Source organism: Adiantum capillus-veneris, chromosome 7, assembly GCF_014529385.1.
Source record: "Adiantum capillus-veneris isolate H3 chromosome 7, ASM1452938v2, whole genome shotgun sequence".
Taxonomy (NCBI): domain Eukaryota; kingdom Viridiplantae; phylum Streptophyta; class Polypodiopsida; order Polypodiales; family Pteridaceae; genus Adiantum; species Adiantum capillus-veneris.
This window is the reverse complement of record NC_140937.1, coordinates 80,614,561-80,902,918: the sequence shown is the minus strand read 5'-3', so window position 1 is coordinate 80,902,918 and position 288,358 is coordinate 80,614,561. Positions and strand designations below refer to the sequence as shown.

Below are 288,358 nucleotides of genomic sequence, written 5' to 3'. Positions count from 1 at the left end.
GGGAGAGGCTCTCAGTAGGAAAGATCAGCTTGGCTTATGTGCCAACACAGGAGAACCTTGCAGATCGTTACACAAAGGCATTGTCTCGTGATAAGTTTGAAGCTTTTCGCAAAGATTTGGACTTACTCCCCTTTGTGGACTGATCATGTTCTCAGGGCATGGTTCTTCCCTTTACTCATGTGCCAGCTCTCATTCACCGCATCACTCTAGGGGTGATTTGTTACCCCCGTGCATTGTATATACGCCCATTCATTCTAGGGCTATCTATCTTTCTATTGCACACTAAGTAATACACTCTCAGTTGTGTGCCTTGAGGTTCCTTCATCTTCTCCAAGATGTGTGCGTTTCTCTGCAACCCTAATTCTAACATTTTACCTAGAAGGTCACAAGACAAGTTTAAAGTTAGGGTTTTTTCCAATATTTGAATGGAGCTCGCGTAAGGCAGTACCTGAGACTTTGTCAAGTTAATTGAGGATATTGTTTTTGTATTGTTCTTGTTACCATATACATGTGGTAGTGATGTGTGTGAACACAATAAGACCGCCCGGGTATTTTTTCTCTTTAGGAGGTTTTTTCCCCCGAGCATTGTATATACGCCCATCACTCTAGAGCTATCTATCTTTCCATTGCACACTAAGTAACACACTCTCTATTGTGTGCCTTGAGCTTCATTCGTCTTTTCCAATCTGTGTGCATTTCTTTGCAACCCTAATTCGAATAGTTGGTATCAGAGCAGGTTACGTCCTCCAGGGCTTAGTCGCCAGTGTTAGGAAATAAGACGTAGCTAAATAGATATTTGAGTAGATTACTTAATGGAAAGAGATAGATTTCACACACAAGAGATTATAGAGTAGAGAGAGAGAGAGTACACACGATATACGTGGTTCACCCAATGTGGGCTACGTCCACGGGAAAGCAGCCACTCAATGGCTTTAGCACTTCAAAAGAAGAAGTAGTTTACAAAGGGATTAAACCCTTAATAGAGCTCCCGCCTGCTTCACTCTCACCACCTCACACTCCTTGTTGCATCAACTTCACACTATGAAATGTGTGTAGAAATGGCCTCCTTTTATAGGCCAAAAGGGCTGCCCTCTCTTATGAGAGACAGCCATGTGTAGCCGCCCTTGTGCGAATAAGTCCAAATCGGACCCTCCAATCCGCCCATGTGTGGTCGCCCTTGAGAAGACAAGTCCGCTTTTGAATTCGGCCACCGGCCACCGGCCATTGACTTCCGACCAGTGGCCATCGGCCATCGACTACCGGCCATCGGCCAACCGACCGGTTGTTTTCCGACCACTTTCCAGCCGCCGTCCGGCCATAATATTCCGGTGAAAAAGAATATTCTGGCGAAAAAAAGTCTCGGGGGCCTCCGCCCTCGAGGCCTTTAAAGTTGCCCCTGATTCTTGTCCGTGAAAATTTTGGTTTCCGGTGAGTGATTTTCCTTCACGCACGATGGCTTCTCCTCATAATGGGGGTCTTACAAATGTGCGCTTTTACCACAGAAAATTACAAGGGTAAATCAGGCTCCATACTTAACAGCCAGCTGCTCCAGCACATGCCTGCTCACTTTCTCCAATTACAGTGAGGTTTGGCGAGCGTTCGCAGGTCGACAATAATTTTGGGCATGCTCGTAGAGCTCACTCTGCTCAGATTTTTGATTCGGACTCATTTCGGACTCCATTTCCACTACAGGCAAGTCTGCATAAGCAATTTTGTCATTTTGTGGAGAATTTTTGTCAGTGCCGTTCTCTGCATAACAGATGCCTTACAGTCTTCTATAGTTTGTGTTATATATCACGTGTTGTTCCCGCTCTGTTTCTCCTATTTTCGGGCAGTTTTCACATTAGGTGCAACATTTACCATGGCTGAACAACAACATAGATATCTTCAAGATGTTTACTGCTGAGGACAGGTCGGATGAGGACAATTACCCTATGTGGGCTTATATGATGCAACACGTTCTTGTGTCAAAGGGTGTCTGGAATATTGTGCAGGGCATTGATATACGTCTTGGTTCTGAGGATGTAGGCGATGTTGAGGATGTTGCAGGTCTTGCTGCAAGGATTGCTGCTGTTAGAGTTGTTTTGCCTACGGTAGAACAAGCTCATTGGGATGTAAAGGATGCGCAAGCTGATGCATTGAATGCGTTTTCTGTGAAGCGCACCATTGTTCCTCACATCCGTTCAACAAAATCTGCAAAACAAGCTTGGGATATTCTAGCACGTCTTTATGCAAGCTGCAACGAGGCTAAAATTGCATTGCTGCGTAAAGAGCTAGAGTCGAAGATTATGCATGAGGAAGATGATATGGACACTTTTCTTGCTGGTGTCAAGGATATCAATGAGCAACTTATTTCTGCAGGTGAAGTCATTTCAGACAATTCCCTTGTGCAGACTGTTCTTAATGCCTTAACAGATTCTTACCAGACTTTTGCTAGTACTTGGAGACTTATGACCCAAGGAAATCCAAAAGTTCTCAAGTTTGATGCATTATGCACATTGCTATTGAAGGAGTCACTTTCCAAAAGAAATAGGACTACACAACGTGCAGTTGAACAGGCTTTTATTGCTTCTCAAAGAAAGGGTGGTAACAGCAACGCAACCACTTCTTATGGTTCTGCTGTGACTGGCAAAACTTCTGTTGCCAATGCTTCTTCTGGCAGCACTTCGTTTGGCAATACTCGTGATAAGGGCAAAAAGAAGATGCGTTGCCATTATTGTAAAGCTAATGATCACTTGATCAAGTCAGTTGAAGGCAAAACAGGCTAAGAAGAAAGAGGGTGGTTCCACTGCAAATGCTGGTTCCACTACAAATGCAGCCATTGTTGAGTCTTCTGTGAAAGGAGACTGTAATGCTGATGTTGATGCAGAATGGGCTTTTAGTGCAGAGTGCACTTACAATCCTGCTGTCCATGATGCATGCATGTCAGTTGCTGCAGATTCACATGTGTGGTATTTCGATGGTGGTGCTACAAAGCACATTACCTCACATCGTGAATTGTTCACCTCTCTCAAGTTTGTCCCTCATGGGAATTTAGTCACTTGTGCCAACAATGCCTCTTATCCGGTTTAGGGAGTTGGAAAGATTGTGCTTACTGTTGCTAATGGCAGTTCTTTCACACTTGTTGATGCACTTTATGTACCTAGGATCAAGAAGAATCTTTTGTCTGTATCCGCACTTGCTAGACTTGGACTTGTAGTCAAATTTGTGGATGACAGATGTACAGTTCATGATCTTAGTTTTGGTGATGAAATCATTGCATCTGGGATTTTGTGCCGTGGGCTGTATAATCTCACTTTGTATGACAAGTGTGGACAAAATTTTGCAAATGCTATTGCAGATTCAAGGGCTTTTTCAGATGCAAAACTTTGGCATGCACATTTTGGTCATCTGAATTTTTCCAGTTTCCTGCGTTTGCAAAAATCTTATATGGTTGCTTCTTTGCCACCTCTTGAAGCACCATTCAAACATGTTTGTGAAGGCTGTATTTTGGGTAAGATGCAGTGTTCTAAGTTTCCAAAGGATGGTTCAGTTTGGGCCACATGCAGGTTGGAGCTTGTGCATAGTGATGTTTGTGGGCCCATGCAAACTCCATCCTTGGGAAATTACCTTTACTTCGTGACTTTTCATTGATGATTACTCCAGGCATGCATGGGTATTTTCGCTTAAAGCGAAGTGCGAACTTTTTATGTGCTTCAAACAATTTCTGGCTATGGCTGAAAATGTCTTGAAATGTACTGTGGGCACCCAAGGTTCCGATCCAGGGGGGGGAGTATATGTCTCATGAATTCAATGCATTTCTATCTAGTCGTGGGATTAAACACCGATGTACAGTGCCTTTGACAGGTGCTTCAAGAGGCGGCAAAGAAGCAACCATATCATATTTCTGCAGACACAGCAAACTGACAAAATTCAGATGACCAAAACGTGCATGCCAAAGTTTTGCATGTGAAATAGCCCTTGAATCTGCAACTGCATTTGCAAAATTTTGTCCACACTTGGCATCCAAAGTGAGCTTATACAGCCCACGACACAAAAGTTCAGATGCAACAATTTCATCATTAAAACTGAGATCATTAACTGTACATCTGTCATCCACAAATTTGACTACAAGTCCAAGTCTAGCAAGTGCAGATACAGACAAAAGATTCTTCTTGATCCCAGGTACATAAAGTGCATCGACAAGTGTGAGAGACCTGCTATTTGTACCACTAAGCACAATCTTTTGAACTCCCTGAACTGGATAAGAGGCATTGTTGGCACAAGTGACTGAATTCCCATGAGGGACAGACTCAAGAGAGGTGAACAATTCACGATGTGAGGTAATGTGCTTTGTAGCACCACTGTCAAAATACCACACATGTGAATCAGCAGCAACTGACATGCATGCATCATGGACAGCAGGATCGTAAGTGCAATCTGCACTAAAAGCCGATTCTGCATCAACATCAGCATCACAGTCTCCTTTCACAAAAGACTCACCAATGGCTACATTGGTAGTGGAACCAACATTTGCAGTGGAACCACCCTCTTTCTTCTTAGCCTCTTTGGTCTTTAACTTAGGACACTGCTTGATCAAGTGATCATTAGCTTTACAATAATGGCAACACATCTTCTTTTTGCCCTTATCACCAGAATTGCCAGATGAAGTGCTACCAGCAGAAGCATTGGGAACAAAAGTTTTGCAACTCGCAACAGAACCATAAGAAGTGGCTGCATTGCTATTACCACCCTTTCTTTGAGAAGCAATAAAATCCTGTTCAACTGCACGCTGTCTAGTCCTGTGTTTTCTGGAAAGTGACTCTTGCAATAGCAATGTGCATAATGTATCAGACTTGACAACTTCAAGATTTGCTTGGGTCATATTCCAAGTACTAGCAAAAGTGTGATAAGAATCTGGTAAGGCATCAAGAACAGTCTACACAAGGGAATTGTTTCAAATGACTTCACCTGCAGAAATAAGTTGCTCATCATGATATCCTTGACACCAGCAAGGAAAGTGTCCATATCATCTTTCTCATGCATAATCTTTGATTCCAGCCCTTTACGCAACAAAGCAATTTTAGCCTCATTGCGGCTTGCATAAAGATCTGCTAGAATATCCCAAGCCTGTTTTGCAAATTTTGTTTTACGAATGTGAGGAACAATGGTGCGCTTCACAGACAACACAATCAATGCATAAGCCTGCACATCCTTTACATCCCAACGAGCTTGTTCTGCCGTAGGCAAAACAACTCTAATAGTAGCAATCCTTGCAACAATACCTGCAACATCCTCAATATCGCCTGCATCCTCAGAACCAAGACGTACATCAATGCCCTGCACAATATTCCAGACGCCCTTTGACACAAGAACATGTTGTATCATGTAAGCCCACATAGGGTAATTGTCCCCATCCAACCTGTCCATAACAGCAAACATCTTGAGCACATATGTGTTGTTGTCAGTCATGGTAAATGCTGCACCTGATGTGAAAACTGTCCAAAAAGGGGAGAAACGAAGCGTGAACAGCACGTGTTATATAGCACAAACCATAGAACTGTAAGGCACCTGTTATGAAAAAAATGGCACTAACAAAAATTCTGTATAAAATGATGAAATTGCTTGTGCAGGCCTGCCTGTAGTGGAAATGGAGGCCGAAATGAGCCCAAATCAGAAATCTGAGCAAACTGAGCTCTACGAGTATGCCCAAAATTATTTTCGACCTACAAAGGCTCGCCAAAGCTCACAAAAATCATAGAAAGTGAGCAAGCGTGTAATTAGAAGCACCAATAAAAGCGTTGCAAGTTTAAAATCACCATAAAGATGCTAGTGACTAAGCCCGGGAGGACGCAACCTGCTCTGATACCAATTGTTGGAATTAGGGTTGCAGAGAAATGCACACAGCTTAGAGAAGATGAAGGAAGCTCAAGGCACACAATTGAGCGTGTATTACTTAGTGTGCAATGGAAATATAGATAGCCCGAGAATGAATGGGCGTATATACAATGCACGGGGGGGAAAACCTCCTAAAGAGGGAAAAAATGCCCTGGCGGTCCTACTGTGTTCACACACATCACTACCACATATATATGGTAACAAAAAAATCAAAGGCATATGAAATGGTGGGACACACAAAGTATATCTTTGTTTATCAAGCTACTCTTGGGAAACAAATGAACTTATGAATGCATAGGATTAGGCGTATGGAGTGAGATTTGGAGGGAGATCTTTTGGTAAATGGACCGGATGATTAAAAAAATGAAAAAGAGCTCTCCAACAAGTTTCTCCTAGAATCATCAATCGTCTTGAAAAAGTCCGCTCTATAAAAGCAGGTGCTGCCACGCATCATCTACTCTATCTCACACCTCGTTTTCAATATCTCCCCTCTCTCATGTGTCTATCTCTCCCTCTCTCTCTCTCTCTCTCTCTCTCTCTCTCTCTCTCTCTCTCTCTCTCTCTCTCTCTCTCTCTCTCTCTCTCTCTCTCTCTCTCTCTCTCGCTCTCTCTTTGGCACACTTCAAATCTATATCTCTCTCGCAATTCACACAAAGAGTCACAAGAACACAACAAATCCATATAATTACAAGATCAAACCAGTTGACAAAAAACATCTCTATTGAACTGCATGTAAAAAGTGACCGTTATAACGGTTTACCAAAAATTTCATTGTTTGCACAATGTGAGGTGCAACCTAAAATCTCTACTCTAAGCCATGGGCTTCAAGGTCTAACTCCACAATGTTTGGTAGCGGCCCCACTAAAGATGATTCCCTCAGTGCATGATCCACTTCCATTTGCATGCCTCTTTCAATGTTCATGTATCTCTCTAAGCCGAAGGGCTTGCATATCCAAAATGTTACATAATTTGGTGGTGAATTGCTCGTTGTTGTCAAATATTGTCACATATAACCCATCCAACTCTCCAACAAAGCCAATGACGCACAATCTCCTCCATATTGGACGACAATCTCATGCTCATTTGTGTATTGTGCGAGCAACTGCCAAACAAAGCAATGCCCTCCTTCCATACCTCCTGCAAAACAAGAGAAGGTCAAACAAAGCAGTGAAATCTCGTTTTTGGATAGAAGATACTAAAGTGTACCTCGTAATGGTGTGCCATCATCCTCTTTTATCCAATCCTCCTCCTCTAGCATATTGAACCATGTGTCATTCCTAGGACTCTCAATGGCTTCCGTTGGTGAAGTGTGCTCTTTCCTCGTTAGAGACACTAACAATGTGTGCACAATCCTACTTTTTTTTCTTGTAGATTGGTGTGTTGTAGACAACTACGTTCGTATGGTCTTCACGACATCCAACAACATTAGTGATATCATGAACCATGCCGTAATTATCAGACTAGCAGACTACTACACACATACCTTTGTCATTAGTTGTTGCTAACGTTGGTTGAGCTAGCCCATACACCAGTGTATTGGATGGCAAAAACAAAATAGAAGCATTCACTACAGACTCAACGGTTGCCCCTTCACGGAACAGTACAAAGGCATTTGTCCACAATGTGTGGCTTCACAATGCTTAGCAAAGCATCCTTACTATAATCTTCAGTCTTGTTCGAATTGAAATGTGAAATCTTAATGCGACCGCCAGTACTATCTGCAATAATCCTCAAACAAACCCTATCCATGTCAGCAAATCATGCAAGATCTTCCTTCACACGATCTTGAATAATCACTATTCATGAATGCCACTTATCGAAAGATGAGTACGTAATCAATGGCAGGTCCGACACAACCAAATTTTTTGTGTCTAGACTTGTTACAAAATCAACTACTTCCTTCACAAACATTCCAATCCTTTTTCCTAAATACCATAAAGATAGCAATTAGAAAGTGAAGTCTAATCTATTATTCTCTAAATGGCAAACCAACATACATTTTTCCTTGGTACAAATAGGTCCTTGCAAGCATGTAGCATATTTGGAATGCTCCATCTGCGCAACAAAATTAAAACCGATATAAAAAAACTAACTTGTATAACAAAATTGGAAAACACTCTTTTTATGAAAAACTACTAATCACAAACCTGAGATGTAGTTGCAATGTCTTCTCTTTGAGACACCTAGACACTAGACTCCATGGATGTGGGCATTGGGAGGGTTTGCTTGTGTGCACCCTTGCGTGCTCTTTCCTCCCTATACTTTATAGCGTCATTGTTTGCCTTTGTTGTTAGAAGGGAAGTATCCCTCACCATATTCCAAGAACCATGGCAAATTCATATAAACAATGCTTTGGAAATTACATGCTATCTGCATTGGGGCAAATATGCAGTCTGCACTTTAAACATCAAGCACTTTGTGCACCCCCATGCTCTCTTTCCTCCCTATCCTTTACAGTATCATTGTGTTCCTTTTCCTTGTTTGGAGGGAAGTATCCCTCACCATACTCCAAGAACCATGGAAAATTCATATAAACAATGCTTTGTAAATTACATGCTATCTGCATTGGGGCAAAAATGTAGTCTGCTCTTTCAACATCAAGCAAGGTTTGCAAACTTTTGACACTTTTAATATTGAAGTTGCACTTCTGTAACCATTTGACCACAACAATCTATTACAAGATAACTTGTTCAATCTTAATGTAACTACGTAATGTACATACCTGCACATACATCTTTTCCCTACATTTAGCAATGATTTGCTCACCTCAAATTGCACTCCTTTCTTCATTAGACATAGCTCATAAGAAAAGGTATTACCCTTATGTTGATGTTTGACATTCTTGAGGAACAAGTCAAGGTCTACACGAGGTATCACATTCAAAAGTAGGCTCTTCACATAGCTATGAACATTTTTGGCCTCTTTTTTAATGGACAACCACAAAGCCTGGATTAGCAACCACTCTTGAAAGACAAATCCTCCTCTTTCAATTACACATTGCATATTTCAAAAATTCTCATACTCTAGTGAAATAAGAGGAAGGCAATGAGATAGTAAAGTCACCAGTCTGAGGAATCCCAAAGTCTTCACATCTGCTGGATAACTTGAAGTCATCGCCCAAAGAAGTAGGTTTTTTTCCTTGCAGTGGGGAGGTCTGCACAAGCCATACCGTACAATCCTTCTTCCTACATCCACTTTGAGCACTTGGTCCACTCAATTGTGTGCAATGTCCTACAAGGACGTCCATATGGATCAACAATGATTTATAATCCATGCATATTTTCATATTACATTACATAATTACAAGAACCTAACCTCCACCAATCATCTCCCAAAGCCGGATCAACAATAGCCAATGCACGTTTTGTCTTTCTTCTAAATGGCCTGTCCGTTTCAAAGAATTCCATTTTATATTGGGCTTGAAACTCTGAGGACAACATTCTATCCTTCTTTGCCATAATTTTTCTTAGGGCAAGTGCATAGTTGTCCTACACACATAGTGCTAATGCTCATTCAAATCTTTGACAAAAAGAAATTGATCTAGTTATATACTAAAACACTTTGATGCAACCTACAAGATGAAGAAGCGGCAACATCAAAGTGAGAGGAACATTGTATCATGATTTATTTCCAACTCTCTTGTCAATCTCTGTGTGCATTTAAATATGGATAACAGACAAGATCTTTGCTATAATAGCCCCTTTTGAAGCAAGTCCCATTGCTTGCACCATCCACAATATGCCCGTGTAAATGGTAGCCACATGACCTATCTCATTCAATCTACATTGGATTGAAAATGAAAGCATAAAGACAAATTCCCTTCAAAGCTTCTCATTCACCAAGGTTCTTACTTGTTTATATGCATGACAATGCTCAACATATCAGCCTCGTTCAAAGAGTCTAATGTCACTAGTTCAACTAGAACTCTTGGGTGCAGATTGGTGTCTCTCTCATAAGAAACACCTAAAACCAAAGAAAGGACACATAATAAGCGTAGTGAACACATATACAAGTCCACTCCATTAGCAATAAAACTTACTCTCTTTCAAAACTCCCATCCATGGGGCTAGCCTATGATTTCCATCCCAAGTGTACAACATTTTGTCGGACAAGTCAGCCTTGCAAGTGTCTTTGATTTTGGCCTTGGACTAATTATTGGCTACTTGCCACAATGGATCCATGTTTGCAAGATGTCACCGTCTACATTGATGGAAGGATGGCCCAATGCATAAAATGAGCATATAAACATTCCCTTAGGCTTATAATACCCCTCCAACAAGAATGTCTCGGCCAATGTTTATAGCCGTTTTGGGTCCAGCTAACCTATCTTGCTTTCTTCAACTGAGTCAATTGGCAAAGAGGAACCCAAGGAAATGGAGTATCGTGCTCCTCTTGCATGGTCAAAAACATGTTAAAAACCCACACTTTGCAATAGATCTTGCTCCATTACACCCAAATGCTCGCAGAATGCATGTAACTCAAGCCAATCCTCCTCAAATATGGTAGCACACTTAGCCTCTAAACCATACAATGGCTTCATTGCTTCTTCTTGACAAGAATATCCCAAATATGCTCTTTTCATGATGAGAAGCAACTCCTTGCATGTAGAGTCTATGCATCTTTCATTTGCAACTTTAGTTACCATAATTGGTGTCAGGACTACACTTCCTCTCAGGAGGAGGGGAAAGGGGGGGGGGGGGGGGGGGGGGGGGGGGGGGGGGGAGGAATATAGCCAAAGGAGCCAAGAGATTGGCAAAAAAGGGGCATTAAAGAAATGGAGAGAAGAGGATAGTTAAGGTGGCCAATCCTTCCTAGTGAAAGATCTAGACAGCTAGGAGGAAACCTCTTAAGGCTAGAATCTTGAGCTAAAAGAGTTTAATTCGCGATGATGATCAAGGATAGGGAAAAATTATGGACTTAGCCACGTTAAGACATAGGAGAGGTTACAAGATGAGAAGATCTTTGTCAAATTTGGGCCAAAAAATGCATCGAATTGGTCTCACAGGGTGCCCAAGGCCAAGTTGCATGGAATAAAGTCCAAAAAACAAGAAAACATACAAGCAAGGTGAAGATAAAAGAATCTTGTTAGGCTCCCAAACATCAAAACCAAATAAAATATTGTATCAAATTTAGCTGTGATGATGGTTTTTCTTGAGTGCTTGAGATTTTTTTCTTGCACGTGCAAGGCTTGCCCATGGAGATTTTGGCCTCCTAAAGTTTTCAACAGTGCACTACCTTGCCAAAGATCTGAAAACATTTTTGCCAAATTTTGACTATGACAAACAATGCTAACACAACACACTAACCTTTCTGCATCAATTGCTTGCATTTTTGCTTTTGGCTGCAAGCACTAGCCTTCTCGGGTTGTTTAGTCACCGGAAGATCCCTCCCTCTACTTGTATTTTTGTAGCCCATCTACGTTTTTTTAAAGGAGCATCAACATTTTTAGCATGGAGGGGCAGCGCTCAGCTTTCCAACCCCATATCTTATTGGATCTTACCTTATCTACCCGATTAGGCATGCGATGCATGGATCAGCTCAGATTCCTCTACATCTTCTTCAAATTTCATCCATAAACCACTACTGTTTTCTCTGTTTTCACTCCGACGGTTGTGCACACAGAGATAAACCCTCCCTACACCCTCTACACTACTCCAGACCGTGCCAGCAGCAAGGAAGCATACTGAAAATCGATGGATAGCCGCATTTTCATCACCTCGTAGTTGCATTTTTGGGTCGACAATAGCCACATGGTTTGTGTTCTTCTTGATAATTCTTCAAATCATCCGCATCCATCCATTTTAGTAGACAAACACCACTCTGTTGCTTCACACGTCTCTGAGCTAGCCACCCTTTGCATATGCATTTTCTCTGCATTGTCCGGCCGCCCACTTCTGGCCTAGCCATCCACTTTGTTCAGGTGCCCTCATACTTTATTTATTTCTTGTTGGGTCGTGAATTCTCCTTGGGCACCTATTTATGGGGCCAGTGGGGTACCCATTTCCACATTATCTGATCATTGTATTGGGTCTCTTGCTCTGGTAGTTAGTGGGGGCTGATTGCCCCCTCTTCCATTTTGTGTTGTCTACTCACTCACTCTCTCTCTCTCTCTCTCTCTCTCTCTCTCTCTCTCTCTCTCTCTCTCTCTCTCTCTCTCTCTCTCTCTCTCTCTCTCTCTCTCTCTCTCTCTCTCTCTCTCTCTCTCTCTCTCTCTCTCTCTCTCCCTCTCTCTCTCTCTCTCTCTCTCTCTCTCTCTCTCTCTCTCTCTCTCTCTCTCTCTCTCTCTCTCTCTCTCTCTCTCTCTCTCTCTCTCTCTCTCTCTCTCTCTCTCTCTCTCTCTCTCTCACACACACACACACACACACACACACACACACACACACGTGCACGCACTCTCACATGGTATCAGTCGCCAGTTGAGTCCAAGGTGCATCATCCGCATCAGGGACTTCTCCCAAGTAAATAAGAATCTACCAACATTTTTGCATGAGCCAGGCATGCGATGACAATTGGAGCATTTTCATCATGGAAGACCCCCCTCCACCAATGTTTTTTACATAATTTTCTTGCATTTTTGCTTTTGGTTGTAAGCGCTAGCCTTCTCAGGTTGTTTCATCATCAGAACACCTCTCCCTCTACTTGTATTTTTGCAGTCCATCTGTGTTTTTTTTCTGGGAGCATCAACATTTTCATCTTGGAGGGGAACACTCAGCTTTCCAACCCCAGATCTTGCCAGACCTTACCCTATCTACCTGGTTAGGGATTCAATGCTTGGATCGGCTCAGATTCCTCTACATCTGCTATGGATTTCAACCATATACCATTGCTCTTTTCTATGTTTTCAGCCCTCCGATGGCTATGCACACAGAGATAAACCCTCCCTACACTCTGTGCACTGCTCCGGACCCTGCCATGAGCATACAAGCACGCTGAAAATTGTTGAAGATACCTGTTACCAGGACACATCCGATGGGGGTCCATGCGGTCTCTCAGTGATTGCTGTAGTACACGATATCTTCAACATCAACTTGATCATCCACGGGCATACGATCCTTGGGAGATCCATTCATTCAAGCCATCATTCGGTGGTTGCACACTCCAGAGGGGGTGGTGACTTGTGGTTTGCTATATGCACTCATCAGAGGAGTTCACACAAGATATGGCGATACTCATGGCATGGGATTTTGACGTTCCTAGAGAGGACACCACCATCTTGGGTGGACACACACTTACACTTCTTACATTCCTAAAGAGGACACCATCATCTTGGGTGGACAAACACTTAGCACTTGACCTCGATACGTTAGATCACTTGCTTACACATGAGCATCTACATTGACTTAGGGAGAGGATCTTGGATCTCTTCTTGAGCAGGTTCATTGCTTGGATCTACGGACTGGAGTGGGACTTTAGTGCTTTAGACTCTCTTGGAGAGTTTACCCGCAAGATGCAAGAGATCAAGCATCCTGCGACTACATCCGGAGTCTCTCGGAGCATGCCTCGGATGGTAGTGCAGTTGCTCTTCTACACTCCTAATCATTTGGATTGCTACCTTTAGGGTTTCTTACACTCACCCTCGGTAACCTTACAACAGACTGATCCCCCGACTTGGGCTGTAGGCCACTCCCAGCTCATTCACATTGAGAGCCACACCAAGTTGTGGTTTGGTGGCGCTATTGGTGGCGTAGATTCTAATTTGGTTGACATCGAAGGATTGGAGGCAGGAGATACAGGCAAGATGACATAGACAGATTGGTTTGGCCTTTCCTCTTCTCAAAGGATCTCCACAATGCAAACCATAGTTTTTCCATACATCAACCACACATTGACGCACATGGGTACGGAAGACCGAAAAAAGTACAGATCAGACTCCTCAAAATTTCACACATCAGATAGCCTACTACATAGGATGCTTAAAAGCCTACATACTACACCACCATGTTTAAACCTTTATATACAAACACAAAACCATAGAAACTTTTGAAATTAGAATTTAGAGACTAGCTTGTTGCTCAATCTGCACACGATACAGTGGATACACCAATCAGTCAATGACCACTTGTCAATCAGGCATGTAGACAAAGAACAAAAAGTGGAGAGATGGAGCCTCAAAGTAATGAAGTAACCTTCAAACAAAAAGGAGTCATGACTGTAGAAGCAATCCAAAAAAACATTCAAGAGTGTAGTCTCGTGAATTCAAAACATAAGTAGAGACTAGAGTCTAGAATCTAAACTGCAGAGTCAACAATGAACACCATAAGTAAAGGTCCAACACCATAAGAAGGGGGCCAAGTTCAATGAGATCTAACTCTCATGGTGTGTGCAACATAATCCATCTTTCAATGCATAGATCCCTAATCTCTGTCATCTTTGCATCAGCAATGCCTTGCATGTTTTCAATTTAGTCTACCATACCATGTGATCTGTAAGATCATACATAAGCCCCATGGTGTCTCCTTCCCTATCACCCAAACGGAGAATTTTCAAAATGGGAGCCCAAATTTTCAAAATCAACCTGGTCTCTTGCCAAAAGGATGCATTAAACACAGTGTTCAAGACCTTGATAGCCTTTTTAGTCTTGGATCTCTTCATCTTCACAAATTTTTCATCAATCATAAGCTTGCGCATACCTTGCATGCATCTCTCATCCACAAAATTGGCCAACATAATCAAGTAGTACGCAAATTGAGTGGTTGATGGCTTCACCAAGTCCTTCTTGCTAAGTTGCCTAAAAAATGCCAACACAATAGACTTTCCTGTCACAAATATGACAATCTTTGTTGCATCCTCAAGCACTTTTGCAACCTAAGCAATCTTGCCAACGTCCTGAAACAAAAGGTCCAAGCAATGGCAGGCACATGTGGTACAAAAAATGGGTTTCCACTCCCTTTCAATTATCTCTCTAGCACCAACACAATTGGTCGCATTGTCCATGCATACCTGTACAACATTTGCAGGGCCAACCTCTTTGATAACCTGCTTGAGATGCTTCAAAATGAATTTCGATGTCTTTGTTTCCCCAGATGTGTTTAAAATTTTTAAAAAACACTACCCATGAATAGAGTATGCAAGAAAGTTACTGTTAGGTTTGCGCCTAGTGTCAGACTATCCATCACACACAATAGAGCATCCATGTCTTTTCCATTTCTCGTGCACACCCATGATATTAGTCTTTACGTATTTGATCTCCTCCTTCAATTATGTGGTGTGCAAAGCATGGTAAGAGGGGGCAACATACGCAGGACCTGCTTGTTCAATCGCTTTCACCATATGCAAAAAGTAAGGGCTCCTTACTTTCCATGTAGGAACATCCTCAGCATAACAAAACATGTGCAAGGCTTGATCTACTTGCTTCCCTGCTTGCAAGCTAAATGCACTTGCCAAACCCCCTTGCGCAACCTTCCTCTTCTAGCTTGAGAACCCCTCATTGGACTTGCAAGAGCCACTTACATTAGTCCATCCCTTAGCATGCATACTCTTGAAGCACCTCCTTGAGCTTGAGAGGCATCTCCTTCCAAATCATTCACCAATGCATCTACAAAAGCGATTTTGTCTTCTCCCTCTGGCCTTGCATCTACATGCAATCTTCTGACAATCTCTACAACGTCGGCTGGGGCCTCATCACATGGGCCTCCCACACCATGGCCAACAATGCCTTGTATATGCGAACGGATATACAAAGGACCAATGTCCCATGAATGCCCACAAAAATTACATTTTCGAGTCCATTTTCCTTTTGGGAGGCCCTTCACTTGCTGCACATATTGCCACTCGGGAAGCTTTGTTCGGCCCATCTTCTCAGTGTCTTGGCTCTCCCGACAAGGAGTCATGCCATGTGATGGTTTAGGGATCATGGGTGTGGGAGAAGTTGGAGTTACAAGGTGAGCAAGAGAGGGCGAAACCCGAGACTCGAGAGGATGGGCTTGCCGTCAACTCCCATGCTCCTTGAGTCTCCGCAGTGCCTGCTTACACCTTATAGAGAGTTGCGAACAGTAAATAGAGAGTCGATTATGCTCGAGTGGCCAAAAAACCCAACCCATTATAATTTTCCACAATTTTTGACTTTTGCAGGTTGGTCGTACGAAATGCCATCCTGTACTTTGTCCATACCCGTACATGTTGGGGATGGATCAAAAGTATGACAAACATTGTTGGGTTAAGCCTGTTCAATCTAGAATGAAGTACCTAACTATAATGAGGAGAAGTAAATGTGGCGGACATCTTATCTTCAAAAAAGGTTCATGTTTAATCAGAGCGATAAACGGACGGCAAAACAAGACTTCTTGGACAGGGAAGTTGATGACATCAATTTTGTTCGTAGGCATGTTGACCTCAGAAAATGGAACTCTATGGTGCTTTCACTGTGGTCAAAGTCTAGTTCTCCATGAGAGTGTTCTTGTATTATCTACTACTTGCTCACTAAGAACAACTGGACCCTCTTGTTCATCCACATTGGAAACCATGACCACCCTGTCGTCGCAAAGGGAGTTTTGCACTCGGAAATAAAATGGATGAGAGAACTTGTGTCTCGTGTGTTTTCCACATCACCGACAACTGGACCTAGGAATTTGCAATTGGATCTCGCAAAATAAATGGTAATGGGAGCGTTTGTTCAAGAAAATGAGGAACCATTGGATAGTAATGAGCTTCTCTCAATACTAGAGGAGATGCGGCCATTGATCCATACACAAAGGTGACATTTCAGATTGTCGACTCCGAACATGTTTTGTAGTGCTTTGTCTGGCATCCCTGTATCCGCTATTATTACCAGGTTTAAACACCTAATGAGAGAAGTAACTACTATGCGAATTGGAGTCGACACAGAGTCTCAATTGCTAAGGCTAAAGAACAGTTGCGGGTATAAGTTTTTCCATGGCATGCTCTTTCCAGGACAATCCATAGATCCTACTCCCACCCTATTAAAAGATGTCATGTATTCAAAATGTTTATCAACGGACTTGGGTTTGGAGTCAAGCTGGTAAATAGAATGCGACAAGACAGGAATGGGGAATTGTGAAGGAGCTACGTTTGCTTCCATCACGTGCAAAGAGTGGTGGGGTGGGGTGGACAATAATGGTGGCACATCTCTACGATCCTGCATAAGCCCTATGCAAACATCCTACAATCCCTTCTTCGTTCCTTAGTGGCATTGATTATTCATTTACTTATGCAAGATGCAAGAGATGCAAAAACAATAGCCGTTTGTGAGATGAAAGAAGAAGAAAGGCAGACAAAAATTATGTTTCGGGAAATGATGAATGTGGTGTTATTGGACAACGGACACTATCCAACTGATTTCAAAGGATTCATGGCAGATGAGGCTGGAGCAAATTGGAAAGCTATTTGAACTCTGTTCAACAGAGGTCCTAACAATGTTAAGGAAGGAAGAGAGCACCCATGCTTGTTTTATTGGGAGCAGAGCTTGCACATTCACACCACGCATTATGTGAATAAGAATTTCCAAAATGAGCACAAGCATATGTGCGAATTGTGGCGCTGCACAAGGAGCGAGGAAGAGGAAACTAGCTTGTACAAAAATATACTAGCTTGGTGGGCTTATGGAAAAGTGTATGACTGTAACTTGTTGCAAATGTACTATTGGCTAAGTTGATGGCAAGTATGGTACCCTTGCTAGAGAAAAATCTTCGTTGGGGTAAACATTACCTATCAATATTTGAGGTAAGGTTTTTTTGTTGGAATTAGGGTTGCAGAGAAACGCACACAGCTTGGAGAAGATGAAGGAAGCTCAAGGCACACAATAGAGAGTGTGTTACTTAGTGTGCAATGGAAAGATGGATAGCCCTAGAGTGATGGGTGTATATACAATGCACGGATGGAAAAACCTCCTAAAGAGGGAAAAAATGCCCCGACGGTCCTAGTGTGTTCACACACATCACAACCACATGTATATGGTAACAAATCCCCCCTGGAGTAATGCGGTGAACCAGAGCTAGCACATGAGTAAAGGGAAGTGCCATGCCCTGAGGACATGATCACTCCACAAAGGGGAGTAAGCCCAAAGCTTTGCGGAAAGCTTCAAGCTTCTCACGAGACAATGCCTTTGTGAAAAGATCAACAAGGTCGTCATGTGTTGGCACATAAGCCAAGCTGATCTCTCCTGCTGAGAGACTCTCCCTGACATAGTGGTAATGCACCTCAATGTGCTTTGTGTGAGCATGAAAAACTAGGTTCCTCGCAACTGCCAATGCGCTCTGACTATCGGTGTAGATAGTGTTGGCAGTGTCTTGTCCAACACCGAAATCAGCCATAAGGCGTCTGAGCCATATACACTCAACCGTAGCTGTGAAGACTACCCTGTACTCAGCCTCACAACTTGAAGTAGCCATAGTAGGTTGCTTCTTGCTCAATCATGATATACATGAGCTGCCAAGTATGAAACAAAAACCACTTGTGGACACTCGCGTGTCAAAACAACCAGCCCAGTCTGAGTTCGAAAAAGCATGTAAATCTGGCGGCAATGATCCCCCCTTGGGATAAAACAAGCCAAGATGTAAAGTGCCACTAAGGTACCAAAAAATCCTCTTGACAACCTGCCAATGCTTAGACCCTGGGCTATGCATAAATCTGCTGACCTATGAGAGTGCAAATTAAATATCTGGCCTCGTGTTGCATACATAAATGAGGCAGCCAACAGCATTTTGGTAAAGAGTGACATGAGCAGGATCACCAGCATCATGTAGACTCAACTTCAAACCTATTTCCATGGGAGTGGCAATAGGTTTGCAATCTTCAAGTCCAAACTTACATAGTGAGGCGGTTCGGGGCGGGCAACAAGAAGAGCGGCCTCTAAACACCCTTCGAGGCTCCCGTGCTGCTCAATTGGGGCTGGGGCAAGCACAATCAGGGATAACAACAACCCACAGCCAGAAACCAAACAAGAAAAGGGGCACCACCTAGTTGTAGATGCGAACTAGGACGCACGTGATATCTCCTTGTACTCAAACGCACAAAGAGAGGGGAATGCAAGATAGCCACAGTGTTTGGATGATTTTGGTAGGGTGGGTTAACTCACTATGGAAATTATGGAAAGCCGAAAAACGGCTATCATTAGCCCCCCCCTTAGATAATGGTACATTCATGTACCATTTATCCGATCATACAACATGTAGATTGTGTAACGTCTGTCTTTGTTTGCTCTCATCTTTGAAGAACCTTTGTTGTATGATTAAAAAACCTTGTGTGATATGAAAGGTTCTCAGAGCCAATAGTAGAATGTAATGAAGTGACTGAGTAAACCTGCTCCATTGAGAAAGTTTCCATAAGCACCCCCCAGGATCAAAGATCTTGAAATATCTTTCCCAAAGAGAGATGTATGGTATGGAATCACTTACTGATTTCGGTTGAAGTAACTTGTAGATTTTATTGTTGTCTATCATTGCATCTATCACTATGAATGTGATATAAAAGATTGGTTGCTCTTCCTCCTGTGTAAAGTTGATGTATCTGCTACGATCTTCAAGAGCTTGTATGAGCAAATTCCAGAACTGTAGCTCATAAAATTCAATCAACCTGGGTAGGCTCATCAAGTCAAAGATTCTATGACCTTCATGATTTAGGAAAGCTTGATCCATGCTTCCAACTGCTATTGGAAGATATTGCAAATAGTTTACCACATAAGTATATAATAGACGAAGGTTTCCATTGCTTACAAAACATTCGAAGAGAATAGATTTTGGTACTGATTGATGAAATATCCACATGTAGCAATCAACAAGTTTTTCATCTATGATGAAGACTAGAAGCATCACAATGTGCGACCTCCATACACCAAAGAACCAAATGAAGAAGGTTTGGAAACATCCGTTCATCACCAAGTATTCATGTCCTCTTCCACTTAAGAAGGTATGGTGCCCCCGATGAAAGTTATATGTGAAGAGAGGAGAATTTGACTTTGAAGAGGTGAAACCCAATGTGAAGATGATTGGGGCTTCAAAAGCTTGGATTTTTTGGCTAAGAGATTGTCCCATGAATGGAGAGCCACCCACTAAAACACCATTGGAGAGAATGATACCCTTCTGAAAGTTTCCTTTTATGATTTTATTTTTTACTACTCTCCCATGTTCTTCATCCCCTTCTAAGCCCCCCCTTTGGCAAGGTTGTAACTCCTCACATTGTACCACCTCAAAGGTTGATGGATTACTGTTTGATTTTGTGAAAACTTTGGCTTCTTGCATGATAGGTTCCTCCATGCTTAATATACATGGGTCATACCAATGCTTTTCAACATCCTCAAACACTTCTTGAAGATTATCCTCACATGGATTCAACTCACACTCTTCTACTTTGTTTTGGAGTTGGCATTCCATGTACGCAATCATCTCTTTATGATCAATGTGGTCCATGATCTCCCCACCTATGATTTCATCTTCTTCTTCACTCTCTTATTTTAGACAAGATACACTCTCAGAACATTCCATAAGATCAAGGTTACCTTCAAGGTCTTCATTCTCCATAGAGTCATGTTGCACAAAAGCTTCGTCTGCTCGGACTAGAAATTGATCCTCTGCCAAAAGGTTGGATGTATCCATTATCGAATCATCAATGCCATTTGAGATATCTTGTGTCGATTTTTGCATGCTTGTGATAAAGGTAGAAGAAAGAGATTCCACATTTGAATCTTGGACACACACTTTAGCACTTGAATAATCAGTTGGCATGTAAGTAACTTCTTCAACATTTGTCGGAGTAGAAGGAGACAAGTATGGCAAAGGAGATGACTCCTTGATAGAAACACTTTCATGATGGTTGGTTCTTCCAGCATGATGGAAACCATTTTTGATGTAGAAGTACTTGTGAAACTTCCTTCGGGCAATAGTGACCGCTTCTTCAAAGGTAGAGGGTCCACTACAAGTAACCTTAGTCTTTAGGAAAGGAGACAAACCCGAAATAAATTGCTCCATTTTTACATAATCTGGAAATGTAGAACTAAACCCATATCCTCCTCATTGACGAGAAAAACTATCCTCATAAGCGTAGTAGTCTTCACCATGTTGTTGAAGTCTCCCTAATGAAGCCCATGGTTTCTCCGTTGTTGGAAATTTAGAGAATCTGGTCTTCAAAGCTTTGGAAATTTGGGTATACCCATCTTCAATCTGAGAAGACATGCTCCAAAACCATTGCTCGGTGTTGCCTCTAAGGCATAGCAATAGAAAATCCCCTTTTTCAATGTCATCCCTTTTACCAAGGATACGACAAACCATTCTAAAATCAACAAGAAAATCATCAACATCTTCTTCTAGATTTCCGAAGAAGATTGGGATATCATCAAAGGTATAGCGTGTCATAGTCTCTCAATGCTAGAACCACACAAAGATTAGTTCCAAACAATCATTTTCTCTCATGACATCAACTAGCTACACAAAGTTTTGAAAGGTCTTTCAGGATGAATTCTAGATTCTTATGTGAAAATGTTTTTTTCCTTTCTTATGTTATGCTAATCCAAACCATATTCTAGATCAATTTTTGTTGCCTTGAAATTAAACTCGGTCATACAAGTTTTCATGATTCATATAATCTACTTGATTATCGTGAAATTCAAGCATTCATACAATACAACAACAATAAGCACAAAGTCAGTCCTCAGTGGGGGCACCAATTTGAGGCGGTCCGGGGCGGGCAACAAGAAGAGCGGCCTCTAAACACCCTTCGAGGCTCCCGTGCTGCTCAATTGGGGCTAGGGCAAGCACAATCAGAGACAACAACAACCCACAGCCAAAAACCAAACAAGAAAAGGGGCACCACCTAGTTGTAGATGCGAACTAGGACGCACGTGATATCTCCTTGTACTCAAATGCACAAAGAGAGGGGAATGCAAGATAGCCACAGTGTTTGGATGATTTTGGTAGGGTGGGTTAACTCACTATGGCAATTATGGAAAGCCGAAAAACGGCTATCAATAGCAATGTCTCTATGTAACTTTTCTGACACAAGGCAATACCACCATCACACTGCTTAAACTGTATGCCCAAATAATGATACAACAACCCCAAATCTTGCATCTTGAAAGTAGCATTCAAATCAGCCTTAAATTCAGCAATATGTTTCACATTTGGTCCAGTGATCAGCAAATCATTTACATAAAGAACCACAATAAGAAGTACATCACCCTCACACTTTACATACAATGTGCTTTCTGCTGCACTGTTATGAAAGCCTTGTTTGACCAAATGAGTGTCAGCTTTCTCATACCAAGCACAAAGAGATTTCTTCAACCCATACAAAGCCTTGTTACATTTGCACACTTTGTCCTCTTGTCCTTTCTTGACAAATTTGCGAGGCTCCATTACATAAACTTCCTCAAATATGTCACCATTCAACAAAGCAGTATCAATGTCTAATTAATGTACATCCCAACCAAAATGAGTTCCCAATGCACATAGAAAATGCACAGTAATCATACGACAAGTGGGAGCAAATGTCTCTTCATAATCTATGCCTTTTTGTTGTGCGTAACCCTTTGCAACAAGTCGAGCCTTATGCTTGCGTTTCAAAAGTTGTAAACCCACTTTGTACCAATGGCCTTTTTGCCAGGAGGCAAATCACATAAATTCCATGTGTCATTTTCTATCAGTGCATTATATTCTGATTGCATGGCAGCCATCCAATTTTCTGAATTCTGTGCTTCATCAAAATTTAGAGGCTCCTCAATATCATGTAAGCTAGACACAGCTAAAGCATAACAATCTCATGCATAAGATGCATGGCGAGAGCCTGAACGAGTACGACTAGACAAAGGTGCATCCAATCTACTATCACGCAAAGTGTGCACCAGCCATTTTGGCATACCTCTAGCCTGCTCATTTTCAGCCCTTTCATCATGAAGTACATCATGTACATCTGCATCAGTAATAGGCTGATCTGTAACATTTTCAGAAACCCCCATAGGTTGTACATATGCCTCATTAGAACTTACATTTGTATTTCCACCACCAAAAAGAGGCAACAAAGTGTCATAAATGTTATGTGAGCTTACATTACTGTCTCTAGTACATGACAGCAAGGGCTGAACAAAATCCTCCACCAACACTACATCCCATGAAACCAAAATACATTTTTTTTTTGCGGCTGATACAACCTGTAATCTTTGCTTTCAGCACTATAACCAACAACAATATGTTTGATAGTCTTATTATCCAATTTTCAGCGCTATGTTTGTGGCACCAAAGCATATGCAAAAAAGCCAAAAACACACATGTGCTCAATAGAAGGATTTCTTCTATCATGCCATGCTTCATATGGAGTAATAGACTGCAAAGCTTTTGTAGGACACCTATTTAGTATATAAGTGGCACACATGATGGCCTCAAGCCAAAAGGAATGCGGCAAAGCTTGACTTTTGACCATACATCGTGCCATTTTTGTAAGTGACCTGTTTTTCCTGTCAGCAACACCATTTTGTTGAGGTATATAAGGCACTCTACATTGGTGTTTTATCCCACAACTAGCCAGAAATGCATTGAATTCATGAGACATATACTCCCCCCCTGGATCGGAACCGAGGGTGCCCATAGTACATTTCGAGACATTTTCAGCCATAGCCATAAATTGTTTGAAGCACATAAAAACTTCGCACTTCGCTTTAAGCTACCCATGCATGCCTGGAGTAATCATCAATGAAAGTCACGAAGTAAAGGTAATTTCCCAAGGATGGAGTTTGCATGGGCCCACAAACATCACTATGCACAAGCTGCAACCTGCATGTGGCCCAAACTGAACCATCCTTTGGAAACTTAGAACACTACATCTTACCCAAAATACAGCCTTCACAAACATGTTTGACAGGTGCTTCAAGAGGTGGCAAAGAAGCAACCATATCAGATTTTTGCAAACGCAGGAAACTGGCAAAATTCAGATGACCAAAATGTGCATGCCAAAGTTTTGCATCTGAAAAAGCCCTTGAATCTGCAATAGCATTTGCAAAAAAATTTCCACACTTTTCATACAAAGTGAGCTTATATAGACCACGGCACAAAATCCCAGATGCAACGATTTCATCACCAAAACTAAGATCATGAACTGTACATTTGTCATCCACAAATTTGACTACAAGTCCAAGTCTAGCAAGTGCGGATAGAGACAAAAGATTCTTCTTGATCCCAGGTACATAAAGTGCATCAACAAGTGTGAAAGAACTGCCATTAGCAGCAGTAAGCACAATCTTTCCAACTCCCTAAACCGGATAAGAGGCATTGTTGGCACAAGTGACTAAATTCCCATGAGGGACAAACTTGAGAGAGGTGAACAATTCACAATGTGAGGTAATGTGCTTTGTAGCACCAGCGTCGAAATACCACACATGTGAATGTGCAGCAAACTGACATGCATGCATCATGGACAACAGGATTGTAAGTGCACTCTGCACTAAAAGCCCATTCTACATCAACATCAGCATTACAGTCTCCTTTCACAGAAGACTCAACAATGGCTGCATTTGTAGTGGAACCAGCATTTGCAGTGGAACCACCCTCTTTCTTCTTAGCATGTTTGGCCTTCAACTGAGGATACTGCTTGATCAAGTGATCATTAGCTTTACAATAATGACAACGCATCTTCTTTTTGCCCTTATCACCAGAATTTCCAGACAAATTGCTGCCAACACAAGCATTAGGAAGCAATAAAAGCTTGTTCAACTGCACGCTGCCTAGTCCTTTTTTTTTTGGAAAGTGACTCTTGCAATAGCAATGTGCATAATGCATGAAACTTGACAACTTCAGGATTTCCTTGGGTCATTAGTCTCCAAGTACTAGCAAAAGTCTGGTAGGAATCTGTAAGGTATCAAGAACAGTCTGCGCAAGGGAACTTTTTGAAATGACTTCACCTTCAAAAATAAGTTGTTCATGATATCCTTGACACGAGTAAGGAAAGTTTCCATATCATCTTCCTCATGCATGATCTTCAACTCTAGTTCTTTACGCAGCAAAGCAATTTTAGCCTAATTGCGACTTGCATAAAAACCAGCCAATATATCCCAAGCCTGTTTTGCAGATTTTGTTGAATGAATGTGAGGAACAATGGTGCGCTTCACAGACAACGCAATCAATGCATGGGCCTGCACATCCTTTACATCCCAACGAGATTGTTCTGCCGTAGGCAAAACAACTCTAATAGTAACAATCCTTGCAGCAAGACCTGCAACATCCTCAACATCACCTGCATCCTCAGAACCAGGACGTACATCAATGCCCTACACAATATTTTGGACGCCCTTTGACACAAGAACATGTTGTATCATGTAAGCCCACATGGGGTAATTGTCCCCATCCAACCTGTCCTCAGCAGCAACCTGTCCTCAGTTGTTGTCAGTCATTGTAAATGCTACACCTGATGTGAAAACTGCCCGAAAAGATGAGAAACGAAGCGGGAAACATCACGTGGTATATAGCACAAACTGTAGAAGATTGTAAGGCACTTGTTATGCAAAAAATGGCACTGATAGAAATTCTGTACAAAATGACGAAATAGCCTGTGCAAACTTGCCTGTAGTGGAAATGGAGGCCGAAATGAGCCCGAATCAAAAATTTGAGCAGACTAAGCTCTACGAGTTCCCCCAAAATTTTTGTCGACCTTCGAATGCTTGCCAAACCTCACTGTAATCGGAGAAAGTGAAGAGTCGTGTGCTCGAGCAGCTGGCGACTTGAAGGAGTACGAGCGGAAGTGCGACGCGAGAGAGAGTGCGAGAAGAAGAGCACGATGATATGGTGAACTCGCTCTACTGTAATGTGTAGAGCATAGTGAGTTCTTATTAGGTTTTTACAAAAGATTATGTGTACATACCTGGCGGCCCGCCCACTTACCTGGGCGACCACATTGGGCTTTATACCCCAACAACCTCCCACTTAAAGTCCAATGTGGTCAACATGTCATCCACATACAAAATAAGGATCAACCAACTACCATCCTTAGCCTTCTTTGTATATAGACAGTGATCGAACTCACTACGTTTGTAGCCTTGAGAAAGCATAAACTTGTGGAATTTATGGTACCATGCCCTCGGTGATTGTTTTAAGCCATAAAGACTCTTTAACAACTGGCATACCCAATCTTCCTTGCCTTTCTCAACAAACCCTTCTGGCTGCTGCATGTAAATTTCCACATCTAAATCACCATGCAAGAACGCTGTCTTGACATCCATTTGGTGCAACACCAAATCTAATATGGCAACCAATTCAAGAAAGCATCTCAATGTAGTCATCTTGACCACCGGAGAGAAGACTTCATCAAAGTCAATGCCTTGTTCTTGCTTAAAGCCCTTGGCAACAAGCCTTGCTTTGTACTTTGGCTGACTATCATGAGCGGTGATCTTATACCTGTAAACCCATTTACAAGGTAGAGCCTTTTTGTTCTGTGGTAATTTAACTAGCTTCCATGTCTTGTTTTTATGCAGAGCTGTCATCTCTGACTGCATGGCCAATTGCCAATTCCCGGAGTCCTTCATTTGCACTGCTTCCTTGTAACGTGAAGGCTCATTGCAATCAGTCAACATGACATAGTTCATAGATGGAACAAACCTATCAGGAGGTCGCGTGACACGTCCAAATCTACGCACAATAGGTGGCTCAGGCTCAGCCACAACCTGTGGTTCCACTCTATCCTGTCCTTGCTCCTCTTGAGCCCTGACATTTTGTCTTGCACGTGAAGGTCCATCTTCTTGGAAGACAACTCTTCTAATCTCCTCAACCCTCTCTGGTTTAGAATGATATTTGGATTCATTAAAGTGAACATCATTGCTGCGGACAACCTTTCTGGATTCGGGATCCCAAAGTCTGTACCCCATCTCACCAGAATTACCATAGCCTAGAAAGATGCACTTTCTACTCTTTGGCTCAAGTTTGTTCCTAAATTCCTTTGGATAGTGAGTATATGCCTCACAGCCAAAGACTCTGAGATGCTTGTATGAGGGCATTTTGCCTGACCATACCATCTCTGGCACTGAATCCTTCTACAAAACCTTGCTAGGAGATCTATTTACAAGATGAACAACTGTTGATACAGCTTCAGCCCAAAACCCATTTGGCAGTTGTGCATTAGACAACATACTTCTGACCTTCTCTTGTATGGTCCTATTCATCCTCTCAGCAACACCATTTTGAGGAGGAGTGTAAGGAGCAGTAAGTTCACGTTTTATACCTTTTGACTCACAAAAGTCCTGAAAGGCCTTTGAAACATACTCTCCACCATTGTCAGTGTGTAAGCATTTAAGCTTCTTGCCACTCTGATTCTCCACAAGTGTCACAAACCTTTTGAAAACACTAAACGCTTCATCCTTGTGCTTGAGAAAGTAAACCCATACTTTCCTCGAGTAATCATCTATAAATGTCATAAACTAAGAAGCTCCCCCTAGAGATAGGTTAGGCATAGGTCCACACAAATCACTATGAACAAGTGCCAACTGTGTATCTCTTCTACTCCTTCTATGCTTATGTGGCTGCTGTGTTTGCTTACCATACAGACAATGTTCACAGAATTCAAAATCATTAAATGAAAATCCAGGCAAATAACCAGAACGAGACAAGATTTCCATTCCCTTCTTGGACATATGTCCTAACCGGCTATGCCACAAAGAAACGTTCGGTTGCTCGGTTACATTGATTACATTTTTAGAGATATTTGATACATAAATCATGTAAAGTCCTCCAGAGTTTACTCCATGTGCTACTGTCATAGAACCCTTGGATATCCTCCACATGTTCTGTCCAAAAGCGGTGACGTAGCCAGCATCATCAAGTAAATCTGTGCTGATCAAGCTCTTTGTAATTGCGGGAACATGTCTCACATTCTTCAGCGTGAAAGAAGAACCATTCTGAAACTTCAATTGAACATCTCCAACACCTAAGATCTCACATGTCTGCCCATTGCCTAGCCGAGCATGATCTTTAGTGGTCACATAAGCGGTAAACCACTCCTTGTTTGGAGACACATGAAGTGATGCCCCTGAGTCTATAATCCAGTCACTCAGTGCATTTCCATCAGATGCTGTAAGAAGAGCTGAGTCCATTGTATTCTTCAAGAAGTAGATGTCTCCTGACACTAGACTGTCATCCTCTGCAACAGTGTTTGTCACATTTATTTCTTGAATCTTCACTGAGGACTTGTTCTTCTCACCATGCTCTTCAGCTTTCTCTTTGCCTTTTTCTGCTTTCCATTCTCTGCAGTCTCTTTTCATGTGACCCTTCTTGCCACAATGGTAGCATTCTATGTCACTCTTGCCTTTAGCACTGCGGGACTTGCTACGAGACTGAGTCCTCTTTCCACCTTTGTACTTTTCTTTGGTCCTTCCCCTGACAACTAAGGCTGTTCCTTTGCCTTTGTACATTGTCTTTCTATTGGTTTCTTCAGTAAGCAGACTTCCTTCTACACCTGCTATGTTCAAACCATCTGGAGGTGCAGAATTACTCAAAGCTGTGCGAAAAGTGTCCCAATTTTCCGGCAATGTGATCAACAGGAACATAGCTCTAACAAGTTCATCAAACTTGACACCTTGAGCTGACAACTGACTATAGATTGTGTTGAATTCATTCAGATGATTGGACATAGGTGTCCCTTCTTTCATCTTCAAGTCAACAAGCTTCTTAAGCCAGTATACCTGTGAAGCTGCACTCTGCTTCTCATAAAGATCACTCATCTTTAACCATGCTTGATAGGCCGACATCTCGTCTGCTACATTGAAGTAAACGCTTTCTGCCAAAGTCAGCATAATGGTAGAAAGTGCCAATTCATCCATTTCGCTCCATTCATCTTCGTCCATATCTTCTGGTTTTATCCCCTTGAGCTTTATAGGTTTTATTTGCTTCTTTTGTACCAACACGTGCCAAATCTGCTTCTTCCACAATGGGAAATTGGTTCCATCTAGCTTCTTGATATTGTAAAGAGCAGTGTCCTATGATCCAGCCATAGCTACGCTTCACAGTAGTTTACTTTCCTGAGAAAAATTCGGCAGAGTTTCCCCTGTAAACTGACCTCTGAACCAATATCAACCTGTCAAATGAACCAAGAAAGCTTCAGATTCTGCATAAATTTTGACAGAGTCTCCTTTGTAAAATGGCTCTGGTGTACTCAAAAACAGACCAAAAACAGCTCAAAAACACTGTCTCTCTGACACTGTAAGCTGTGGGTAAACCTGTCTTGCACCTGTACTGTCTCTGACTGTCCTGTCACTGTCCTGTAAGCATAGACTGTGACAATGCCTCAACGGCAGTAAAGCAAAGATGCAATCCCAACTGTCTAACTCACAGTCAATACATCCTAGCTGCCTATCTAAGGGTGCTTGAGGGATCGCTCCAAGACCTGTATCACCGAAAGGATCTCAACATTCGAGAATCCCCCAGCTCAATAAAACGTCACTCGACCCTCAACAAAGGCTGCATTAAATCTGACAATACATAGACTTCCCACAAAGTCATACATCCATAAATTTCCCACTGTATGCTGTAACCGCTGCGGCTGTTGTTTGCTGCGTGACTCACAATCAGCAAACCCTCAACAGACATACATCATCTCTGACAATACATCCCATGTGGAAGTACCTGCAATGTCAGGATGAAATCTGGAATATCAAGCAGCAAACACAAGCTACCTGATGAACTAGTGATGATGTCGCCTATAGACTGTGTGTAGATGCGCCCGTGTCGTATGTGACACGCCTCCAAGAACTATGAGCCGTCCTTCGATGTGTGGACAGCCACAAATCAACACTCTGGGAGTGTCATTATCCTCAACACCTGCAGTCGTAGGCCGAAAACCCCAAATTTGCAGAGTCGGATCTGCACCTGTCGAGACCACGTAGTCGAAAATGGCCTGCGCAGACCTTTGTCGAAGCCGAACGGTGGCCGAGATGACCTCAGAATGAAATTCTGACAACACCGAGGCCTTCCGGTTCACTCACGAGATTTGGGGCCGTGTCTTTGCCTGTCAAATTTCACTCCAATCTGAGTTGGTGGCTCTAGCCTCCTGCAGTGCTGCCCCGAGCCTCGATCTGAGCTCTGATACCAGTTGAAGGAGTACGAGCAGAAGTGCGACGTGAGAGAGAGTGCGAGAAGAAGAGCACGATGATATGGTGAACTCGCTCTACTGTAATGTGTAGAGCATAGTGAGTTCTTATTAGGTTTTTACAAAAGAATATGTGTACATACCTGGCGGCCCGTCCACTTACCTGGGCGACCACATTGGGCTTTATACCCCAACACGACTAAGCCCGGGAGGATGTAACCTGCTCTAATATCAATTGTTGAAATTAGGGTTGCAGAGAAATGCACACAGCTTGGAGAAGATGAATGAAGCTCAAGGCACACAATAGAGAGTGTGTTACTTAGTGTGCAATGGAAAGATGGATAGTCCTAGAGTGATGGGCATATATACAATGCAAGAGGGAAAAAACCTCCTAAAGAGGGAAAAAATGCCCTGGCAGTCCTAGTGTGTTCACACACATCCCTACCACATGTATATGGTAACATTTTTTTGGGGTTCATATACTATCTCTTAATATAAATGTGTTGCAGGAAGTGGATGATATGTCATACATTGCTACTCCAAACGTTGCTAGAACAAAGCACGCGAGTTGGCTTGCTAGCGAGGAAAACAAAGAAATGTTGAGCTTGTACAATGCATGCGTGTCTGATCTGTCACACTTTAATTCAAAGTGTGCAGATGATTGGTTTTGTGGAGGGTAGATATCATGGGGCGGACCTTCTGAAGAAAAAGCGATCATCGAGCACAGCAAGGTTGAGCACCTAGCCTACAATGCATACGTATGTGATCTTTCAAATACTTTGCTTCAAAGTGTGAAGATGCTTGGTTTTGTGGAGGGTAGATATCATGGGGTGGACCTTCTACTAAAAAACTCGATCGTCGAGCACAACAAGGCTGAGCACCTGGCCTAGCTACTATGGCAAGAGAGATTGAGGATAAGCTCAGAGGTACACCCCTCTATCAACAACCAACAGTGGAGGGGGATAATATTACAATAGCTAGAAAGCAGAAACACGTTGGGAATGTGAGCTATGAGGAGGAAAATGCTTCACATTGACCTGAGTATCTCACATAAAACATCCCACAAAATCTTGGAGGTCTCCAAGTAACTTCCAGAGGGGCCAATGACGTAGGCAATAAACATAAGGGTCGGCTGCTGGTTCAGGAGACGGACATTCATAAGACAATGTGGGCAATGCGCCGTATACCAAAGGGAAGTAGGGTTCAATCTCAAGGGTGGTTGGAATCTAGAATCGATAAATGTAAGAAGAATATAAATAACATGGGTGAAGGTCCTGTTGCACCATCCTTTTGGGGTATTGGAACTTGGAAAAGAGGGACTGACAATGCTCATGGTAGCGATTCTCAGGCGCAATTCATGTGGTTCTGCAATGATAGTATGGATCACACATGGCAAATCTATAACACAATCACTCAATGCCCTACTAGAGTCCCCAATATATATTAAGTGGAAAAGGGAACAAATTTGACTGCTTCAGAGTTGCAGGAATTGGAGTTAGGAGGCTACATAGTAAAGAAGGTTGCAGTTAAGCCCAATGTGTACATGTGGAGACTTTGCAGAATGAGTGGCACAAAGCAAAGCGTATATATGGCATGCAAGCTTATTTACTTCATCTTCCTTTGCTACTTTGGCTTAGATGTAGACCACAATATGTTTATCCATCAGAGCAAGCTAACAAATAAGGACCTACTTCATGTGTTCAACTGTCATCGTATGGCATAAACAAGGAGTGAAATTGAGTCGTATCCTTCCAATATCTTGGTCTAGTCATGTAATTGTATCGCATGAATTGTAATTGATCTTTTCATATAGTGTTTCTTTTTTGAGAAGTTCAATATATAATGGTGGCTTGTGTCCTTCTTGTTTTTCTGCAAAAGGTCCTATTTTGTAACTAATTGGTGTCCTATAAAAAAACTCTATTGTACCCAAAATAGAGGGCATTATGTTGAACCTTGTGTATAGAATCCAAAGGATTTTTTATTTATTTATACATATTGGGTTGAAGGTTCTATTTGAATAAAAAATGGCAAGAAAATTTGCCTTTGAAAAGCTCTCTCCAACCAAGACGTGGAAATCTTTTTCACTTCAAACAAGGACCAAGCCTTGACAATGAAGATAAAGTAAGCTCTCAAAGTGTTGCTTTCCATAGTCAACCTTTTCAGAAACTAGAAGTTTTTCTACCCCTCCATTATGGGAAGAACTAAGGTCAATAAGGGAAACAACAAGCTTCTAGTTGTCATTTCCACATTAGGATAGAGAGGGTGACCCAAGAGGGAGTTTGTCCATCCTCACAAGTCCACACAAAAGGGAAACTCAAGATTCTCAATGGCTAGATAAAGGCAAGGTCCCAAATCAATAGAGAGGGACGCTAAAAGGTGGACTAAAGAGATGAATCACCTCCAAAAGTTGCAAGATAATGTTGTTGAGACATAACAATGGAAGAATGCACAATAGGAGACCTAAATTTTTAGTGAGCATTTCCCAATAAGTGCTTTAATATAAACTCAACCATTAGTTTTAAAGAAGATTCTATTTTCTCTCACACAATTCACACACCTTGCTTTGCACGTTCTATCAAGATTGCTCTTCTCTCTCTTATCACTCATTCTATCTCCCTTGCTTCTCCTTTTATCTATGCTTCCTTATATCTCTCTCACTCACACAGCAAGTCCCTCACATTTTCTCTCTTAATTTCTCTCTCTCTCTCTCTCAAGCACATGCATGTGTAAATTTTGGAGAAACATAAAAGAAAAGCCTCAAGAGTTTTTTGGTAACTTAACACTTATGGACACTTATATGCATCGTAACGAACTTATGCTCAACCAAACATAGGTCAAATGCCGTAATTCGATTCTCTCACATGTACATCTTCTCTCTTTACCATTGAGTATAAATATGGGAGAATAAAAAAATTTGCCGTCACAAGGCAAGGGATTTGGAAGATAAAAATTCTTAATGAGAATCTATGGTTGGATTTGTCATATTTTTAACCTTACACTCTAGCATGTCATGCCTCATGATTAGGTCAAGCCGCTACATAAAGGAAGAGATGCAAAGAATGTAAACAAATATTAGACTATGACGCTCTTATGGCAAACCTATTTGGTACTGCAATGCAATAAAATTTGAGAGCATGGGCTGAAGAAGATGGTAAATGTGCTCATGCGCTTTTGTAAAAGTCATAGCACCATGGATCATTTTGTTACCGTTTGAGTGCTTATGGAGGAAAGTCAATTGAAAGGGAAAATCTTCTATTGGTTTCAATATGGTTCCTCCAGAGAATATTTGGAGGCATATGGAAGAGCTCCAAGTATCAAGTGGGTCGATATTAGGTGGGTTTGAAGGAGAAGTGCTCAATTTGGTGGTGCATGCCCCTCTTCTACCATTGGCCCATTTAAACCCAGGCTTTATCTTCAAAAGGCACGTCCAACTCAAGTGGGAAGAACTTAGAGGTGTGTAGTCTATGCATTGCCAAGAAGAGGGATTCGATCTAGCATCCTTACAATTTTCTCACACCATTTGTGTCAGGTGGGGTTGATGGTCCCAAAAAAGCATCAACTGTTCGATATGAAATCAAACTGCAAGTCAATGCCAAGTGATCCCAACTTAAACTGCGATCCCAAATTGGACTCCAAGTGAATTACATGCCCCATGTGTTTCCAGATGGTCTCTTAGCGGGGTTTTTTTTTGTATTTATTACTTGCGTGTGATAACATAATGGGAGGGTGTTCAATTTGGTGTGGTGGGTTTAAGCTTGGAGCTCAAATCGGCCACTTTATCTCAGGTCTTATTCCAGTCCTTGCTGTCATGTAATCATTTTGCTTATCTAATACAACTTCCTTGCGCTTATAATTTTATTTTTAAAAAAAACGGACTCTTTTTCTTTGATTCCTCTGGACCTAGGCAGACGACGACCAACATCTCCATCACGGTCGGGCATCGGAGGGCTGTAGATCTCAGCCCTCTGTTTATTGTCGATTCTACGGGAGAATACGGATTTGCAATCGCTAGATGGACGACATGTCAACATGCAAAAGCCATGCAAGCCTATCATTTTTCTCCAACTCAGCACACGGAATTTGTCTTGTAGCGGACAACATTGTGCCACATCAACATGCATAATGCAGACGACCTACAATTAGACTCAGGTTGCTGCCCTATTGAAGTGCTGCAGTGCGGACAGTAATTATTTTTGAACCAGGAGGATGTGGAACAGCAACAGGCTCCTGCAACCCTTCACAGACATAAGTTGTCTAGTTGAGCTGAGATAATAGCTAGTGCGTCACTACTGCACGAGTAGGAATAGGTGCCTTGTCCTCTAGGATGGATGTAACCAAGGCACGAGTAGTCGAGATGAGAGGGTATGAGCAACCTACTGCAGTGCTATAGTGCCCACTTCCCACTGTATCACTTCCATACTAATTGAATTCTCCAGTGCTCCTCGACCCCATTGTAACAATCCTGGGCCCCCTCCACCCGATTCTTGACGGGCCTGGGGGCGCTGTAGATCTCAGCCCTCCGTTTACTGATTATACGGGAGAATGCGGATCTGTAGTCGCTAGATGGACGACATGTCAACATGCAGAACGTAAAGCCATGCAAGCCTATCATTTTTCTCCAACTCAGCACACGGAATTTGTCTTGTAGCCGACAACATTGCACCACATCAGCATGCAAAATGTAGTAGAGGACCTGCAATCACACTCAGGTTGCTGCCCTATTGAAGTGCTATAGTGCAGACTGTAATTATTTTTGAACTAGGAGGATGTGGAACAGCAACAGGCTCCTGCAACCCTTCATAGACATAAGCTGTCTAGTTCAACTGAGATAATAGCCCCTGCGTCACTGCTACACGAGTAGGAACAGGTGCCTTGTCCTCTGGGATGGATGTAACCAAGGCACGAGTAGTCGGGCTGAGAGGCCACTGTCCAATGTAGCAATCCTGGCCCCCCTCCGCCTGACTCTTGACAATCGAGAATGGTAATTTAATGACCATTCCCATAATATCGACTCCCACCATGGCTCTCGACGATCCCTTTGGTCACCATGTGGTCCTCAATATTATGTGGAATGACCATTCCCTACCCCATAAAGGTCCTCAACTTCTCCTTGCACTTTTCAGTTCTGAACACCCGAGCTCTTTTCTGCTTCCATGGAATGAAATGCCACCTCTTTCGCTACTTATGCCAACGCCCTTCTCTGCAAGATTCTCAATTTCTAGGTTTCACCTTCTACGTGAGCACAGACTGGCGAGTGTCAGCATTTGCATCCGTGTGCATGTGCATGAGAGAGAGAGAGAGAGAGAGAGAGAGAGAGAGAGAGAGAGAGAGAGAGAGAGAGAGAGAGAGAGAGAGAGAGAGAGAGAGAGAGAGAGAGAGAGAGAGAGAGAGAGAGTCAGTTGTGGCAAACAGGCTCCTTGCTTTGCTGAGATAGACTTGGTGTGGGAGAGAAAGAAAGAATGTATGCAAACATCCGAGATAGTAATAAGCCCCCTTCTCTAAGCAAGAGATGCATGATGCAGTGCTGGGCCTCGATAGTGCCTCGTCCTAGAGAGGATGGGTTTAGTAGATAGTTCTTTTTACAGTTCTTGGATGCTCTTAGCCCCGCTATGCTTTCCAATTTACAACATATATTTTCCACAGGATAGATGCCTGCCTGTATGTGTTCGGGACTGATTTCTCTTATATCGAAAGGTGGAGACACGTCGTTTGTACGACAGTGGACATCAATCACTCTCATGTCCTCAGTGTATAAGATCCTTGCATGTATGATCAACATGCGTGTAAAACCCGTCCCATACGGTGGTTGCTATGGTTCTACTGTAGCCTAGGTGATCAACCTATCAAGTTTTGTATCCTTTGAAACTCACCTTTGATGCAAATGAACACTTTGCACAAAAGATAGATACCAATTTCTGGCTAGAGCTTGAGAGAGAGAGAGAGAGAGAGAGAGAGAGAGAGAGAGAGAGAGAGAGAGAGAGAGAGAGAGAGAGAGAGAGAGAGAGAGAGAGAGACGTGTGTAGAGATATAGCATAATGGTTGTGTATTGAGATGGAGAACTTGAGAGATTGAGAGAGACAAATTAGAGAGCTAGGGAAAGAAGATTAGAGAGTGACACGTCGCTGACGTGGAACGGCTAGGGCCCCTTCATAGGAATATGTTTATTTGTCTGGAATTAGAAGTGTATAGGCAAAAATTTTAGCATAGAGTCACCAACAAACAATAGCAAACAAATGGTTGTTTTCTCCTCGCTTGCACATATGGTCTCTTAACACATACATACAAGTGTTGGAGTAACTAACTGTCTGTTTGCTTCTCCAAAGGCCTACCAATGTGCACACAACCGGTTGTCTTCTCCAACACTTTGAATACGAGGGAGTGGATTTCTTTGATGCTGAAAATTCAACAATTAGTCTTCAAACACTCACCATCTCGTGATCAATTTGGCAGGTTTTCATCATTCTGTATATGTGTGGAGCTTCTTCATCCTTCAATCCTTCATGGGAGCAGGAGAGAGCGTGTAGGGCGCCTACCCACTCTCTCTCTTTGACAAAAGCCTAGAATGAGAGAGGAGAATTTCTTTATATAGCGGTGAGCTCTCCATGGTTGAAAATGGAAGGGTGTGTTGTGTCCCAGTGTAGAAAGGGAAAGAGATGGCCTCTATGTAGCTTTCCTCTTTGAAAATAGTACGAAGGTGATGTAATCTAAGCTTTATAAAAGCTGTGAAGTTTTCCTTTTAGTAAAACTTGTTGAGTTGATCAGGGTAAGCAGACTTGTTGAGTTGATTAGGGTGAGCAGATCCATCGCCATGTCATTACTCGACCTAAAGTATTTAATTTAATTAATCTATTTGTTATATATATATATATATATATACATATATAGATATATATATATATATATATATATATATATATATACACATACATTTTTTGATCATGGGGTTTGTGATTAATTTGATTCCAAATCCGGTGCTCGTTTTTGCAAATTCTAAATGGAAAGGTGAGAAATAAGTTGTGCTATAAAGGTCCTTAAAAATGACAAGTTAGTGCTCAAAATAGGATTTTAACATAATGAATACTTATCCTTTTGCAAATACAAATCACTTAATCAGTAAACAACATTCGTGCATACATTGGATGCTTTTATGCATGAATAGCTAATGCTCAAGCATTTCCAAAACAACACTCAATGCAAGTCATCCTGCATCATGCATTTCTAACTGTGCATATCTAAAGTAGATTCCATCCGTTCCATAAACTTGTATCCATCTATATCTCTCGTCCAATAAACTAAGAGGATATAGTCCTTCATGCTTTACAAGCATGTTAATGGCCTTTCATGCTTCCCCACTCAAGGAAATAAATATGTCTAATTAACCATGGTTTTGTAGACACAAGAACACATGTTCAAGCATTTTCAAAACAACACTCAATGCAAGTCATCATGCATTTCTTATTGTGCACACGTAAATAGATTCCATCCGTTCCATAAACTTGCATCCATCTATATTTCTCATCCAAAAAGTAAGAGGATATAGTCCTTCATGCTTTACAGGCATGTTAATAGCCATTCATACTTCCCTAGTTAGGGATATAAATATGTCAAATCAACCATGGTTTGTAGAGACAAGAACGCATGTCCAATTATGCAACCTTACAAATGGAAAGACAATATATATAATTTTCCATAAATTGCTTTGATACATGGATTTCATATATGAAGGCTAATGACATTCTTCCCCCCTAAATTTTAATTGTCCTCTACTAAAAATCTTCCAGATAGGGGTTTAGTTCTTCTTGATAATTTTTCAAATCATTTGCATCCATCAATTCTGTGAGACTTACACCACATTGCTGATTCATAGGTCTCCAAGTTGTCCACCCTTTGCATACGCATTTTCTCTGCATTGTCCGGCCGTCCACTGTGTCCGGGTGCCCTCAAACTTCATTTATTTCTTGTTAGGTTATGTGGGATTTTTCCAGACTTTGCCCTACCTCCCCTTGGGCACCTATTTATGGGTCCAGGAGGGTATCCACTTCCACATTATCTGATCATTGTATTGGGTCTCTTGCTCTAGTAGTCAGTGGGGGGATGATTTCCCCCTCTTCCACACATAGCATTTTGTGTTTACTCTCTCTCTCTCTCTCTCTCTCTCTCTCTCTCTCTCTCTCTCTCTCTCTCTCTCTCTCTCTCTCTCTCTCTCTCTCTCTCTCTCTCTCTCTCTCTCTCTCTCTCACCAGTTGAGTCTAAGGCGCATCATCTACATCAGGTACTTCTCCCAAGTAAATCAGAATCTTCCAGTGTTTTTGCATGAGCTAGGTATGCGATGGAAATTGGAACGTTTTCATCGTGGAGGACCCCCCTCCACCTGCTTTTTTTGCATCAATTGTTTGCATTTTTGCTTTTGGTTGCAAGCGCTAACCTTCTCATGTTGTTTCGTTGCCGGAACATCCCTCCCTCTACTTGCATTTTTGCAGCCCATCTACTTTTTTTTATTGGGAGCATCAGCATTTTCAGCATGGAGGGGTAGCGCGCAGCTTTCCAACCCCAGATCTTGCCGGATCTATCCCTATCTACCCGGCTAGGCATCCAATGCCTAGACCAGCTCAGATTCCTCTACATCTACTTCAAATTTCAGCCATATACCACTGTTATTTTCTCTGTGTTCAGCACATCTAGCGGTTCTGCATACAGAGACAAACCCTCCCTACACCCTCTGTACCGCTCCGCCCTGCCAGGAGCGTACGAGCACCCTAAAAATCACTAGACAACAGCGTTTTCATCACCTCGTAGTTGCGTTTCTGGGTCGACAGCAACCACATGGTTTGTGTTTTTTTCATAGCGGATGAAGTTACCTCCTGCCAGGACACCATCCGATGGTGGTCCATGCGGTCTCTCGGTGACTTCTGCAGTACACAGTATCTTCAACATCAGCTTGATCATCCACAAGCATATGATCCTTGGGAGATCCATTCATTCCAGTCATCATTTGGTGGTTGCACACTCCATAGGGGGTGGTGACTTGTAATTTGCTACAGACACGCCTATGCACTCATCAGAGGAGTTTACATGAGATATGGCCATGCTCATGGCATATGGGATTCTTACATTCCTAGAGAGGACACCGCCATCTTGGGTGGACAGACACTTACCGCTTCTGACATTCCTAGACAGGACACCACCATCTTGGGTGGATAGACACTTACCACTTGACCTCGATACGTTAGATCACTTGCTTACACATGAGCATCTACATGGACTTAGGGAGAGGATCTTGGATCTCTTCTTGAACAGGGTTATTGCTTGGATCTACAGATTGGAGTGGGACTTTAGTGCTTTGGACTCTCTTGGAGAATTTACCCACAAGATGCGGGAGATCAAGCATCCCACGACTACATCCGGAGTCTCCCGGAGCTTGGCTTAGATGGTAGTTCCGTTGCTCTTCTACACTCATGATCATTCGGATTGCTACATTCAAATTGCTTACACTCACCTCGGTAACCTTACAACAAACTCATCCCCCGACCTTGGCAGTAGCCCACTCCTAGCTCACCACTCCGAGCTCATTCACATTGAAAGCCACACCGAGTCGCGGTTTGGTGGCGCTGTTGACACGGATTCTATTTTGGTTGATACCGAAGGATTAGAGGTAGGAGATATAGGCAAGATGATGCAGACAGATTGGTCTGGCCTTTCCTCTTCTGAAAGGATCTCCAGCTCATTCACATTGAAAGCCACACCGAGTCGCGGTTTGGTGGCGCTGTTGACACGGATTCTATTTTGGTTGATACCGAAGGAGTAGAGGTAGGAGATATAGGCAAGATGATGCAGACAGATTGGTCTGGACTTTCCTCTTCTGAAAGGATCTCCACAGTGTAGACCATAGTTTTTCCATACGTCAACCACACGTCGGATGCACACGGGTACGGAAGAACCAAATAAGTACGAATCAGACTACCCAAAATTCCACACATCAGATAGCCTAGTACATAGGATGCTTAAAAGCCTACATATTACACCACCATGTTTAAAAATTTATACACACACACACAAAACCATAGAAACTTTAGAAATTAGAATTTAGAGACTAGCTTGTTGCTCAATCTGCACACCGTACAGTGGACACACCAGTCAATCAATGGCCACGTGTCAATCAAGCGTGTAGAAAAAGAACAAAAAGTGGAGAGATGGAACCTCAAAGTAATGAAGTAACCTTCAAATAAAAAGGAGTTAGGACTGTAGAAGCAATCCAAAAAACATTTAGGAGTGTAGTCTGCTGAATCCAAAACATAAAGTAGAGACTAGAGGCTAGAATCTAAACTATAGAATCAACAATGAACACCATAAGTAAAGGTCCAACACCCTAAGGAGGGGGGCAGGTGCAATGAGATCTAACTCTCACCATAGCTCACATCCTGATCGTCATCACCACCATCATCCTTGTCCTCGTCCTCGTCCTCGTCCTCATCCTCATCCTCATCCTCATCACCACCAATTGAGCATGATGTCCCAATATGACTAGTGCCAATGGAAATAGGCTCTATCGCATCTATTGTACTCTCTACATTGGCCTCCTGAATCTTTTGCAAGGCAAGTAAGCGGTCCTCATATTTTTTCTTATTGAGCATTTCCAATGTGACCTCCATTCTCTCATAGCCGTGCTCTTTGATTTTGGATATGAGCGTCAAGTTTGTGTGTATGTACACAAGCTTATCTGTATCAGATGGGTGTAGCCTATTTCTTCTCTTGGTATGAATGAGAGAGAAGGTGCTCCAATTTCTCTCACATGGAGAGGCACATGTCCCTTGAGAAGGCACCCTCAAAGCAAGAGCTTGCAAAGCGGGTGTGCAAGCCCCAAAAGTTTCCCACCATTTCACTCCCTCCTGCATCCTATTTTGATCTTTTGCAATTGGATGAGCAAATAACTTGCTTTCAGCTTTATAAATGTCAAACTCATCAATTTGGGTGCCTTGCAAGGTCAAATTGCCCTTGGTGTACCTGTCCAAGAATGTCATCCATCCTTCATGCACCTCGCCATCACTTTCTTGCCCTCTTTCTTGCCATATAGGATGCAACATGTATCCAACAACATGTAAGAGTGTGTGCAACATATTCCATCTTTCAATGCATAGATCCCTAATCTCTCTCATTTTTGCATCATCCATGCCTTGCATGTTTTCAATTTGCTCTACCATGCGATCTGTAAGCTCGTACATAAGCCCCATGGTGGCTCCTTCCCTATCACTCAAACGGAGAATTTTCAAAATGGGAGCAAAGATTTTCAAAATCAGCCATGCCTCTTGCCAAAAGGATGCATTAAGCAGAATGTTTGAGACCTCGTCGATAGCCTTTCCGTCTTGGATCTCTTCATCTCCACAATTTTTTTATCAATGATAAGCTTGCGCATACCTTGCATGCATCTCTCATCCACAAAATTGGCCAACATAATAAAGTAGTACGCAAATCGAGTGGTTGATGGCTTCACCAAGTCCTTCTTGCTAAGTTGCTGAAACAATTCCAACACAATAGACTTTCCTGTCACAAATGTGACAATCTTTGTTGCATCTTCAAGCACTTTTGCAACCCAAGCAATCTTGCCAATGTCCTCAAACAAAGGTCCAAGCAATGGCAGGCTCATGTGGTAAAAAAAAAGTGTTTCTACTCCCTTTCAATCATCTCTCTAGCACCAACACAATTGGTTGCACTGTCCATGCATACCTGTACAACATTTTTAGGGACAACCTCTCTAATAATCTGCTTGGGATGCTCAACAATGAATTCCAATGTCTTTGTTTCCCCAGATGTGTCTCCATCTTTCAAAAACACTGACCCATGAATAAAGCATGCAAGAAAGTTAATGATAGGCCTGCGCCTAGTGTCAGACCATCCATCACACACAATAGAGCGTCCATGTCTTTTCCATTTCTCGCACACACCCATTATCTCAATCTTTACGCATTCGATCTCCTCATTCAATTTTGTGGTGTGCAAAGCATGTTAAGAGGGTGGAACATACGAAGGACCTGCTTCTTCAATCCCTTTCACCATATGCAAAAAGTAAGGGCTCCTTACTTTCCATGGAGGAACATCCTCAGCATAACAAAACATGTGCAAGGCTTGGTCTGCTTGCTTCCTTGCTTGCAAGCCAAATGCACTTGCCAAACCCCCCCGGGGATTCACCATATATACAAAATGGGACGCCACCTGCGAGCGGATAACTTTGATAAAACCCCTATATACGACTCATATTAGGGAATATGACCCCTCTTTTTACGCTTATACGATAATTAATGCTAAAAACTATCATACCCCTATCTTACATATAAAATTTAGGTCTCACATTATTTAACTGAGTAAAACTATTCAAAGAGCGTGTAGCATAGTGACTGGCAATGTATCAAGAAACCACTTCTGTTGATCCAATTTTGACCCCTCTAAATTACTCAAAAAACATGGTTATAAATTTGTGTTAGGTTCTCCGTGTAAACTTGCATCTATAAAAAATCTTATAGCTTTTATCCCTCAACAAATGAACTATACTCACAGAACAAGCAATTGATACAAAGCAATGTTAGTTCTTACATGTATCTTTGTAGCTATTGACTCACAAAATTTGAGAGCATACTCTTTTGGGAAGCCATGATTTTGAAACACAAAAAATTCCTCTCATTTTCCCCTTTTCTCACCTCTCCCCTCCCCCCCCTCCCCATGACCCCATAAACATGATACCCCCTCCCTTATTTTTAAGCTTGGGAGATAAATTATTGGGGGCCTGCCCCTAACTTATACGCTTATGTAACTTGTAAAAAAAACCCCCTCCCCAGCACTTACGTGGTGCAGTAAGTTTTCCATGGTGAATCCCCCGGGCCAAACCCCCTTGCACAACCTTCCTCTTCTTTCTTGAGGACCCCATATTGGACTTGGAAGAGCCACTTACATTATTCCTTCCCCTAGCATGTGTACTCATTGAAGCACCTCCTTGAGCTTGAGAGGCATCTCCTTTCAAATCATTGACCAATGCATTTACAAAAGCAACTCTGTCTTCTCCCTCTTGCCTTGCATCTGCATGCAATCTTCTAAAAATCTCTACAACATTGGCTGGGGCCTCATCACATGGGCCTCCCACACCATGGCCAACAGTGCCTTGTATATGCGAACGGATACGCAAAGGACCAATGTCCCATGAATGCCGACAAAAATTACATTTGCAAGTCCATTTTCCTTTTGGGAGGCCCTTCACTTACTGTACATGTTGCCACTTGGGAAGCTTGGTTCAGCCCTTCTATTCAGTGTCTTGGCTCTTGCAAGAAAGAGTCATGCCACGCAATGGTTTAGGGCTCGTGGGTGCGGGAGAAGTTGGAGGACCAAGGTGAGCAAGAGAGGGCGAGACCCGAGACTCGACAGGATGCGCTTGTCATCAACTCTCACACTCCCTAAGTCCCTGTAGTGCTTGCATACACCTTACAGAGAGCTGCAAATAGTAAATAGAGAGTCAATTATGTTCGCGTGGCCAAAAAACCCAACCCGTTATAATTTGCCCCAAATTTTGACTTTTGCTAGCTGGCCGTACAAAATGCCATTCTATACTTTGTCCATACCCGTACCTATTGGGGATGGATGAAAAGTATGACAGCCATTTTTGGGTTAAGCCTGCTCAATCTAGAATGAAGTACCCGGCTATAACCAGGAGAGATAAACGTGGCCGACATCTTATCTTCAAACATGGTTCATGCTCAATCAGAGTGATAAACGGATGGCCAAAGAATACTTCTTGGATAGGGAAGTTGATGACATTAATTTTGGTGGTTGGTATGTTGAGCTCATAAAACAAAACTCTAAGGTGCTTTCACTGTGGTCAAAGTCCATTTCTCCATAGAGAGTGTTCTTGTACTATCTACTACTTGCTCGCTCAGAACAACTGGACCTGCTTTTTCATCCACATTGGAAACCATGACTACCCTATCGCAAAGGGAGTTTTGCGATCGGCAGTATAGTGGATGAGAGAACTTGTGTCTCGTGTGTTGTCCGAATCACGGACGACTAGACCTAGGCATTTGCAATTGAATCTCACAAAGTAAATAGTAATGGGAGCATTTTCTCGAGAAAATGAGGAACTATTGAATAGCAATGAGCTTCTCAATAGTAGAGGAGATGCGGCCATTGATCCATACATAGAGGTGACATTCATCATGTCAACTCCGAACATGTTTCGCAGTGTTTTGTTTGACATCCCCATATCTACTATTATTACCAGGTTTAAACACCTAATGAGAGAAGCCGCTACTATGTGAATTGGAGTCTCAATTGCTATGGCTAAAGAGCAATTGTGGGTATAAGTTTTTCCACGGCATACTCTTTCCAAATTTAGGACAATACACAGACCATACTCCCACCCTATCAAAAGATGTCACGTATTCAAAATGTTGATCAATGGACTTGGGGTTGGAATCAAGCTGGTAAATAGAATACGACAAGACACGAATGGGGACTTGTGAAGGAGCTAGGTTTTCTTCCATCACATGCGAAGAGTGGTGGGGTGGACAACAATGGTGGCACATCTCTACAATCCTACATAAGCCCTATGCAAACATACTACAAATCCCCGCTTCGTTCCTTAGTGGCATTGATTAATCATTTATCTATGCAGGATTCAAGAGATGTGAACAAAACCCGTCTGAGAGATGAAAGACTTAGACCTGCAGGCAAAAATTTTGTTCTAGGAAATGATGAATGAGTAATGAATGTGGTGTTGTTGGACAACGGCCACTATCCAGCTGATTTCAAAGGATTCATGGCAGATGAGGCTGGAGCAAATTGGAAAGCTATTTGAACTCTGTTCAATAGAGGCCCCTAACAATGTTAAGGAAGGAAGCGACCGTCCGTGCTTGTTTCATTGGGAGTAGAGCTTGCACATTCACACCACGCAATATGTGATAAGAATTTCCAAGATGAGCACAAGCATATGTGTGAATTGTGGCGCTGCACAAGGAGCAAGGAAGAGGCAACCTGCTTGTACAAAAATATACCAGCTTGGTGGGCTTATGGAAAAGCGTATGACTGTAACTTGTTGCAAATGTACTATTGGCTAAGTTGGTGGCATGTACGGTACCCTTGCTAGATAAAACACTTTGTTGGGGTAAACATCACCTATCAACATTTGTGGGAAGGTTTTTTTTGGGGTTGATATACTATCTCTTAATACAAATGTGTTGCAAGAAGTGGATGATTTGTCATACATTCCTACTACAAACGTTGTCAAAACAAAGCACGCTAGTTGGCTTGCTAGCAAGGGAAACAAAGAAATGTTGAGCTTGTACAATGCATACGTGTCTAATCTGTCAAACACTTTGCTTCAAAGTGTAAAGATGCTTGGTTTTGTGGAGGGTAGATATCATGGGGCGGACCTTTTGCTAAAAAACTCGATTTCGGGCACAACAAGGCTGAGCACATGGCCTAGCTACTATTGCAAGAGAGATTGAGTATAAGCTCGGAGGTACGCCCCTCTATCAACAACCAACAGTGGTGGGGGATAATATTACGGTAGCTAGAAAGCAGACACACGTCAGGAATGTGAGTTGTGAGGAGGAAAATGCTTCACATCAACCTGAGTATCACACACAAACATCCTGCAAAATCATAAAGGTCTTCAAGCAACTGCTAGAGGGGCTGGTCACGTAGGCAATGAACATAAGGGTGGGTTGGTGGTTCAGGAGATAGGCACTCATAAGACAATGTGGGCAATGCGCCGTATACCAAAAGGAAGTAGGGTTCAATGTCAAGGGTGGTTGGAATCTAGACTCGGTAAATGTAAGAAGAATATAAAGAACATGGGTGCAGGTGCTCTTGCACCATCCTTTTGGGGTATTCAAATTTGGGAAAAAGGGGCTGACAATTCTCATGGTAGCGATTCTAAGGCGCAATTCATGTGGTTCTGCAATGATAGTATGGATCACACATGGTAGATCTATAACACAATCACTCAATGCCCTGCTAGAGTCCCAATATATAGTGAGTGGTAAAGGGAACAAATATGACTGCTTTAGAGTTGCAAGAATTGGAGTTAGGAGGCTACACAGTAAAGAAGGTTGCAGTTAAGGAAAAAAACAATGTGCGTTATTGCCCAGGAGTATCAATTCAAGCCTCCAAGAGAATGGAATCGGCAGTCACCATGGAAGCTGAGATTGTGCTTCACACTGTGGTAAAGACAAATATGCATAAGAAATTCAGTGTGGAAACATATTCTTCACAAGTCTCGGGTGAGATGTATGAAGTTCATATGCAAGTAGCTTGATGTGTACATGTGGAGACTTTGCAGAAGGAGTGGCACAAAGCAAAGTGTATATATGGCACGCAAGCTTATTTACTTCATCTTCCTTCGCTACTTTGGCTTAGATATAGACCACGATATGTTTATCCATCAGAGCAAGCTAACAAATGAGGACTTGCTTCATGTGTTCAACTGTCATCGTACGGCATAAACAAGGAGTGAAATTGAGTTATATCCCTCAAATCTCTTGGTCTAGTCATGTAATTATATTGCCTGAATTGTAATTGATCCTATTTTGTAATTAATTGGTGTCGTATAAAGAAACTCTACTATGCTCAAAATAGAGGGCATCATGTTGAACCTTGTGGATAGAATCCAAAGCATATTTTTTTAATTTATACATATTGGTTTGAAGGTTCTATTTGAATAAAAAGTGGCAAGAAAATCTCCCTTTGAAAAGCTCTCTCCAACCGACGTGGAAATCTTTTTCACTTCAAACACCACTTTAGTGAAAGTCTTTGAAAAAGCTCGCCCGTGAGCTTAGTCGGAAAGCTCGCTCCATTCCCATCCCCCAATGCATAAAGGATTGCAGAAAGGAAGTACAACCAATCATGAATGAATCACAAAACCTCAGGGGATCACTAAATCAACAAGTTCAAGATTTGCCAATCCCCGACGACCTACTGGGCTAGCCAACTACATGTTGACTTTACTCTAGTAGCTAGATCAATGGTAGACCATAGACAAACAAGAGTTGGGGCTATACAACAAGTGCTATAGCAATGGCCAAATATTCTCCCCTACTCTATGCCATTTCCCTTGAACGTAATGCACTCCCTATATTTTATCATGCCTTATTCCCCACCATGATGGAGCCTCTGGATGTTGAACACTATGTGGCCTTGGTAGATAGACTAACAGGGAGCGACACAAGAGAGACACCAATGTGGGAGGATCCAATGGACTTGACCACCATACTAATTGATTAGATTCCTCCCTAGCATGCCCCTCAACTAATAAAATTATCCCATACCAGTTTATTCTTCCCACGATGGCGACCAAGAAAGTCATACCTAGTGGAACCTTCAGACCACTTGAGAGTTCAAGTAGCCTAAGAAGAGATGACAGACCAAGAACCAACCAAAGCAAGATGGGCATCCAAGTGTGGAACCAAGCCTCAAAAACCAAGAATCAATTGAAGATGCCCACATTTACATCAAAAGAAGAGTGTCTCCAAATGAAAGGCAAGATGAAGGGGCCAATATGGCAGAGCAACAACAATAGAAAGGGAGTACCCTTTCATTGTCGTGACATGGGAGACTTGATAGCTATACTTCCCTTGTATGGAAAACTTATGCAAAGAACTCATATGCTAAGCCATTGGGCTCTTGTACTTGATAATGCATTGTAATCCGCAAATTGCAAAAACAATTTTATGTTAAATTGAATACTTTGTAAAGAGATTCATGAAAAGATTTTTGTAAATTTCATTAATATTTTGAGCTATTTCCTTAAAAATTTCAGATCAGAAAGAAAATAAGCTTTTAATAGATAATGACAATTAGAAAGGGGAAAATTACCCTCAAAAGCTTAATTTTTTTGCCTACTATAAATAATAAGAAGAAATGAACATTTTAGAAAATGATAATGGGGAGGCAAATTTTGGTCTCTCAAAGCTCACGTCAAAGAGATGATGTTGTTTTAGTGAAAAACCATATTCTAAAGTGATGTAATACATATTTTCTTGGGATACAATATGGCATGCGTCTTATAAATCGAGCTGCATTTTGAACTTTTGTCATGCAAAAACATAAATGTGGTACCAAACTAGTATGTAAATGAGATTATAAATGCTTCAATAGTGGTTTTGTTTAAGATCTATGAATGACTCATTGATATCCAAAAAAGAATAAAAAAATGCTCGTTTTAATAGCTACTCTTGCTCACGCAAATAATGAATATTTTCAGTTTACATTGTTTTGCAATTTAACACGATATCCTAAGTGTAGGTTACCAAAACGTAAATAATATTCTCTTAAGTGTTATTTAGATAGCATATGTGCATATATATTGAGGCGGTCCGGGGCGGGCAACAAGAAGAGTGGCCTCTAAGCACCCTTCTAAGCTCCCGTGCTGCTCAATTGGGTTGGGGTTGGAAAAACAACAAACACACACACAAACCCACAACCTAAACCTTCACAAATTTGGGACACCACCTAGTTTTGGATGCGAATTAGGACGCGTAGAGATAGAGAGAGAGAGAGAGAGAGAGAGAGAGAGAGAGAGAGAGAGAGAGAGATAGTGCTCGGGCTACTTTGAAATGTATCGACCGTGATCAACCAAACACAATTATATATGTGAGAAAGAGAAAGAAGGGGGGAGAGGGTGCTTGTTGCATTAATACCTTCTTACAAATCTGTCATGACCAATCAAAGTGAGATTAGTATTTGTTCAACATAGCTTGAGTAAATTACACCACAACACATCACAAGAAAAGCCACCCCAATCACTGTCTTAAGGCCAGGGGAGTCCTCTCCACCCTGTTGCCCTCTTACAGTATGTGGGATTTATGGCTAAATTGATGACAACACCCAGAGACAAGCTATCAAGAACTTAAAGAAAACACCAAGACACTTACACATCATTGTTGTCCATTACTTCACGTTGGAAGAGAGAAAGTATCCAAGCTCAGTCACAATCCACCCTCCTTGATTCAGCAAATGTTGGGCTTACACTAGTAGGAAAAATGATAGATTTCCTACTCTCAATTGAATGATCACTCTCTCTTACAATGTCATAGAGTTCCCTTGCTAATCACCCCTAATACAACACATGCATATGCATAAGACAATGAGCTTCCACTCAAGAGCTCCTTCTAGTGAGGTTGAGCTTGGATTCTCAAGCTATAGCAATGTGCTCTTGCTTATGGCTCCCCCGCTTTTGTGCTAGCTACACCCTCCTTTTATAGCAATTTTGAGAGCTAGGGTTACTCCTCTAACCATGGTTGGGTTAGATTTTCAGCACTTATCTAATTTCTTTTACTTGGAATTATCAAGAAGTTGGTGGGGATAGATGAAGAAGAGAGAGAGGAGAGAAGTGGAGGTGATAGGACTTCTCATAGTAGGTTAGTGTTAGTAAATTAGTAGAGTTAGTATTTTTATTAATTTACAAATGGAATTGGATATTTACAATGGAAGTATCCATATAGGATACAAATAAGGAAGAAAAAACTCTTAATAGGTAAGAAAATATGGATTTCTTACAATGTTGATGCTCCAAGTGTCTTGAGTAGGGTCAATTTTGACGCTTGTTGACGGTCCACTAGCTTTGACGGTACGTTTTTTCTCCACTCTTGACCTTCCTTGGAAGCCAAGGTAAGTGAACATGAGTAATCAATCACCATGATGCTGTCTTTCAAGAGAGGAGGCTGAATTTTGTGGTTTTTTTTATAGATATGGGTAATATGGAAGAGGAAAAATGAGACTAGGTGGTCAATTTTGGAATGGAAGTGTGTGTAGGAGACATGAGTTCACCATGGTTTCTCTTATTCTTCAAGGTTGAGAAGAAGGTGAGTAGGGTGCAGAGAGGAGTGGTGAGAGAGGTAGGGATGATGAGTGGAGAAGTGTGTGTGAAAGAGGAAAATGATAAAGTGGAAGAGGGAGTGTGGCTGCATAGCATGGGCAAACTGGGTCCACCAATGAAATCATAGCTCACAACTCGTAGCTCAAAAAAATATGTAAAAATTTGAGGTAAAAGTTCAGCTCACGAGCTACAACTTTTGTTTGTATCACCTTTTCAAATTCGAGGAGCATGTGATCTTTAAAAATTCAGCAAAACCGACTGTTTTTTCCACTGCACAAAGTCCTTGTGAGGTCCTTCTTTGGATGATTCTTTTGAATACCTCCAAGAGTGAGCCCCCCATAGTGCATGCATGCATGCCACATACCCTTGACCTTATTTGGTAGGTCTATAATTGAAGATATTGTTGAGATCATGATATAAGTGAATAGTACAACTAAGAAAATCAAATATTGAGGGGTCTAAAAAAAATATGTACATGTCAAATATAAATAATATAGGTGGAAAAAATATAAAGGGGTCAAAATAAATCTCTCTCATTATAAGTCTACCATAAAAAGATGAATATTTTTTGTGGTCTAATTTATGAGAGTAATAGAGAATAGATGTAGGAAGGAAAAAATCACAATAGTGAAAAAATATACACATAAAATAGAACTAGTTTTTTTGGATTTTTGTTGGGATGGAGCTACACCAAAAATAAGAGAAGCTTGCATGAAATTATTTATATATGGAATAAAGAGTACGCAAAATGGTAAGAAAAAATATGGTAATGTTGAGTCAATGTACATAGCATAAATAACACACCATAGGTAGAAATATTTAAATAAATACCAAAATAATTATGAAAAATCCTTTTATTTAGGCCCTATATACAATGAAATATTTACACACAAATGGGCCATAATATACTTATATTTATTATTTTTATTATTTTTTTGGCTCAACTAGCCCATTGACTAGCTATTTAAGGGTTTTTAAGAAGATATGGAAAAAGTCCCCTAACTCACACACACCTATATATAGTGAAATGGTAGGGATAGCCACAGTGTTTGGATGATTTTGGTAGGGTGGCTTAACTCACTATGGCAATTACGGAGAGCCGAAAAACGGCTATCATTAGCCCTCCCCCAGGATGATGGTATATTCATGTACCATCATAGAGCATCTTTTCCAAAAAGAGTGCTTCAGAGTCCTTGACGAGATCTTCATTGTTTGGCCCCTCAGAATTTTGGCTCAAGTCACACTCATGCTTCATGTAACAATACTTACATGAGACAGCTGCCCTTTGACAGATCTTTGGTAGATCCTTTGGTAGAAGGCGACTCAAATAGGGCTTCAAGCGATAACCATTTACCTTCCTAGAGTGCTCTTTCCCATTCAAGTCCATAAGTTGATAGTAACTTGAATTGAAAGCCTTCTTAACTATGTATGGCCCCTGCCATCTAGTTTCCAATTTGGCATCAAAACGATTATCGAGTCGATTGTCATACCTTAGCCCAAGATCTCCTTCATTGATGCCTTTGTCCTTCAGTTTCTTGTCAAGCTTTTCCTTCGTCTGTGTGGCTTTCCTCTTGTAGCACTCGTATGCTGCTTCTCTTTTCCACTCAAGCTCAGCTAAGGTAAGAAGTCGATCCATCCATGCTTCTTGATTATCTTGTGTTGCTTTGCCATGAAGTCGCATTGGTGGAATGTTGAGCTCAATTGGTTGTAAAGCCTCTTGACCATAGACCAAGTGAAATGGTGTGAACTCCGTGGCTTCCCTATATGTGGTTCGATACGCCCACAAGGCACCATCCAAGAAGTCATCCCATAACTTTGTCTTGTTTTTCACCATCTTTCTAATGATGCCTGCAATGACACCATTAGCTTTTTCTACCAAACCATTTGTTGGGGATAGTAGGGTTTACTATGACAATGTAGAATGTGAAGTTCTTCACAGACTTCTGTGAGTAAGCCCTTTCTAAACCCTGGACCATTATCAGAAACAATCTCCAAAGGTGTGCCAAATCTACAACAAATGTGAGTGTAGACAAATTTGCTCACTGTCCTCTCATTTACCTTTGCCACACTTTGTGCTTCCACCAACCTAGTCATATAGTCTACAACCACTAGAATGTAGAGTTTACCATTTTTTGTCCTAGGGAGAGGACCCATAGCATCAATGCCCCACTTTTCAAAGGGTCCATTTGCAAGCACGATTTGCCTTGGACCATAAACCAATCTTCTATTCCCATTTACCTGACAATTATGACAACTTTTACACCAATGTTGGACATCCACATGCAGACTTAGCCAAACATACCAGCAAGCAAAATCCTCTTCACAGTTAACTCTTGGGCAAAATGACCACCACATGCCTCTTCATGCAAACCTTTTAGAATGGCTGGAATTTCCTTGATAGTTGGTACTCTTCTGCACACTTAATCCTTTGCTCTTTGATAGAGGGATCCTTCTAGAAAGAGTACACGCTTGCCTTTTTCATGAGTCTCCTCTTCTGAGCCTTTGTGAAGTCTTGTGGAAACTCACCCTCCAAAATGTAGCTAATAATGGGAGTCAATGACTCCAATCCTTGGTATCTCGGTTGCTTGACAGTTGCTGCCACCATGATGTCTTGCACTTCTTTCTCAACACATGTAACTGCTTGTTGTGCAAGTAAATCGGCATCTTCATTTTGTTTCCTAGGAATATGCTATAGTTGCACTTCTTCAAACTGATTAAACATCCTACGAATGGCATGAACTTTTGTCCTTAGCCTTTTATTCTTGCATGCCCAAATGCCTAAAATTTGCTTCACAATGAGAAGTGCATCCCCTTTTACCATGAGACGTTGTATACCTTGGCCAATGCATATCTTTAAACCATGAAGTAGTGTGTCGTATTCTGCTTCATTGTTGCTAGTTGAACCTGGTAGATTCACCTTCTCTTTCATGACCACCTCTCCACTTGGGTTGAGCAATACTAGCCCTCCCCCTGCTTTTCTTGTGACTCATCGAAAAGCTCCATCAAAGAACAAGGTAAAAGCATTAGGAATACTTTTAAGTGGTGGCAATGGTAGGGTCTTTACTTCAGGCACCTTAATCTCCTTCTCATGTACCCTATAAGTAAGGATCCCTGCCAATTGTGCACGCACACTATCTTCTACCTTGAAAGAGTATTGGAACTCTTGCAATTCCATAATCCACTTTGAAATCCTGGTGCTAAGATTCATTTGAGATGACACCCAAGGAAATAAATTTTCTGCAGTGAGAATTACAAAAGGTTTTGGTAGCAAGTAGGATCTAAACTTTCTCACCGCAAACATGAGAGAAAGCATCATGAGTTCTGCCTCCGTGTAGCCTCTCTCCAAATCATTCATGACCCTACTAGCAAAGTAGATGGGTCGCATCCTGGTACTGTGGGGATCTTGTTGTAATAAAACTGCACCAATTGTTTCCTTCCCAACACTAGAGCTAACAAAGAATGTGTACTCCCAACAAGGAGGCTATAAGAACCCTAGGAGCTAGAGACCTGGATCCTCCACCCAACCGCCCATACTTATAGGCTCTTAGCCCTAGGATCCCCTGTCCACACTGCTAGCTGGCCCGTGGCCGGGGTCCGTGACCCCCCTTTAGGGTAGGGCCTTGCCTGTAGGACCCGTTTCCTGACATTACTCCCCTCTTTGGAAGAGTTTTCGTCCTCGAAAACACAAGTGGTGGTATCTTCATAAGAACACTAATGTTTTCCACCGTGGCATCCCTCATGGATCCAACGGTTTGTTGAATCGGAACCCGGTTTATTGGGAGGTTCAATGAAATCAAGAATAACATCTTGATTTTCCACATTGTTGTCCTTGTACAACCGTCTTGGTTAGCCGAGACCCGTAGCCAACATAATGTGAAGACTCCATTTAAAACTCACTTGAGTATGTTAAACGAGTTATCATAACGAAGAGGTGTCTAAATGTATACCCAAGTTTCAGACTTTCTGGAGGTACTTGAATGTGCAATATAACCTCGGCTCATCTTTCCATGAAAGTACTATGCTGACATACTCATCAGCAGCAACCAAGTCCGTGACTTGCTATGGTTTCTTGCCATTAGCCAACCGCATCAAAACTGATGATTAAGGTTGATAACTTGAGAATAACAGGCAGAGACTAAAACTAGCGGTAACATGCCTTGCATCATATGAAGCAAACTCCAAACTAGAAAGGTAACCGATCCAGTTGTTCCACTTCTTGCTAACGTATGCACTTAGCATATCCTTTAGCGTGATTTAACGTATGCACTTTGCATATCCTTTAGTACTAAATAGAATGCTTGTAAACTGCCCATCCTACGCGGGATGAATAGCAGCAGTAAGAGTGAGGTGCTTTCCCCCAACCACTTACAGAAATTCGCCCACGACTGATGACAAACTATGACTCAATCATTGAGTATCCAGCCATATACTCGATATGGAATGGAGACAACCAACTAGGTTGAAAGCAGATTGGAGTTTCAAGCATCCAATCACAAACACCCATACTTAGCCATCACCTTGTATGGCAGGGTGTAAACCCATACTAAATCTACAAGAGAAATTGCACTGACAGTGCAAAAAATTGCAGAAACAATAATTTCCATGAAGTTGTATGCCGTTCCGAATAAATTTGTGTTAAACACTAGGGCCCATAACACCTAGTGTGCATGCATTTAACACAAACATATCCGAACCGCAATTCCATGACGAGACTGTGGACCATGACAGAATGTGACAACCTGCTCACACCTAGGTACCAACCATGAGACATTCTCATGTACATAGCATACTTAGCTATATGTAGAAACAACCCTCCGTTAAGGTGGTTTCACAGCACTTGTAATCGTAACAAGTTTGTACTTAGTACCCGACAATTTCTGGCCACTGAAATTGCTCCTGATACTGTGTGCTCAAAATGGTCAAATCCATGGATGCGACCAACACCTAGGGACTTCGTCGCGACACATTGTTATATAGTTGGCGCCAGTGTCAGTCCCAGAGACTCATATTCTCCACATGTGGAATATGTCTCAAACAAGGATATCAAGATCCATCAAGTACGAGCTGGTACTTGTGTGTGGAGGTAACTACAAGCACTCTGCGACAATAGTGAGAGGGACCCTCATTATCATTGCTCCACACTGGCTAAACCAAACTCCTTGAGTTCCTAGACCATGTTGTATCCCATGTGACAACATGTGCCAAATTGAATCTGACAAGTGGGTTCATAACAACATAATGTATAGTGAACACTACGGCCCAAAATACTTTGTTCTGACATGCCCTTAGCATGGATCTGAATCAGTCAAGCGTAATTATACGAATTGAAAAAAAAACCAACCAAAGAATACTAAAAAATGGAATAACACCAAATCAATAGATGCGTACCTAGAGATTTGAACTTAATGTTCACTTACCCGTATTCAAATGCATCGGAGCACGTCGTCCACTTGTGAAAAAACCAAGAAACATTGCACAGGAAACCCTGGGTGTTGCCTTCGCAATCCAAACTCGTTGGTTAGAATCTACGTAGTCAAACCCCTTGGTAAGACCCTTTGTAGAAACTGCTCAACTAACAGGTAATAGTAACCAACATAATCAACCGTGTACAGAATGATTGGAATCAACTTGAAAAGTTGAAGTCGTCCACTACCGCGTGGTAAATTGCGGAATTCTTTCCTTGAAAGTATAATGGGAATAGATCAAACTTTGATCCTCAATGCCTATGGGATGATTTAGCAATCACCCGCCGGGTCTTACCCCCAAAACACTATGTCCATAGACACTCCGTAGTGCTATAGAGGGAGCAGGAGATTCCCACAAGGGAAATTCCTAGCTCTTATGGACAACCATGCTATCTCATCTGATTGGTGCATCTATACTCTGTGGTAGGGATCAACTGATGTGAGTTTAAGATTATCAGAAACTCAACTCAGCCTCGCACTAAAAACATGTAGTGCTTACACAACACCCAAAAGTTCTGTAATGGCAAGACTCTTACTTGGCCATTAACATCAATGGGGACTCCACTGGGTAGATGAGTTCAAGCTGAAGAACAATCACCCAAGAATTTCAACAGTTGGGTCTTACCCTTGATCTGACAATGGCTCTTAGCCAGCTTGTGTGGCTCATAGCCCTTATGTCAATTAGTAATCAATCGACGAACTGATGAAGACTAAGTTGGATGGCTTCTTGGCCAATTTCTAGCTGAGAGTTAGAGCACCTTGGCTCAGGCTGACTCACAAGCAAAACATGTAGCAAAACCATCTTAGAAAATTTGCATTATTCTTTGAGAGAATTAAGAGAGAGAGAAAAAGAGAGCATGCTGGACTGAGGAAATTTCCTTAAATGACTATGACGTGTAAACCCAATCTGGGTGCTCTGACGCATCTTATGCCTGACTTGCAGCTTATCGTATAAGCATTCCACAATTTTTTGGTATGACTCTCTCATTGAGAGAGGTAACAGAAAAACACAAAACTCATCTTGACCCACCTACCTTGCAGGGGTCGTGATTGTATGAGGACGACTTAGTATGGCACTTTGCCTGTGAAATAAGTCCTAGATTTAGTTTCCTTTTAGTGTTGTTATGTGTTGATAGCAACCAACAATCATGTTAAACAATCCATCACTTAATCTGTCCTTGACAAAGTTGCGAGTGTGATAGCGAAAGCGTGATCCATGAAGCGGTGGAATCTATGCCACCTGGCTAGCATGCCTTGCATACAGAGTGTTAAGAATATGTCTCAAAAGTGATGGCCTCAAACGTGGGAGCCAAAACCAGAAGTGCCTTGCACAGTTTAGACTGGTAGGGATTCTGTGAGCTGATATTCCCTATTTTGCCAGTTTTGCAAACTTGTGTGCCAATGCCCTTGATTCCAAGTGAATGGGCAGTATCTCAGCATAAGAGAGAAGCCTTCCTTCGTGTAAAATTGCCAAAGCACTTTGCTTGCACAACGACAGTAATTCCCAAGTAAAGTTTAAACATGAAAAAACGAAGAAAAACTTAAACTTGGCTAACCTGGTCATCCAACTGCCACCGGTTGTCATGAAATATGGAAAGAGAAACTCGCTCTAAATCGGCTCATAGCCATATCTACTGTGAGAGAGAGTTGGCGCATATGCATATACGCCTTCTTATTTCATATACATCCGTCCTGTACGGAATGAAATAACTGGCAAACATTTTACCATATCCTTCCCAAGTTGTATGCTCATAGCATATGCCGAACATGGGAAGTCGTAATGCAAGATGCATAACTGGAAGCCTTGCATCACATAAGTTCATCAAATGTAACCTGAGTGCTCATATCTAGTAGATGCTCTTGTTGACAAACAGATGTCTGAGCAAAAAAGACTCGACCTTGTCAAAAGTTCATAGAGAATCGGCCTTGCCAAATTTTGCTACTGAGTGAGAATCATAAGATTGCCCGATAATGAGAGAGGTATTATCTGCAGCTGAGCTATCAAATGTCAATGACTGTCCAATATGGCTTGATCAAAGCAACCTTTGCTTGACAAGTTGGCATTGGGAAAATTCATATGGTGGTCAACATTGCATTCAGCTCATAGCTGTGAGTGCCAATGTTTTTTTCACGATGCTTTATGTACCTATGTTGCTTGCTCCCTAGCAAGCTGCAATGGCTTGGAAATGATTATGCATCCAATGCATGGAGCCGTGCTCCCAAAAATCTCGCTTTCCGCCGCCTCGAGATAGCAAAACGAGGAGAGATAAAAAAGTAACAACCGACATAAAACACAAGATGGTGTATTGAAGGATCGATATAGTGAGCCTTGCTCCTGGAATGTATCATATGGTAGACACCTGCTTGAAATCATAATTACCGGTCGGCCTTGGCGAATACCATAATCGGATAGTGTATAGGCCCTGCCTAGCTTGCCATGGTTGTCAACAAACCGTGCATGTAACCATTGACGAAAAAGCGTCGGATGCCGTGCAAAAGCGATCGGTGTCCTCTGAGTGATGCCTTGCATCAGATCTCAAATCCATGTCTCAGCAAGAAGCCTTGCTTCTGGAGAATCATGGCTTACACGTTGCATTTCTTTGGAAATTTTTGCACATAACAGGTGCAAAAATTTGGCAGCAGAGGCGACCCTGAGCCAACGGATGTGAGGCTCCTCCGGTAGCCTGCCGATGCTCTTGGCCCGTGGGGAAACACGCCTAGGTGGGGTGTGTGGCTCAATTTAGGGCACTAAATTGTTAAAAAAAAAACAAACAAACAACTGAAATACCTGCACAGTAACATGCCGCTTGTGCGATGGGGAAGAAGAAGCATGAGCTCGGTATGAGCCGCCGTTGAGGTCGCAACTGAAACGAAATCTACTCGGAAACCCTGCGCGATGCCAACGAACTAGGCCTTACCCGATTTGGTGGAGCTCGAAAATCTAAAACTTCCCGGCTTAGGGTTGCTGCACACGAGCAGAGCTCGGCCTTGATCTCCCCGCCTAGCAAGAGATCTTCTCCACGGCTCTCCATGAACGCGCGCGCGCGCGAGAGAGAGAGAGAGAGAGAGAGAGAGAGAGAGAGAGAGAGAGAGAGAGAGAGAGAGAGAGAGAGAGAGAGAGAGAGAGAGAGAGAGAGAGAGAGAGAGAGAGAGAGAGAGAGAGAAGCCATGCAAGGCCCCCTTCCTCCATAGCTCTCTCCCTGAGCTCTGATACCAATATAAGAACCATAGGAGCTAGAGACTTGGATCCTCCACCCAACCGCCCGTACTTATAGGCTCTTAGCCCTAGGATCCCCTGTCCACACTGCTAGCTGGCCCGTGGCCGGGGTCCGTGACCCCCCTTTAGGGTAGGGCCCTGCCCGTAGGACCCGTGTCCTGACAGAGGCATGAGTGTTGGTAGCTCTGACAAAATGACTTTAATGTTACAAAAGTACTCTTCAAGCTCATAAGACCATGCAAATTCTACTTGTTGTGTCAACTTTTGCAAAGGATGAAACAACTCCGAAGCTAAGTGAATAAAGCGTGACATATACTTCACCTTTTGAATGAATGAGATGACCTCTTTGAGATTCTTGGGTGATGGGAGCTCAATAAGAGCCTTTGCCTTTGAAGGATCCACCTCAATGCCTTTATAGGAAACCTTGTGACCAAGCAAGATCACTTCATCCTCACCTATGTGACACTTGTCGGGGTTGAGTTGACCTCCCATGTCGTAGAGCTTCTTTAAACCTTCTTCTACCCTTTGTAGATGCAATGATTTTGAGCTATAAATGCAAAAATTATCAATAAAAACCCTAATGGACTTTCCAAAGAATGCTTGAAACACCATGTTCATGAAGCGTTGGAAAGTTGCAGGAGCATTTGTCAGTCCAAATGTCATGACTCTAAAAGCATAACAACCCCAAGGAGTGATGAAGGTTGTTTTCAACTGATCTTCCAATGCGATACCTATTTGAAAGTAACCCGAGTAGCCATCACACACAGTGTACTTTTCATGACCAGCTACCTCATTTAGTATCTCATCTTGAAATGGAAGGGAAAAGTGATCTCTTTTGGTTGCCTCATTTAGTGGACGGTAATCCACACACACCCTCCACTTGCCATTTTTCTTAGGAGTGACAACAACGGGAGAGACCCACTTTGAATTCTCCACTGGATAAATGAAACCTGCTACTAGAAGCTTTCTTACCTCCTTGAGTAAAGCCTGCTCCTTGATGACTCCTAACCTTCGTAGCTTCTGAGCCTTAGGTGTGGCCTCTGGCTTCAACTCAATTTTGTGTTAAACAGCATCTACTCCACACACATCGTTGTAGTCTTTAGCAAAAAGCCTAGGAAATTTCCTTAACACACCTTTGAGCTCCTCTCTTTCATCCTTTGTAAGTGTTGTAGATAACATACCTTCTAGCATTCTTTCATCTTCAACTTTTTGGTTTTCTTGGGAACCTACCTCTTCCAAACCTGGGCAAGAGGTCTCTTGGTTGTTTGGCTTAAACCTTACCCCTATGACTTCGATGGAAGACTCCTCTTCAGTAATGCTGCCGCTACTTTCTCCTTCTGAAGTGCTATCGGTCCAGCCTTTCTCCGTCTCACTTTGAGATAATTCTTCATGGAGCTCCTCTTGGCGTTGCTCCTTCATGTCAAAGACAACCTTCTTATGATTGTCATTCCTACAAATTATCTTTCCACTCTCCCAATCCTGCAAAGCTCGCATTTTCATTAGCCATGGTCTCCCTAGGATAAATGGATAACCATTTCCTTTCGTAGACATAACATAAAAATCCACTGCCTTCTTAATGCCAAAGGCCTCTACAAAAACATTTTTACAAATGCCTACAAACCTAGCTTTGCTATTGTTTGCCATCTTGACTTTAATTTCAGGTGTCTCATGGATGTGCATGCCTAGTTTTTGCATGAGTCCCTCTGTCATGATGCAAATTTGTGCACCCCCATCCACTAGACCTTTCCTAACCAATCTTCCTTTGATGTAACAATCTAGCACAAGTGTACTATCCTCATTCATTTCAACATGTGCAATTTTTACAACAGGCACACTCTCTTTTACCTTTCTCCTAGTGCTAACTGCCTTTGTTAACTCCCTCCTAACTTGTGGGCATAATGCAAGAAACTGAGGCCATGAGATATCAGGACCCTTACCTCTCATGTCTTCCAATAGGTTGTATGGAGCCATACCATGTCCAAGAGGGAAGTCTTGGAGATTGATACGACGTCGAGTCCTCTTAGCTTCCCTTGTCTCCTTTGCCTTCTTGCCTCATCCATGGTCACTCTGTGATGTGACACCTTCTTTCTCTTTACCTTTTCCTCGGCCACGCTTAATGCCATTTGCTTCCATGTCAACCTCATTTGAGTTTGTCACCTCTACCACATGCACATTTGGATCTGGCAAAGGTGGAACTCTTTCTACCCCTTGTGGAGGTGGTCTTGGTCCATTTGGTCTTTGTAGAAGCCTTGGTTGTTGACCAGTTCCTTCACCTACATTCATCACTAGGTAACTAAAGTTAGGTCTCCCTGGCTCCCCACGGGGCCAAGGACAATTATACATCCCATGTCCAGACTCACCGCAATTCCAACATTGCAAGACTCTCCTAGGTCGTGGATCTCGCTCTTCAGACTTCTTTGCTTGTCCCTTTGGACCTACAACTTGTGCAAGGTGAATTGACAGGCTGCTTAAAGATTCATTTAACTTCTCAATCACTTCCGCCGTTACCTCAAGAAGCTCCTTAGATGTTGATGCTTATGACTTACCTTTGGGTCTAAGACCTTCTATTGGAACCTCTCCCCTTAGGCACTTGAGTTTTCTATATTTCTCAGCAGCCCTAGTGTCAGTTGCATCAAAGGTAGCAGGTGCACCCGCCTTAACTTTTATCTTAAGGTCAGGAAAGAGTCCCCGGCTATGAACCTCTCCTTCTTTAGGAACTCTGCACCATCACCAGGGTTAGCAACATTTCTCACCCATACAGCCCAAAGACGTAGAAACTCTTGCTTGTACAAGTAGTAGTCATCTAGGTCTTTTTGCTTATGAGAAACAATGTCTTGCCATAGTTTTTGAGTGTTTTGGGGATCAAAGAAGTATCTCTTCAAATGATTCACAACTTCCGTGTAATTCCCTTTAACTTCCTCAGCCAACGAATCAAACCAAGTACTAGCATCTTTCCTAAGGACCACTTCAAACATCTCTACGCGTTCTTGATCGGTTACTATCCTCTTGATACGACAAGATATCTTGAAATTTGCTAAAAATAATTCTGCATCCTCTCCAGGCTCTCCAAAGAAAAGAGGATATCCAGACATTTGGCGTTGGCTCTCCATTGAATTGATTTCAAAGTGACACGTTTTTATTTTTTCTTTCTTTAAAAGATTTACACAATAATATTTTCTAAATTGCAATCTATTCTACAACAAAATAAAAATATTCACATCAAATGACCTATGATAATCAATAAGAGATAGAATGACAGGGTTTGGTGACACGAGAATTTCTCCTACTCTTTGGGCACCAAACATGAACACCATACGTTGTTGAAATTGGATCTTCCTACTAATTGCAACGTTTATTCTGATGTGTGGAGTGAAATGGAAGGGGAAAACCTCTATTCCTGGGCCATTATCCATAGTCTATGCATGACCTAATGCTTAAAACAAAACAAAAATATAGACGTCCAAACTAAGGTCGTACCTAATGAGAGGCAAAATAAAGGCATTTACTGATGCGTTTATCTCTGCCAACCTAAGGGGACCTAAAATTCTACGAATTACACGTTGAAATTGCAACTTAGTACTAAGAATTATGTGTACCTTTTGCCTTGCAATCGGAATGAAAGAATCATATAGATTCTCGTGATTCATGCAACCTACTTGACTATACTAAAGGTTGAACCTACACAAAAACATACACAAGTTGGATCCTCAGTGGGGGCACCAATTTGAGGCGGTCCGGGGCGGGCAACAAGAAGAGTGGCCTCTAAGCACCCTTCTAAGCTCCCGTGCTGCTCAATTGGGTTGGGGTTGGAAAAACAACAAACACACACACAAACCCACAACCTAACCCTTCACAAATTTGGGACACCACCTAGTTTTGGATGCGAACTAGGACGCATAGAGAGAGAGAGAGAGAGAGAGATACTGCTCGGGCTACTTTGAAATGTATCGACCGTGATCAAGCAAACACAATTATATATGTGAGAAAGAGAAAGAAGGGGGGAGGGGGTGCTTGTTGCATTAATATCTTCTTACAAATCTGTCATGACCAATCAAAGTGAGATTAGTATTTGTTCAACATAGCTTGAGTAAATTACACCACAAATCATCACAAGAAAAACCACCCCAATCACTGTCTTAAGGCCAGGGGAGTCCTCTCCACCCTGTTGCCCTCTTACAGTATGTGGGATTTATGGCTAAATTGATGACAACACCCAGAGACAAGCTATCAAGAACTTAAAGAAAACACCAAGACACTTACACATCATTGTTGTCCCTTACTTCACGTTGGAAGAGAGACAAAGTATCCAAGCTCAGTCCAAATCCACCCTCCTTGATTCAGCAAATGTTGGGCTTACACTAGTAGGAAAAATGATAGATTTCCTACTCTCAATTGAATGATCACTCTCTCTTACAATGTCATAGAGTTCCCTTGCTAATCACCCCTAATACAACACATGCATATGCATAAGACAATGAGCTTCCACTCAAGAGCTCCTTCTAGTGAGGTTGAGCTTGGATTCTCAAGCTATAGCAATGTGCTCTTGCTTATGGCTCCCCCGCTTTTGTGCTAGCTACACCCTCCTTTTATAGCAATTTTGAGAGCTAGGGTTACTCCTCTAACCATGGTTGGGTTAGATTTTCAGCACTTATCTAATTTCTTTTACTTGGAATTATCAAGAAGTTGGTGGGGATAGATGAAGAAGAGAGAGAGGAGAGAAGTGGAGGTGATAGGACTTTTCATAGTAGGTTAGTGTTAGTAAATTAGTAGAGTTAGTATTTTTATTAATTTACAAATGGAATTGGATATTTACAATGGAAGTATCCATATAGGATACAAATAAGGAAGAAAAAACTCTTAATAGGTAAGAAAATATGGATTTCTTACAATGTTGATGCTCCAAGTGTCTTGAGTAGGGTCAATTTTGACGCTTGTTGACGGTCCACTAGCTTTGACGGTACGTTTTTTCTCCACTCTTGACCTTCCTTGGAAGCCAAGGTAAGTGAACATGAGTAATCAATCACCATGATGCTGTCTTTCAAGAGAGGAGGCTGAATTTTGTGGTTTTTTTTATAGATATGGGTAATATGGAAGAGGAAAAATGAGACTAGGTGGTCAATTTGGAATGGAAGTGTGTGTAGGAGACATGAGTTCACCATGGTTTCTCTTATTCTTCAAGGTTGAGAAGAAGGTGAGTAGGGTGCAGAGAGGAGTGGTGAGAGAGGTAGGGATGATGAGTGGAGAAGTGTGTGTGAAAGAGGAAAATGATAAAGTGGAAGAGGGAGTGTGGCTGCATAGCATGGGCAAAGTGGGGTCCACCAATAAAATCATAGCTCACAGCTCGTAGCTCAGAAAAATATGAAAAAATTTGAGGTAAAAGTTCAGCTCACGAGCTACAACTTTTGTTTGTATCACCTTTTCAAATTCGGGGAGCATGTGATCTTTAAAAAATTCAGCAAAACCGACTGTTTTTTCCACTGCACAAAGTCCTTGTGAGGTCCTTCTTTGGATGATTCTTTTGAATACCTCCAAGAGTGAGCCCCCCATAGTGCATGCATGCATGCCACATACCCTTGACCTTATTTGGTGGGTCTATAATTGAAGATATTGTTGAGATCATGATATAAGTGAATAGTACAACTAAGAAAATCAAATATTGAGGGGTCTAAAAAAAATATGTACATGTCAAATATAAATAATATGGGTGGAAAAAATATAAAGGGGTCAAAATAAATCTCTCTCATTATAAGTTTACCATAAAAAGATGAATATTTTTTGTGGTCTAATTTATGAGAGTAATAGAGAATAGATGTAGGAAGGAAAAAATCACAATAGTGAAAAAATATACACATAAAATAGAACTAGTTTTTTTGGATTTTTGTTGGGATGGAGCTACACCAAAAATGAGAGAAGCTTGCATGAAATTATTTTTATATGGAATAAAGAGTACGCAAAATGGTAAGAAAAAATATGGTAATGTTGAGTCAATGTACATAGCATAAATAACACACCATAGGTAGAAATATTTAAATAAATATCAAAATAATTATGAAAAATCCTTTTATTTAAGCCCTATATACAATGAAATATTTACACACAAATGGGCCATAATATACTTATATTTATTATTTTTATTATTTTTTGGCTCAACTAGCCCATTGACTAGCTAATTAAGGGTTTTTAAGAAGATATGGAAAAAGTCCCCTAACTCACACACACCTATATATAGTGAAATGGTAGGGATAGCCACAGTGTTTGGATGATTTTGGTAGGGTGGCTTAACTCACTATGGCAATTACGGAGAGCCGAAAAACGGCTATCATTAGCCCTCCCCCAGGATGATGGTATATTCATGTACCATCATAGAGCATCTTTTCCAAAAAGAGTGCTTCAGAGTCCTTTGGTGTGTGAGTCGTTTGTTAACTGATGATGGCATAGTGCACGAGGGAGATATGCAAGTATTGCGTACATACTTGCAGTACGTGTGCGGTACGTCTGGTGGTGTATGGACTTACACGGGAGCAGGACAGCCGGATGCACACGATCACAGCCAACCAGTGGGCATCGGTTGAGAGCGGTTTTCTCTCACCTTTTGTAGTCTTTAGACTAGGTTCCCTTGTTTAAAGGCACAGTCGCCTTTAAGTGGGAGGTTGTTGGGGTATAGGCGCCTGTGCCTTGCCCGGCCGCCTAGAGTCTGGACGCCCACTGACTTGTATACCTTATACATAACATAAGTGTATAGGGGCCTGCTCACTCTTTGAGTCTCCCCACCCACATCATGTGTGTCTCCTTCTCTCTCTCTCTCTCTCACTCTCCGTCTGTGGTGCTCCCCGATCCCCTTCACTTTTGTCATGATTTTGAGTGGCTTATCTCTTCCTCTACACTAGGTCGGAGATACAAGCATCAACGTTATGAAAACTCTAAGAAAACAAGTTTTGACCCAAGCCTTGCTTGTGGTGGCCGCATATAGAGTCCCACTGCATAGGAAAAATATGCTTTCTGTATCCAATGCGTGGAGCCTTGCTCCCTAGTTAAAATTGATGTACCATGGTGCATCTTATGACCTGTTGTCCGTTATTGCTGGCATGCACGATCAAAACTAGCAAGAAGCCTTGCTTGTGTAGCAAAATAACATTTGTTGATTTCCATTCATAGGTTCCTGTAAAAGAACCGCACATATTAAAAAAAAAACCAACTTGAATGAAAGAGAATACTTGATGACCATGTGGAGATTGCAATGCACGGAGTTTTGATTCCCTTATCAAAAACTCCACTCGATGGCCATATAATGGATGTGTTCGTGGCGGCCTGGAATCCGTTTGATGGCGCATAGCCCTTGGAGAACTCTGCATGCTTACAGTCGAACAATATCCAAGTTTCCGTCTGCTGCTTTCCATAATCTTTGGAGAACTTATTGCAATAGAACTTGAATGGGTTATCAAAACCATGGCAAAAATTGCAGAGCTTCTGCAACAAAATACTGAGGATGCTCGCACGGTGCATGCATGCGGCTGAGAATGAGCTCACTTGGGAACTAAAGCCATGGCGTTCTGCCCGACCGTGCTGCTGGAGGCGGTTGAGAGCTTGCAGCCTGTGGGAGTGGCCCCATAGGGTGCTTTAGGGCACCTTTAGGGCGCCCAATTTGAACAAAAAAAAAAAAAAAGTGAAAATAGCTTCCACAACTATGGCGGCTGCTGTGCAGAGGCAAGGGAAGAAGATCGCGCATGCTACAAGGTCTGGCTTGAAACGCCGCCGAAACGCGTTTTGTTCTCCTGCTCAACGCACACCCTTCAAGCCCGCAACTTCGCAATTCCATGCAGGTCCATGTCGGCCTTCTTCCTCCCTTAAGCGGGTGTGCCCACGGCTGCATGCCGACGGCCCTCGACTATTAAGGGCTCTTGCCCATGGCCTGTTTTGGCTTCTTGAGCCCGCCATGGAAGCTCTCATGTAAGAGGTTACTCCTACGGCTCCGTCCCCCTCCATGAACGCCCTCCAGTTGAAAAGAGAGAGAGAGAGAGAGAGAGAGAGAGAGAGAGAGAGAGAGAGAGAGAGAGAGAGATCATGCAAGCCCTGCAAGGCCTGCCTCTTCCCTTCCCCCCTCCTCCATGGCTGCCTTCAACCTTGAGCTCTGATACCAATGTAAGACCTATGGTAACTGAACCCGGGATCCTCCTCCCTACCGCCCCTTATATAGGCTAGCTCCTAGCACTTGCCCTAAGCGGATCCCCAGTCCGCACTGGTCCAGCCGGCCCTTGGCCTAGGTCCCTGACCTCCTAGGTTGGGCCGTGCCCCGTAGGACCCTTGTCCTGACACTTTTGGTGAGTTGGGATGTTTCCACTCATGGCTCACTTGCTTGGCTACTAGTGAGAGAGTAGTCAGGATTTGGAATTCTTGCAAATGAGTCTAAATTCAAGAAGCACAATAACCTCACATTGAACACGTATTCTTATCTAGCTAGCCTTGTAGATAGTTGCACTTGATGTTAAAGTGGAGGATGGTATACACTAGCTTCCTCTCTAGCTTTCTACCGACATCCAATCGTGTTCAAGAATGTGTCAACTAGGGGAGCTCGTGGTTGACTTGAGCAAAACCACAAAATTATTCATATCTTCAATAATTAATCCTATAATTTGGTAGTAAAATAGAACACTTTGTAGTCTCAAGACACTCAAATGTCCAATTACAACACTAGGGCTAATTAGTTTTACCCTTGTACTCTTTCTCCCCATCATTACGCTTGGCATTCTTATTTTCATCTTTCCACTTTTTGCATCTACTTCACCCTTTGAGCCTACAAATGCTTAAAATAATGTTAAACTCATTCAAATATGATGCAAGAAGTGCTACCTTCTTTTACTTTCAGCTCAAATAGATTCTTCATGAGATAAACATGTTACAAACCATCTCTCTCTTGCAATTGATGCATAGCCTTTTCCAAACCAAGTCCATCACTGAAATTCAAGTACAGTGATCTTGCCAAGTACCATTTAGATATAGATTTAGCCAATGCATGTAACTCAAAGCCAATCCTCCTCAAATATGGTAGCACACTTAGCCTCTAAACCATACAATGGCTTCAATTGCTTCTTCTTGACAAGAATATCCCAAATATGCTATTTTCATGGCTATTAAAAGAAGCCAAAAACTTTAAAAAAGAGGGGTCAAGGGCGTTTATGCATATAGAGGACTCTCTGAATCAAAGAAGTAGGCTCCCACATGGGCATGAAAGCCCTTTAAAAAAATAGCCATTTCTTGATCTCGGATTGTCAAAATAGTGCAACTCGAGACTCAAACAACTCTTTGAGCTCTACATACCTATGGAAACAACTTAATGTCCAATATTATTTGCAGCAACATTTTTGCTTGGCAATTATTGTTATCAGTCTTGAAGATGACGATGTAGAAGTTATTTGTCATGCATGAAACTCTGTGAGTAAAGCTCTTCTTAAGAGAAGCATGCACATGTTTTTAAGAGCTTTGTATGTTTTTGTGATGCTTCTGCAGGATGAAGGAGAGATGTTGAAGTTGAAAGAATATGATGCTTCTTCAAATGAAATGAATATGTGAGTATATGTTTCTGATCATAGAAGGCTTGAACAAAGAAGGCCAAAAGATTGGCACGATAGGACACCTCATTGGCAAGACGATGTATCATGAATGAAGGCTTAAACAGAGAAGGTCATTATGTTGGCACAATAAAAAGGCAAGATGATGTATCATGATTGTGTTTAGCTTCATTGTAAGCATTTGTAATACAAAAAGCCCTGGGGGGATGGCCATTCCGACCCTTACTACTGTGTTGTCTCTTTTTTTCCTTTGATCGTGTATTTCTTTCAAGTTTTGTTACACTATTAGCTTTGAGGTAAGAGATCGGAGCTTATAGGGACCACCCTTTTGCATCTTTCATGGTCTACCAACCACCATTTGTCATGAGAGAACAATCACACTCACGTTTGGCATGTGGATTGGTAAACGTTTTAGGCTTCCTCATAAATGTCAGGTGAAACCCTAGCAAAGGATAAAATATTGTATCAAACTTAGCTGTAATGATGGTTTTGCTTGAGTGCTTGAGATTTTTGTCTTGCACCTGCAAGGCTTGCCCATGGAGATTTTGACCTCCTAAAGTTTTCCAAATTGCACTACCTTGCCAAAGATCTAAAAACACTTTTGCCAAATTTTGACTATGAACAAACAATGCTAACACAACACACTAACCTCCCTACATATCGCAATGGGCAACTATTCTCACAAGTAGTTTCAAAACATTCCATGGGAATAATTATATCACACATGTGCCCATGATGGAACCTTGGGGTCTCAACCTATCTAGGAGGAGCCAAACCACCAATGGGAGCCATTTGAGATCCAATGGATCTTGACTAATCTTCATTGTCAAGGCTTGGTCCTTCTTCTTGAAGGCTCATCATCAATACTATTGTTTCTTTTTCGAGAGCTCTTTTCTTTCATGGTGAGAACCACGTTGATCTTTGATTTGTTGTCACTCCTAGAACTCAGTCTTTGGAAGCTTGGGAGCACCTAGATTGGGAAGTTCTTCACCTAGTAGGTCTTACTTCCCTTCTTGGAGCTCTCTCTAGCCTAGAGATCACTTTGGCATCTTTGTGGTGGCATGATGGGTGCTAAAATCCTTTCCCTTGTATGGAGGGTTGTGTCAAATATTCCTATGAGAGCTAGAATGCTACCATGTTAAGGCTTCTTTTATTTGGCCTTATTATTGCCACATAGTATGTCACTTTGGGCCAATCTTTTCATATCTAGGGATAGTGCATTTGCCATGTCAAAGGTAATTGCCCTTTGCGGCTGGTCTATCTTCTGGAGGTGGAGATGGTATAGGTGCGACTGGATTGGGGGGGCTATCTCCAAATGTTGCAAGTCTTCCCATGTTGGCTTGCATGTCATGGGCTACTTGAAGATGCTTTCGTGTGAGTCCTTGTCATGAGCAATGTGTGTCATAGCTTGAGAGCCTAGACTTCAGTGTATTGCTTCCCTTATCAATTTTGTGGTTTTTTAGTGAGCATTTCCCAATAAGTGTTTTTATAAAAACCCAACCATTAGTTTTAAAGAAGATTCTATTTTTTCTCACACAATTCACACACCTTGCTTTGCACGTTCTATCGAGATTTCTCTTCTCTCTCTTATCACTCATTCTATCTCCCCTGCTTCTCCTTTTATATATGCCCCCTTATATCTCTCTTTCTCACACACCAAGCCCCTCACATTTTCTCTCTTTATGTCTCTCTCCCTCTCCCTCTCTTTCTCTCTCTCTCTCTCTCTCTCTCTCTCTCTCTCTCTCTCTCTCTCTCTCTCTCTCTCTCTCTCTCTCTCTCTCAAGCTCATGAGAAGGCACATGCATGTGGTGAATTTTGGAGAAACGTAAAAGAAAAGCCTCAAGAGTTTTTTGGTAACTTAACACTCATGGACACTTATATGCATCGTAAGAAATCTATGCTGATCCAAACATAGGTGAGATGCCATAATTCGATTCTCTCACATGTACATCTTCTCTCTTTACCATGGAGTATAAATATAGGGGAATAAAAAAATTTGCCGTCACAAGGCAAGGGATTTGGAAGCCAAAAATTCTTAATGGGAATCTATGGTTGGATTTGTCATATTTTTAACCTTACACTCTAGCATGGCATGCCTCATGATTAGGTCAAGCCGCTACATAGAGGAAGAGATGCAAAGAATGTAAACAACTATTAGACTATGACGCTCTTATGGCAAACCTATTTGGTACTGCAATGCAATAAAATTCGAGAGCATGGGCTGAAGAAGATGGTAAATGTGCTCATGCGCTTTTGTAAAAGTCATAGCACCATGGATCATTTTGTTACCCTTTGAGTGCTTACGGAGGAAAGTCAATTCAAAGGGAAAAGCTTCTATTGCTTTCAATATGGTTCCTCCATAGAATATTTGGAGACATATGGAAGAGCTCCAAGTATCAAGTGGGTCGATATAAGGTGGGTTTGAAGGAGAAGTGCCCAATTTGGTGGTGCATGCCCCTCTTCTACCATTGGCCCACCTAAATCCATGCTTTATCTTCAAAAGGCACGTCCAGCTCGAGTGGGAAGAACCTAGAGGTGTGTAGTCATGCATTGCCAAGAAGAGGGATTTGATCTAGCATCCTCACAATTTTCTCACACCCTATCTGTCAGGTGGGATTGATGGTCCCGAAGAAGCACCAACTGTTCGATATGAAATCAAACTTCAAGTCAATGCCAAGTGATCCCAACTTCAATTGCGAGTGATCCCAAATTGGACTCCAAGTGAATTACATGCCCCATGTGTTTCCACATGAACGTAGGTGCTCCCTTAGCGTGTTTTTTTATTTTGTACTTATTACTTGCATGCGATAACATAATGGTAGGGCGTTCAATTTGGTGTGGTGGGTTTAAGTTGGGAGCTCAAATTGGCCACTTTACCTCAGGTCTTATCCCAGTCCGTGCTGTCATGTAATCATTTTGCTTATCTAATACAATTTCCTCGCGCTTATGGTCTTTTTTAGGGAAAATTTGAGGAAATACCAATACCCCTCTAATTTGAGGAAATTCCCAAAATACCCTTGTATCTATTTTGGTTGGATTGTTCAAGATTTTCTAATCTTCATTGGTTTTTGACAATTGCGATCCGATTTTGAGTGCTCAGCATGTAATTTGTCACCGGTTACCATCGCTAAAAAGGCAATTATGTCTAAAAATTATGAAGCAATTCATGTCCAAAGCCTACATAACCAACTCAAATTGTAGTTTTAGCATCTTGTACGATAGACAATCACTCTTCTTGTGAAGACCTACAAAAAAATTTATTTTTGGAGAAATTTACTCTCACAACCAAGGGTATTTTGGGTATTTTGGAAAATTTGAAGGGCATTTTGGGAATTTATGACAAAATATTGGGGGTATTTTGGGAATTTTTGAAATTTGAGGGGTATTTTGGGAATTTTCATAAATTAGAGGGGTATTTTGGTAATTTTCTCTTTTTTTGGAAAAATTACCAAAATACCCCTCTAATTTGTGGAAATTCCCAAAATACCCTTAAAAATTCAAAAATTCCCAATATACCCCTCATATTTTGTCAAAAATTCCCAAAATGCCCTTCAAATTTTCCAAAATACCCCTGGTTATGAGAGTAAATTTATCCAAAGATAAAAAAATTTGTAGCTTTTCATAAGAAGACTAATTGTCTATCAATACAAGATACTAAAATTAGAATTTGAGCTAGTTATGTAGGCTTTGGAGATCAATTGCTTCATTATTTTTAGACATAATTGTCTTTTTTTGGGAGGTAATTTGTGACAATTTACATGCTGAGCACTAAAAAACGGATCTCCATAGGAAATTGTGAACAATCCAACTAAAATAGAAAAGGGAAAATTACCAAAATACCCCTCCAATTTGTGGAAATTCCCAAAATACCCTTGTATCTATTTGTTCACTATTTCCTAATCTTTATTCTTTTTTGACAATGTATATCTGTTTTCTAGTGCTTAGCATGTAATTTGTCACAAATTACCTCCCAAAAAAAGACAATTATGTCTAAAAATAATGAAGCAATTCATCTGCAAAGCCTACATAACCAGCTCAAATTCTAGTTTTAGTATCTTGTATTCATAGACAATCAGTCTTCTTATGAAAAGCTACAATTTTTTTAATTTTTGGATAAATTTACTCTCACTACCAGAGGTATTTTGGGAATTTTGGAAAATTTGAAGGGCATTTTGGAAATTTTTGACAAAATATGAGGGGTATATTGGGAATTTTTGAAATTTGAAGGGTATTTTGGGAATTTCCACAAATTAGATATTTTGGTATTTTCCCCTAAAAAAAACTAGGCCTAGGCAGTCGACGACCCACCCACGTCTCCTTAAAGGCGATCGGCCGGACGGTGTGAATCAAGCTTGGGGAAATGTAACTTCTCCTTGCGCTTTTTACTTCTGAACACCTGAGCTCTTTTCTGCTGCCATGGAACGAAATGCTACCTCTTTCGCTACTCAGGCCAACGCCCTTCTCCGCAAGAATCTCAATTTCCAGGTTATGTGAGCACAGACTGGCGAATGTCAGCATTTGCGCCGTGTGCATGCGAGAGAGAGAGAGAGAGAGAGAGAGAGAGAGAGAGTTGGCAAGCAGTCTCCTTGCTTTGCTGAGATAGACTTGGTGTGGGAGAGAAAGAAAGAGCGTATTGACGCCTAAAAAGGCCAGCCAAATTAAGTAGCCCATGAGGGTCGATTGCTTCTGGAAGATAGAAAGACCCACAGCTAGCAGCTTACTGTGCAGGAGATGGTTGATTGCACCAATCACTACAGAATGCCCTACTGCAGCTATATGTGTACGAGAAGCATGCCTTTAAAGGGACTCTAGGGATGCAGCACGAAGTACATGGACAGTGGGCAAGATTGCTTCTCTGCATGCTCTTGACACGAATATGTGGCACCCTGTGGAAACTGTTCCTTTATGTTTGTTTAATGTCTTGATCCATCTCATTAGTCATGGGCAATGCTTCCCTCTAGATAGCCCTCAGTCATCGATTTGGGTTGGCTATTATGGCCATTTACCCCACTCTTTCAGCTGGAAACTTCTGCAGCACTTCGGGTGGCAGTTTGCAAAGTAATCCATTTTGCCATGTCGAGGCCTCTCCGATTGCACATGTCCGCGTGCATCACACACATACACACTTTTTTTTTTGTAAATCGATTTGATTAATTTACTAGTGGGAAACCTCGAAGCGAGGAAAACCCACGGAAAGGATCATATACAAGGGGAAGAACACATAACCACTCAGCTGTATAGTGTAGCTAGAAACATTCATAGGAAAGGTGATGCATCTTTGCGGTGTTATCACCAACTTCCAAAGCAAACCGTAAGGATTGCCTAAGAGAAAACTTGGAGCGGGAACAGGTCTGCATGAGTACGATGAAACATGTAAGCATCGCGCTGACACCACAGGGTCCAATAAGCCCAATATCTGACCCACATAAAGAAAACCGTGAACGCTGTAGTAACCTTTTGTGGAGGACAATCCCTGGAAACGGAGCCGCACACAGCCCGATACACGGGGAAGAAAATCTCTAGAAATGTAGCAATCCCACAACAACCGGCAGACATTCTCTCTGTAGTCGTTCAACGGACACAAGAAGAAGGGCGAATATGACGTACCCTAAGAAAAGTGCCGACTGGGAGCACTTCAAGCAAACAATGACAAAGAAACAGTCGCTCCTTCAAAGGCAAATGGGGTTTCCACAAGGTAGAGATAAGCATGTGCCAAAGGACATTACAATGATCAGCAAGCCAAGGTTGTGGTAGAAGAAGAGCATAAATTCGACCGACAGAAATATCTTGAAAAGGCGTTTCCCGAAGATCCCAATCAGACATGCGATCACCATCAAGCAAAGGTATAACGGGCAAGAAATCAACCAACATGTTTTGAAGTTCTCTCCAAAACTGACGATAATACATGCCCAATCCAAAACGACGAGTGGCGAAGGGAAACTTAAAAGTATATCCAGTCTCATCGACCACATCCTCAACCACACGAATGCCATGACCAGAGAGGAAGTAAGTCGACCATAGTAAGAGAGAATTCTCGGCTCCAATGGAGACTCTCCAAACGAATCGAATCACTTTCCCGCCGAGGATTCCATAATAGATGACTCGTAACCTCTTTCCAGGCCGATACCAAAATGGAAGCAAGAGGACATCTAGGAATGTGTCCTTCCATCTTGCCAAACACCACCTCCCAGATAGATGATCGCCAATGGCCAAATGAGGAAGTAACTGCTAGGAAATAAGACGTAGCTAAATAGATAATTGAGTAGATTACTTAATGGAGAGAGACAGATTTACATACACGAGATTATAGAGTAGAGAGAGAGAGAGAGTACACAGATATACGTGGTTCACCCAATGTGGGCTACGTCCATGGGAAAGCAGCCACTCAAAGGCTTTAGTACTTAAAAACAAGAAGTAGTTTACAAAGGGATTATACACTTTTAGAGCTCTCGCCTTGCTTCACTCTCACCACCTCAGATCCACCTTGTTGTATCAACTTCACACTGTGAAACGTGTGTAGAAATGGCCTCCTTTTATAGGCCAAAAGGGCTGGCCTCTCTTATGAGAGGCAGCCATGTGTAGCCGCCCTTCTGTGAATAAGTCCAAATCGGACTCTGCAATCCGTTCATGTGTGGCCGCCCTTGTGTAGACAAATCCGCTTTTGAATTCGGCCACCGGCCACCGGCCATTGACTTCCGACCACCGGCCAACCGACCGATCGTTTTCCGACCACTTTCTGGCCGCCGTCCGGTCATAATATTCCGGCGAAGGGGAAAAAAAAGGTGCCTTGATTTTTAGCGGCAAAAATTTTGGTTTCCGGCGAGTGATTTTTATTTCCGGTGAGCGATTTTTCTTCACGCATGATGGCTTCTCCTCATAATGGGGGCCTTACAAATGTACGCTTTTACCACAGAAAATTACAAGGGGTAAATCAGGCTCCATACTTAATAGTAACAACATGCTGACCGACGTATGCAAACATCAGAGTCCACGGCTGAATTTGTTGCCTAAGTGTAGGCAACAACATAGCTTTCCTAGCAAGAACATGCCTGCGCAAGTCCAAGATATTAAGACCACCGAGAGGTTAGGAGTACAAAGCTTCTCTATCAACATCATGCGCAAGCTTTTTTTCTAAGCATGGGTCCGCCACAAAATGGGACATAATGTCCGACATGAGAGAATGAAGACAACGACGAGGCCAGTGCATCAGTGGCAAAAAGAACTGAACATATGCCATCAAGATACTCTGAACAATTCGCAGACGAACATGTAATGGCCGGGTGGATAACTTCCAGTAGTGCGATTTGACACTCAAACGTTGCATAACCCAATCCACTTTCTGAGAGTGAGTGACATTCCATCCAATTGGATAACCCAAATGCCTAGTAATCACATTTGGAGACAATCTCACCTGGCCACAATAGACTATGTCAATCACAAGAACGAAGAGGCAGAAGCTTTGATTTTCAAAAGTTGACTCTTAAGTCCAACCGCAATGCCAAACAATTTCAAGGCTTCCATAATCACTCCGAGGCCAGCCTGCTGATTACGAGGCATAAACGAGTCGTCGGCATAAGCGTGGCCAATGAAGGTGCGACCCGAGGGTAACCGTAAAACATGATGAAAGACGCTTAACAGAGGTCAGGTGATCAAGATAAATCAACAAGGGGTGAGTGGCAATAGCGTACAACATAGCACTGAGGGGGCAACCCTGCCTGACCGAACAGCCAAGAGGCCAAGATTTTGTTAATTTGCCTTCGAGGATCCCCGAAGACGTACTACAAGCATACAAGAAATAAACCACATTGGCCAATTTAGGACCGAACCGTAGGCACCTCATTGTGGCAGCAATGAAGTCCCATTGTACCGTGTCAAAGGCCTTTTCAATATCAACTTGCATAACCAACACATCCTGCTGAGTGTACTTAGCATACTCCATGCCAATCATAACATTGGCCAGATTGTCCATAATTTGACGACGTGCAATGAAACCATACTGAGCCTTATGGAGTCCTGCAAAAAGATGTACTTAATGCGGTGCACCAGCATCTTAGCCAATATCTTGTAAATCATCGGCATCAAAGTAATAGGGCGCCAGTGAGAGAATTGCTCGCAAAGCGCTTGCTTAGGTAACAATTCAAGTAAACCTTCTTTCCAAGAAAGAGGCAAATCGTGTTTCTCCCGTGCTGCATTTATTATGAAAAGCAACGGCTGTTCAAGAGCCTCCCAGATGGAGAGGAAAAATTCCACAGTAAGCCCATCCCAAACGGGAGACGCCAACGGTCCATGCAAGCAACGCACTATGCAATTTTGATTAGTGAACGATTCCTCAAGGCAACGTGCATCTTGTGGGGATATGACCGGATGAACAAAAGAAAGCATCAATTGACGCGCATGGCAAATAGCCTGAGAAGGAGTAGCAAACACGTATCGATAATGCGAAACCATGACATCAGCAAGTTTCTGCTTGGAAGAAGTCCAAACACTTGAGGGAAGCATAACCCCTTGATTGCTTGTGAGACCCTTGTATGATGCAAATGCTTAAAGAATTGCTTTGAAGTGAAGCGTTTATCCATAAAAGCCTGTTGACAGGTACGCGTCTACCATTTAGCAATTTTTCGCTTATCATTCTGCTGAAGACACACACAAGCTTCACACAACTCCGATATCTCAAAGTTGGACAAAGGCCGCAAATAAGCCAATACTTGCAAGCATTGACAAGCTTGCTTCGCATCCTTGACATCCCCTCGTGTGCTCTGCATATAATGCTTGCCTTAGTCATAAATAACACTTTTGCACCCTCATACAAAGCGATACCAAGCAGCATCAAGATCAAGATGCATGTGCACAAGCAGAGGGGGAATAATATCAGAAATCATGTCACGAAAAACCTCATGAGTGAGATAAGCATTGTTAACATGCAGCAGACGTCTCCTAGGAAGAGGCCGATCACAAAGAGACTGCCCAAAGCTCAAGTTCAACAGTACAAGGTAATGATCCGATAATTGCAAGGCGTAATCCATGCTCACGTCACATACAAAATCCTCATATTGTTGCAAATTAAGCAAATACCATCGATTCAACCGCACTCGATAAGAAGAGTGAGCAACATGCTGAAAAGTACATCTAGAGACTTTTGGATGCAAATACTGCCATAAATCAATCATCTGAGTAGAAGCAAAGAGACTATCCAATTCTTGTCTTTCCGCAAGCAGCATATGTGAATTACGTGTGGTACTATCATCCATACCAGGGGTATTATTAAAATCACCTCAAAGGAATGCATTAGAAGTCCATGAGCGAGAAGAGATGTCTCCCCATAAGGCAGTCCTTTGCCTAGATGCTGTATGCGCATAAATGCCTCCAAATTCATATACTTGACCATTCAACAGGCATTGAACCACCATCCGGTGGCCCTGCGGATCATTGTACATCAGAGTAGGTTGAAGCTCATGTCGAACTAGCATCAATAAATCTGAAAAACACACACACACACACACACACATTTTTTTGGTAATGTCAGATTGAATTACAAATGGGAAACCTCAAGGCGAGGAAAATCCATAGAAAGTATTACAAACCGTAACTTAGAAACAGTCAATGTAGAGCTGGTAATGTCTAATAGGGAGCTCGTCCAAGTCATAGACAATTTGAAGAGACTGTTAGAAAGAAACATATTCCACTTGAATCTGCTGAAACATGAGGGAATTCTGTGCTCTCACACTGTCCATAGTACCCAGAATCTAACCCAGCCGGCTCGTAAGCAATGACATGGCCTTCTTGCATTAAGACCGCACCCAGACTATGACCACAAGCATCACAATATACTTCAAATGACTTCTGTAAATCCGACAAAGTCAAAACTGCTTCTGTAGTCAATTTCTCTTTCAATGTCTGAAAGACAGTCACCTTCGTGTCAAGATATGCAAAGGGGAGGCAACCTCTGCAAACTTTCTAATGAACCGCCTGTAGTACGAACACAATCCCAAGAAGCTTCTAACTTCATGGACATTCTGCAAATCAGGCCAATAACGGATAGTCTCTATCTTGGCCGGATCCATCTGCACTCTTGCTCTGCTGACACAATGTGTCCCAAAAAGTGTATCTCTGGTAGGAAAAATTCACTTTTCTTTGCATTAATCACTAACTTGTGATCTCGTAATGCCTGAAAGACTTGAAGCAGATGTACTCTATGTTCTTCCTCATCCTTGGAGAAAACAATAATGTCGTCAAAGAAAGTGCCAACAAATAGTCTATACTCTCGAAAAATCCTGTCCATCATCCGGTTAAATGTTGCAGGAGCATTGGTTAGGCCAAAAGGCATCACCAAAAACTCAAATAACCCAAAAGTTATCCGAAAGGCTGTCTTGTAGACGTCTCCCTGTGCGATTCGGATATGATGATATCCACTTTTCAAGTCGATCTTGCTAAAGCACGAGGGGATCCCTGAAGTCGGTCAAGTATATCATCGATTCTAGGAATCGGAAATCTATTCTTGTTGGTGATTTTGTTGAGAGCTCTATAATCGATGCACATTGTCCAAGATCCGTCTTTCTTCAAAACCAACAACAATAGGAGAGCAGTACGATGAAGTACTAGGTTGGACAAGACCCTTTTCCAAGAGGTCTTTCACTTGGTTCCTAATTTCTTTGTTCTGGGCTCGGCTCACACGGTAAGATGGCCGGTTTGGTGGTATGCTTCTAGGTATCAGACCAATGGTATTGTTGCAAATTATGTTAATTTTCTTCAAATGAAAAGCTAATGTTCCATGCATTGGCTGTAACAGACTTGGACACTTCAAGTCGAGAATCTACCACGACACCACAAATAATCACTTCAAAATAGTTCACAATTGATTCGACACTGGCCGGCGGAGTTCTGTGCCTAGAGATATTGGCCCCAAAGACTGGCGCCCCTTTCGGTATTTCTTTTTGTATTAATCTACAACTCAAAGTACAAGTGAGTAGCCGGGACTCACTCTCAGACTCTGCGTCCAGATGCTCTGAGAAGTGAGAGCCCAACTACTAATTTAAAGAGTTTACAAGGGATGCTAAAAGCAGAGCCCCAAAAGCTGAAAAGCTGTGAATTTTAAAAGCCTTTAAAAATTTAAAGCAAGGCACTCTCTCTCTCTCTTGCGTAAAATAAAGCAGGGCATTGCATAGCTTTTTTTCTCACGCATTGCGTAGCCAAAATCTGTCCCCCATGCATTTGCTTTTTTCGTACGTTGCCACGTGGGCATCTCCGTACATTGCGCCGCAAAATCCGGCTGGGTCCGTACGCTGCCTGCCTCATCAGCACTACAACGGTGTGTGTGTGTGTGTGTGTGTGTGTGTGTGTGTTGGACTGTTTCAGCCACGTCATCATTACAGCGGGTATGTGTGTACCGAGCAGCAGCCACGTCACTAGTTTGTGACATACCCCCCTCTTGAAAGCATTGTAATCGCCCTCGATTACGCCTGCAAAATAGACAGAATCCATAAACTGTCTTAGCAGACACTGACTGTTAGTACCGACGCACTAGGAACACACATCTAGCACATGTATCAATCGACAGCCACATCACACGACATCTTAGGACATCATTGACATCACATGATAAATCACATTCAACATTTATTCGGATCTTAGACCATGATTTATCGGCAATGCAATTAGCAATCGCATCTAGATCCACTCAAGACCTGATAGATGCTCGATTGACTAATCCCTATTGCAACCATGTGTCTCGAGATCGTTCAGACCAAAATGCTGCAGTCATTTCGTCTATTAGTTCCTGCACTTAAACAAGTCAAGAATAAATCAGTTTCATATTATTCGGAAGTCCATTTCATAAAGTTATACAACAGAATACTGTTAGCTCTTAGTATCCCTGAAGCTCAAAGAGACATCAGTGACTAGTATTCAAAAAAAAATCGAGGCATCTGTTGACAAAGGAGCGGAGTAACTCCCCTCTTGTGCAAACCCACTGCACCATATCTCCGGCCAAGCTGAAATTCGGGGTCCATTTGGAGTAGACTATGCTAAACCAAAAGCTTCAAGGTAAAGTTTCACAATCTGAGGAGTATCTGCTAGGTCCTCCTCCTCCATCCACTTCGCATCCAATGCAGGATAGTTCTTGAATTTAACCAAGAACTGCCTTCTCACTTTACCCTAAATTCTTTCCGTCCTTATGTGCCAATATCTGTTCAGGAACAAGGATCTCCTCGTTTTCTTCCACTTCGGGTTGCTCATCAGGCTCCCCATCTTTGGGCGCATCACCTTTAAAAGGTTTCAGGAGACTCACATAAAATGCATTGTGAATCCTCCAAGTGTCAGGCAGTTTCAGTCGGAAGGAAATATCATTGACCTTTTCGGAGATCTGGAAAGGTCTGTAGTATCTCATACTAAGCTTTGGAAAAAGCCTCTCCTTTCCCTTTTTCTTTCTTAGGCGTGCCTTCTCAAAACGTAAGAGCACCCAATCATTCTCCTTCAATTTCAAATCGCGACGATGGCGATGTGCTGCCTTTTTCTGTCTTTCCTGAGAGTTTTGCAAAGCCTCATGGACCTTGGCAAAAGCCGTGTCCAAGTCGCGCGTGTACTCATCAGCTTCAAAAATCTTATCTTTTGTGCTTAGGAAGGGTGGAACCTTCGCAGCACCTTCAATAATCTCAAATGGCGCCTTCCCCGTCGAAGAGTGTATCGTATTATTGTAGGCAAATTCCACCTAAGGTAGGAACTTTTCCCATTGAGTCTTCTGATCCGAGATATAAGACTTTAATAAATCTAAAATCACTGAATTGGCAATCTCAGATTGCCCGTCAGTCTGTAGGTGGAAAGATGATGAGAATTGCAACCGCGTGCCAATGTTCTCTCAAATTGCCTTCCAAAACAAACTCGTAAATCTGGGGTCCCTGTCGGAGACAATCGTCTCGGGCATGCCATGTAATCTGAAGATCTGGGCCAGAAACAGTCTCGCTAAGTAATCTGGCTTGACTGTTTTCTTCACTGGAATGAAATGAGCCTGCTTGCTAAATCTGTCAATAACAGTCCAGATACCATCGTGACCACTCTGTGTTCTCGGGAGATCAAAAATGAAATCCATTGCAATACTTTCCTAGGGGCGGATGGGTATGGGCAAAGTCTGTGACAATCCCTGTGCTTTATGCCTGTCAAACTTGACCTTCTGGCATACCAAGCAACTACGCACAAACTCGTTGACATCCTTCTTGAGTCTCGGCCAAAAGAAGTATCTCTATACCCCTTTCAATGTGGTAGCAATGCCGCTGTGACTCGTAAAAGGCGGACAGTGGCATTCGGTCATAACCTTTTTCCTCAACGGCTATGTAACGTACAACATGGTTTTCCTCATCAAGTAGCCATCCCGAATGGAATATCCCGCTACTGTCTCCCCATCCCGTATCCGTGTGAAAATGTTTGCAAAGTCTGTATCTGTGGCATACTGATCGACCATATCCTCGAAGCTCCTATGATGGATGGCGGAAATAGCCAGAACCAACGGCTTCCGAGACAAAGCATCTGCCACCAAATTCTTCTGTTCCTGCACATGGACAATCTGGAAGTGAAACTGTGACAAGATGCTTGCCCACCGCATCTGCTTTTCTGATAGCTACTTCTGTGACAAGAAGTAGCGTAAACTCTGATGGTCTGTAAAGACAATGAAATCCGCTTCGAGTAGGTAGTGCTGCCACTGAGTAAGAGCATGGATAACCGCCAAAAGCTCTTTCTCATAAATCTGTGTTGTCAATTCCGGCCTTGAAAACAGTCGCCTCTCGTAAGCAATGACATGGACTTCTTGCATTAAGACCGCACCCAAACTACGACCACAAGCATCACAATATACTTCAAATGACTTCTGCATATCCGGCAAAGTCAAAACTGCTTCCGTAGTCAATTTCTCTTTCAATGTCTGAAAGACAGTCACCTCTGTGGGTCCCCACGAGAAAGAGACTCCTTTCTGTGTCAAGATATGCAAAGGGGAAGCAACCTCTGCAAACGTTCTAATGAACCGCCTGTAGTACGAACACAATCCCAAGAAGCTTTTAACTTCATGGACATTCTTCAAATCAGGCCAATAACGGATAGTCTCTATCTTGGCTGGATCCATCTGCACTCCTGCTGCCGACACAATGTGTCCCAAAAAGTGTATCTCTGGTAGGAAAAATTCACTTTTCTTCGCATTAATCACTAACTTGTGATCTCGTAATGCCTGAAAGACTTGAAGCAGATGTACTCTATGTTTTGCCTCATCCTTTGAGAAAACAATGATGTCGTCAAAGAAAGTGCCAACAAATAGTGTATACTCTCGAAAAATCCTGTCCATCATTCGGTTAAATGTTGCAGGAGCATTGGTTAGGCCAAAAGGCATCACAAGAAACTCAAATAACCCAAAAGTTGTCCGAAAGGCTGTCTTGTAGACGTTTCCCTGCGCGATTCGGATCTGATGATATCCACTTTTCAAGTCGATCTTGCTTAAGCACGAGGTGATCCCTGAAGTCGGTCAAGTATATCATGGATTGTAGGAATCGGTAATTTATTCCTGATGGTGATTTTGTTGAGAGTTTTATAATCGATGCACATTCTCCAAGATCCGTCGTTCTTCAAAACCAACAACATAGGAGAGCAGTACGATGAAGTACTAGGCTGGACAAGACCCTTTTCCATCAGTTCTTTTACTTGGTTCATAATTTCTTTGTTCTGGGCTCGGCTCACACGGTAAGGGGGCCGGTTTGGTGGTGTGCTTTCAGGTATCAAATCAATGGTATTGTTGCAAACTAAGCAAATACCATCGATTCAACCGCACTCGATAAGAAGAGTGAGCAACATGCTGAAAAGTAAATCCAGAGACTTTTGGATGCAAATACCGCCATAAATCAATCATGTGAGTAGAAGCAAAGAGATTATCCAATTCTTGTCTTTCCGCAAGCAGCATATGTGAATTACCTGTGGTACTATCATCCATACCAGGGGTATTATTAAAATCACCTCAAAGAAATGCATTAGAAGTCCATGAGCGAGAAGAGATGTCTCGCCATAAGGCAGTCCTTTGCCTAGATGCTATATGCGCATAAATGCCTCCAAATTCATATACTTGACCATTCAACAAGCATTGAACCACCATCCGGCGGCCCTGCGGATCATTGTACAACAGAGTAGGCTGAAGCTCATGTCGAACTAGCATCAGAAAAACACACACACACACACACACACACACACACACACATTTTTTTGGTAATGTCAGATTGAATTACAAATGGGAAACCTCAAGGGGAGGAAATCCCATAGAAAGTATTACAAACCGTAACTTAGAAACAATCAAAGTAGAGCTGGTAATGTCTAGTAGGGAGCTCGTCCAAGTCATAGGCAATTTGAAGAGATTGTTATATCTTGAAGAAAGAAACATATTCCACTTGAATCTGGTGAAACATGAGGGAATTCCGTGGTCTCCACACTGTCCATAGTACCCAGAATCTAACCCAGCCGAAAAAGTATGCATAGGACTGAAGCGAAGGCGAAAGCACTCCAAAGATCCAGAAAAATTTACCAAATTGTAAGCAAGAGAAATGTGAGCGAAGAGATGAAGAGTTGCTATCCACAAACTGTCGCATACGAGAACAAGACCACAGTAGATGTGGAGTACTCTCAATGCTTGCACCACAGCGAACGCATCGCAAAGAGGCCAATCTCCTAGAGCACAATAATTTGCCAGTGGGGAGAACCCCAACAATACATCTCCACATAAACAATCGCTCCTTGAGAGGTAGCTTAGCATGCCACACTTTCATAACTTTACTCCGCCACCAAGTAACACTCTTATTCATATTCCATACCTTGTTACAGTATTGTAAGGTGCAGCGGAATGAATGTTGTATTTTCTCAAGATTAGTGATCTATATTTGCTCAAGGTTCCTTTTAGTTCTTAGTGAAGGAGAGAGCCTTCCGTCTTTATGGAGAGTGCTATGATCACGAACAAAGTGAGTGGATATTGTGCGTGCAAGTGTATGAGACTGAGAGAAGGAGAGAAAAGAGATACGACACCCGAGGGGTTGTAAAACCCTCCTCCGAAGGCCCCACTCTCGTCGGCGAGAGTGGTCTACTTTTGATTGCACAAAGGTGTACAATGATGATGCATGGACTGATGCAAATGGGGACTATGTCGATGACGACGATGATGACTTTAGGGCTGAATTTGGTTCTCTTCTATCTGCTGTCCACAAGGGCTTAATGGCTGGAAATCTGGGTGATCTTGGGGCTGTTTCGTATGGCTGAAAATCCCTGTTTTACTGCTGTTTTTATGGTTGGGCTGATGTCGAGGGCTGAAAACGCTGCCTTGCTACAGGGCTGAGGCTGCGTTTTTGTGGCTGAAAATGCTAAGAATTTGCAGGTCTTGCTAGCGTTGGTAAACGCTAGGGGAAGGCTGCCTGTAGTGGAGACAAATGCTAGGAAGAGGGAGCTTGATGGCGATAGGCTGTTGGGTGAGAAACGCCAAGGGAGGGAGAGAGGATGGCGATGCTAAAACGCTGAGGGTGATGGTGGAGGTCGCACCAAGGATGGCTTGGAGAGGATCTTGCTGAGAGAGGGAGGGAACACTTGTTGCTTGGAAAGCCTGCCGTGCTCCTTGCTCATCTGCCCTATTGTGCTAACTTGGGTTTGCTTATATATTAACTTACCCAATTTGCCCTACTTAGTTCCCAACAAAAGTCACTTAATAAATAAGTGAAAAATGTAAAAAATAGGGAAAATTAGGATAAAGTAACTTGAAAAATCCCCAAACTGACTCTGATGGAATCTGATGGAAATTCTTATGCTTATGCTGTGTGCAACCAGAGGATATGCATCTACACTAAGTGACTGGGCATGCACTGTCTATGAATAGACTCACAAAAGTGCTAGATCACTTCTAATCTAAACCAACTGGACTTGACGGAAACCCTGTTATGGTGTAGCTTGTCCACGGACACATAGGGTTGGATGTGTCATGTGACATCCCCTCCTTTTTAAAGTGAGGTACTGGTACCGAGTTGCATGGCTTCCTTGTAGTCTGCAAACAACTTTGGATAATCCTTGAAGAACTCTTTGTCACACCGCTTCATGGGTTCCTCTATCTTTGAACTTCAAAAAATATTGTCGTACTTGTTTCTTCGAACCATGGCGAAACCGATGCAACAAGACTTGCTCCGGCTCCATGACTTCAGCTTCATCTATGATCTCCGGTTCTTCTTCTTCCGAAACGTCCGTTGGAGGTGTTCCTTGAAACACTTTCAATCAAGAAACATGGAAAACGTTGTGCATTGACTATGAGTTAGGCAACTGCAATTTCATTGAAACCTCATTAATCTTTTTGATGATTAGAAATGGACCATACATACGAAAAGACAACTTAGGACATTTCTTTCCAACTTGCTTAAGACACTGTTTCATGATTCGTAGATACACCCAATCTCCTTCCTTGATCGAGACCTCTTGACGATGCTTGTTAGCCTGTCGAGAATAAGATTCCTGAGCCTTGCTGAGCCGAAGCTTCACACTCTCATCCAATGACTGACTCTCAGCATTGGCATCAGGCATTTGACTGACCGATCTAGTCAAAAGTGACTGGAACGGACGGCCAAAAGCTGCCTCATACAGAGTTCGACCAATAGCATAAGAAGGAATCATTTAGAATAGCCTGAACCAATGGGAGATAGAGCTCCCATTGAGAATGCTGATCATGAACCATAGTAACAGGGGACGCCCTTTTTCGGGCTTCCCGTCCCCACTTTTCCGTCCCCACTTGCCGTCCCGCTCTCTTTTTTACACTAAAAATCCATTTCAGCCCCGTCCCCCGTCCCCCGTTCCCCCGTCCCGGAATGCGTCCCTTGTGACTATGTCATGAACATAAGATTTTAACACATCAAAAGCCAACTGATTATAAATTTCTGTTTGACCATCTGACTGTGGATGAAAAATTGAACTTTGTGCCAAAATTCTCAAAGAGTGCACGCCAAAAGTTGGACGTGAACTTAACATCCCTATCTGAAACAATTGACTTTGGCAAACCATAGAGGGGGTACCAATGCTTAATGAACAATCGTGCAACATCCTATGCAGTAACTGTGTCTTTACAAGGAATTAACATGCAAAATTTGCTGAAACGATCAACAATTGTTAAACATTGAGTGTTCCTTGAATGCAGACTTGGTGGTAAGTTAGTCACAAAATCCATAGAGATATCCTGAAAAGGTCCCTTAGGAATAGGCAGCGGAAGCAAGAGGCCTTGCTGCTTACCTCGAGGAGATCTTACTTTTTGACATATAGTGCACTGTGTGACATAACGAAACACATCTTTCCGCATTTTAGAGCCAATAAAAAAAACATTCAATCTTTTCCAATGTGGTGTTCATTCCCCTGTGCCCACCCGTGAGAGAATCATGTGCATCATGCAATATGGTTGGCCTGAGAGAGGGCAACACACATAGACGCTGACGAAAAAATAACAATCCATCACGAATGAGATAGGTGCTGGGCCCTTGGGAAGCAAGAGCCTGCAATCAATACTTAACAAACTCCGAATCTGCATACTGATTCTTCATACTGTCAAAAGACTCACCCTGTATAGAAAATGTGGTTCTTGACTCAAGAGCCAAAATCTGTCCTTTGCGACTCAACGGATCTGCAACATGGTTAGCTTTTACAGGCACATACTCAATCAAACCGCCAAATTGCTCAAAAAATTGTGACCACCGCGCTTGGCGATCACTCCAATGTGCACTAGGCATAGACTGGAGCCACTTGAGGGCTTGATGATTTGTGCGCACTGTAAACTCTCTACCGTACAAAAAATGCTTCCGATGCTTAAGAGAGTGAATGACAGACAAAATTTCTTTATCATAAACTGAATAATTCTTTTCCGCACTATTGAGCTTCCGGCTAAGGAAAGCTACAGGACGACCATGTTGTTGGAGCACAGCGCCTATGGCGACATTGCTCGCATCCGTCCATACCTCAAAGGGATCATCCCAAGAAGCAAGGATAAGACACGGAGCTTCTGTCACCGCAACCTTGAGAGCTGCGAAAGCCTCAATGGCTGCCTCGGGCAAGTCTACGCGTTGACGGCGAGTCTTTACCCCTTTCAAAACAACAGTCATAGGTGCAGCAATGCATGCAAAATTCTCTATGTGCGAACTATATGCTTCACATAGACCAAGAAAAGAACGCACATCATATGCAGTTTTGGGCAAATCCCAATTACGAACCTGCTCCACTTTCGAGGGGTCTAGCTTGACGCCTTCTGCAGAAATGATATAACCCAGATAAGTGACTTCAGTAAGAAAAAATTCAGACTTCTTAGCTGCAATGTACAACTGACACTCAGCCAAACGAGTTAGTACCCTTTTAACATCTCTTTCATGTTACTCCCACGATGCAGAAAAAATGAGAATATCATCTAAAAAGATGAACACACACACACCTACCATATCGCGGAAACGACCTACCATGAGACGATTGAACGTACCCACGGCTCCTGTCAATCCAAAAGGCATAACAATATACTCCCATTGCCCTCGCTCGGTGCGAAAGGCGGTCTTGAAAATGTCGCCTTTGAATACCCGTACCTGATGGTATCCACTTTTGAGATCGACCTTGCTGAAAACCTTTGCCCCATTGAGTCTATCAAGGATATACTCAATGCGAGGCATCGGAAACTTGTTCTTGATGGTCATCTTGTTTAATATCCTGTAATCAACACACAAAACGAGACGAACCATCCTTCTTGCGAACAAACAAAATAGGAGCAGCGAAAGGACTTACACTAGGACGTATGAATCCTCTAGCCACCAACTCCGTAAGTTGTCGCTCTAACTCTTCCTCCTGTGACTTGTTCAAACGGTAGGGAGCCTTCTGACCGGCTGTGCTCCCTCCATAAGCTCGATACGATGGTCCTCCGGCCGCTTGGGTGGGAGACGAGGTGGAAGATCATAAGAGATGTTTAAACTTCGTAAACAACTCCGAATACTTACCCGGAGCTTGAATGCTCTGGGAAACTGGAGCAGCATAGATGAATGCCGCTTGTGCTTCTCGTTGTAATTCACGCTTTACTTGCACATGAGAGATGAGAGGCAAAGAATACAAGCCCTTCTCAACACGAATGATGAGGGGGGAATCAGATTTGGCATGTAAAATGAGTGTTAGCCTCAAAATCAATGAGAGCGTTGAGTTCACGAAACCATTTAATACCCAAAATCATATCACATCCTGAGAGAGGAGACACAAGAAATTTCCGACGAAAAGAAGCTTGTTGAACGGTAAACATCACATCAAGGCACTCCTTCGTGATGAGAGAGTCCATACCAAGAGCAAAGCCAAAAACCTCGAGAGGAGATTTCTGACTAACCTCTAGGCGGGCTCTCTCAACAAGAGGGGGACTTATCACATCATGCATTGGATCAAACAATATGATAAAACGCTGCCCCTTTACATGACCATAACACTTCAAAAGAGACTCATCAATGTGCGTGTCAGAGTCAGGAGAAGATGCAGGTTGTGTTGTGACAGAGTTTGTGGTAGCTGTGGGTGCATTTGGTTCTTTAGGTGGGCCTTCAGGCCTTCTTAATGTGACCCTTGACGTGACATTGAAAACATCTACCTTCTTTAGCATAAATCACTTGTTCTTCAGCCATGATGTATCCTCCTATAATTCCTTGTGAAGCTTTTTCATCAGGGGCTAGCTTAGGTTTTGCAGGTGCTTTAGCTTTACCCTTAGATTCATTGTTAGAGTTCTTTATCGAGGAATTAGAGGAAGAAGGGCTAGAAGAATTACCATTCTTACCGTTCTTACCATTCTGTGTGTTCTGAGAATTCTGAGAGGTCCCTCGAGAAGACTTGTTCTCCTTAGGCTTTCCCTTGTTGTGCTTCATCTCTTGGGAGAGAACCGCCTTGTTGAGATCCGCGGGCTCAAAGACTTCGACATCAAACTTGATGTATTCGTCTAGCCCAAAGATAAAAGCCTCTTTGCGCTCATTATCTGATTTGCGTAATTGAGTGCCTAGCTGCAAAACACTGTTAGAAAAAGACATGACTGGCATACCATGTTGCTTGAGATTGCGCCAATCCTCTTTCAATCGTGCGAGGTAGTGAGGTGGCATAAACTGCGCCTTGAGCTTGTCTTGGAAATCAGCCCAACTAAAAGAGAGGGGCGTGAAATCATCGGCTGCCTCTAGGTGTGTGGCTAGCTGTGCCTCTTGCCATGCGTGGTACCAATTGATGGCATCACCGGCAAGGTACATAGCTGCCGTCAAAACTTTGCTATTTCCTGTTTTCTTAGTTGTCGCAAAATAAGCATTAAATTGATGCAACCAAGAATGAATCACCGTAGCATCCATCTTACCATCATACTTACTGAAAGTCAACTTTTCGGTGACTGGGTTGTTGGAATCCGCATCGTGGCTTGCACCACTTGAGGAACTCCCACGATCTTTGGGTGGCTCGGTCTTTGAGGCTAGCACTTGGGAAATAAATTCTTGAGTGCGTAGCTCCCTTTGAGCTTCACGCTCGGCCTCCCTTTTTGCTTTTCGTTCATTTCGTTCATTGCGCTCGCGTTCGAAAGCAAGGCGATTGGTTTTTTGTTGTGCCAACGCAACGCGATTCGCTTCTAAAGTGATGCGAGTCGCTTCATGTTGTGCCAGCATCATGTCCATCATTGACTTGACCATCATCTCCATAGGAGTTAGAACAACTCGTGGCGTAGATGGCGAAGGGGGAGGGTTGGAAAAATCCCCTGGTGGGGAGACTCCTTCGTCGCCTCTCTCATGCTCATCACCTGTATGCGAAGTATCCATTCCGCTTTGGGTGACGACCATGCACTAGGATCTTTGGTTCTTAAGTTCACGAGGAACTTGGTTCTTGAGGGTCTTGAGGTTCTTGAGGTTTCCTTTTGCTTGCAAATCGCGTTGGAGAAGGATCTTCTCTTTACCCGAGTTCTACTCTTTTCTGTGGACGCACCCCTTGGCGGCCTTGTGCTCACACCAAGGTTTCTTTTTCCCACCTCACGTCGATTGGCCGGCCGCTACGGTCCGCTCTCAATGAGTGAAAAGAGACACAAGGGGAGGCTGGACAAGCCCTTCTTTCTTGGGATTCCCGTCACTCTTCAACAAAACACGATTAGGAATCGACACGCCCAAGTAAACTTGGGCTCGTGCGACCACAACAAGCAAAAAAAATTCTTGTGGTTCTTGTGCTTCTTTCCTTGAGTAATGCAAAACACCTCCAAAGCTCTGATACCAATGTAAGGAGCAACAGAATGAATGTTGTATTTTCTCAAGATTAGTGATCTATATTTGCTCAAGGTTCCTTTTAGTTCTTAGGGAAGGAGAGAGCCTTCCGTCTTTATGGAGAGTGCTATGATCACGAACAAAGTGAGTGGATATTGTGCGTGCAAGTGTATGAGACTGAGAGAAGGAGAGGAAAGAGATACGACACCCGAGAGGTTGTAAAACCCTCCTCCGAAGGCCCCACTCTCGTCGGCGAGAGTGGTCTACTTTTGATTGCACAAAGGTGTACAATGATGATGCATGGACTGATGCGAACGGGGACTATGTCGATGACGACGATAATGACTTTAGGGCTGAATTTGGTTCTCTTCTATCTGCTGTCCACAAGGGCTTAATGGCTGGAAATCTGGGTGATCTTGGGGCTGTTTCGTATGGCTGAAAATCCCTGTTTTACTGCTGTTTTTATGGCTGAAAATCTCTGATTTGTAGAGGCTCATACAGATGACAAAAACGCTGAGGTTCTTGCAATGATGAATCTGCGTTTTTGGGCTGATGTCGAGGGCTGAAAACGCTGGTTTGCTGCAGGGCTGAGGCTGCGTTTTTGTGGCTGGAAACGCTGAGAATTTGCAGGTCTTGCTAGCGTTAGTAAACGCTAGGGGAAGGCTGCCTGTAGTGGAGACAAACGCCAGGAAGAGGGAGCTTGATGGCGATAGGCTATTGGGTGAGAAACGCCAAGGGAGGGAGAGAGGATGGCTATGCTAAAACGTTGAGGCTGATGGTGGAGGTCTCACCAAGGATGGCTTGGGGAGGATCTTGCTGAGAGAGGGAGGGAACACCTGTTGCTTGGAAAGCCTGCTGTGCTCCTTGCTCATCTGCCCTATTGTGCTAACTTGGGTTTAATTATATATTAACTTACCCAATTTGCCCTACTTAGTTCCCAACAAAAGTCACTTAATAAATAAGTGAAAAATGTTAAAAATAGGGAAAATTAGGATAAAGTCACTTGAAAAATCCCCAAATTGACTTTGATGGAATCTAATGGAAATGCTTATGCTTATGCTGTGTGCAACCAGAGGATATGTATCTACACTAAGTGACTAGGCATGCACGGTCTACGAATAGACTCACAAAAGTGCCAGATCACTTCTAATCTAAACCAATTGGACTTGACGGAAACCCTGTTATGGTGTAGCTTGTCCATGGACACATAGGGTTGGATGTGTCACGTGACAAGTATTCTTGGATCCAGGAAGATGACTGCAAATGATAGTACACTTTCTTTGCAGATATCGAACGCCGCCATGCCTCATGTGAGTCCTTACTCAAGAAAAGCTGGTATAGATCCTGCTCTAGTCGAGCCAAAAAAGCCTCTTCTTCCTCCATACTAGGCGTTGGAAGTCAATCTGTGACTATCTGTGAGAGTGATGTCCCCTAAAAGCACCTGCCTTTGAAGTCTGGCTCTAGTATCGAACCAATCGAAGGACAAGCGTAGAGCCAATCACAAATTCGATTGTCTTCAGCCAGCGACGGGATGTAGAGTGGACCAACCATAGTCACAAGGGACGTATTCCGGGACGGGGAGTGGGGGACGGGGCTCAAATGGATTTTTAGTGTAAAAAAGAGGGCGGGACGGCAAGTGGGGATGGGAAGCCCGAAAAAGGGCGTTCCCTGTTACTATGGGACCAACTCCTTAATGGTGTCCCACATGCGCCTGTAATGTAACCCAAGTCCAAAGGTAGAAGCAGCCTATCTGAACGAGAGCACCCGTCCTTCAGTGTTGATCACATCTGTTATCCTGTCAATACCTTTGCGGGAGAGAAAGTAAGCCCGTCTAGGAGAGCGTTGAACAAGAGTTTGAGCAAAAACTCTACTCCAATGCAGACTCTCTAATCAAAGTGAATTTCCATATGCGTCATCTCTACCATTCCACAACAATTCCCTCATGACCAACTTCCAATTTGCCACTAAACTGGAAGCAAAGGGACATCCCGGAATTGTAGCTTCAACTTCAGCAAAAACCACATCCCAATACGACAACTGTCAATGGCTGGAGGCTGACGTGGAAACCGCATGAGAGCACAAAAATGCAAAGCATCTGTGTCTAGGGCTGTTTTTGCTCAACCAGCACCAACAACAAAGTAGCCTTCCTTTCTTCGCGCTCGCGTTCCAAGGCTGCCTTTCTTTCTTCGCGCTCGCGATCCAAGGCGGCTTGTTGCGTCTCTTGTTGTAGCATCATGTCCATCATGGACTTGACCAAAGCTTCCATAGGATTTGGGTCAACCTGTGGCGTAGATGGGGAAGGGGGAGGGTCGGAATTTTTTTTTTCTGGTGGGGAAAATTCTTCGTCACCACCTCCATGCTCAACACCTTCACGCAAAGTATCCATTCCGCCTCGGGTGATGACCATACACTGAGATCTTGGGTACTTAAGTTTGCGAGGAACTTGGGTTCTTGAGGTTCTTGAGGTTCTGTAGCTTGCAATCGGTGTTTGACAAGGCTTTTCTCTTACCCGAGCTCGACTCTTTTGTCACAAACTGTTGATGTAAGGTGCAGCGGAAGTGAATGTTGAACTTTGCTCAAGATGAGTGCTCCGAACTGTGCTCAAGGTTCCTTTTTACTTAGGGAGAGCCTTCCGTTCCTTTAGTGAGAGAGTGCAATGGACACAAACAAAGTGGTGAACACTGTGAATGAAGGTACATGAGACTGAGAGAGAGAGAGAGAGAGAAGAATACGACAGTAGAATGTTGTCAAACCCTTCTCCGGAGGCCCCACTCTCTATGGCGAGAGCGGTCTACTTATGATTGCACAAATCTTTACAATGCTTGGACTTGCCGACGATGTCGACGACGACGAGACGGGCTAAATCTGAATATGCTAAGGGGCTGAAATCTACAAATCTTTATTTGTTGAATTCTGACTCTACGGCAATGACAACGGCAATGCAACGACGACACGCTGAAAACGCAGATGCTGAAATCTGCGTTTTCCGGGCTGAATCTGCAAACTTCGCGGGATCTGACCATGCGGCGAGGATCTGCTGCGGGGAGGTGAGATCTGTGAGGTTCGGGGATTCTACTACGGGTACTGACTGCTGAAAACTGAAAACGCTGATGCTAATTGAGGTCTTGTCGCGAAGGTCTGCAAAACGCTGATGGTCTCAGGCTGATGCAAAAACGGTAGGGCTGAAAATCTTCTTGCGGTGGGAATCTGCTAACACTAGGGCTGATCTGCGGTGGTTCCTTTTACTGACGGAAGGGAGAGCCTTGCGTTCCTTTAGTGAGAGAGTGCAATGATCACAAACAAAGTGAATGCTACTGTGAATGAAGGTGCTGAGACTTAGACTTAGACTTAGACTGAGACTGAGACTGAGACTGAGACTGAGACTGAGAGAGAGAGAGAGAGAGAGAGAGAGAGAGAGAGAGAGAGAGAGAGAGAGAGAGAGAGAGAGAGAGAGAGAGAGAGAGAAGAATACGACACCAGACGGTTCTCTAACCCTCCTCCAAGGGTCCCCCCTCTATGGCGAGAGAGGTCTATGCTATTGATTGCACAAATGTGGTACAATGGTCTAGATGCAATGGACTTGCTGATGATGTCGACGACAATGATGACGACGACGAGGACAGGCTGAAATCTGAAAACGCCGAGGCTGAAATGTGAAATCTGCTAACTATTGACTCTTTGCTGAATACTGACATTGTCTCGGCGAGGACGGCGATGGCGATGACGCGACGACGCTGCGTTGAAAATGTAGATGCTGAAATCTGCGGACAGCGGGCTGAATCTGAAAATGTTGGCTGACTCGACGGGACGGCGAGGATCTGCTGTGGGTAGGTGAGATCTGCGAGGCTAGGGGCTGGATCTGCTATGTCTAAGTGCTGAAAATGAAAACGTTGATGCACTGGGGCTGATCTGACGTCGGAAACTGTAAAACGCTAGGCAAGGTCTGCAACTAAAAACGCATGGTGAAATCTGCCGTTGATGAAAAACGCTATGCTGTATCTGCTGTTGAAAACGCTAGGGGAAGAAGATCCAAAAAACGTTGTCAGTTCTTGTTGGTTGGAAAACTCTAGGCCTCCTGCCAGTCTTGCTGAGAAGGTGCACTGCAAGTTGTTGAAATTTCTTCTGCCTCTTCTGCGAGACAGTGCTAGCGCTAGGTTTCTTTTATAGATACTTAGCAAACTTGCCCTACTCAGTTTTCCAACAAAGTCACTTACTAAATAATAAGTGAAAAATGAGTAAATTGGGAAATTGATTCTATGCACTGTAAAATGCTCATGATGGGTACTGGTAACTGAATGTCATGCTGATGATCCTGCTGTGTGCAACGAGAGGATATGCAACTACTCTAAGTGCTTGAACATGCACGACTTGCTCATAGGCTCACAACGGTGCCAGAACACTTCCTAAGCTGACCTGAACCCTAGACTTGAGATAGCTTGTCCACATGCACATAGGGTTAGATGTGCATGTGACATTAAGAGAGAGGAGAGGGAGAGAGTAATGTGAAGAAGAAGATTAAGTTTTGACAAACTTGATGAAGGTTTTGGCCATGGCTTCTCTTGGAGAGGGTGTGTATGTGTAGGAGGTGTGTGAAAGAGGCTTGGCTATGGCTTTCTCAAGCTTACTCTCAAGTTTGCACCTTGAGAAAATGAAGGAGAGAAGTGTAAAATGAGAAGAGAAGCCCTCCTTTTATGCACATTTTAGATAAGTGCCTTCACTTATTTTGATAACTTATCTTCTTTATTGATAAGTTCATTCAACTTATCTTGATAACTTATTTTGCTTTTCAAAACTTCTTCAACAAGCTACTTACTCACCTCATCCTTATCCTTATCTTCTCTTTCTTTTTTCTTTTTCATTTCCTTTTTCCTTATCTTTTTCTTTATGTTAATTTTCTTAAAATGAAAAGCTAATTTTCCATGCATTGTCTGTAACAGACTTGGACACTTCAAGTCGAGAATCTACCATGACACCACAAATAATCACTTCAAAATAGTTCACAATTGATTCGACACTGGCCGGCGGAGTTCTGTGCCTAGAGATATTGGCCCCAAAGACTGGCGCCCCTTTCGGTATTTCTTTTTGTATTAATCTACAACTCAAAGTACAAGTGAGTAGCCGGGACTCACTCTCAGACTCTGCGTCCAGATGCTCTGAGAAGTGAGAGCCCAACTACTAATTTAAAGAGTTTACAAGGGATGCCAAAAGCAGAGCCCCAAAAGCTGAAAAGCTGTGAATTTTAAAAGCCTTTAAAAATTTAAAGCAAGGCACTCTCTCTCTCTCTTGCGTAAAATAAAGCAGGGCATTGCATAGCTTTTTTTCTCACGCATTGCGTAGCCAAAATCTGTCCCCCATGCATTTGCTTTTTTCGTACGTTGCCACGTGGGCATCTCCGTACATTGCGCCGCAAAATCCGGCTGGGTCCGTACGTTGCCTGCCTCATCAGCACTACAACGGTGTGTGTGTGTGTGTGTGTGTTGGACTGTTTCAGCCACGTCATCATTACAGCGGGTATGTGTGTACCGAGCAGCAGCCACGTCACTAGTTTGTGACATACCCCCCTCTTGAAAGCATTGTAATCGCCCTCGATTACGCCTGCAAAATAGACAGAATCCATAAACTGTCTTAGCAGACACTGACTGTTAGTACCGACGCACTAGGAACACACATCTAGCACATGTATCAATCGACAGCCACATCACACGACATCTTAGGACATCATTGACATCACATGATAAATCACATTCAACATTTATTCGGATCTTAGACCATGATTTATCGGCAATGCAATTAGCAATCGCATCTAGATCCACTCAAGACCTGATAGATGCTCGGTTGACTAATCCCTATTGCAACCATGTGTCTCGAGATCGTTCAGACCAAAATGCTGCAGTCATTTCGTCTATTAGTTCCTGCACTTAAACAAGTCAAGAATAAATCAGTTTCATATTATTCGGAAGTCCATTTCATAAAGTTATACAACAGAATACTGTTAGCTCTTAGTATCCCTGAAGCTCAAAGAGACATCAGTGACTAGTATTCAAAAAAAAATCGAGGCATCTGTTGACAAAGGAGCGGAGTAACTCCCCTCTTGTGCAAACCCACTGCACCATATCTCCGGCCAAGCTGAAATTCGGGGTCCATTTGGAGTAGACTATGCTAAACCAAAAGCTTCAAGGTAAAGTTTCACAATCTGAGGAGTATCTGCTAGGTCCTCCTCCTCCATCCACTTCGCATCCAATGCAGGATAGTTCTTGAATTTAACCAAGAACCGCCTTCTCACTTTACCCTAAATTCTTTCCGTCCTTATGTGCCAATATCTGTTCAGGAACAAGGATCTCCTCGTTTTCTTCCACTTCGGGTTGCTCATCAGGCTCCCCATCTTTGGGCGCATCACCTTTAAAAGGTTTCAGGAGACTCACATAAAATGCATTGTGAATCCTCCAAGTGTCAGGCAGTTTCAGTCGGAAGGAAATATCATTGACCTTTTCGGAGATCTGGAAAGGTCTGTAGTATCTCATACTAAGCTTTGGAAAAAGCCTCTCCTTTCCCTTTTTCTTTCTTAAGCGTGCCTTCTCAAAACGTAAGAGCACCCAATCATTCTCCTTCAATTTCAAATCGCGACGATGGCGATGTGCTGCCTTTTTCTGTCTTTCCTGAGATTTTTGCAAAGCCTCATGGACCTTGGCAAAAGCCGTGTCCAAGTCGCGCGTGTACTCATCAGCTTCAAAAATCTTATCTTTTGTGCTTAGGAAGGGTGGAACCTTCGTTGCACCTTCAATAATCTCAAATGGCGCCTTCCCCGTCGAAGAGTGTATCGTATTATTGTAGGCAAATTCCACCTAAGGTAGGAACTTTTCCCATTGAGTCTTCTGATCCGAGATATAAGACTTCAATAAATCTAAAATCACTGAATTGGCAATCTCAGATTGCTCGTCAGTCTGCACGTGGAAAGATGATGAGAATTGCAACCGCGTGTCAATGTTCTCTCAAATTGCCTTCCAAAACAAACTCGTAAATCTGGGGTCCCTGTCGGAGACAATCGTCTCGGGCATGCCATGTAATCTGAAGATCTGGGCCAGAAACAGTCTCGCTAAGTAATCCGGCTTGACTGTTTTCTTCACTGGAATGAAATGAGCCTGCTTGCTAAATCTGTCAATAACAGTCCAGATACCATCGTGACCACTCTGTGTTCTCGGGAGATCAAAAATGAAATCCATTGCAATACTTTCCTAGGGGCGGATGGGTATGGGCAAAGTCTGTGACAATCCCTGTGCTTTATGCCTGTCAAACTTGACCTTCTGGCATACCAAGCAACTACGCACAAACTCGTTGACATCCTTCTTGAGTCTCGGCCAAAAGAAGTATCTCTACACCCCTTTCAATGTGGTAGCAATGCCGCTGTGACTCGTAAAAGGCGGACAGTGGCATTCGGTCATAACCTTTTTCCTCAACGGCTATGTAACGTACAACATGGTTTTCCTCATCAAGTAGCCATCCCGAATGGAATATCCCGCTACTGTCTCCCCATCCCGTATCCGTGTGAAAATGTTTGCAAAGTCTGTATCTGTGGCATACTGATCGACCATATCCTCGAAGCTCCTATGATGGATGGCGGAAATAGCCAGAACCAACGGCTTCCGAGACAAAGCATCTGCCACCAAATTCTTCTGTTCCTGCACATGGACAATCTGGAAGTGAAACTGTGACAAGATGCTTGCCCACCGCATCTGCTTTTCTGATAGCTACTTCTGTGACAAGAAGTAGCGTTAACTCTGATGGTCTGTAAAGACAATGAAATCCGCTTCGAGTAGGTAGTGCTGCCACTGAGTAAGAGCATGGATAACCGCCAAAAGCTCTTTCTCATAAATCTGTGTTGTCAATTCCGGCCTTGAAAACAGTCGCCTCTCGTAAGCAATGACATGGACTTCTTGCATTAAGACCGCACCCAAACTACGACCACAAGCATCACAATATACTTCAAATGACTTCTGCAAATCCGGCAAAGTCAAAACTGCTTCTGTAGTCAATTTCTCTTTCAATGTCTGAAAGACAGTCACCTCTGTGGGTCCCCACGAGAAAGAGACTCCTTTCTGTGTCAAGATATGCAAAGGGGAAGCAACCTCTGCAAACGTTCTAATGAACCGCCTGTAGTACGAACACAATCCCAAGAAGCTTTTAACTTCATGGACATTCTTCAAATCAGGCCAATAACGGATAGTCTCTATCTTGGCTGGATCCATCTGCACTCCTGCTGCCGACACAATGTGTCCCAAAAAGTGTATCTCTGGTAGGAAAAATTCACTTTTCTTCGCATTAATCACTAACTTGTGATCTCGTAATGCCTGAAAGACTTGAAGCAGATGTACTCTATGTTTTGCCTCATCCTTTGAGAAAACAATGATGTCGTCAAAGAAAGTGCCAACAAATAGTGTATACTCTCGAAAAATCCTGTCCATCATTCGGTTAAATGTTGCAGGAGCATTGGTTAGGCCAAAAGGCATCACAAGAAACTCAAATAACCCAAAAGTTGTCCGAAAGGCTGTCTTGTAGACATTTCCCTGCGCGATTCGGATCTGATGATATCCACTTTTCAAGTCGATCTTGCTTAAGCACGAGGTGATCCCTGAAGTCGGTCAAGTATATCATGGATTCTAGGAATCGGATATCTATTCTTGATGGTGATTTTGTTGAGAGCTTTATAATCGATGCACATTCTCCAAGATCCGTCGTTCTTCAAAACCAACAACATAGGAGAGCAGTACGATGAAGTACTTGGCTGGGCAAGAACCTTTTCCAAGAGGTCTTTCACTTGGTTCATAATTTCTTTGTTCTGGGCTCGGCTCACACGGTAAGGTGGCCGGTTTTGTCGTGTGCTTCCAGGTATCAGATCAATGGTATGCTCCTCAAGACGAGCGGGTGGTAACTCGCCTGGGAGGCCCTTCGAGAAGCAATCGGCATGAGCGTGGTGAAAATCTTGGTGTTCTTTATCAAGTTCAGACATATTTGTCCTATCCGCATCACTCAACTCTTTGAAAAAGATCGAGTAAACAAACAGACTGGATTTCATTAATTTTGAAATGGCCGAAGCCAATACAATAGGGACGGACTCGTCCTTAAGTTTTACATCGAGTACAATGGTTCTACCCTTCTCTGTGGTCAAAGTCGTTTTCCTCGCCCGATAGTCGACCACGGCGTTGTTCTTGTGGTACCAGGGAATTCCCAAGAGAACATCACAACCTTCCAAAGGCATTATGTAGAAGTCCTCATGCCCCAAATACCCCTGAGAATGCAACCTAAGTTTGCCAATGACAGGTGTAATGGCTACGTCCTTGCCGGGTGCCGCTAGAATTGCCTCAGAAAGTGGTCCCATCCCATTGTGAGTGATCTCGAGCCGCGCCGCCAATTTCGGTGGAATGAAGTTGGCCTTGGCTCCTCTATCAAAGAAGATCAGGGCTTCTTGGTCTTTCACTTTGCCCAAGCTCGGCAAAGTTTTGTACTCTTGTCCATCGTGCTGGGATCGGTACCCATGCAATCTGGAACCAGTCCTGTTTTCATCTTGCCTTTTCATCCACGCTCCTCAGCTGCTCTTGAACTCTCAGGCCTCTCATCGTCCTTGTCGTTCTGTTCTTTCTTTGTCTTTTTAGGGCACTTCACGGAGATATGCCCAGTTTTCCCGCATCCAAAGCACTTCCCCTCCTTAATGTAGCGAGCCCTCTCTTGAGGAGCGAGTTTGGGTCATGCATCCTTTTCTTTCTTTTCTTGGTTGCTCTTCCTCTTTCTACTTTCATTTGTCGAAGTCTGTTCAGCCCTATGCATCATGATTTCATCTTTGGGGTAGGTTAAACTGCCGGAGTGAATGGCAAGACCCCGTTTCGCATGACTCAGTAACTCCTATGGAATGGAGGTTTTTTGTTCCAAGCAGTGATCTCGGATCTTTGTAGGAAGACCCAAGGTAAACCGCTCAATCTGTTCCTTGAACGAGATCTTCTTAAATGAAGAGGCGGGTAGAAAAGAGCTCTAGAATCTCTCGCAATAAGTGTTCACTTTATCCTTCTTGGTCATCCGAAGATGGTTCCAAGCGGTTCGTATGTTGCGTTCATACTCTTGAGTCAGCCAAGAAGAAATAAAAAGCTTTGAATTTCAGCCATTTAACTGGCGCTGTCTTGTTTAATAGAAGCGTGGACCACCAAGTAAGAGGCAGCCCTCCGAATCTTAGAGTGCTCTGAGTAACGCCCTCTTGAGAAAGCTATGTCAAATTGTTGTATAAAAGACAAAGCCTTTGAAGCATCTCTATAACCAGAAAACGTGTCAAATTTAATTGACTGTCCACCTTCCTTAGACTCTCGGACTTTCTTGCTTTTGTCTTCCAGAAAGTCATACTGGTTGGCTTTATAAAAATTCTTCTTCCTTGCGTAAAAGTTGTTGTCGTCAGAGTCCGAACTATCTGAAGACGAGTCCTCTGTAGAACTGTCAACCACGGGGGAGATTTAGGCTTCTTTTCCCTTTCCGAAGCTTCGCTTTTTGCTTCGCTTTTTGCTTCGCTTTTTACCTTTTCTGTCTTGTTCGCTCGAGTCAGAGGAGCTAGAAGAACTCTCAGAAGAAGAAGAAGAAGGACTGGGTACTCCTTCAAATCGAACACGCTTCTTCAAATCGAACACGCTTCTTTTGCCTTTTTGCCGATTGAAAAGTAGACTGACGACCCAAATAACCTGGGAAGTCAGCGCCTTTCTTCTGCTTTTTGTCGTGCTTTTTCGCTTTGTTCTGCGCGTCAAAAAGTTGAGCACTTCGTGCATCAACCACCTCTTCTAATTCTTGCTTTGTGTACATCCTGGGAGTAGGAGGTTTCTTGAGAGCCGGTTTGAGGGGTGGTTCTGTGGTCTGCCGCCGCCACTGTGTGTGCACCTCATCGAAAGAGGTCTTGCTCATATATTTTGCAAATTTCGGGTCCTTCGCAAAATTAAGCATCATCTTTGTTGCATCGCCGATCAATCTTCGAGGCTCCATCTCTTCGAGCTCAGCCTGAGTAGGCCGAGGTGGGCCATACTCCTTGCGTGAATCTTCCTTGTGATCTCTTCCTGCATCTCCGGATGCAGAGGAAGTCGACTGATCTCTGCTTGAAGCCATAAGTGCGGCATAAAAAAGATCAAATTTCCCGTAGATATAGAAATCGGCCGGGTTCTGATACCACTGTAATCGACTTGGACACTCCAAGTCTAGAATCTATCGTGACACCTCAATAATCACTTCAAAACAGTTTACAGTTCACAATTGATTCGACACTGGCCCGACGGAGTTCCGTGCCTAGAGATATTGGCCCCAAAGATTGGCGCCCCTTTCGATATTTCTTTTTGTATTAATCTGCAACTCTAAAGTACAAGTGAGTCGCCGGGACTCACTCTCAGACTCTGCGTCCAGATGCTCTGAGAAGTGAGAGCCCAACTACTAATTTAAAGAGTTTACAAGGGATGCCAAAAGCAAAGCCCCAAAAGTTGAAAAGCTGTGAATTTTAAAAAGCCTTTGAAAATTTAAAGCAAGGCCCTCTCTCTCTCTCTTGCGTAAAATAAAGCAGGGCATTGCTTTCTCACGCCTACGCCAAAATCTGCTCCCCGCGCATTTGCTTTTTCCGTATGTTGTCACGTGGGCATCTTCGAACAGTGCACCGCAAAATCCGACTGGGTCCATATGTTGCTTGCCTCGTCAACACTATAGCGGTGTATGTGTGTGTGTTGGACTGTTTCAGCCACGTCATCATTACAACGGGTATGTGTGTACTGGGCAACAGCCACGTCACTAGTTTGTGACATTGGTTATGTCCCTATTCCCATGGTGTAAGCCGGAAGTGGCTTGTGGGTATACTTTGGTGCTTGATTTGAACCCGAATTTACTCGAACATTTTTTTCCCCTATGATTTTCTCTCTCTTTTTCAAGTCGATGGCTTAGATGCGATAGTCGAAAGTAAGGGCTAGGAGGAGGCCCTTACATTGACTATCGGGCTAAGAAAGTGACTTTGACGAATGAGAAGGGCAAAGAGATTGTACTTGAAGGAGAAAAACTGAAAGGCGAGTTCGTCCCACTTGATGAAATCCAGTTTCTTTTTACTCGATGACGATTAAAGGGCGAATATGTTTGACCTCGAAAGGAACGACAAGATTTTTTGCAAACTTAGGCTGATTGTTTCTCTGAGGGCGTACCAGGCGAGTTGCCTTTTTCACGCCCTAAAGATCACATGAATGATTTTCGGGTCGTACAACATTGAACTAGCCACTTCACAGAGTTAGCGGAGACCAAAATAAAGAAACAATGAATCAGAACAGATCTTGCATTACGAGGATCGATGATATACTTGACAGACTTCAGGGTTCTACTTGCCGAATTGATCTGAAGAGTGATTATCATCAGATTCGAATTACTCCTAGAGACGTCTACAAGACAACTTTCAGAATGACTTTTTGGATTTTTAGAGAGTACCGATTATTTGTGGGTACTTTCTTTAAAGGACAACATTATCGTTTTCCCCAAGAATGAAGCAAAACAGAGTCACCACCTGTTGCAGGTTTTCCAGGCACTGTGGAAGCATAAATTGCTTATAAATGTGAAAAAGACCGAGGTTTTTTTTTTCTTTTTTGCCTGAGATACATTTTTTGGGACACCTCGTCTCAATAGAAGGGGTAAAGATGAACCTGGCCAAAATTGAGACTATTGGCTTGATTTGAAGAATGTTCATGAGGTTCGACACTTATATGGGCTTGTGCTCATAATTTTCGGTGGGTCATTCAAAAATTTACAGAGATAGTTTCTATTTTGCATATGCTGACTTAGAAAAGAGTTCCTTTTACTTGGAACAGACAGAGAATTTCAACCTTTGAGACTCTCAAAGAAAAGTTGAGTACTGGACTGGTGTTGGCTTTACCAGACTTGCAAAAGACATTCGTAGTTTACTGTGATGCTTATGGTTGCAGGTTGGGAGCAGTCTTGATGCAAGAAGGCCATGTAATTGCTTATGAGAGCAGAATGTTTTTATGTCCTGAAATGGTTGCACAAATTTATGAAAAAGAGCTATTGGCAGTGATCCATGTTCTTACTCAGTGGTGACACTATTTCCTCGGAGCTGATTTTACAGTCTTTACAGATCATCAAAGTTTATGCTACCTGTCACAGAAGCAGCTTTTGGAAAAGCAGATGCGATGGGCTAACATCTTGTCACAGTTTCATTTCCAGATTGTCCATGTTTAGGGACACAAAATTTGGTGGCGAATGCTTTGTCTCGGAAGCCCCTTGTATCGGCTCTTTTTGCAATTCATCATAGAAGCTTCGAGGATATGATTGAACGGTACGCCACAGATCTTGACTTAGCGGACATCTTTACCCGCATACAGAATGGGGAGACAGTTCCAGGGTATTCCGCAAAATGGCTACTTAATGAAGAAAACAATCCTTGAGGGAAAAGGTCTTGACCGAGTACCATTGTCCACCTTTTACAGGCCACGGTGGCCGGATATATATCCATGACTATTACTGCGTAAGTTAGTTACTTCCACTGGCCGAGGCTTAAAAAGGATGTGAATGACTTTATTCGCAGTTGTTTAGTATGCCAAAAGGTCAAGTTTGATAGGCATAAGGCACACGGACTCTTACACCCTTTACCCATCCCTACCCACCCCTGAGAAAGCTTTGCTATGGATTTCATCTTCATCTCCCCAAGACTCAAAGAAGGCATGATTGCATTTGGACAGTCATCAACAGATTCAATAAGCTGACTACCTTCTTTATGTTATAGAAGACAGTTAAGTCCAATCATTTGGCGAAACTGTTTGTTTCACTGATTTTCCGAATATATGGCATGCCTTAGTCCATTGCTTGGACATGGATCCCCGGTTGGCTAGTTTGTTTTGGAGGGCAATCTGGGAGAACATTGGCACGCTGTCACAGTTCTCGTCCTCGTTCCACCCGAAGATAGATGGGCAATTTGAGATAGCCAATTCAATGATTTTGAATTTGTTGAAGTCTTATTTTTCGGATCGGAAGGCTTAATGGGAAAAGTTTTTGTGCTTGGTGGAGTTTGCGTACAACAACACACGGGGAAGGTGCCATTTGAAGTATTCGAGGGTGCTAAGAAGGTTCTTCAATATCTAAGCACCTAAGACAAGATTCTTTTGAAGTAGATTTTTGAAACAAAGTCTAGAAGGCATGGAAGGCCATCTAACCGTACAAAGGAGGAGAGCTTGTCCCCTTTTGACAATGACCATATCAACAAGAAAACCAAGGAGTTCAAGGAAGGGAGTCAAGCCGTTAGGTTTCAAACGTTTGTCAGGCTACCAGGGCACCCATTGAGCCCTTGAGTTTGTACAACAGTTTGATGTTGCCTTCTCTGGAGAGCGGTACTCAAAACATTCCCGGGAGCGAAAGGCGGCATCTTACTTGAAAGGAACGGTGCAGGCATGGTAATCTACTCTGTTGTTACGCAGAGAAACACATGCGACGTGGTTAAAATTCTTTTTTTTTCACGACAACTTGGATATTAGATAAATATGGAAGAGATGTCATCACGACTTGGCATCACTTGAAAATGAGTGAGAAAGATACATTGGATGACTACTGCCAGAGGTTTTGGGATACTTGTTTGCCAGTGTCTTCGTTTTGGAAGATTACTTTGAAAGACTAGATTGAGCGGTTTTGCTATTGTTTATCAAAGATTTTCAAGACTATGCTTTAAACCAGAAGTTGGACTCCATTCAGAGACTTGGGGGACATGACTAAGCAACGATTTGGAATGCATGCCGGCTCATTGACTTATGCGACGGACACGATAGTATCCACCTCAAAAAGGCAAGAGTTTTTTAGTGAAGAGAATGAATCAAGGGGACCAGATGATAGCTCATCACGGATTTAGGAGAATCAGAGGGTTTTGACGAACTAAGGGAACCATATGCAAGTTCATCAAAGGATTCTAGAGAAAGAGCAATCGGATAATAGTGTGTCTTAGGATTTCGATGATTGCCACTGACGTGTCAATGGATAGGGGAAGCGAAAGTCGCTACCCGCAGGTCCTAGGGCACAAGGAAAGAAAGGAAAAATGAAATCAGTTGGTAGATCAGAACATTCCCCAGACCCAGGATAAGATTTTTGAAGTAGATCAATATGATCTAGATCTGAATACTATCTAGATCTGAATACTGCTTTTGCCAAGGTGCACGAGGCTCTTGAGAAGTCTCAAGCACGGCTTGAGAAGGCAGGCGACACGATTCGACGCGACTTGCAGCTGAAGGAAAATGATTTGGGTGCTTTTACGGTTTGAGAAGGCACGCCTTAGGAAATGAAAGAAAGAGCAAAAGAGATTGGCTTTCCACGACAGGAAAGAGAAAGGTAAAGTGAACGGTGATTCTTAGTTAAGAACCATCGAGCATTAACTGTGAAATGGATGGAGGAGGAGGACCTAGCAGATACTCCTCGGATACTCGACCTTTACCTTGATGTTTTTAGTCTAAGCTTTGTCTATTCCGAAAGATCCTGGAGATCAACAGGGTTGAATCTAGTGCAGTCGGGATTGCACAAGAGGGGAGTTACTCCACTCCTTTGTCACAGATTACCTAGATATGATTAAAGTCATTGATTTTCTTTTGAGTCTCAAGGATACATAACGGCTTGTTAGTATACTGTTGGATGACTTTATGAGAGAAGTACTTCAAAATGGGATCCCCAAAAATGATTTCTCGCACACGACAGTGCTTGACGCGAATGATTACTCGCACACGACAGTGCTTGAGTCGAAAATCTCTATAGACATGATCGCAATATAGGATTAGTTAATCCGACATCAGTGAGGTCCAGGATGGATCTAGATGCAATTACTAAATACGTTGCTGGCAGTCATGGTCTGAGATTTGGAATGAGTTTTTTTGTGATTGATTTGTCATGTGATGTTCTGTGATGTCATGTGCAGTGATGTGATTGTCGTCTTTGTACAAGTGCTAGATATGTCGTGTCTAGTGCGTCGGTACTTAGAGTCAGTGTCTACTGAAATAGTTTATGGCCTTTGTCTGTTTTGCAGGCGTAATCGAGGGCGATTACAATTCTTTCAAGAGGGGGGTATGTCACAAAGTGGTGACGTGGCACGCCCGACAGCCTGATGACATGGCAGACAGGCGAACGTTGACGTGGCAGGCAAGCAGTACCGACATACATTGTACGGATTGTTGACGTGGACTGTACAGACAGGCTATACAGACCTGCTGGCGTGGCACTGTACGGATGCCCGCTTTTTGCGTTACCATGTTGACGTGGCAGCTATACGGATTTCTGTAGAAAGCGGTTGTGCTTTTTGGCAGCTTTGAAAGCCAGTAGCTTTTGGGAACCCGTTGCTTTTAAGTTTACTGCTTTTGGGGCTCTGTTTTAGCACCCCTTGTATCGGGCTCTGCTTTTAGCACCCCTTGTATTAATAAATAAGTCCCAAGGGTCTCACTTCTCAGAGCATTTGGATGCAGAGTCTGAGAGTGAGCACCTGTGGGAGTTGTACTTTGCTCAAAGATTAATATAAAAAGGAATACCGAAAGGGGCGTCAGTCTTTGGAGCCAATACCTCTGTGTACGGAACTATGCTGGGCCGTGTCGACTTCTCTTTCTTTCTATTAAAGTTTAGTGATTATGAAGTTTCTGTTTGTGTGTTGCTATTAAATTCTCGCTTGCCGTGTCTAAGCCCGGCTACAACACATTGACACAACCATCCACCGGCCATGCGAATCGTTATGTAACAGAAGAGGCTTAAGTTCATGACGACCTAGCATCAATAAACCCGAGAAATCTTGCAAGCAAGCGTACGCAATCCAATAACCGGCGAAATAAGAACTAGTGTGTCACAAGTGAGATACAATATCTGACATAAGCAACGAGAGGCGAGAGCGAGGCCAGTGCAACAACGGCAAGCAAAACTGAACATATGGCATCATGATACTTTGGACAGTATGAAGTCGAACATGTAACGGCCATGTAAACAGTTTCCAATAGTGCAATTTGACATACAATTGTTGCATGACCCAACTGACTTGTTGGGTATTAGTTACTTGCCAGCCAATAGGATATCCCAAGTGTCTGACCACCACATGCGGATCAAGAATTTCGCCAGGTCACAAAAGATGATGCCAGTCACAAACACCAAGAGGCAAGAGTTGGATTTCCAAAAGTTAACTCTAAGCCTTGCTGCCAGACCAAAAATATCCAATGGCTGCATAATCTCTCGCACATCATTCTAATTATTGCGAGGCATGAACAACGAATCATTAGCATAGGCCTGCCTTATAAAGTCATTGTCATTGGGTAATTTCAGCTCGTAAAGACGACCAAGCGAAGTCAAGTGATCCAGATATAGTAACAAGGGGTGAGTGGCAATGGTGTACAACAAAGCGCTAAGTGGGCAACCCTATGTGACTGAGTATCCAAGAGGCCAAGGTTCAGTTAACTCACCATCAAGAAGGCCTAAAGACGTATTGTGAGCATATAAGAAGTGTACAACATTAGCCGACTTTGGACCAAATCCAAGGGCCCGCATTGTAGCGGCAATGAAATCCCACTGTACCGTATCAAACGCCTTTCCAAGGTCAGCGTGGTCATATAGGTCATTTTGGCCTTTTGAAGACGGTTAATATAACATTTCATTTCATCTCTCTCTCTCTCTCTCTCATAATTCAGATCATCTATCTCCTTATTCTTGACAAACTCTTTGCTCAAACTTTAGATTCTTGCATGATGATTTCGTTGGATCGTATATAATATTTTTATTTCATTTATGCAGAGACGAAAAATGGCTACAAACTGTTGCCTGGTTGGTTTTCCAATAGTACTGTGCACACTTCTTGTTCTTTTCCAAGTCATCATAAACAAAGTTTTGAGTGGTCCAAGCCATTCATGTGGGTGTACTTGTTTACCAACAAATGCCAGTGGGATCTGCAAGAAGGAATGTGGTTTAGAGTACTCAACTCCAGCACAAGCGGTATTTTGTGCAATTCCAAAGCCACCACAGTGGCCAGCAGTTTTGCAAGTTCCTTCTTCTCAACATAGAGCAATAGATGAGCATAACAACGAGTTTCCAGGCTTGCCGGATGTTTCATGCCGGTGGTGGGGCACATGTCCCATAAGCTTTCTGTATACTGGCAAGAGTCAGCTTGTTGCAAATAGTGAGGCTCTATTCTGACCAATTGGAAACGCTGGCAACATGAAACTCCTGATTTTCACATCTAAAATTATTTTTAATGTTACTGCAGACATCGTATCCCAGTTTTTCACAAGTTCCTTACCATCGAATATCTCAGATCTAATACGCACGTTGTCTGAGCTTGTCCCGGTATACTTCAATCCCTTCTTTTGGACAGAAGAAGAGATGCTTTTTGGCTGCTTTAAAAAAAAAAAGATTGTTGATTGGATTACTTCTATGTCAGAGTGTTTAATGGTTTCAAGAACTGAAAGATACTCTGAAATATCACTAGGGAACAATTTATGGAATACCTGCAACCAATTTCCTTGAACCTGCCTTTTACTCTGGCCGTCAAGTATATATTTTAGAGTCAAGCTGTTTGGGCCTTTCATATCCCTGTAAGTTGAAAGTGCCTTGTTGTCAATTTTACAGATGCAGTTGTATTAAGGATGTCTATCTCTCTCTTTTGTTTGTGTTAAGGAGCTCATAAATTATACACAGATATATAGAAGTCACAAAAGTTCATTTAGAGTCTTAAAATCTGAGAGAGAAAAATGAAATGTTATATTAAATGTTTTCAAAAGGCCAAAATGGCAAAATGATCTTAATAGAATTTGATACTTTGTCTGGAAAGCTATGAAAATAGAAAATGAACAGCTATGAAAATAGTATATAATATATATATATATATATATATATTTAGAGAGAGAGAGAGAGAGAGAGAGAGAGAGAGAGAGAGAGAGAGAGAGAGAGAGAGAGAGAGAGAGAGAAATGAAATGAAATGCTATATTAACGTCTTCAAAAGGCCAAAGTGACCTATGAGACCAGAAAGTTACAATGCGGTGTATTTGATACAAAGTCAGATTAACAAAATAAATTAAATGCGGATAACAAAATATAAATACTGCGGAATCCTAAACTAAGCTGATAGGTGTGAAAGGAATAAGGAGGGAATAAGGAGGGGTAAATTGAAAAGAGAAACCTAAGGGGTATCTGAGTTTGAGAGAGAGAGAGAGAGAGAGAGAGAGAGAGAGAGAGAGAGAGAGAGAATGAAATGAAATGAAATGTTATATTAACGTCTTCAAAAGGCCAAAATGACCTATGAGACCAATCAGTTACAAAATAGTGAATCTAATACCATGTCTGAGAGAGAGAGAGAGAGAGAGAGAGAGAGAGAGAGAGAGAGAGAGAGATAGATTTTATTATCGTCCTCGGAGGTCAAATATGACCTATGGGACCAAAGTTACATGTGATGTAGTATGTGTATGGCTGATGAGTGACTCTCGATGCTCCAAAATTGTAGTGATGAGAGTTGCAATGGAGAGCCCACACTTTGGCTGGGAGAGGAAAGTGTGTAGGTCTAAGTTATGGCTGAAAATGTGAGAGAAGCAAGTTCGGATGTGATCAAAAGCTGAGCACTCTAGTAGTGTGTGGTACTCAGACTCTCGAACTTGCAGTGAGCATAATGTGCACAATCGATTTGACTCTTCTCCATTGCCCCAACGCCCTATCTCGCATCGAAGGAAATGGGAGCTAAGCCGAATTGCTGCGATAGTGCGTATCGCGGACAAGGGAATAGGCTCAAGCATGTAAGTGTGAGTACGGTTTCCTCTCTCAGCGAAGAACATGGTTTTGTAGTTGGGGGCAATATAGGTGGTGTAATGTATGAAGCGTGACCCACCGGATTTCTCCCAAGCCGTAATACATTGGCGTTGTAGAAAAGCTTCATTCACTTGAGAGTCAATTGAAGCATCATGTAGCAAGTGTAATGCATCCCATCTCCCAAACCACTTCTTTATGTCTTGCATCCATCCCGTGCTCAAGATCTTGCTTTTATGCGTCTTTTGAACTTTTTTGCTTGCTTCCCATGCAATTGTAGGAAGTCGATGTGAGGGGTTTTGACGCATCTTTATCATGTACTCCACAACCCTTTCCATGCCCATAACCTCAATTGGAAGAGATCCCGACTCAAGAAGTAGGAGCATATATGGTGTTTGTGTCTTAACTTGGAGAAAGTTTGTAAGAAAACGCTTTTGGACATTCTCAAACTCTTTCCAAGTAGACTTTGAGATGCTCCCGCCCCACACTTCAACTCCATAAAGAAGAACCGGTGTCACCAATGCATCAAAAAGATACTTCTTGAGAACCCAACACTTGATGTTTCCCGCATTACACATGTTCTCAAATGCATAATATGCTCTCTTTCCCGCTTCCAAACGACGCATAGCACATTCATGCCACTTGTGATTGGATGGAACCTCAAGGCCAAGGTACTTAAAGCTCTCAACAACTTCAAGTGTCTCGTTGTTGTACACAATGCGTGGCTTCTCCTTATGGTTGGTTTTCACAAGCATAACCTTTGTTTTGGATTCATTTACAATCAGCCCACTATGCAAGCAAAAGTTCTCAAGGACAACCATAAGCTTTTGTGCATCTTCTAAAGTGTGTGCTAGAAGCACTACATCATCCGCATACAACAATAGCATGATTACCGCATTGCAAATAGTGACCTCTTCAATGCCTTCTTCTTGCATAAAGTCAAGTACCATTTGTTCCAATTGATCGATGCATAGACCAAAGAGAGTTGGTGACAATGGACATCCTTGTTTAACCCCAATAGTGCTTACAAAAATTTCTGAAATTTCTCTTTCCATGCGCAATTGACAAATCACCTTCTCATAGATTCGAGAAACCGCAAGCATAAACTCACTTGGCACTTGGAGTTCTTCCATCCTTCTCCACAAATTGTTACGTGGAATCATATCAAAGGCTTTCTTAAAGTCCACAAAACAACAATACAATCGCTTGCCTTTCAATCGACTTTCCTCCATGAGAACACGAAGAGTGACAAGATGATCAATGGTGCTATGGCATCGACGAAAACCCGCTTGTCCCTTTGCACGCTTGTCATTCTCTTCAGCCCAATCACTCAATTTCATCTCCATTATGCACCCAAACAACTTTGCCATAAGAGACCCAATCATTATAGTCCGGTAGTTGCTTACATTCTTTACATCCCCTCCTTTATGCAAAGGCTTAACCCAATTAGTACTCCAATCATAAGGCATACCATGTTGAAGTGCAAGGTTGAACAGCCCCTCTTGATAGAGGGACGCGCCATTCGTCTGCATCCATTGGTTCGTGGGGGGTCTAACGCAGATCTTGACGGGGATCAGATGGCCGTTCATGTCCCTTTATCTGTCGAAGCTCAAATCGAGGCTCGTCTTCTGATGTTTTCGCATCTCAATTTATTATCTCCCGCTACGGGCGATCCCGTATCTGTACCGAGTCAGGACATGCTTCTTGGTCTTTATGCGCTAACAATTGAAAGTAGGCAAGGAATCTATAGAAATAGACATCTTGGTTTTATAGACAGGGTTAACGTATATTCCACCAAACTACTTCATTTCAGCAGTTACTGTGACTTACTTCGGGCCAAGGAATCGAGACAAGTGGATAGTAGGAACAAAGCAGCAACAGCTAGCAGAAAAATGGCTCCGGTGTAGAGATCTTCGTTATTGCGTAAACCAATAGTGTACCACCACTGATATACGCCGGAATAGGCAATATTGACCGGGCTCGCGGACCCCCCCCCCCCCCCCCCCCCCGGGTATAGGCTTCGACCGCCGGTTGACCAAAATGAGGATCCCAAATGGCATGGGCAATCGGCCTGACATGTAATGGGTCCTGTACCCATGTTTCAAAGTTGCCCTGCCAAGCTACGTGGGAGTGGGAGAGAGAGAGAGAGAGAGAGAGAGAGAGAGAGAGAGAGAGAGAGAGAGAGAGAGAGAGAGAGAGAGAGAGAGAGAGAGAGAGAAGAAGAAGAAGAAGAAGAAGAAGAAGATAATTTTTAACGTCGTGGGAAACTGTCCCAAGAGACCTCAAATATCTATCCGATGAGAGAGAGAGAGAGAGAGAGAGAGAGAGAGAGAGAGAGAGAGAGAGAGAGAGAGAGAGAGAGAGAGAGAAGAAGAAGAAGAAGAAGATAATTTTTAACGTCGTGGGAAACTGTCCCAAGAGACCTCAAATATCTATCCGATGAGAGAGAGAGAGAGAGAGAGAGAGAGAGAGAGAGAGAGAGAGAGAGAGAGAGATTATCAACATCTTCGAAAGGCTGAACTTGGCCTATGAGGCAAATCAATGTACATGTGTAGAGTGTGATATATCCACTGTCATCCCAAAAAAGGAAAAGCTGAATTGAAAGTAAACCCTATAGTTAAAGCCGATTGATAAAGTGGTGTACAATGAGGGGTGACCATGATGGCGGATAGAGGGAGGATGGAGCTGCTAGGGGGAAATGCGTGATGTAGTGGTTGGCATTGATGGTGCATCTTGTCATGGAGAGGATGGGTTTACTCGGCAGTTTTTCTGCAGTTTTGGGATGTACTCAGCTTCGTTATGCTTTCGGGCCTAGAACACATATTTGACACAAGAGAGATGCCTGCCACTATGTGCTGGGGACTCATTTCTCTTATATTGAAAGGCAGAGATGCATTGTCCCTCCCACACTGGAGGCCGATCACTCTCATGTATTCCGCGTATAAGGTCTTTGCTCATATGATTAGTATGCAATTAAGACCATTTATGCCCGATCTCATCCATGCTTCTCAGACAGGCTTTGTATAGGATTGATGCTTTTTGGAGAACATCTTCACATTCTATGAGGCAGTTGAGCGGGTTTGCCAGTGAAGACAGCCAATAGCTGTTAGGCTTCTTGATTTTGAGAAGGCTTATGATAGAGTAGATTAGGGTTTTCTGTAGGGCTGTACTGACATACAACCACAAATTCATTGGGACAAAGTTATAATGCCTAGAGAGGAGGGAGGCTTGTGGATTATTGATCCAGAGATGGAGAGCAAGGCATTGCTTGCCAAGCTCATAGCGTGCAGATTGTCTTTTGGGCCTGAGCCTTGGAAACAGTTTTTCCACCATGCTTTGTCACGTGCCTCTCCTTGGTTTGGTTCTATGGATAGTGTCGGAGCATGGCGCCCAACCATTAGATTCATCTTTACAGATGCTCCTATGGATACCTCTCATTAGTCACCATTTATGTGTTTCTTGCTGCAAATTTGGAAGAATTTGCGCATTGTTTTGATTCGTCACCCGCGTTGTTGTGGAGAGGAGGTAGCAAGGCAGACACTTGTTTTTTTTGCAAGAAAAAGATCCTTCTATTAGTTGTAAAAACCTTCCCAATGGGCTACAAACTGGCCTTGCTAGAGAGGGCTACATGAAAGGGTGGGGAGACTCCCCCAATGAAAAACTAGATATGTACAATGATGGCTAAATGAAGATATGGGAGGAGGAAACAACGACATTGGGTGGTGGTAGTGCGATATAGGTGTCCCCTAAGCTATGGCGAAGAAAGACCTTGGTCGCCAAAGTCACAAGAAAGCGTCGCGACGCTCCTACTCCCGCATGCGGTTGGAGCTACCTTGAAGCCTCTCAAACTGGCCCTTGAGTGGTTGAATTAGCTCCAACCAAATGTCTCTTATAGTCTCCACAGGTGGGAGGGGTCGAGCCTCGAAGATGTGGAAGCATTGGGCTCTCCAGAGGAACGAAAGTGTTAGGCCGCAGGTGAGCTCTAAGCAACTCTCTCTATCTGTGCTCCACTCCTGAGGTACAAGCTCTGTGGCGGATGGAGTCTAGGCCGGCGCTCTTGAATCACAATCATCCTGCTGACCGAAGTCATCTCGAAATGAAGTGCTGGGCCCGTGAGGGTGGACTTAGCAGCAACACCACAAGCGTATTGACTAGCTGTTGAAAAGTGCAAGCGTCAGTTGAAGAATCCGAAGCTAAACTTGTTGTGCCATGGGGCAGTCCCACAAAGAGTGGCATTATGTCTCAAGTGTGCAGTGAGAGGCGGTACATGCAGCAGAGTGACCATTGTGCAACAACCAACTCCCTACTACAGGAGCCCTATGGGCAACTAACCACTGGAACATAATGAATCTCCTTGGCTATCTGCTGTCCCATAGGCGCCCCCACGCCGCCCAGAAAGCCTACCAAGAACTCTGTTGTCAGACCTTCCTCCTACCAATAGTCTGCCATAGCAAGACAAATGTCTCTCCACGTTGTCAGTATGTGACGTCCATGCCGTGTTGTGTACTGGAAGAAAGGAGTCCTGGGTGATTGGTAGGAGTAAAAGGGTTCTTGCCACACAGCGGATAGCGGGAAAGAGAAACCAACTGCTGTCCAAGGCATGTGCCCCTCTAGCAGCTAGAAAAAGTTTACGCATTGGAAGTCTATAGTCCTCGAGACAACTTCTTTGAGATTAGCATCTTGCTCTAGGAACGTTTGTTGGAAGTCTATAGTCCTCGAGTCAGCTTCTTTGAAATTAGCATCTTGCTCTAGGAACGTTTGTTCAGGAAGGAATAGCTTATCTTCATCTGATCGTTACGCTCTTAGAAAATTTCATCATGATTTTGTAATCTCTTACGTAGATAAGCGTTCTAATAACTTTGTTGTTACTTGCAAAAAGTTCTATTTAGCATGCTTGTTAGGTGAAGTAGACTCTCAAACTTACAATGGTTGCGATCCTTGATGCAAGAGGTTATCTTGAAACATCAAGGCTTCTGTAAGTCTTTTGGTTTCAAGTGCCAGCCTAAATTACCATTTTTGTATACCGTTTGGAAGTTCCACAAAAATCCTATAAAACCTAGATTTATAGCTTCTTCCTGTAACACCTCTTTAACAGAGGTTTCCAAATGGCTTGATTATTGTTTCAAAGCCATTTTACCTAGCGTAAATGAACTTTGGAAACATCTTCGAAAGGAAGTAGACGTATTTATTGATTCAAGCTGGACTTCAAATGATTCAGGAGGTGTAATTCCTGCTATAAAGTTTTGAACTTTCTAAGAAGCATTAAGGAGAAATCTTCTCCTTTATGTCTCCAAACTTTTGACCTTGCGACATTGTATACGAAGCTGAAATCGGAGGACCTTGAATTCAGAGTCAAGTTTCTACTTTCAAAAAGTTTTCTTATACAAGTTTGAGTACGATAGGTATAAGGCAATGCTAGTAGAAAAGTCAGCCTTGAACTTTGACTTTTTATGGTCAAAAATTAAGAATGTAGACGTAGACAAAGGAAGAAAGAGATTCACTAGAATTGTAGGTGACATTGACATCATATCTTCGCTAGATTTTCTTTTGAATAATTTATATAGAACCGTCGGTGACTCTCTTTTCAAGCAAACAATTTGTATCCCTATGGTCACTAGTTGTGCTGTTTTTCTTGCTAATTTCTATCTTTTACTTATGAGTTTGATTTTATGGAGCGTCTCGTCCTTGCTAACACTGGCCCGATATTTTTGCACAAGTTATGCAATGTAAGACGCTTTGCAGATGATCTTTTTATTCCTGACGTTCCTTCTTTTCAAGATTTGATGTACTTGGATTCGAATTCTGTAGGTGGAGGAATTTATCCTAAGGAGTTTTGTGAACTTAACTTTTACCACAAATAGTGATTGTTGTGCCTTTTAGAGCTTAAGATTTTTCGAACTCCTTTGGGAGATATCTATGATAAACGCCTTGATCCAGAATATGCCAATCTAAATATCATTAGTATGCCTCACATGTCTTGAAACATTTCTCTTTTAGCTAAATATGGTGTCATTTTCTCTCAACTATTTTAGATTTTCTCGTCTGTTGTAGTAATTTTGCTTTCGTTGTTCAGTCGTGCCATCTTGTTTCTTTACTCGTAGAGAAAGGATACTCATTCAAAAGTGTCATGAAAAACGCTCGTTCATTTTTGCATCGTAATAAGTTTATTTTCAATGTTTCTTCCTTTGGAATGTTCAAGATAATCAATAGTAAATTCTATGAAAGTGGGGAGCTTTGAAGCCCACTTATTGTTTGAGAGTTAGTAACATACTATTTTGATGTTTAGATCTTTAGTGCTTCAATTATTTTTGCTCTTGCTTGACAAATGCTAGCCTTTATCTTGGCTGAGTATGCCCATCACCTCCGGAGAGTGATAGAAACTCAGTACGTTGGTTTTATAGAGTACGTTCAAAGCATGAATGACCTCTATACAAACCTGCACCTACTCTTGGGCACTGACGACGTGAGTAGGGATGTCGCAGCTGTTGTCCAAGCTATGCATGATAAAGGTGATAGTCTTTTTTTTCTTGTTTGGACAAGCAACGAAGTTGAGGTCACATATTGTGAAGTTTGGAATTTTGTACTTCTTTGGTTATTCCCTTCTTCGTAGGTTCGTAGTAGTACTCATTTCTAGTATTTAGCTTACATTATGATTTAAGAATTTGTTCCTTTAGAAGTTGTTGTGTGAGGTCTGATATCTAGGATAAAGTCTTTGAGATGTCTTATGCTTGTTAGTTTAAAGTTGAGTACTTGTTTCAAGTTTTAGTCATGTAAGCTGCTTCAACTTTGCTTATGCCTTTTCTAAAAACACTTTTAAGCGAATAATGGTTTGTATTATCTAGTTTTGTTTAGTAGCAAATAAAGTGATTTTTTTTTTGGTTTTTTTCTTGTTTTCTTGTGTCCCTTGCTTTTGTAGTTTTGTGAGTGTTTTATCCCCTCTTATAATTTGGAGTTCAAACTATGCTGAACTTATGAAGGTATATAACATGTACTCTGAAGCAGGCTGCCCCAAGGTTACGAGATGGATCGCCAAGGAAACGTGTAAAGTCGTAGCCGAAAAAATCCCATTGCCAACGGGTGTCAAAGCTGGTTAGCCCTCGCGGGACTAACTCAAAGGGCTCTTTCGAGCTAGACGGCTCGTGGCAAACGCACTACCAAGAGATCTCCGAGCTACTGCAGAGTGTCCCGTCTCTTGACCATATGGTGAGGTGAGACAGGCCGAGAGACGAGGCCGTGGGATGAGTGGGAGAAATGGGAGGGACGGGAGGAGAGGGTGGTGGAGGGAGGGGATTGGGGGTGGAGGGGACGAAGTGGAGCCGGCAGGTGGGGAGGGGGAGGCGGAGGAGCAGCCGGTGGTGAGGCTGAAGTGGAAGGAGTCTTTTGTGGACCCTCCTGCTAGAGAGGATCAAAACGGTTCCCTGTAGGAACCCAATGCTGTTGGCATGTCGCAAGTGGACCACCAAGGGGAGTTGTGGGCGTGCCTGTCCCTCGTTGCGATGGCCATGCACTGCTACTAGCCATCAACCGACTGGCCACGAGTCTCTGAGGAGGTACGAGCTGGTGCACCTCGAGTCTTTGTCTGCTATGTCTGGCCAACCTTGGTAGACTGAGGTTGTGGCGCGGGTCAGGATCTCTTGCGAGGACCGGCCTTCGCAAGATGGCCCATCTTTCTACAAATGAAGCACTAATTGAGGAGTCAGGAATACACCGAGCTCTGACAGAACCATCCACGACTCACCCTAGGCAGTAGAACTACCTTTGGAAGAGTGGCTATCTTGAACCAGTATTGTAGGGATACCTGCTGCCAAGGCAAGGCAACGATGAAGCTGCAGTGGATTGTCTCAATCTTGGAGCCAATCGTGGATAACAACAAGAAATGCTCTCTCCTCAGGCCGGGGAAACATGCCGAAATGGGCAAGTCAGCTTCCTTGACAAGAGGATCTGAGGTAGGATCAAAACCATGGTACCACTAACGAAAATGAGCCTTGATTGCTTGGATGCCCAATAGGCTCATTGAAATGACCTAAGTCCCCATCTCGGGAGTTTCAAACTCGATCTAGTAGTAGCCATGCCCAAGGAACTGCACATCGATGATTTTTCCCATATCTGAGAAAAGACGGGCTGGAGGAGATCACGCACCTCACCTTTGCTAGATTGGGTGCCGATAATCTTGCAAATAACAAAGGTGATCTGGAGGTGCTCCACCTTTGCTGCAAGGCTCGCTTGCACCGTCGGCAAGAGAGCAAGTTGGATGGTAGGCTCTGCGGTGTTGGGCGAGGGGCCTTCGTCTGAGTCCCTGGGAGATGAAGCAAAGGCCTCCATCTGTGTCTGCTATTGTGAAGGGAAAGAGGACAATAGAGCTCTACTTACCACAAGCCCACTTGGGGGAGGTGGCCCGAGCAAGCACGGAGGAGGGAGGATGCAAAGAGCGAGGAAGGAGGATTTGGGGGGAGGGGGAGGGGCCGGGTGTGGTGGTGAGCTGAAATGGAAGCATGCAAGGGGGGGGGGGGATAGGGTGCGCAGTGGGGAGGATTCCTTCAACTTCAAGTTGCGTCTATGTTTATCCTGTTGCCTTCTTATGCTGTGCTTGAGGCTTCTCTAAAGCCTCACGAACCTTGGCAAAAGTAGTGTCCAAATCCCTCGTGCACTAATCTACTTCAAAAATCTTGTCTTTGGTGCTTAGGAATGCAGGAACCTTCTTAGCACCTTCGATTACCTCAAATGGCTCCTTCCCCATCGAAGAGTGAACCGTGTTGTTGTAGGCAAATTCCACCAAAGGTAAGTATTTTTCCCATTGAGCCTTTTGATCCGAAATGTAAGACTTCAATAAATCCAAAACCATCGAACTGGCTATTTTAGATTGCCCATCTGTCTATGGGTGGAATGAGGATGAGAACTGCAACCGTGTGCCAATGTTCTTCCATATTGCCCTCCAAAACAAACTCGTGAATCGCGGATTTGTGTCTGAGGCTATCGCCTCAAGGATGCCATTTAATCGAAAAATCTGAGAGATGAACAGTCTCGCCAAATGTTCAAGCTTGACCGACTTCTTTACCGGAATAAAATGTCTTGCTTGCTAAACGTGTAAATGATTGTCCAAATGCCATCATGCCCACTTAGGATGAGAACTGCAACCGTGTGCCAATGCTCTTCCAGATTTCCCTCCAAAACAAACTCGTGAATTGGGGATCTGTGTCTGAGGCTATCGCCTCAGGGATGCCATGTAACCGAAAAATCTGAGAGATGAACAATCTCTCCAAATGTTCAGGCTTGACCGACTTTTTTACAGGAATAAAATTGCTTGCTTGCTAAATGTGTCAATGACTGTCCAAATGCCATCATGCCCACTTTGGGTCTTGGGAAGATAAAAAATGAAATCCATTGCAATGCTTTCTTAGGGGTCGGAGGGTATGGGTAAACACTTTAGAAATCCCGGTGCCTTATGCCTGTCAAACTTGACCTTTTGGCATACGAAACAATTGCGAACTAAATCGTCCACATCCTTTTTGAGCCTCGGCTAGTAAAAATAACGTTCAACACCGTTCAAGGTGGTATCTATGCCACAGTGGCCCGAAAAAGGTGGACAATGGTACTTTGTCGAAACCTTTTCCCTCAAAGGCTGTGTAACACACAACATCGTTTTCTGCATTAAATAGCCGTCACATATGAATAGCCTGTAACCGTCTCCCCACTCTATGCTCGGCGAAAGATGTCTGCAAAGTCAGGATCTGTGGCGTACTGGTCGACCATATCCTCGAAGCTTCGGTGGTGTATTGCGGAAATAGCCAGAACCAAGGGCTTTGATGATAGCGCATTTGCTACTAAGTTCTTCTGTCCCTGAACATGGACTATCTAGAAATGAAACTGTGACAATATGTTAGCCCACCTCATCTGCTTTTCCGAAAGCTGCTTCTGCAACAAGTAGCAACGTAAGTTCTGATAATCTGTAAAGACTGTAAAATCAGCTCCGAGTAAATAGTGTCGCCACTGCATAAGAGAATGGCTAACTGCCAATAGCTCTTTCTCATAACTGTGTGCTACCATCTCTGGACGTGAAAACATCCTATCTCGTAAGCAATGACATGGCCTTCTTGCATCAATTTGCTCCCAGACTACGACCACAAGCATTACAATAAACTTCGAATGGATTTTGCAAGTCTGGCAAGGCCAACACTGGTCCGGTAGTCAATTTCTTTTTGAGAGTCTAAAAAGTGGTAATCTTCGTCGGTCCCCACGTGAAGAAACTCCTTTCTGAGTCAGTAAATGCAAAGGAGAAGCTATCTCTGTAAATTTTCGAATGAACCGCCGATAACAAGAGCACAAGCCTAGAAAGCTTCGAACTTCATGAGTATTTTCTAAGTCAGGCCAATCGCGAATAGTCTCAATTTTGGCCGGGTCCATCTGTACTCCTCCTGCTGAGACGATGTGCCCCAAGAAATGTATCTTGGGCACGAAAAGTCCACTCTTCTTCGCGTTGATAACCAATTTATACTTTATCAATGCTTGAAAGACCTGTAGCAGATGATGTCTATGCTCTGCTTCATTTTTGAAGAAAACTATAATGTTGTCAAAGAAAAGTGCCCAGCCCCATCCACCGTCGGTGACTATGTGGAAGATCAAAGAGGCAGTTGTTATTCTGGGTACATATGAATTGAGTTTGAGTAGCTGGACTCACGAGATGGTCAGAGGCATTTGTAGAGGATATTTAGTACCTTGATTATGATCTCTTCGTGAGATGATACAATACATTGCAGATACTTGTAGACATGGTTACAAAGAGTGTCTTGGAAAGTGTGGAGGAGGGTGCCTTGTGCACAGGTCTCGGCAACCATTATTGATCCCCCCCCATACTGTCCCCTTACAGGCTTTGGTCACTTTATCTATTCATTTATAGCTTTGTAATAGTTGGGTTTTTTCCCTATTCCATGTTATATCCCTATGGGATTTTTTCACTTCAGTTGTATCATGATGTATTATGGCTTCGACTATGTTTTGTATATTTTATGTGATATAATCGGGACATGCCTTTTTTTTTTGAGATTGAGAGAGAGAGAGAAATGAAATGAAATGTTATATTAACGTCTTCAAAAGGCCGAAGTGACCTATGAGACCAGAAAGTTACAATGTGGTGGATCTGATACAAAGTCAAAGAAAGAGAGAGAGAGAGAGAGAGAGAGAGAGAGAGAGAGAGAGAGAGAGAGAGAGAGAGAGAGAGAGAGAGATGATGAAATGAAATGTTGATTAACGTCTACAAAAGGCCTAAAAGACTTGTGAGACCAATCCATGACTTGTGAGACCAATCCATCACATCCTCATTAGGTGTGTCAAAGTGTCCAATACGAAAGTAACGGATTGAAGTAAAGACTGAACCACTAAAAAATGGGGGGCGGGGGGGTGGCTAATACAAGGGCAGCCTGCTGAGCTTGAGGTGGCTAGTATAGGGGGTATCCTACTAGGCTTGGTCCAGTCCTCTGTCGTCACATGAACTCTCTCATGGATCTTTGCAACATGATATCAATCTCCTGCTCTGTGAAGAACCTCATAGGAGTTCGTTTGTATCTCCCAATGATAGCGTAAATATGTCGGTGGTAGATAGATCGGCGGCGTAATCTGTGAGGAGGTTGTGGGCGTCGGGATTTGCTGATCTTTGTGGCTCTCTCTAGTAGAGTCCCACGTGATGCGGGGCGGGCTGTCGTGTAGTTTGCTGCTTGAGGAGGGCCGCTCTGGAAGTAGTTTGTGACTGGCCTTTGGATGGGCCTCCGCCATAACCACTAGTGTGGGCCTATGAGCTCGCTTTGATGGTCTTTCTTCCACTTTCTCTTTACCCTTTGCCCTCTCTCTTTTCTTCTTCCAATTCTGGATCCGCTTCACTCTCTTTAGATTCTTTCTCTTCTGGATCCTCCATTGACCCTTCATCACTCTCTTTCTCGCCCTCTACTGGAGCGGTTTGTGGGTTGTCTTCTCTTTGATCTTCTAAGTAGTGGAGGTGGCTCCTTTTCATCTTCTTCCTCCTCTTCTCGCTCTCCATTCTTCAAGCCGGTTTCTAACCACAAATTCTGCTCTGGAGCTGATGACAAATTGTCTGCCATTCCCACCGCATGATAGGCAATTCTGGTGAGGACTTTGGGGCTCCAATGTATTTGATGCCTTGGTCTTCTTGTGCTCTTGAGTGTGTTAGCACAATGGGAATTGGTAGCCTGGTCTTTAGTGCAGTTGTGAATGTAGATGCCACGGCATGGTTCGGGCATAAATAATGGGGTGGTTGCTTCGTAGAAAAATGGAAGTGTTGGTGGAACAGGCTTGTAGGCTCCTCTGCCGGTATATGGATCATATCTTGGAATGTCGCCGCAACGGTATTCTTGGTGAAGACTCTTGTCCTTTTCTTCTCTTTCGAGCGCATCGACTCGCCTTTTGTGGGCAGCTTAAGTGCTTCTGCCACTATCTCTTTAGAGATATTCAGTTCGGTGGGCTGTCCAACTGCATCTGTGATCTGGGCTGTGCCATCCTCCTTGATTGAGTTGAGAAGCTCATAAGCTCTTTGCAAATCGACTTCGCATGGCTCCATCTGGTAAAACTCTTGGAGTCCGAGCTTTCCGTGTGCTTCTTGTAGCTCTTGTGCTTGAGCCACATTATGAATTTCTTTGGGGAGCATTTGGAGCTCTATTGCTTGGTTGTCTGCTGTCCGGAATCTCCCTTGGAAGATTGCGACATTGTTCTTCTCTAATAGATCCCCAACAAAAGTCTTCTTAGCTTCGCGGATGGACGTCTCCTCTAGCTGATACTTTGGAAGATCCAACAATCTTTGCTTCTTAGTCTTCTTCTTGGGGGTAGGGGCCTGGTTTTGCATTGATCCTGGTGCAATCACACCATGTATAGGCATTAGGTGCATTTCAGAGCGGAAAATTGCCTTTTAAGTTGGAATTGAGACTTTGCAAGCCAAATTCACAATTAAAACCAAATAATTACTACATTGACCCATAAAAACAAAGTATGAACATCAAAGTGGTTTTGTCAAACAATTTACACCAAGATATTAAGCATGCTTATTATCTAGTACTTCGTTCTGGCATCAAAACTGGCTTTTGGCTATGCACATGGGTTATATGCAATGAAAATAGATAGGAGCTGAAGTTTGGGTGAATTTGGATGCATGGATAGGTTGGGATCATTTTTTGGCTAGAAGGCTTAGAAAATGACGAAGTGTTGGTGCAAAAACTTTTTGGTGTCCACATTGAAGCAAATTTGGTGTGTAGGCTTGTGACAACATGATAGAACTGATGGCATCAAGAATTTTCCATTTGGGGTCATTTGGTCACAGGAGATATTAAGCACGCTTATTATCTACTGTGCCAATTTTCAACTTTTTTGCAAGTTTTGGGCTTATGCAGGTTGTAGGAGGTGTTTTCAAGCTTTGAATGTGATCTTGCATATTTTGAACTTGCAAGTGGTAGGATTTGGAAGCTTTAGTGTGGTTTTTGGTATTGTGAACAAGAAACGAGTGATTTTTGACTTGTAAGGAGGTTCAGGGCTTTGATGCATCATAAGGATAGTGTGCATGCAAAGAAAAAGTTAAAATAGGCTAGTTTGGGATCATGAGATAATAAGCGCGCTTACTATTTAGGATTGTAGATTTTCATTTTTTCCAACTTACAATGCCATACAGTTGTCCTATAAGCATAATGTGCCCTAATTGGAATTGATTTTGATTTCCTGGAGTCTGTGCAATCCTTGGTCCTCTGACTTTGGCCATTTTTGCTCCTGGCACTTGAAATAGATCATTTCCCCCCCAACTTTGAATGGTATGATGTCCCAGATGTCTTAAAGAGTGTCGTGTCAATTTTGGTCCGGTTTGGAGTAGTTTTGAGGCCTTAGCTCAAAAATGACACTTTATGGCAATCCGAGCCGATTTCTTATATCCAGGGCCTCAACTAAGCTTTCCTTTTGATTCTACCTAGGTACATTGGTTATAATACCTATGGGGAAGCTCTTTGTGAAGTTAGAATGTAATTCTGACTTTGTGCTAAATTTCAGCTTATTATTTATAAACCCCCCTAGCCCTGAGTCAAATGGTCATATGACTCATTGGGAATGTTCTACCAGTGGTCACTATGTCCCCCTTAAGGTTTGGTATGATTTGGTCCACAGAATTGGGAGTTATGGTGTGCTTTCTCTCCGTTCTTTCACCTTCTGCTAACCTAGGGTTTTTTTGAGTTATCTCGAACCCGAAAACATGTATAAACAGACTCGTTGGTAAGTCAAGAACATACGTCTCATGTTTCGTGTGAGAATGTGTAGCGTAGAGGCCGTAAAGGTGGACGAAAGCATGCAGAAAACTAGCTCTTTAGCTCTCTTCAAAAAGGTCAAAGTAGAAATGAGACTACCTGTGCTATACATAGCTAGGCTACGTGACTCATTTTCTCTCAAACTCCTCAACTAGTCCTATTAGACTGTGTAGTGCAGTTTCCTTTCGAAAATTTTGTTGTTTGGATTCCGTTTGCTCTTTTTTTCGAGAAATTCACCAAATCAGGTATAACCGGCTTAATTTAGGCTTTCCGTCACCGTCGTCGAAATCGAACAAGATTTGACATGCCCGTCCGTCTTTCCTTCCTTATCATCAGGGTATCTTCTGTCTTTCTATATGAGCCTGTTTACTATTTATTTTCTATTGTTGAACCTTTCTTATTAAAAAATTAAAAGGAAAAATAATTAAGTAATCCAAAAAATAGAAAACCAATCCAAAAATTATATAAACATACACAAAACACTAGACTTGGCCATATCTTTGTGGATTTCTCCATTTTGATCACATTGTTGGCCGAAAAACACGTGAAAAGAGTAAAAAATGCAATATTTTTGACTTTTTCGATGATGTTTACACTATTGACACACACCTAGGGGCTCTCATATTACATAGTCTCCATTCTCTTTACTTATAAGAGCATTTTACTTATGAATTACAAAAAGCCACTCATTAACATACAAGCACTTCAAAACACTGTCCTTTTTCTAATCTATTTCAGATATTTGGGTCTGCATTGAGTATGCCTCCCCCCCTCCCTGCCTGAGTCCTCCGGAACAACAGTGTATCCCGGGTTGTGAAGTGCATGGGTAGTCAAGTCTTGTCTATGCATAGCCGATGTTGGCTCTACCATGCTATTGAGGTCAATGCAAGTTAAAACACTATACGGTGAAAGAGGTTGGTTTTGAGCGTAAGCCCAAGGTTTGTCGATGACGAAGCATTCTGGTGATTAACTCTTTAAAAAAGTAGATCTTGCAGTACTTGCGCTTGTTCCTTGATAGTTGTTGGCATATAACAGTCAGTGGTCATGGAATCATGTGGCACTATAGTAGGTGATTTTGCTGGTAATGGCTGAAGCTTTGGTTCCCATTTGTAGTTCATGTGGCTTGGTGTTGCCTTGGGTTGCCATTCGTACACCGTCTTTGGTTGGGGCTTGGCTTTAGGTTGCTGCTTGGGTTTCCACATCCATTTAGTTGGCTGTAACTTTGGTGACTTTTGTGGCAGTTGATGGGGAGTTGTTGGTTGTGATTACATTTATGAGTACTCATTAGCTGCTTAGGCACCCAAATCTGTTTAGAATTGTTGGTGAGTTGGGCTTTGGGTACCCAAAATTGCACGGTTTCTTGCATGCTGGTATTATGAGGATGGATTCGATGTCGAGTAGTGGTCATTGGAGCTGAGTCAAACCTGTTTTCTGGTAGCTTTGGAGTTTTGAGAGCGGCCTTCCACTCTTCAAACTGTGATCGAACGGTACTCGTAATTGTCTACCTTTGAGTGTTAACTCAAGAACCTTATCATCCCAATCTTGGACTGCTTTATAGATTCTTTTTCCCATAAGTGTCCAGTCCAGTCTTCCTCTACGAATGGAATTCCGTCTAAGGTATCTTCGTTGTCCGACAATATTAGTTCTGGCTCTTTTGGTTCACAATGGGGTCATGGAACTCCTAACACAATATCTTCGTTTATATGCTCATCAAGAATGCAAATAAACGTGTGTGGGTACAAAAATTTATGCACAAAGATATTGAGATTGATCAATCCCAATGTTGGTGTGAATTCTTTATGACATCCCTTGACTTAGCTCTCTAGTTTTCCAATGGTTGGGTTGTCGCTCTTTTGTAAGTCGAATAGTTGACAACATTGAGCCATGCACCTGTGTTAGCTAGTGCTTTGACTCTAAACCCATCTTTCAAGGTAACTGTTATCCTCATGTCCAATCCATCTAGTCATTCATCATCTGTTTCCACTTCATCTTCTTCTAAAGACTGAGTAAAGTAGTGATGGTGAATCTGAAGAGTATTGATTGGCAAAACTTCAGGAATTGGTCGCATTGTGGGTTTTCTCTTCAAAATCCGAATTTGTGCTTCTTCTTGAGCCTCCTCAATTACTTGTTGTAGTTTAAGCTTTCGTTCTTTTGCTGCATGCATTCTTGCAAAAGATCATTAGTCAATCGCAAATGGTATTCTGAAGATGACATCCACTAACCCAATCCTCTATAATTTCCCATCTAAGGCGGCCAGTTTAAGTGCCCCGCTTGGCAAAACATTCTCGATTACAAAAGGACCGTGTCCCTTTTTCTTGAATTTAGGGATGTGTTGTTTCAGCGAGTGAACTAATACCAAATCTCCCTGTTTGAAGATCTTTGTGAACAAGTGTAAATCAAAGAACTGTTTTTGTTTCCTTTTCTAGGCATATATATGTGCTATGGCCGTTAGTCTTTGTTCATCTAACCATTCCAAGTCCTGAAGTCCTATTGACAACTCGTGACCCTTCCATTCTAACTCGTGTGCAACTTTGAGGGTTGGCAATAAGAATTCCATGTGCAGTATAGCGTTGAGCCCATAGATCAAGTTAAAGAGAGTGGCGTTCAAAGCCATTTTGAATGACACTCTATAAGCCTACAAAGCTGAATGAAGATTCATTTCCCAATCAGTTCTTCCCGAGCTTACAATCTTAGTAAGCATTGAGCTTAAGATCTTGTTTGTATGCTCGGCTTGGCCATTCGCTTAAAGATGATAGGGTGCAGATTTGTTATGGATCACCATAAACTCAGTCAACAAATGTTCTATCACCGAGGAAATGTGTCTCTCAATCACTTACAATCTTAATAGGAAGTCCGTACTGCGTAAATATGCACTCTTATAGAAATGCGATAGTGCTTCGAGCATTGTTCTTCCTAGTGGCTTTTGCTTCTCGACCATAGTCTTTTTCGGACGCTTCCAATAGCCCAACCACCCTTCCGTACGGATACGGGTACGGGTTTGAACAGAGTACGGAATGGCATTTCGTACGATCAGCCAGCGAAAGTAAAAAATTGGGGCAAATTATAACGGGTTTGGTTTTTTGGCCGCGCGAGCATAATCGACTCTCTGTTTACTGTTCGCAGCTCTTTGTAAGGTGGATGCAGGCACTGCAAAGACTCGGGGAGCGTGAGAGTTGACGGCAAGCCCATCCTCTCAAGTCTCGGGTCTCGCCCTCTCTTGCTCAACTTGGTCCTCCAACTTCTCCCGTGCCCACGAGCCCTAAACCATCGCGTGGCGTGACTCTTTCTTGCGAGAGCAAAGAAACTGAGCAGATGGGCCGAACCAAGCGTCCCGAGTGGCAATATGTGCAGTAAGTGAAGGGCCTCCCAAAAGGAAAATGGACTTGCAAATGTGATTTTTGTGGGCATTCATGGGATGGTGGTCCTTTGCGTATCTGTACACATATACTAGGCATTGCTGGCCATGGTGTGGGAGGCCCATGTGATGAGGCTCTAGCCGATGTTGTAGAGATTGTTAGTGCAGATGCAAGGCGGGAGGAAGAAGATAGAGCTGCTTTTGTAGATGCATTGGTCAATGATTTGGAAGGAGATGCCTCTCAAGCTCAAGGAAGTGCTTCAATGAGTACGCATGCTAAGGGAAGGACTAATGTAAGTGGTTCTTCCAGGTCCCATGTGGGGTCCTCACGCAAGAAGAGGAAGGTTGCGCAAGGGGGTTTGGCAAGTGCATTTGGCTTGCAAGCACGGAAGCAAGTAGATCAAGCCTTGCACAGTTTTTTTTATGCTGAGGATGTTCCTACATGGAAAGTAAGGAGCCCTTACTTTTTGCATATGGTGAAAGCGGTTGGACAAGCAGGTCCTTCGTATGTTCCCCCTTTTACTATGCTTTGCGCACCACAAAATTGAATGAGGGAGTCAAATGCGTAAAGACTGAGATCATGGGTGTGCGCGAGAAATGGAAAAGACATGGATGCTTTATTGTGTGTGATAGATGGTCTGACACTAGGCGCAGGCCTATCATTAACTTTCTTGCATGCTCTATTTATGGGTCAGTGTTTTTGAAAGCTGTAGACACACTTGGGGACCCAAAGACATCAGAATTCATTTTTAAGCATCTCAAACAGGTTGTCAGAGAGGTTGGCCAAGCAAATGTTGTACATGTATGCATGGACAATGCAACCAATTGTGTTGGTGCTGGGGAGATGATTGAAAAAGAGTGGAAACACATTTTTTTTTACCAAATGTGCTTGCCATTGCTTGGACCTTTTGTTTGAGGACATTGGCAAGATTGCTTGGGTTGCAAAAGTTCTTGAGGATGTAACAAAGATTGTCACATTTGTGACAAGAAAGTCTACTGTGTTGGCATTGTTTTGGCAACTTAGCAAGAACGACTTGGTGAAGCCGTCAGCTACTCGATTTGCGTACTACTTTATCATGTAAGCCAATCTTGTGGATGAGAGATGCATGCAAGGTATGCGCAAGCTTATGATTGATGAAAAATTTGTGAAGATGAAGAGATCCAACATCCAAGACTGAAAAGGCTATCGAGGTCTCGAACATTGTGTTTAATGCATCCTTTTGGCAAGAGGCTAGGCTGATTTTGAAAATTTGTGTTCCCATTTTGAAAATTCTCCGTTTGGCTGATAGGGAAGGAGCCACCCATGGGGCGCATGTATGAGCTTACAGATCGCATGGTAGAGCAAATTGAAAACATGCAATGCATTGATGCTGCAAAGATGAGAGAGATTAGGGATCTATGCATTGAAAGATGGAAAATGTTGCACGCACCGTTACATGTTGTTGGATACATGTTGCATCCTATATGGTGAGAAAGAGGGTAAGAAAGTGATGGCGAGGTGCATTAAGGATGGATGACATTCTTGGAAAGGTACATGAAGGGCAATTTGACCTTGCAAGGCACCCTAATTGATGAGTTTGACATTTATAAAGCTGAAAGAAAGTCATTTGCTCATATAATTGCAAAAGATTAAAATAGGATGTAGGAGGGAGTGAAATGGTGGGAAACTTCCGGGGCTTGCACACCCGCTTTGCAAGCTCTTGCTATGAGGGTGCTTTCTCAAGGGACATGTACCTTTCCATGTGAGAAATTATTGGAGCACCTTCTCTCTCATTCATTCCAAGAGAAGAAATAGGCTACTCCCATCTCATACAGAGAAGCTTGTGTACATACACACAAACTTGAGGCTCATATCCAAAATCAAAGAGCGCGGCTATGAGAGAATGGAGGTCACACTGGAAATGCTCAAGGGAGGACCGCTTGCTTGCCTTGCAAGAGATTTAGGAGGTCATTGCAGAGAGTACTACAGATGCGATAGAGACTATTTCCATTGTTGGTACTAGTCATATTGGGACATCATGCTCAGTTGGTGGTGATGAGGATGAGGATGAGGACGAGGACGAGGACTTGGACTAGGATGAGGATGATGGTGATGACGATGAGGATGTGAGCTATGGTGAGAGTTAGAGCTCACTGCACTTGGCCGCCTACTTATGGTGTTGGACCATTACTTATGGTGTTCATTGTTGTTTCTACAATTTAGATTCTAGCCTCTAGTCTCTACTTATGTTTTGGATTCAAGAGACTACACTCCTGAATGTTTTTTGTGTTGCTTCTACAGTCGTGACTCCTTTTTGTTTGAAGGTTACTTCATTACTTTGAGGCTCCATCTCTCTACTTTTTGTTCTTTTGTCTACATGCCTGATTGGCACATGGTCACTGATTGATTGGTGTATTTACTGTACGATGTGCAGATTGAGCAACAAGCTAGTCTCTAAATTCTAAAGTTTCTATGGTTTTGTGTTTGTGTATAAAGTTTTAAACATGGTGGTGTAGTATGTAGGTTGTTCTTCCGTATCCGTGTGCGTCCGATGTGTGGTTGATGTATGAAAAAACTACGGCTTTGACCCATTTGGGGAAGTAATCTGTGGCCACGATAATGTATTGCGTCTGAGTTTTATATGCAGTGGTTGTATTGGACCAACAAAGTGTATACCCCACGTGGAAAATGCACGTGCTCCCATCATAGGTCGCAATGGCATATTGTCGATTCTAGTTGGCATTTTTGCTCGTTAACAAGAGTCGCATCGTCGAACAAGTTTTTTGGCATCAGCAAACAGAGTTGGCAACCAAATACCAGCCATCAAGATAGCTCTAGCTGTGGTTTCGTGGGAGAAATGACCTCTTGCAAGACTGGCGTGCGCTTGTTCTAAGATAGGAAGATATTTATCCTCGTTGGCACAAGTCTAAGCTGTTGGTCCTTCCCTCGTCTATAGAGTTGATGACTGATCATCACATAATTGGTTGCTTTAGTCTTGATCGCTCTTACTAATGTCTTCAGGGAATTTCCCATTTGTCAGATATTCTACCAGATATCTACTCCATCTTGGGATAACAGAGATCTTGAAGAATGTGGTATGTGGAATGACTTCTTTTTCCTTACACTGGGAATAATTGTTTGCATAGACATGAACATCCCGTTTCATAGTTGGCCAGTAAACTAGGTTAATCTTTGCAAGGTTTGATCTTCCGCAAAATGAATTCCTACTACCGTGGTATGAGTTTGATTCAAGTAGTTTGCTTGTTCCTCAGGGCTAATGCACCAAAGTAGAATCCCATCTTTGTTTTTCCGATACAACCTTCTAACCAGCAATTGATATAGGGATGATTGCTCTATCAGTCGTGGTGTAATTGGACGTGGAATCTCTGAATCTGCTTGAGCGATGGTCATCAAAGAGACAAGGTCTTCCGACCATCTAGGAATCATTTCTACTGAGAACAGATAAGCATCTGACAAACCATCATCTACTCCTTGCGGAGGTTCCTCCGAAGTGATCCTCGACAGGTGATCTGCTCTGTGGTGCATGGTGCCCTTCTTGATTACCACTGTAAAATCAAACTCTAGTAAGATGATAAACCATCTTACTATTCTTCCCATGTTGCATGGCTTGCTTACCAAATATAGTAAGGGTTGGTGGTCTACAATAAAGACAAACTTATCGGCTAATAAGTAGTGTTGGAATTTCTTAACCGCATAACCATTCCAAGGCCTTCCCTTTCGGTTGTGGTGTAGTTCTTTTCCGCTAGGTTTAGCTGTCTGTTAGCATAAGAGACAGGAAAATCCATTGTCTCCCCTCTTGAAGTGTTTCCTCTTCTATATCATCAATGGCATCATAGTAATGATCAGAGAAAACTTGTTGTTCCTCAATCTGTTCTATAGATACTATCTGAATAGGAATTATGTCGTATCCCTTCTCGTCACAAAATTGTGTCGATGTGGATTCGTTAGCACATCCATAATGGCCAGAATATGAGTTCACTCAAATGGTTCGAACAAATGTTTTGGAAAGGGTTCTGGTAGGTATTCCACATTGTTTACCTCTCGGTCTAATACACAATCTCCTCTTCATAAACTACCACTCTCCAAGGTGGAAAGGTACGGAGTGTACGGTACGTAAGCAGTACGTAAGGTACATACTTCTGTACGGATCGGCCTTTAAGGTACGTGACCAGTACGTAACATTTGTAACAACAAAAAGAATAGTGACTTTAGCCTTTTTCAGCCTATACATACTAGGAACTACATAGAGTCTAGACATAGATACTACTTCAAACATCCATTAGATACTGCTTCAATGTCCATTAGATACTGCTTCAATAAACTTTAGTCCATTGCCCAATGGCAAGATGTCCCTTAAAAAACAAAAAAACCAAAAAAAAAAAAATTGTGAGAGGGGGAAAAAAAAAAACTGCGTACACTACCTATCCGTACGTATGGAACCATACCGTACGGCTGTACCGTACTGTACAGATCCGTACGTGCGTACGGATGCAACCTTGCCACTCTCAGAAGCTCCACACATCCAAATTGAAGTGTCTTTGTGATGACAGTTTAGTTTTCGATGAGATTTTTGTTTCCAATTCCTAGATTGGTGTTCTCAGAACATCCTTGTAGTAATGATCCTTCAAGTTTACCCGTGTAATTGATGCAACTTGTTCAAATAAAGATAGTCGTTTTTCCAATCTTGAAGCAACCGTATTTGTCTCATGAAAGGTCTTCTCAAAATAATTTCATAGTTTAGTTATTTCTTGAAATCTACAATGTCAAAAGTGTGTTGGTAGTTAATTCGACAAGAGCTGACTATCAAATTTTCCAATAAACCCATTGGTTTCCCAATATGCCCATCTGCCAATTGCAGTTTCATTTGTGTTTGCTAATTGTTGGCTTCCCCACAGGCTTCTCAAACCGCTTTCGTTTCTATGGCTATACTTGCCCCGCTGTTTAGAATAGCCATGGTCGTTACATCATTGTACTATCCTAGAAGGGTCATGTTTCCTTCATTTCCTTTGCAATGATCTCCGACTTTGTTCATGGGCACGGATTTGACTATCTTTGCCCGTGATTCTTTCCTATGCAATTCTTCAAGGTTTTTCTTTGTTATTCCCGTTATACCCATCTTTTCTATGGTTTGTTGCAGATCCTTCCATGCAGATTTGACAATCTTTGCCCGCGATTCTTTCCTATGCAATTCTTCAAGGGCCTATGATTTCCAATTTCGACTTTTGTTTCTCTAGCATTGATTGCGTGATTTGCACTAAGTTTCTGTCAGCTTCGAGCGTCTGCCATGTTCGGTGTTGGATAGTTTTTCCATTTTGTTTCCAATGTTTGTCCCACTTTCAACCTCGCTTCGAAAGCTTCCAAGGCTGCTTTGATCGGTTCGTATATTTTGTCTACCAACACGGATCCTCCGGATCTTTCAACTCTTCAAATTCCGATGACATTGACTCCATTTTGTTTCCAATGTTTGTCCTGCTTTCAACCTCGCTTCCAAAGCTTCCAAGGCTGCTTTGATCGGTTCGTATATTTTGTCTACCAACATGGATCTTCTCGATCTTGGTTTCGACTCTTCGAATTCCGATGACATTGACTGAGTCATTTTCTCAACTCTTTTCTGAACTTTCTCTTCGATCCCCCTTCATTGTTTTTGTCTTCTAAGATCGTATCATTTTCGTCACTTTTTTTGGGAAACTTTCAAACGTTTACTAGGTATATCTGACCCACTTGCACTGTTCTTTAGTCTTATAGAATGTCAAAATGTGCTTGAACCTAACAGAGGTTCCAGTCCTTGATTGGGTTGAGAAGGAAGACATCTCGGAACTTGAGTCGGAGTAAGTGTTTGACATTTCTTTTGCGATAGTCTTTAAAGGCTTCCCCTGGTTTATGCTTTCTTACGTAGATACTCTACTCTCAGTCTCTCGATTATAACCTTGATTCACGACAAAACGGCGTGACCTTTGGTACATAAATATTTGAACTTCTCAATGAAAATGAATACCTGGCTTTCCGTATCAATACCAATCCGTTTCAGATATCGTAAATTCAACTTGGGAATTTCCCAAGCTGTTTCCAATCTCCATGTGAAATCAAGAGTATATAAATTAGTCTATTCATCACAAGAATACACAAGAACTCTTGATGCAAATTTTTGCTTCAATCCTGTCAAAACAGCCATACTGTCAATCGGCAACCTTTAATTTTAGAAAAATCAACTTCAAGTAACAATGTCCAAATGACTTCAAACTTGCTAGGATAGTTGCTTAAGATGTCTACCAACTATCCGGACCAAAAAATGTCAAATTTGACCTCTCTGGCCAGGAGTAGATAAAAAGCGTGCTTATTATCTACTAGGCCAAAAAATGACAATTTTGCACTGTTTCTTGTTCACACTTTTCAAGTATGTTCTCAATAAGCTCTGAATGAGATTATTTCAATTTTTTGTCAATTTGGTCTCAATACCCAATAATTCCTGTATTTGGTTGCAATTTTAGTGGTCATGCAAGTCAAATAATGTCCAAATTGGTTGAAACTTCTGCCAAGCACTCTATTACTTCCCTAAACCCAACCCCCTTTGAAAAAACTTGCAAAAGTTTAATTTTTAGGGTAGAAGATATTAAGCGGGCTTCTTATCTTGAGATCAAATGAGGTGATTTTTCAACTTTTTTGGCTTGCACTGGTTGTATGCACTCAAAGCAGTCCACAAACCAAGTTTCATGTAGTTTGGTTGGGTTTTGAGGTTTTTAAGCCAAGTTTTGTGTTTGCAGTTTGTTTTCAAAGATTTTTGAGCCTATTTGATAACTTATAAGTCCAAATTCTACCAAACTTAAATTAGAGCCTCCTTACACTATGCTGATACCAGTGGAGTTGAACAAATGTCCAAATCTTTCTTTTTTAGCCTCCTAGATATTAAGAGAGTCCCATGCGTCTAAGCTCTCTGTTCAAAGAGCCTCCACTCGCTCTTTGAGTGCATAGTCCAACAAGACACTCTCTTGGATGCATAGCATCGTGCTCCCCCTCCTCTGCCTATCAGTCATTGCGAGGCCTGGTGTATGGTTCGAAAAGGAAGTCCCAACCAAAATGCCAACAATCCCTCCCAAGTAACAAAAGTGATCACTAGTGTAGAAGCGATCTATCCATGATGGATTCGCTCCTCCCACTCGACGGTCCGAACGAGAGAAGGCCAAGCTGTCTGGTGGCCTCACAAAGCTAGAATGCTTCCACACATCTAAAACCCGCAAAGTCATACATAACCTCTCCCAAGCCGCCAACTCATTTCCATGCACAGTAGTATGGCTACCTCCAACTCTGTCAGCTGGGTCCTCCAAGATGTTGAAGTCTCCCCCAATGCACCATTGCTTTGCCTGTGGCAGAGACTTTGCAATGTGAGCCCAAAACTCTACACGTGCGCTCGCCACATTAGGCGCGTAGATGTTCAGGAAGCCCATCAGACAACCCTAAACCTGCATAGTAATCCACCGATCCCTGCCTGTGTAACAGACTTGGACACTCCAAGTCAAGAATCAACCGCGACAGCACCAAATAACCACTTGAAAACAATTCACAGATCACAATAGATTTGCACTGGCCCGGCGGAGTTCCGTGCCTAGAGATATTGGCCCCAAAGACTGGCGCCCCTTTCGGTATTTCTTTTTATATTAATCACATCAAAGTACAAGAGAGTGGCTAGGGTTTCACTCTCAGATTCTGCGTCTAGATGCTCTGAGAAGTGAGGCCCTCACCACTAGTTTAAAGGTACAAGGGATGCCCAAAAGCAGAGCCCCAAAAGCTTTTAAAATAAAAAGCATCAGTTCTCTCTCTCTCTTAGAGAGTCTTTTCTCTTTTTTTATAAAAAAAAGCAAAATTCGCGTAGCTCATCATTTTCCAAATTTTTTATTTTTATTTTTCCAGCCTCCGCGATTTCCGGAAATTAGGGTTTCTAGCAGAAATTAGGGTTTGCAAGAATTTTAGGGTTTTTGGCAGAAATTAGGGTTTCTGTTGTCCGCCACGTCATCACTTTGAGACATTCCCCCCTCTTAAAAGCATTGTAATCGACCGCGATTACGCCTGCAAAACCGACAAAAGCCATAAACCGTCTCAGCAGACACTGACTGTTAGTACCTACGTACTAGGAACACACATCTAGCACATGTACAAAATCGACAGTCACATCACACGACATCAGAGGACATCACCAGACATCACATTACATCACATGACATTCAACATTCATTCGGATCTTAGACCATGATTTATCGGGAATGTAGCTAGCAATCACATCTAGGTCCAATCGTGACCTCATCGATGTTCGATTGATTAACCCCTATTGCAACCATGTCTATTTGAGATCACTCAGACCAAAATGCTACAGTCATTTCGGCTATCAGTTCCTGCACTCACAAGAAGTCAAGAACAAATCAGTATCATTATCAGGAATTCATTTCATAAAGTCATCAAGCAGAATACTGTCAGCTCACAGTATCCCTGAAGCTCAAAGAGACATCAGTGACTTTAGTATCAAAATCGAGGCATCTATTGACAAAGCAGCGGAGAAACTCCCCTCTTGTGCATCCCACTGCATCAGATCTTCGGCCAAGCTGAGTTTCTGGGTTCCGTTTGGAGTAGACTATGCTAAACCAAAACATCGAGGTAAAGTTTCACAATCCGAGGAGTATCTGCTAGGTCCTCCTTCTCCATCCACTTCGCATCAAATGCAGGAAAGTTCTTCAACTAAACCAAGAACCGCCTTCGGACTTTACCTTTCTTCGTATCGTTATGTGCCAAAATCTCTTCAGGAACAAGGATCTCCTCGTTTTCTCCCACTTCGGGTTGCTCATCAGGCTCCGCATCATCAGGCACATCACCCTTAACAGGTTTCAAGAGACTCACGTGCAATGCATTATGAATCCTCCAAGTATCTGGCAGTTTCAATCGGAAGGAGACATCATTTATCTTGTCAGTGATCTGGAAAGGTCCGTAGTATCGCATACTAAGCTTTGGAAAAAGCCTCTCCTTTCCCTTTTTTCTTTCGTAGGCGTGCCTTCTCAAAACATAAGAGCACCCAATCATCCTCCTTCAATTTCAAGTCGCGACGATGACGATCCGCTGCCTTTTTCTGTCGTTCTTGAGACTCCTGCAAAGTCTCGCGAACCTTGGCAAAAGCCGTATCCAAATCTCGCAAATATCTAATCTTTCGTGCTCAGGAAGGATGAAACCTTCGCAGCATTTTCAACAATCTCACATGGCGTTGTGAGCGGGATGAAAACACACACAGCGCCTCTATAACGACCCGACACACACTCTTGGAATGATACACACACACACTATGGGACACCACTCGGCTTACACAACACACCTGGCCGAGACAGGGAACACACCTCTGGAGTGAGAGGAGAGAGACTATCCACTTCCCCACTCCACACAGACACACACACACACACACACACCCAAAAAACTCAGCTCAAAAGAGGAGAATTTCTGATGTTTAGATACAATTGAGCTTGGGCCAACACCAATGGGACAAATAGCTCACACAATATGGGTAAAAGATACCAGATACAATCACAAATTGGAGCAGAATCTTCGCTCATAGGAGAAACTTACACGGCTAAAACAGTAGAAAAAGAGTGAGGAATTTGGCAAAATGGATGACTCCATCGCGTCCGGAACGGCCCAAAACCCCAGTCTACAATGTTAAAGTGCTCAAATCCGACATCGGATGAGCAGTTTACGACCAAAACAGGCTCCAGAAACCCCAAAAACACACCTGCGGCTGTTCCTCCTCTCTTCTCCACGTTTTTTCTGGTCTTCTCTCAGTTTTTTCAGTTCCCACACTTAGCTTTATTACTTGGGCACCCTTGGCCTTCTAAATGACCTCAAACGGACCCCGAACAGGCCAAAAACTGACCTCACAGTGCATAGTTGTCACCTTTTTGCATCATCCGCACACCTGGCACTCAGTTTTTCCCAATAATGCATCCCGCAACCACGTGAAGTAGCCCCAAAAAGTGGTCCTCATGATGACCTTTCTGCATAAGTATCACAAGAAAACACCCACGTCGTGTCCGTACTTCTCCGCGTGCAAGTACGGACCCCATTCGACGTCGTGACGCCACTAGATGCCATCTGACGCACCTGCTTACCTCATGTCGTCGGCCCGCGGATAGCTTCCTCGAGAAGTTTTACGCGCTATCAACTCCTCCTTATTGTAGAAAAAACACATTGGTACTGGTAATAGTTAAAATCGCTGCACTATGTACACCCTGTCCTACCTGTACACACGTGGGCCCCACGTAACCACCTGGCTATGAAAATTGGGCAATCCTTTATTCGATGCACCATGCATGTATATGTACATATGCGCAATCCCTTGCTCCAAAAAACTCCTGACATAATTTGCCCATCCCCTAGCCTGCTAGATTATTCATGATTAGCAGCAGCAAAAAGCGATATGAGACTCGCAGCGTCACGAGTCTCCTCATCCTTCACCAACACTCCTTGATCCACAGACAGCTCATCTTGCTCGACCATCCTCAACCTGGCATGATACAATTTAAGACGCAATCCATTTACCCTTGACTTATGTAGAAACCCATCTATGTTAGCCAACTGATATGTACCATTCGGGAAACACTCCACTACCTTGAAAGGGCCTTCCCACTTAATTTGAAACTTCTTTTGGAAGGTGTTGTCCAACTTACTATTGTAGCGCAAAACCAAGTCATGCTTCTTGATACCCTTACTTTTGACCTTTTCATTTATCTTTGCCAAAGCCTTATCCTGCATCTGCCCATAATTGCTCCAATGCGCTCATCCTATGCAACTGAACCTCTTGTAACGGCAAGAGCCTCTCTTTGAATTACTAGGCGGCCCAAGCAACTTCTCTAACATCTTGACCACAGGCAACTCTACCTCCACAGGCAATAGTGCTTCCTTTCCATACACCAAATGAAATGGAGTAAACCCTGTACCTGTCTTCACCAAAGTACGGTAAGCCCATAATGCACTAGGCAATTCCAAATCCCAATTCTTTCCTTGGTGCTCTGTCACTTTAGAAAGAATTTGTACCAACTCACCATTGAATCTTTCATTTAAGCCGTTACACTGCGGGTAATAAGGAGTGGTATGCTGGTGCCTAATCTTCATCTTTGCACATAAAAAGTCTAGCAGTTTAGCTCTAAATCCTTGCCCCTTATCTGAAAGTAGCTCCAATGGCACCCCAAACTTGCAACATATTTCATCATACACAAATTTTGCCACATCCTTTGCAGCGATCTGTTTTACTGCTATAGCCTCTGCCCATCTAGAGAGATAGTCCACCGCAGTCAAAATATAGCTTTTGCCCCTGCTTGTGATAGGTAACGGGCCTATTGCATCAATCCCCCACTTTTCAAACACATCAAACGTCATAATGGTTTTTGGTAGCTCTGGCTTCAGCACTCTCTTCCCAAATGCTTGACACCTATTGCAAGACCTACACCAATGGTGAACATCCTTGTGCAAACTAGGCCATACATACCCCTCTTGCAAAATCTTATGCAAGGTGATCTTTAGAGCAAAATTGCCACCACATGCGCCTTCGTGATTCTCTTCCAACAGTCTATAAAGCTCCTCTCGCCAAGGTACACGTCTCAACACGAGATCAGCCCCTTTCATGTATAAGACATCACCAATCAATTTGTACCTGTATGCTCTACGCACAAAGCCATACTTCTTATACTTCTGAATCTCCTTTGAAATGATTCCTGTTAGCAAAAACTCCTCTTCTTGAGCCAAACTTTCCCGGCCATGATAAAGAGGTAAAGTGGTCCTCAACACAAATAGCTTCCCAATCATGCCTTGAGCTGCTTCATGTGCCTCTCCATTTAGAGCACGTTCAATGTGTCTGATGCTCCATGCTTCGAACTTTTTTAACAGGCTTTTAATTCTGAAGCACTTTTCCTTCAATGAGGTGTTCTTGCTCTTCCACACACCCAGCACTTGCTTCACCACTAACAAGGCATCACCTTTTATGCTCAACCTTCGAACCCCATGCTTCAAACAAATGTGTAAACTGGCTTCCAAGGTAGCATATTCAGCCTCATTGTTACTATGAGCATCCAATTTGAACCCTCTCTTGCATACTAGCTTCCCCTCTGGATCATAAAGTGCTATACCCCCTGAAGCCGCATCATGGCTCTTTCTGTATGAACCATCAAAGAACAACACATGTGCATTGCTGATCTGTGGCACTTCTTCAACTACCTTTCTCACCACCTCTTCCTTAACAATAAGGGGATTCTCCTTGTAGGTCAACAAATCAGCTAGGGTAGCCCTTGTACTATCTTCCACTAGAAAAGAGAACTCAAATTCTTGCAGCTCAATTACCCATTTCTTGACCACATTTGACATGTTAGTGCCATTAATTAATTGTGGCAAAAAGGCATAACTCGTCAAGAAAACAAAAGGTCGTGGTAGCAAGTGATGAAGAAATCGTCGACAAGCAAATAGTACACTGGCCATCACTAGCTCTACTTCCGAGAACTTTCTCTCCGCTACCAACTTCACTCGGCTTGCACAATACAGTGGCTTCATATAATGGCTGCCCTTCCCCTTTTGCAATAGCATGGCTCCAATGGCATCATCCCCTACTGATGGATTTACATAAAACACTTTCTCCCAATCAGGAGCCTGCATGGCTGACAACCCCCCTAACACCTCTTTCACCTCTTGAAACACTTCTTCACACTTGTCATCCCATTGCAATGGATCATGCTTTGCCACTTCTGTAATGGATAAAGAAGCTGCGAAGACAATGGAATAAACCGTGCCATGTACTTCACTTTGTGTATAAAGGTTGCCAATTGCTTTGTACTTGTAGGTGATGGAAGAAGAATAATAGACTTAACCTTGTCAGGATCAGCCTCAATGCCATTTTCTGACACCATATGGCCAATTAACTTCACCCTTGGCTGTGCTAGATGACATTTCTTTGGATTTAGTTGTCCTCCACATTCATCATATCGAGCCAATACCATCTGCAACTTCTCATGGTGTTCAGCCCTACTGCTATAGACACAGAAGTCATCCATAAAAGCTTTAACACAACTACCAATGAATGGTTCCAACACCCAATTTGCTCTCTCTTGATAGAAGGAAGGTCCATTTGACAACCCAAACGGAAATACTGTATAGCAATAGCAGCCCCATGGCGTAATAAAAGTTGTCTTTGTGCGGTCTTTAAGAGCAATCTTCAATTGAAAATAGCCTGAAAAACCATCACACACACTGTACCTCTCATAACCTGCCACTGAATCCAAGATCTGATCGATGAATGGAAGAGGATATGGGTTCTTCTTAGTGGTTGCATTTAAGGGTTTAAAATCTACACAAATTCTCCACTTCCCATCCTTCTTTGGACTGACTACAACTGGACTCACCCATTCTGTGGTCTCCATAGGGACTATGAACCCTGCCTTCAATAACTTTTCCACCTCTTCTCGCAAGGCTTCCATTTGCTCTTGACCCATCCTTCTTAGCCTTTGCCGCACTGGTTTAGCACCTTCTTTCAGCTCTATATGCATCTCTTCACCCTTGAACCCTCTTATCTCTTCATATGAAGTAATGAACAATTCAGGAAAACTAGCCAGCATGTGCAAATATATCTCCTTCTCCATAGCTGAGAGGTCTCCGCTGATCATTTGTGTCATCAATTCCTGCTTCTTTAACAACTCAACTTTGGTTTGCATCAGCCCTTCAATCACTTCATAAGGCCCTTCACTTTCATCCTCAACTTCATTTACAAATGCGATTAAACCAGACTCCTGGATTTCTTTATCCATCAAAAGAAATGCAACATCAGCATCCTCATCTCTGCTGGTAGTGCTATCACTGTCCTCATCTGTCACCGTGGAAGAGTCTTCATCACTAGACTCATCCTCATCTTCATAAAGCTCCTCTAATCGTTTCCTTGTGTCCATATTGTATAGCTTCTTGGCACATGCCTTTCCATAGAGGCTAATCGTACCATGTCGCCAATCTTGAACAGCTCCCACTGCACGTAACCATGGTCTACCCAGTATAATAGGATATGCTCCCAATCCTGCTGGCATCACATGAAAATCAACCACCGCCTTTGCATCATACGCCTCCACTCCTAAGCTCTTTACAACACCCAAACATTTTACTTTTTGATGGTTGGCCAATCTAATCCGGAAACTTGACACCCCAGCCACTGTGAGACCCATCTTCTCAACGCATGAGTGTGTTATGACGCATATTTGGGCTCCGCCATCCACATAACCTTGTCCCAAATTTTTCTTTTTATGCCACACATCTACTATTGGACAAATGTCTGGTAGCTCATCCATTGCCAACACCTTTACTGAACGTCTCTCTGGCTCTTTCTCCATTGGGTTAACCATCCTCTTCCACTGTCGCTTTAGCTTAGGCACCATCTCTATAAGCTGCCCAAAAGTAACATCTGCCTTCTTGCTCGTCAGATCCTCCTTCAAGTCATAGCTTAATTGCCCATTCCCTAGTGGAAAATTTGAAACATGAAACTTGCGACGAGCCCTCTTTTTTCTCTTGGCCTTGACATCTTCATCTTCATGACTCTTTCCCTTCTTTTTACTAGGACCTGGGGCACTTCTTCCTTCCTTGTCCTCTGTCGTCCTCTTCCCAATAGGGATCCCTAATGTATCCTCTAGCTTTGATGCCTTCTCTAAGGTAACCACACTTAACACTTTTGTCTTTCCCTTTTCCTCCTGGGTTAATCCACTGGTTCCTTCATCTCCCTTAATTTCGATGCCATAATCATTTGACCTAGTTAGCACCTGTCTTGGCAATGGATACATGTCTCCCCCCATCCTTGGTGGCTTATCACATTGCGGGCTGATGTGACCCAACTCTACACAATTGTAACATGTGGGCGTCTGCCTCCAGAACCTACCATTGCTTTGTCCAGCACCATTCCTAGGTCTTTCTTCACCTCCTGGCTGATTTGCAAACCTCCCTCGACCTCGATTATTTTCCACTTGACCTAGCATGTTTAGGCTGAGATTCTTCATCAAATCTACCACTTGTCTCATGTCTTGCCTTAGCCCATCATCTTGCATTGCTGTAGTGACCACTACTGGCATAACCTGAGGAGTAACAGCAACCACTGGTTCATGATGAACCCGACCTTGCGAAGAATCCATAGGCTGAAATTCAGACCTAATGGGCAAAGACTCCACCCCTAACTGGCTCATTTTCCTCAACTTCCACTCTTTGTTCCTTGCTACCTCTAGTGCATCTTCGTATGTCCTGAGCTTCTTTAGCTCCACTCTCCAACGTATATTCTCCCAAAGACCAGCCAAGAACCTATCCTTCTTCATCATGTCAGGCGGGGGTACCTGTGGTGCTAAGGCCTTGCACATCCGCTCCCATGCCAATGAGAACTTACGTATGTACGCATCTACTGGCTCACCTTCCTTTTGCACTAAAGCCTGTACTTCTTGCCACACTTTGTCAGGATCTTCTGTCTTCACAAACTCCACTTTCAATCCATGCCTTAGATTGTCCCAACTCAATCTTACAGGTGGATCAGCCACACGCAATTCCTCTTCAAATGCTTTGGACGAAACTCGTGCATCACTCTTCAAACAGATTTGGAGAAGACGTAGCATCTGCGTAGGGTCATGAATCTGGTTGCTAATGCAGGCAACCTCCATCTTTTCCAAAAAGTCTTCCACATCTTCATCACTTCTTCCATGAAACTCCGGATAAGAGAAAGCCATGGCTACCCAAGTTTCAATGCTTTGAGAACCCCTTCGAACACACGTGCAAGAACCCAAAACTTTTGACTGACTCAATCCCCAGAAACCTCAATGGTGCTCAAGCTTTAGATAAGGACAAACACATGCACATCAAATGAGTTTTCATAGTTAATCATCGGAATTACAATAGGCAAAGGACATTCCAGGATCTCTCTTAATCTTCTTGGCCCGAACATAAAGACTATGCGCTGCTGGAAAAAAAATCTTCCTGGACACATGAACATTTATCTGGATTCTTTGAGTTAAATGAAAAGGAGTGAATTGAGGTCCATTTTGATCATCCATTAAAGCCAACCATGAAGCTCCCAAGAAGGCTTATCCTCTGATTTTGCCAAAATTTCAGCACCATAACAGCATAAATGGCTCAAAAGACTAAAAAACCAGCCATCACAACTCGGAAAAATTCTGGCAGAGTTTCCCCAGAAGTAGAGCAGTAGGAACCCAAAATATAGATTGTATATGTATGCATAAACTGTCAACAATAGAACCCGAGCATCAAAATAGGACTCACTAGTACATAGCCTATGGCGAGGTCACGAAAAGGGTGCTCGAGCTACCTGTATCACCGAAAGGATCTCCACATTTGAGAATCCCCCAGCTCAATAAAATCTCACGCTATCGACCCTCACACGAAGGCTAATGCAAATCGCCTATAGTCAAGTCTCAGAAATGACTATCTTCCAGACCAAGTCTCAGAAATGGCTGGGACTGCCAAATAAAACCATATATGGCTCCACAAAGGCGTACCATGGCAGTTTCCACAAGTAACGTACAATCCAGCAGACAATGCGCTCAAACAGGCGCCAAGTGATGCATACCCACAACAACTGCAAGTGACATCACTACTAGTATATCATTGTACTCCAGCTACCTGTACCTGTGTGAATCACCTGTACCTGTTCCTGTCCTTGTAACTTGTAACCTGTATTCTGTAACCTGTGATCCCGAATCTCGAAGCTTGAAGCTCGAAGTAGAAGGTACTCGAAGAAGATCCTCCGTGGGGGTGCCAAAAGAATGTGAGCGGGATGAACACACACACAGCGCCTCTATAACGACCCGACACACACTCTTGGAATGATACACACACACACACACACACACTATGGGGCACCACTCGGCTTACACAACACACCTGGCCGAGACAGGGAACACACCTCTGGAGTGAGAGGAGAGAGACTATCCACTTGCCCACTCCACACAGACACACACACACACACACCCACCCAAAAAACTCAGCTCAAAAGAGGAGAATTTCTGATGTTTAGATACAATTGATCTTGGACCAACACCAATGGGGCAAATAGCTCACACAATATGGGTAAAAGATACCAGATACAATCACAAATTGGAGCAGAATCTTCGCTCATAGGAGAAACTTACACAGCCAAAACAACACAAAAAGAGTGAGGAATTTGGCAAAATGGATAGCGCCATCGTGTCCGGAACGGCCCAAAACCCCAGTCTACAATGTCAAAGTGCTCAAATCCGACATCGGATGAGCAGTTTACGACCAAAAACAGGCTCCAAAAATCCCAAAAACACACCTGCGGCTGTTCCTCCTCTCTTCTCCACGTTTTTTCTGGTCTTCTCTCAGTTTTTTCAATTCCCACACTTAGCTTTATTACTTGGGCACCCTTGGCCTTCTACATGACCTCAAACGGACCCCGAACAGGCCAAAAACTGACCTCGCAGTGCATAGTTGTCACCTTTTTGCATCATCCGCACACCTGGCACTCAGTTTTTCCCAATAATGCATCCCGCAACCACGTGAAGTAGCCCCAAAAAGTGGTCCTCATGATGACCTTTCTGCATAAGTATCACAAGAAAACACCCACGTCGTGTTCGTACTTCTCCGCGTGCAAGTACTGACCCCATTCGACGTCCTGACGCCACTAGATGCCATCTGACGCACCTGCTTACCTCATGTCGTCGGCCCGCGGATAGCTTCCTCGAGAAGTTTTACGCGCTACCAACTCCTCCTTATTGTAGAAAAAACACACTGGTACTGGTAATAGTGAAAATCGCTGCACTATGTACACCTTGTCGTACCTGTACACACGTGGGCCCCACGTAACCACCTGGCTATGGAAATTGGGCAATCCTTTATTCGATGCACCATGCATGTGTATGTACATATGCGCAATCCCTTGCTCCAGAAAACTCCTGACAGCGTCTTCCCCGTCGAAGAGTGTATCGTGTTATTGTAGGTAAATTCCACCAAAGGTAAGTTCTTTTCCCATTGAGTCTTCTGATCCGAGATACAAGACTTCAATAAATCTAAAATCACTGAATTGGCAATCTCAAAGTGCCCGTCAGTCTGCAAGTGGAAGGATGACGAGAACTGCAACTGCGTGCCAATGTTCTCCCAAATTGCCTTCCAAAACAAACTCATGAATCTGGGGTCTCTGTCGGAGACGATCGTCTCAGACGTGCCATGTAATCGGAAAATCATCGTGATCATTCTGTGTTCTTGGGAGATCAAAAATGAAATCCATTCCAATACTTTCGCAGGGGTGGGTGGGTATGGGTAAAGGCTGTAACAATCCCTGTGCCTTATGCCTGTCAAACTTGACCTTCTGGAATACCAAGCAACTGCGCACAAACTTTTCCGCATCTTTTTTGAGTCTCGGCCCAAAGAAGTATCTCTCTACCCCCTTCATGGTGGTAGCAATGCCGCGGTGACCCGTAAAAGGTGGACAGTGGCATTCAGTCATAATGTTATCCCTCAACGGCTGTGTAACGCACAACATAGTCTTTTTCATCAAGTAGCCTTCCCGAAGGGAGTATCCAGCTACTATCTCCCCATCCCGTATCCGTGTGAAAATATCTGCAAAATCTGTATCCGTGGCATACTGATCGACCATATCCTCGAAGCTTCTATGATGTATCGCGTAAACAGCCAGAACCAACGGTTTCCGAGACAAAGCATTTGCCACCACATTCTTCTGTCCCTGCACATGGACAATCTGGAAGTGGAACTGTGACAAGATGTTCGCCCACCGCATGTGCTTTTCCGAAAGCTGCTTCTGTGACAAGAAGTAGTGCAAACTCTGATGGTCTGTAAAGACAGTAAAATCCACTCCGAGTAGGTAATGCCGCCACTGAGTAAGAGCATGGATAACCGCCAAAAGCTCTCTCTCATAGATCTGTGCTGTCATCTCCGGCCTAGAGAACAAACGGCTCTTGTAAGCTATGACATGGCCTTCTTGCATCAAGACAACACCCAGACTACGACCACAAGCATCACAATATACTTCAAATGACTTCTGCAAGTCCGGCAAAGTCAAAATAGGTCCCGTAGTCAATTTCTCTTTCAATGTCCAAAAGGCAGTCACCTCTGTGGGTCCCCACGAAAAAGGTACTCCTTTCTGTGTCAAGGTATGCAAAGGGGAAGCAACCTCTGCAAACTTTCGTATGAACCGCCTGTAGTACGAACACAGTCCCAAGAAGCTTCTAACTTCATGGACATTCCTCAAATCGGGCCAATCACGGATAGTCTCTATCTTGGCCGGGTCCATTTGCACTCTTGCTGCTGACACAATGTGTCGCAAAAAGTGTATCTCTTGGTAGGAAAAATTCACTTTTCTTTGCATTAATCACTAACGTGTGATCTCGTAATGCCTGAAAGACTTGAAGCAGATGATCTCTGTGTTGCCTCATTCTTGGAGAAAACAATGATGTCGTCAAAGAAAGTGCCAATAAATAGCCTGTACTCTCGAAAAATCCTGTCCATCATCCGGTTAAATGTCGCAGGAGCATTGGTTAAGCCAAAAGGCATCACCAAAAACTCAAATAACCCAAAAGTCGTCCGAAAAGCTGTCTTGTAGACATCTCCTGGTGCTATCTTGATCTGATGATATCCACTCTTCAAGTCAATCCTGCTAAAGCACGAGGATCCCTGTAACCTGTCAAGTATATCATCGATCCTAGGAATCAGAAATCTGTTCTTGATGGTGATTTTGTTGAGAGCGCTATAATCGATGCACATTCTCCAAGATCCGTCTTTCTTCCAAAACCAACCACATTGGAGAGCAATACGGTGAAGTACTAGGCTGGACAAGACCCTTTTCCAAGAGGTCTTTCACTAGGTTCATAATCTTTTCATTCTGTACTCGGCTCACACGATAAGGTGGCCGATTCGGTGGCGTGCTTCCATGTATCAGATCAATGGTTTGATCTTCAGGCCCTCTGAAAAGCAATCGGCATGAGTGTGGAGCAAAATCTTGGCGTTCTTTTGATCAGGTCAAAACATATTCAACCTTTATCCAGCGTTCAGTTCTCTCCCAAAAGAATGCGTAAGAAATTGAAGTTCATCAAGTACAATCTCTAAGCCCTTCATTTATCAAAGTCGCTTTCTCGGCCCGGTAGTCAACCATGGCGTAGTTCTTGTGGTACCAAGGGATCCTGAGTAGAACGTCACTCGCGTGCCCTGAACACCCTTGTCATTGCAAACAAAGTTTGCCAATGCTCGGTGTAATGGCAACATCCCATCCGGGTGCCAGTCGAACTACCTCCGCCTGTGGCGTCAGTCTGTCGGGCGTAATTCCAAATCGAGCTGCCAATTCCAAGTGAAAAGAAGTTGGCCTTGGCTCCTTCAAAAGAGCTTGCTTCACTTTGCCCCAAAAGAGGCAAAGTCTGTACTTTCATTCATTAGATTCGGTGCAGGTCCCACGCCATGTGGTACCAGTTCTGCTTTTCTATCTGCCTTTTCTGCCACATTCCTCAGCTGCTCTCAAACTCTCAGGCCTGTCGTCGTCTTTATCATTTTGTTCTTTCTGTGACTTTTTAGGGCACTTTGCGGAGATATGTCCATGTTCCCCGCATCCAAAGCACTTCCCCTCTCTGATGAAGCGAGCTCTCTCCTCATGAGTAAGCTTGGGTCGTGCATCTTTTTCCCTGGGTTGCTCTTTTTCTTTCTACTTTCATTCCTAGAAGTCTGTTCCGCTCGTTGTGTCATGGCCTTATCTGTGGGGTAGGTCAAACTGCTAGAGTGAATGGCAAAGCCCCGCTTCGCATGACTCATCAACTCCTGAATAGAAGCTGACTTCTGTTCCAAGCAGTGATCTCGGATCTCTGTAGGTAGACCCAAGGTAAACTGCTTAATCTATTCTCTGAACGAGATCTTCTTGAATGAAGAGGCGGGTAGAAAAGAGCTCCAGAATCTTACACAATAAGCATTGATTGTATCTTTCTTGGTCATCCGAAGATGGTTCCAAGCAGCTTGTATATCTCGTTTATATTCTTGCGTCAACCAAGAAGAAATTAAAAGCTTCTTAAATTTCAGCCATTTAACTGGCGCAGTCTTGTTTAAAAGAAGAGTGGACCACCAAGTACGAGCATTCCCCTTAAAGTAAGAGGTAGCTCTCCAAATCTTGGAGTGCTCTGAATAGCGTCCTCTCGCGAAAGCGATGTCTGCTGTATAAAAGACAGCCTTCGAAGCATCTGAGTATCCTGAAAAAGTATCAAACTTGATCGAGTGGCCACCTTCCTTAAACTCTCGGACTTTCTTACTTTTATTTTTGAGAAAGTCATACTGGTTAGCTTTGTAAAAATTCTTCTTGTTCGCATAAAAGTTTCCATCATCAGAATCTCAGCTGTCTGTCCTTAGTAGAACTGTCAGTCTCTGGGTGAGATGTAGCCTTCTTCTTGCCCTTTCCGAAGCTTTGTTTCTTGCTTCGCTTTTTACCTTTTCAGTCTTCTTCGCTCGAATCTGAAGAGCTAGAAGAACTGTCAGAAGAAGAAGAAGAAGAAGAACTGGGTACTCCTTCAAATCGAACATGCTTCTTCTGTTTCTTTGCCTTGTCAAATGTCGACCGACGACCCAAATATCCCGGGAAGTCAGTGCCTTTCATCTGCTTTTTGCCGTGCTTTTTGTCTTTCTTTTGCACGTTGAAAAGCTGAGCAATCCGTACATCAACCATGTTCTCTAGTTCCTTCTCTGTATATTTCTTGGAGGCAGAAGGTTTCTTGAGAGCGGGTTTCGGGAGCGGTGTTGTGGTTCTTTGCCACTCCATCTGTACCTCTTCCAAAGAGGTCTGGTTCATATATTTTGCCATCTTCGGGTCCTTGGCAAAATTGAGCATCATCTTTGTTGCATCGCCAATCAATTGACGACGCTTCATCTCTCTTTGCTCCGCCTGAGTAAGCCGAGGTGGGTCATATTCTTTGTATGAATCTTCGTTGTGATCCCAGCCCGCATTTCCAGATGCAGAGGGAGTCGACTGATCATTGTTTGAAGCCATAGGTGCCGTGGAATTTTTTTTTCGGGGATCGGATTTCCCGTAGAAGAGAAATCGGCCGTGCTCTGATACCACTGTAACAGACTTGGACACTCCAAGTCAAGAATCAACCGCGACAGCACCAAATAACCACTTGAAAATAATTCACAGATCACAATAGATTTGCACTGGCCCGGCGGAGCTCCGTGCCTAGAGATATTGGCCCCAAAGACTGGCGCCCCTTTCGGTATTTCTTTTTATATTAATCACATCAAAGTACAAGAGAGTCTCTAGGGTTTCACTCTCAGACTCTGCATCCAGATGCTCTGAGAAGTGAGGCCCTCACCACTAATTTAAAGGTACAAGGGATGCCCAAAAGCAGAGCCCCAAAAGCTTTTAAAATAAAAAGCATCAGTTCTCTCTCTCTCTTAGAGAGTCTTTTCTCTTTTTTTATACAAAAAAGCAAAATTCGCATCGCTCATCATTTTCCAAATTTTTATTTATTTATTTATTTTTCAGCCTCCGCGATTTTCGGAAATTAGGGTTTCCGACAGAAATTAGGGTTTGCAGGAATTTTAGGGTTTCTGGCAGAAATTAGGGTTTTTGCTGTCCGCCTCGTCATCACTTTGTGACAGCGTGGCACAATAATCCCCCTGCCTCCACTCGCTCTCTGAGCGCAGAGTCCAGCAAGACCCTCTCGGGGATGCGTAGCATCGTGCTCGCCCTCCTCTGCCTATCAGTCATTGCGAGGATCACTGGTGCATGGTCCGAAAAGGAAGTCCCAACCAAAATGCCAACAGTCCCTCCCAAGTCACAGAAGTGATCACTAGTGTAGAAGCGATCTATCCGTGATAGATTCGCTCCTCCCATTGGACGGTCCGAACGAGAGAAGGCCACGCTGTCAGGTGGCCTCACAAAGCTAGAATGCTGCCACACATCTGAAACCCGCAAAGTCATACATAACCTCTCCCAAGCTGCCAACTCATCTCCATGCACAGTAGTATGGCTACCACCAACCCTGTCAGCTGGGTCCTCCAACATGTTGAAGTCTCCCCCAATGCACCATTGCTTTGCCTGCGGCAGATGTGAGCCCAAAACTCTGCACGTGCGCTCGCCACATTAGGCGCGTAGATGTTTAGGAAGGAAGTCCCAACCAAAATGCCAACAGTCCCTCCCAAGTCACAGAAGTGATCACTAGTGTAGAAGCGATCTATCCGTGATAGATTCGCTCCTCCCACTGGACGGTCTGAACGAGAGAAGGCCACGCTGTCAGGTGGCCTCACAAAGCTAGAATGCTTCCTTCCGAAAAGGAAGTCCCAACCAAAATGCCAACAGTCCCTCCCAAGTCACAGAAGTGATCACTAGTGTAGAAGCGATCTATCCGTGATAGATTCGCTCCTCCCACTGGACGGTCCGAACGAGAGAAGGCCACGCTGTCAGGTGGCCTCACAAAGCTAGAATGCTGCCACACATCTGAAACCCGCAAAGTCATACATAACCTCTCCCAGCTACCAACTCATCTCCATGCACAGTAGTATGGCTACCACCAACCCTGTCAGCTGGGTCCTCCGACATGTTGAAGTCTGCCCCAATGCACCATTGCTCTGCCTGCGGCATATGTGAGCCCAAAACTCTGCACGTGCGCTCGCCACATTAGGCGCGTAGATGTTTAGGAAGCCCATCAGGCAACCTTGAACCTGCATAGTAATCCACTGAGCCCTGCCTGGCACAATAACCCCCCTGCCTACACTCGCTCTCTCAGCGCAGAGTCCAGCAAGACCCTCTCTGGGATGCGTAGCATGGTGCTCGCCCTCCTCTGCCTATCAGTCATCGCGAGAATCACTGGTGCATGGTCTGAAAAGGATATCCCAGCCAAAATGCCAACAGTCCCTCCCAAGTCACAGAAGTGATCACTAGTGTAGAAGCGATCTATCCGTGAGAGATTCGCTCCTACTACTCGATGGTCCGAACGAGAGAAGGCCAGGTTGTGAGGTGGCCTCACAAAGCTAGAATGCTGCCACACATCTGAAACCGGTAAAGTCATACATAACCTCTCCCAAGCCGCCAAGTCATCTCCATGCACAGTAGTATGGCTACCTCCAAACATGTTGAAGTCTCCCCCAATGCACCATTGCTCTGCCTGCGACAGAGACTCTGCAATGTGAGCCCAAAACTCTGCACGTGCGCTCGCCACATTAGGCGCGTAGATGTTCAGGAAGCCCATCAGGCAACCCTGAACCTGCATAGTAATCCATTGAACCCTGCTTGGCACAATAATCCCCCTGCCCACAATGGCCTGCTGCAAAGAGTCCGCAATGGTCATACATACCCCACCCTGGATGCCTCCAGGTCCAAAGCAGCTGACCAAAAAGTCTCATAGCGACCACACAAAATCTGACCACAATGCCGAATGCGGCTCTCACAAAGGTGATACTCCTGCAGCATAAGAATGTCAATCTCACCACCCACAAAGCATCTCTGCAGCTCCTGACGCTGCCGACCCCTCTGACGGCGAAACTGGGGCCCTCCTAATCCATGCACATACCATGAGATGATCCTCATGGAGTCAGTGAGAGAAAACAGATGCCACAACAGCAGCCAACCTCTCTATCTTTGAGGCCGGTTTGGATGGGGAGTAATCCGCATCCGAACGACCTCTAGACAAGCGTGCAAGAAGTGATTGTCCCACCCAGGTCCAAGCCGAGGGTGCAGCCCGAAGGGCTACATCCTCTGTCCAAGAATCCTCATGCACAAAAACATAACACGGAGGGCACTGAGTGTCAGCAAACAAGTGCACCACAATGTGCCTACAACCCGCTGCATCTCGAGGTCACGCTGAACTTGGCAAGAGGCCAAAGTGTCTGCACCAAATCTGTCACTGCTAAGTCCCCCGTGTGGTGTAAGAACTCAGTAGCCTGGGTCTGGAGCCAGTCCTGGACTCTGTGCGGGTCCACTCTGTGATATCCCTACCACACAACGGAAAGGAGAAATCCACCACTGTGTCCAGGGCCTCACTGCCTCTAGTTGCAAGAAAGAGGACGTGGACTCGAAAGCTGGCCTCCTCCAAGTCGGAAGAGGAATCACCCAGAAACCGAGTGAAGCTATAGTCGAAGAAATCCTAACGTCTGCGAATGTCGAAGCTTGTCAGACCTCTGGGATCGCTGCAAAGGGAGAAGTGAGCACCCAAAAAGGTGGCCTTAGGTGGGACTGTCCCTCACGAGCCACACGGCTCGTAGCAAAAGCACTACCAAGAGAACGCCTCGCGGCAGAAGTGTGGCCAGTACCCAGTACCTTGCGTTTGAGGAGGAGTGGTGGAGGGATCGGGAGACGAGGCTGTGGGCCCCATCGGGGAGAGGAGGGGCGGGGGGGCGAAGGTGGAGGGGGGAGGGGGCGGGGGAGGCGGGGCGGCAGCGGCCGAGGGAGTAGGAGGTGATGGTGGAGGAATAGAAGTGGATGGGGCCTCCTCAGGCAGGCCCTGCTGAAGGGGGTTGAAACGGTTCCCAGTCGAAACCCAGTGCTGCTGAGCTATAACAGGTCGGCCACCAAGAGGAGCAGTGGGGTGAGCTCTCCGCTAGCAGCGGCCAGGCACCTGCTGCCAACCATTGGCTGGTTAGTCACTGGTCTCTGTCGAAGTACTAGCCTGTGTACCTGGCTGCTTGGCATGCTCAGCCTTGGGAGGCTACGCATGGTGCGCTGTGGGTCAAGGTCTCCTGCGAGGATAGGCCTTTGCCATATGGCCCATTTGTCTGCAAATGAAACACTGGTTAGGGAGACCCGAATACTCCACACTCTGTCTGATCCATCCCCCACTCACCCTAGGTAGCAGTGCCACCGAGGGAGTGTCACGAACGAGAACCCGCACAGTAGGTAGACCTGCGGCCTTGGCCACAACTGAAGCTGCCGTGCGTGGAGACTCCAAAATTGTCCCGAACATGGAACCAATCTTGGGTATGAGGGGATGGTACACTCGCCTCAGGCCTGGGAAACAAACCGAAATCGGCAAGTCTGCCTCCTCCTCGAGCACATCTGTAGCAGGGTCAAAATCGTGATGCCAACGTCGGAAGTAAGTCGAGCTGCTCTGATGCCGAGTGGGCTCATTGAAATCACCTTGGTCGTCATATCTGCAGACTCGAACTCGACCTGGTAGTACCCTCTCCCGAGGATTTGGACATCGGTGATCTTGCCCACATCAGAGAGAAGACGGGCCTGTAATAAATCCCGAATCTCGCCCCGACTGGGCCAAGTGCCAATGATCTTACAGGTAACCGAAGTGGCTTGCAAGCGCTTCACTTCGGCCATCAAGCTTGCTTGCTCTTCTGGCGAAAGAGCAAGTCGAAGGGTCGGCTCCGCGGTGTCGGGCAAGGGGGCTTCTGTGGAGTCCTCTGAGGTGGAGCAAAGGTCACCATTCTGTGTCTGTTGTTGAAAGGATAAGGTCGTTGATGTCGAGGCGAATGCCAGCAAGCTGAAAAAACAGCCTACAGGCAGGCGGAAGGCGAAAAAGGGAAACAGGGGACGGGTGGAGGGCTGAGGCCAAGGGCCGGGCAGTGTAGCGATGGCGAAAAGGGGGCGCGAGGGCTGGCGTACCGCAAGCAGGCTGGCTGGCTGTAACCCATGCAGGCAGGGCAGCGGGCAGCGCGCTGGTGGGCTGGACAGCGGCAGGCAGGGCAGCGGGCAAGGTAATGCGCAGCGCGAGGGAGGAGGGGGGAGGTGTGAGCGAAGGCCGGGGGGGGGGGGGGGATGTAGGTGCGTGCACAGAGCGGCAGCGAGCGTTCTGCCTTGGGTAGCTCTTAGAGTCATGAGTTCTTTCACCTCTTCATCCACATTATCTTGGTTGCTGAGGCCAGATATCCTTACGTGTAAGGCCCGCACACGTCTCCTTTGCTTCTTTGCTAGTGTCAAGTTAATGATGGTTGGTGTGGGGGTGGGGGTTATTTCCTTGCCCTTTCCTTTCTTGACAATCTTGATCCATTTTTCGACCTTTTCTGCTTTTTGTTGGGTCTTTGTGATGACATCTACCCACGAGGTCGTCATTTCTTTTTGTTGCTCCTCACCCTCTTTGATGGCCCGCACTTGTTCTTTAATCGTGTTAAGCTCTTCAATTACTGAGAGTTGAAGCTCTCCCTCTTCGAGGACATTTTGCAATCGCACCTCTGCAAGCTCTTTCTTGAGTAGTGCGATTTCCTCATCTTGGGCCTTCACAAGATCCGCTAGTGTATGTATCGTGCTTTCCTGTGTCGACACGCGCTCGTCGAGTGCGTTAATAGTACCTAGGAGATGGCGATTGATCTTGTTCATGGACTCGCTCATTTCTTCTTTGCATTTTTGAATGGCATCCTCCATAGGGTCATCCTTGTCATTTTGTTTCCTCATGATTGAAGGCCTAGAGTGGCCGGTTTTTTTAATTAAAAAAAGAGAAAATTACCAAAATACCCCTCTAATTTATGGAAACTCCCAAAATACCCCTCAAATTTCAAAAATTCCCAAAATACCCCCATTATTGTGTCATAAATTCCCAAAATGCCCTTCAAATTTTCCAAAATTCCCAAAATACCCTTGGTTGTGAGAGTAAATTTCTCCAAAAATAAATTTTTTTGTAGGTCTTCACAAGAAGAGTGATTTTTATCTCTCTCTCTCTCTCTCTCTCTGCCTAAAAAAGTTTTCCCACCTCTTTCTCTACGCTTGGTTGGGGTTGTAGGGAGAGCGCGAGGGGGGGCGGGGAGGAGGAGGCTGGGGGTGCAGAGGCAGCGCGGGGGCCGGGGGGGGGGTAGCAGCGGGGCATGGCAACAAAGCAGGGGACGAGCGAGAGGGGCAGTGGGAGCGGGAGCAGGGGTAGCAACGAGAGCAGGGGCAGCGTGAGGGGGGCTGGAGCAGCAGCAGGAGCAGGGGCAGCAGAGAGAGCGAGCAGGGGCAGCAGGGAGCGGGAGCATGGGCAGCAGTGAGAGAGAGCAGGGGCAGCGGGGAGCGGGAGCAGGGGCAGCGTGAGGGGGGCGGAGAGTAGCAGCGGGGCGTGGCAGCAAAAGGGGGGGCGAGCGCGAGGGGAAGCGGGAGCGGGGGCAAGGGAGCACAGAGAGAAGAGAGAGATGAAAATGCAATGTTATATTAACGTCTTCAAAAGGCCAAAGTAACTGATGAGACGAGAAAGTTACAATGTGGTGGATTTTATACAAAGTCTGAGGAACAAAATAAAAATACTATAGAATCCTAAGCTGCTAGATGTGAGCTAAGCAGCTAGCTGGGCTTGTGTAGGATATGAGTAGGGGGTAGGGGGTGAAGTGAATGGGGGGCTAAGACAACACAGTGTGGGTGTATCCTCAGAAAGAGCTAAATCACAAGAGATCCAACATCGGCTGGCGGATCTCATCAATCTCCTCCATCGTAGTAGTTTGACCGGGCGTCGTGCATGTCAGGCCAAAGTGATCCGAATCCTGTGATGCAGCCTTTGTCGATGCTATGTAGTCGTCCGCGGTCGTGGGCGTTTGGATCTCCCTGGCTGGGTCGCTCGGTCCATCAGCGTGCCTTTGGTGCGAGGAGAATGTGGGATTTGCTGTGGTAGTAGCTCCTCCGGATGTTAATTGTTTGCTCTAAAGAAGTCTTTGATCCGTCTCTGAGACTGGCTAGCCTCTCCTCTCATAAGGCTCTCTCTGTGTCTGCGTTGCTCGAACAAAAACAATCCTAGGCATCTCTGTTCTCGTACCCCATGACTCTAGAGAGTGGTCCCAAGCCCTCTCTGAACAGGCAGTGGAAGTGGCCTCGTGTTTCATAGTAGATTGGGCAATGGTATGTGTAGTGCAACTCTGTCTCAGGCTCCATGTTACACAGGGGGCATGTGCTGGCCTTTGCTGGTACTTCACTGTATCTCCCAGTCTCGACCCGAAGCTGGTGTGAAGATGTGCGTATCTGGCCAATAGCATATTGTATCCCATGAGACAAGTGGGTGTCCATGTATCTGGGTCTCGTCACAAAGTCGTCCTCCGTAAGCTGGAGAAGATGCTCTTTATAGAAAGCCATCTTCGTGCCTAGCTCCTTTGCCGGCTGTATCCATGCCCTCATGGTATCTAGCTGAGTCAGGTCTTGGCGGATGAGCCTGGTGATCTCAGACTGTGTAATAGACTATAGTCAGAGAGGGTGCATCCAATGGGTACTGGATGGGGGGCAATCTGTCCATGCTGAACCCACGTGCCTAAAACCATGATGTCTTCTCCCCATACCAGCATGCTGTATTTCCGTGCATGGCTAACTGTCGGGAGGACTCAAGTGCTAGGCGGGCATATCTGTCTTTGGGAAGATCCCACAGGTGGTGTATAAAGGAGACTCATCTAGTGAGCGCCTCAACCGCTAGTGGGGGGGGGGGGGGGGGGGGGGGGGGGGGGGTGGGCAGCTAGCTCTACTCGGATAATGTCACGTGGTACTGAAGCCTTGGCTCTAATAAGACGCAGATCATAGAGACCAGAGGCTTCTCCATGTCCCCATCCATCAGTGTGACCCGACCTCCCATGATGGTCCAATGAAGGTCCCCATATCTCAGCTCCATAGAGCAATGCGGAAGCCACCAGAGTGTCAAAGAGCCAGAGCTTCGTTGTAGGCTTCTGAAACTAAGACCACCCCAAGGTAAGTGTAAGCATCTGTATACTCCACTGTCTCCTGGCCGTATGTGAATGCGGGTACTGACCTCCTGATCCACTGTGGGGTGGTATTAAACACCATAACCTTGGTTTTATCAAGGCTGACAGAGAAACCACTTTCATGGGCAAACCTCTGCAAAGCATCCAAGAGATTGATTGGTGGCTAGCTATGAAGTGGTACTGGGTGGTCCAGATTATCCCTTTATCTACTCAGATATTTTGTCATAGTATATCTTTGGACTACCTCAGCGGTTAGGCATCTTAAAGTTATAGGAAATGGCCATTTTCAGGTCTCCGTTCCCCATTCCAGTTCTGAATCCCCGTTCCGTGTTTTAGACGTGAGTATCTATAGATTGTAACAAGGAATGGTGTTTCATGCTCGTTGCCGTTCCCCGTCCCGATTTCCTGTTCTGGGTAACTATGAGGCTTCTCACCCTAGTCTGTATAGTCCTTGGAGACTTCAGTCCAGTGTGTGCAGAGTTCAATGCTCTATCACTCTCCATAGTTAAGCCTCGACCCCCTGCATGTATATGATAGCTAGTGAGGAGTGAGATTGAAAGTGCCAATCACCATTGTACTGAAATTTGGCATTGTGTATTGAGTTTCATTGTGCTGTATATGGTCTATGCGTGTCACAGTATGCTTCGCTTTTCTGTAGTCAGTATTTCTTGGTATTTCTGTTGCTGCGAGTCTTCTGTGGTGTCTACTGTCCTCATGCTGGTCTTGTAAATGAGGCTTCTTGCAGACTCTTCTGAGGCAACACACCACACTTAAGAGCCTACTACAATCATTTCTGCTACAAGGCATAAGAGTTGGGTCTGTGACAGATTACAATTGTCTGGAATCCCTTCTGTTGTGGCGAGACAACTTCACAAGCATAAATCGAGAGCTGTATGGGGGATATCAGAAAGGAAACCCCATTAATATGATTAATGAATTCTCTGCAGGTAGGCAAGAAGTTCAAACTTCTCTTTTATGGCTCTTTTTTTTAATGATCTTAACCTGTTATTCTGAATCTTGAACTAACAGCATTTGACTTTGGAGACACATCAACCTCAAAGCTGGATGTAACAATCTGGTACAATGATACCTTACGAAGTCCATCGGCAAATAAACCACCTGGGATGCTTCGACTACCTAGGTCTATGAATCTGGTAGGCAATGCAAGCTATCAGCGCTTTTTCTGTAGGAGGTTGGTATGTTTTCTGGGGTAAAAATACTGCTATAACGCTTAAAAAAAAAGGCCATCGATGCTTGCAGGACTGGACATAAATGGAAAAAAAAGAAAATGAGGCATGCGTTTCTGGATAATAACTAACTATACTAGTATAAACAGAGAAAAGGGTACAAGCAGGAAACAATGGGCTGAAAACCAGAGGAGGAGTAGCCCTGGCTATTAAAACACCAATCCTGCAAATTCTCCGTAATCTCAAGCAGAGGAATTGTCTGAAAAGGTGTAAGAAGCTGACTGATGGTTCTCCATATTAGTCGATGATGCATTCCCAAATGCCATTTTCGGATAACCGTAGGAGAAGAAAGAACCATATTATCTGCATCACCACATCATCAACTCGATGCATACCAATCATAGAGATTATATGCTTTCCTTGGATAGCCCAAAGCTAATGGCAGTTGAAAGACTCTGCTCCAATGTATACTCTGAGAGCTTAATAGATTGCCCATATCTGGCGGTCGTCCATTTAGAGCACAATATTTTCTGCCATGCCAAAATCAAACAGGTAGCATATGAGCAACCAAATATATGATTGGAAGCATGTCCATAAATGAGATCCACTATAAGCACAAACTTTCATGTGTCCACATAGAGTTGCTAACATCTTAGTCCACGGTTGTTGTTCTTGAAGAAATGTAGGCAGCAAAGAGGCCTTTCAAGCAAGCATGTGGAAATTATTATCAAGAATATTAAGACCACCATGTATCTTTGGTGAACTCTATAAAGTTCTTTAAGCAAATGGAAACCCATGCAATCAGATTGGGTTCGCCATAAACATCCCATGGCCTTGGACATAAAGTGATCAATATGGTTTGCATTCCAAACCAATAGCGAAAGCTGAAATTGTACGTAAGCCATAATGATGTATCGAGCTATTCTTATACGTGCAAGCAATGGCCATGTATAAAGCTTCCAATCATTGATCTTACATTGAGGTCCAGTCAGAACCGAGAAAACTTCCTCTTTCAGTGAGTGCGTGTGCACACACACACATGGGTGTGCATGTATGCGTGTGCCTACTGCAAGGGGAATCTTGATGCATATTGCCAATTTGGAATGCACCAGACAAACAAATGGAAAACAGAGCAAAATCCAAAAAAGCAAAAAAAGAGTAGAAGAGGCCAGAAAAACAAAAAGAAAAAGAAAAGCCAAGTGCCGTATCTGGACAAAAAGCCAAAATGTGGAAGAAAGGAAAAGGCCTCTGATGTTCTAGATTGAAAGTGGATGCTAAATTTTCAACAAAATTTTTTGATTAAATATTTAGCTGACTAGTATCCAGGCAGGCCGTGCTGACTTTGGTTTTTAAAAACTTTGTATTGAACAGGTGGCTCAGGCCTTTCTACGTTTTCTGTTAGGCTCAAGTGCACAACTGCCTCTATGGTTTGTTTCAGAGATGCCTAAGTCAGCAACAACCCTAAAGCTCGACTTTTCAGCATTACTAGGGCCATTGTTTTTCATGTGGGTGATTCAACTTCTACTCCCTGTGAGTGGTTTCTTCTAATTAAAGTTTGCTATCACGTTACGAATATCTTCAGCTTAGTTAGTTTCTTTCTTTTGGGAGCTGACCTTTTTTTTGGCGGGTGGGGGGGAGGCTGGGGTCCCAGTTTTGGGGGGGGGGGGGGGAGTTAAGGATAGTCTGATATGCCATTATGCCATTTAACTCTACAAACCTTCGTGTTGAGGCCTCCGAAACCATGTTGGGGTCTCCAGAAAAATGTCAACTTCTTTTTACGCATGGCAAGGGTACTGCGTGGCTGGGTTTGAATCTGCAGAAATGCTGTGCCAGTGGACACGTTAAAGTTTCTCTACTGGACATTTTGGTGAAGGACTTTGAAGAGAAATATTTTAATGTTTCTAGACCCTCACATTATACAATATTTTTGTATGTGAACCCCTCTATCATGCTGGGTTTTTGGCTCCATCTTTTGAATAGATTGAGAGGTTGTATATTTTCCTTCTCTTATTCAGAAATTAGAGGTTTCATGCCCTCCAATTGTTTTTCCTCTCAAAATCCTTATCACATCAAGTTCTGCATACTTGAACAATTATAGTTTGTTTACATGTTTAAGCATTGCCTAACAGAAGTATAATCAGCCATTGGATACTCCTTAGGTGATCATTTCAACTCTGGTATACGAGAAACAACAAAGACTTAGAATCATGATGAAGATGCATGGACTTGGAGATGGAGCTTATTGGCTCGTATCTTACTTTTTTTTTCTTATTCTATCAGTCATTTATATGATGTGCTTCATGATGTTTGGATCCTTTATTGGTAATGATTTCTCATTATCACTTAACTAACAATTTATTTGGACATGATTTGTGAAGGGAGAGAATGATGCTAAATTCCTCAAGGGTATAGAGGAAAACTTGTAGGCCTTGTAGTTTTTACACCATGATGCTAGCTGTATCTATTACGATCTTTTTCTGATTTTACTATGAGGTCTATTTAAACTGATCTACATACATAAGTTTATGGCATGCAGTTTGCTTAGTTTTTAAGGTTATTTGAGCTCCTTACACTAGATTGATCATTTTAGTCAAGAAAGCATTGCCCTTGACTTATTGTGTAGTAATTACCAAAGATGGTTAAATTTCTCTCTAGAATCACACATATATTCACCTTCTTTTAATCAATCAAGGAGAAATATAATAGAGGGTCTTGTTTTATAAAACAAAGAGTCCTGTAGCATTCCTGTGCCTGCAATCTAAAGTATCTTTAGATCAAAGACAATAGGCATTAGTTTTCTTAAAAGCAGGCAGGATGACTGGAAGAGGTGAGAGACAAGAGAAATCCGAAGATGGAACCTTATAGATGCACATGTGCCTTGTATAGCTCTGGGGCATTCACCTTGCAGACAGCTATGGGCTAGATGCACATTGGTCACTGTTCAACTTTTTTTAAGGAGTTTTCTTGCTTGGACAATTTAAGCCAAGGGTGAATAGTCCTGTTTGGTTGGTATGCTTTAAAAGTAGAAGTACATATCTAGTCTCGTTTGTACCACGACTTCCATTACATTCATGTATGTCCTCAGAATGGCCTGCAATACCTCTTTTAATTCACCTTCAAGGTGGTTCTAAATGTAGGGGTATTAGAGAGTACAATTGTGAAATTCATGTACCTAGCCAGCTCCACCGAGTTCCAAACTGGGGGTGTGGTACATGTGAGTACTGCTATGCTCTTGACTGTTCTTGATGCAGAAAAATCATGTATTTGGTCTTTCCAAGGTTCACTCGACTTACAAATCAAGATAGTGTCATCATCGTAAAGTATACTATAACAATATACTTGACAGGTTTGCTCGTCCTCTTACCAGCCAGAATGTAGTCCGATATCTCATCAATGTAGAGCCTGAATAGCGTTTAGGATAGGGGTCACCCTTGCTTCACAGCAATATGCTAGCAATGGGGTCCAACATACCACTTGGGCGTCTCTTCTTGTAACCTGTGCATACAAAGTATCGCTGATCATCGTGGAGGGTACACCAATGTCCTTAAGGCGCTGGAAGATTCTTTGTTTGGGAACAATGTCAAAGGCTCTAGGGAAATGCGCAAAGCAGAGGAAAAGCCTCCTCTTCCACACCTTTGCCACATCTATTAGGCAACAAACCACGAAAATATGATCAATAAGAGAAAAAGTGCCTCTGAAACCAGCCTATCCTGGTGCTCTTAGCCCTGATATCTGTGCATAAGTCCTGAGCTCTGCTCAGAGTCTGGCCAATGTGTCTCCAATCATAATAGTCATGCAGTTCTCATGATCCAGGGTGTCGCCAGATTTGTGGATGGGCACTCCTCTGGTAGTCCCTCAATCAAAGCTCGTTTGGAGACGTGCTATCAAAAGGGATAGTGCATCTGCTGCATAAATCAATGCTCATTTTGCTTACTTGGGTGATATGCTGATCGGCCATGCTAGATGCTCCACCATGTCAGTTGTGAAAAAAGTCAAGATGGTAGGGAGTGGATCTTATAGCTTCGGGATCAGTGGCTTTCCTGGTATTTGGTACAACCGCTCTGCATAGTCATGCTGTCACAAAGTGATGACATGGCTGCCCGAGACCATTCTAGAAACCCTAACCCTAAATGCTGCTGAAAACCCTAATTCTGGAAACCCTAACCCTAAAACCTGCAAACCCTAAAACCTGCCAGAACCCTACCCTAACCCTAACCCTAATGGCAACAGGACAGAACCCGGAAAGTGCGGAAGCATGACACGTGGCACCGTACGGCAGAATCCCGCTTTTTGCGGCGCCAATTACGGAGATTTCCGGAAATTGCGTGGCTGCTTTTTCTCTACGCAATTATGAGAGAGAGAGAGAGAGAGAGAGAGAGAGAGAGAGAGAGAGAGAGAGAGAGAGAGAGAGAGAGAGAGAGAGAGAGAAATGAAATGAAATGCTATATTAACGTCTTCAAAAGGCCAAAGTGACCTATGAGACCAAACTGATACAAAAGTGGTGAATCTGTTACAATGTCTGGGTACCTTAGTACTAAAGTACTCAGTGTGAAAAGTGTGAAAATAAATGTGAAAAACTAAATACAAAGTATTAAATAAACTTCTTAGGAGCATTCTGGGTGTCTGGCTAGAATGCTTCTAATCCTTTGTTGTAGTCTCCTCCGGTGAAGTGTGCTTCTGTATCTCGGTCGTGGTCGTCTCGATTTGCTAAGCTCAATCGCCCTGTCAATGAGGGTGCCTTTGGTATGAATGTGGGTACTCCTTTGTGCTGGCTGCTGGCCTCTTGCTTCTCCTTCCACTCCTGCTTCTCTCGATCCGAAGAAATCTGTGATCTGCCTCTGAGGCTACAGTGCTCGTTGTCTTCTCATTAGATTATCCCTGTGCCGATGTAGTTCCAATAGGTACAAGCCTAAGCATCTTTGATCTTGGTATTGCACGACTCTATCTAGAGGTCCAAAGCCTTCTTTAAATAGGCAATGGAAACGCCCACGTATCTCATAGTATACGGTGCAGTCGCATATGTAGTGTAATTCTGTCTCTGGCTCCATTCCGCATAACTTGCAAATTCTGCTCTCAGGTGGGATTCCCCTAAATCTGCCAAATTCAATTTCCAACTGGTGTGAGGATGTACGAATCTGACCAATAGCACATCTCAAACCATGAGACAGATGGGTATCCATGTAGCTCGAGCGAATCACAAATCCATCTTCAGATAGCTGTAGGAAGTTTTCTTTGTAGTCGGCCATCTTCGTGCCCAATTCTTGTGTAGGGTCTACCCATGTCCTCTTAGTATCCAACTGTATAAGATCCTGACGAATGATTTTATTAATCTCCGTTCGTGTAATTGCTAGTGATGGAGCCTCGAGAGAGTATTGGAAGGGGGGTAATCTTTCCATACTGAACCCGTGTCTCTGAAACCACGAGGACAGTTACGCATACCAGCATGATGTATCCCCTTTCATTGCTAATTGTCGAGAGGATTCGAGGGCCAGTCTAGTATATCGGCAATTATTTGTATCCCAGAAACCATGTATAAAGGACACCGATCTGGTAAGAGCTTCAATTTCTATCGGAGGGGTAGCTAGTTCCGTTCGGGTAATCGCGTGTGGTACGGAGGCCTTGGCTCTAATCATTCGGGAAATCATAGATACCAAAGGTCTCTCCATTGACTTCCAATTATCCTGATCCACAGATGGTCCCAAATCTGGACCCCATAAAGCATAGCCGAAGCCACCACAGTATCAAAGAGCCAAAGTTTTGTTCGTGGTTCTTGAAACTGCACTTGTGAACACATCCTCTCCAACCCTCCCAAGGCCGCAGAGGCTCTGGACAATCTAGCATCCGCTGCTTTCTTAAGAGTAAACTTCGGTCCTTCAAATACCACACCAAGGTATGTGTATGCATCTGTGTACTCTACTGTATCCTGGCCATATACAAATGTAGGTGCCGATCTTTTAACCCACTGCGGTGTGGTGTTAAACACCATAACTTTGGGTTTACCGAAGTTTACCGATAGTCCATTGTCCTCCGCGAATTTATGTAATGCATCTAGCTGCCTCTGCATTCCATCTGGGGATTTTGCTATCAATACAATATCATCTGCATACAACAACAAAGGGATCCATGACCCTGCAAGTTGAGCACCTCTGTCACCCTCTCTATCAATGTAATCTGATACCTCATCTATGTACATACCAAATAAAGTAGGGGAGAGTGGGCATCCCTGCTTTACTCCAACGGTGGAATGAACAATGTGGGAATCCCCTTCTGGAGTACGTACATATCCAGTTACTGACCCGTATAAGGCCATGATCCCCCAAATAATCTCTTTGGGGACCCCTAACTCTTGCATCCTGCGCATCAATCTGGCCCTTGGTAGTGTATCAAAAGCTTTCCGAAAATCACAAAGCAACAATACATCCTTCTCCCGCTTGCTCTTCCTTCCTCAATAATGGCTCCGAGTGTAAGAATATGATCTAAAGTGGAATAACCCCTCTTGAATCCAGCTTGTCCTGTTGCCCTTATGCCCTCATTCTCTGCCCATCTACTCAATTTTTGTTCAAGAATGGATGCGTACAGTCGGGTCAATGTGTGACCTACCATAATGGCACGGTAGTTCCCGGGTATCATAGGATCCCTTGACTTGAAAATAGGTACGATAGTAGATAATTTCCAAGATTCAGGTAATCCTTCACACATGACCCGATTAAACAGACGAGCAAGGACTTCTGAAAGTAGATCCCTGGCATGGATCAGATGTTCTGCTACTAAACCATCATGATCATATGCTCTTCTTGTCTTCATCGTATCAATGGCTTTTTTCACCATTTCCGTAGTAAAGAAAGTACTAGTAGCAGGGTATGGCTCTAGCGGATCTGGTAATGGAGGCTGTCCAGATACCATATATAATGATGTTACATATTGACCCCAAATCTTAGGAGAAGTAATCGTCGGAGGCGGTGAGTGCTCGTGAAATAAACGCAAGGCCTCGTGTGAGTCCTGACTCAAGAAGAGCTGATATAAATCCTTCTCCAGTTTGGCTAAAAATGCCCTTTTCTTGCGACGTACTATACGACGAAGAGCAATCTGAGACTGCTTATATGTGATGATCCCAAGTGTAAACTCTTTCTGGACCTGGGTTCTCGTCTCTCTGCATTCCTCGTCATACCAACTGTTTTGAGGCATGTTCCCAGATCCTCTCTTCTGATCAGGTTGAGTGTGTGGGTATGCCTCTTGTGCTGCTCCATGTAGTATCTCTGTTAACTGAGAAGTAATCTCCGCTAAGTATATACTGGCTCGGCTGCCCACATCCTATCGTAGATCTTTTCCACAGAGACTGAATCAGTTTCTGGCGTGAGAGTATATCTTGTGTGTGTCTTCTTCCTTTGTACTTGAGAGGCATTGTATTGGAAGGAGATTGATAAGGTCAAGAGAGCATGATCCACTGCAATCCCAACCGGTCTGGGTCCCACCTTAAAGTCCTCGATACTAGAAATAAAGCTTGGTGAAGTCATGACATAATCCACTGTACTGGCCCCATGCCTGTGCGGGAAGCATGTGAATCCCCCAAATAAAGGGAAATTCTCTAGACCATTAAGTATGGCCAAACCATGTATAGTTGCCATCTCCATGAGATGTCTCCCATATTCAGTGTGTTCTTTATCCTGTGAGTTTCTAGTAAGCCCCCTTTGTGCTAAATCCACTTCTCTGAGCATTTCCTCAGAAGTATCATAGAATACTGCTTGAGAGTTGGCCGTTCTGGCATTAAAATCTCCTAAGAGAACGATGTCTCCATCTCTAGAGAACTCCCATATGTCATTATTCAATATGGAGAAAGGGGACTGTCCTTTAGGTGAGGAGTAGACTGATGTACTTGGAGGGAAGTAGCATATAGCAATATATAGAAATCTACCTGTCTCGGCTCTCATTCTCACCCACATATACCTTGCTTGCTCATCTTACCTGATAATCTATAGTAGTGGTTTCAGATCCTCTTTAAATAAGACTGCTGCTCCTCTTGAACCTTGGCTACCCCGTAGAGATCTCTTGTTTGGTCGACTAGCTGTTTCCCATAAATAACCCTTCACATGTGGCATAAGTTGTCCCGGTATCTGGTGTGTCTCTGAGTAGAAAACTATGTCTCTGTCCCTAAAGCTGTCTTCAAAGGCACCTACATCTAGCCTATATGATCCATTACAATTCCACGCCTCTATCCGGAGCGTCGCCCCATAGGTCTCACACCGTCATGCTGAGCGCTTTTCCAGAACCACTACTTTCCCTCCTCTATAAAAGGCGATTTTCCCCTTTTCTCTTGCTGCCCTGATCTCTGGCATCAACTCTTGCATGTGTGCCACTTGTGCCAATGTAAGGTCATCTCCTAAGAAAATACGGGTTTTCTTAAGAGTTGGCCTCTTCTTTAGAAGTTCTTTCCTTATTTCTATATTCAGGAAGCGGAGAATAAGTGCCCTATCCTTTACGTTTCCCTTCTCATCGATTCCTTTCTTGCCCACTCTCCATGCACTTGTGTGAGTAGGCTCTGTGATGCCCATGCGTTGTAGTAGTTCCTTCACTTATTCATCTACATTCTCTTTGTCTTTGACTCCTGTGACCCGCACATGCAGAGCCGGATTCTTCCTTTTCTGCTCTTCCTCAATGGTCATATTAATAAAGATGGCGGTAGGTGTGGTCTCGGGCATCTGGGCCTTCCCTTTCTTCGCATCCTCAATCCATTTCTCTGCTTCATCAACCTTTTCTTGTGTCTTAAAAAGACGTTCCGACCATGAAGATGCCGTTTTCGATTTCTGTTCATATCCTTCCCATAGAGCTTTCATCTGATCCTTCATGTCCTCGAGCTCCTTCAGCACCGAAGGTTGGTCGTCTCCCTTCTCCTTAGTTGCAGATTTGCAAGCCGCAAGTTCTCCTTTTAGCTCCTCGATTATTGCATCTTTTTCCCCCATGTGCTTTTCCATATTTGTTCTCCATGCTTCAAAACTTGCTACTGTCTCATCGAGTTTCTTTTGCATAACGCATTCTGTTACATTTACTTCGGCCTTGATTAGGTTTCGTAATTCCGTTTTCAAGATCTGAATTTCCTCATTCTGTATCTCCCGGATCTCTCTCCTTAGTTCTCTCATCATGTCTCCATACATGGAGGTCCTGTAGCTCTCAGCGCTCGTGTGTATTTCCTTCATGATGTCATCCCTCATATAGTTTAGCTCTGATTTGAGCATCACCTGGACCTTCTCCATCATTAGCTCATCATGTATCTTGGAGGTTTTCCCAACACGTAAGGATCCTGGTGATAGTACAGTATCTCTATTTCTCCGTTTAAATGTAGCTGTTGTTTTTTTTGGGGTGGTGTAGCTATCTACACCCGGCCCTTCCCCTTCGGTAGGCGGATCCATCGAACCCGAGCCACAAATGGGGCGACCCCTGCTACCTATGGAATCTAGAGAGAGAGAGAGAGAGAGAGAGAGAGAGAGAGAGAGAGAGAGAGAGAGAGAGAGAGAGAGAGAGAGAGAGAGAGAGAGAGAGAGAGAAATGAAATGTTATATTAACGTCTTCAAAAGGCCATAGTGACCTATGAGACCAGAAAGTTACAAGGTGGTGGATCTGATACAAAGTCAGAGTAACAAAATAACCTAACAACAGTACAAAACAAAGAGAGAGAGAGAGAGAGAGAGAGAGAGAGAGAGAGAGAGAGAGAGAGAGAGAGAGCTCAATTTTAGTTTGTGGGTGTTCTGCAGGCCTCAAATTTTTCAGACTGAACTCCTATGCCATTCAAATTTTGTTTTATCTTGTTTATGTCAATTTACAAGTTTCAGTAGGATTCCTTGCAGCTAGTTTCTTCTCAAATGTTAATATTGCTACCGGTGAGAAGCTGAACCCCTTCAAATTTTACTTTCTTTAATAGATCCAAAAGAAATGAATTTTTTTCACATGGGCATGTAAAGAAGTTGCTGGTCTAATACCAAAGCGTGTTTACATTACGGTTGAAGGCTCTCAAACTAACCCTAAACCCTTCAAATTTTGCATTGTTAAAATGCTCCAAAAGAACAATTGAAATTTTGTCTCACGGGGATGTAAACGAAGTCAGTGTGTCGAGAAGTTCGCGGTATAACAATGGCCTCTCCTTCTTTTGTACATCCTCTAGGGGATAGGCCATTGAGCATCTCCAGAGGTCTCTTTTGTACATAGTATACAGCCACCTTTCCTGCCCAAAACAGTTCGCAGTACGTCGGGGAAGGTACCGGGTTTGTGGCTGAGAGCATTCGTGACTTAAATGACTAGCACACGTCAACCAATTGAAGTGAGGAACATGATGATGAACACCATCAGTTCAACCATGGAATCTCCTCTCACACACAAGCACAAAATCAACTCCAAAGGCATTTCTATTTCTCTGTTTCATGTAGCCTTGGCTCAATTTGCATAAATACAGCACGAGTTTATTAGCTTGTGAGAAACCGTAGCTTCTGGTCCCAATTCTTCATCGACGCATGTTGAGGAAAGCTTCAACACTTCCATAGACAAGGCCACACACTAATTTGAGGAGAATAAACCCTAATTGAGCCCCTCACACTAAGAAACAAGAAGGGCACCATAGTGAAACCTTGAGAATATTACATGAATGAGGATAAAGAAGCTGATATTCACCTATTAGCAAGTATCTTCTTTAGACAAGAAAGAATGTAGGATGAAGTTTTCTCTAGGTAGGATGTAACTCAAGCGTATAATCGACTAAGGAATTCTTCTTTATAATCTTGAAGTGATCATAATACCGTGGCCGAAGTTTGGAAACACAGCCTTTAGAGTGTGGTAACAATGTGGCGCGGCAGGCCACATGTAACTATACCCATGCACAGTCTTCTAGGATTAGTAGTTATAATTCTCAAGAGTGGTATTTATTCTTCTTAATAATCTTAAAATGATCGTAATATCATAGCCAAAGCTTTGGAAACACAACCTTAACAGTGTGGTAACGATGTGGGGCCACATATAGCTATATCCATTCACGTTCTTCTAGGTTTAGCAGTTATAACCCTCAAGAGTGGTATTAGAGCTTCCGTGAGAATCAAGTGCACAATACCTAGAATTAAGTGTTAATTCCTATGTTTAATTTTTAAAAACCTAGAGTTGAATCCGAAAGCAAGTTGTAGACTACATCTTTGATTGATTGATTGAACAATCATCAATGTATTACAAGAGCTTCTTTATATAGGAGACACAATGAAAAGTTACGTCCTCTCATCTAGAGATGCAACTCTAGACTCAATAGTCATGGCTATAGATGAAAAGCTACAACCAGTGAAAAATGAGGTGCAACTATTTAATAAAGAGGCACATCCAGTTGACAGAACACAACCTTTGGCTGGAGACTCTTCACGTTTGCAATGAACAATTTGGCGCGATAATCTCAAACTGCTAATAACAATAGTAACATGGTCACTGTCACAAACTGATGATGTGGCATGATTATTAAGTTGTTCCAACGTATGGACAACTGTCAAGGGGCCAAAAAGGGTCTTATCCAGCTGAGTACTTCACCCTACTGCTCTCCGGTGTTGTTGGTTTTAAAGAAAGACGGATCTTGAAGAATGTGCATTGATTATAGAGCTCTCAATAAAATCACGATCAAGAACATATTTCCGATTTCCAGGATCAATGATATTCTTGACAGATTACAGGGATCCTCTTGTTTCTTCAGGATCGATTTGAAAAGCGAATATCATTAGATCCGAATCGCGCCCGGAGATGTCTACAAGACAACTTTTCGGACGAGCTTCGGTTTATATGAATTTTTGGTGATGCCTTTTGGCCTTACCAATGCTCCAATGACTTTTAATTGAATGATGGATAGGATTTTCAGAGAGAGTACAGATCTTTTGTCGGCACTTTCTTTGATGACATTATAGTCTTCTCCAAGGCTGAGGGCAGAACATAGACATCATGTGCTACGGGTCTTTCAGGCATTGCGAGATCATAAGTTGGTGATCAATGCCAAGAAGAGTGAATTTTTCTTACTGGAGATGCACTTTCTGGGACACATCGTCTCAGCAACAAGAGTACAGATCCGGCCAAGATTGAGACTATATGTGGTTGGCCTGATTTGAAGAATGTCCATGAAGTTAGAAGCTTCTTGGGCTTATGTTCTTACTACCGACGGTTCATTAGAAAGTTTGCAGAGGTTGCTTCCCCTTTGCACATTTTGACACAGAAAGGAGTCCCTTTCTCGTGGGGACCCACAGAGGTGATTCCCTTTCAGACTTTGAAAGAGAAATTGACAACAGGACCAGTTTTGACTTTGCCGGATTTGCAAAAGTCATTCGAAGTATATTGTGATGTTTGTGGTCGTAGTTTGGGTGCAGTCTTAATGCAAGAAGACCATGTCATTGCCTATGAGAGCCGATTGTTTTCAAGGCCGGCGATATTACCTACTTGGAGCCGATTTTACGGTCTTCATTGATCATCAAAGTTTACGCTACTTCTTGTCACAGACGCAGCTTTCGGAAAAGCAGATGCGGTGAGCTAACATCTTGTCACAGTTTCACTTCCAGATTGTCCATGTACAGGGACAGAAGAACTTGGTGTCAGATGCTTTGTCTCGGAAGCGGTTGGTCTTGGCTATTTTCATGATTCATCATAGAAGCTTCGAGGACATGGTCGATCAATACGCCACAGATCCAGATTCTTTGGATGTATTCACACGAATGCAGAATGGGGAGGTAGTAGCGGGATATTCCATACGGGATGGCTACTTGATAAAGAAAACGATGTTGTTGTGTTACACAGCCGTTGAGGGAAAAGGTTCTAACCGAATTCCACTGTCCACCATTTACGGGTCACCATGTCATTGATACCACCTTGAAAGGTGTGGAGCGTTACTTCTTTTGGCCGAGACTCAAGAAGGATGTGGACGATTTTGTACGCAGTTGCTTGGTATGCCAGAAGGTCAAGTTTGATGGGCATAAAGCACAGGGATTGTTGCAGCCTTTACCCATTCCCACCCGCCCCCGGAAAAGTATAGCAATGGATTACATTTTTGATCTCCCGAAGACACAGAGTGGGCACGATGGTATCTGGACTGCTATTGACAGATTTAGCAAGCAAGCTCATTTCATTCCAGTGAAGAAAACAGTCAAGCTGAATCATTTAGTGAGACTGTTCATTACCTAAATATTCAGATTACATGGCATGCCTGAGACAATAGTCTTTGACAGAGATCCCCGATTCAAGAGTTTGTTTTGGAAGGCTATTTGGAAGAACATTGGCACACGGTTGCAGTTCTCGTCATCTTTCCACCCACAGACAGATGGGCAATCTGAGATTGCAAATTCAGTCGTACTGGATATATATTGAAGTCTTACATTTTTGATCAAAAGACTCAATAGGAAAAGTTTTTGCCCTCGGTGGAATTTGCTTACAATAACACGATCCATTCTTCGACAGGGAAGGCGCCATTTGAGATTATCGAAGGTGCTACGAAGGTTCCGCCCTTACTTAGCACGAAAGATAAGATTTTTGAAGCCGACCAGTACACGAGGGACTTGGACACTGCTTTTGCCAAGGTCCGGGAGGCGATAGTGAAATCTCAGGAAAGACACAAGAAGGCAGCAGATCGACACCGTCACGATTTGAAATTAAAGGAAGACGATTAGGTGGTCTTACGCTTTGAGAAGGCACACCTGAGAAAGAAAAAGGGAAAGGAGCGGCTTTTTCCAAAGCTTAGCATGGGATACTATGGACCTTTCCAGATAAAAGAAGAGATAAATGATGTCTCCTCTAGACTGAAGCTGCCAGAGACTTGGAGAATTCATAATGCTTTTCATGTGAGTCTCTTGAAGCCTTTTAAAGGCGGTATACCGGATGATGGGGAGCCAGATGAGCAACCTGAAGTGGAGGAAAGCGAGGAGATACTCGTTCCAGAATAGATACTGGCACATAAAGATAGAAAGATTAAAGGTAAAGTGATTAGGCGGTTCTTGGTTAAATTCAAGAACTATCCTGCATTGGATGTGAAGTGGATGGAGGAGGACCTAGCAGATACTCCTCAGATTGTGAAACTTTACCTTGAAGCATTCGGTTTAGCATAGTCTACTCCGATAGAATCCCGATTTCAGCATGGGTGAATCTACGACAATAGGCTTGCACAAGAGGGGAGTTGCTTCACTCCTTTGTCAACAGATTACCCCGATTTTTGATATAGAGTCACTGATGTCCCTTTGGGTTTCAGGATACTACTGGGCTGACAGTATTTTGCTGTATGACTTTATGAACTGTCATTCCTGAAAATGAAAATGATATTGATTGATTTATACGTGACTTGTTTGAGTGCAGGAACTAAAAGACGAAATGACTGTAGCATTTCGGTCTCATAAATCTCTATAGACATGATTGCAATATGGATTGCTAAATCAGGCATATGTGAGGTCTCGATTGGATCTAGATGCGATTACTAATACGTTGCCGACTAATCATGGTCTGAGATTTGGAATGAATTATATGATTTGTCATGTGCTGTCCTGTGATGTCAAGTGATGTCCGATGATGCGACTGTCGATTTGTACATGTGCTAGATGTGGTGTGTCTAGTGCGTCGGTACTAACAGTCAATGTCTACTAAGACACTTTATGGCCTCTGTCTGTTTTGCAAGCGTAATTGAGGGCGATTACAATTCTTTCAAGAGGGGGGTATGTTACAAAGTGATGACGTGACATGATTATTAAGTTGTTCCTCTTTGGGGCCAATACCTCTGGGCACGGAACTATACCGGGTTGTGTCAATTTTGTGAATGTTTTGAAGTGAAGGTCTGTTGTATCGTGATAGAATCTTGACTTGGGGTGTCCAAGTTCGTTACAGTCACAATCGTGAGATTCCCTCCCATTTAAAATAAGATCCAGTGTTTAACCTATAAGGATTCTAGTTACTAATCCTTAGTACTTAAACTCATGATTAAGACTTAAGAAACTTGAATTTGACTCAGAGATAAGACTTAGAAGACTCTGTGTTTGATTGATTGAATGTGCGATACAAGGGCTCCTTATATAGGAGATGAAGAGACACAAATGAAAAGACATGTCTCCTGGTGAAGAGACATGACTTTAGACGTAAAAGACACATCCTTTCGGCGAAGAGCTGCAATCATTGGGCGAAGAGTCGCACCTGTAGAGCGAAGGGGTGTGACCAATCGTTGAAGGAGTGTGGCTTTTGGCGAAGAGACACGTCTTTTGGGCGAAGGGGTGTGACCATCCAAGCGTAGGGGTCTTCGTTGGCATGGCACTTCGCGTATCTGCAACTAGGAGTGTATGTAATACTGCAACATAGTCACAATCGTGACATAACCAATGGACTAGCATTTTGTCAAAGAACAGCCTAAGAAGGGAAGGGCATTGCTCCGTTTCTTCATCTTTTTGCAAGTAGAATTGGATTCATCAAGATCCATCCTTTTGACAAGAAATTTTATGAGGATCTTTTGTCTAGTCTCTTTGTAACGCACATCCAGAATCTTTTCAAGAATTAGAACATGTTTCTCTTCAGTTTTTGGAACGTGAAATGAAGCATTCCGAATAATGGAACCTTCTCAAGCATAGTTCTTGAGCCAAGGAACGTGAAATGTAGGATGAATTTTTTCTAGAAAGGAGGTAATATAAGCTTATAACTGAGTAAGGACTTCTCCTTGATAGTCTTGCAAGGACCATAATTTTGTGCCCAAAGCTTCTTTGGAGACACAGACTTCACAATTTGGTAATGATGTGGGACCACAAACAACAGTTCCAATTTACTTTCTTCTAGGAGTATTAGAGTGTTATCAAAGCTTCTGTGAGGATTACGTGTACTAACCCTAGAATCAAGTGTTACTACTTGTGTTTAAGATCTTGGAACTTAGACTTGAACTGGAAAGTAAACTGCAGACTGAATGTTCGGGTGATTGAGTGAACAATGTGTTACAAAAACCCATTCATATAGGAGTTGAAGAGACACAAATGAACAATCTTGTCCCATCATGTAGGGACAACTCTAGACCCATTAGTCATGTCCATAAATGAAAAGCTACAACTAGTCAATGAAGAGCGGGGCTTGGGAGTATGCAATGAAGAGGCACATTAAGTTGAGAGGACAAAACCTTTGGTTGTTGACCCTTCATATTGGCAAAAAATAGTACGGAACTGTTAACAATTTTAGTCACAGCTGTGATAGATTTATTAGTCGGCCAATCTGTCCATTGATGATCCATTTGTCTCACACCCTGCTAGGGGCTGTCTTTCGAAAGGGGTTGGTGTTGTTGGGTAGGTAGGTCTTCCCATAGCTAGCATACGGCTAGGATTTTGCATATGGCTGAGGAGGCACGTGTGGTTGCTCAGAAGGGAATCTTCTAGTTGCGGGAGGAGAAATCGTTTTCCCTTTCCCAGATTAGTCATTAAGTCTTTCCCTTTCCCAGAAGGATAAAGCACCAAATACATATAGAGAGGGCGAGGAGACACAGGTTGGGGGTGGAGCTCAAGAGGCGTTCACTGCAGCAACCCCTTATGTATAGGATAAGAGAATAATAGGATGGTTGATTACAATAAGGTTAGCGTGGGTAGCCACGCCATGTTTGGCTGTGCAATTGGCTTGCAACCCAATAACCTCGCACTTAAAGGCCAATCTTCCTTTAAGAAAGCTATGGACATATGTACAAGATGTGGAGTGCGTATCTCTGTCCAATGCTCATAAGCACTACTAGCAGAAAAACTAAAGGAACTGGCTTGGTGGGCCAAGATGGTCCTAGAAGAATTTAAAAGACTAGCTTGGTAGGTCAAGATGGTCTGGGATGAGGCATGTGCGGCAAGGGTCTGATACACCCACGGCTAAGCTCGGGGGATATTATCCAAGGAGATGGTTAGGCGGGAAACCTACTATTTCATATCCCAAGGGATAACTTAATGGTTGGGTGGTGAGTCAAGAATCATGCCTCCGACTGGTGACCAAAAGTAGAAGGTGACGAGCTAGGGAACGAAGGGGGCTCCGAGCAAAAAACAGAGGATTGCAGAAAACCATTGGGTAGTGCTCTTCACATTTGGTATCAGAGCATCGGTTTGTTGTGTCTTTGTGTGTAAAATCTCTGGTTCTTAGCGTGTGAAGCTTCAATGGAGTATCAAATTGTGAATATATATGCCGTTAGAAGGAGAATAATTAAAGAAAAGGATTTACAGAAGGCAACCATCGTGGAATTCGCAGTAATATCATATCGCTATCCGAATTTTGCTAGTGATTGGGCGTGTAGTGACTTGTGATTTTACGAGCGGGTCGTAGCATTTTGTCGCTAACTTGGAGCACAACGCAGGTCTGGTCATATTAAGGCAATGTCCGGCTAGGTGTGGCTAGGCCAAGACCAGTCTCTATATATGTAGTGCTCCTATGGTTGGGTGGACAGTTCTCATGTAAGTGCTCTTATTGAGATCATGATGAGAGGCTACGTCACCTGCTTTTCATTGGTATCTAACCAATGGCCACACACCGGTACGGCACACATGTTGCCTTTAGTGTAATTTTTAAAAGGAGCGAAAGGATAGAAGACCCTCACAAAGTGGGTGAGATTAATTGACACTTGTATGTGACCAGTAAGTTTAGGCCGAAAAATAACACAAAGACTCGCGCACACTTGCTGTGTAGCAAAAAAAAGAAAGTCGGGGGTGGAGCGTGGAGCTCATCCTGCTGTCACTGCGGCATTAAGAGAATAATAGAATGGTTAGTTACATAATATTAGTGTGGGGCAGCCATGTGCGGCTGGGAAATTTGTCTTTAACGCAATATTATTAAGAGTATGACTGGTGCTTTGGCCTTCATGGGAAGCCATGCTTGATAGCAAGAGGGCCCCCCCTTTCCAGGTTGTTCACAATTTGATGCATTTTTCTTCTTTAGAATTAATTTTTTAAGGCCTTCAAACCGGAGAGGTTTGAGAAGGTCCCATCAATGGGTTTTAGGATTCCAAGGCTCTCTCTAACTTTGAACAGAAGAGTTTTTTTGCAGTTTCCACACAGTTTCCTCGGCTTTATGTCGTATTAGGTTGGGCGTTTATGTCTAGGGTGTTGTATTCACCACCGACAGCCTTCCTCTTCTAGTGTACATTCTTTAATTAAGACCTGTTTTTGCTAACACAAAAAGAAATCGCTTGAGATCAATCTATAATTTCTGGAGACCTATACTTTCCCATTACTTGTGTACCCAAATCATCTGGCTATCCTCTGAATGCTTACTATGCTCTTGAAAGTACATCTGAGTGCTAGACTTGCGATTTATTTTTTCATACAGTATGTCAATATTATTAAGTTGTGTACAGTGCATATAAATATTTTATCTCATGGACTAGTGGCAATGCCATATCAGATTGAGTTGATTCTAACTCCTCTGGTTTCTTTTTGCCTGTTTAACAGTTGTTGGCTATCAGTATGTATTTGGATTTGGTCTACTTGGTGCTTTTCTTTTCCAGTTTTTTGTCGAGGATCGGAATTTCAGTAGTAAGTCTCCAAATAAACTGAACTACAGAGAATTGACTGAAAATGCATGTGTCGAGGTGTGCATTTGGGAGTAACCAGTGATCATGCATGTATTGTGTCTACGTGCTATACGGGGCATAATTGACTGTCAGGCTTTTTTCCTTTGGTTGTGCAGAAGGTGCCATACTTTTATTGGAGCTGCTGCCTGGTTTTGCTCTATACAGGGGCCTCTATGAGTTTTCCCAGTACTCATTGACAGGTTATTATCAGGGAACGAGGGGTATGCAGTGGAAGAACATGAAAGATGTAGAGAATGGAATGCCACAAGTCTTCATCATAATGTTTTTGGAATGGCTTCTCATCACACCTTTTTCGTTCTATCTGGACCAATTCTTCCAGTCGAATAACTCAAGTTTCCTGGGGGAAAAACTGAAACATCTGCATCAGTATCTGCTAGGGCAAAGAATGAAAGTTCAAGATTTTGATACACAAATTGAGATTAACAAATTGGATGTTCTAGATGAGGTAAAAGTTTCTCTCTTTTGAGAATAGTGCAAAAGAATAGTGTTTGCTTGATAATCTTTGGCTATTTCTGCATTCATACTTAGCATGATGGCAGACCTGTATTTATTGGTGTGCCCGCATCATCAGTGACAGCCTAATGTCACTCCATAATCTTTTCATGTTTCAAGCCTGTTTTGCAGAAAAAATCTGTAAGTGAGATCCTTGCTTCTGATGCAACATCATGTGCCATAGTTTGTGATGATTTACGAAAAGTCTATCATGGCGAAAATCGTGCTGCATCCAAGTATGCCGTACGAGGTCTTTCCTTGGCTGTTCCTTGTGGGCAATGTTTTGGCATGCTGGGGCCCAATGGTGCTGGGAAAACGTCAAGTATAAACATGGTGAGTATGATTGATGAATTTCTAACAAAGGGGCATTCTAACTCTTTGAACCATACATACTTCAACCCAAAAAACTTTTATATCTTCTTGAGAGTGTCTTGGCTTTGTGTGGTGGAGGTGTTTGCAGATGATTGGGCTCTCAAAGCCCACTTCAGGTACAGCATATATAAAAGGGCTGGACATCAGGAGAGACATGAATCAAATTTATCTATGTATGGGTGTTTGCCCACAGTTTGAGTAAGGTTTCAGATGAAAGAAAGCATAGTGTTTATGATTCCGTCTGTGCCTCGACTGATCTTTCCGTTTGTCTTGCAGCCTATTATGGAAAAGCCTAACAGGTCGAGAGCATTTGCTTTTTTATGGGAGGCTAAAAAATCTGAAGGGAGAAATTCTTGATAACGTAGGTATTTGAAGGGAAACACTTCTGTTCACATGCACTAAGGCGATCCCATAATGAAAATTCTGAACTAGAAATCTGGGGGGTGGAATTGTTGGAAATTTAAGTATTCAAAGGTCCACTGTCTTCTTCGTGCCTACTGCTGCGATCACGTATTCCCCATAAAATATGTTTATGGATTTTTATTGGATGATGTTGTTACTATGATGCTTGATTATGAAATTTTATGTGGAACAGGCAGTTGTAGATGCATTGAAAAGTGTGAACCTTCTAAATGGAGGTGTTGGAGACCGAGTAGTAGAGACATACAGTGGTGGTATGAAGAGGAGACTCAGCGTAGCCATATCTTTAATTGGGGATCCCAAGGTAAGGCTTGCATAAATGTATCTCGGGTTCTAGCTATCAAAAAGAAGAATTGTACGGTAGAATCATCTCCAGGGCACACACCGATGTAAAATCCAAAGTAAAGAGATCAGGGCTTGTGACTTTAACTATGAAAACCACAATTCTTGACTTGAGGTCCTAATGATAGAAGGCTACTGACTGCTTCTTCCTGGAAAATCTCCTTGCCTCTTGAAAAGGCTTACACAAGCTGAGTCTACTCTTGGATGACTATTATGCTCTGCAATATTCACTCGTGGATTTTGGTCTTTTCTGAAGCAATTAAATAATTAGTATATGTACTACAGGTTGGTGAAATAGCAGTATATTTCTGCGTGAAAGCAGTGCTGCAAACCAGGTCTCAGCACACTCCCAATACTGCATGAAAAAACCTGGTGTGAGAGTATCTTCTCCAGGGAAACTCTTGCACGATAGGCCCACAATGCATCCAACAGCTCCACTGCTAAGGACTGCCTGTCCAAGTCCATTGCCATATCAGCCATGACACCCTGCCTCACATACATCCATACCTCAGTCCGACAGCAAGGGCTCCTCTACCGAGAGGGTGATTGTAAAACATTGTATTTCCAATGGATCCTGAGCCAAAGATCCATCCTGCCTCCACAACTCTCTAATCCCTGAGCAAAAGTGCTGAGGTCCTATGATCTCAAAGAACTCCCCAATGGCTCTATCGCCCACCAGAGTTCACCTTGAAGCTTGTCGGTGGATACATTATCCAGGAATCTGCTAACTCTGTTATTACCTCAGCTGCCAACTGCACTATGTCCCCATACGAGCTCATAGTTGCCTACCACATCTCCTCTAGGGTCTTGGTAGGCTCTCACCATGAAGGACACTCAAGAATTGTGAGTGCCGGGCTTGCCTCCCTTGCTTCCTCAATAACAAGAATCACCAGTGCATGATTTGAGGAGGACAACTCTGAAAGTATGGCCGTATGGCCGTGGAACCCCCCCTCTCGCACCAGGGAGGTCACCCAGGTAGAATCTAACAATGCGCGAGAGGTTGGTACTCCCTAGGCTAAGATCTGAGTGGGAGCACTCCAGACTCCTGTTGTTGCACAACAGCCTTGTTGGAGTTAGATTAGCCAAGGAGCAAGACAGAGAGAGAGAGCCCCACTCATAGTGATAAAACGTGAAGAGTTGCATTGATTGAAAGTGAAAGTGCTTACAGCTTTGTAGGCACTTGGCCTTGACCAATGGAAAAATTGGAGGCTGATTTGAGGTGCCCATGATCGAGAGATTTAGGTGCTAAATCAATGGGAACAGAATGTGGGTTGATTCTACAATTAGGGATTTCTCACAACAATACAAGTTTAGTTACAATTTGGAAGAATATATTTATGACATACCCATAGGGTTATGGGCCAACAATCCTCCCCTTAGGCCTAGGGGTATGGAATGGCGACAAAGATGGTGACAATGAAGATACTTTAGACAAGGTGGCTTACATGACAGCCCTCCCTTTGAACAAAGACAGCACAATGACAAGACCCCTTACAAACAATTAGAGGTAGGACAAGCAATGCATACTCCGATGACAATACCTAAAAACTCCAACTCAGAGGTTTCTGTGGACAAACTCAGAGACTGGTCTCTAAAACAAGTGTTGGTACAAAGGAGATGCTCCAGAAAACAAGAGTGCCTTCTTCTTCAGCATGGTTTGCCTTCCCTTTATCTTTGACCTGTATTAAAGTTTTTTGAATGATTAGTCCTCCCACAGTGTATGCATCCCTTCTTGGATTTAAATTTTAGACTTTGAAATAACAAGAGCTTGATCATCCTTGGGGTACGTATTCTGCTCCTTTCCTCCTCATGCAATGAATCGATGACATCTTCCAAGCTTGGATGTGCATCTTTCTTCTTGAGGACCATGACGATCTGATCATACTCTTCTACCAAATGCACTCAATAGAACTGCAACTTTGTCTTTATCATCAACTTGTGGTTGCGTATACACAATTGTGGGTGTAAGCTCTTGAGCCTATTGATAAGGCCTGAAAGGTTTTCTCTTTTCTTCACTCTGATTTTCACTCCATGAAGCATGGCTGAAGTAACCAATGTGTCAAATAGCCAGAGCTTCGTTCGAGGTTCCCGAAACTGAATGTGCGAACACATCCTATCCATGCTCCCCAAAGTTGCATATGCTCTCGTTGGTCTGGTCTTTTCTGCTCTCCTCAAGGAGAACTTTGGACCACTGAAGACCATTCCCGGGTAAGTGTATGCATCTGTATACTCAACCATTTGCTGACCATATGTGAAGGTTGGTGCAAATCGCTTGACCCACTATGCTTTGGTATTGAACAAGCCAAGGTTCACCGACAAGCCGCTATCACTAGCAAAAGTGTGCAATGCATCCAAGTGTCGCTGCATCCCCTTTGGAAAATATGAGATCAACACATTATCATCTGCATAGAGGCCCTGCTAGCTGTGCTCCTCTCTCGCCTCCCCTCTCAATGTAATCTGAAACCTCAGCTACATACAAACCAAACAATGTATGGGAGAGTGAGCATCCCTGTTTCACTTCAACAGTGGAGTGAATATGCTCAGATAATCCCTCGAGAGTACGAAACTGCCCCACGACTGTCCTATATAAAGCCATGACTCCCTAGATAAGCTCTGTTGGTACTTCCATTTTCTGTAGTCTTTGCATCAGTCAAGCTCTAGAAAATTCTCCTACCATGTGATCTGCTTTCCTCAATAACAGCTATGAGTGTCAATATATGATCAAGAGTAGAAAACCCCCTCATGAAACGTGTCTTCCCTGATGCCCGAATGCATGCTCTCTCTACCCATCTACTCGGCTGTTGCTCAAGAATAGATGCATATAACCTAGCTCGGGTGTGCCCAATCATGATAGTACGGTAATTTCACGGTATCATGGGGTCTCCTACATTGAAGATAGATACAATAGTAGACATGGTCCAATGTTGGAAAACCCTCAAATGGCTCGGTTGAACTTACTGCAAGAAACTCTGCAAGCATATCTCTAGAATGTACAAAGTGCTTCGCCATGATCCGTCATGATTATATAATCTCATGGTCCTCATCCTGTCAATGGATTTTGTCACCAGCGTGTGACTACTATCTATCCTTTTTGTTGATTTCTTTCTTATTATCTATTTACTTTCACTTTTTGGAAACACCCCTCGGGAAATTTAACTGCCCTGCATTGCATAGCTAGTGTGGAACTGTCCAGAGGGAGTCCAGGCCTGAGGGCAAGAGAGCACTAAGGTTGGACAAAGACTATGGTTAGCCAAAGTGGGGTCATTGACTAGCCAAAGTGGAATCCTTTGCTATAGAGGCTACATTTCAGTTCTGGATGTGGCCGCAGTGTACAAAGAGGGTCGGATGACCTAGAAAGATACAATCGCAGCATCTCCTAAAATTTATGGAACTGCTATTTTGGGACCTGAAAATGTGTTGACGTCAATACCTCCGGAATGACAAAGGGAACATTTTCTTACTCTGCCGTGAAGTCAACTGGGCAGCCGGTTGGGAGATTTTTAGGCGGCAACCCCGAAACGGGAAAATGCTTGTAAATGTGCCAAGTGGCACCTTCTGGTGCACTTGCCTCATGCAACAAGAGTTGGCGCTGAATTTAGGAGGGGGAGAGCCTCATTTTCAGTTTTGTCACAGGTTAAGAGCTATGGAGTGCTTGCTTTCCCTCTTATGCATAGTGCGGTGCCAGGAGTGATGCCCTGCACGCTACGCACTGCCCTCTCTCTCCCCTTTGGCAGTGTATTATGCCCCTCTAGTGTGCTCTTCATTTGACCAATGTACAGTTGTGTGGATTCATGCGCGATTGCCGAGGCAAGAGCCTCTTGCACAGGTACTGGATTAGCTAGCGGTTAATCCCCCACAGGTACAGGTGAATTCGGAGAGGTTTCATGCCAGAAATCTCGTCCGATTCAAAGGGCAAGTAGCCCTACAGGTGCGGGAGGTCGAGGACTTGCTACGGATGCGACCGGCACACGAAACGGAGCCCAAAACAGTAAATTACAGCCTGCTGTGTATTTTTGCAGGTTTAGGGTTTTGGCCCTAAATGGACCCTAATATCCCCAGGAGGTTCGGGGACGCAAGGGGACCGTTGTACAGGGGATCTGGCGCATTTTCAGGGCTGAAAACAGAGAATTCAGCGTGCTGCAGATTCTCGCTAGGTTTTGCAAAGTGCACGTATGCGTCGGGAAAGTCGGCCAATGCGTGGGAATACTGACTGTGAAGGGTTCTAGTATAGTTATGTTGCCGAAATCAAGCCAGAACAGTCAAAATTCAGCCAAGGTTGTGCGGGGCAGCTTGGAAAGAACCACAGCGTATATTCCCTCTTTTAAACAATAAAGAAATACCGAAAGGGGCGCCTAAGTTAGGGGCCAATCTGGTGTCGGTCTTCTCATACAGGTGCATTCTAGCATCTGTATCCCATTCCCCTCTCTTGTGTCACTATAGCGCAGGTATAATAGACGACTAATAATGGGTGAAAGCTAAATCAAGGTTTAAAGTAAAGTCTACTGCCCTTTTTGGATTGGACAGGCCGGTTTCATGGTTCCATCGACGGGTTAAATCACTTTTTCCCATAGAAGTGAGCCTTGGTCAGTTTAGGCTTGAAGACACAGGGGATCGTAGACCAGACACAGGGAATAGCAATTATGGCTAACAGACCAGATGATGTGACTGAAGAGGTTTCCTCTTCACAGGGTCAACAGACAGATGAAGTGGGTGAGTCCTCAAGACCACCACAGACGGATGATGATATATTCAGGACCTAGTTGGCTACTGCTGTGGCCATGTTCACACAAGTAATGCAGAACCCGAGGTTTTTAGCATTTCTGCAACCTCCTCTTCCGTCTCAGCAAGTTGGGTCACTGGATCATATTCAAAAGCCTGTTAAGGCTCGAGCACAGGTGATTCATACCGCACAGTCAATGGAAACACCTGTACACTTGACGGAGAACATGCAGTCTCCATAACCTGTGCCTAAGGTGCAAGAACAGGTGGCTGAGATGCCAGTTTTTCAAGCTGTACCAGTTCAGCCCGCCACCTTTCAGCAGCCTATAGCTGGTTCTAATGGGCAGGGAAGCAACTTACAGGCTATGCAACAAGTCTTCCCACCACCTTCAGTACACCCTGGCTATTTTGGAGGTGGATCGGTATTCCAGAGCATGGCTGGTCATTCACCTAGAAATCAGTTTTATATGCCAGGAACAGTGTTCGGGGGTGCTCAAACGATGATGGCTAACCCCATGTACAGTGTCATGGGTATGCAACCAGGGTTTCAGAGCACTCAGGGCCAATTTGGGATGCCACAAGAAAATTTTGGTATGGCTGGAATTACAAATCAGCAGCCAAATATGGCGTTTCCAGGTCAACTTAATGGCGGTCAGGGAACACAAATGAACCCTAACAGTGTTCCCATGTTTCAGTCACTTCCATATGACAATTTAACGCTGATGGAGAGGCCAACTCCGTACAAAGAAGGTGGCAAAGGTGTGTCTTTCACGACCTTTACAGGGTTTGATGACAGGAAGAAGGCTCTCTCATTCCTCCAGCAGTTTGACAAGGCCTATGCAGGGGGAAACTTTACAGAGGCTTCAAAGGTCCGCAAGGCAGCCACTTTCTTGACAGGGAATGCGGGACAATGGTGGACAACTTTATTGCTTCAAGGGCAAGCTCCGTCCACATGGATTTACTTTAAGCAGATTTTTGCAACAGCATGGTTATCTGATGACTTTGAAGCAGATGTCATGACAGAATGGCACCAGCTTAATGCTGCCACTTGCAGAAATCTGGATGATTACAATCGGAAGTTTTGGAAAGCTCTACTTTCAGTAACTTCCTATAGGTTTGTGCCATTGACAGAACAAATTGAAAAATACTGTTGTGGCCTACCTAAAGGATTGAGAAAGTACTTTACGAAGACAAAAGTCACTACTTTGACGCAGCTCATCGAGGTAGCAAACACTGGCAATGGTTTGCTCAAGGGAGAAGATTGTGAATTTAACACTGGTGTCAAGGCAGGATCAAGCAAGAAAAATTCAGCCAAGAAGCACGTTCCCAATGAGGCTCCTAAAGGGACTCAAGAGTCAGCCAACGCAGGGAAAGATAAAGCTACGGTTGAATCAGAAAAGGGACCAGCAAAGAAATGGAAAAGACGTTTTCCTCGCAAGTCAGAAGAGCAAAAGAAGGTCCCGAGGACAGAGAACAAATGCTTTATATGTGAGCAGCCTGGCCACATTGCTTACAACTGTCCAACAAAGAAAAGGCCAGCTGATTCTGAAGACAAGGAGGACAGGAAAGGAAAGAAGCCCATGGTTGGTCTAGTGCCAGATATGGTGGGCGACAAGCCAAATTCAGATGCAAGTGAGCTTTGCAGAGCATGGGGAAAGGTCAGGGATCAAACAGTGCTTTTCTTCTTTGATCCAGGTGCCAAAGCCAACTTCATTTCCCCAGAATTGGCTTCAAAGTTGGGAATCAGGCCTGAAGAGATGGGGTATACAGTAGAGGCAGGTTTGGCATGTCCTGGCCATACAGAGGCTGTGACGCCCATCATTGGAAAGTTGCGTCTACATATCCAGTCCTATGTAGATGTTGAAGAATTTTACGTCATGCCACTGGATGGATGTGATGTGTTGTTAAGTATTCCTTGGTTGTTTCGTGTACAGGGAATCATGGATGCCTACAACAAAAAGATCACTGTACAGAGCAGCGGAAAGACTCACATTATGGATGTAAAGCTTAAAGGGGAGTCTATTCCTACTGTATCAGCTTCTGCTATTACTTCTGTAATGTAAAAGCATCTTTCTGCGTACTTGGTTTTTGCACGTGAAGTGTCAGATTGTGATGAATCAAATTTATCTATGCTAGATAAAGAAAGGTCAATGTTTTTACAACAGTATAGTGACTGTTTTTCCGATTCATTACCGTCTCAATTACCGCTAGAGAGACCCGAAGACCATGCGATAGATTTGGTGCCAGGCAGTAGCCCACCAAATAAGCCACCGTACAGGGTTAGTGCGGCTCAGCAGAAAGAGATAATGGGCCAAGTACAGGAGCTGTTAGAAAAGGGGCTGATTCAGCCCAGTTCATCTCCATTGTGCTCTCCAGTGTTGTTGGTGCAGAAAAAGGATGGCTCATGGCGTATGTGCATCGACTACCGTGCACTGAACAAGAATACCATCAAGAATAGGTTCCCTATACCTAGAATTGATGATATTATGGACAAATTAGAAGGAGCAACTATGTTTTAGCAGGATAAGAGTGGGTACCATCAGATCCGCATTAGATCAGAGGATGTGCACAAGACTGCTTTTAGAACAACGTTTGGCCTTTACGAATTTTTAGTGATGCCCTTTGGTCCTTTTTTTTTCCGAGAAAAAGATCCTTCTATTAGTTAATGAAAGCTGCCCATAGGGCTACATCCACCTCTACAAGAGAGGGCTACAACAAACATGATGGGGAGACTCTCCCAATGAAAAAACAGCATATATACAATGGGGCTAAATCAAGAGATGGGAGGAGGGAAAAGCCACACAGGTGGACAGTAGTGCCATCTGAGCACTCCCTGGATCATGAAGTAAAACGGCCCAGGGCGCCAGAGACGAAGGAAAGCCTCGCGGCGCTCCCGCATGCGGTCGGAGCTGCCCTGTAGTCCCTCAAGCTGTCCTCTGAGAGTATGGATCAGCTCTAGCCAAAAGTCACGAACAGTCTCTGCTAGTGGTACAAGGCGAGCCTCAAAGATGCGGAAACAACGGGCCCGCCAGATGAACCAGAGAGCTAGGCCGCTGATGAGCTCCCAACACTCCGCTCTCTCACTGCTCCACTCCTGTGGAGTAAGGTCTGTAGCAGGTTGGAGTGTAGGTCGACCCCCCTGTATCACTATCATCCTGCTGGTGGAAGATAGCTCAAACTGAAGTGCCGGGCCCGTGAGGGTGGACCAAGCCGCCGCCCCCCAAGTGTACTGCCGAGCCGTGGAGAGGGCAGGCATCAGCCGAAGAACTCGTAGCCACACCTGCTGGGCCGAGGGACAGTCCCAAAGACAGTGTCGCTGACTCTCCACCAACTGGTCACAGGCTGTACATGTGGCCGAGAGACCACTATGTACAAGCCAGCTCCCTACTGCTGTGGCTCTGTGTGCAACCAACCACTGGAACAAGGTGACGCGCCTCGGCTGTCTGGAGTCCCACAGCCTCTGCCAAAAAGCTGCGAAGAACTCAACTGTGAGACCCTCCTCCTGCAAATGACGTGCTGCAGCGGGGCGGGCCTCTCTCTGTGCTGCAAGTATATGACGTTCAAGCCGAACAGTGTACTGAAAGAAAGAGACTCCTGGGCGGTCTGCAGAAGAGAATGGGTCCCTCCACAGCCACTCACCAGGATCCCACTGTACTCGTGCCAGTGGACAACACTCCCAAGCCCATAGCCTCCAGTGTCCTGTCTCAAGAGCTGTTGGGTCAGGGTCTATGACGCAAGTCCTCCCACAGATGCCCACAACTCGGATCCTCTGGAAACAACACTCTGCTACCTGCGGGGCCTCTACTGCAACTCTCTGTAATCGTCCCCCACCCTGAAGCTCGAAGAACAGGGCTGGGACAGTCTCTGAGCAAGCCCTGACTGAAATGAGAACCTCCAGTCGTGTGAAGGCTCCCATCCACCGGGGTGCTACTGGCTCGAGAGGCGTGAGCCAATCAGCTGGAACTGACTCTGAGATGTCCTGACACATGCTCTGAAACCCTCTCATGCCCTGTAGCTGGACAACCTGCACCTCCTCTGACAAACCTGTGAACTCTAGCCAGTCACCTAGAGAGCGCGCTGGACCTGCTGCCATGGGACCCCAAGAAACATGAGGCCTACTCCCAACCAAGTGGCCTCTCTGAGTGCTAACCATGGGGTTCCAGACGAGGGGCTGCCGTAGGCGCTCCTCCGTGCACGTCGGCTGTCGTTGCTCTAGGCCACGCCGCAATAGCTCCCAAGACCGAAGCAAACTCACAGCGAATCGGTCCTCCAGTCTCCTGCTCAAACCAACTCGGCGCAACTCTGTAAAGACCCATCTGGTCGAAGGTTGCCAAGGGCCTCCTGCCTGAGGCACCCTGGCACGAAGCCTCTGCAACAAGAACTCCTTCCAGGGCTCCTCGCCTGGAAGAAGTCCTCTGACGACGAACTTCCCAAGAAGGGCTCTGCTCTGCTGTGCTGGATCAATGATCCCAAGCCCTCCCTGAGAACAAGGAAGTGTGATGACCAACCAAGCCACCTTGGCTCGGGCAATCTGAGTGTCGCAACCAGACCAAAGGAAGTTCCTGATCAGCCTCTCTACCTGGCTGATGCAAGAACTCGAGAAGATCCAGCAAGAAGTGATGTACCACATAGTCGCCAACAACACCTGGTTGGCAACTACTACTCTACCAGCCAGCGAAAGTCGTGTTGAGCTCCAATGTAACAGCTTTCTCCTGATGGACAGGAGAAGAGGAGCCATCTGCTGCTCGGGGGACAAATCCAAACCAACCTGACAACCCAAGTACCGAACTGCAGTCCCTGGAGGAATCCACCTGAAACCCTGTCCTGGCATCCAATCTGGCACAGGGGCACTACCAACTGAGAAAGCCACTGTCTTTCTCCAGTTGATCAGTGCGCCCGATGCACAGCAGAAGGTCTCCAAAGCCTGCCCACATCTGTGTAAATTGGCCTCCTGGCCCTCTAAGTACAAGGCTGAGTCGTCGGCAAACTCAGCGTCCAGAAGCTCATCTCCCCGTATAGGGAGTGCTAAGCCCCTCAAACCAACCTGCTGTGACACCAAAAATCTGCTCATCGCCTCCGCATAGAACAGAAAGAGAAAGGGGGCAAGAGGACAACCCTGTCTGACCGATCGTGTGAGCATGAAGCGCTCACCTCTACCTCCTGCCAAAAGCACCTGACTATGGGCCTGTTTGTACAAAGCTGACACCCCTCTGATCCAAGCCTCTGAGAAGCCCATCCTGCGTAGCGTGCCCTCTAGAAAGTCCCAGTCAACTCTGTCGTATGCCTTCTCAAAATCGAGAAGAAGAATCACAAGGTCCTCCCCACGGAGCCGTGCAAGGGCAGAAGCCTCCCAAAAAGTGAAGATGTTGTCAAGGATACTGCGTTCCTTGACAAAACCTGTCTGAGTCCCATGTATAAGGCTCTCCAAAAGTGGCTGAATCCTCAAACTCAGAGCCTTGGCAAGAATTTTGTAGGCTGAGGAGTTGAGAATGGTGATGGGACGCCACTGTCGAATCTCATCCAAGGAGCCACCCTCCTTTGGAATGAGGTAAATCAGGCCCTCACTCATGCTATCCGGCATCACTCCTGTGTGCAGAATGTACTGAAAGGCACTACAAAGATCTGGGCCAAGCAGGTCCCAGTACTCCAAGAAGAAGCTGAAAGTCAGCCCATCCTCACCTGGACAGCTACCACGAGGGAGGGCCCTAAGAGCCGTGTGGAGCTCCTCAAGCTGAAGAGGTAACTCAAGCCTCTGCCGCATCTCCTCAGTCACAAGACAAGGCATCTGTGCCCAAACCTGCTCCCTGCATGCATCCTGTCTCTCTGACTCGGGCTCAGCCGACAGTAGCTCACGGTAAAAGTCAGTAGCAACTGCAGGCATATCCTCTGGCTCACAAACAACTGCCCCTTGGGTCTCCTCAACTGATTGACCTTGGCATGCGAGTGCCGAGGTCCCACTGTCTCAAAAAAAACACCTGTCACTCTGTCACCCACCTGAGTCCACTGAGATGCCTGTCGGTGGAAGGCAAACTCATGGCGCCTCTCCTCTGTGCAAGCAAGCTCCTGTCGAGCCTGCTGTAGCTGCTCCTCCAACCATGGACTGTCTGGATGCTGCTCCTGCATCCTCTGTAGTGAAGCAATGCCTCGTCTGAGACGCTACTCCTCCTCTCTCGCTACAGCCCGTCGAGCCAAAGACTCCTGGAGTGGCTAAGCTGAGCTAGGTCTGAGGCCACTCTGTCTGCAGGTGGAGCCTGGCTGTCCATGCCCTCTGTCCATAGAGCCTCGACCCTCTCTCTGAGTGCCGAGTCCAACAAGACCCGCTCTGGGATGCGAAGCATCGTGCTCCCACTCCTCTGCCTGTCTGCCACTGTGAGGATCACTGGTGCATGGTCCGAGAAGGATGTCCCTGCCAGGATGCCCACTGATCCCCCCAAGTCACTGAAGTGGTCACTAGTGTAGAAGCGATCTATGCGCGATAGATTCACTCCTCCCACTCTGCGGTCCGATCTAGAGAAGGCAAGACTCTCTGGAGGCCTCACAAAGCCAGAATGCTGCCATGTATCCGAGACCCTCAACGTCATACAAAACCTCTCCCAAGCTGCTAACTCGACTCCATGCAAAGTAGCATGGCTGCCTCCGATCCTGTCAGAAGGGTCCTCCAACATGTTGAAGTCCCCTCCTACACACCACTGGTCAACCTGTGGCAAAGACTCAACAGTCTGTGACCAAAACTGTGCACGAGCACTCGCCACATTGGGCGCATAGATGTTCAGGAAACCCACAAGGCTACCCTGAACCTGCATAGTAATCCATTGAGCCCTGCCTGGTACAATAATCCCTCTGCCCACAATGGCCTGCTGTAATGAGTCCGCAATAGTCATACATACCCCACCCTGGATGCCTCCAGGTCAAAAAGCAGCTGACCAAAAGATATCATAGCGTCCACGCAAAATCTGACCACATCGCCGAATGCGGCTCTCAGACAAATGGTGCTCCTGAAGCATAAGGAGATCAATCTCTCCTCCCACAAGGCAACGCTGAAGCTTCTGACGCAATCGGCCCCGCTGTCGCTGAAACTGGGGTCCACCTAGTCCCTGCACGTTCGACGAGACGATCCTCATGGGGAGCGAGAGAGAACAGATGCTGCCGCAGCAACAAGACGAGCTATCTTCGAAGCAGGCTTGGATGGGGAGTAATCCGCATCCGAGCGTCCTCTAGATAGGCGAGACTGCAGTGAGTGCCTGGTCCAAGCCCAAGTAGAGCGAGCCGTGCGTAAAGCAACCTCCTCTGTCCAGGAGTCCTCATGAATGAATACATAGCAAGGCAAACACTGCGTATCAGCAAAAAAGTACACCACAATGTGTCTACATCCTGCTGAATCTGGGGGTGTCACCGCAAACTTGGCCAGTGGCCACAAAGTCTGCAGCAAATCTTTAACGCCAAGTTCTCCCATGTGGTGAGAGAACTCGAGAACCTGTGTATGCAACCATCCCACCACTGAGTCGAGGGACCACTCTGTCTCAGTCCTGCCACAGAGGGGGAAGGAGAAACCAACTGCTGAGTCCAAGGCCTCTGTCCCCCTAGCGGCGAGGAACAAAGCGTGGACTCTGAAGCAGGCTGCCTCGTGGTCTGCTGCGGAATCGCCAAGAAAACGAGTAAACCCGTAATCGAAGAAATCCTAGCGGCGTCGGAGGTCAAAGCTCGTCAAACCACGAGGGATAGCTGCAAGAGGAGATGTCTGAATCTGCAGTGGGGGCCGCATGAAGGGCTGACCCTCTCTCGCTAGGCGACTCGTGGCGAAGGCGCTGCCAAGAGATCTCCTGGCCGCCGGCAAGGGTCCAGTCTCCTGAGCCGACTGTGGTACTGAAGCAGGAGGAGGGGGAGAAGGGGCTGGGGGGGGCGGGGGAGAGGAGAAGCGGGGTGGGGCGGCAGAGACATGGGGGGGGGCGAGGTGGGGAGTGAGCGGTAGCAGACGGCGGGGGAGGGCATGAGGAGGAGGAGGGGAGATCGGAAGGCGGAGCGGCTGGCGAGGGTGAAGCGGAGGTGGAGGCTGGCGTAGGGGGCTCCTCCTGCTCAAGAGGACCAAAGCGGTTCCCCGTGGGAACCCACTGCTGCTGAGTAGGCACCTGGGGGCCACTCTGAGTGCCAGGCTGTCGCTGTGGCCCCTGGCGTCGACGGCCACGGGCCTGCTGCCACCCCTCCTCCGCTGGAGCCCCAGGCTCGGAGGGTGGCGCTGAATCTGTGCTTTGTGTCGCTGGCTGTGGCTGCGGCCCAGCCTTGGCAGGCTGGGGCTGAGGCTGGGGTGCGGGTCGTGGTCTCCTCCGTGGACAGGCCTTCGCTTGGTGGCCCATCTGTCTGCAAATGAAGCACTGGTTCGGGAGACCCGAGTACTCCACACTCTGTCTAAACCAACCCCCACTCACCCGAGGCAGAAGGATGACCTTCGGGAGCGTGTGGGTATGTCTAACCAAAACTCGAACTGAAGGGATGCCAGCCGCCTTGGCAGCTACTGATACTGCCGTACGAGGTGTCTCCAGGACAGTTCCGATGGCGGAGCCAATCCTGGAGAGAAGTGGAAGGTACTCCCTCCGTAAACCCGGAAAGCAGACTGAGATGGGGATGTCCGCCTCCTCTACTAGCACATCCGAAGACGGGTCAAAACCATGTCGCCACTGTCGAAAGTGGGCGCGTGATGCTCGGATGGCCAATGGACTCATAGCTATGACCTTGGAGGCCATCTCGGAAGTCTCGAACTCAATCTGGTAGTACCCCCGTCGGAGAATCAGGACATCCAAGATCTTGCCCACCTCTGCGAGGAGGCGGGCCTGGAGAAGGTCTCGCAGCTCTCCTCTGCTGGGACGAGTGCCGAGAACCTTGCAGATGACAGAAGTCGCCTGCAAGCGTTCTACCTCTGTGGCAAGGCTCGCTTGCTCTGCCGGCGTAAGAGCAAGTCGAATGGTGGGCTCAGCGGGATCGGGCGAGGGGGCTTCAGGCGAGTCCCTCTGAGGTGAAGCTGGAGCCTCCATCTGTGTCTACTGCTGATTCGAAGAAGCGGGCGGCGAAGAAGAAACCTGCAAACAAGTCAGCCAGGCACTTTTCCGAAGAGAAAGTGCTGCCGAGCCAGGTGCAGAGGGCCTTCGGGAGCGAAGAGGATGGGGGTGGGGGGGGGGGGGGGGGGGGGGGGGGGGGGGGGGTTGATGAGGAGACAGCGAGGGCGAAGAGGGCAGCTGTGCAATGTGCGGGTGCACAAGCAGCAACGAGCGGGGGGGATGGAGCGGGGAAGGCAGAGCGAGAGGGCAGCGGGCTGCGGCAGCCAAAGGGCAGCATGCAAATAGGGGGGGGCAGCGGGCTGCGGCAGCTAATGGGGCAGCGCGCGCAGATAGGGGGGGGCAGCGGGTGGGTTGAGAGGCAGTGCGCAGGGGCTGAAGGGGGTGGGGGGGCAGCGAAGGGGCAGCGGGGGGGGGGAGGGGGGGGGGGAGGAGAGCGATGGCGCAACAGCAAAAGGGGGGGGGGGGGGGGGGCGAGCAGCAGTAGCGAGCAAGAATGATGCCCTTTGGTCTTACAAATGCTCCTGCTACGTTCAATAGGATGATGGATAGAATTTTCCGTCTACACCAGCAGTTTGTTGGTACATTCTTTGATGACATGATAGTCTACTCAAAGAATGAAGAGGAGCATAGGCATCACTTGGCCATTGTGTTCAAAGAGCTACGCAGTCATAGGTTGCTCATCAATGCAAAGAAAAGTGAGTTTTTTCTGGAAGAGATTCACTTTCTGGGACACATTATCTCAAAGGATGGTGTTAGAATGGATCCTGCAAAAGTTGAAGCGATCAAGTCATGGCCAATTTGAAGACGGTGCATTATGTCCGAAGCTTCTTGGGACTATGCTCCTATTACAGAAGGTTTATCCGAAATTTCACTGAGATTGCTTTACCTTTACATGCTCTTCAAAAGAAGGCAGTCACCTTTAGATGGACACAGAAAGAGATTTCAGCTTTTAATCTCTTAAAGGAAAAGATGACTTCAGATCCAGTCATTGTGTTGCCAGATCTTAGGAAGTCATTTGTGGTCCAGTGTGATGCCTGCGGTAGTAGCATTGGTGCAGTGCTAATGCAAGATGGCAGGGTAGTAGCCTATGAGAGCAGAATTTTGCAAGGGCCAGCGATGACCATGCAGGTCTATGAGAAGGAGTTACTGGTTGTGATTCATGCGCTCTTAAGTTGGAAACACTACCTGCTAGGTGCAGACTTTGTTGTCCAAACAGACCATCAGACCTTGCGATACTTCTTAACACAGACAAAGTTATCTGAGAAGCATATGCGATGGGCAAATATCTTGTCCATGTTCCATTTTCGGATTGTGCATGTGGAAGGCAAGAAGAACGTTGTGGCTGATGCCTTGTCAAGGAAGCCACAAATTTCAGCTGTGTCGATTCCTTATCATCATGAACTTGATGATATGAGAGAACAGTATGCAAATGATGAAGATTTTGCAAGGGTCTTTGAGCAGCTAATGGATGGACAACGTCATGAACACTATCTTCTCAAAGATGGGTTCATGATGATGCATGGCAGATTGTGTGTCACAAAGCCATTGCGACGCAAAGTGATGGAAGAGAGTCATGTCCCACCGTATGCAGGGCATCGTGGTATCGATGCTACAGTTAAAGCGGTTGAGACATTCTTCTATTGGCCTACATTGAGAAGGGATGTGGATGCCTTTGTGCGAGAATGCCTAATATGCCAAAAGGTCAAGTTTGACAGGCAAAAGGCACCAGGGTTATTGCAACCACTACCTATTCCAGATAAACCATGGGAAAGTATTGCTATGGATTTTATCTTTGATCTTCCGAGAACGCAGACAGGAAACGATGGTATTTGGACCATTATTTGCAGATTCAGCAAACAGGCTCATTTTATTCCTGTCAGGAAGAAGATAAAGCCAGATCAGATGGCACGCTTGTTTATGAGCAATATTTTCAAGTATCATGGCATGCCACAGTCGATTGTTAGCGACCGTGATCCACGCATGACAAGTTTGTTCTGCAGAGGCTTGTTTGAGAAAATGGGCACCACGCTCAAATTCTCTTCGTCATTTCATCCTCAAATAGATGGGCAGTCAGAAGAGGCAAATTCTACTGTCCTAGATCTGCTGAAGTGCTATGTGTCAGAGCATAAAGGAAAGTGGGAGCAGTATTTGCCATTGGTGGAGTATGCATACAATAGTACAGTGCATTCATCAACTGGCAAGGCACCCTTTGAGATAGTTGAAGGTGGCAAGAAAGTTCCTCCCATACTGCATACAAAGGACAAGATATTTGAAGTAGATAAGTATGTTCAGGACATGGATGAAATGTACAAGAAGGTCAAAGTGGCCTTAGAAAAGACTCAGGCAAAGCAAAAGAAAGCAGCTGATCGTCACCGTCGTGAAGTGGTATATTCACTTGGTGATTGGGTGCTTTTACGCTTTGAAAATGCAAGGTTAAAGAAGATGAAGGGCAAGGAAAGATTGTTTCCAAAGCTCAGCATGCGTTATTATAGGCCTTTTCAAGTGTGCGACATAATCAGTGATGTTGCATATAGGCTGAAATTGCCTGACAGTTGGAAGATTCACAATGCGTTTCATGTGAGTCTTCTCAGACCCTATGTGGGTGATGTGGCAGAAGATATGCCAGCTGAAGATTAGCCGGGAGTCAAGGAACTTGACGAGATCTTGGTCCCGGAACAGATTTTGGCACACAAAGAAAGGAAAGTGAAAGGCAAGGTTGCTAGGCGTTACTTGGTAAAGTTCAGAAACTATCCACCAATGGATGCTAAGTGGATGGAAGAAGGTGAACTTGCAGAATCACCAACTGTGTTATCACTTTACCTTGAAGCCTTCTATTTGCAACCTACCTTGACCCCTTGAGTTTCAGAGCTACATGGAATACCTGTTACATGAATGTTAGAGCTGTACAGATTGTCAGTTTGGCAATTGCTCTTATGGAATGTCCAAAAGTTTGGTTAGTGCTATAGAAGTGAGTATTTCTTGTCAGTTTGTCAAGGATACAGTAATTGCTTCTATTAAAGAGTACATGTGTAACTGCATTCTTAGACTGTCAGTTTGGGTATGCTCGAAAGTGTTACGGGATCCAACGTGTACTATAAGACGGTGGCAAAATGTGCAGCTACCATTTTGTCATTGGAAAGTTAGTGACTCAAAGCAATGGCAGAGTGCGCGGCTACCACTATGTCATTGGGACAGGGTTCACACGCAGGCAATACATTTGTCGACGAGGTGTTGAATACACCAGGGTTGACAATGAGCATGTATGTGTCGTATATGTGTCGACAGGTGTTGAATACATCAGCGTTGACTAGGAGCATGTACGACATAGATGCAAACCAGGACGTTTGAGATTTCAAGAGGGGGGTATGTCACTAGCGTGTGACTACTATCTATCCTTTTTGTTGATTTCTTTCTTATTATCTATTTACTTTCACTTTTTGGAAACACCCCTCGGGAAATCTAACTGCCCTGCATTGCATAGCTAGTGTGGAACTGTCCAGAGGGAGTCCACGCCTGAGGGCAAGAGAGCACTAAGGTTGGACAAAGACTATGGTTAGCTATAGTGGGGTCATTGACTAGCCAAAGTGGAATCCTTTGCTACAGAGGCTACATTTCAGTTCTGGATGTGGCCGTAGTGTACAAAGAGGGTCGGATGACCTAGAAAGATACAATGGCAGCATCTCCTAAAATTTATGGAACTGCTATTTTGGGACCTGAAAATGTGTTGACGTCATTACCTCCGGAATGACAAAGGGAACATTTTCTTACTCTGCTGTGAAGTCAACTGGGCAGCCGGTTGGGAGATTTTTAGGCGGCAACCCCGAAATGGGAAAATGCTTGTAAATGTGCCAAGTGGCACCTTCTGGTGCACTTGCCTCATGCAACAAGAGTTGGCGCTGAATTTAGGAGGGGGAGAGCCTCATTTTCAGTTGTCACAGGTTAAGAGCTATGGAGTGCTTGCTTTTCCTCTGATGCACAGTGCGGTGCCAGGAGTGATGCCCTGCACGCTACGCACTGCCCTCTCTCTCCCCTTTGGCAGTATGTTATACCCCTCTAGTGGGCTCTTCATTTGACCAATGTACAGTTGTGTGGGTTCATGCGCGATTGCCGAGGCAAGAGCCTCTTGCACAAGTACTGGATTAGCTAGCGGCTAATCCCCCGCAAGTACAGGTGAATTCGGAGAGGTTTCACGCCAGAAATCTCGTCCAATTCAAAGGGCAAGTAGCCCTACAGGTGCGGGAGGTCGAGGACTTACTACGGATGTGACCGGTACACGAAACGGAGCCCAAAACAGTAAATTACAGCCTGCTGTGTATTTTTGCAGGTTTAGGGTTTTGGCCCTAAATGGACCCTAATACCCCTAGGAGGTTCGGGGACGCAAGGGGACCGCTGTACAGGCGATCTGGCGCATTTTCAGGGCTGAAAACAGAGAATTCAGCGTGCTGCAGATTCTCGCCAGGTTTTGCAAAGTGCCCGTATGCGTCGGGAAAGTCGGCCAATGCGTGGGAATACTGACTGTGAAGGGTTCTAGTACAGTTATGTTGCCGAAATCAAGCCAGAACAGTCAAAATTCAGCCAAGGTTGTGCGGGGCAGCTTGGAAAGAACCACAGCGAATATTCCCTCTTTTAAACAATAAAGAAATACCGAAAGGGGCGCCTAAGTTAGGGGCAATCTGGTGTCGGTCTTCTCATATAGGTGCATTCTAGCATTTGTATCCCATTCCCCTCTCTTGTGTCACTATAGCGCAGGTATAATAGACGACTAATAATGGGTGACAGCTAAATCAAGGTTTAAAGTAAAGTCTTACCGCCCTTTTTGGATTGAACAGGCCGGTTACAGATTTCTTTACCATCTCTATCGTAAAGAAAGTGTGTCTGTGAGCATGGCTCTGGAGGGTCGGGTAGAGACTACTGTCCTGAAATTGTGTAAAGAGATGTTGCATATGCACCCCAAATCTGGGTGGATGTGATAGCGGATGGGAGAGGAATGCTCATGAAAAAATCTCATACCTCACCTAAGTCCTGGCTCAGGAATAGTTGGTACAACTCCTCTAACCAAGCAAGATAGTCCTCTTCTTCCGTTGCACTAGGCGTTGGAAGGCTTTCTGTGACTGTCTATGAGTAATGGCTCCCAGAAGCGCCTCTCTTTGATGTGTGGCTGTCGTCTTTCTACACTCCTCATCATACCAACTGTTCTGGGGCATACTCCCAGAACGTCGTCTGTGCCCGGTTGGGTGTGTGGGTATGCCTCTACTACTGCATCATGTAAAATCTCTGTCAATATTTGTGTAATCTCCTCTAATGGGCGTCCCGACTCCTCTGTGGCCAGGCGTCTCTAAATACTACGTATGTAGACATAGTCCGTCTATGATGTTAAAGTGTATCGAGCATGCGTAGATGTCTGGGCTATTTGAGCTGTACTAAATTGGAATGAAACTGTAAATGTGAGGAGGGCGTGATCTACTTCTACCCCAACAGGCCTGCGGCCGATTATAAACAATTCGAATGAGAGGGTGCAACTCTTCCTTGTATAAAAATGCCACACCTCTTGTCTACAATTGGTCTCCTAGTGGTATCCCATCACTCTAGTTAACATTGGGAGTTTGATGTGTCTCAGAGTAGAAAATAATTTCTCTTCCCTTGAAGCTATCCTCAAATGCACCAACATCTAGCTTTATTGATCCATTAGAGTTCCATACTGCCATTTTAAGGTGGGTCCCACATGTCTTGCGCCGTCATGTAGTGTGTCTTTCCAGGATCACTACTCTCATCCCTCTATAGAAAGCAATTTTTCCCTCCTCCCTTATAGCCTTGATTTCTAGCAACAGCTCTTATATGTGCAATTTGCGCTAAAGTGAGGTCATTGCCCAAACATATCCCAATTTGTTTAAGAGTTGGTTTCTTCTTCAAGAACTCTCTCCTAATTTCCACAGTAGGAGAACATAAAATGAGTGCTCTTTCCTTGGAACTTCCTTCCCCACCGTTTCCTTTCTTCCCTACTCTCCATGCACCTCTGTGTGTGGCTTCAGAAATGCCCATGTGTTTCAAGATTTTTTTAATTTTATTTTTAGCAAAACTCACAATTGTGAGTGAATTATATTACTCAACCTAAATAATTACAAGGTCTTGTCATGCTCGTGTTGAGCCATGACATCATCCAAGAACCATAATTACATCGGCAATCAGGGCAGCCATCCCAACCAACTCACCCCCTTATCCTTGATACATAGGGTCCATTATCATGTTCTTCTGAGATCTTTTACTTACCGATAGCCAAGATTTTCCCCCGTCCTAGGCATGCCCTTAATTGACAACAAGGCACAAGTCGTCCTAGACCAATCCTCCGACTGTTGCTTGAGCCCGAGCGTCCATATTAGCACTGTGCTTTCTTGTATAATTTCTGCGAACCTTGCCACCTCAAGACCTCCTTCAAACACATGGCGGTTCCTTGTTTGCCATACATTATGTAAGAAGAAGTACCTGACGATTTGAGCGCTGATGAGGATGGCAGGACCACCTGAATTCTCCCTCCAAGGAATAGATCAGTCTTGTAAAAACCAAGTTTTCATGTTCTTTGGACCCACTTGCATATTTTCCCTGCGAGGCCTTTGATAGTTGGGCAATCCATGAAGAGGTGGGCCAGATCTTCACTAGTCGACCTGCACCCCAAGCATCCATCTGACCTAATCCCTCTTTCTTGAATCTTCACCCCCGTCGATAGAGCACCCCAAATTACCTTCCATAAAAATACCTTCATGTGGTGCGGAACCTTTGGCCTCCAGATGTTCTCCATTACTTGCTCCCACCTTTCCTCCGGCCATTTTTTTTTCCATAACTTGTTAAGGGGGCTAGACCAATTCTTCTTATGCGTTACAAAAATTTTGGCATTATTTGTTGGGAAATCAGGTTATATCATGTTGATAATCAAGCCTTGTTATAATTAGTGAGAAAGGCTTCCAAGTTCTCTTAGCATCCAAGTAGGCTAGCTAGATGGATGTTACTCCTTTAGGATTTTGATTTTACCATTCTGTGTACAATTGAAAAGCTTCATGTAGTTATAAATTATTTGAGTAGGTTAGAACATGGCATCATTGTATGGTAAATGTCTTTAGGATGGGGTTTCCATAAGAGACTGCTTCCGGGCCATTTCCAGGCATTCCAGTCAAACTCCGAATCATAGATAGGCATCACTATATTGTCAATCTCTTTCCTCACTTTGTGGACCATCAAGACCTCCAAGCTATTCAGTTGGTACTGGGTAACTAGAAGGTCAATGGTTTTCCAACTCTTGTTGTCACTGTCCCAGAAGTGTCCCAGTCGATTCAAACCCTTATTATTCAGCTTCTTGGCTGTCTCTATCCAATATGGAATTTGTGGCAGATCTACAACTTTGGAGAGCCAAGGGGACCAATGCAAAATGGAGTTCTTGAAGTATCTGGTTTGTTCCCCCCACTCTAAGACTCCTGCTGCTCTATGGAATTTTCTTACCAATTCTCCTGCGCTGCCCCCGAGTCTTAGGGTAGTCTACGTTGGGGCTAACAGCTTGTCATGAACCTCCACCCCTCTCCACTTTCCACCTTTCGAGCCAAGTTTAGCTGCTTCTATCATATCTTTGATCATGATAGCCCAAACTTGATCCTGTTTAGCCAAGGAAACAACAAATTTGGCGCAACAAGCTTCTGCATGGGCCATAGGATTCATAATTTCGAGGCCTCCTTGATTCCCCGGCCGAGCAACTGATTCCCAACGGGCCCATTGCCATGGCCTGGAGGATTTCGTGTTGTTCTTCCATAAAAACCTTTTTATTGGTTTTAAGAACTCTTGCCAGTGACACTTAGCCATCTTGAGAAGCGGGCTAGTGAAGGCAATATAAGGAGTCATAAAGGCATTTATCACTTTTATCCGACTTGGGAATGGGAGAAGAGCATACTCCCACCTACTCATTTTGTTTTGATTTTTTCAAGCACCCACTCAAATCTTTGCTTGTGAGTTACGTCCACCCGCAAGGGGGCTCCCAGATGTCTGAAGATATACCCTTTTGTGACAATCTCCCCCGCCCAGTCAGAAGGGTCAAATGAGTCATTTTTCGATAGGGAGATCAGCCTTGACTTCTCTACATTACACTGGGACCCCGAAGCTACTGAGAATATTTGTACAATCTCCAGAGCTTTCCTGATGACCTGGGGGCACGCCTTCAAGAAGAGGAGAGAATCGTCTGCAAAAAGTTTTACTAGGAGTTGGCTATTTCCTGGCAAAGTCAGGCCTTGCAACTCCCCTCGTTTCACACTAGCTTCGAGCGTCGCGATTTCTTTCACTTCTTTTTTTGCATTTCCATTGTCCTTAAGGCTTGTGACATGTACGTGAAGGGCTCTAGTCTTCCTCTTCTGCTCTTCCTTAATGGTCATATTGATACTGGTGGATGTCGGTGTAGCTTCAGTATCTTGGCTTTTCCCTACTATGCAACTTCAATCCATTCTTTAGCTTTAGAACCTTATTTTGCATTTTGGTGAGGACATCTGCCCATGAAGGTCCATGAAGTGGTTGTTTTTTACTTTTTCTCTTCCTCTTCCTGGAGATTTTTCACCTGTTCTTTAATCTTCTCGAGCTCCTGGACTTGGATACAGCGGGCATAGGAGATAGGCCCGAAGATGGCTTTCTATAGAGAGCAACTTCTCTAGCTTACTGAGGATGGTTTTGTGATGAGGCCCAGATGCGTGGACACCCACTCATCTCATGGGATACGATGTGCTATTGGTCAGATACGCACATCTTCGCACCAACTTCGGATCACGAGTGGTAGATTCAACGGAGTACAAGTAGAGGCCAGGACATGTCTCCGACATCACATGGAGCCTGAGACGGAGTTGCACTACACATGCCACTGCCCAGTTTACCATGAGATACGAGGCCGCTTTCACTGCCTCTCCAGAGAGGGCTTTGGACCACTCTCTAAAGTCATGGGGTATGAGGACCAGAGATGTTTGGGTCTGTTTTTGCTTGCGCTACACAGACACAGATAGAGCCTGATGAGAGGAGAGGCTAGCCAGTCTCAGAGACGGATCATAGACTTCTTTAGAGCGGACACTGGGCAGCCGGAGAAGCAACTACCACAGCAGAGCTCACATTTTCCTCACACCAGAGGCACGTTGATCGATCGAGCGACCGAGCTAGGGAGATCCACACGCCCACGATTGCGGAGGACAACACGGCATCGATGAAGGTTGCATCAGAGGATTCGGATCACTTTGGCCTGACATGCACGATGCCCGGTCATACTACTGACCATGGAGGAGATTGATGAGATCCACGAGCGACCAATGATGGATCTCTTGTGATTTAGCTCTTTTGAGGATTGTACACCCTGCTCATCTTGTACTAGCCTTTGTATTAGCTCTCACCTAGTATATCCCCACACGCACGCCCAGATTGTGTTGTATTAGTTCTCAGTCACTACTCATACCCCCCTACTCATATCCCACACGAAATTCAGCCCTCAGTGATCACAGAGCTTGGCTGAGTAAGGTCCTGGCGGATGAGCCTTCTCGGATTGTGTGAGAGTCAGAGAGGGTGTATCCAATGAGTACTGGAAGGGGGACAATCTGTCCTTGCTGAACCCATGTACGTGAAACCATGATGTCATCTCCCCATACCAGCATGTTGTATCTCCCTGCATAGCTAGCTGGCGAGAGGACTGAAGTGCTAAGCGGGCATATTTGTCTATGGGGAGGTCCCACAAGCGGTGTATAAAGGAGACTGATCTGGTAAACGCCTCAACCGCTAGTGGGGGGGCAGCTAGCTTTGTTCGAATAATGTCATGTGGTACTGAAGGCTCTAATAAGCCGCGAGATCATAGAGAGACAAATGAAATGAAATGTTATATTAACGTCTTCAAAAGGCCAAAATGACCTATGAGACCAAAAAGTTACAAAGTAGAGAGAGAAATGAAATGTTATATTAACATCTTCAAAAGGCCAAAATGACCTATGAGACCAATCTGTTACAAAATGGTGAATCTAATACGATGTCTGGGTACAAAACAACTAGATACTACTACTAGAATCCATCCTCATGTGCACTCTCGATATCTAGAGAGTATGGCTCGAATCCTCTTCTGTAGTCTCCGTCGGTGCTGTGTAGCCCCTCTTCTCAATCGTGGCCGTCTGGATCTCCGTAGCTCCAATGCTAGGTCGATGAGAGTGCCGGCAGTGGTCGAATGAGTGTGGGCCGATCTCTGCAATGATGACTGCTCCTCTGGCTGTCCCATATCTAGTGAAAATAAATTTGTAATCTGTCTCTGGGACTGTCTCTCTCTCTATCTCTCCCCAATAAAGTGTCTCTATATCTGTGTAACTCAAGTAGATATAGCCCAAGACATCTCTGATCCTCATAACTCATGACCCTAGAGAAAGGACCGAAACTGTTACCATATACATGTGGTAGTGATGTGTGTGAACACACTAGGACCGCCGGGGCATTTTTCCCCTCTTTAGGAGGTTTTTTCCCCCGAGCATTGTATATACGCCCATCACTCTAGGGCTATCAATTTTTCCATTGCACACTAAGTAACACACTCTCTATTGTGTGCCTTGAGCTTCCTTCGTCTTCTCCAAGCTGTGTGCGTTTCTCTGCAACCCTAATTCCAACAATTGGTATCAGACCATGTTACGTCCTCCCGGGCTTAGTCGCCAGCTGCTCCAGCACACGCCTGCTCACTTTCTCCGATTACAGTGAGGTTTGGCAAGCGTTCACAGGTCGACAAAAATTTCGGGTGAGCTCGTAAAGCTCAGTCTGCTCAAATTTTTGATTCGGGCTCATCTGGGCCACCGTTTCCACTACAAGCAGGTCTGCACAGGCTATTTCGTCATTTTGTGCAGAATTTCTATCAATGCCATTTTTTGCATAATAGGTGTCTTACAGTCTTCTACGGTTTATGCTATATAGCACGTGTTGTTCCCGCTCCATTTCTCCTATTTCCGGGCAGTTTTCACATCAGGTGCAACATTTACCATGGCTCACAACAACACAGATGTGTTCAAGATGTTTGTTGTTGAGGACAAGTTGGATGGTGGTGACAATTACCCTATGTGGGCTTATATGATGCAACATGTTCTTGTGTCAAAGGGCGTCTAGAATATTGTTCAGGGCATTGATGTACGTCCTAGTTCTGAGGATGCAGACGTTGTTGAGGATGTTGCAGGTCTTGCTGCAAGGATTGCTGCTGTTAGAGTTGTTTTGCCTACGGTAGAACAATCTCGTTGGGATGTAAAGGATGCGCAGGCTCATGCATTGATTGCGTTGTCTGTGAAGCGCACCACTGTTCCTCACATTCGTTCAACAAAATCTGCAAAACAGGCTTGGGATATTTTGGCTGGTCTTTATGCAAGTCGCAATGAGGCTAAAATTGCTTTGCTGCGTAAAGAGCTGGAGTCGAAGATTATGCATGAGGAAGATGATATGGACACTTTCTTTGCTAGTGTCAAGAATATCAATGAGAGGTGAAGTCATTTCAGAAAGTTCCCTTGTGCAGAGTATTCTTGAAGCCTTACTAGATTCTTATCAGACTTTTGCTAGTACTTGGAGACTTATGACCCAAGAAAATCTTGAAGTTGTCAAGTTTGATGCATTATGCATATTGCTGTTGCAAGAGTCACTTTCTAGAAAAACAAGACTAGGCAGCGTTCAGTTGAACAGGCTTTTATTGCTTCTCAGAGAAAGGGTGGTAACAGTAATACAACCACTTCTTATGGTTCTGCTGCGAGTGGAAAAAATTATGTTCCTAATGCTTCTGCTGGCAGCAATTCGTTTGGAAATTCTGGTGATAAGGGCAAAAAGAAAATGCGTTGCCATTATTGTAAAGCTAAAGATCACTTGATCAAGTCGTGTCCTAAGGTGAAGGCCAAAGAGGCTAAGAAGAAAGAGGGTGGTTCCACTGCAAATGCTGGTTCCACTGCAAATGCTGGTTCCACTACAAATGCAGCCATTGTTGAGTCTTCTGTAAAAGGAGACTGTGTCTCTAATGTTGATGCAGAATGGGCTTTTAGCGCAGAGTGCACTTACAATTCTGCTGTGCATGATGCATGCTTGTCAGTTGCTGCAGATTCACATGTGTGGTATTTCGACAGTGGTGCTACAGAGCACATTACCTCACATCGTGAATTGTTCACCTCTCTCGAGTCTGTCCCTCATGGGAAATCAGTCACTTGTGCCAACAATGCCTCTTATCCGGTTTAGGGAGTTGGAAAGATTGTGCTTATTGCTGCAAATGGCAGTTCCTTCACACTTGTTGATGCACTTTATATACCTGGGATCAAGAAGAATCTCTTGTCTGTATCCGCACTTGCTGGACTTGGACTTGTAGTCAAATTTGTGGATGACAGATGTACAGTTCATGATCTCAGTTTTGGTGATGAAATTGTTGCATCTGGCCTTTTGTGTCGTGGGCTATATAAGCTCACTTTGTATGACAAGTGTTGATAAAATTTTGCAAATGCTGTTGCAGATTCAAGGGCTATTTCAGATGCAAAACTTTGGCATGCACGTTTTGGTCATCTGAATTTTGCCAGCGTTGCAGAAATCTGATATGGTTGCTTTTTTGCCGCCTCTTGAAGCACCTGTCAAACATGTTTGTGAAGGCTGCATTTTGGGTAAGATGCAGCTTTCTAAGTTTCCAAAGGATGGTTCAGTTCGGGCCACATGCAGGTTGCAGCTTGTGCATAATGATGTTTGTGGGCCCATGCAAACTCCGTCTTTGGGCAATTACCTTTATTTCGTGGCTTTCATTGATGATTACTCCAGGCATGCATGGGTATTTCCGCTTAAAGTGAAGTCCGAAGTTTTTATGTGGTTCAAACATTTTCTGGCTATGGTTGAAAATGTCTCGAAATGTACTATGGGCACCCTCCGTTCCGATCGAGGGGGGGAGTATATGTCTCATGAATTCAATGTATTTCTGGCTAGTTGTGGGATAAAACACCAATGTATAGTGCCTTATACACCTCAGCAAAATGGTGTTGCTGAGAGGAAAAACAGGTCAGTTATAGAAATGGCCCAATGTATGGTCCAAAGTCAAGCTGTGCCGCATTCTTTTTGGCTTGAGGCCATCATGTGTGCCACTTATGTACTAAACAGGTGTCCTACGAAAGCTTTGCAGTTTATTACTCCATATGAAGCATGGCATGATAGAAAGCCTTCTATTGAGCACATGCGTGTTTTTGGCTGTTTGGCATATTCTTTGGTGCCACAAACACAGCGCAGAAAACTGGATGATAAGGCTGTTAAATGTATTTTTGTTGGTTATAGTGCTGAAAGCGAAGGTTATAGGTTGTATCATCCGCAAACAAAACGTATTCTGGTTTCATGGGATATAGTGTTGTGGAAGATTCTGTTCAGCCCTTGCTGTCATGTACTAGAGACAGTAATGTAAGCTCACAGGACATTTCTGACACTTTGTTGCCTCTTTCCAATGAGGCAAATGTACAACTTATGGGGGTTTCTGAAAATGTTACAGATCAGCCTATTACTGATGCAGATGTATATGATGTACTTGATGAGGAAAGGGCTGAAAATGAGCAGGCTAGAGGTATGCCAAAATGGCTGGTGCAGACTTTGCGTGACAGTAAATTGGATGCACCTTTGTCTAGTCGTACTCGTCAAGGCTCTCACCATGCATCTTATGCATCAGATTGTTAAGCTTTGGCTGTGTCTAGCTTACATGATATTGAGGAACCTCTGTCTTATTATGAAGCACAGAATTCAGAAAATTGGATGGCTACCATGCAATTAGAATATGATGCACTTATAGAAAATGACACATGGACCTTATGTGATTTGCCTCCTAGCAAAAAGGCCATTGGTACGAAGTGGGTTTACAAGTTGAAACGCAAGCTGGATGGTGAGATCGATCGCCATAAGGCTCGACTTGTTGCAAAGGGTTGTGCACAGCAAAAAGGCATTGATTATGAAGAGACTTTTGCTCCCACTTGTCGTATGACTACTGTGCGTTTTCTATGTGCATTGGCAGCTCATTTCGGTTGGGATGTACATCAATTAGACATTGTTGCTGCTTTCTTGAATGGTGACATATTTGAGGAAGTTTATGTAACGCAGCGTCGCGGTTTTGTCATAAAAGGACAAGAGGACAAAGTTTGCAAATGTAAGAAGGCTTTGTATGGGTTGAAGCAATCTCCTCGTGCTTGGTATGGGAAAGCTGACACTCATTTGGTCAAACGAGGCTTTCGTAACAGTCCAACAAAAAGCACATTGTATGTAAAGCGTGAGGGTGATGTACTTCTCATTGTGGTTCTTTATGTCGATGATTTGCTGATCACTGGACCAAATGAGAAACATATTGCTGAATTTAAGGCTGATTTGAATGCTACTTTCAATATGAAAGAGTTGAGGCTGTTGCATCATTACTTGGGTATATAGATTAAGCAGTGTGATGATGGTACGCCTTGTGTCAGGAAAGTTACATAGACGCATTGCTATGTAAGTTTGGACTCCAGGATTGCAAACCTATTGCCACTCCCATGGAAACAGGTTTGAAGTTGAGTCTACATGATGCTAGTCATCCTGCTGATGTCACTCTTTATCAAACTGTTGTTGGCTGCCTCATTTATGTATGCAACAGGAGGGCGGATATTCAGTTTACAGTCTCACAGGTCAGCAGATTTATGCATAGCCCAAGGTCTAAGCATTGACAGGCGGTTAAGAGGATTTTCCGCTATCTTAGTGGCACTTTACATCTTGGCTTGTTTTATCCCAAGGGGGGATCATTGCCGCTAGACTTACATGCATTTCGGACTCCGATTGGGCTGGTTGTTTTGACACGCGAGCGTCCACAAGTGGTTTTTGTTTCATGCTTGGCAGTTCATGTATATCATGGTTGGTCAAGAAGCAACCTATTGTGGCCACTGGAGTTGTGAGACTGAGTACAAGGCAGTATTCACAACTACGGTTGAGTGTGTATGGTTCAGACGCCTTATGGCTGATTTGGGTGTTGGACAGGACACTGCCAACACTATCTACACTGACAGTCAGAGCGCATTGGCAGTTGCGAGGAAACCAGTTTTTCATGCTCACACAAAGCACATTGAGGTGCATTACCACTATGTCAGGGAGAGGCTCTCAGCAGGAGAGATCAGCTTGGCTTATGTGCCAACACAGGATAACCTTGCAGATCTTTTCACAAAGGCATTGTCTCGTGAGAAGCTTGAAGCTTTCCGCAAAGCTTTGGGCTTACTCCCCTTTGTGGACTGATGATGTCCTCAGGGCATGGCACTTCCCCTTACTCATGTGCCAGCTCTCGTTCACCGCATCACTCCAGGGGAGATTTGTTACCATATAAATGTGGTAGTGATGTGTGTGAACACACTAGGACCGCTGGGGCATTTTTTCCTCTTTAGGAGGCTTTTCCCCCCGAGCATTGTATATACGCCCATCACTCTAGGGCTATCAATTTTTCCATTGCACACTAAGTAACACACTCTCTATTGTGTGCCTTGAGCTTCCTTCGTCTTCTCCAAGCCGTGTGCGTTTCTCTGCAACCCTAATTCCAACAGAAACCCTCTTTGAATTAGAAGTGGAAATGGCCCCGTATCTCATAGTACACTGTGCAATGACATATGTAATGTAGCTCTGTCTCTGGCTCTAACTGGTATAAGCGGCATATCCTGTTGGCTGCTGGTATCCCTCTAAATCTACCAGTCTCAATCTCCAGCTGATGTGAGGATGTGCGTATCTGACCAATGGCACACCGCAAAGCATGAGACATATGTGTGTCCATGTAGCTGGGTCGAATCACAAACCCATCTCCTGTGAGGTGGAGAAGATGCTCTCTATAGAAAGCCATCTTCGTGCCCAACTCTTGTGGCGGCTCTATCCATGACACATGTCCTCCTGGTATCCAACTGGATGAGGTCCTGACGAATGAGTCTACTAATCTCCACCCGTGTAAGAGACATCGAGGGTGCTTGAAGAGAGTACTGGAAAGGGGGCAGCCTATCCATGGTGAAACCATGATGTCATCTGTGCATACCAGCATGGTGTCCCCTTGAAGAGCTAACTGTCTGGAAGACTCAAGGGCAAGTCTAGCATATCTGTCTCTAGTAGTACCCCACAAGCTGTGCACAAAGGAGATTGATCTGGTAAGCGCGTCAATCTCCATAAGAGGGGCAGCTAGCTCTGCTCAAATGATAGCGTGGGGTACGGAGGCCTTGGCTTTGATCAGTCGGATACCAAGGGCCTCTCCATACGTCTCCAACCATCCTGGCCTACAGAAGATCCCCATGTCTGCACCCCATACAACATAGCTGAGGCTATTAGGGTAACAAAGATCCATAACTTTGTCCAAGGTTCCTGGACGTGAACCTGCAAACACATCCTCTCCAAGCCTCCCAAGACGGCAAAAGCTCTAGTCAGTCTATTCTCTGTTGCTCTCCCCAAAGAAAACCTCGGCCTAGTGAAGACAACCGTCATGTTGACTGATTGCAATGAGCCTTCATGTTACAAGGAAGCAGTGCAAATGAAGGACTCCGGGAATTGGCAATTGGCCATGCAGTCAGAGATGACAGCTCTGCATAAAAACCAGACATGGAAGCTAGTTAAATTACCACAGGGCAAAAAGGCTCTACCTTGTAAATGGGTTTACAGGTATAAGATCACCGCTCATGATAGTCAGCCAAAGTACAAAGCAAGGCTTGTTGCCAAGGGCTTTAAGCAAGAACAAGGCATTGACTTTGATGAAGTCTTCTCTCCGGTGGTCAAGATGACTACATTGAGATGCTTTCTTGCATTGGTTGCCATATTAGATTTGGTGTTGCACCAAATGGATGTCAAGACAGCGTTCTTGCATGGTGATTTAGATGTGAAAATTTACATGCAGCAGCCAGAAAGGTTTGTTGAGAACGGCAAGGAAGATTTGGTATGCCAGTTGTTAAAGAGTCTTTATGGCTTAAAACAATCATCGAGGGCATGGTACCATAAGTTCCACAAGTTTATGCTTTCTCAAGGCTACAAACGTAGTGAGTTCGATTACTGTCTGTATACAAAGAAGGCTAAGGATGGCAGTTGGCTGATCCTTATTTTGTATGTGGATGACATGTTGATTGCTGGCAAGCACTTGGAAGAAATTTCAGCTTTGAAGTCAAAGATGGCAAAATCGTTTGACATGAAAGACATGGGTGAGGCAAGTCATATACTTGGTATGCGCATTGAGAGAGACAGATCAAAGAAGGTTATTTGGTTATCTCAAACAGAGTATATTGACAAGGCTTTGCACCGTTTTAATATGGAGAAGGGAAAGGCATTGAGTGTTCCATTGCCACCATACGTGAAACATAGCAAACAAGATTGTCCTGTGTCTGAGGAAGAACAGGCTGAAATGGATAAGATTCCATATGCGTCTGTAGTGGGTAGTTTGATGTATGCAATGATTGCTAGTCGCCCAGACATTGCATTTGCAGTGGGAGTGGTAAGTCGATACATGTCAAACCCAGGCAAGAAACATTGGGAGGCAATGAAAGGAATATTGAGATACCTGAAAACTACAAAGAGTATGCGTATATGCTATGGGAGTCAAGAGCTAAGTGTAAAGGGTTTTATTGACTCAGATTATGCAGGTGACTTAGACAACCGAAGGTCTACGTTAGGATATGTCTTTACATTGGCTGGTGGAGCAGTATCATGGCGTTTCTGATTACAAGATTGTGTTACTTAGTCTACTACAGAGGCTGAATATGTTGTAGCATCAGAGGCATGCAAAGAATCAATTTGCCTTAATCGACTAGTAACAGATTTGGGAATCAAAGAAGAGATGCCTGTGTTATATTGTGATAGTCAAAGTGCTATACAATTGGCTCGCAATCCAGTTTATCACTCAAAGACAAAGCATGTGGATGTGAAGTATCATTTCATCAGGGAAATGCTCGAGGATAAGCAACTTCAGCTTGTCAAAGTTCACACCACAGAAAATCCTGCTGATCTACTTACAAAAGGACTTCCCTCAGAGAGCTTTGCGCATTTTCGCAAGCAGTTAGGTGTAGGGTAGTACATCACTTCTCTACATCTCTTGTATATTAGCTTGTATAGTAGCTTCTCTGACACTTAAAGTACCACATTGGACTCTAAGTGGGAGGTTGTTGGGGTATAAAGCCCAATGTGGTCGCCCAGGTAAGTGGGCGGGCCGCCAGGTATGTACACATATTCTTTTGTTAAAACCTAATAAGAACTCACTATGCTCTACACATTACAGTAGAGCGAGTTCACCATATCGTCATGCTCTTCTTCTAGCACTCTCTCTCGCGTCGCACTTCCGCTCGTACTTCTTCAATAGACATTGGCAGCTGAGATGCAGTCCAATCTAGTAGTAGCCAGATTCCAATCAGAGAAGCGAGAGTCCACATCCAGAGGAGGAATGGGTGAATGAGCAGCAAGCATCCTTTGAATCTTCCGCCAGAGAGGAGAATAGTGAGGGCCCAACCTAAAGCGGGAGACGACATTAGCGAAAGAAAGAACATAACCCGAGTCATCAACCACCTGATGCACCTGACAGATTCCTTTTTGGGAAAGAAAATACGCTTGGCGAGGAGACCGTTGAACCAAAGTCGAAGCAAAAACCCTGCTCCAATGCAGACCTCCAAGTGAAGAGAGTTACCCCTAGAGGATTGTCGACCATCCCAAGCGAAATGCACAGTGACAACCTTCCAATCAACAATTAGAGAAGAAGTAAAGGGACATCCAGGAATGTGTCCTTCAAGCTTCCCAAAAACAACATCCCAATAAGTCGGTTTCCAATGACCAAAAGAAGGGGTGACAATGTGCGCACACAAATGTGTGACCATGAGAGCCGAGGGTTGCTGTTGCTCCACCAAAACTGGCAACAACATAGCTTTCTGAGCCAGAAGAGGACGTCTCAAGTCCAAAATATTTAACCCTCCAAGCCGCTTGGGAGAACACAGCTTGTTCATAGATAGAAGCCGAAGGCCCCTCTTGCTAGATGAGGTCCGCCAAAAATGCTCTAAAATATTGGACATGAGGGACTATAAGCGCAAAAGGCTAGGATAACAAAGGCAAGTAAAAGTGCACATAAGCCACTAGGATGCATTGGACAATCCTGAGACGCACATGAAGTGGCCACATGGACAATTTCCAATAATTTAACTTGGAATGCAGACGTTGGAGTACCCAATCCAGTTTCTGCATAGCCGATACATTCCAACCCAGCGGATAACCCAAATGGCGAACCAGAACATGTGGAGGAACAATCTCCCCAGGCCACAATATCTTATGCCAGTCACACTTTTTCAGAGGCAATGGCTTGGATTTGCAAAAGTTAACTTTGAGACCTGTTGCCAATCCAAAGAAGCGAAGAGTATGCATAATTTGCTGTACATCATCATAGTTATTACGAAGCATGAACAAAGAGTCATCTTCATAAGCCTGACCAACAAACTGCCGACCAGAAGGTAAAGTCAAGCCATGTACCCTACCAGTGGAAGTCAAGGAATCCAAATACATAAACAAGGGATGAGTAGCGATTGCATAAAGCAAAGCACTCAGAGGGCAGCCCTGCCTTACTGACCGTCCCAAAGGCCAAGATTCTGTGAGAGAACCATCCAGCAAGCCTATAGAAGTACTGTGTGCATACAAGAAAGGCACGACACGGGATAGCCTAGGCCCAAAGCCCAAATGTCGCATGGTATCCGCAATGTAATCCCAAAGAACAGTATCAAATGCCTTTTCAATGTCGACTTGCATGACCAAGACATCCTGCCGAGTATATTTTGCATATTCCATACCAATGATGACATTGCGAGGTTATCAGTAATTTGACGTCGCAAGATGAAGCCGTATTGAGATTGATGCAAGCCTTCATGCAGAAAGCACTTGAGTCCGGTAGCAAGCATTTTTGCCATTAATATACCACAGACATGAGTGTAATAGGCCGCCAATGCGAGAATTCTTCACACAATGCATGCTTAGGTATCAGCTTGAGCAAACCTTCTTTCCAAGAGGAGGGCAATTCCTGTTGTTCCCAAGCTGTATTCATCATGAACAATATAGGCAACCTCAAATAATCCAAGAAAGATGAGAAAAATTCCACAGAGAGACCATCCCAACCAGGAGCTCTCCATCGACCCAAATCAAGCAAGCTGGCATACAATTCCGACTCAGTGAAAATAGCTTCCAAGTCTTGAGCCTGCCGCATCAAAAGAATGGGAGTAACATGCGATAGAAACATGTGACGCGCTTGGCGAGCTTCTCTCGTGGGAGAAGAAGGGGCCTCAAAAATCTTGCCATAATGAGAGTGTAGGGCTAGTGCTAGCACTCAGAAAGTGGAGGTCCACTCTTCTGACGATAATTTAACCCTCTGTATAGCTTGAGACTGCCTCGAGTGATGCAAATGCTGGAAGAACTGTTTAGAAGCACATCCTTTATCTGCAAAAGCCTGTTGACAAGCTCAAGTCTGCCATTTGGCCAATTTCCTCTCATCATTGTGCCTTAACATAGCGCGAGCAGAAAACAACTTAGTCATTTGAGCCTCAGTAAGAGAAGAATGATTAGCCAAGTGCATTAATCGGCTATAAGCATCCTTTTCTTGATTAACCTGTTCCCTTAATTGTGACAAATAATCCCTGCCATGATCGTGTATAACCTATTGAACACGCATAACAAAACAGAACCAGGCTATGTCCATATCAAAATACATCTGGGAGAGAAAAGGCCGGATGATATTCACAATCATAGCGCGAAAAGGCTCATGCTCGAGATAAGCATTATTGACATGCAAAAGTCTCTTCTTGGGTAGGCGATCATTGACATCAAAAGAGCCAAAACGAAGTTTCAAGCATACGGGAAAATGATCCAAGAGACACAGAGCATAATCAATCCTCATCTCGTATACAAAGTCATCGTACTGTTGCATGTGAAAAAGATACCAGCGATCCAGCCGAGCGCGATACATAGATTGGGCATTGTGTTGAAAAGTGAATCTTGGATCAGTCGCATGCAAAAAGGGCCACAAATCAAGCCCATTACAGGTCGACATAAATTGGTCCCATGATTGCCGTTCCATATGAAGCATGTGAGAATGGCCAATAGTATTATCTGCAAGGTTTGGTGCATTATTAAAATCCCCGCAGAGAAAGGCATAAGAACGCCAATAATAAGAAGAGATAGCACGTCACAACCGTGCCCTATCTGCAGAAGCTGTGTATGCATATAATCCTCCAAATTCGAAAACTTTCCCATTAACAATACATTGGATGACCATCCATCTCCCAGCTGGGTCATTAAAAACCAAGGTCGGGAAGAGTTCATGTCGAACAAGCATAAGCACTCCAGAATGGCCAACTGATCCTGCATAAGCTATCCAGTAACCCGCAAAATAAGAAATCTGTCATGCAAATTGGTGCTGATTATGCTCTTGAAGAACCACAATGTCCACTTTACATGTATGTACATAGTGCTAGGTAAGCCGCCACTTGTCGTGATTACATAACCCACGCACATTATAAGAGATGCAATTCAAAGAACTATGCATTCTATATGGTATATACATTGGGCGACGAAACAGTAAAAGAAGGGGGGGGGGGGGGGGGGGGGGGGGGGGGGGGAAGAAACCTCAAGTACCGCCGTAGGTGCCTGAGAAGGTGGGTCAAGACATGGACCTGGATGATTGAAAATAAAGGCACCTTGCGATAAAGAAGCTTCTCCTGTAACAACTTCCTTGTAAGAGCGAACCACCTTGTCCCAAGCTTGAGCCAAAGAAGTGTTGTCATTACAAGGGAGTTTTTTCTGAGCAACATTCTTCAAAGGAGGCACATAATTAGGAGAAGATGCCAGAACACGAGCTGTAGCAGCTTTGGCGGGTTTCTTGGGCACTATCCAAGTTTGAGAGGTCAAAACTTGCTCTTTTCCTTTATCTTTAATATTTGGAGAAGCAGAAAGTGTAGACAATTGTAATTGTTTCCCCTTGCCTTTAATCGCCCCAGCTGTCGGGGAGGAGGTTGAAACTCCTTTGGTTTGAATCTCAGTAGAATATTTCGGAGGCGAGCAAGGTTGAGGAGCAGGGACGGATGAAGAAGGTGGTTGCAGATTTGGTTCCGGACATTTTGACTGCATATGACCAAATTTGCCACAGTGGAAGCAAGAATTTGCAAACTTGCCCCATTTAAGCTTAAATGGACGCTTTCCAACCACTACATCCCCAGAATCGATCGAAATACCTGTTGGTGTGGGGATATCCGTGTCCCACAGAATACAAAAATGGTTTGTGTTTGCGTCCAGCTTAGGAGGGCAAATGACTTTGCCTAACTGAGCAGCCAACAACGGAAGAAAATGACTCCAAGGGCGAGGACAGGCGACCACCTCAACCCAAATGGGACACTTGTGACGAATGAGACTCTGATAGTCTTTGGTAAGAGCCCAAGGCAGCACATGAGTCATCTGCGTATTGAAAAAGAGAGGAGACAGTTCAAGCAGAGCATCCCGAGCATCCATGTCGGCCAACAAGACTTCTTAGAATCCTTGCGCGCCAAAGTAAACCCCTCGAACTGCTTGCCGTTTGAGTAGGAAATCAACCCATTGACCTACATCTTGAGCCATAGGCATTTTACCCAGGGAAAAAAAAATCACCGCGTTAAGCATATTGAGCAACAGGATCTATAAGCTCTTGTATAGGGATGCGCACTTCCATGACAAGAGCGGATCCTTCCCAGGCTTGACGTGCATCTTCGAAGTCCTCATGCAAACATTCTTTGATAAGACTCAAAGCATCCATATTCGAAGTTTCCATGGCTTTCCGACACTTATATATACACTGATCAGTTGAATCCATGTGAAGCTCACACACACACACACACTCTTTTTTTGGAAGGTTTTTGAAATATGATTGCTATAGACACAGACAGACACACACAGGCTAGCTGTACAGAAACACTCACACCTCTCTCTCTCAAACAAGACGACAGAGCCCGAAACAGTAAATTACAGCCTACTGTGTATTTTTGCAGGTTTAGGGTTTTAGCCCTAAATGGTCCCTAATACCCCCAAGAGGTTCGGGGACGCGAGGGGACTGCTGTACAGGTGATCTGGCGCATTTTCGGGGCTGAAAACAGAGAATTCAGCATGCTGCAGATTCTCGCCAGGTTTTGCAAAGTGCCCGTATGCGTCGGGAAAGTCATTCAATGCGTGGGAATATTGACTGTGAAGGGTCGTAGTATAGTTATGCTGCCGAAATCGGGCCGGAACAGTTGAAATTCAGCCAAGCTTGTGCGGGGCAGCTTGTAGGGAACCAGAGCGTTTATTCCCTCTTTTAAACAATAAAGAAATACCGAAAGGGGCGCCTAAGTTAGGGGCCAATCTGGTGTCGGTCTACTCATACAGGTGCAATCTACCAGCCTGTATCCCTCTCCCCTTTGTTGTGTCTTGAAAGTACAGGTAAAGTGGGCGACAAATTAAATGGGTGAAAGCAAATAAGGATTAAGTCTTAAGTCTACCGCCCTTTTTGAAGTTAACAGGCCGGTTTCACTCTCTCTCTCTCTCTCTCTCTCTCTCTCTCTCTCACACACACACACACACACACACACACACACACACACCTTTCTATCTACATAGACTTTGTAGTCAATGAGATACTTCAACTGACTCTTCGAGGGAAGCGGAGGAGAGACGACACAGGTTCATGGAAGGTTGGTCTCGTATGTATACATTTTAAACCTTGGTCAGGGTCGATTACATAACACTATCTCCCCATTGATGGTTTGACCTGCATTCCTCTTGTGTGCCACCTTGATGTGGGTTGTTTTAGTACATACTACCTGAGATTTGTACTGCTCTATAAAAATAAACCTTTAGTCATCCACATGAACTCTTTATACAGTCTCGTTCTTTAAAAAAAAATGAGAGTACGTATTTGATGGTGTAAGGATAGTGTGTATTTGCATGATTCAGCTGAAGGCTATATTGCTCTTGTAAAGGGATTAGAACTTATTTCTTCTGATAAAGGCCAATTTGGGCTTTTCCTGGATTTATCTAGGGATGTTTCTTGTGAAACCACACAGCTAACTTCTAGCTTCGCTCACAATTAAGACTAAATTTTGTGATATGTCTATTTTACTTTCCTCATTGCTTGTTTCAGTCAGTTCTTGAGTCCCTTTACTAAATTGTAGATTGTGTTTAGTGTATTCAGCTTGTGGATTAATAGACTTTTCACACATATTGCAGGTGGTTTACATGGATGAACCAAGCGCAGGACTTGACCCAGCTTCTAGAAATCTTTTGTGGAATGTGGTGAGGAAGGCCAAGCAAGGACGGGCGATCATTCTCACAAGTAACATGCTGTATTTCTTGTGCTATTTCCATCTCTCTCTCTCTCTCTCTCTCTCTCTCTCTCTCTCTCTCTCTCTCTCTCATTTTGGGGAGGCAGGTGCACACGGCAGCAAAGCAGAAAATGCAGGTGCATGTGAGAGGGCTTGGGAGGCAGCAATAGGGGCGCGACAGTAAACTGAAGCTGCAAGCTCACGCGAGAGGCGAAGGCAGGGCAGCAGTTGGTGGGAGCAAGGCCAGCGCTGTGCAGCAGGTGCGGGAAGGGCATCATCAACTACTCGACATGACAGTTTCTCCTCATTGTTCCCGAGTTTCAGTAGTGAGGAATCAGAAAATTCAGAAATTCAAAATTCAGAGGAGAAAATTCAAAAATTCACAGAAACTGTAGGGCGGGGTAATTTGTATGCGAAATGTATGCTTGATGCGGGAGAAAATGTATGCATAAGTGTGGAAAGTTCAGCTGTGTGTTTAGTGTGGCCGTCTTGTGATGGAGGTCATGAGCGCAAACCCAGCACTTCCCGAGAGCTCTAGCCCCTCCCCCTTGAGTGGTTTGCATGCAATGGCATCACCAGCAATGAAGAAATCAACTTTTATGGCCACCAGCAAGAGGTTAGCAAACATGGAAAAGGAGATGAAGGCGTACAAGACAGAGATGGAAGAGTGGAAGATGGAGAAGGCGGTCTTTCTTCAGTGGAAAATCAGTGAGGCAGAGCTTCGAACTGTGGAGAAAATGGAGCATCGGGCCGAAATTGAAGACCTCAAGAATGAGATTTCAGCCCTCGAGAGAGACCTAGCCGAGGCAAGAGCCAATGGTGGACTAGAAGAGGGAGAAATCCAACCCTCAGTGATAGAAGAACTTAAGGTAATCAAAGAGCAAATGCAAGCCATTAAGGAAGAGGAGAAACAACAGGAAGCAAAAACGTCTTCATGGACAGATATGATAACCAAAACCGATAAGAAAATGGAGGAGCTGAGAAGTGGATTTCGGTCGCAAAGAAGGGCAAAGGCAAGGAGGTATCAATCCCCACTCCCACCATCATCAACATGACACTTGAGGAGGAACAACGAAGACGTATGAAGGCTTTTCATGTGAGGGTTACCGGCCTCAACGATCGAGAGAAAATTGATGAGGAAGTACAAGAGCTCATGGTACTAATGGGGATGCAAAAAGCGACACACACAAGAGCATGGAGAGTTGGTAAGAAAAGTGGAGGCACGGGGGAAACATCGAGAGGAAGAGCTCTCATATTACTCTTCCCCTCTATTGAGGAGAAGGACTTTTTGAGAAGGAGGCCCACTCTCAAAAAGACTGGCATCTTCCTTGGTGACGATCTCACCCTCTCAGCTTACCTACATGTAGGAAGTCATGCCAGAGATTAGGGCCGCAAGAGAAAAAGGGAAGACAGCTTTTTACAGAGAGGACGAGTGGTCATTATGGAGAGACACCCTACATGACAGTGCGAGACCTATGGGACCACACTGAAGATGGCTACTTGGAATTGTAATGGGTCTATGAGGTTGGATGTTGGGGCCTTTGAGGACAATTTTAGAGATAGGGACATTGTATTCTTCTCGGAGACTCACCAAGCGCCTGGACAGGTGATGCCACATGTGGGGGGATATAGATGGGAGACAGCACACATGATTGTCACGAGATCTGAGCATGGGGGTAGAGATTCAGGAGGAGTAGAAGTGCTATTTAGAGAGGAGCTACAGCCACTACTACATATGTACAGAGAGATGAGCATGCTAGATACATGTGGGTGAGGTTGAGAGCTGACACAGGCCGATTTCTATACATTGCCATATGTTACTTCCCTTCCAGCACGTCAGTATATGCTGCATCCAAAGGGCAATCGCCTTTCTCTATACTAGACGATGATATATGGGAGTTTTCTAGGGATGGTGATATCATCCTCCTAGGGGACTTCAATGCCCGAACAGGCAACTCTCAGACAATTTTCTATGACACTTCAGATAAGATGCTTAAAGAGATGGATGTGGGGGAGTTGGGGCCTGACAAACGCTCACATGACAGAGAGAAGATGGAGTATGGGAGATACCTCACAGAGATGACGACTACACATGTGTTAGCCATACTTAACGGCTTACAGCGATTTCCTAGAGCAGTCGGTTTCACATGTTTTCCACACAGACATGGGGCCAGTACAGTGGACTATGTTATGACACAACCGAGCTTTATCCCTTGCATTCAGGATTTCACAGTGGGAGCAAGGCCAGTGGGCATAGCAATAGATCATGCTCTCTTGACACTATCTGTTTCATTCCAGTATAGTATAACCCAGACATGAGGAGGCAGGTCACACACTCGTTATACATTACACCAGAGACTTATTCTGTTTATACAGAGGAGATCTGGGACCGTCTATAGAAAGGCACAGCTGGCACAGCTGGTACAGGCCTCTCAGTGGAGGAGTGCACCACTTTACTAACTGAGACACTGCATGGTTCTACATTAGTGGCATACCCACACACCCAGCCGGGCAGGAGACCACATTTTGGGAGCATGCCCCAGAATAGTTGGTATGATGAGGACTGCAGAGAGATGAGAGCCCAGCTTCAGAGGGATCTTCTTTTAGGATTCATCACTTACAGACAGTCTCGGATTGATTCCCGTCGCCTTGTGTGATGGAAGAAGCGAGCTTACCTGGCTCAGATGGAACGAGAATTATATAAGATGTTCTTGAGTAGCGATTGAGGAGAGGCATGGTGACTCTTTCATGAGCACTCCCCTCCCCAAGTAATTACTTCACCTGATATGTGGGGCCAGTATGCGACATCGTTATAGACGGTTCTTGGACAAGAACCCCTTCCAGACCCTACAGAGCCATGTCCAGCTACGAGCACCTTCTTTATCACTGGGATGGTACAGAGGGCCATTCACAGGATGAGGACCGGGAGGGCATATGATCATGACGGTCTAGTAGCAGAGCACTTTATACATGCTAGGGATATGCTGATGGAGGTTCTTGCAGTGTTGTTCAATCATGCCATGTGTGAGGGGTTACTTGAGACTTGGAGGTTGTCTACTATTGTGCCTATCTTCAAGGCAGGGGACTCTATAGAGCCTGGGAACTACTGCACTATTATGGTTGGACACACATTGACATGGTTGTATGCATCCATTCTTGAGCAGCGCTTGAGTATTTGGGCAGAGGATGAGGGGGTGCGAGCAAAGGGTCAGGCCGGTTTCAGGAGGGGTTTCTCCACTCTTGATCATATTTTGACACTCAGAGCCATCATTGAGGAGGGCAGGTCACATGGGAGATGGATTTATTGTTGCTTTGTAAATTTTCGCAAATCATTTGACATGGTACCGAGAGCTCGATTGATGCGTAGACTACAGGAGATGGGGGTGCCCATAGAGTTGATCTGGGGGATTATGGCTTTGTACAGATCAGTGATGGGACATGTACGCACTCCGGAAGCGGTATCTGAATTAGTTCACTCTTCTATTGGGGTGAAACAGGGCTGCCCATTGTCTCCTACTCTATTTGGTATGTATGTTGATGAGGTGTCTAATTACATTGACAGAGAGGGTGACAGAGGTGGCCAGTTGGTAGGGATGTGGATCCCATTGTTGTTATATGCTGATGATATTGTGTTGATATCTGACTCACCAGAGGGTATGCAGTGACATTTGGATGCACTACACAGTTTTTCAGAGGATAGTGGATTGTGTGTAAACCTTGGTAAAACCAAGGTTATGGTGTTTAGCACCACACCACAGTGGATCAGGAAATCAACACCTACTTTCACACATGGTCAGGAGATTGTGGAGTATACAGATGCGTACACTTACTTGGGGGCAATCTTCACCGGGCTGAGATTTTCTTTGAGAAGAGGAGCAGAGACTAGATTGACTAGAGCTTATGCGGCTTTGGGAGGACTAGAGAGGATGTGTTCGCAAGTTCAGTTTCAGGAACCTAGGACAAAGCTATGGCTCTTTGATACTCTGGTTGCATCTACTATGCTATATGGGTGCAGGTTTGGGGACCTTCTGTAGGCCAGGATGGTTGGAGACGTATGGAGAAGGCCCTTGGTATCTATGATCTCTCGGTTGATTAGAGCCAAGGCGTCCGTACCACATGATATCATTTGAGCAGAGTTAGCTGCCCCCCTATGGAGATTGAGGCGCTTACCAAATCAGTCTCCTATGTACACAGCCTATGGGATACTACCAAATACAGATATGCCAGGCTGGCCTTAGAGTCCTCCAGACAGCTAGCTCTGCAGGGGGATACATCATGCTGGTGTGCACAGATGACATCATGGTTTTAGACACATGGCTTCACCATGGACAGGCTGCCTCCTTTTCAGTACTCTCTACAGGCACCCTTGATGACTCTGACACGGGTGGAGATACTAGAGTCGTTCGTCAGGATCTGATCCAGCTGGACACGAGGAGGACATGGATAGAGCCGGTACAGGAGTTGGCCACGAAGATGACTTTCTATAGAGAGCATCTTCTCCACCTCACAGGGGATGGGTTTGTGATTCGACCTAGCTATATGGACACACATCTTTCTCATGGCTTACGTTGTGCCATTGGACAGATACGCACATCCTCACATCAGCTCTAGATTGAGATTGACAGATTCAGAGGGATACCAGCAGATAGCAGGATATGCCGCTTATGTCATCTAGAGCCAGAGACAGAGTTACATTACATATGTCATTGCACAATGTACTATGAGATACGAGGCCGTTTTCATTGTCTGTTCAGAGAGGGTTTTGGGCCTCTATCTAGGGTCATGAGCTATGAGGATCAGAGATGTCTTGGACTGTATCTACTTCAGTTACACAGGCACAGAGACACTTTACTGAGGAGAGCTGGAGAGAGACGGTCGTAGAGACAAATTACAGATTTCTTTACACTAGATATTGGACCCCCAGAGGAGCAGCTCGAGGAGCAGACACCATTGTAGAGCTCTGCCCGCACTCATACTACCACTACTGGCATTCTCATAGACCAAGCATTGGAGCTAGGGAGATCTAGATGCCCGCGATTGAGGAGAGGAGTTACACAACATCGACGGAGAGTACAGTAGAGGATTCGAGCCATACTCTCTCGACGTCCAGAGTGCAGGTGAGAATGGATCTCCACCATATCTTCCCTCCTTCTTTCATTGTACTACACATTGTATTTTGTTTTAGTTCTTTTTGATTCCGAACATGGTATCAGATTCACTATGTTGTAACGGCTTGGTCTCATAGGTCATTTTGGCCTTTTGAAGACGTTAATATATCATTTCATTTCTCTATGATACAGTGCCACGAGCTAGACTCATACGCAGATTGCAAGACATGGGGGTGCCCACAGAGCTGATCTGGGGGATCTTAGCTGAATACAGGATAATGGTAGGACAGGTACGCACTACTCAGGGCATGTCCGACATGGTTCACTCCACCATTGGGGTGAAGCAGGGTTGTCCCCTATCTCCGACTCTCTTTGGGATATATGTAGATGAGTTTTCAGATTATGTATAGACAGAGGGTGATAGAGGTGCTCAGCTAGCAGGGACATGGATTCCGTTGCTATTATATGCTAATGATATTGTGCTGATCTCAGATTCTCCAGAGGGGATGCAGCGTTATTTGGATGCATTGCATCTATTTGCACGGGACAGTAGATTGTCTGTGAACCTTGGTAAGACCAAGGTATCAAGGTAATGGTGTTTAACACCACGGCGCAGTGGGTAAGGAGGTTTGCCCCCACTTTTACATATGGTCAAGAGACTGTAGAGTATGCAGATACATACACTTATCTTGAGGCGGTTTTCAGTGGTCCAGTATTTTCCCTGAGGCGTGCAACAGATACGCGATTGACCAGAGCCTATGCAGCATTGGGGAGACTTGAGCAGGTTCAATTCCAAGAACCTCGGACAAAGCTTTGGCTCTTTGACACTCTGGTCACTTCGGCCATGCTGTACGGAGTGGAGATATGGGGCCCCTCAATTGATCATCATAGCGGAGCTGGCAGTACTGATGGATGGAGATGTATGGAGAAGCCCTTGGTGTCTATGATTTCTCGGATGATTAGGGCCAAGGCCTCAGTACCACATGACATTGTTAGGGCGGAGCTCGCTGCTCCTCCATTGGTAGTGGAGGCACTCACTAGATCAGTTTCATTTATGCATAGCACTTGGGCTCTCCCTAGAGACAGATATGCTCGATTAGCACTAGAGCCTTCGCGACAGCGGGCATTGCAGGGAGATAGATCATGTTGGTATGCAGAGATGGCATCTTGGTTTCAGTTACATGGCTTTAGTATGGATCGGCTTTCCCCATTTCAGTACTCTTTGGATGCACCCTCCATCTCCCTCACTAGGGCAGAGATTACCAGGCTCATCAGACAGGACTTGATTTAGTTGGATACGAAGAGACATGGATACAACCTACACATGAGCTAGGTATGAAGATGACTTTCTATAGAGAGCATCTTCTCCAACTCACGGAGGATGGTTTTGTGATCAGACCAGGATACATGGATACTCATCTATCCCACAGGATACGATGTGCTATTGGTCAGATACGCACATCCTCACATCAGCTAGAGATTGAGACAGGCAGATTTAGAGGAGTACCCGCTGAGTCCAAAATTTGTTAGGTGTGTCTGATAGAGCCAGAGATAGAGCTACATTACATATGTCGCTGCCTAGTATACTATGAGATACGAGGCCGCTTTCACTGTCTATTCAAAGCGGGTTTTGGGCCACTTTCTAGAGTCATGAGATACCAGGATCAGAGATGCCTCGGATTATACTTACTGGAGATTCGCAAACACAGAGAGGACCTCTTCAAGAGGGGCACAATGAGAGAGATCCAGCGACAGCAGAAGATTACAGATTTCTTTTAGTCACAGACAGAGGAGTTCGAGCAGTCCCCACAACATAACAACACCAGAGGCATACTGCTTGATCGGGAAATAGAGTTGAGGCGGTCCCGTCGCCCACGGATGAGGGGGCCCTCTCGACATCAACGCAGATTGCGACAGAGGATCCATACCATATTGGTGCGACATAGGAGCCGTCCTGACAGAGTGCCCACCTTGGAGGACATTGAATCTCTATAGCCTTTTGGATACTGATGTATATGTATATGATGCCTCCACTGTCAGAGAGCTTCACCCTTTGTATTTCCTTTGTATCAGCTTTCACCCCACCCCTACCCACTATTTTCTTTTCAGTTCTTTGTACTTTTTGAACCCAGACCTGGTATTAGATTCACCACATGCAACCGTTTGGTCTCATAGGTCATTTTGGCCTTTTAAAGACGTTAATATTATATTTCATTTCATTTCATCTCTCTCTCTCTCTCTCTCTCTCAACCTGCAGGCCATCACGTCACGTCAACCCCCCCCCCCCCCCCTTGCGTCAACCTGTAGCAGGCCACCCTAGCGTCAACCTACAGCAACCCGTCACATGCACCAGCGCACTGCCCATCACCTGGACCAGCACAATCTGTTGCCCCTGCCCTTCATACTCACCTGCACCATTCTTGCTGCTGCCCATTGCTCCCGTCACCTGCACATTTCACCCCCATCACACCCAACCATAGTCTTTACACACAGCAGCAACAGAAAACACCTTCATTGCACAATATTCATATAGTCTGTCATCACACACACACCTGCATTGAATCATTACTACATAGTTCTGCACATTGCACTTTATTAACAGAAACAACCCAAAAAAAAAAAAAAACACACCAGGAACGTACAGATTGTCAGCCAAAACCAAACAGCAGGATCAGGTTACAGATCTTTAGACCTATCACATTTTCAGCAGGCATAGAATTTCCAGAATTGCCTCTCTCTTAGCAGACAGATTTTCAGCTATATTATGTATGCATATTTAAGGACAACAAATATATTCACATGGTGCAGGTATTGTGAATAAACCAAAATGGGGCTGAGCCTCTGGATATTTGGCAGAGCAGACTGAGTGTCCTGCAGTGGGCTGTGGTAGTGCATATACCCACATTCGGGTTGTGGTTATTATTTCTCCGCCTAGACTCAGCCGAGCCAGAGCGTCAAGCTATACCCGCATCGCCAGTGGAGGCCATGATCGTTTCGCCAGTATGTAAGCCCCATACAGAGGCAACCTTTGTGCTTACAAACAAGCGGATAACACAAATGGAAAGGGAGATGAAAGAATGGAAAGAAGAGACGGAGGGATGGTGGAAATAGAAGGCCAACCTTCTTCAAATGTTCCTCAACGAAGGCGCGCAATGGAAGAAGGAGAAAGAGGACTTGCACGCAAAGCTACAAGCACTTAAGGCGGATTCACAAGCACTTGGAGAAGAGGTCACAACCCTCAAGCGAGAGCTTGCAGATAGAGTAAGCAGTGGACTAGAAGAAGGGGAACTCCAGCCCTCGGTGATAGAGGAGATCAAGGTCATCAAGGAGCAGGTACGGATGATCACAGAGGAGGAGAAACAGAAGGTGGTAAAGACATCTTCATGGATGCATGTGATCACGAAGACGGAGAAGAAGGCGGATGAGGTCGAGAAATGGATAGAAGTCGCTAAGAAAGGGAAAGGGAAAGAAACCAAATCCGTTCCCGCTCCTACAATCATCAACATGACTCTAGAAGAAGAGCAGCGAAGGAAAACTAGAGCCTTGCATATAAGAGTAACCGGTCTAGAAGACCGAGATGATGTGGAAGGGGAAGTCGAAGAACTTCTCGGCATGATGGGTAGTGAGGTTACTCATACAAAGGCATGGAGGGTAGGAAAGAAGACACAAGGCAATGGGGAGACTCCAAAAGGGAGATCTTTAAGCATCCATTTCCCATCCATGGAGGCAAAGGACTTCTTGAAGAAGCGCCCTACACTAAAGAAAATGGGCATATTCCTTGGAGATGACCTCACTCTCACACAGCTTGCGGGGTAAAGCCAGAGATTTAAGCGGCAAGGGAGAAGAGAAAGACGGCCTTCTACAGAGATGGCCGGGTGGTGATTGTAGAGCGGCGCTCCACATGACAGTGCGAGACCTATGGGACCACACTCGAAGTTGCCACTTGGAATTGTAATGGATCTATGCGCCTTAATGTGGGTGCTTTTGAGGATAGTTTTACGGGAAGAGACATCGTCTTCTACTCTGAGACACGTCAGGCCCCTGGGCAATCTATGCCTTACATTAGTGGATATAGATGGGAGATGGCCTGTAGAAAGGAGACACGATCAGAGCACAGAGGGCGGGGCTCAGAAGCAGTGGCACTGTTATTCAGGGAGGAGTTGCAGCCATTGGTACATATAGCCCGCAGGGATGAGCAAGCTAGGTACATGTGGGTGAGATTGAGAGCAGAGATAGGCAGATATCTTTACATTGCTATTTGCTACTTTCCCCCGAGTACGTCAGTTTATGCACCACCTAGAGGATACTTCCCATTCTCTATTTTGGATAATGACATATGGGAGTTCTCTAGAGATGCTGACATCATCATTCTAGGGGATTTCAATGCTAGGACTATCCATCATCAAACAGTATTTTATGTTACTTCAGAGGAGATGCTAAGAGAGTTGGATGTTGCAGAGACGGGCCTTTCCAGACTATCACAGGATGGAGAACACACTTAGTATGGATGACACTTGATAGACATGGGGTCTGCACATGGATTGGCCATCTTGAATGGCCTACAGAGATTTCCCGTTGCGGGGGATTTTACATGCTTTCCACACAGACATGGACCCAGCACACTGGATTATGTCATGGCACAGCCGAGCCTCATCTCTAGTATCCAGGATCTCACGGTTGGACCCAGACCTGTTGGTGTGGCAGTGGACCATGCTCTTGTGTGGTTGACCATCTCTTTTCAGTTTAGTGTAGCAGACAGGCCACGGGAGCAGCCCCTACTCGCTACACCTTCACGCTGGAGACGGACTCTGTATACATAGATGGGATCTACAGACGCCTGTGCGCAGAGGAGCCAGGGCGACCTCTGGAGGATCTTACTACTATACTGACACAGACACTACATGATGCAGCAGCAAAGGCATACCCACATACCCAGCCTGAGCAGAGACATCGTTCGGGGAGCATGCCCCATAACAGTTGGTATGATGAGGAATGCCGGGACACTAGAGCTAGACTTCAGACGCCTAGAGCAAGCTCTATACCAGCTATTCTTGAGTCAGGACTCACGTGAGGCATGGCGGCTCTTTCATGAGCACTCCCCCCCCCCCCCCTGCCATCACTTTTGTGGAGGCTTGGGGCCAGTATGCATATCTTTGTACACAGTTCCTAAGCAGCCCCCCCTTCCCGACCCCCCCGATCCATGCCCACACACATGTGCTTTTTTCACCACTGAGATGGTGAGGAAGGCCATTCACAGGATGAGGACTGGGAGAGCATATGATCATGATGGCTTAGTGGCTGAGCATTTCACGCATGCCAAAGATTTACTAGCAGAGCTTCTAGCAGTTATGTTTAACCGTGCCATGTGTGAGGGCTTGTATGATACTTGGAGCCTATCTACTATTGTACCCATCTTCAAGTCGGGAGACCCTATGGAGCCTGGGAATTATCGCACTATCATGATTGGACACACATTGGCACGGTTGTACGCATCTATTCTTGAGCAGCAGCTGAGTAGATGGGTAGAGAGGGAGGGGATGCGTGCACCCGGGCAGGCAGGTTTGAGGAGGGGTTTTTCTACTCTTGGCCATATCTTGACACTCAGAGCCATCATTGAGGAGGGCAGATCGTGTGGGAGACGGATCTATTGTAGCTTTATGGATTTCCACAAAGCATGACATAGTGCCCAGAGCTAGATTGATGCGCAGATTACAGCAAATGGGAGTACCCACAGAGCTCATTTGGGGGGTCATGGCATTATACAGGTCAGTAGTAGGGCATGTACGCACCCCAGAGTGTCTATCCACACCGGTTTACTCCACTATTGGGGTGAAGCAGGGCTGCCCGCTCTCTCCTACTCTATTTAGTATGTATGTGGATGAGGTTTCTGACTACATTGAGAGAGATGGTGATAGAGGTGCACAGCTGGCAGGGACATGGATTCCACTATTGTTATATGCTGATATATTGTGTTGATCTCCGACTCCCGGAGGGGATGCAACGTCACTTGGATGCTTTGCATAGGTTTCCCAAGAAAGTGGTTTGTCCGTCAACCCTTGTAAAACCAAGGTCCTGGTATTTAATACCACCACACAGGAGGTCAGCGCCAGCATTCACATACGGGCAGGAGAAGGTGGAGTATATAGATGCTTACACTTACCTTGGAGTGGTTTTTAGTGGGCCAACATTTTCATTGAGGAGGGCAGCAGAGACTAGATTGACGAGAGCCCATGCAGCATTGGGTAAATTGAAAAGGATGTGTTCATAGGTTCAATTTCAGGAGCCTCGGATGAAGCTCTGGCTCTTTGACACTTTGGTGGCTTCTGCATTGCTTTATGGAGCTGAGATTTGGGGACCTTCACTGGATCATCACGAGAGGACAGGCCGCAGTGATGGATGGGGGGACATGGAGAAGCCTCTAGTCTCTATGATCTCGTGGCTAATTAGGGACAAGGCTTCAGTACCACGTGCTATTGTACGAGCAGAGCTAGGTGCCCCCCCATTGGTGGTTGAGGCGCTCACAACATCCGTCTCCTTTATACACCGCATATGGGAACTTCCCAGAGACAGATATGCACGCCTTGCACTTGAGTCCTCTCGACAATTAGCCATGCAGGGAGATACAGCATGCTGGTATGGGGAGATGACGTCATGGTTTCAGGCGCATGGATTCAGCATAGACAGATTGCCTCCTTTCCAGTACTCACAAGAAAGATCTCACCGAAGCACGATCAAGCAACACATTGGAAGAGGGCGAATTGCAACCCTAAGTAATCGAAGAAATCAACACGATCAAGGAGCAAGTACGGGCCATCAAAGAGGGAGAAGAGCAACACAAAGAGATGACGACTTCTTGGGTGGATGTTCTTACAAAAACTCAGCAGAAGGCGGATGAAGCCGAGAAATGGATCTAGGTGGCCAAGAAAGGAAAAGGCAAGGAGATAACGTCCACGTCCACGTCCACTCCCACTATCATTAATTAGACACTAGAGGAGGAGCAAAGAAGACGTGTACGCGCTTTACGTGTGAGAATTTGCGGTCTTAAAGACAAAGGCAATGTGGACGAAGAGGTAAAAGAACTCATGGCCTTAATGGGGGTTCATGAGCCGACGCTCACAAGAGCCTGGAGAGTAGGCAACATAAAGAAAAATGGAAGCAGTGGGGAAACCTCAAAAGAAAGGGCACTCATCCTCCGTTTTCCCTCCATGGAAGCGAAGAAGTCCTTCTTGAAGAAAAGGCCAACCCTTAAAGAGACGGGCATTTTTCTCGGGGATGATCTTACCCTCTCACAGATCGCTCAATGCAGTAAGTAATGCCGGAGATTAGAGCGGCAAGGGGAAAAGGCAAGATTGCTTTTTACCGAGATGGAAGAGTAGTAATACTGGAGCGACGCTCCACATGATGGTGCGAAACTTATGGGACCACACTCAAAGTGGCGGCTTGGAACTGTAATGGATCCATGCGTCTTGCTGTGGGTGCTTTTGAGGATAGCTTTACTGGAAGAGACATCATCTTTTACTCTGAGACACACTAGGCCCTTGGGCAATCCATGCCTCACATTAGTGGATACAGATGGGAGACAGCTTACAAAGAGGAGACACGCTCAGAGCACAGAGGACGGGGCTCGGGGGGAGTGGTAGTGTTATTTAGAGAGGATTTGCAGCCATTGATACATATAGCCCGTAGGGATGAGCAGGCTAGGTACATGTGGGTGAGATTGAAAGCAGAGACAGGCAGATATCTCTACATTGCTATTTGCTACTTTCCCCCGAGTACGTCGTTCTATGCATCACCCAGAGGACAGTCCCCCTTTTCTATTCTGGATGATTACATATGGGAGTTCTATAGAGATGGTGACACTATCATTCTAGGGGACTTTAATGCTGGGATTGCCCATCACCACACAGTGTTTTATGATACTTCAGAGGAGATGCTGAGAGAGCTAGATGTTGTAGAGACGGGTCTGTCCAGACTATCACACGATGCGGAATATACTGAGTATGGGCGACACCTGATAGACATGGGCACCGCACATGGACTAGCCATCTTGAAGGGCCTACAGAGGTTTCGTGCTTCGGGAGGCTTCCCACACAGACATGGAGCCAGCACAGTGGACTATGTCATGGCACAACCGAGCCTCATCTCTAGTATCCAGAACCTCACGGTTGGACCTAGACCTGTTGGTGTGGCAGTGGATCATGCTCTTGTATCGCTGACCATTTCTTTTCAGTTTAGTTTAGCACACAAGCTACGGGCAGCAGCCCCTACTCGCTACACCTTCACACGGGAGACGGTCTCTGTATACATAGATGGGATCTACAGATGCCTGTGCACAGAGGAGCCAGGGCGACCTCTGGAGGAGCTTACTACTATACTGACACAGCCACTACATGATGCAGCAGCAGAGGCATACCCACATACCCAGCCTGAGCAGAGACGCCGTTCAAGGAGCATGCCCTAGAACAGTTAGTAAGTATGATGAGGAATGCCGGGACACTAGAGCTAGACTTTAGAGGGAGGTGCTTTTGGGGGACATCACTCATAGGCCGTCACAGATTGACTTCTGACGCCTAGTGCGGCGGAAGAAGAGGGCATTTTTGGCTCGCCTAGAGCAGGATCTATGCCAGCTATTCTTGAGTCAGGACTCACGGGTGGCGAGGAGGCTCTTTCATGAGCACTCCCCCCCCCCCCCCCCCCCCCCCCCCCGCCATCACTTCTACAAATACTTGGGGCCAGTATGCATCATCTTTGTACACAGTTCCTGAGCAACCCCCCCTTCCCTCCCCCCCCTCCCCCCCGATCATGATGGCTTAGTGGCTGAGCATTTCATGCATGCCAGAGATTTACTAGCAGAGCTTCTAGCAGTTATGTTTAACCGTGTCATATGTGAGGGCTTGCCTGATACCTGGAGCCTATCTACTATTGTACCTATCTTCAAATCGGGAGACCCTATGGAGCCTGGGAACTATCGCACTATCATGATTGGACACACATTGGCACGGTTGTACGCATCTATTCTTGACCAGCAGCTGAGTAGATGGGTAGAGAGGGAGGGGATGTGCGCACCCGGGCAGGCAGGTTTGAGGAGGGGTTTTTCTACTCTTGACCATATCTTGACACTCAGAGCCATCATTGACGAGGGCAGATCGCGTGGGAGACGGATCTATTGCAGCTTTGTGGATTTCCGTAAAGCATTTGACACAATGCCCAGAGCTAGATTGATGCGCAGATTATAGCAGATGGGAGTACCCACATAGCTCATTTGGGGGGTCATGGCATTATACAAGTCAATAGTGGGGCATGTACGCACCCCAGAGGGTCTATCCACACCGGTTTACTCCACTATTGGTGTGAAGCAGGGCTGCCCACTCTCTCCTACTCTATTTGGTATGTATGTAGATGAGGTTTCTGACTACATTGAGAGAGATGGTGATAGAGGTGCACATCTGGCAAGGACATGGATTCCACTATTGTTATATGTTGATGATATTGTTTTGATCTCTGACTCTCCAGAGGGGATGCAATGTCACCTGGATGCTTTACATAGGTTTGCCCAAGAAAGTGGTTTGTCCGTCAACCTTGGTAAAACCAAGGTCATGGTATTTAATACCACCCCACAGTGGATCACGAGGTCAGCGCCCGCCTTCACATACGGCCAGGAGAAGGTGGGGTATATAGATGCTTACACTTACCTTGGAGTGGTTTTTAGTGGGCCAGCATTTTCATTGAGGAAGGCAGTAGAGACTAGATTGACCAAAGCCCATGCAGCATTGGGTAAATTGGAAAGGATGTTTTCACAGGTTCAGTTTCAGGAGCCTCGGACGAAGCTCTGGCTCTTTGACACTCTGGTGGCTTCTATATTGCTCTATGGAGCTGAGATTTGGGGACCTTCACTGGACCATCACGGGAGGACAGGCTGCAGTGATGGATGGGGGGACATGGAGAAGCCTCTAGTCTCTATGATCTCGCGGCTCATTAGGGCCAAGGCTTCAGTACCACGTGCTATTATACGAGCAGAGCTAGGTGCGTCCCCATTGGTGGTTGAGGCGCTCACCAGATCCGTCTCCTTCGTACACTGCATGTGGGAACTTCCCAAAGACAGATATGCACGCCTTGCACTTAAGTCCTCTCAACAATTAGCCATGCAGGGAGATACAGCATGCTGGTATGGGGAGGTGACGTCATGGTTTCAGGCGCATGGGTTCAGCATAGACAGACTGCCTCCTTTCCAGTACTGACCGGATGCGCCCTCTCTGACTCTTACACAGTCCGAGATCACCTGGCTCATTCGCTCAGCTAGACACCAAGAGGACATGGATACAGCCAGTACAAGAGCTAGGCACGAAGATGGCTTTCTACAGAGAGCATCTCCTCCAGCTTACGGAGGATGGTTTTGTGACGAGGCCCAGATACATGGACACTCACCTGTCTCATGGGATACGATGTGCTAATTGCCAGATATGCACATCTTCACACTAGCTGCGGATCGAGACTGGGAGATACAACGGAGTACCAGCAGAGGCCAGGACATGCCCCCTGTGTGACATCGAGCCTGAGACAGAGTTGCAATACACATGCCACTGCCCGGTCTACTATCCCCCAAAATGGAATTCAAAATCTAGCAGGCAAAACCAGACCATGTAACATATCTACGGAAAGCGATTGATGTGTAGATCAGAAATCTATAACCTCCGCTCAAATCGGAGATCATATGTAAGAGTTATGGAAGGCCAAAAATCATAAATTTATCCATCCCCTTTTTGGAGGAAAAAGTACATCCTTTGACCACTCTTACACCTCTCTTACACACCCACCATTCTTGCACACATGGCGTGCACCTATTTGTCAAAATGTTAATCACCTTCATAATCTCATGGAAAATAAAGAGGCCCTCTTAGACTCCATTCTCTTCCTAATGGTATTGCCATGGTTTCTATATCATTATATCTCACTGGAAGGGTTGTGTTTCCTTCTTCCCTTTCGTAGTATTCTTCGACTTTGTTGACTGGAACAAATAGAATCTCTTTGTTATCCATTTTGTGTTTCAATCTTCCCAGATTTTTTGCGATTAGCCCTATTATTTTCACCTTCTCTAGAGTTTTCTATAGATCATTCCATAAATATGGTCTGATCTTTAATAGCTTTCCTGAAGTAAGAGTGCATTGGATGGATATAGATATGATTGAATGGATGTTGTCTACGAGATACGAGGCCGCTTCCATTGCTTGTTCAGAGAGGGATTTGGACCATTATCTAGAGTCATGCGGTACGAGGATCAGAGATGCCTGGGTTTGTTTTTGCTTGAGCTGTGCAGACACAGAGAGAGCTTGATGAGAGGAAAGACTAGCCAGTCTCAGAGACAAATCATAGACTTCTTTAGAGCTGCCACTGGACATCTGGAGGAGTTACTACCACAGCAGAGCTCGTCGCTTTACACCAGAGGCATACTGATCGACCGAGCGATTGAGCTGGGGATATCCAGACGCCCACGACTGCGAAGGACTACACAGCATCGACAGAGGCTGCATCAGAGGATCCGGGTCACTCTGGCTCGACATGCACGACGCCCGGTCAGACTACTGACCATGGAGGAAATTGATGAGATCTGCCAGCGACTGATGTTGGATCTCCTGTGATCTAGCTATCCCAGCTAGCTGTTTTAGCTGCTTAGTCCAAACCCAGCAGTCTAGGATTCCATAGTATTTTATTTTGTCATCTTGTTACTCTAACTTTGTATCTGATCCACCACATTGTATCTTTCTGGTCTCATAGGTCACTTTGGCCTTTTGAAGACGTTAATATAACATTTCATTTCATCTCTCTCTCTCTCTCTCTCTCTCTCTCTCTCTCTCTCTCTCTCTCTCTCTCTCTCTCTCTCTCTCTCTCTCTCTCTCTCTCTCTCTCTAACACTTCATTTCATTTCTCTCTCTAAAAACAACAGCAAAACCAGCCCCCAGCCCCCCCCCCCCCCCCCTCTTTCAGCCCCTCCCCTCACGCAGCAATACAGCCATTAGGATTCACACTATTGCTATGTTTTGCTAGGTTGCGCCTCTCTCTCTCTGTTCAGCAATGGGCAGCGAGCAGCCTATGAACAAGACAGCGTGCAAGTAAGGCAAATTACGCAAGCAAGTAACTAAATAATACGAGGCAGGGGGTAGTTCACGCGAGGCAAAGGTAGCACTCACCGAGGCAACTGCGATACGCGGAGAGAAACTCGGCACGCTAAGGTCTCTCTTTCTCTCTCTCTCTCTCTCACAGCCCCCGCCCCCCCAAAAAAAAAAAATCGCACAAGATAATGGCTTCTCCACACAACAAAACGCCCCCCAGGAGGTTGAATTCGACTTTCATGCTCACACACAAACGGCTCACAGAGATGGTAAAAGGGATGGAGTGGAAAGTTGAGATGGAAGGTTGAAAGGAGGAAAAGGCAGTTTTCCTCCAAAAGCAGGCTAGCAAAGAGGAACAATGGAAAGTGGAGAAAGAGGACATGAGGGCTGAAATCGACACGCTCAAACGGGAGGTATCGGCCCTTAAAAAGGAGCTGACTGAAGTTAAAACAAGAGGGGAACTCGAAGAAGGAGAAATTCAGCCCTCAGTGATCGAAGAGCTCAAAGTCATCAAGAGCAAGTGCATGCAATCAAAGAGGATGAGAAGCAACATGAAGCAAAGACATCTACATGGGTGGTGGTGATCACCAAGATGCAAAAGAAGATGGATGAAGCAGAGAAGTGAATAGAGGTTGCCAAGAAAGGAAAAGGGAAGGAGGCATCAACCCCCACACCAACCATCATCAACATGACACTAGAGGAGGAAAACGGAGATGCTCGCGTGCTATACATGTGAGAGTTACTGGTCTAAAAGATCGAGATAAAGTTGAAGAAGAAGTAAAGGTGTTCGTGGAGTTGATGGGAATAGATAAATCAACGCACATAAATGCATATAGAGTCAGTAAAAGAAGTGGAGGTGTTGGAGAGACATCAAAGTAACGTGCTCTAATTTTGTGCTTTCCCACTATTGAGACGAAGAAAGTTTTTAAAGAAAAGGCCCACATTAAAGAAGACCGGCATATTTCTTGGCGATGATCTCACTCTATCACAGCTTGCCCACATGCAGGAACTTATGCCAGAGATTAGGGCGGCAAGGGAAAAAGGAAAGATAGCCTTCTATAGAGAAGGAAAGGTGGTCATTATGGAGCGACGCGCCACATGACAGTTGGAGACCTATGGGACCAAACTTAAAATAGCAGTGTGGAATCGCAATGGGTCTCTCAAGCTTGATATGGGTGAGCTTTAGAGATAGAGATATTGTGTTCTATTCAGAGACTCACCAAGCATCGCCGGGTCAAATGATGCCACATGTATAGAGACTCACCAAGCCCGGGTCAGATAGCCTTCTATAGAGAAGGAAAGGTGATCATTATGGAGCGACGCACCACATGACAATTGGAGACCTATGGGACCAAACTTAAAATAGCAGTGTGGAATTGCAATGGGTCTCTCAAGCTTGATATGGGTGAGCTTTAGAGATAGAGATATTGTGTTCTATTCAGAGACTCACCAAGCCCCAAGCCCCGGGTCAGATGATGCCACATGTGACTGGATACAGATGGGAGACGGCTCATTGAGTAGATGCGAGATCTGAGCATGGGAGTAGAGGATGGGGATGAGGGGGGGAGGGGGGGGGGGGGGGGGGGGGGGGGGGGGGTGTGGGTGTTGTACCTCTTTTCAGGGAATATTTGTAGTTGCTTGTACATATTGTTCGGAGAAACTATCATGCCAAGTACATGTGGGTCATATTGAAGGCTGACACAGGCAAATTTTTCTATATTGTCATATGCTACTTTGCTCCAAGTACATCAACCTATACGTCACCTAGAGGAGAGACTCCTTTCTCTATGCTTGATAATGACGTATGGGATTTCTCTAGGACATCAGTCTCCTGGAGGACTTCAATGCCCGAACGGGCAACCATCAGACAGTCTTCTATGATACCTCGAAGGAGATGTTGAGAGAGCTGGACACCGTAGACATGGGGCTCGATAGATGCTCACAGGATACCGAATGTACAGAGTATTGGAGACACTTGCTAGATATGGGCAACGCACATGGGTTAGCCATACTTTATGGGAGATACTTGCTAGATATGGGCAACGCATTGGGTTAGCCATGCTTAATAGCTTATGGAGATTCCGAGTAGCCACCGGGATGACTTGCTTCCCACATCTTCACGGGGCTAGCACAATGGATTATATTACAGCCACGCCGAGCTTTCTTTCCATATTGAGGAATTCACAGTTGCCGACCCATTGGGGTAGCAATGGACCATGCCCTTTTGACACTGGACATCTCCTTCCTCTTCACCATAGCTCAAAGGACACGAGCAGGAGGTCCTACAAGATATACTTTTACTTCGGAGACGGACTCTGTTTACATGAATGGGATTTATAGATGCCTATGCACAGAGGATCCAGGGCGACCTTCGGAGGAGCTCACCCATATTCTGACAGAGACTCTACGGGATGCGGATTGGGAGGCTTATCCACATACACAGCCCGAGCAAAGATGCCGTTTTGGGACTATGCCCCAGAATTATTGGTATGATGAGGAATGCAGATATTTGAGAGCCCGACTTTGGAGAGAGGTTTCTCTGGTAGTCATCACTCATAGAGAGTCGTGCATTGCCTTCGCGTTTAGTACGTCGGAAGAAGAGGGCCTTTCTAGCTAACCTTGAGCAGGAGTTATACCAGCTATTTTTGAGTCAGGATTCGGTTGAGGCTTGGCGGCTTTTTCATGAATCCTCTCCCGCTCTAGCTATTACTTCTCTAGAGGTCTGGGGCCTATGCAACATCCCTATATACAATGTTGGGGCAGCCACCTCTACCGGATCCACCAGAGCCATGCCCATATGCATATGTCTTCTTTACAGGGAGGTAGTAAGGAAAGCCATTGACAGGATGAAGCATGGGAGAGCTTATGATCATGAGGGATTAGTGGCCGAGAATTTTATTCTTGCCAAAGATATGCTTGCAAAGCTTCTAGCTATGATGTTCAACTGAGCTATGTGTGAGGGCCTGCCTGAGACTTGGAGTTTGTCTCCTATCCTGCCTATCCTAAAGACAGGAGACCCTATGGAGCCTGGGAACTATCGCACTATTATGATCGGTCACTCATTAGCACGGTTATATGCATCCATTCTTGAGCAGCACCTGAGCAAATGGGCAGAGAAACAAGGTATATGAGCAACAGGACAGACAGATTTGAGGAGGGGTTTCTCTACTCTTGAACACATCTTTAACTCTATGAGCCATTATTGAGGAGTGTAGGTCACATGGGAAACGGATATATTGTAGCTTTGTGGAATTTTGCAAAGGTTTTGATACAGTACCCAGAGCTAGCCTGATGCGGCGACTGCAGGTCACGGGGGTACCCACAAAGCTCATTTGGGGGTTTTTGAATTTATATAGATCAGTTGCGGGGCAGGTACGCACTCCCAAGGGAATTTCTACCCTGGTTCACTCCACTATTGGAGTGAAGCAGGGATGCCCGCCATCTCCTACTTTCTTTGGTATGTAGATGAGGCCTCTGATTACATTATGAAACTGGGGGAAAGAGGATCGCAACTAGCATGGACATGGATCCCACTTCTGGTATATGATGATGATATTGTGCTGATTGCCGAGTCCCTGTAGGGAATGCAACACCATTTGGATGCCTTACATGTGTTTGCGGAGAATATGGATTGTCTGTCAACCTTGGTAAAACCAAGGTTATGGTGTTTAACACCATACCGCAGTGGGTCAGGAGGTCAGCTCCCACATTTACCTATGGGCAAGAGATTGTGGAGTATACAGATGCATATACTTATCTTGGGGTAGTTTTCAGTGGGCCAGTTTTTTCGCTGAGAAAAAGAGCAGAGACTAGATTGACCAGAGCCTACGCAACCTTGGGCAGACTTGAGTGGGCAGACTTGAGAGGATGTGTACGCAAGTTCAGTTTCAGGAACCTGGAACCAAACTTTGGCTTTTTGATCCTTTGGTGACCTCAGCTATGATGTATGGGGTGTAGATTTGGAGCCCCTCAGTTGGTTGTCGCGACAGAGCTGGCATCACTAATGGATGGAAAGGGATGGAGAGGCCCTTGATCTCTATGATTTCCCGGATGATTAGAACCAAGGTCTTAGTACCTCTTGAGATTATTAGAGCAGAGCTAGCTGCCACTTCGGTGGTGATTGAGGCACTTAACTAGATTAGTCACTTTCATACATAGCTTGTGGGACCTTCCCAAAAACAGATATGCTTGGCTTGCTTGAATCTTCCTGACAATTGACCTTGCAAGGAGACATGGCCTGCTGGTATGGACAGATCACTTCTCGGTTCCAGATGCATGGTTTTAGCATGGACAGTAGACTGCTTCCCAGTATTCTTTGGAGGCCCCCTCTCTCACTGTGACACGGACAGAGATTACTAGACTTATCCACCAGGACTTGATTCAGATGGACACCAGGAGGACTTGGATTGAGCCTACTCAGAAGTTGGGCACAAAGATGGCTTTTTACAAAGAACATTTTCTCCGACTCATGGCGGATGGCTTTGTACTCAGGCCGAGCTATATGGATTTGTCAGGTGTGCCAAATAGAGCCAGAGATAGAGCTACATTACATATGTCACTGCCCAGTATACTATGAGATATGAGGCCGCTTTCACTGTCTATTCAGAGAGGGTTTTGGGCCACTTTCTAGAGTCATGAGATACCAAGATTAGAGATGCCTCGGATTATACTTACTGGAGATTCACAAACACAGAGAGGACCTCCTGAAGAGCGGCACAATGAGAGAGATCCAGTGACAGCGGAAGATCACAGATTTCTTTTAGTCACAGACAGAGGAGTTCGAGCAGCCCCCACAGCATAACAACACCAGAGGCACCAGAGGCATACTGCTTGATCGGGCGATAGAGATGGGGCGGTCCCGTCGCCCACGGATGAGAGGGCCCTCTCGATATCGACGCAGATTGCGACAGAGGATCCAGACCATACTGGCGCAACATAGGAGCCGTCCCGGATACTGATGTATATGTATATGATGCCTCGATTGTCAGAGAGCTCCATTGTATCATCTCACCCTTTGTCTTCCCTTCGTATCAGCTTTCACCCCACCCCTACCCACTATTTTCTTTTCAGTTCTTTGTACTTTTTGTACCTAGACCTGGTATTAGATTCACCACACGTTTTCACTGAGGAGGGCAGCAGAGACTAGATTGACCAGAGCCCAGGCAGCACTGGGTAGATTGGAAAGGATGTGTTCACAGGTTCAGTTTTAGGAGCCTCGGACGAAGCACTGGCTCTTTGACACTTTAGTGGCTTCTGCATTGCTTTATGGAGCTGAGATTTGGGGACCTTCATTGGATCATCACGGGAGGACAGGCCGTACTGATGGATGGGGGGACATGGAGAAGCCTTTGGTCTCTATGATCTCTCGGCTCATTAGAGCCAAGGCTTCAGTACCACGTGCCATTGTCCGAGCAGAGCTAGCTGCCCCCCCACTAGTGGTTGAGGCGCTCACCAGATCTGTCTCCTTCATACACCGCATGTGGGAACTTCCCAGAGACAGATATGCCCGCCTTGCACTTGAGTCCTCTCGACAGTTAGCCATGCAAGGAGATACAACATGCTGGTATGGGGAGATGACATCATGGTTTCAGGCACATGGGTTCAGCATAGACAGATTGCCTCCTTTCCAGTACTCACTGGATGCACCCTCTCTGACTCTTACACCGTCCGAGATCACCAAGCTCATCCGCCGCCAGGACCCGACTCAGCTAGACACCCAGGAGGACATGGATACAGCCAGCACAGGAGCTGGGCACGAAGATGGCTTTCTATAGAGCATCTTCTCCAGCTTACGGAGGACGGTTTCATGACAAGGCCCAGGTACATGGACACCCACTTGTCTCATGGGGTACGATGTGCTATTGGCCAGATACGCACATCTTCACACCACCTACGGATCGAGACTGGGAGATACAGCGGAGTACCAGCAAAGGCCAGGACATGCCCCCTGTGTGACATAGAGCCTAAGACAGAGTTGCACTACACATGCCACTGCCCTGTCTACTACGAGATACGAGGCCGCTTCCACTGCTTGTTCAGAGAGGGCTTTGGACCACTCTCCAGAGTCATGCGGTACGAGGATCAGAGATGCTTGGGTTTGTTTTTGCTCGAGCTGCGTAGACACAGAGAGCGCTTGATGAGAGGAGAGGCTAGCCAGTCTCAAAGACAGATCACAGACTTCTTTAGAGCAGACACTGGACACTCGGAGGAGTTACTACTATAGCAGAGCTCACCGCCTCACGCCAGAGGCACACTGATCGACCAAGAGACCGAGCTGGGGAGATCCAGATGCCCGCGACTACGGAGGACTACATAGCACCGACGGAGGCTACATCAGAGGATTCAAATCACTTTGGCCCGACATGCACGACGCCCGGTCAGACTACTGACCATGGAGGAGATTGATGAGATCCACCAGCGACCGATGCTGGATCTCTTGTGATTTTAGCTATCCCAGCTAGCTGATTAGTTCACACCGTGGAGTTTAGGATTCCATAGTAGTCATTTTGTCATATTGTCATTCTCATTTCATTTTGTTACTTTTATTACTTGGACTTTGTATCAGATCCACCACATTGTAACTTTTAGGTCTCATAGGTCACTTTGGCCTTTTGAAGACGTTAATATAACATTTCATTTCTCTCTCTCTCTCTCTCTCTCTCTCTCTCTCTCTCTCTCTCTCTCTCTCTCTCTCTCCAGACATTGTACTAGAGTCACACGTCCCAAGTCCATGTTACCTGCTCGCAATGGTTTGCAGACAGGTTTCTCTAGGATAGTGTATTCCATACAATATGTTAATCTTCTATGAGGTGGTGGAATGGACTAATTCATGTTGGTTGCAATGCAGATGATACGGAATGCTTAGAGGAGTGGCTTGATGCTTTACACAAAGTGGTGCTTGCGTCCAATGGGACATATAATTTGGCTTGGGTTCAAAAGGTTGAGAATACTTGCATGTAGGGTGTTGCTGAGGGGCTTATTTGGCTACAGCCAAGGCAGCCTTGTGGATATCTTGGCTTTCGGTTGGCTTATTGCTTCTACTAGACAAAAGCTCTTGTACTGGCCATCTGCTGATCTAGCTTCTAGCAGGAAGAGCTCTTGTAGTTACTCCTTGGTTTTCTATTTTTTCCATGCTCTTGACTCCACTCTGGTGTTATAAGAGTTTAAGTGATTGGTAGTGAATTTCCTCGAGTGGCTCAGATGGTATGGGTGTCATGAGAACTAAAGTAGCCAGGGACTATCTTCTTGCCTTGGATTAAGGGTGGTTTGGGATCTTATATCAAGAGGCTCTTACGTTCTGCCTTGGTGGACTGTGTGTCACGTTATGGCAGAGATCGGAAGCCTTCCCATCAGTAGCTCTTTCATAATGCACAGTTCGTGTTCTCTCCATTTGAATGGAGTTTGTTGTTTGTTTGGTTTTTATCGTGTCAGGGTTGCCCCATCACTGTCACCAGCTCTCATTGAGCAGGTTAGTAGACAGGTGATCAAGATCATAAGCTAGGTCAGCAGACTCATATTGGTTGGGTTCGATGGGATTCCAGCCTTCCACATATTGATTGGGCTTGGTGGGGTGCCAGCCCCTCCCTTGCTTAGTGGAATTGGTCAAGTTGTGTGGATCCTTATATGCTTCTCTCCTTATATGATAGGACCCCTTGCCAACGTTAGCTAGGCAACAAGGGCGAGCAGCTGGACGAGGGCGAGGGCGAGCAGCCTGAGGCGAGTAGCTGGACCAGGGCGAGCAGACTGAGGAGGGCGAGCATTTTGTGGCGAGCAGGCTGACGAGGACGAGATGTCTGAGGGGAGGAGACTGAGGTGAAGGCGAGCAGGCTGAGTCAAACCCTCTCGCGCTGCCTTGCTGGACGAAGGACGAGCTCTCTCTCTACTGGACGAGGGACGAGGGCGAGCTGCTGGTCGAAGGCGGGGCGAGCTGCTGGACCTGGTCGAGGGCGAGCAGGTGGACCTAGTCGAGCTACTGGTCCTGTGTCAAGGGGGCGAGCAGCTTGCCAAGGGTGAGGATGAGGGCCCTAACCTCTGAAGGACGAGGGCGAGCTGTGCCAAGGGCGAGAGCTAGCTGCCTACCAAGGAAGAGGGCTAGAAGAGCCAAGGGCGACCAGACGAGACCAGTGCCAGGGCGAGGACGAGAGCAGTCAAGTCAGCCAGGACGAGGGCTAGGACTTGGTGACGAGGGCAAGGCCAACCAGGGCGGAGGCCAGACCTCAGCTGCTGAGGGCCTTGACTCAGTACTCGCTTTGTTCTTCTCTCTCGGATGGACCAACCAGTCGAGGATGGTGATGCAAGTGGCTTCACCACGCCACAAAAAATGAAAGCGACATTCAAGCGGAGGAACAGAGATAGCATACTCTCGCCAAGCTCATTGCGGGCAGGGAAAACCGTCAAAATCCAAGATGATTTAATGGTGGAGAGGGTTCAAGTGATGATTAAATCTGAGCTCAGCTTTATGAGAGATGACATCAGGAAAGAGATGTACGCAAACGCAGAGAGTTATAAGAATTCTATGTATGCAGATATGAGGAAAGAATTCGATAAAGCGATGCTTGATAAGCATGATGAGATGTATCTATCTGTGAAAGGGGAGATGCAGGCTCTAATGTGGGCAGAAGTGAATGTAATGGAATGTATTATGCAGAGAAAGTTGGATGAGGCAATTGCAAGCTTTGAATCTTGGAAAACCAATGTGGAAAAGTGCATGAAGGAAAAAGATGCAATGATTGAAGAGCTTAAAGGGGAACTTGCAGCGTGCAAAATTATGCCCAAAACGGAAGGGGGAAATCAGCCCTCGATGTTAAAGGAGCTCGAAGATATTAAGGAGCAGGTGAAAACTCTGCGCGAAGGGGAAGAACTAAACTCGAAAGAGGCTTCCTCATGGGCGGAGCGCCTTTCTAAAACACGGGATAAAGTTGAAGAAGCAGAAAAATGGATTGAAGGTGCAAAGAAAGGAAAGGCCCGGATGCCAGAAGCCGCACAGACTTCTACCATCATCAATATGACCATTGAGGAGGAACAGAAGAGGACTAGAGCCCTCCATGTGCGTATTACTGGTATCAAAGACACCGAAAATGTATAAGACGAAGTGAAGGAACTCGTGCAGCGCATGGGCATCCCGGAACCTATGCACACAGGTGCTTGGAGAGTAGGAAAGAAGGGATTGGATGAGAAGGGGAACGTCACAGAGAAAGAACTTATTTTGCGTTTCCCGACTTTGGAAACAAGGAAGGAATTCCTGAAGAAGAGACCAACACTTAAGAAAACTGGAATATTTATGGGGGATGACCTTACTTTAGCACAAATAGCACATATGCAAGAGTTGATGCCAGAGATCAAGGCAGTAAGGGAGAAGGGAAAATTTGCCTTTTACAGAGGAGGGAAAGTAGTGGTTTTGGAAAAACGCACAGCATAACGGTGCGAGACATATGGGACCACACTCCGGATGGCGGCATGGAATTGTAATGGATCATATAGGCTGGATGTGGGTGCCTTTGAAGATAGCTTCAGAGATAGAGACATTGTCTTTTACTCGGAGACACATCAAAAATTGGACAGTTGATGCCAAGTGTGACTGGCTATTTATGGGAGACCGCTTGTCGGCTAGACGCTAGATCCCATCATGGAAGTCGAGGTTCAGGAGGGGTAGCAATCTTATTCAAGGAAGAGTTGCAGCCGCGATTACAAATTGTCCAGAGAGATGACCAGGCAAGATACATGTGGGTGAGACTGAGAGCTGAGACAGGCAGATTCTTATACATTGCTATATGTTACTTTCCCCCTAGCACATCAGTCTATACCTCACCTAGAGGGCAATCCCCTTTCTCTATACTTGATGATGACATATGGATGTTCTCTAGAGATGGAGATATCATTCTCTTGGGAGACTTTAATGCCAGGACGGCCAACTCCCAAACGGTATTTTATGATACCTCAGAGGAGATGCTTAGAGAGATGGATATATCGGAGATGGGACTTGACAGACACTCACAGGATAAAGAGCACACAGAGTATGGGAGATATCTCATGGAGATGACAACTACGCATGGTCTGGCCATACTTAATGGTCTAGAGATTTTTCCTTCATCTGGGGGATTCACATGCTTTCCACACAGACATGGGGCCAGTACAGTGGACTATGTCATGACTTCACCGAGCTTCATCTCTCATATTCAAGATCTTAGTGTGGGCCCTAGGCCTGTTGGAGTAGGAGTGGACCATGCTCTCCTGACTTTTTCAGTCTCTTTCTAGTATAGTGTCTCTCAGACACCACGGAGGACTTCACACACACGGTATACTTTTACACCAGAGACGGATTCAGTTTATGTGGAAGAGATTTACAGACGGATGGGGGCAGCCAAGCCTGTATATACAGTAGAGGAGATCACCACTTTATTGACGGAGATCTTGCATGGGGCAGCAGCAGAGGCATACCCACACACTCAACCAGATCAGAGAAGACGTTCTGGGAACATGCCTCAGAATAGTTGGTATGATGAGGAGTGCAGAGAGATGAGAGTTCAGATTCAGAGCGAGCTTATACTTGGAGTCATTACATATAGACAGTCTCGGATTGCCCTTCGGCGTTTAGTGCGACGGAAGAAGCGGGCCTTTTTAGCCCAGATGGAACGTGATTTGTATCAGCTCTTTTTGAGCCGAGATTCAGGTGAGGCCTGGTGTCTCTTCCATGAGCACTCACCTCCTCCAGTGATTACCTCTCCCGAGATTTGGGGTCAATATGCAGCATCATTATATACAGTACCTGGGCAACCACCATTACCAGACCCTCTAGAGCCATGTCCAGCCACTAGTAACTTCTTTACCACTGAGATGGTGAAGAACGCCATTGACAGGATGAGGACTAGGAGAGCATATGATCATGATGGTTTGGTGGCAGAGCACTTGATACATGCTAGTGATTTACTGTCAAAGGTTCTTGCGCGGTTGTTTAACCGTGTCATGTGTGAGGGACTACCCGAGTCCTGGAGATTATCTACTATTGTACCTCTTTTCAAGGCAGGGGACCCCACGGTACTAGGGAACTACCGTACTATTATGATAGGGCACACATTGGCACGGTTGTATGCATCCATTCTTGAACAGCAACTGAGTAAATGGGCAGAAAGTGAGGGCATACGAGCAGCAGGGCAGGCTGGGTTCAGGAGGGGTTTCTCCACTTTGGACCATATTCTTACACTCAGAGCCATTATTGAGGAGGGTCGGGCACATGGGAGACGGATGTATTGTTGCTTTGTGGACTTCCGCAAGGCATTTGACACAGTGCCGAGGGCCATATTGATGCACATTCTACTGAAGTTGGGAGTACCCACAGAGATCATATGGGGGATCATGGCTTTATACGGCTCAGTGTGACTGGCCAGGTACGCACTCTGAGGGGAATTCTGACATTGTTCATTCCACTATTGGAGTGAAACAGGGGTGTCCTTTGTCCCCTACACTTTTTGGTATGTATGTAGATGAGGTCTCTGACTACATTGACAGAGAGGGTGACAGAGGCGCTCAGCTGGCAGGGACATGGATCTCTTTATTATTATATGCTGATGATATTGTGTTAATGTCAGAGTCGCTAGAGGGCATGCAAAGACATTTGGATGCATTGCACAACTTTGCAGAGGATAGTGGACTGTCTGTGAACCTTGGTAAAACCAAGGTTATGGTGTTTAACACCACACCATAGTGGGTCAAGAGATCGGCACCTACACTCGTATATGGCGAGGACACTGTGGAGTACACAGATGAATATACATATCTGGGGGTGGTATTCACGGGACCGAGGTTTACCCTGAGGAGAGCAGCAGAGACTAGACTATCCAGAGCCTATGCGGCATTAGGAGGGCTAGAGAGGATGTGTTCGCAGGTTCAGTTTCAAGAACCACGAACAAAACTATGGCTCTTTGATACTTTGGTTGCTTCAGCTATGCTTTATGGGGTCCAAGTTTGGGGACCATCTGTGAATCATGACAGTTGGAGGAACATGGAGAGACCCTTGGTATTTATGATATCCCGGATGATTAGAGCCAAGGCCTCTGTACCACATGCGATTATTCGAGCGGAGGTAGCCGCCCCTCCTATAGAGATTGAGGCTCTTACCAGATCAGTGTCCTTTATGCACACAGTCTATGGGATACACATAGAGGCAGATATACTAGACTCGCTCTTGAGTCCTCTAGACAGTTAGCGATGAAGGGAGATGCATCATGTTGGTATGCACAGATGACCTCATGGTTTTAGAGGCATGGTTTCAGCATGGATAGATTGCCTCCCTTTCAGTATTCCCTGGATGCACCCTCCCTGCAAGTCACACGGACGGAGATCACTAGACTCATTCGTCAGGATCTTATACAGTTGGACACCAGGAGGACATGGGTAGAGCCGATACAGGAGTTGGGCACGAAGATGGATTTGTACAAAGAGCACCTTCTCCAACTTTCAGGGGATGGGTTTGTGACTCGTCCGAACTACATGGACACTCATTTATCTCATGGTCTGCGATGTGCTATTGGTCAGATTCGCACATCCTCACACCAGCTGGAGATTGAGACGGGTAGATTCAGAGGGATACCACCAAGGTCTAGGATATGTCAACTATGCGGTAGAGAGCTAGAGACAGAGCTACACTACATATGCCACTGCACTGTGTATTATGAGATACGAGGGCACTTCCATTGCTTATTCAGGGAGGGTTTTGGACCCCTAGATAGAGTCATGAGGTATCAGGACCAGAGATGCCTTGGCTTATATCTACTTGAGCTACACCGACATAGAGACAATCTATTGGGGAGACATGGAGTACGACAGTCGGAGAGACAGATCACAGATTTCTTTGGATCGAGGGAGCCAAGAGACCAACCACCAGCACAGGGTTGTACCCGCATTCATACCAGAGGCACCCTCATTCACAGGGCGATTGAGCTCGGGAGATCGAGACGACCACGACCAAGACACAGGAGCACACTGCATCGACGGAGACTCCAGCAGAGGATCAGAGGCATTCTAGCACGACACCCAGATTGTCATTGAGGGCCTATTCTACATTTTCACATTTCACATTTCACACTTCATTTCAGTTTTCATTTTTTACTTTCAGTACTTTTTGTACTTGTACCTCAGACATTGTATTAGATTCACCACTTTGTATCTGATGGTCTCATAGGTCATTTTGGCCTTTTGAAGACGTTAATATATCATTTCATTTCTCAGTTTGACGTTTCCTGGGGTGTCTACATTTGGATGGCTGCAGCTGATCAAGGTGAGCAGCCTAGCTCCCAGGATGATGGTCAGGGATGACGGGATTAGTTTGAGGGTGATCTTTTCGGAGCCCTTGGTTTCTAATTATTTTGCTCATCACTTCTTGGTCTTGCTTCAAGCGGTCGATAGAGAGTAAAAGATGCCCTCACCGACCTGGGATTTGTTGCAAAACCACCTCACTGCCTTCCATGTGGAAAAGCCAGATGTAGCCATGCTTGAAACCTCAGGAAACAAACTTCTGTCGAAACAGTGTATGCTTGAGGACAAGGCCACAAACAATGCTTCAGTGACTCCCGCCACTGCCAATACCACAATGATACAAGGGACTCCCAAATATGGTATTGTCGAAAAGCACACTGCAGTCCTGAAGAGATTGACATATAATTGCAGCGTGTCTGCTTGGTGAATATGGAAGTCTCCTATGTTTGCTCCTTGGGCGAGGTGGCTTCTTGCACTGTAGTCACAAGCTTCTCCATCCTTTATGTAGTGTGGGAAGTTCTCGAACATTGCAACAGAAATGGGCAACATTGTTCTTCATGGCTGGGCAATGCTCTTTTCTAGAGTGGTTTCATTTGCATTCTTTACATCGTCGACATGAGACAGCTAGCTCGTGGTGTCAACATGAGGTGGAGTCAGAGGAACACATTGTATGTCGTTGCACTGTTTACTATGAGATCAGGTGGAGGTACCACTGTCTTTTCCGAGAAGGCTTTGGACCTTGCGCCAGATTATTAGCTTTGAGGATCAGATGTGCCTAGGGCTCCTTGTACTTGATCTTAGGCGGAGCAGCAGAGCTTAGACCACCGACACAGAGAACCCTCATAGACTTTTTTGGTGTCACTTTAACAGCTCCAGAAGTTCTAGCAGAGTCCACTTGCCTACCCAAGGATCTGCAATGTGAGGGACGTCCCACTCGAGGGTTGATAGCGGACAGGGCTATTGCCATTGCAGATTGAGACGTCCACGACCAAAGGACCATCTCCACAGCTTTGTCACCGCCACCAAATTCGAGCCATCATCGCATGTCATTGCAAGAACAATGCACAACGACTTTTCGAGTCTCCCTCCCTCTCAAGGCACACACTGACGGAGATATTGGGATGAACAAGACGCACAAACTCTTACGACCGAGGAGTTTTCTCATTTCTATCTAGTTAGAGGTTTAGTTAGGGTGATAAATTTGATAGTTGTACCTTTTATGATGAGATATCATCATCAGTTGTGCCTTGATTGGTCTAATGCTCCACCTTGGCCTCTAAGAGACGTTAATAAACATTTCTTTCTTTCTTTCTTTCTTACTTAGGCATCTACTATTTGTTCAATTCCATGGTTTCTGCTTGCTACCACTCTTAATACCCGATGGACATATTTATACAGGCACTCTTTTTACATAGGAGACACAAGTGGCCTGCTAAGTGACCGATTGATCTCTAGCGGCTCAGGAGCAACATTGCTCCCAACCCTATGTATGCCATCTACATCAGAGTTATTGATTTGGATGAAGCTAGAGGACTCTCTTCAATGTATAACCCTCCCACTGCTATATCATACCCCACCTGCAGTGTTGTTCGTCCCATAGAAGAGCTTTGTATCATGGCCATGTTTTTGTATCTGATGTTCACCCTGTTTTCACGTACATGTTATTTTCACTCAGCTTTTCATACCCTTGCTTTTCCTGCTTTCTTTCACTTTTACTGTGATTACAGTCCTTGAAAAATTTTTACTGGGGTTGTGGAGATAAACGAGTCTCTCTAATTGGCGTCGTGGAGAATATTTTTGGTGAATAGAAGTATTACTCTTTTAACTACAATGGATGAGTCGGGAAAAAAAAAGTAATGCTTTGTTTATTTGTTTTTCAACCAGCACACTCCATGGAAGAGGCTGAGACTCTCTGCGATCGTGTCGGGATATTTGTGAAGGGCCAACTCCAATGCATTGGAAATTGCACAGAGGTAAGCAACTAGAAACTAATGAGAAAAAATGGGGTGATACGATGAGTGTTCCATCCATTACAAAAAATGCATCATTCAGGACATAATATAAGCTTCTTACCTTTTTGAGCTCTAAACCATCTTGATGGATAATGCAGCTCAAGTCTAGGTATGGAGCCTCTTACATCTTTACAATAAGCACTCCTCCAAGCCAAGAAGACGAGGTTGTGCGAATGGCCCTTGAGCTTTCTTCCTCTTCGAAGCAGATATATAGTCTTGCTGGAACTCAAAAATTTGAAATATCCAAAACTGATGTAACAATAGCGGATGTTTTTAGGGCGGTAGTGAATGCCAAGGCCTGCTTGAACATCTTGGCATGGGGATTCACTGACACCACTTTGGAGGATGTTTTCATTAAGGTTGTTGATGAAGGATTGTGAGCCTTTTTTTTTGGGTGCACAACTGCCATATTATGCACAAGGCATATATACACTGTGCTTCATTTTTTGTTGTGCAAAGCTTCATTGTTCATAGCACATTTACCCAGCATCACCTTAATGACATTTGATTTCCTTGTACATGCCAATAGGCTCCATTTGTAAGGCACTAAGGCTACTTTTCTTGTAAGGAAGCTTCATTACAGGAAACTTTCTACATGGCCAGTGCATGTTTGTTTACAGATTGTACAACTATTGTTATGATATATTCATTTCTTTTTGCCATTGATACTGTGGACATAGGGTGTATTATGTCTTCAGCCATGGATATTATTTCAAAATCTTAACACGCTAAAAGGGGTCTTCACCTTATGTGTGTCAAGAGGCTTTGTTCTATGAATTAGCATGGTGGTTTGAATATTCTTGGCATACGCTTTCATGCATTGGCACAAAAGACCTCTTTGTTGCTGGAGTTTGTATCTCAAAGATGACCTCAGGCTATTATGTTGGTAGACATATGTCAAGATATCTTCTACATCTATTGGCGATTTGGACGGTCATAGATTTGGATGTAGTTTTTGATCATTTTGATGGTAAGATTGTTGGTTGTCCACTCTTGTATAGTCTCTTCATTGGACCCCATGATTGAATAATGGTTCTAATTTGTTTTTGTTGGAAAGTATTCATTGCACTGTAGTTTTTATGAACCACTAGTTATCGAGGAGCCTAACAAGGTTTATTTTCTCGCATTTCGCGCTTCTTGTATGATATATTTTTTGTGGGCTTTCCTCGTTTTGAGAATTCTCACTTGGAGTTTAAAAGTGATTTACCAAAAAAAACTATGTGCGTGTGTGTATGTGTTAGCAATAAGGTTCAAGGTTAGATCATAAGTATCAGAGACAAGATGTAAGCAAAATTTACCAGATCCAAGTAGAGCCAAAGAATACAAATTACATGGAAAATGCAAACACTGCGAGGTTGTTGAAGAACAATATAGAACTACAAAAAAGTGTAGGGAACTCCATATACTTGAAGAAGTTAGAATTATTACCTACCACCATCCACCACCAAAACCATTTATTAGAACTAATTTCAAGTAGGTTGGAAGGCACTAGGTTGAAAGACAATGGTTTGTGCCTTCCATATTTATTGTCACCCACAAGAAGTGATGCCTAGTGAGATCATCTAAGAAGAGAATTTCATAGAAGTAAAGTACTTTGGAATCATATTGAATAATCTAATCATGGACTAAACAAGTAAAGTAGGAGAATTTCATAGAAGTAAAGTACTTTGGAATCATATTGAATAATCTAATCATGGACTAAACAAGCAAGGTAGGAGTAACTTGCAAAAATCAAAAACTTTGAGCAACCTTGGAGCAATGAGGTAACTAAACATGCGTGCTAGTTAAATCAATACTCTAGTTCTCAAAGGCCCACTTTTAATCCAAATCCCAATTACCAAAGTGCTCAATGAGTAAAGATAGGCACCCATCATACGTATGTCCTCATGACTATTAGTTCAAAGAGGAGGCAATTTTTTTGAAAGTGATCAACCCTAGAATGTCTACTATATAGACTTTTCAAAAAACTAAACCAATTTGAAAAGAATTGAACTTGCAACAATTACTTTAGAAATTAGTGAATCTACCAAAATCCTTAGATGTTCTTAACCATAATCCATCTAATTGGTTGGGAACATTTAGTTAATAGCAAGAGTGTTGTTTTTGAAATCTACCCATTAGGTCTCCCCAATCAAAAAAGCCTTTCAAAACATCAAAACGGAATACGGTGAAGGGTGAGTTTAGGAAACGATGGAAACTCAAAAGTCTTTTCGTGTTTATATAAAGAGAAATGGTCGAATGCACATTACTACATTTGTGCTTTCCTTTGCTTAATTTTCCTTGAGCGTTTTCTTCTCTTTAGAGTGTCCTTGTACTATGTAAGTAGTGAATATATTTTCTTTGTACCTTTAGAGTAATTAAGCAATCTACCCATTGTCTTGAGTGACAAAAACATATGAAATTAGTTTAGCAAGCAAATATCCAAATAAAACAATGTTTTTGTCAGTGGTCAATCCTTGAAAAAATATCCAAGAATGCGAGGACTACAACTAATCATACATAACTATTAATATAGGTCAAGACGTAGACCTAGAAAATACCAAAAACTAGATATGGACACCTCAAAACATGTAAGACTTTGACGATACACACAATCTTTCAATGATGCATCTACCAATTTATAGTGTAGAGAACTTCATCTCTAATTGTGATAGAATGCATAGACATCTTAATTCCATAAATTTAAAAAGAGCAGCTTATATTTATCAAAGTGTCCCAAAAGATATCGCAAGGTAGGATATGAACTCATTTAGCCATGTTGACACAACTACCCCTCTTATGGAATTAATTAAATTGCAAAAATATTGCACGTCTTAATAGTCGCTAGATTCCAGAATGCAAAATCACCAAAACAAGATAGTTGTATATGACCATGCATCATCCAGATGCATTGAAGCGTCTAGAATTTCTTCCAAAACAAAGTCCCATGTCACAAATGAAGATTGGTCTAATCTTATGACTAGATAAGCAAGGAAAGTCTAGTTGCATCCCACATAGCAAAACCAAAATTAGAGCCCCTAGTGGTGTAATCAAATAGTGCACCATAACAATCCAAAGAGAGAACGTATTTAAATGATGCATCATCATATGTTTGTGGAGAAGGCATAGAGAATAATCGACCACAAATCAAACACCTTACTTCAAGAAAAATTGAAGTAGGCTTTAAAAGTCTACCTCAAGAAGTTATGTATCATAAAGATTGCATAGAAGCAAAAGAATTAGGTAGAATTCCATTTAAAGAAAGCGTTGAAGCATTCTCAAAGAGTGATCGAACCAGAGAGAGAACACATAGGTAGTGCATGGGGACAATTAGAACCCGAGAGAGAACACAAAGATATTCAAGCAAAACCCTCTCTAAATAAGGAAAAGAGAGGTAGGTTTGGGATGTGAGAGTGTCCACCAAAAACTTGAATAAAGGAAGAAAATATAATAAGGGAAGTAGGTGTAAGGAGTAGCTCAAAATGATTATTTGGGGAGAGTTCAATTGGCAAGTAATGCAAAGGTAAGTGTACAAAATTAGTGGTCCTAAGTGAAATTACAAATAAATACTTAAAGCGTGTCCTAATTCCACTGTAAAAAGTGTTCTACCTATAAATATTGTTTTTCAGAAGAGATATCTAAGTCACTTTGAACCTTGAAGTCGTTTATGACACAAAGCTTGTAGTGACATAGCATCAAAGAAAGCTTCCCCTCATAGTTTAACATGGTTTCTTATAAGTTTATCTTTCTCTTATAGCCATTCATTTATGTTGTTTATTTGCATTTAGCTTGTGGGGTGTCATTAAAGTCATGGGTGGGGTAACAATGGATGGCTCAAAAGAACTCTTGGAAAAGAAACTTTAGATTGGGTATAGTTTGTTGATATCTTATGGAACTTATTTATGAAAAATATTCCTAGTGAAAGAGAATATGTGATTACTTTGAACAAATTGACCTCTTTGTTGATCTTTCGTCACGTGTGTTCACCTTATTTGCTGTCATAGATAAGTAATATTTTGTTACATACGATTTTATTACAATTCAAGTGTTATTGTTGATGCCATGCATAATGAATTTTGGTGATTTTAGACCACTCAACACTTGCCATGTTCTTCACCTTTGAAGAGGTATGTGTCTTACAACACCTTTGTGCTTTGATACTGATGGACTATTCTTGTAGTAGTATGGAAACAATAGAGTCTTGCAACAATTTTCACCTTATGTGACACATCCTAAACTTAGAAAGAAGTTATGTCATCCCAAGAAGTGCCTTATGCAAACAATGGAGGTGTGCTTATGGATATTTTCATAGTTTCTTTTGTCCTTTTGAATATATTTATTGCGAATGGATGTTATTTGGATTGCCAAACATTGTGGATTCTATGTCTTTAAGCTCTTGGGTGGAGGAGGTTTAACATCACGAAGTAGGTAAGGAATTTATCCTAGCTATCTATTATATGTGCATATGACTTTGGAAGATCTTTGCAATGATTATGTCGTAATTGATTTAGCTTTAATAGGTCACCCTAAGGTAGTAAATACTCAGGCTAAGGTGGAGGCATTGAAGGTAAGTTCATTTTGTAATCTTGACATAACTTTGTATGAAATCAAAGATTTGTTTTTGTAAGCTTAAACTATCTGAAATATATTGAAGATGGTTATCTGGTTCAATGCCCATAGTTCAACGACCACTTATGGTCATAATGAGTTTAGTGTGATCAATATTATGATCTTTTTTGGTACTAGATTGTTTTGGCTCTCACAACGAACTTATGAGCATTCTATGGTCATAGTGATTTCTTCATGATGGTTCTATGGTTATGGCTATGGTGAAAGCTTTATGGTGCCATGGTGGCCTAGATAGTGACCATCATATACCGCATTCTCTAGAGTGGTGCCCAACGGATTCATTAAGGGTTATTGTATGGTAACATGAGATTGTAAGGGGTTTTTTTTTCAAGGGAGGGCAAGTGCATTTTATAAATGATTGAGTATATAGGGGTTAAAAAGCTGCATTTCTTCACACAAGTGGCGTTCCCTTGGTATTGCTGGTGAATCGTTCGAGGGCATATGGTTGCCTAGATAATGGCCTCTAAAAGGATTGTCATGGACATCTACAAGAATACAATTTACCAAGAAGAGCCAATAGATGCATCCCAAGGTAACACAAGGAATAAAAAATGTTTGATTATCAGATGTAAATAATACATAAATTTTACTTGCTTGACATGTGCACTCAATAAGACTTCTAAGTGAAATCACATATTAGTGGTACAAAAACGACTTTGCTTGATGGTACCTTCAACACACCTTTGAGATAAAATCTGTACAAGTCAGAAAAAGACTACCTATCACAATAAATATATATCGATACATAGATCTTAAAAAGAAGAACATGAAAACACAATTCTCAACAACATTTGAGTGAAAGTAAACAAAAACTTATGAGCCCCCAATTTTTCATTGGTGGAATCAAAATTGGTCCTTTTTTAGCACCACCATTATACGCTTTAACTCTTTTGGATATGGGGATGCACCACCATTGTACGCTTTAACTCTTTTGGATATGGGGATGCACCCCCCTCCCATTTACTCCATGCAAAATGTGTGATGATTAAATACTCCCTTTGTAAATTAGTGAGCCTTCTACATACAAGCACTATGTCCCTCTATAAGGTATTATGTGAACCCAAAGACAGTAGGAACCACACTGAATTGCAGCCCAAGTAAAATGGTGTATGCATATAAGCTCTAAGCAAGAAATAATGCACCTAACAAGAATTTGAGTAAAACATGCTAGCAATATTACATACATAGATCATGATGTATGAATAAGTTGCAATGAAAAAGAACAATCCACGTCAAATGCATCACACAAATAAGCTATCCAAGTCTCTCATGTGTCCCAAAATGGACTTCCAAGTTCTAACGCAAACACACACACACACACACACACACACAAACACACACACACACACAATTGGAGAGCAATATCTCCCACTTAGATCTATCTACATACCCAAGTTGATTTGAATGACTTGTTGTAATAAGGTTTAAGTAATCAACAAGAGAGTAGCCTTTATGTGCTACTATAGACTCCTATTCTAAAAAATTATGACAAAGGTCGAGCATAGATGACACTCAACTCATAGCCAAAGTTCTAGCTAGATTTGTTGCATCACCTAATTTTTGGGACATGAGAGAGAGAGAGAGAGAGAGAGAGAGAGAGAGAGAGAGAGAACATTCAACAATTGCACACACTACACTTTTATGCCCCACACTGTTTGGAATGAAGCTTGAGATTCTTTGCCAAAGCAATGGCACTCTGATTATCACAATGCAACACTGCAATCTACTGACCCTTGTCTAGATGTCCCACTAAATGTGCCAACCATAAAGCCTCTTTGCTAGCCTCTGACGTTGCAACATACTTAACCTCTACAGAGAAAGAGGGCGTGAAATCTTGAAGACATGATCTTAAAGAGATAACTCCTCTAACAGCCTATATCAACGAAAGAATCTCAACATTTAAGAATTCCCCAGCTCAAGAAAACCACACCACAACCCTCCAAAAGGCTATCACACTCAAAACTATGGTCAAGCTCATCAAGTTTCATAAATGATCAGGATTTGCTATAAATGCCAATAAATGGATCCACAATCGATGTACACGGAAATATTCACAACTTTAACATACATAGATGGAGTATCTGGGCAAAAAGGTGCAAACATTGTAAGTAATCCCTACTAGGTATCCACTCTTAGAAGAACATAACATCACTCAAAAGTGCACAAAATATACACATAGTGTAAGCATAAACTGTAATCATACATATAAAGCTCCCACAAAAATTGTAAGTTGATGCAAATCCACCTGCCAAAGTAGTGTGTGAAACTTGTACCTGTATCTAACAGTGCTCATAGGAAACAGTGTCCGATACGAACTAGGCTATGAACAAAATCTCTCTGAAAATTGCAAAGAGAAACAAGTACCCTTGTGAGGGCGAAGATGTGAAACTCCACCAATAGTGATGGGCTGGATCCAAACTCCATCAGAAATCCACACCTGTTTCTACCTACTGCTCGATGCCAAAAACCTAATTGTGGTTCTTGCGTAAGGCCAAGTCGGATTCTTCGACCACCTCAAGCTTTGCCTCCGAGAGAATCCGCTTTGTGTGAGGGCGCCTCTGAGCTCCCAGAATTCCCTGTGTACGCAAGGCCAAAATGTTGCCCACTTGTGAGTTGTCAGCTCCCTTTCCCTGCTGCTTGCGTGATGCTCTCTACTGCCCAATGTTGCAGGATTTCAAAGCTATATGTGTGTTGCCCCTTGCCAACCTTGCTTGCTCGAGCAATCTGCAGGCTTCTCCTTGCGTTGCTTTTTCTCCCACACTACCTACAATTTGCATCACTCCTTTGCCTAGCCACTCCTTGGGTTAAGTTTTCCAACGCGTTTGTTATCAGCATTTTGCACTAACTGCCTTGCTTTAGTGATACAGTTTGTGGCTTCAACATTGCAAATTTTGGGTTTGCGTTAATGAATTCAATGCTACTTGCTTAGTTTCTTCAAGGCTCCAAGCTCAGCTCAAGGTTCCAGTCTTTGCTTTCTGTGCAGGGCTCGCAGAGCTTAGAAAACAATGTCTGTTGTGAACTAAGCTTCAAGCTTTAGCTTATCCAGAAGCTACTCCCTCGCCTAGCCTTGTTGATAAAGCACACGGGGTGCACTCGAGGGATCAACGGCCCGAGTGCATCCCACCGTTGGATCAAATCTGGCTGGGAAAAAAAAATCGCGATGCCTGTCCCACTCCCGCCTCGAGCTCGCGACCCCTTCCCACCCACTCGCAGACCTCAACCGTCTCGCCTAACGCGCCTCCATGCAACCAATGCGCCTTTAACAATATAAAAACCTACCCCCTCTAGGTGCGTCGATCCAACGGCCTAAAGCCCCTCGCCTTGCCGATCGTGCTCCCCGCCGTCGATCCCTCGAGTGACACCCCGTGTCACTTATAAACGAGGCTCGCCTAGCTCTCATACCAATTGTGCGTGCGCGTTGAGAGAACATAGGATGTGGTGGAGTCCAGTGTAGCAATAACCACTAACCCCTTATTCTCTTGTGAGATAAAGAGTAAGGCCTATGTCACACTAGGACGGACACAAGAAAGCCAAACTGAGTTGGCGGCAATTTATTGGCTGCGAAAAAAGGTTGCAGATGGCCTCACGCGTTGTCAGAGGGCCGGCCTACAGTGCGTGCTCAGCCAAGTTTACAAAGGTGTGGACAACTGCAGCAGAGCGCGCACGGAACCAGCTAATAGGACTTGAGCACTGACGGGCAGCGGAAAGGGCGGAGGCCTTTACATCTGGCTACAAACCATTTGCTGGACAGAGTTGGCAACTTTTTTGATATGGCTTAAGTGTGACATGGAGCAGCCGCCCACACTTCCAAGAAAGACGTGGACGCCCGTCCCAGTGTGACAGGGGCCTAAATAAGGCCGAGTTCGGACGAGCCCGACGGCAGTTTTCGTGTTCCCCTTTTGACACCAGCTACATCCCTGTAATCTGAATAGAAGAGTTCCTTAAAATTCCAATTGGGTGAACCCTCCTTTGATCAGCCAGTTTAACTTGGAAAGGTGCTGGTTCCAATCTCCCTAAGCCCATTGTGAGATAAACTGACTCAGGTAAGATATTGACACCAGATCCTCCATCCAGCAATACTTCCTCAAATATCATGTCCTGTAAAGTCACCTTGATAACTGGAACCATGAAATCCACATCAGAAGGATGAATGCTATTCACCCCAGGCTCCTCTTTCTGCTGCATGAAACTTTCATAGTGCTTTCCTAGTAACTTATGTAGCAATCTCTCTTTAAATGCTGGAACTATAGAAAGCATTTGGTCTAAAGACAAGTGTAAAGGAGGGTTAATTAATACCTCAAACCAATCTGGTTCAGGTACTTCAACCTGCTTTTTATGTTGTACTGGTGCATCAGAAGATTCTGCATGATCCTCCAAGTGTTGACCTTGCTGCTCCTTCTGAACCTGGTTCTGCACCTGATCTCTAACCCCTTTTTGTTGTTCCCAATCAATAGGACCTTTAGCTTTGGATCTTGTCACAGCCAGCACATCAATTTCATCTTCCATATTATCTGGATATTGACAATCATTCTCCACATTGTCATACTCTTCAGTCAGAAGCACTGTTGCTGTTTCATTAGGGGTATCCTGATAAATCGGAATGTCGATAATGATCACATTTGCTTGTGTCTGTGGTTGATTTGGAGGTGTTTGTGGAGGACCTGTTTGCTGGTTCTCCTGATTGAATGGAACAACAGGAACACCTCTCTCCTCACGATGTTTTACCCATAAGGCACAACGAAGGCCAACCCAATGTGTAGGGTCACCACAATATACACAAGGCATAACCCCTTGGGGCCTTCTTTGTTTATTATCCTGGTTTCTTCCAGGTCCCCTCTGAAATCCCTGTCTAGGAGGTCTTCCTCTGAATGGAGCCACCTGATTTGCCTCTGCTGAAGCAGTACCCCGCCCAGCACCTGTACCTGTTTTACCCCTTTGCTTAGGGTTGTACCAGCATTGAGCAGTGGTGTGTCCATCTCTTTCACAAATCTCACAGTACCTTTTCTCTTTAGGTGCTATGACTGAATAGCCAATATTCTTTAATTGTTGAACAATATCAACTTCACCCCCTGTTTTGTCCTTCTTCTTCTTCTTAGGACTCTTCTTTTTCTTCGTTTCCTCCTCATCAGATGAACTACCAGTATCCGATTCTTCAGAAGAAGATGTCTCTGACTCTGAACCTGTTTCAGATTCCTTGTCTCCTCTCTTACTAGACTTTGTCATTCCCAGCCTCTTCTCAACTCTAGAAGCAGCCTGTACCAAATTATCAAAACCTCCTCCAATGTCAATGCTGGCCACTGCATTTTTAATACCACTCCTCAATCCTTTGAGAAAGTAGCCAGCCAACATTTCATTAGTTGGCCTTTCATTTCCTTGCAATCTCTCAACAAATATTCTAAATCTCTGAGCAAAATATTCTACCAACATTGTCCCCTGTTTGATGCGTCGTAACTTGCTTAAAATATATGTAGGAGTTTTCTCCTTCCAGAATCTTTGTAGAAAAGCCAAACTAAGTGCAGCATAAGTAGGAAAGTGAGCCATACCATATTGGCTGAACCAGCTCATGGCCTTGCCTTCCAAGGTAGCTGCAAATTGATGTAATTTTATAGGATCTAGAAACATCACCTGGTATCCACTTGCTTGCCAGCGGGTTTCAAATTGTGCTACATGACAATCTGCATCCTCTTTGGGCTTCCCTCTGAATTTGGCGGATTTGATCTGCGGATTAGGAGGTGGTTGAGCCATGGGGATGGGATTTGGGATTCTTACAAGTCTTTGTCTGCTAGATCCTCTCAATGGGTCAAATTGGAGTCGCCTTCTACTTCGTGCAGGTCCTCCTGTCAAGAGTAGTGCCCCCACAAGTTGCCTCACTGCCCTGTCCTCTGCTGCTCCAGAACCCTCCTCCCCAGAATTTACTAGCCGTTCTTGAGGTGGTAGATCAGTTTCTTCATCTACAATCACATCCTCATAGTGGAATGGATCTATATTGCCTGCTCTGGCTTGAGCCCGTGTGTAATATATACGAGAGTGTCTTCTACCTCTCTCGGACATGCATTATCACCAGAATGAGATTCATGAACCGAAGAATAATACCTGATAACTGCATACGTCCTCAGCCATGAGAACTGAACTGGCAGGATCGCCAAATGTGTTGTGGTTCATCAACACAGGAAATGCATAGTGCATCACAATTCTTTCAGCATCTCATAACTCGGAAATAATACACAGAAGGAATTGATAACTCAGAATTAAGATAACAAGAGTGCTTCATTGATCAAGAAGAGCTACAACATCTCTGAATACAACTGCGCCATCACAACTCCCAGAACCGACTTATAACCATCATACAAAACAGACTGGTAATAACAACCTTAGTCTTGATATATCATAACTGTTAAATATCCGATTTAAACAACATCCGACTAACTATGATCCGACTAACTATATCCGATGAAGCACTTCCGACTAACTACTAAATTGGTACTCTGATATGCCTGTCAACATTCAACTCAACCATTCAAGATAGGACATCCATACAAGGAGAGTCCTTGCCAATGTCTATCTCCTTTTTACAGGTATAATAATATTGTAGTGGGTTGAGTGAATTGTGGTGTTAGATCGATTGTCAATTATAAACGTAGAGGATGGGCTCAATTGTTTACAAGATCAACTTGAAACAGAGTCTTAAAATTGTAAGTAGACATGTTTTTTAGACCAATCATGCACCATTTTCACTTCCCTCATGTGAGGACGTCCTAAGATCATCACATATGACATAGGATGCTTGAAAAAATCCATAACAATGAAGGTATTCCTTACCTTGTGTCCAAAGACTTTGACCTTGAGATTTTTTAGCATTCCAATAAGTTTCATGATAGTTCCATTGGAAAATGTTTATCCTATGTTTGTGACTTGAAGGTGAGGTCTTCCCATAGATTCCCAACAGTTTTTAGTTACAATGTTGATCCCAATACCAACAACAAGGATTCCCTTCACAGTTAATGCTTTAGTAGTGATTGGTAGGGTTGCATTAGATTCATCACCTTCAAAGTATTATCTTAACTTGTTAATAGGTATCTCAAATATAGAATTTTCATCTACTTTGGTTTGTGGATCCAGGCATTCTTCCTCAATTGGAATTTTGTTGGGCCTATCCATCTATGCAAACCGTGGTAGCCTGACTTTCAGTTCTCCATGGAGAAATGCCCAAAAACCTAGGAACAGCGCAAAATATCTATACAATTTAGACATGATAGTGGTTCTGACTTTAGAAGCCATGAAATTTGTTAATTTTTCAATATTCAATGGAAATTTTTGAGATTCTATTCCATGACCTAAGGCTAGTGAAGATGGAGTATCCACTTCTTTGATGGAGTCAAGTTTTTCCTCAATAAGTATCCTCTCAAACAAATAATTTATCTGATCAGCTTGCGATGTCTTACACTCATTTTCTTCCTAGATAATAATAGGTATGGATAATGCTTTGTGGTCTTTGTGAGATTGAGGTTGTGTTGGAAACACTATGTCCGTAATTTTGATCTATATAGGTTTTAGTTCCCTTTGGGTCTCCTCCACTAAGCTTCTTAAGTGCTTGACTTGATCAATCTACTCCACACGATTTGGGTAGGACCCAATCTTCTTCGTGGTTTCTTTGGGTTTTGGCCCTTGTGGCTTCTCTTGGAGGTTCTCATCCTGTTTGGTTAGACTTGATGAAGACACTCGTTGAATTGGTTGTGGTATGGGTGTGGTTTTTGTATGCCCTACCCTAATGGTGTCCTTGCTTGACTTCCTCTCATGGTGATCCCCATTGGATTTTTCCCTCATGGTGGTCGTCTTAGTTTCCATAGTCTTGATTGAATTGGAATCATCTTTAGGGCCATTCATATATGGAGGGTCATCACCATTCACTATATTTATTAGTCTTTGAACTAGAGTTTGATCTCTTCCTTCGTGTTTTCTTCTTCCTTACACGTGGGTGATTGATGCACCATCTCTCTCTCTTCAAGGATCTAATTTTCATTTTGGAGCATCGATCATGTGAGGACATTTACTGTGTAGTCTGTGGCATCCCATTGGTAATCTCAATTAAGTTCAATGGTGTGATCTCTGGTGTGTTTGGATTATTGGGACATTGGGCAATCAAATTATCTATGCCACAACAATTACACATAAGTATTGACATTGTAGATGTGCTCCCTTGAATAATTTTCACTGGTGTAGCATTCCTTCACATTCTAATGGGACACTCAACTACATGATATGGTCCACCACATTCATAGCATTAAAGAGGTGTCTTCTTGGTAGTAATGTTGATGTTTTGTCCTCTTCTTGCAAGAGAACTTTCTTGATATACAAGTTTTACTTGTCCATAAAGGGTCCTCCATGTAGCACTAGAACACTCCTTCATGTATTGATTCCATAGGTAATACCAGAGTCTATGTAATCCTCCCATTCCAAATAAGCACTAAATGGCTTGCAACCTACTTGGTTTATAGGGGTAACTCTTGGATAAAGAGGTTGTGGTCCTAGCACTGGAGGTGGTAATGGTGTGGTTTGGATAACATGTTATTCTAACAAGTGGGGCAGGCATTAGTGTAGGAACTTGAGGTCGTAATGGTGTGGTCTGGATAACATGTTATTTTAAGGACTATGGGTTTCTCAACAAGTGGGGCAGGCATTAGTGTAGGAACTCAAGGCGAGTCTGTCTAATCTAAAGGTGGTTTATTTGCCATTATGCATATAATCACTAAGAAGTCCTTAGCTTGATGTTCATACCTTACCACATGCATTGAAATCCCCATTATACTTTAAAGGGAGGTCATTCTCTGGTGCTATTTAGATCTAAGCAAACTAAGCAGCAATGTTGCTCCCTTCTTGGATAAATTTGATTTTTTTGTGGAGTACAATTATCTCTAAGGCTTTCTTGAATATCCTAGGTGAGATCTGCCAAAGTCATCTCAAATATCTTTTACTCTTTTAAATGATAAACAATGATAAACTTTATTGTCATTGGCTCATGCTCAGATGCTTATGAGCTAGAAAAATTTGATTTAGAAAACACCCTTTCTCTTGCAATCATTAGATTGTCTTCTAATTAAATTGCATTAGCAGTTTTCTCTCTAATGACTAGAACCATTGTAGATATCCACATGTTGCAACTCTCTAATGAATCTATCAAGTAGATGGTTATTGTTGACATGCTCATTTGGGGTACAACATCCAAATCCTTCAAACGAATAATAAAATCTCTCACTGACTCCCCTTCCTCTCGTTTGGATTTTTGGAGTTGAGATGCTACGCCCCAAAGCACAACCTCTCATATGTACTCTTTCAAGAAAAATCACTTAAGAGTAGGGTAATTCATGCGCTCTTCAATCCTTAAGGTCATATACCAATCTCCAACCTTTCCGCTCAAGGTCAATCTTAAGGCGCTACACTTATGTAGCTCATCGTGCTCTTCCAAGAAATTACACATGTGTTCAAATACTTCAATATGCTTTCTAACATAACTGTCACCACAGAAGTTTTGTGTGAGCTTGGCCACTTGTGCTGCCTTGCTTCTAAACTCCTCTCAAGTATGTTGTGCATATATTCTAAATAATAGATTGACCAATAGTTTGAGAAAATCCTTCCAAATCAACTAAATGAATAGGTATAGGATGTGTAGCTGCTCTTGAACTACATGGGGAAGGGGGTTGGCATTTGACTTGGCATACGTCCGGTTCTTGGGTCCCATACTTGGTACAATGTTGTGTCATGCAGCGGTCCAAGGTTCAAGAGTGTGGCCCTAGGCATAGCACATGCGGGATATGACATGTTATCATTAACTGGCCTAGATCCACTTGAATAAGAGCTCTAATAATGTGATCGTGGATCATAATCCATTGGAATGATTGGTGGTGTAGGACCTACATGAGCATGAATGGCAATAGGTAAATATGATTGAGACTTACTTATAGGTATTGTTGTAGGCTCTATGCTACTAGGTAGCGGTGCAATACTAAAATAACGACTGAGGTCAAGAGTGTAATTTTCTTCATGCTCATCTCACTAGAGTAGGCTCATCTCTAAGAGAACATTGAGCTAGGTGTGGGAAGCTAAAAGTACTGCTTGTGGACTCAAACTACATTGAGACTCTTGAGACTCCAGGCGATGAAACAACAATGGTACTCTCTAAGGGAGTCTCCATTTGTGATAGGGTTGGTTGTTTGGCCTTGTTGGTATCCAAGAATCTCATAAGGCCCATTGAAGGCCTATTACTTTCTTTGTTTTTTCTCTCCAATTGGACAATCCTATGGATGACGTCACACACCATCCGTTGCTACTCCTCTAGACTAGTGGCACTTGATGTGGATTATACAACATCTAACCAACCCACATGGTATATGTAGCCCATGTATATGTTGGTCAAATTTTTAGTCGATCAAAGTTCCAATTTGTAGTTTATAATCCCAATTTTCATTGAGAAATATCCCTTCTAGGATTGATGTGATATAGGTTTGTGGATTCATTATGGTTCCCTATGGTTTGACTCTTTCATGAATGCTAATTTGGGAGAACTCGATTTTTTGACTAGTACGGCTGATGTCATAGGGGCCTTTGACTTCATTGCTTGGTGTTGTTCTATGTCAGAGAATCTAATACTTACTTTTAGATTCAATGGAATTTGACTATGAAAAGAGAGATTTTTTCTTAAGAGAAAGATAGCAAGGAGATTATAAGTTGCACTGGGCTAATTTGTTTACACAATTACACATTAAAAACACTAGAATCATGCACATGATTCAAAGATAATACCCAATTAAGATTGACAACTTGATGAGGACCGTATTTGCTTGGAGCTGATCCCCCCTCCAAAAGGACTTGTATTATTGTTGGAATTAGGGTTGCAGAGAAACGCACACAGCTTGGAGAAGACGAAGGAAGCTCAAGGCACACAATAGAGAGTGTGTTACTTAGTATGCAATGGAAAGATAGATAACCCTAGAGTGATGGGCGTATATACAATGCTCGGGGGGAAAAACCTCCTAAAGAGGGAAAAAATACCCCGGCGGTCCTAGTGTGTTCACACACATCACTACCACATGTATATGGTAACAAATCCCCCCTGGAGTGATGTGAACGAGAGCTGGCACATGAGTAAAGGGAAGTTCCATGCCTTGAGGACATGATCGGTCCACAAAGGGGAGTAAGCCCAAAGCCTTGCGGAAAGCTTCAAGCTTCTCACGAGACAATGCCTTTGTGAAAAGATCTGTAAGTTTGTCCTGTGTTGGCACATAAGCCAAGCTGATCTCTCCTGCTGAGAGCCTCTCCCTGACATAGTGGTAATGCACCTCAATGTGCTTTGTGCGAGCATGAAAAACTGGGTTCCTCACAAACTGCCAATGCACTCTGACTATCAGTGTAGATAGTGTTGGCAGTGTCCTGTCCAATACCCAAATCAGTCATAAGGTGTCTGAGCCATACACACTCAACCATAGCTGTGAAGACTGCCCTGTAGTCAGCCTCACAACTGGAAGTGGCCACAGTAGGTTGCTTCTTGCTCAACCATGATATACATGAACTGCCAAGCATGAAACAAAAACCACTTGTGGACACTCGCGTGTCAAAACAAGCAGCCCAATCCGAAAAAGCATGTAAGTCTGGCGGCAATGATCCCCCCTTGGGATAAAACAAGCCAAGATGTAAAGTGCCACTAAGGTAGCGAAAAATCCTCTTGACAGCCTGCCAATGCTTAGACCCTAGGGTATGCATAAATTTGCTGACCTGTGAGACTGCAAATTGAATATCTTGCCTCGTGTTGCATACATAAATGAGGCAGCCAACAGCAGTTTGGTAAAGAGTGACATCAGCAGGATCACCAGCATCATGTAGACTCAACTTCAAACCTGTTTCCATGGGAGTGGCAATAGGTTTGCAATCCTCAAGTCCAAACTTACATAGAAATGTCTCTATGTAACTTTTCTGACACAAGGCAATACCACCATCACACTGCTTAAACTGTATACCTAAGTAACGATGCAACATCCCCAAATATTTCATCTTGAAAGTAGCATTCAAATCAGCCTTAAATTCAGCAATATGTCTCTCATTTGGTCCAGTGATTAGCAAATCATCGACATAAAGAACCACAATGAGAAGTACATCACCCTCACTCTTTACATACAATGTGATTAGCAAATCATTGACATAAAGAACCACAATGAGAAGTACATCACCCTCACTCTTTACATACAATGTGATTTCTGTTGGACTGTTACGAAAGCCTCGTTTAACCAAATGAGTGTCAACTTTCTCATACCAAGCATGAGGAGATTGCTTCAACCCATACAAAGCCTTCTTACATCTGCACACTTTGTCCTCTTGTCCTTTTATGACAAAACCGCGATGCTGCGTTACATACACTTCCTCAATACGTCACCATTCAAGAAAGCAATAACAATGTCTGATTGATGTACATCCCAACCAAAATGAGTTGCCAACGCACATAGAAAACGCACAGTAGTCATACGACAAGTGGGAGCAAAAGTCTCTTCATAATCTATTCATTTTGGATGTGCATAACCCTTTGCAACAAGTCGAGCCTTATGGCGATAGAACTCACCATCCGGCTTGTGTTTTAACTTGTAAACCCACTTCGTACCAATGGCCTTTTTGCCAGGAGGAAAATCACATAAAGTCCACGTGTCATTTTCTATAAGTGCATCATATTCTGATTGCATGGCAGCCATCCAATTTTCTAAATTGTGTGCTTCATCAAAAGACAGAGGCTCCTCAACATCATGTAAGCTAGACACAGCCAAAGCATAACAATCTGATGCATAATATGCATGGAGAGAGCCTGAACGAGTACGACTAGACAAAGGTGCATCCAATTTACTGTCACGCAAAGTGTGCACCAGCCATTTTGGCATACCTCTAGCCTGCTCATTTTCAGCCCTTTCCTCATCAAGTACATCATGTACATCTACATCAGTAATAGGCTGATGTGTAACATTTTTAGAAACCCCCATAGGCTGTACATTTGCCTCATTGGAACTTACATTCGTATTTCCACCACTGAAAAGAAGCAACAAAGTGTCAGAAATGTCCTATGAGCGTACATTACTGTCTCTAGTACAGATAGCAAGGGCTGAACAGAATCTTCCACAAACACTACATCTCGTGAAACCAGAATATGCTTTGTTTGCGGATGATATAACCTGTAACCTTTGCTTTCAGCACTATAACCAACAAAAATACATTTGACAGCCTTATCATCCAATTTTTTGCACTGTGTTTGTGGCACCAAAGCATATGCCAAACAACCAAAAACACACGTGTGCTCAATAGAAGGCTTTCTATCATGCCATGCTTCATACGGAGTAATAGACTGCAAAGGTTTCATAGGACACCTGTTAAGTACATAAGTGGCACACATGATGGCCTCAAGCCAAAAAGAATGCGCCAAAGCTTGACTTTTGACCATACATCATGCCATTTCCGTCAGTGACCTATTTTTCCTCTCAGCAACACCATTTTGCTGAGGTGTATAAGGCACTGTACATTGGTGTTTTATCCCACGAATAGCCAAAAATGCATTAAACTCATGAGACGTATACTCCCCCCCTCGATCGGAACGGAGGGTACCCATAGTATATTTCGAGACAGCCATAGCCAGAAATTGTTTGAAGCACATAAAAACTTCGGACTTCTCTTTAAGCAGAAATACCCATGCATGCCTGGAGTAATCATCAATGAAAGTCACGAAGTAAAGGTAATTGCCCAAGGACGGAGTTTGCATGGGCCCGCAAACATCACTATGCACAAGCTACAACCTGCATGTGGCCCGAACTGAACCATCCTTTGGAAACTTAGAACGCTGCATCTTACCCAAAATACAGCCTTCACAAACATGTTTGACAGGTGCTTCAAGAGGTGGCAAAGAAGCAACCATATCAGATTTCTGCAAACGCAGCAAACTGGAAAAATCAGATGACCAAAACGTGCATGCCAAAGTTTTGCATCTGAAATAGCCCTTGAATCTGCAACAGCATTTGCAAAATTTTGTCCACACTTGTCATACAAAGTGAGCTTATACAGCCCACGACACAAGAGGCTAGATGCAACAATTTCATCACCAAAACTGAGATCATGAACTGTACATCTGTCATCCACAAATTTGACTACAAGTCCAAGTCTAGCAAGTGCAGATACAGACAAGAGTTTCTTCTTGATCCCAGGTACATAAAGTGCATCAACAAGTGTGAAGGAACTACCATTTGCAGCAGTAAGCACAATCTTTCCAACTCCTTGAATTGGATAACAGGCATTGTTGGCACAAGTGACTGAATTCCCATGAGGGACAGACTCGAGAGAGGTGAACAATTCACGATGTGAGGTAATGTGCTTTGTAGCACCACTGTCAAAATACCACACATGTGAATCTGCAGCAACTGACAAGCATGCATCATGGACGGCAGGATTGTAAGCGCACTCTGCACTTAAAGCCCATTTCTGCATCAACATCAGCATTACAATCTCCTTTTACAGAAGCCTCAGTAATGGCTGCATTTGTAGTGGAACCAGCATTTGCAGTGGAACCACCCTCTTTCTTCTTAGCCTCTTTGGCCTTCAACTTAAGACACGACTTGATTAAGTGATCATTAGCTTTACAATAATGGCAATGCATTTTCTTTTTGCCCTTATCACCAGACGAAGTGCTGCTAGTAGAAGCATTAGGAACAGAAGTTTTGCCACTCGTAGCAGAACCATAAGAAGTGGCTGCATTACTGTTACCACCCTTTCTTTGAGAAGCAATACAAGCCTGTTCAACTGCACGACGCTGCCTAGTCCTGTTTTTTTTGGAAAGTGACTCTTGCAACAACAATGTGCATAATGCATCAAACTTGAAAGCTTCAGGATTCCCTTGGGTCATAAGTCTCCAAGTACTAGCAAAAGTCTGGTAAGAATCTGGTAAGGTATCAAGAACAGTCTGCACTAGGGAACTTTCTGAAATGACTTCACCTGCAGAAATGAGTTGCTCATTGATATCCTTGACACTAGCAAGGAAAGTGTCCATACCATCTTCCTCATGCATAATCTTCGACTCCAGCTCTTTACGCAGCAAAGCAATTTTAGCCTCATTGCGGCTTGCATAAAGACCAGCTAAAATATCCCAAGCCTGTTTTAGCAGATTTTGCTAAACGGATGTGAGGAACAATGGTGCACTTCAGAGAAAATGCAATCAATGCATGAGCTTGCGCATCCTTTACATCCCAACGAGCTTGTTCTGCTGTAGACAAAACAACTCTGATAGCTGCAATCCTTGAAGCAAGACCTGCAACATCCTCAACATCGCCTACATCCTCAGAACCAGGACGTACATCAATGCCCTGCACAATATTCCAGATTCCCTTTGACACAAGAACGTATTGCATCATATAAGACCACATAGGGTAATTGTCCCCATCCAACCTGTCCTCAGCAGCAGCAGCAAACATCTTGAACACATCTGTGTTGTTGTTGTCAGCCATGGTAAATGCTGTACCTGATGTGAAAACTGCCCGAAAATAGGCGAAACGGAGCGGGAACAATACGTGCTATATAGCACAAACCGTAGAAGACTGTAAGTCACCTGTTATGCAGAAAACGACATTGACTTATGCAGAAAACGACATTGACGTGCTATATAGCACAAACCGTAGAAGACTGTAAGTCACCTGTTATGCAGAAACTCTACACAAAATGACGAAATAGCCTGTGCAGTACTACCTGTAGTGGAAACGGAGGCCGAAATGAGTCCGAATCAGAAATTTGAGTAGATCGAGATCTATGAGCAATCCCGAAATATTTGTCGACCTGCGAACGCTCTCCAAAGCTCACTGAAATCGGAGAAACTGACCAGGCTTGTGCTGGAGTAGCTGGCGACTAAGCTCGGGAGGACGCAACTTGTTCTGATACCAATTGTTGGAATTAGGGTTGCAGAGAAACGCACACAACTTGGAGAAGAAGAAGGAAGCTCAAGGCACACAATAGAGAGTGTGTTACTTAGTATGCAATGAAAAGATAGATAGCCCTAGAGTGATTGGCGTATATACAATGCTCGGGGGGAAAAACCTCCTAAAGAGGGAAAAAATGCCCCGGCGGTCCTAGTGTGTTCACGCACATCACTACCACATGTATATGGTAGCAATTATAATCCTCTCAAACAAGATCTTTGTTACAATACATGTTTGTGCTCTTATAGATCTTGCTTGAATCAAGAAGATGTTGTTCTTCAAGATTCCATGGTATAACCTCCTTCCCAAACCCTAAACACCCAGCAGGGAGAAAGGAACTACACAAAAGAGGAAGATGAGAGGGAAAATAAGTATTTTCCAAGCAGGATAATTGATACTCCATATATGCTTGCTCATGGGAAAGCTCTTAGCATAGCTTATTAATAGAATAATTGTCTTGGATTTGCATCCATCACCAAGAGCTTAAGCATAGAGTTCATCTCTAGAGCTCCCATGAGAGAGAGAGAGAGAGAGAGAGAGAGAGAGAGAGAGAGAGAGAGAGAGAGAGAGAGAGAGAGAGAGAGAGAGAGAGAGAGAGATGGAGATGCTTGATTTGCAAACTTGGGCACTTGAGATAGTGTGTGAGAGGAGAAAGAGAGAAAAGTTCCCAATGATTTCCCCCCTTTTATGCTTATGCTAGTGTGCAACTAGTTTTGAATTGAAATGCTTGCAACTTGACCAATGAGGTGGGAAAAATCCATAATGCAACTCAAGCATGATTTGACACTTGTCCTAGCTTGCCTTGCATGAAGAACTTGCCTCCCCTCCCCCTTTCTTGGGACTCTTCTTGGTAAGAATAGACACCATTTGCATGTCGATTCTGGGAGAATATTAACTCCTGACCCGCCATCCAAGAAAACTCCTAGAACAAACACCTTTCCAATAGATACCCCCACTACTCATACCTTGTAATCCACATCCATTGCTAGGAATTCACATGCTTCTCCACAAAAAAAATATTTAGTTTCTCTCCCTATTGATTCATTTGTACCTTCCTCTTCATTAGTTAATATTTTCAACAATTGTTGGAAAAATGCAGGTACCAACCTCAACATTTGCTTTACAATAAATGCTATTGGAGCTAACAACAAAGCTTCATAAAATTCATCACCACTGCCTGCTCTTTCAATACAATCTTACTTTTATCTAATGTACTTTTCCCTTTTGGTCAGCCAAGGATCTTGCAGCAAACTCCCATTCTTCAAATGACATATTCCCTCCTTGGGACTCTCGTACTTCCTTGAGTGATTCTATTCTCACTTCTTTCTGCTCCTTCCAATTCACACTGCCCTGATCTTCTTTTTCCTGCATGATTGCCTTTCTTGGCTTTGATTTTGATCTTGTTACAACCATGACATCAGTGCACCCACTGCTTTCAGGAATATCCTCAATTTGGATACATGCTGCACAGTCTTAGTTGTAATGCTTATCTATTCCCTAAGTATACTGACAATCTTGTTCTTTCTTATTAGGTTTCTGTTCCTACTAATGGAACTGTACCCTGTCCTGAATCGATTCTTCCTCAATCCATTCTTCCAACACCACTAAATTAGCCTCATCTGGAGGTCTTTGTTGTTGATGGGGTGGAGGTTGTTGATTCTGTTCCTAGACCTGTTAATAATTTTGTTATTATTATTGTTGTGCCTAATGATAGGAATGCACCTCTATCATTTTTGTGTCTACACCACAATTCACAATCAAGACCTTATATATGTCCTACTGCTTCACATTAATTACAATAATAACTTTAGTTATATTACTTACATTGCAGTTGTTGCATATTATTTTGACCTCTGTTGTGGTATCCCTAATTATTTTGGTTCTGAAATCTTATTTGAGGTTTAGGTCCATGATATCACTTGTTAGCACCTTGAGGAGATACCACATTTGCAACTACCTCCCTCATTTTTTGAGTGACATACTCAGGTCTTCTTCCCCTGAAATCTCGATTATCATAACAATTTTCATAATCATGACCAAATCTTTGACAAACTTGACAATATGTTTTCTTGACATTCCAAACTGGCTCATTCCAATTGTCTGCAATTTTTTCTAAATAATTTTGTTGACTGCATTCGCAGTTACTACTTCCTTTCCCTGCTTCTTTTCATTCTTTTGCTTACCCTTATCTTTCTTCTGCCTTTTCTTTTCCTGCTTCTTCTTCTTTCCTGACCAATCATCATCATCAGTATCAAATTTCTCCTCAGTATCCTGATTTGAATTGTCATCTTCTAACTCTGACTCTACTGACTCTGAGTTTGAATCCTTAGTCTTCTTCTTCTTCTTTTCCTTTAGTTATGCCTTACCTTCGTATCTTCTTTCAGCTCTTGCAGATGCTTCGACCAAATCAGTAAAATCCTGTGAATTTGCTAATGGGGTTCTCCCTGCTACTGTGCTTCTGAACTCCTTTTTGAGTCCCTTACAAAAATAGTCTCTCAACTGCTCTATAGAAGGTTGTTGTGCTGCCTCCAGCCTATTCTTCAAATTTCTAAATTTTTGTGCATAATCTTCAACCAACAAATCTTTCTGCTTCAATTTTCTCAACTTCTTCAAAATGTCTTCAGGTGTTTTATACTCCTTGAACCTTAATAAAAATCTCTGCTTCAAATCATTTATAATTAGCAAAAGCTGCCATGCCATACAGCAAGAACCAATCCATGGCCTTACCCTGTAGTGTTGTTGCAAAATTCACTTTCTTCACTACATTCGGATGTAACGCCTCATATCCACTTGCATACCACCTTGTTTGAAATTGACCAACGTGTCTGTCAGTATCTTGGGACTTTTTCCCACTGAACTTTACTGCACCGACTTTGGGATTTGGTGCAGTCATTGGAGGTATCAGAAGTGTTCTGAGTACTCTTGTCGGGAGTGGATTGAAAGGTAAAGTACCTATCCCTGATGGTACAAATTGCAATTGTCCTCTTGCCCTTAAGATTGCCTGAGTTAGAATTACATTAACCAATTGTCCCAAAAGTGGGTCTGTTGTAGGAGGAGTTGTTTGTTGGCCTCCTTGGTTTGAAGGTGGTGGGGTCTCTTGCAGCCTATGTTCAGGTTCTTGCAATTCAGTCCCCTCCCAATAGTTTCTTCTCCTACAACAAGCCCCCTTATTGGTTCTTCTTGGTCATTACTACCCAACTCTTCTTCCTGTCTTTCCCTTGCAAAGAACTCTCTCCTCAGCCTAAACCTTGTGCCATATGAGTGTTGTGGTAAATTGGACCCTTGCCCTGACCCACTCATGCATTGTTTCTTCTCTTCTGTCTTAAATAATGTACCAACACTTTCCTTTCATACAGACTGTGACATGAAGGAAAATTGTATGCCCCAAAAGGTAAAAATGATGTAACTGCCTTGCTAGCAATTGCAATTTCCATTTCCCTTGGCAGATTTGGGAAGAACTCCTCCAAGAACTTTGTTGCATATTCCTCAGACTCTTCCTGCAAGGTTACCCAATTTGAGAATTCTTGCAGGTGGTCTATGTCAACCAATATATCAGTTCCCTGCTGCATTCATGAGTGCCATATGGTTCAGGCTAGATTCGAACCAATTGCAGGATCGTCAAAGTGTTAGGGGCTCATGGCCCTAACATGTATTCAGTACAAGAAACATGCAGTATAAAGGAAAATGACTACAAGAGATGCTCATTAAATCACAAAACTACAAATCATATGAATAAGAAACACCATGATTGAGACAAAAAAAGTATTGCTTCACTGTGTATTCATTCATCATCATCATCATCATCAAACTACATGCCCAAAACAGTAGTACGACTACAGGAAGGCTGCAAACTGCTTGTCGGTTACATCCAAAAACTACTACATACCATAAGACAATTTGGGTAGTTCAAACTACCTAAGCATTAGGTACTTGTGTAAACATGCTCCATTAAAGTCCAAAAACATAAGTATTCTAACACATTAGGCACTAACACCTCCAAAGTAATGTGCTAAGGTTTTGCACAGGAGGTGAAAACTCTAAAGCCCAAAGGATGATTTTTATTTCTATCAAAGTTTATTCTAATTTAGTAGGTCCTAAATTAGCAGGTAGGCTATAGCCCCGAGTCACCTTCATAAAAGCAACTAATTAATAAACATGTCAGTTTATGGTTTTTAATAACTGAAAGGAAAAGGCTAAAGACTAAGGTTATATTAGGTCTTCCTCATTTAATAAGTTGATTCTAATCTTTGTTGACTAAGCTTTGCTAGGCCACATGTCCAAAGTAGCACACACTTTTCTTTGTGTGAACTTAACAAGTTTGTGTGAGGAAAGAAGAAAGTGAGAATGCAAATAGATGCAAAAAAGGTGATACCATGTGGTTTCAGGGCATTGCATGCAGAAGGACTCAATATGGTAGAAGAAATTGGGGAGGATGCAAAAGAAGAATTTATTAGAACTAATTCATCAGTTGTACCTATTTTTGAAGTAGATGTGCAAAAGATAGCAACCAAATATGTGCTAAAGGCAAAAGATGACAAATTACAACTAATAGCTCAAAAATCAATAATTACTCAGGGGAGTAAACAATCAAATAAAAAGATGGGCAATGAGATGTTGAAGAACCTAAAGATTGAAAATAGAGAAGAGGAGGAAGCCATTGAAGCAGTGAAGCAAGCAGAGAGAGCCTTTGAACATCAAATGGAAAGAACTGCTAGAATGACTTAGGATGAATTGCAAGAACTGAACCTGAACACCTTGGAGGAACCACAGACAGTGAAGGTATCAACAAATATGGATAAGGTATTTAAACTGAAACTAAAGGAATTGTTGCTAGAATTCAAAAATATTTTTGCATAGAAATACATAGATATGAAAGGGGTAGATGCTAGCTTCTGTCAACAAAAAATGAATTTGAAAGCAGATGCAGTTTTAGTTGTACAAAAAAGGTACAGGATGAATCCTAACTATGCCAAATAAGTTAAAGAAGATATTGACAAATTGTTGGTTGTTGGTTTCATTTATCCTTTGGAGGAAGTCACTTGGTTGTCACCAATTGTTGGAGTTCCAAAGAACAATGGAAAGATCAGTGTGAGTGTGGATTACAGGAAACTGAATGCTGCTACAATAACTAATCCATTTCCCTTACCTTTTTGTGATACATTGTTAACCCTCACGCACATTCCTATCACCTAAGAAAGACGCCGTATTATTTATTTGGTAGAGTCAGGTACCGGGCTTGTCGGTCCAGTATAAAAAGGGTAAGAGTGATTGACGATGAGAGGTGCACTCTAGCTAGAACATTCACGGGATTAGTTGGCTAAGCATGGGCGCCCAAGTGTAAATGGGGTGAGCTCATATAAAAATCAACTGAAACTAAAATTCACTTATTCTCTCATTTGTGCAATTGAAGAGTGCTCTTGCTCCATCTCCATCTTCTTCTTCTTCTTCTCATTGTGTGTGTGTGTATACGAGAGAGAGAGAGAGAGAGAGAGAGAGAGAGAGAGAGAGAGAGAGAGAGAGAGAGAGAGAGAGAGAGAGAGAGAGAGAGAGAGAGAGAGAGAGAGAGAGTGCGATCGAGCATTGCGACGACGGCACGGTGGCGGCGAAGTGGTTGAGAGCGGCGTAGTGGCGTCTCCCTCTTCTTCGCGGAAATAAATCCTCCACGACAGCAAGCGTAGAGCAGTGAGTGACACACCATCGTCATCTTTGAGCTTACTTTTTTAGGCTAGTTGCGTGCTTGGAGCCATTTGTGGCTCGTACACAGTGTATTGGCAAGTTCCTTTGCATTGACGCGTGCGTCAGATGCACACATTTTTGGCGCTGCTGCCGGGGAATGCCATACACTAAGCTTGAATGGCACTCTGTGCTTTTTTGTGGTGAAATTTCAAGTGTAGGAAAGTTAGGGAAGGAAGGTATGTGTGTTGAGAAGCAGGAGTTTTTTTTGTTGCTGTGTATTTCTTTGTTAATGAGGTTTTGAAAGGTACTGTGTTTTCTCTGTGATAAGGTGTTAGTATTAAGGTTGTAGATCCATAATGTTAGTTCTGTGTAAAGTACAGTAAGTAGGAAGTAGATGTGTTAGAGCTAATGAAGTGTGTTAGTGTGTAACAGTATGTATATTAGTTGTGAGTGTGTGTGTGCTCGCGCGCACAGCGCGGCCGTGGCAACCTTATCCACAAAAAAATTAAAAAAACAAAAATTTTTTAAAGGTAGGAATGGGATGGGGAATATCTCCCAGACCCAAGCCCAAGCTCACGCTCAGGCTCAGGCCTCAGTCGCCCTTTAAAATTACACATTTTAGGCTCACACGTAGCTAAAAATTGATATTTTTGAGGACCAACGGAGCTTCAGGTGACCGAACATTGTGCTGTAAAGCACACCGCAGCCCTCTAAGTGATACGCTCGTTTCAACTATCACACACTTTAATCAAAAAATTGATCATTAAAAAACATTTTAAAAAAAAGAGTGAAAACGGATGCCTAAAAAAGTAAGCAGTTAACCTTCGAGGTTATTCGCCGACGCTTGTAGGGTGTCAAAGGCACATGCATCTGCGCTCTGGTGGTGTGCTAGAGACAGAGAAACTAGAGAGAATTTCGACTTATGTGAGTTCTCATTATTCACCTACCTTAGGTTCCGGGCCCTCGACGGGGACCCAAGGTAGTACAAACCAAGATTCAAACATAGCAGCTAGTGACTCTTCCTCTGACTATGATGTCATGGAGGGTTTCCCAATGCCTAATCCCGATAGCTCAAGCCAAGACATGCATGCCATGGGCCCACGGTCCAGGCCGAGCATGCTTAGCCGCTTGAAGGAAACCTTTAATAGAGCCACTCGCTGCGAACATGGAGCTAATGATGTAAATGAGGGGGGTAAATTCTCCATTCATGACCAACGTAGACCCTATGACCTTAGAGAGTGTGCATGTGAATACTTCATTCACTGCACCCCCTGAATCTTCAGAGCTATTCCCCTCCGAGGTTATATTACCTGATGGTAGAAGCCTTGTCGAAGTGCAAGAGGTTGAGCGGTATATCCTTGCAGCGAGGGAAAAGGAAATTGAGAGCTTACGCAAGGTGGAGCAACGAAGAGAGTTAAAATCAAAAGATCCTATGTCAATATCCTTGCTAGGAGAGAAATCGAGTGCTCGTGACTTAGCAATTGCTAAGGGCCAACCCATAGAGAGCAACATTACATCTAGCTCAAAGGACACCCTTAACACCTCAATCCTAGATAGAGCGTTCTTAAATGAGAACTATGAGTACGAACTACAAACGAAAACTCTAAACGACCTATACACAGGTCACACCTATCACGTGGGTTGGTTAGATGTTCTATAATCCACAATGGGTGCTACTAGTGTGGAGGATCAACAACAAAGAGTTTGTGAAGTCATCTATAGGGTCATTGAGCTAGAGAGATAGAACAAGGGGATCAACATGCCTTCAACGGGTCTCATGAGATTCTTGGATACAAGAAAGGCTAAACAACCGACCTTATCGCAAATGGTGACTCCCTCGGTAAGTTCGATGGATCCTCCATATGCTGTTTTGCCAGGGGTCTCAGTGCAATCTGAGCCCACAAGTGAGCTTTACCTTTCCAAGTCTAGCTCATCTTTTCCTTGATGACACCACGGCTACCATGCCTACCCCAATGATGGGCATGCCGAGAAACACGCCATGGACCTCATTTGTTAGTAAAGCACCACTACATGGTAGCTCAATGCCTGCAACAGTACCTACAAGAGTGTACCAATCGTATACACCCATGGGTCCTTGTACTCATGTAGTCTCTACCCCTCCCATTGTTTCAACAACCTATGCTCCACAACCACAACACCCAAGTTCTTATTTCCATGGGACCATACCAGCTAGCATGAGCATGTCACATCCGATGTCTGCTATGCCTAGGGACACACATATGAACTTTGGGCCGCCACATGGCACAACACCGTAAGAAACGTGGAACCCAAGGGCTCCCTACGCGCCAAGCCCAATGCCAATACCTACTCCACATGTAGTCTCTGGAGCTCCTTCACCCACGGTGCCTGCTCACTTAGGTGACTTGGAAACGTTTGCTCAAGCTATTGGTCGATATATTGCTGAGAATATGCGTAACACGCCTGATAGAGAGCCTAGAAGTAAGGCGGTACAAATAGCCAAGCTCACACAAAAATTTAGTGGATATGGGGATGTGAGAAAGCATATCAAAGTGTTTGAGCAAATATTCGATTCTCTAGGAGAACACAATGACCTGGATAAGAGTAATTCTTTAAGCCTAACCTTAAGTGGAAAGTCTGGGGATTGGTATAGAACCTAAGGGTGGAAGAAAAAATGATTTACCCTACTCTTAGAGACTGTTCTTGCAAGAATACATACGAGAGGGAGTACTTTGGGGTGTAGCCTCTCAGCTCCAGAAAGCCCAACGAGAGGAAGGAGAGTCGGTGAGAGACTTTATTAGTCGCTTGAAGCATTTGAATTCTCGTTGTAATCCAAATAAGCGCTTCAATAATAATCAATTGATTGATAGATTCATTAGGAAATTACGACATGAGGATATCTACAATCATCTGGTCATTAGAGGTATCACCACTTGGGAAGCGTTCACCATCAATGCAATCCAATTGGAGGGTAATTTAATGATTCAAGGAGAAAGAGTGTCTGTTGAGCCTAAATCTATCAGCTCGCAAGCATCAGGGCATCAACCAATGACCCTAAAGCCTATTGCTAAGGAGCCAAAGATATCTGAGATGACTTTAGCAGATCTCACCAAGGCCATTCAAGAGAGTCTTAGAGACAATCTTGCTCCGCAAAACAATCATATGTATCCGAGAAGGGAGCAACAATGGTGCTTAGTATGCTATGGACCTGCATAGTACCAGTGAATGCCCTACTTTTAGAGTAAAATTCAATGGAAACTGCAATGCTTGTGGGTAGTATGGTCATCGAGCTAAGGATTGCATAGTATTTAAGCGTGTGATGGCTAATAGACCAACCTTAGCATGGACAGACACACCTCGAGTGCCTGCATTGATGCCAGCCCCACCTCTTGAACAAATGTCACAACACATGGTCCCTAGGGCCCAAAATGTTGTTCAAACAACACCCTTACCACCTCCAGTGCTAGGACCGCAACCACCACATCCGAGAATCACTTCTGTGAATCAAGTATGTTGTGAGTCATCTATTGCTTATTTGGAAGGCTGTGAGGAAGATGGATGTGCTTGAAGAAATTCCACAATACTACATGGAGGACTATTGGGGACAAGTCAAACATGTCTATCAAGTAGCTGCTCTTGCTGCAAGAGGCCAAAATATCAATTACAGTACTAAGAGACCACCTCTTCAATGCTATGAGTGTGGAGGTCCACATTGTGTGGCTGAGTGTCTTATTAGGCTACAAAAGAATTCCATACTAATACAAACAAATCAAGCGAGCACGTCTACAATGCTGATACTCATGTGTAATCGATGTGGCATGGATCATTTGATTGCCCAATGTCCAAATAATCCAAATGCACCGAAGATCACGCCATTAAAATTGATTGAGGTTACCGAGGAGCCATCACAAAGTACACATGTGGTACTAGTAAACATACTCATACGATTGATGCTCCAAAAACAAAATTATATTCTTGAGGAAAGAGACACGGCATCAATGCCCAATCTCAGAAAAAGAAGAAAACACAAAGGAAGAGATTGCAAAATCCAGTGAAGTCAGACCCCAGTTCAAAGACCAACATAGGGACTGGTGACGACCCCGTATATATGAAGAATGTTGAAGAGGATTTTGATTCAGGTGAAACCATGGAGACCAAAACGACCACTAAGATAGAAACCAACAAGGAAGATCTTCATGAGCCACAATGGCCAGGATCTAAGAAGAAGATAGGAACTTATCCAAACCCTACCAAGAAGATTGAGCGAGTCAAGCAATTAAGGAGTTTGGTAGAAGATACCCAAAGGGATCTAGAACCAGCACCTAGGCAGATCCAAATTACAGACACCGTGTTTCCTACGCAACAACAACCTCACCAAGTCCATAGACCCTTAGCCATACCTAGTGTCATCCAAGAAGAAAGTGACTTAAAGCATGGGAAAGTGGGCATACTCACTTCTTGATGGAAAGAATGTTTACAGAGGGACTACATGATCCTGTTGAAGAAATGGAGATCCCATCTTTCCCATGTCAAGGGACTGAAGCCCAAAAGGTGCCGTTAAACATTGCCAAATTGGTGGATTTCATGTCTTCACAAGTTAGAATCACCATCATGTCCAAACTATATAAAGACCCTGAGCTAGTCTCATCTTTCGAGCCTTCCTCAATGGAGAACTGAAGTTTGGGCTACCACAATTTGCACAGATGGATGAAGCTGGGGAGATGCCAATAGAGGAGGAACACTTAGATCCACACCCCAACCTAGATGGGAACCTTGTTATAGAAATACCTGTTAACAAGTTGGGACAATACTTTGAGGGAGATGAATCCAATGCAACCATACCAATCACTACTAAGGGATTAAATGTAAAGGGAATCCTTGATGGTGGCACTCGGGTTAGCATTGTGGCTAAAAATTCTTGGGAAACTATGGGAAGACCTCACCTTGCAACCACAACCATAGTAGTGAAGATGGCCAATGGGTCTATTGTTAAACCTATTGGGATGCTAGAAGATCTCAAGATCAAGGTCTTTGGACATAAAATAAGGATTACCTTCATTGTTATGGATTTCTCCAAGCACACCATGGCATCGGAGATGATCTTAGGACGTCCTTTTATGAGGGAAGCAAAAATGGTGCATGACTGGTCTAAAAACCATGTCTACCTGCAGTTCCAAGATTCTGTCATTCAAGTGGATATTGTAACTAGTGGACCACATCCCCTAGGAAACAGGTTTATAATTGATCATAGATCTGACACCACAATTCACTCGGCCCCATTGCAGTATTGTTACACGTTTTCAGGAGTTTTTTGGAGCAAGGGATTGCGCATATGTACATATACATGCATGGTGCATCAAATAAAGAATTGCCCATTTTTCAGAGCCAGGTGGTTACGTGGGGCCCACATGTGTACAGGTAGGACAGGGTGTACATAGTGCATCGATTTTCACTATTACGAGTACCACTGTGTTTTTTCTACAATAAGGAGGATTTGGTAGTGCGTAAAACTTCTTGAGGAAGCTATCCGCGGGCCGACGACATGAGGTAAGCAGGTGCGTCAGATGGCATCGAGTGGCGTCAGGAGGCCGAACGGGGTCAATATTTGCACGTGGATGAATACGGACACAAAGTGGTGTTTTCTTGTGAGAGTTATGCAGAAAGGTCATCATTAGGACCACTTTTTGGGGCCACTTCACGTGGTTGCGAGACGCATTATTGAAAAGAAATGAGTGCCAGGTGTGCGGATGATGCAAAAAAGGTGACAACTATGCACTGCGAGGTCAGTTTTTGGCCTGTTCGGGGTCCGTTTGAGGTCATCTAAAAGGCCAAGGGTGCCCAAATAAGAAATCTAAGTGTGGGAACTGAAAAAACTGAGAGAAGACCAGAAAAAACGTGGAGAAGAGAGGAGGAACAACCGCGGGTGTGTTTTTGGGGTTTTTGGAGCCTGTTTTGGCCGTAAACTGCTCATCCGAGGTCGGATTTGAGCACTTTGACATTGTAGACTGGGGTTTTGGGCCGTTCCGGATGCGATGGAGCTGTCCATTTTTCCAAATTCCTCACTCTTTTCTTGCTTTTTTTCTGTGTAAGTTTCTCCTATGAGCGAAGTTTCTGCACTAGTTTGTGATTGTATCTGGCTTTTTTTACCCATATTGTGTGAGCTATTTGCCCCATTGGTGTTGGCCCAAGCTCAATTGTATCTAAACATCAGAAATTCTCCTCTTTTGAGCTGAGTTTTTTGGGTGTGTGTGTGTGTGTGTGTGTGTGTGTGTGTGTGTGGAGTGGGCAAGTGGATAGTCTCTCTCCTCTCACTCCAGAGGTGTGTTCCCTGTCTCGACGAGGTGTGTTGTCTAAGCCGAGTGGTGCCCCATAGTGTGTGTGTGTATCTTCCCAAGAGTGTGTGTCGGGTCGTTATAGAGGCGCTATGTGTGTTTTCATCCCGCTCACACTCTTTTGGTGCCCCCACTGAGGATCTTCTTCGAGTACCTTCTGCTTCGAGCTTCGAGCTTCGAGCTTCGAGCTTCGAGCTTCGGGATTACATGTTGCAGGTTGCAGATTACAGGTTACAGGTTACAGGTTACAGGTTACAGGGACAGGGACAGGTATAGGTACAGGTGATTCACACAGGTACAGGTAGCTGGAGTACAGTGATATACTAGCAGTGATGTGACTTGCAGTTGTTGTAGGTATGCATCACTTGGCGCCTGTTTGAGCGCATTGTCTGTTGGATTGTACGTTACTTGTGGAAACTGCCATTGTACACATTTGTGGAGCCATACTTGGTTGTATTTGGCAGTCCCAGCCATTTCTAAGACTTGGTCTAGAAGATAGTCATTTCTGAGACTTGACTATACGTGATTTGAATTAGCCTTCGTGTGAGGGTCGATAGCGTGAGGTTTTTATTGAGTTGGGGGATTCTCAAATGTAGAGATCCTTTCGGTGATACAGGTAACTGGAGCACCCTTTTTGTGACCTCGCCATAGGCTATGTACTAGTGAGTCCTACTTGATGCTCGGGTTCTATTGTTGACAGTTTATGCATACATATACAATCTATATTTTGGGTTCCTACTGCTCTATTTCTGGGGAAACTCTGCCAAAATTTTTCCAAGTTATGATGGCTGGTTTTTTGGTCTTTTGAGCCATTTATGCTGTTATGCTACTGAAATTTTGGCAAAATCAGAGGTTAAGTCAGGTGTGCCTTCTTGGGAGCTTCATGGTTGGCTTTAATGAATGATCAAAATGGCCCTCAATTCACTCCATTTCATTTAACTCAAAGAATCCAGATAAATGTTCATGTGTCTAGGAAGATTTTTTTCCAGCAGCGCATAGTCTTTATGTTTGGGCCAAGAAGATTACGAGAGATCTTGGAATGTCCTTTGCCTGTTGTAATTCCGATGATCAACTATGAAAACTCATTTGATGTGCATGTGTTTGTCCTTATCTAAAGTTGAGCTCCATTGAAGTTTCTGGGGATTGGGTAGTCAAAAGTTTTGGGTTCTTGCACGTGTGTTCAAAGGGGTTCTCAAAGCATTGAAACTTGGGTAGCCATGGCTTTCTCTTATCCAGAGTTTCATGGAAGAAGTGATGAAGATGTGGAAGAATTTTTGGAAAAGATGGAGGTTGCCTGCATTAGCAACCAGATTCATGACCCTACGCAAATGTTACGCCTTCTCCAAATTTTTTTGAAGAGTGATGCACGAGTTTGGTCCAAGGCATTTGAAGAGGAGTTGCGTGCAGCGGATCCACCTGTAAGATTGAGTTGGGACAATCTAAGGCATGGATTGAAAGTGGAGTTTGTGAAGATAGAAGATCCTGACAAAGTGTGGCAAGAAGTACAAGGTTTGGTGCAGAAGGAAGGTGAGCCAGTAGATGCGTACATACGTAAGTTTTCATTGGCATGGGAGCGAATGTGCAAGGCCTTAGCACCACAGGTACCCCCGCCTGACATGATGAAGAAGGACAGGTTCTTGGCTGGTCTTTGGGAGAATATACGTTGGAGAGTGGAGCTAAAGAAGCTTAGGACATATGAAGATGCACTAGAGGTAGCAAGGAACAAAGAGTGGAAGTTGAGGAAAATGAGCCAGTTAGGGGTGGAGTCTTTGCCCATGAGGTCTGAATTTCAGTCTATAGAGTCTTTACAAGGTCGCATGTCAGGGGTTCATCACGAACCAGTGGTTCCTGTTACTACTCAGGTTATGCCAGCAGTGGTCACTACAGCAATGCAAGATGATGGGCTAAGGCAAGACATGAGGCAAATGGTAGATTTGATGAAGAATCTCAACCTAAACATGCTAGGTCAAGTGGGAAATAATCGAGGTCTAGGGAGGTTTGCAAATCAGCCAGGAGGTGAATAAAGGCCTAGGAATGGTGTTGGACAAAGCAATGGTAGGTTTTGGAGGCAGACGCCCACATGTTATAATTGTGGAGAGTTGGGTTACATCAGCCCGCAATGTGATAAGCCACCAAGGATGGGGGGAGACATGTATCCATTGCCAAGACAGGTGTTAACTAGGTCAAATGATTATGGCATCGAAATTAAGGGAGATGAAGGAACCGGTGGACTGACCCAGGAGGAAAAAAGAAAGACAAAAGTGCTAAGTGTAGTCACCTTGGAGAAGGCATCAAAGCTAGAGGATACATTAGTGATGCCTATTGGGAAGAGGACCATAGAGGAAAAGGAAGGAAGAAGTGCCCCAGGTCCTAGTAAGAAGAGAGGAAAGAGCCATGAAGGCGAGGATGTCAAGGCCAAGAGGAAAAGGAGAGATCGTCGAAAGTTTCATGTTTCAGATTTTCCACTAGGGGATGGGCAATGAAGCTATGACTTGAAGGAGGATCTGACGAGCAGGAAGGCAGATGTTACTTTTGGGCAGCTTATAGAGATGGTGCCTAAGCTAAAGCGACAGTGGAAGAGGATGGTTAACCCAATGGAGAAAGAGCCAGAGAGAGGTTCAGTAAAGGTGTTGGCAATGGATGAGCTACCAGACATTTTTCCAATAGTAGATGTGTGGCATAAAAGGAAAAATTTGGGACAAGGTTATGTGGATGGCGGAGCCCAAATATGCGTCATAACACACTCATGCGTTGAGAAGATGGGTCTCACAGTGGCTGGGGTGTCAGGGTTTCGGATCAGATTGGCAAACCATCAAAAAGTAAAATGCTTGGGTGTTGTAAAGAGCTTAGAAGTGGAGGCATATGATGCAAAGGCAGTGGTTGATTTTCATGTGATGCCAGCAGGTTTGGGAGCATATCCTATTATACTGGGCAGACCATGGTTACGTGCAGTGGGAGCTGTTCAAGATTGGCGACATGGTACGATTAGCCTCTATGGAAAGACAGGTACCAAGAAGCCTTATAATATGGACACAAGGAAACGATTAGAGGAGCTTTATGAAGATGAGGATGAGTCTAGTGATGAAGACCTTTCCACGGTGACAGATGAGGACAGTGATAGCACTACCAGCAGTGATGAGGATGCTGATGTTGCATTTCTTTTGATGGACAAAGAAATCCAGGAGTTTGGTTTAGTTGCATTTGCGAATGAGGTTGAAGATGAAAGTGAAGGGCCTTATGAAGTGATTGAAGGGCTGATGCAAACCAAGGTTGAGTTGTCAAAGAAGCAGGAATTGATGACACAAATGATCAGTGGAGACCTCTCAACTATGGAGAAGGATATATATTTGCACATGCTGGCTAGTTTTCTTGATTTGTTCATTACCTCATATGAAGAGATCAGAGGGTTCAAGGGCGAAGAGATGCATATAGAGCTGAAAGAAGGTGCTAAACCAGTGCGGCAAAGGCTAAGAAGGATGGGTCAAGAGCAAATGGAAGCCTTGCAAGAAGAGGTGGACAAGTTATTGAAGGCAGGGTTCATAGTCCCTGTGGAGACCACAGAATGGGTGAGTCCAGTTGTAGTCAGTCCAAAGAAGGACGGGAAGTGGAGAATTTTTGTAGATTTTAAACCCTTAAACGCAGCCACTAAGAAGAACCCATATCCTCTTCCATTCATTGACCAGATCTTGGATTCAGTGGCAGGTTATGAGAGGTACAGTGTGTGTGATGGTTTTTCAGGCTATTTTCAATTGAAGATTGCTCTTAAAGACCGCACAAAGACAACTTTTATTACGCCATGGGGATGCTATTGCTACACAGTATTGCCATTTGGGTTGTCAAATGGACCTTCCTTCTATCAAGAGAGAGCAAATTGGGTGTTGGAACCATTCATTGGTAGTTGTGTTAAAGCTTTTATGGATGACTTCTGTGTTTATAGCAGTAGGGCTGAACACCATGAGAAGCTGCAGATGGTATTGGCTCGATATGATGAATGTGGAGGACAACTAAATCCAAAGAAATGTCATCTAGCACAGCCAAGGGTGAAGTTATTGGGCCACATGGTGTCAGAAAATGGCATTGAGGCTGATCCAGACAAGGTTAAGTCTATTATTCTTCTTCCATCACCTACGAGTACGAAGCAATTGGCAACCTTTATACACAAAGTGAAGTACATGGCAAGGTTTATTCCATTGTCTTCTCGGATTCTTTATCCATTACAACAAGTGGCAAAGCATGATCCATTGCAATGGGATGACAAGTGTGAAGAAGTGTTTCAAGAGGTGAAAGAGGTGTTAGGGGGTTTGTCAGCCATCAGGCTCCTGATTGGGAGAAAGTTTTTTATGTAAATACCTCAGTAGGGGATGATGCCATTGTATCCATGCTATTGCAAAAGGGGAAGGGCAGGCATTATATGAGGCCAGTGTATTGTGCAAGCCGAGTGAAGTTGGTAGCGGAGAGAAAGTTCTCGGAAGTAGAGCTAGTGATGGCCAGTGTAATATTTGCTTGTCGACGATTTCGTCATTACTTGCTACCACGGCCTTTTGTTTTCTTGACGAGTTATGCTTTTTTGCCACAGTTAATTAATAGTACTAACATGTCAAATGTGGTGAAGAAATGGGTAATTGAGCTGCAAGAGTTTGAGTTCTCTTTTCTAGTGGAAGATAGTACAAGGGCTACCCTAGCTGATTTGTTGACCTACAAGGAGAATCCCCTTATTGTTAAGGAAGAGGTGGTGAGAAAGGTAGTTGAAGAAGTGCCACATATCAGCAATGCCTCAACCATGATATACATGAATAGAAAATCATGAAACAAAAACCACGTGGACACTCGTGTGTCAAAACAACCATCCCGATATGAGTCCATTTGATGCTTCATACAGAAAGAGCCATGATGCAGCTTCAGGGGGTATAGCACTTTATGATCCAAAGGGGAAGCTAGTATGCAAGAGAGGGTTCGAATTGGATGCTCATAGTAACAATGAGGCTGAATATGCTACTCTGGAAGCCGGATTACACATTTGTTTGAAGCATGGGGTTCGAAGGTTGAGCATAAAAGGTGATGCCTTGTTAGTGGTGAAGCAAGTGCTGGGTGTGTGGAAGAGCAAGAACACCTCATTGAAGGAAATGTGCTTCAGAATTAAAAGCCTGTTAAAAAAGTTCAAAGCATGGATCATCAGACACATTGAACGTGCTCTAAATGGAGAGGCACATGAAGCAGCTCAAGGCATGATTGGGGAGCTATTTGTGTTGAGGACCAATTTACCTCTTTATCATGGACGGGAAAGTTTGGATCAAGAAGAGGAGTTTTTGCTAACAGGAATCATTCCAAAGGAGATTCAGAAGTCTAAGAAGTATGGCTTTGTGGGTAGAGCATACAGGTACAAATTGATTGGTGATGTCTTATACATGAAAGGGGCTGATCTCGTGTTGAGACGTGTACCTTGGCGGGAGGAGCTTTACAGAGTGTTGGAAGAGAATCATGAAGGCGCATGTGGTGGCCATTTTGCTCTAAAGATCACCTTGCATAAGATTTTGCAAGAGGGGTATGTATGGCCTAGTTTGCACAAGGATGTTCACCATTGGTGTAGGTCTTGCAATAGGTGTCAAGCATTTGGGAAGAGAGTGTTGAAGCCAGAGCTATGAAAAACCATTATGGCGTTTGATGTGTTTGAAAAGTGGGGGATTGATGCAATAGGCCCGTTACCTATCACAAGCAGGGGCAAAAGATATATTTTGACGGCAGTGGACTATCTTTCTAGATGGGCAGAGGCTATAGCAGTAAAACAGATCACTGCAAAGGATGTGGCAAAATTTGTGTATGATGAAATATGTTGCAAGTTTGGGGTGCCACTGGATCTACTTTCAGATAAGGGGCCTGGCTTTAGAGCTAAACTGCTAGATTTTTTATGTGCAAAGATGAAGATTAGGCACCAGCATACCACTCCTTATTACCCACAGTGTAATGGCTTAAATGAAAGATTCAATGGTGAGTTGGTACAGATTCTTTCGAAAGTGACAGAGCACCAAGGAAAGAATTGGGATTTGGAATTGCCTAGTGCATTATGGGCTTACCGTACTTCAGTGAAGACAGGTACAGGGTTTACTCCATTTCATTTGGTGTATGGAAAAGAAGCACTATTGCCTGTGGAAGTAGAGTTGCCTGCGGTCAAGATGTTAGAGAAGTTGCTTGGGCCGCCTAGTGATGCATTCGAAGAGAGGCTCTTACAGCTACAAGAGGTTCAGCTGGATAGGATGAGTGCATTGGAACATTATGGGCAGATGCAAGATAGGGCTTTAGCAAAGATAAATGAAAAGGTCAAAAGTAAGGGTATCAAGAAGCATGACTTGGTTTTGCGCTACAACAGTAAGCTGGACAACACCTTCCAAAAGAAGTTTCAAATTAAGTGGGAAGGCCCTTTCAAGGTAGTGGAGTGTTTTCCAAATGGCACATATCAGCTAGCTAACCTGGATGGTGTTCTACATAAGTCAAGGGTAAATGGATTGCATCTTAAATTGTATCATGCTAGATTGATGATGGTGGAGCAAGATGAACTGTCTGTGGAG

At 44.0% G+C, this 288,358-nt stretch overlaps 1 protein-coding gene across 9 annotated transcripts; it reads left to right on the top strand.

Moving 5' to 3' along the window:
- The first annotated feature begins 72,330 nt into the window (after positions 1-72,330).
- LOC147454114 (ABC transporter A family member 7-like) lies at positions 72,331-249,884 on the top strand. 9 transcript variants are annotated; one of them, XM_086516111.1, is made up of 18 exons: positions 72,358-72,468; positions 108,018-108,047; positions 108,164-108,399; positions 108,487-108,566; positions 158,030-158,231; positions 158,314-158,438; positions 159,843-160,001; positions 160,631-160,793; positions 168,218-168,343; positions 176,885-176,968; positions 177,123-177,472; positions 177,640-177,852; positions 177,980-178,089; positions 178,168-178,252; positions 178,487-178,615; positions 216,648-216,753; positions 249,093-249,181; positions 249,319-249,884. In XM_086516111.1, the coding sequence occupies exons 1-18, from the start codon at positions 72,410-72,412 to the stop codon at positions 249,598-249,600; spliced, it is 2,628 nt and encodes an 875-aa protein (XP_086372237.1). In that variant the 5' UTR covers positions 72,358-72,409; the 3' UTR covers positions 249,601-249,884. The 9 variants fall into 9 exon arrangements, 8 of the variants coding, with proteins under 8 accessions (XP_086372234.1, XP_086372233.1, XP_086372235.1 ...); XM_086516114.1 differs by lacking the exon at positions 72,358-72,468 and adding an exon at positions 107,645-107,822; XR_015188592.1 differs by having other exon boundaries at positions 72,331-72,468; positions 108,018-108,399; positions 216,648-216,763; positions 249,319-249,456.
- Positions 249,885-288,358: the final 38,474 nt, after the last annotated feature.

What these genes read in the sequence shown, in the direction of transcription:
- LOC147454114 (XM_086516107.1), top strand. Translation starts at nt 72,400, where the DNA reads ATGGAACGAAATGCTACCTCTTTCGCTACTCAGGCCAACGCCCTTCTC. An exon ending in CGTTGTCTGAGCTTGTCCCG is followed by an intron (nt 108,567 to 158,029) that starts GTATACTTCAAT and finishes GGCTTCTTGCAG; the next exon opens with ACTCTTCTGAGGCAACACAC. An exon ending in GATTAATGAATTCTCTGCAG is followed by an intron (nt 158,232 to 158,313) that starts GTAGGCAAGAAG and finishes TTGAACTAACAG; the next exon opens with CATTTGACTTTGGAGACACA.